This window comes from Bos javanicus, chromosome X, assembly GCF_032452875.1.
Source record: "Bos javanicus breed banteng chromosome X, ARS-OSU_banteng_1.0, whole genome shotgun sequence".
Lineage (NCBI taxonomy): Eukaryota > Metazoa > Chordata > Mammalia > Artiodactyla > Bovidae > Bos > Bos javanicus.
The window spans coordinates 34645156-34902740 of NC_083897.1; the positions used below are offsets into that span (position 1 = coordinate 34645156).

The 257585-nt window shown below is 42.1% G+C and overlaps 3 protein-coding genes, 1 long non-coding RNA gene and 1 other non-coding gene across 11 annotated transcripts; 4 read left to right on the forward strand and 1 right to left on the reverse strand.

Moving 5' to 3' along the window:
- Nucleotides 1–44319: 44319 nt before the first annotated feature.
- Nucleotides 44320–46433, forward strand: LOC133242204 (uncharacterized). The gene is made up of 2 exons (XR_009734813.1): nt 44320–45939; nt 46129–46433. It is a non-coding gene; the product is annotated as an uncharacterized LOC133242204 (long non-coding RNA).
- A 49101-nt stretch (nt 46434–95534) lies between these two features.
- On the forward strand, nt 95535–207300 carry PASD1 (PAS domain containing repressor 1). Of its 4 annotated transcripts, none has more exons than XM_061408741.1 (18): nt 95535–95574; nt 151379–151434; nt 151880–152001; nt 156020–156081; nt 158240–158329; nt 167223–167322; nt 167995–168108; nt 170430–170554; nt 172686–172759; nt 179888–179954; nt 190380–190509; nt 193008–193255; nt 199681–199860; nt 200163–200354; nt 200691–200723; nt 200787–200875; nt 202403–202667; nt 206676–207300. In XM_061408741.1, exons 2-18 carry the CDS (start codon nt 151403–151405, stop codon nt 206796–206798), a joined length of 2046 nt encoding a protein of 681 aa, XP_061264725.1. In that variant the 5' UTR covers nt 95535–95574; nt 151379–151402; the 3' UTR covers nt 206799–207300. The 4 variants fall into 4 exon arrangements, with proteins under 4 accessions (XP_061264725.1, XP_061264724.1, XP_061264726.1 ...); XM_061408740.1 differs by lacking the exon at nt 95535–95574 and adding an exon at nt 149123–149190; XM_061408742.1 differs by lacking the exon at nt 95535–95574 and adding an exon at nt 149123–149190 and having other exon boundaries at nt 206679–207300.
- On the reverse strand, nt 136623–136729 carry LOC133243659 (U6 spliceosomal RNA). Its single transcript, XR_009735199.1, has one exon. It is a non-coding gene; the product is annotated as a U6 spliceosomal RNA (small nuclear RNA).
- An 18588-nt stretch (nt 207301–225888) lies between the features above and the next one.
- On the forward strand, nt 225889–227448 carry LOC133242546 (histone H2B type 1-C/E/F/G/I-like). Its single transcript, XM_061408744.1, has 2 exons — nt 225889–226250; nt 227388–227448. Exons 1-2 carry the CDS (start codon nt 225889–225891, stop codon nt 227446–227448), a joined length of 423 nt encoding a protein of 140 aa, XP_061264728.1.
- Nucleotides 227449–237358: 9910 nt separating this feature from the next.
- On the forward strand, nt 237359–248099 carry PRRG3 (proline rich and Gla domain 3). Of its 4 annotated transcripts, none has more exons than XM_061408802.1 (4): nt 237359–237498; nt 240951–240988; nt 242031–242191; nt 242541–248099. In XM_061408802.1, exons 2-4 carry the CDS (start codon nt 240982–240984, stop codon nt 243066–243068), a joined length of 696 nt encoding a protein of 231 aa, XP_061264786.1. In that variant the 5' UTR covers nt 237359–237498; nt 240951–240981; the 3' UTR covers nt 243069–248099. The 4 variants fall into 4 exon arrangements, with proteins under 4 accessions (XP_061264786.1, XP_061264787.1, XP_061264785.1 ...); XM_061408803.1 differs by lacking the exon at nt 237359–237498 and adding an exon at nt 237811–238030; XM_061408801.1 differs by lacking the exon at nt 237359–237498 and adding an exon at nt 238188–238291.
- The last annotated feature ends 9486 nt before the right edge of the window (nt 248100–257585 follow it).

The window sequence follows — 257585 nt, forward strand, 5'->3', positions numbered from 1 at the left end:
GCTAAAGACAAAGGAAAAAGAAAAGATATACCCATCTGAATGAAGAATTCCAAAGAATAGCAAGGAGAGATAAGAAAGCCTTCCTCAGTGATCAATACAAAGAAATAGAGGAAAACAATAGAATGGGAAAGACTAGTGATCTCTTCAAGAAAATTAGATACCAAGGAAACATTTCATGCAAAGCTACCACAAAATTGTACTCATCTCACATGCTATCAAAGTAATGCTCAAAATTCTCCAAGCCAGGCTTCAACAGTACGTGAACCGAGAACTTGCAAATGTTCAAGCTACATTTAGAAAAGGCAGAGGGACCAGAGATCAAATTGCCACCATCTGTTGGATCACAGAAAAAGCAAGAGAATTCCAGAAAAAAATCTACTTCTGCTTTATTGATTACGCCAAAGACTTTGTGTAGATGACAACAAACTGTGGAAAATTCCTCAAAAGATGGGAATACCAGACCACTTTACCTGCCTCCTGAGAAATCTGTATACAGGTCAAGAAACAACAGTTAAAATTGGCCATGGAACAACAGACTGGTTCCAAATTGGGAAAGGAGTACATCAAGGCTGTATATTGTCACCCTACTTATTTAACTTATATGCAGAGTACATCATGTGAAAGGCCAGGCTGGATGAAGCACAAGCTGAAATCAAGATTGCCGGGAGAAATATCGATAACCTCAAATATGCAGATGATACCACCCTCATGGCAGAAAGTGAAGAGGAACTAAAGAGCCTCTTGATGAAAGTGAAAGAGGAGAGTGAAAAAGCGGGCTTACAACTCAACATTCAAAAAACTAAGATCATGGCATCTGGCCCCATCACTTCATGGCAAATAGATGGGGAAACAATGGCAACAGTGACAGACCTTATTTTCATGGGCTCCAAAATCACTGCAGATGGTGACTGCAGCCATGAAATTAAAAGACACTCTCTCCTTGGAAGAAGAGATGTGACCTACCTAGACAGGATATTAAAAAGCAGAGACATTACTTTGCCAACAAAGGTCCATTTAGTCAAAGCTATGGTTTTTCCAGTAGTCATGTGTGGATGTGAGAGTTGGACTGTAAAGAAAGCTGAGTGCCAAAGAATTGATGCTTTTGAAATGTGGCATTGGAGAAGACTCTTGAGAGTCCCTTGGACTGCAAGGAGATCCAACCAGTCCATCCTAAAGAAAATCAGTCCTGAATATTCATTGGAAGGACTGATGCTGAAGCTGAAACTCCAGTACTTTAGCCACCTGATATAAAGGACTGACTCATTTGAAAAGACCCTGATGCTGGGAAAGATTGAAGGCAGGAAGAGAAGGGACAACAGAGGATGAGATGGTTGGATGGCATCACTGCTCAATGGACATGAGTTTGAGTAAACTCCGGGAGTTGGTGATGGACAAAGAGGCCTGGCATGCTGCAGTCCATGGGGCCACAAAGTGTCAGACAGGACTGAGTGACTGAACTGAACTGAATGTGGGTTTTTAGTCACTGTGGGACTGTGGTTTTCTTCTTGCTTCTTCTGTCTGCCCTGTGATGGAGGAAGCATCTCATTGCAGCCTTTTCTTTGTCTTTGGACAGGAGGTGTCTTTTTTGGTGGGTTCCAGCGTCCTCCTTTTGATGGTTGTTCAACAGCTTGCTGTGATTTGGGTGTTCTGGCAGGAAGAGATGAGCAGACATCCTTCTACTCCACTGTCCTTCCCTCTCTTTTGACAGCACCTCCTAATTTGGTCTCCAGTTAGAAAGCTGTAAGACTCATTTGGCAGAAGTCCTCACTTGCCTTCTCAACACTCATTGCCTTTCTGATCTGATTCAAAATCATCAAAATGATAAAGTCCTTTATGAATGATGATAATATCAAAACAAAACTTGGAAATACAGGAAGGAGTAAAGAGCACTACGAACAGTCAATACATGGATAAACATTAGAAACTATTCTCTTTTCTTAATTTCTTCATGGTAAACTATCAACATTATATTGTGAAATTTTTCAGAAAAAAAAAAAGAATATGGTATGACATAGTTCTGTCTTAGATATTATGCAAGTGGGATGAATACTGAAAATAACTAAAGTACCTCATGGTACATATTTTCACTTATAAATTGATTTCATTTAATTGGCTACTTGATAGTGTTATATTAAGCTTCAAGCTGAGTCAAAGATTTCCTTCAGGAAGCAATTAAAAAAAAAAAAAAGAAAGAAAAGACCCCGATGCTGGGAAAGATTGAAGGCAGGAGGAGAAGGGGATTACAGAGGATGAGAAAAAAAAAAAAAATCATCACTTTTGAAACCCTTCAAGTGCTCCTCCCAAATTGATACTTCCAGCCCAGGCCTCTTCCTTGATCCCCGGGCTTGTACACTCGACTGTGAACTTTGCATAGACTTGCAATGTACAAGGCACCTCACATCCAACCCCTAGTCTTCTTCCCTCAACCCATTCCTCTCGCCAACTTCCACATCTCCATAAAGAGCAGTTGCTCAGGCCAAAACCTTGGAGCTTAACTTATCACTTTTTCCAAGCCCGTGTCTCATCCAGCAACATATTGTGTCCTGATTTCCTATAATAGCCACTTCTCACTCTCACCGCAGCTTCCACTTCATTCCCTCTCAGCAGTAGCCTCTCTGCCTGGCATCACTATAGTAGCCTCCTGCCCACTCTTCCTGCACATACCCTTATCCTGTTCCATCCATTCTCTGCCCCATTGCCAGGCTGGTGTTCTCAAAGTAAAACTGAATTGTGTCCCTCTTCTGCTCAAAAATCTCACTTAAAGGAAACCCCAAAGTCCTATCTAGTCTTCCTCCCAGTCACCGTACCTCCCCCTCCTGCTTCCTCTCTGATTCCCTTGGGTCCTCTCTCCTCCTTGCCTTCAGTGAGCTGGGTAGGGAGAGGGAATACAATTTGCTTCAAGGAAAAGGTCAGGCATGTGTGGTGTAACAGCAGAAACCAGAGTGGTATCTGTTTGCAAGAACTTTGCTTTCTAAGTATATGGACTCTGGGCGAGGTACCCAACAAGTGTCTCCTCACCATGACTCAGGGATAGCGGGCCACCCAATGTGTAGGGTGATGGCTGAGATTCTTTTCTAAGTAGACAAAGGCACCACTACATGGAGGCTTGGTGTGTTGTCACTTCTGTTTGATTGTTTGGCATTGTATTGAGCCTTTTAATCCCCTAGGTTGTGCCACCAAAAAAACTGTAATAACCAAATGTAGGCTATGAACACAAAAATTAGAGGACCGCTTGTGTCAATTACAATATTCTCGAACCTAATAATAATTTTAAAATAGTCATTTTAGACTCTAATAGAATCTGGGGTTGCCTTGTCCACTGCTCCTTCATTTTGTGTATTGGGAGGTGGGCTAAGAACAGTAACCTTATGCTGTGTTACCCAGGGTGTCCTACCCAAAGCCCCATGAAGCCGCCTCTTAAACAGTGTTGATAAGACTATAATGATGAAGGCTCCTGGTGATTTTTTTTTTTTCAGAGAAATTAGTGAAGTGCTCTGAAGGATTTTTCAAATATCAATGATCTCCAAAATAGTTCACTGTTTTCTAATTTCACATGGGGTTTAAGTATTTATTTTAGAGGCTAAGTGCTCCAATCATCTACAATATGCTTCTTGAAAGGCTTTGATTTAAGGCTTATCAGTTGATTTCTGCCAAGGTGGTATTTTGGAATCAATGTATGATTTCCATTGCTGGTAGAATGTAAGGCTGTACTCATGTGCTGAGCTGTCAGGGGAAGTTTTGAAAGCTCCTAATGGATTAAAAGATTTTTCAGCAAAGTAGAAAGCTCCTAATGGATTAAAAGATTTTTCAGCAAAGTAGAAACCATTTCAAAGTATGCAAAAATGGATCAGAAAATAAAGTTGTTAGAGTAACTTGAAAGTGATTATAGATCCACAAGACTAAATGGGCTAAAATTGCTTGTACAAATCTAATTATGGTGTACTAACTTTCAAGTTTTCAAATAGGTTAATTTTTGAAACTTGTTGTTTGCACTTGGAAGACTTGACCAAAGCCAATGAGAAAAGTACTGACCTAGGTCACATCAATCCACTGATGGTAAGGAACGAGCCTGGGCCACCACTGAATCTTAATGGTTTCAGGCTGCAAGCCATATGTCGCCCTTTAGACCCAAGGAAGAAACTCAGTCCAGAAGCACTATGTGCCCCGGTGCTACTAGACAATGTGGAAGTGATGCTCAGTCTGGCAGGAGTAGAGGAAGCACAAGACATAAATAGGTCTGCGATCAGGTGTGAGTTGAGGAGACCGTGGGCTTTTGAGTAAGAGCTCCCTGAGTTCAAATCCTGCTGCTACCATGTCATAGTCATAAACCTCAGTAACTTAGTCCAACTTTTCTGAGCCTTGGTTTTCTCATCCGTCAGTTAGGGTTAATAATGGTGGCCATTGTGCTGAGCACGTTGTGAGATTCCCTATGTAAAATATCTGCACTGAGCACACGTTGAGTAAGTGCTGGTTATTTCCCTTCTCCTGTTCACCTCTCTACACAGTATAATATCAATGCTCAGAATAAGGCAGTTCACTGGTATTTTCTCATCTGTACCCTGAAAAGGGCTAAATCCATGTGTCCTGAAGGCTGGGCAGGAAATGACAGAGAAGAAATGCACAGAGGAGATGGGAACAGATAAGGTTGCCATGGTCAGAGAAAGCAAGCACAATGCATCGTCCACGACTTCCTGATGACTTGGCACATAAAGTCCCACTTAGAAAACGCTGTTGTGTGGTACACTGGAGTTAGACCAAGGAGGCTGTTCACAGTTCGAGATGTACTTCCCACAGGTGGAGCCCCTACCCCAGCCTCTGTGAGCCAATGGAAAGACTGAGGAGATCAACTATGTGAGCCTGTGACTAGTTTGTAGCCCACTGGTTGGAAGGTTCTGGTATAGAGAACTTAACAGTTCACTGCCCTAGCCCCCTTTAAGTCCATTTTGGAATGAGATAGAAGGGAATGAATAAGACTCCAAGCAGTCAGTTCCCTAACTCGGCTTTGCAGTGGCCAAAGATGGCTGGTGGCACTGGTTCCTTAGGTATGGTGTCAGAGACTAGGGAGGGGGAGCTATGTGTACATGGGAAGCAAAGGCCAAGTGCATGGATATTTTCAGTGCCCTCCTCTCACTTTCCCACCTTCTGTAGGCGAGCTCATTGCACTGGCCTGCTCTAAGCCCTCTTTGCATTACCCATAATGCTTTGTGTGTCAGTACTCAATAACCATGTGGTAAGTTGGATGGGAAACCACTCCAGTACTATTGCCTGGAAAATCCCATGGACAGAGGAGCCTGGTAGGCTACAGTCCATGGGGTTGCAAAGAGTCGGACATGACTGAGCACACTTTCACTTTCACAAGTTGGATTGAATAGATAAAGCTGCTGGAAAAGGCCCTGGCCTTCAGGTTTGAGCTTATGCTCTGAGCTCAGTTATTTTTCTGTTCTTTACCTGTTTCTCCAAATCTTGCTCACAGAGCTCAAGATTCATCTCAAAACATAACCGCTTTCTTTATTTTTTTTTTAATTTGAAGCAAAGTATAGCTGATTTACAGTGTTGTGTTACTTTCCACTGCACAGCAAAGTGATTCAGTGATACACATATACAATGTTTTTCACATTCTTTTCCATTATGGCTTACTACAGGGTGTTGAATATAGTTCCCTGTGCTATGCAGTAGGACCTTGTTTATCCATCCATAATCACTTCCTAGTGGCCTCTCTCAGTTGAAAATGATCCACTGGTTAAGTTTCTGAAGGTAGACCTCTCCTAAAAGAAGTAAAATGAAGGACGCGCTGACACCTGCTAAAACATACATGACCCTTGACGATGCTATGCTCAGTGAAATCAGCCAGTCACAAAAGGACAAATATTGTATAATTCCTCTTATATGAGGGACCTGGAGTAGTAAATTCACAGACACGGGAAGCAGGATGGTGGCTACCAGGGGATATGGGGAGGGGAATGGGAGGTGTTCATTTGATATGGATTTTCAGTTGGGGAAGATGAAGAGAGTTATGGAGATGAATGGTGCTGATGGCTGCCCAACAATATGAATGTACTTAATGTCAGTGAACTTCACACTGAAACATGGTAAATTTTAATATTATAGATGTTTTACCACAATTTTTTGAAAAAAAAAAAAGAAGAAAAGGGGTAACATATGGTCTGTAGACCTCAGAAAGAGAGACTGCATGAAGATTGAGCAATAAATTTGATCCTTCATTTTATTATTAAAAGAGAAAACTTAGCATATGTCCAAGTTACCGTGCTTTTCAATCTTATTTTGTAATCAGCTGAGTCACTATTTCCTCCTTCTGTCTTTGCTCTTTCACTTTGGAAATGAATTAAACTGTTCTTGGAGCGGTGAAAGAACCCATTTCAGTTGAACTCACTGTCAGGCCTCATGGATACCTGGGAGGGATGAGGGCAGGGGAGAGGCCACGGGGGAGGACAGAGAACCACCGAGACAGTGGCTGCGAGCCACTAGTTGCCGTCACAATAAGCTCTGTGGGTGAGTCCTAGGGAAAGGGTACTCCTCTTGCTATCTTCCCTAGGGCCTCTACCCAAGGCTTCTTGCACTTTCTAAAAACTGAGCTGTGGTCTCAACTGAGCCACTAACTTATGAATTTAGTATGGTGTCTAGGGGTACACTGTAGCTTTGTCCGTGGGTCCAAGTCTCAAAATCTCTTACCAGCAATAAACTCCACAACATGGGAACAGTCCTTTCCTCCAGGGACCACATGATAGGCTTGATAAGTGTCATAGGTTGAATTGTCATGGCTCAGACGGTAAAGAATCTGCCTGAGATGCAGAAGACCCAGGTTCAATCCCTGGGTTAGGAAGTTCCCCTGGAGGAGGGCATGGCAACCCACTCCAATATTCTTGCCTGGAAAATTCCATGGACAGAGGAGCCTGGTGGGCTGCAGTCCATGGGGTCGCCAAAAGTCAGACACGACTGAGCGACTAACGCTTTCACTTTTCACTTCAAATATGATATGTTGAAATCCAAACCCCTAGTACAGCAGAATGTGACCTTATAAGGAGGTAATGTTTTTATAGACATAATGAAGTTAAAATGAATTCATTAGTGTGGGCCCTAATCTAATAAAGGAGGAAAATTGGACACAGACACAGACAAGCACATAACGAGACACCCGGAGCAGACAGCCATCGGCAAGCCCGGGAGACAGGCCTGGAACAGAGTGTACCCTCACAGCCTCAGAAGGAACCAAGCCTGCCCACACTTTGATCTCAGACTTCAAGCCTGCAGAACCGAGACAAAAATTTTTTAAGGGCTTCCCTGGTAGCTCAGCTGGTAAAGCACCTGCCTGCAATGCAGGAGACCCCGTTTTGATTCCTGGGTCAGGAAGATCCCCTGGAGATGGGATAGGCTACCCACTCCAGTATTCTTGGGCTTCCCTGGTGGCTCAGCTGGTAAAGAATCCACCTGCAATGTGGGAGACCTGGGTTTGATTCCTGGGTTGGGAAGATCCCCTGGAGAAGGGAATGGCTACCCAATCCAGTATTCTGGCCTAGAGAATTCTAGGTCACAAAGAGTTGGACACAGCTGAGTGACTTTCATTTTAAGCCTTCTAGTTTGTGAGATGTGTGTGTGTGTGTGTGTGTGTGTGTGTGTGTGTGTTAACAATACCCCTAGAAAACTAATGCAGCAGGTAAAGCATATTTTCCCCAAATTCCCTTCTGTGGATGCTGTCAATGTGATATACGGCTGTTCCGAGTCACTGAAGTCCCCCTGAGGATTCCTTTCACCTCATCTCTCAGGGTCCCCCCACAAGCAGGCTGTGTTATTGGGCTCCAGGGAGAGTGTCACACTGCACAAGAGGCCTTCATCCCCTTGATCATGCCTGTCTCTTCCTAATGGGCAGGTTCTAGAAGTGGAAGGAGACAGAGGAGGCTGGTGTTGAAGGGCTTCTTTGTCAACGCTCAAAGCACCTTTTTGGAACAGGGAGTGCATCAAGTGTTCTCAGCTCAGGGACTAGTCACTGGGAGAGGGTCACTTGTCTGATTCACACAACTCCCCTCTTCATATAGTCTTGTCACTGACAAAGGGAAGTAAAATTCTGTGCTGAGATGGAAGGGCTAGTTGAAGGAATTTAGTATGCTAAAAACTTAGTCACACGGACTCTCAATGCTCCCTAATCAATGTCACTTGGCTATTGCTAAGGTTTTACTAAGCCCATTATCAGCCTCTTACCTCCTCTCAGTTCATAATTTTGTGCAGTTAGAGTGCCTATTATGGGAAATATGTACTGTCATTGGCAGCTAGACTTAAAATTATGCTCTGTATGTAGTTGGTCAAAGCACCTCTACTCAGCTCATCATGATTTTTCAACTAGTATGGAGCAAATTGCTGTCTGATTATGCTCTCCAGCTCCATCAGTTAAGGGGCCTTTTCCAATCCAGTGTCTAAAGACTTGGCCAAAATAAGTTTTTGTCTAAAAAGATTGGTCTTGAAAAATGAGATAAAGAGCCGTTCAGGGTGGTTTAGGGAACACAATTTATTTCATCAACGTAAAGTGTCTTCCTTGAAAATCCTTTTCAGTTTAATTCCACTGCCTGAATTTGTGCAAATCGTGCAGCCGTTGGGGTGGCAATGATGTCATATTGGAAATTAAATCAAATGCATTGATTTCCTACTGGAGTTCTGGCACCTTTCTGCAAAGGTTTTTGCCTTTTTTCCCCTCAAGGAACTGTCACAGGGAAGCAACATGTTTCTCTAGCCTGGACCCTCCTCTGAATTCCAAACCTGGCGAGCCACATGCACCTTGGACGCCTCCGCTCAGTTACCCCCTGAGATCCTGAACATCCTGTAGAGCAAGTGAGCAAGGAAAATCACCGTCCTCTCATCTCACCCAGATGAGCTTCCCTGCCTCTCCCCAGCATCTCAGGGAGGAGGACCCGCTGACTGGCCAAGCTCTGCAACTCCTTCTTCAACTCCCATCCTCAATAACTCTCCCTTTGCATCCCCATATCAGTGGTCAAAGCTTGTAAACACAATCTTCTGAGTCTCTTCTACCCTCCCTCCCCTCACTGTCTCTCTAGTAATTGAGTGTTGGGTGGACAAGGAGATACCCATCTGGGATTCAAGTTTGCTGTGGAGGAGCCCTGTGATGACCCCATTCATGAGTGGGTCACCTCAAGCTTCTGTATCTTGGCAACAGATGTCAGGAATCGCTTTCCCTTTCTTGATGGGAGGTCTGGACCAACGGGCAGGGGAGAAGCTCTGCTTTATGTCATGGAAGCAGAAAGGATGGTGTTGGCACACTGTACCTCTTCACCCCTCAGACCCTGGAACTTCACCAGGGGAAGGCAGAGAATGGGCCAAAATATACCTTCATCCTTGGAAGGCATTTCCCACTGTTCTCTGGGGTAAAGTGTGGGAGCCAGGACTGAGCCTAAATTAGGAAGTAGATGGGGTTTGTCTTCAGTGATTCTCACCTTTCTTTATGAGCTTCCCAGGTGGTTCAGTGGTAAAGAAACTGTCTGCCAATGCAAGACACATGGGTTCGATCTCTGGGTCAGGAAGATCCCCTGGAGAAGGGAATGGCTACCCACTCCAATATTCCTGCCTGGAGAATCCCATGGACAGAGGAGCCTGGCAGGCTACAGTCCATGGAGCCACAAAAGGGTCAGACATGACTTAGCAGCTGAACAAAAACAACCTTTCTTTATTCTCTTCTCAAGAACCCTGGTATTCAATACCTTTGCACTGGCCTCAGGTGCCCACGACCCTTTCGCTACTGCCATCTCCTCAAAGTAGTCCTGGATCCAAAATCAACTCCTTCACCTCCTCCATCATTCATTCTGTCAGTGGGATGCTGAGTGACGTCAGCTAGACAGTGGAAGTCAGCAGGGTGATTACACCCAAGAGTGATCATGGCAAATGTCTGATGACTCACAGCTCGAGCAGGGGCTGGTTCCTATTCAAAGGCTAAGGTATGCCACTTCTCTTTTTCTTACTCCTGTCGCAGACTTTGACTGTACTAGAGAAGTGTTTGTGACTGATGATGATGATATTTGCATAGATTGACCGTATTCCTAGGGCTCTGTGTTTTAGTCTCAGTTCTACACCAAGAGAATACCAACAAGGAGACAAGCTCTAAAGTGGGGTCAAAGGATCTGGGCTGTCATCTGAGTTTACTCCTCTTTGAGTCACTAATGAAATGCCAGCCCCAAGGGCTCAGAATTCATGTGATGCTTCTCCCTGCTTCTTGCCCCAGCTACAGTTGTGGCTACAGTCCATGGGGTTACAGAGTCGGACACGACTGAGCCACTAACACACATCTTAACATGCCACACATGGTTTTCAGCCTCACAAAGTGGTATCATGCTGTAAATGACTCTTCTGCAACTTGCTTGGCTCATTAGCTGTTCTTGAGACCCATCCATGATGATATATGCACTTTATTTAGTTCATGTATTTTAACTACTGTGTATTATTCCATTGTATGAATACAGCACAGTGCATTTATTCATTTTCCTGCTGATAGTCATTTAGGTGTTTCCAAATATTCTAATTTAATTGGTTTGGGTAGTGGCCTGGGTAATTGAGATTTAAAAGCCAAAAAGATAACTGTAATATTGACAAGATTGAGAACCACTGCTTTACTGGATCTTGAAATCAATTCTATTAGTTGTGCTGAACATTAAAAAATTAAATAGAATAAAATAAAAGTATGAGAGGGCTTTGCATACAGGATAAAAAGTCCTCAAGAAAACTTTTGCTTCCATTATAAATACACATTGGGTTACAACTTAAAATTAATGCATACTGTGACTCATGACCAAAAAAAATTTCAGAGCACTATTTAGGTTATAGATCTGTGAGTGAAATTGTTGGGTCACAAAATAGATGCATTTTAACTTTACTGGCTATTGCCAAATTGCTTCCTAAAGCACTTACATAAAATTACACACTACCTGTATGAGGGCCCCATTGTCCCAATTCCTTGCCAACACCTGAATTGTCAGACCTTTAAAATTTTTGCCAATGTGATGGGTGTGAAATTGTTTCTTGTGGTATTTAGGCATCTCGCAGATGACTTGTATGGCTGAGTACCTTTTAACATGTACATTAATCAGGTTTCCTCTTCGGGAACTGTCTGTACATGTCTTTTGCCTATTAATTTTGTTTTTAGTTTATTGATATATTTGTTATGTATTCTGGATATCAATCCTTTGTCAGATGCCTGCACTGTATGTATTTCCTGGCACTCTGTAGCTTGTCTTTTAAAATGGTATTTGTTGCACAGAATTTTTATTTACATGTATCAATCTTTAACTTTATGGTTTGTGCTCCTGTCTTTTTAAAATAAATCTTTCTTACTAGGGAGTCATAAAGATATTCTCCTTTGTTTTCTTCTAACAGCTTTAAAGTTGTGTTTCTCACACGTAGACCTTTAATGCCTCTTTGGAGTTTATTTTTTAATGAAATCTTTGTAGGTTCCAATGCAATTTTGAGAAATAATTTGGAGACTTTGTATTGGGGAACTGTCCAGAAACTCTGTCCAGTTTCCCCAATAATAACACTTTGAAAAATTATAGTAGTTTTCACAACCAGGATATTGACATGGATACAATCCACTGATCTTATTGAGATTTTTCCATTTATACTTGTGCTCCCGTATGTACTTGTGTGTATGGGTGTGTCTGTTGAATCCCATACAGTTTTATCCCCTGGGCAGGTTCATGTATCCACCATCACCATCAAGGTATTGAATAGTTCTTCCATCATTGCAAGGATCCTTCAAATTGCCCTTTATAATCACACCCATTTCCCTCTAGTGACTGCACCCTTGTCCCATCCCTAACTCGTTTTTCAATTACTGAGTCGTGTCCAACTCTTTGTGACTTCATGGACTGCAGCACGCCAGGCTTCCCTGTCCTTCACCATCTCCTGGAGTTTGCTCAAACTAATGTCCATTGAGTCAGTGATGCCATCCAACCATCTCATCCCTGAACACCTGGCAACCACTAGTCTGCTCTTCATTGCTGTAATGTTGTCATTTTAAGAATGTTATACAGGGACTTCCTGGGTGGTCCAGTGGCTAAGACTCCGAGCTCCAATGCAGGGGGCTTGGGTTTGATCCCTGTTCAGGGAACTAGATCCCACAAGCCACGACTAAGACCTGGTACAGCCAAATGAATAAATAAATAGTAAAAATAAATATTAAAAAATATGTTATATAAATGGGTCCATACAGTATGAATCTTCTCAGGATTGACTTTTCACTTGGAATAATTCTCTGGAGATTCATCCAGTTCATTGCATGTATCATAGTTCACTCCTTGTTTTTCATGAGTAGAATCCCATGTTGTGATTGCTACCTCTGTTTGTTTATCCATTCACATGCTGAAGGACATCTGGGTTGTTTCCAGTTTGGAACTAATACAAATAAAGCTTTATCAACATTCATGTATGGGGTTTTTGTATGAACATAAACTTTACTGTCTTTGGAATAACCGTCCAAGAGTGCAGTTGCTGGGTTGTACAGAAATTACATATTTAAGTGTTTTTTTTTTGCATATTTAGTTTTATAAGAAATGGCTAAATAGTTTTGTACCATTTTATATTCCTACCAGAAATTTCTGAGTCATCCAGTTCCTCCACATCCTTCCCAATGTTTGATGGTGCTGCTATTTTCATTCTAACAATTCTGATAGGGGTATGGTGGTATCTCACTGTGGTTATAATTTGCATTCCTTGATGGCTAATGATGGTGAGCCTCTTTTCATGTGGTTTTTGTAATCTGTATACTCGCTTTGGTGAAAATATCTTCATGTTGCTTGCCCATTTTCTAATTGGCTTATTATTTTTTATTTTTGAATTTGAGAGCTCTTCCTATATGCTAGACGTAAGTCCTTTGTTGGATACGTACTTCAAAAATATTTTCTTCCAGTCTGCAGTCTTTTAATCCTCTTCACATGGGTTTTTGCAGAGCAGAAGTTTTATATTTTGATCAGGTCCAATTAGTTGATATTTCATTTTACAGATCATCTTTCTGGCGTCAAGTCTAAAAACACTTTGCCTAATCTTAAGTTGAAAGATTTTGTCCTATTTTTTAAAAGTTTTATATTTTATATTATGATCCATTTTGATTTAATTTTTGTGTGAAGTATGAAGTTTTGGTCTCTCTTCATTTTTTGCCTGCAGATTTTTTTGCTGATTGCTCCAAGTTTTTACCATTTGCTCAAAAGGTTATCTTTCCTCTATTGGATCTATTTTGCAGATTTGCAAAAAAAATCAATGGATCACTTTTGTGTGCACCTCCTTGATTTTTTAACCTTTTAAGGACTTTGACTGGCTCTGGGTCCCATTATACTTTGCCTTAATTTCCTCTGAGATATATAAAAAGTGAGTCATCATTTTGTAATGATAGCCATATTGTAATTAACAAGGATTTTACATCAATATCTAATAAACACTGATCATGTAGTAGGAATTCAACTTGATTATTGTTAGTTTCAACTCTTCAAGGGACTAATTCTAACAATTAGCCTGAAACCATAGAGAATCATGAGGTGAATCAGAACTTAAATGTATAAAAATACAACTTTTTTTTTTTACTTTAGAAGACTAAGAGGGGAAACTTCAAAGCTATCAGATCATAGAAATGTTAGGAGAGAAAGCAGCAGATAGAAGTGTCTCAGCTATGAGGTTCTGCCAGCTAATGAAACTAAATGTCTCTTTTTATTCTATCTACTAGATGGGCCTTCACTTATATATAGTTATGTTGTCTTACTTAGGAGTCATGTTCTTAGAAATTTGTATGCATGTCACCTCCACAGTATAATGTACTAGAAAGAGTGCTCTCTAGACTGGAAGGCAGTGGGTCAGGCATCAAGTCCCAGCTCTGTCTCTAATCCACTTAGCTAGAGACATTGAATTTTGAGGGACTGTCATGGGATTATTGGCAATCATGATCCAGGGGGCACTGGACACATTAGGTACTCTGTACTATTATTAGCAGCGCTTTACATGAGGCCTTCCCTGGTGGCTCAGACAGTAAAGAATCTCCCTGCATTGCAGGAGACATAGGTTTGATCTCTGGGTCTGGAAGATCCCCTGGAGAAGGGAAGAGGACATGAGGAGCATGGTGGGTTAAGGGTCACAGAGTCAGACATGAATGAGCAACTAACATAGCTTCCTCACTTACGTGAGGCAACCAAGGCCCGAACAACAGAAAAAATGTAAAAGCCACTATCATCCTGAAGGCTTGTATCTGATTTGGGCATGGGGCCTTGTGGCTCTGAGGAGTTTATGGTCAGGAGAGGCTGATATTTTGAAGAGCTTGAGATGTTTTTTGACTAGAGCTTGGAAAACAGAATAATGTGGAGTCTGACTGCTCAGTATCATTGGGAGGTAGTCTATTGAGTAGGTTTACCCATGGTCCAGGCTTAGCAGACTGATGTTCTGCCTTCTCTAGCCCTTGAAGTAAAGTGAAAGTCACTCAGTCATGTCTGACACTTTGAGACCCCATGGACTATATAGTCCATGAAATTCTCCAGGCTGGAATATTGGAGTGGGTAGCCTTTCCTTTCTCCGGGGGACCTTCTTAACCCAGGGACTGAAGACAGGTCTCCCACATTGCAGGCGGATTCTTTACCAGCTGAGACACAAGGGAAGTCCAGGAATACTGGTGTGGGTAGCCTATCCCTTCTCCAGGGGTCCTTCCCAACTCAGGAATCCAACTGGGGTCTCCTGCTTTGCAGGTGGATTCTTTACCAACTGAGCTATTAGGGACATGAGACTGAGCCATTAGGGACACTAGCGTTACCTCTCGCTCTTAGGACATTGGAAGGAAGAGAAGCATGACATCTAGTACTCCTTTTCAGTTCAGTTCAGTTCAGTCACTCTGTGGTTTCCGACTCTTTGTGACCCCATGAACTGTAGCACGCCAGGCCTCCATGTCCATCACCAACTCCCGGAGTTTACCCAAACTCATGTCCATCAAGTTGGTGATGCCATCCAACCATCTATTCCTCTGTTGTCCTCTTCTCCTCCTGACCTCAATCTTGCCCAGCATCAGGATCTTTTCAAATGAGTCAGCTCTTAGCATCAGGTGGTCAAAATATTGGAGTTTCAGCTTCAACATCAGTCCTTCCAATGAACACCCAGGACTGATCTCCTTCAGAATGGACTGGTTGGATCTCCTTGCAGTCCAAGGGACTCTCAAGAGTCTTCTCCAACACCACAGTTAAAAAGCATCCATTCTTCTGTGCTCAGCTTTCTTTATAGTCCAACTCTCACATCCACACATGACCACTGGAAAAACCATAGCCTTGACTAGATGGACCTTTGCTGGCAAAGTAATGTCTCTGCTTTTTAATGTGCTATCTAGGTTGGTCATAACTTTCCTTCCAAGGAGTAAGCGTCTTTTAATTTTAATTTCATGGCTGCAATCACCATCTGCAGTGATTTTGGAGCCCCAGAAAATAAAGTCAGCCACTGTTTCCCCATCTATTTGCCATGAAGTGATGGGACCAGATGCCATGATCTTCGTTTTCTGAATGTTGAGCTTTAAGCCAACTTTTTCACTCTCCTCTTTCACTTTCATCAAGAGGCCCTTTAGTTCTTCTTCACTTTCTGCCATAAGGGTGGTGTCTTCTACATATCTGAGGTTATTGATATTTCTCCCAGCAATCTTGATTCCAGCTTGTGCTTCCTCCAGCCCAGTGTTTCTCATCATGTACTCTGAATATATGTTAAATAAGCAGGGTGACAATATACAGCCTTGACATACTCCTTTTGCTATTTGGAACCAGTCTGTTGTTCCATGTCTAGTTCTAACTGTTGCTTCCTGATCTGCATACAGGTTTCTTAAGAGGCAGGTCAGGTGGTCTGCTATTCCCATCTCTTTCAGGATTTTCCACAGTTTATTGTGATCCACACAGTCAAAGGCTTTGGCATGGTCAATAAAGCAGAAATAGATGCTTTTTCTGGAACTCTTGCTTTTTCAATGATCCAGCGGATGTTGGCAATTTGATCTCTGGTTCCTCTGCCTTTTCTAAAACCAGCTTGAACATCTGGAAGTTCACAGTTCACTTATTGCTGAAGCCTGGCTTGGAGAATTTTGAGTATTACTTTACTAGTGTGCGCTGCTTCTGCTGCTGCTAAGTCGCTTCAGTCATGTCTGAGTCTGTGTGAGCCCAGAGACGGCAGCCCACCAGGCTCCCCTGTCCCTGGGATTCTCCAGGCAAGAACACTGGAGTGGGTTGCCATTTCCTTCTCCAATGCATAAAAGCGTGTGAGATGAGTGCAATTGTGCAGTAGTTTGAGCATTCTTTGGCATTGCCTTTCTTTGGGATTGGAATGAAAACTGACCTTTTCCAGTCCTGTGGCCACTGCTGAGTTTTCCAAATTTGCTGACATATTGAGTGCAGCACTTTCAGAGAAATATCTTTCAGGATTTGAAATAGCTCAACTGGAATTCTATCACCTCCACTAGCTTTGTTCATAGTGATGCTTCCTAAGGCCCACTTGACTTCACATTCCAGGACGTCTGGCTCTAGGTGAGTGATCATGCCATTATGATTACCTGGGTCGTGAAGATGTTTTTTTTTCAGTTCTGTGTATTCTTGCCACCTCTTTTTAATATCTTCTGCTTCTGGGTAAGGATGAATTAAATAAGTCTCCAAAAGTGTAGTGTATGAAAAACAGTATAACTTGTGATTTTGATTACGTTCAAATAAAAAAATTCTGTGCATCAAATGTCATCTTAGTGGAAAAATGTCAAGCAATACATGGAAGTATTTAGACCACTTATTCCTGACAAGGGGGTAGAGTATGTAAAGAATATATTAGAAGTTCTTATCAATCAAAGCTGAAAAACAAATATGTTAAAAATTGAGCAAAACAAAAACAAACAGAATCAGGGAATTCACAGAAAAGAGCACCTGAATAAGATCATGAGAATATGTTCAACATCACTAGTAATCAAGGAAATGCAAATTTAAAACATATCCCTCATGATTGGCAAAATTTTAAAAATCTGATAATACCAAATTTTGACTCAGATGTGAGAAACTGGAATTCTCAAACACTGCTTCTGATGGTATAAATTGTCATAAACACTTTGGAGAGGAATTTGGAAATATTTAGTTGTTTCCAAGGTTATTTCCAAGGTTAAAAAACTATGTATAAAATAGATAACTACCAAAAACAGATTGTATGACATAGGAAACTCTACTCCGTGCTTTGTGGTGACCAAAATGGGAAGAAAATAAAAAAAAGAGGGGGATCTATGTATAGGTATAGATGATTCACTTTGCTGTACAGCAGAAACTAACACTACATTGTAAAGCAACTATACTCCATTAAAAATGAATTAAAAATAAAATAAAGTGATGGCAAAATCTGAAAAAAAAATGTGTGTAACCTATAATGCAGAAATTACCATGGTAGATATATGCCATAGAACAACAGTTCCCCAGACTGCAGGGGGTTCCTAAGAGCCTTTCAGGGGATCTAGTAGATCAAGAATATTTTCATAAGAATACTGAGACATTATTTATTTTCTCATGAGTGTACAGGGGAGTTTCATGAGGCTACAGACATATAGGATCACAATATATTGGAGAAACAAGGAGGAGTATCCTGTTGTCATCTACTAAAACCAGATGTTAGAGAGATTAGAAAACAACAAACAATGCCACTCTTCTAATATTTTTTTTGCTTTGTAAAACAGAGTTTTTTTCCCACTAAAATGTTATTTCTAAATGAACAAAGAAAATATTTACATTCTTTCACCTTTAATTTCTATGTTAAATAGCAGTAGATATAACCATGTAAAAAAAGCTCTTCGAGGTCCACACTTATCCATGAGTCCCCAATTGAACTTGTTCACCAAGTGTTTGCTAAGCACTTTCTCAGTGCCAGGCTTGGGTTGGGTTCTTAATGGCACAGGGGGGCACTCCATAAATGACACACCACACCCCCGCTCCTCTGCCCTGACACACTGGACCTGGTTGATTCCTCCAAATGCAGGTGACTCCACAGAAGACTCGGACTATTTTGTTTATAGCCCTGAAATCCTTGGCTACTTTCCTCCCTCCCAACCCTGAGAAGGTGGAATTCCCTAGTTGTTCCACTATCATATTACCACTGTGGTCATCTACCAACCTCAGAGCACAGAGCCTAGGAAGACTCCAATTAGTTCCAGTGGCATCTGTGAGCCTAGATTCCATCGAATAAATTGCCAAGGAATAGGAAAAAAAATGGAAACAGACCACATCTGTGGCCATATTTAATTTCCAGCCAAGTTCAACTAGTCCCCACTGTAGAACCTTTGATTTGAACGCTGTTTACTCTTAGCCATATTACCAACTTATTTGGGGACTTAAATATGCCCCTAGAGAGCTGTGGTTATTAAGACTCTGGGACTTTTCACAAGCCCCACTATAATACCACTATTTAACTCATCTGAACACATGGGCATAACCGGCCACTGAAAGGACTGCCTGGGGCATTTATGGCTTTTTAAAAATTCATTTCACAGATGTTTGGTTCACCACACTCTTCTGCAGGTCTCCTGTGTGCCAGATACCAGGAGATGTACTCTACCCAAACATGTATAACTACTTCAGTGCTATTTTCTTCACCTAATCCTTGTAATAGCTCTAACAGTTAACAATGTCATCTTTGTACAGACCCAGCACATAGATGGACTTCAGTGCTCAAGCTACTTGGTTGCTGGTTCGCTTTGAAAAATGGGGGATGATGGAAACAATGACAAGAGGGACCTCATCTCTGGATATTGGGGGGTCTCTCTACATGGGTTCCCTATCTTTCCATAATCTCTCTACCTCTCTATCCATCATCTGTGTATATACTTAATGATCTGATCTATAAATATGTTTTGATGAAACACACATGTGTATCTACACATGTACATATATGCATGTTGTTCCCTCATTTGACAGTTCCAAGAATGGGTATTACACTCATCTTATAGGTAAAAATAAAAGGGCTCAGAAGCAAAAACTTTGATTAAGCCACTTGTTTGAAGTTACAAAGCACCTAAGTGATGGGCTATGGCTTCCTGCTCAGCCTCATTCCATCCAATAGCCTTCTTTGACTCCTTAGCAGCCATCTTCCTTGCATTCCCCTAACTCAAAGAGGCCCAGAATAAAAAAACTGAGTGAGAAGCTTCCTCCGAGCCCACCAGAATCTGCTGTGGGGTCCTCCCTCCCAGCCTTGAAGACTCATGGAAAATCCACTGTCTCTACCCTATGACAGCTCTTTTGAAATGTGAAGAGAGGTCATGGCCCCTGAAGATCATTTCTGCCATTACCTTTGTGATCTTGTCTCTTATTCCCTTCAGAGCTTTGGTCTTCTAGGCCGTTGATTGAAAAATTGAATTAATCCTCTAAATTACCTTTCAGCTCTGAGATTTTATAATTCGAGATATTTTTTTAAAAGTCAGTTCTTCTCAGTAAAAATCAAAGTACTCTGATCTGCATTTCCAAAACTAGAGAGCATACTTGTGGATTAGCTGATCTGTACCAGGCAAAGATATTTGGCAGAAGATAAGCTCTTGACGAGCTGAAAATCAAAGCAGCCTGATCCCACATAACTTCAGCACAGTTGTGACATAGCAAAGCCAAGGCTCAAGGCCAATTCAGCTGCCACCCTTCTCCAACATGACCCTTATGAAGGTCATTTGCCAGCTGGCCTCACATGATCCCTTACAGGCAAAGTCCCTGGTAGTATAAGGGAATGAAAGAACTATTAGCCTGGGAGGTAAACAATCCGAGTTCTGGTCTCAGCCCAGCCACTTTGGGGCTATTACACTTTGGGCCAGTTGTTTCACCCTTCTGAGTTTCAGCTTCCTCATCTACAGTGTGGGTGAAAACAGTGACAATTCCTGCCCTATGTGGTCTTCACTGGATTGTTATGCAGTCTTAATGAGATAATAACTGTCAAAATTCAGTGTGACCAGCTAGACAGGGAAGTTTCAGTCACACTTCAAATTTCTCCTGTAAGTGCTTTAATAACAGCCAAACAATGGACTCTTCCTAGAAGAATGCAAAGAGAGGACATAATGACTGAGGCCCACAGTTGATTTGAGTAGAATTCACTTTGGTCACAATCAAAATTAATACACTTACCTTGAGTGCCCAGAACCAGAGGAGGCTGCCCACAGGCCCAACCAGACTTGATGGCTCCCAGAAAGGTTGGTCCCTCCATTATTGACTGATCAGTGGCAAATGATAGAATCATGCTTGGTGAGTAGAAAACAACACAGTCTCCTACGGAGAGGAGGGTGGCATTATCCAGGCTGGTCTTTCTTCTGAGCCAGGTTTCCTCATTTCTTGCCCAGAGAGGTCTTTGCAGAATCCCCAGAGGAAAAGTCTGTCAGTCTTGGACTTAAGCAGATGGGCAATTCCTAAAATGTCATCTGTTCTCACTAAAGCCTCGGGACTACAAAGAGCAGAATTGGCCAGGTTGACAAAATTGTCTTTGCTCTATGACTCATTCCTCTCCCTGGGAGACTCTCAAGACAATTACCACAGGAAGAATTTTTTATGGATGTTCCTCTGGCCCATGCAGCCAAAGCCAACCAGAACTGAAGAAGTGTGAGGGACCCTTAGAAGCTGGGCACCTGGTTGGCCAGGTGGGTGGGGAGACATATAGGCAGGTGGGTAGCTGGGCCAGTGGGTGAGGGCTTTGGCTTGGTACCCCAGGACACATAATCTGTGGACCACAATCATTGGTTTACAATGAGATTGGAGTCTAGTCTAGGTATTTGTAGCTGCTGAAGATCCTCAGAAATTTCAAAAAGTAAAAGGAAAATTCTGAAAGAGATGGGAATAGCAGACCACCTGACCTGCCTCTTGAGAAACCTGTATGCGGATCAGGAAGCAACAGTTAGAACTAGACATGGAACAACAGACTGGTTCCAAATAGCAAAAGGAGTCTGTCAAGGCTGAATACTGTCACCCTGGCTTATTTAACATATATTCAGAGTACATGATGAGAAACACTGGGCTGGAGGAAGCACAAGCTGGAATCAAGATTGCTGGGAGAAATATCAATAACCTCAGATATGTAGAAGACACCACCCTTATGGCAGAAAGTGAAGAAGAACTAAAGGGCCTCTTGATGAGAGTGAAAGAGGAGAGTGAAAAAGTTGGCTTAAAGCTCAACATTCAGAAAACGAAGATCATGGCATCCGGTCCCATCACTTCATGGCAAATAGATGGGGAAACAGTGGCTGACTTTATTTTCTGGGGCTCCAAAATCACTGCAGATGGTGATTGCAGCCATGAAATTAAAAGACGCTTACTCCTTGGAAGGAAAGTTATGACCAACCTAGATAGCACATTAAAAAGCAGAGACATTACTTTGCCAGCAAAGGTCCATCTAGTCAAGGCTATGGTTTTTCCAGTGGTCATGTGTGGATGTGAGAGTTGGACTATAAAGAAAGCTGAGCACAGAAGAATGGATGCTTTTTAACTGTGGTGTTGCAGAAGACTCTTGAAAGTCCCTTGGACTGCAAGGAGATCCAACCAGTCCATTCTGAAGGAGATCAGTCCTGGGTGTTCATTGGAAGGACTGATGTTGAAGCTGAAACTCCAGTACTTTGGCCACCTGATACTAAGAGCTGACTCATTTGAAAAGACCCCGATGCTAGGAAAGATTGAGGGCAGGAGGAGAAGGGGACGGCGGAGGATGAGATGGTTGGATGGCATCACCAACTTGATGGACATGAGTTTGGGTAAACTCCGGGAGTTGGTGATGGACAGGGAGGCCTGGCGTGCTGCAGTTCATGGGGTTGCAAAGAGTTGGATAAGACTGAGCGACTGAACTGAACTGAACTACCCAGAAGATATAAAAATCTTAAAAATCTTTTCTAAGAATTTTAAAGATCTTATTTTCACATTTAGCTCTTTAAGTTGCTTGAAGATTGACAGATTTTTGGTACAGTGTTAGGTAAAGATATACTTCAAAAAAATTTTTTTGGGCCATGCTACATGGCTTGCAGGATCTTGGTTCCCCCACCAGGGATTGAACCCATGCCCTCAGCCATGAAAACACTGAGTCCTAACCACTGGACTGCCAGAGAATTCCCAAGATATATTTTTTAATCTTCATCTTTTATATAAAGATAGCTAGGTGTCCTAGGCTTATATAGTAAATGTACCATCATGTCCCCCACTTTTTTCCATATATGTGGAGAGCTGTTTCCAGTTTCTCCATTTTGTTCTTCAGCTTGAATTCCCTCAGTTCATTTTTCTTCTTCAAAATATTTTTGTTATTCTTAATCCTTTACTATTACAAATTTTTAATAAGATACATAATACAGTTGAACAAGGCAGAGGTTAGGCACACTGGCCCTCTACACAATCTAAATTTATAGTTGGCCTTCCATATCCCTGGTGACTTCCCTGGTGGCTCAGACAGTAAAGCGTCTGCCTACAATGCAGGAGACCTGGGTTCGATCCCTGGGTCGGGAAGATCTCCTGGAAAAGGAAATAGCAACCCACTCCAGTACTCTTGCCTGGAAAATCCCATGGATGGAGGAGCCTGGTAGGCTGCAGTCCATGGGGTCACAAAGAGTCGGACACTACTGACTGACTTCACTTCACTTCAGTTCACTTCTCCAATCCATGGGCTTTCCTGGTGGCTCAGATGGTAAAGAATCCGCCTGCAATACAGGAGACCCGGGTTCAATTCCTGGGTCAGGAAGATCCCCTGAAGAAGGGAATGGCTACCCACTCCGGTATTCTGGCCTGGAGAATTTCATGGACAGAGGAGCCTGGTGGGCTACAGTCCATGGAGTCGCAAAGAGTCAGACACGACTGAGTGACTTTCACTTTCTTTCCATATCCACAATTCCTCTATCCATGGTTCCACATCCACGGATTCAACCAATTGCAGATCGTGTAATGCCATAGTATTTACTGTTGAAAAATATCTGAGTGTAAGTGGACCTACACAGTTCAAACCCATGTTGTTCAAGGATCAACTCTACATACTAAAGAATACATAAGTTGTTTGTGTAGAGTTTACATTATAAAATGAACACCTAACTAGCACCTTGGAAGTTTCTTTAAACCTCTATCCAATCACATTATTCCTTGCCCCCAACAACCATAGATAAACACTGTCTTTAATGGGTTAATCATTCATCTGCTTTTTGTTAGTTTTACTATGTATGTACCCCTGCTACCTGTTGTTTAGTGTTCCCTGTTCCTTATATGAATGGAACCATATCATGTATTTTCTCCATGTTCTCTCTTGTGACTTCTTCCTTTACCTCATTGTGTTCCTAAGTTTCAGCTTAGTGAGATGCGTGTAACTATAGTTTATTCATTTTTATTGCTACATAGGGTCCCACTGTATGAATGCATCACCATGTATTCTACTATTTGTAGACACTCAGGGTAATTGTTTCTGATTTATACACATTTCTAACAATACTACAATGACTATTCTTTTATATACATCCAAATGCAAATATGAAAGAACTTCTCCAAACCAAGGAATGTAATTACTGGGTTATAGGTAAGGACCTACCAATTTCAGCAGGTAATGCCCAGCTTTTCCAAAGTAGTTGTTATATTACTTTCAGCAGTAGAAGCAAGTTCCTGTTGCGCCTCATTTTGTCAACAAATGCTTTCTAATTTTTTTACCTTTGCCAATTTGATAGATATTAAATATATCTTTAGTTTTAATTTACATTTTCTTAATTAAAATGATCTCAAACCCACGTATATATGTTTATGGAATCCATGCAGTTCATTTCCTTCAAGATGTGTCATTTGTCCAGTTTTTCTATTAGGTTTTACTTTTCTTGTTGATTTTTAGGAGTTCTTTATAACCTAGATATTAATTCTTTATCAGCTTTATATACTTAAATATGTTGTTCCAGCATGTAGGTTGTCTTTGTTACTTTCTTTAGGGGTTCTTTAAATGAACAGAAGTTCTTAATTTTAATGTAGCTGAGTTTGATCATTTTCCATATTGGTTTGTGCTTGTTTCTCTAATCCAAGATCATAAAATTGTACCCTTATATGATTTTCTGGATAGTTTATAGTTTTGCATTTTACATTTAAGACTTTAGTAGGATTCTAAGTGATTTTCATATGGAGTAATGTTGGAATTTATTTTCCTTTCTTTTTTCTGTATATAGTTAAACTGTTTTCTCATAACCATTTGTATTATAGTCCATGCTCCTCAGTGATTTCCAATTCCTTCTCTGTCATCAATTAAGATACTGTTATGTGTGCATTTATATCTAGACTTTACATTTGTGCCTTTGTTTTTCAAAATAAATTTTAGAATTAGCTTTTTGAATTACACACACACACACACATAAACCTTGGGAATTATATTGGTACTGAATTAATATATAGATTCATTTGGGAGAGAATTGATAATTTTAAGATTTTTAAGATATTATATCTTCCTATCCAAGAAGATTTTTCTCCATTTATTTATGTATTTTAAAAAAATTTTCAAAGAAGTTTTCTAGTTTTCTCCATAAAGGACTTGCACATGATTTGTTAGGTTTATTGCTAAGAGTTTTATTATTTTTGATACTATAAATTATATTTTTAACTTAATAGACTTTATTTTTCAGAGAACTTGTGGTTGTGGTTCAGTTGCTAAGTCATGTCTGATTGCTGCCTCATGGACTGCAGCACACCAGGCTCCTCTGTCCTCCACTATATCCTGGGGTTTGCTCAGATTTGTGTCCATTGAATTGGTGATTTAGTTGGAGATTTAGGTTAATAGAAAAACTGAGTGCAAGCTACAGAGTTCCGATTTGTGCCCTAATCCCCTCATACAATTTCCCCTATTATTAGCATCTTGCACTAGTATGATACATCTGTTATGATTGATGAGCCAATATTTAGACATTATTATTAACTAAAGACTATAGTTTACATTAGGGCTCATTCTTTATGTTGTATGTTTTATGAGTTTTGACAAATGTGTGGTGATTTGTATTCACCATTACAGTATCATACAGAATAGTCTCACTGCCTTAAAATCCCCCTGTGCTCCACCTATTAATCTCTTCCTTCCCTCCTTTCTTCTCTGGCAGCTTCTAATCCTTTAACTGTCTCCACTGTTTTGCCTTTTCCAATATGTGGGATTTTTTCAGATTGGCTCCTTTCACCTAGCAATACACATTGAAGGTTCCTCCATGTCTTTTCATAGCTTGATAGCTCATTTCTTTTTAGCACTGAATAACATTCCATTGTACAACTCTTTGAAAGTACCACTCTTTGTTTATCCATTCATCAACTAAAGGGTATCTGGGCTGCTTCCTTGTTTTGGCAATTATGCATAAATTTGCTGTAAACATCCATGTGCAGATTTTTGTGTAGATGTAAGTTTTTAACTCCTTTAGGTAAATACCAAGGAGTGCAATTTCTGGATTGTATGTTAAGAGTATGTTTAGTTTTGTACAAAACTGCCAAACAGTCTTCCAAAGTGGCTGTACCATTTTGCATTCCCAAAAGCAATGACTGAGAATTCCTGTTGCTCCACACCCTTGCCAGCATCGGTGTTGTCAGTGTTTTGGACCTTGGCCACTCTAAAATGTGTGTAGTGGTATCTCATTGTTTTATTTTATTTTTTTTCTATTTCTGAGTTTATTTTTTTTTAATTAATTTTATTTTATTTTTAAACTTTATGTAATTGTATTAGTTGCACGATACTGGATGCTTGGGGCTGGTGCACTGGGACGACCCAGAGGGATGGTATGGGGAGGGAGGAGGGAGGAGGGTTCAGGATGGGGAACACATGTATACCTGTGGTGGATTCATTTCGATATTTGGCGAAACTATCTCATTGTTTTAATTTGTAATTCCCTAATGACATATGAGGTGGAGCATCTTTTCATATGCTTATTTGCCATCTGTACATCTTCTTTGGTGAGAGTGTCTGTTAAGGTCCTTGGCCCATTAATTCAACTAGTTGTTTGTTTTCTTATTACTGAGTTTTAAGAGTTTTGGGTACATTTTGGCTAGTAGTTCTTTACCAGATATGTCCTTTGCAAAGATTTTCCTTCCAGTCTGTGGTTTGGCTTGTCAGCTATGGGTTTTTTGTAGATGCCCTTTATTAGGTTGAAGAAGTTCCTTTCTGTTCCTGGTTTCTTGAGTTTTTTTTTTTTTTTTTAATTGTGAAAGTGTGTTAGATTTTGTCAAATGGTTTTCTACAGCTATAGAGATTATCATGTGATTTTAGTTTTTTATTTTATTGATATGACATGACATATTGCATTCATTGATTTTCAGATGTTGAACCAACTAAGTATTCCTGGGATAAATCCCACTTGATCATTATGTATGTATATGTTGCTGGATGCAGTTTGCCTGTATTTTATTGCTTATGTTGGATATTTTTACATTTTCCTTTAGCTTTTTTTCTGGTATGCAGTTAGGTTGCTTGGAATAGTTTTTATCTTTTGTGGTTTTCTTTAAAACTTTAGGAGGAAACAGCAGGATTTGTTCTATAGTTAGTTATTTCCTACCATGGAAGCAAGACCCTTCTGAATCCTCTATACTATGCTCTATGAATTATGAGGTTTCCAGTGTGGCTGGTGGGAACTGGCTCTATTCCCAGCCCCACGAGAATTCCAAGCATAGAGTCCCTGAATTGGGGGGAAAGTTCTTTCTCTGGCCTTGGCTAGTTTTTTTCATATGCATGTACTGATTAGTATGAATACATGAGAGGGATCCTCTGCGAATCTCCATTATTTTCTCTCTGTGCAGGGTTTTTCTTCTTTGGTGCTCTGTCCTAGCTAACTCTAACTGCTTCAGTCTCCTCTGACTCGCAGCACCCTTCCTTATTTTCAGAAAAACACAAAGCAGTTGTGGTGTAATGAAAAGTGAACTGGGGTGTGAATCAAGGGCCTGGTTTCTAGACTCTGCCATACCATTGTCCCATTGTGGGACTTTGCTCATGCATCTGCCCCTCTATGAGAACTCAGGATCTCTCCTGTTTCACAAGAGGATTGCCCTAAGTGACTCTTCAGCTCCAGAATGCACTATAACATACATGTGTTCTGTGCTTCATAATTTACAAACAAGTCTCACATCTATTTGCTCCTTTATTCCTCCTCTGTGTGGTAGTTAGGGTAAGAATCATTATGTTGTTTTACAGGTGAGGTAACTGGGTCTCAAAGATGTGATATCATAAATAGGCAGTGTTTGTAGTAGGGAAGAGCTGTTGCCTTTTGTGCATCAAGTTTCTGTGCCTTGGTCTCTTATAAAGAAGTGAAGACCCTTTATTTTGATTCCAAATGCTAGTGCCTGAAAGGGGTGACCAGTCTTGGTCACCACTGTCAAATGCACAATGTATGATCATCATGGATTTGACGGTCTTAGAGATCTTAGAGAAGAAAGAGCATGTGGACTAAAACATTCACACGAAGCATTTGGCAGTATAGGTATGATGGATGGTTCTTGGGTCTGTTCCTTCCTGCTGTGGGGATTGTAGCTGTGTTTTGTATGTTTCAGAGGGCAGCTTTGACCCATGTCCCAATGGGAAATGGAAGGTGGAAATTTCTGGAAGGGATTTTTTAAAAATTGCCTATTGTACAAACAGACTTTTCTTGTTTCTCAACTGTTTGCTCCAGTTTGCATCTGTGGGTTTTTGTTTAGAGAACAGCTGTAGAGAATTACAGCTCCCAGGCTCAGACTTACAGATTCTATCTCTGCACGTCCTGAAATCAGTCAGGGTTATTTCAGAGGCTTGCAGCTTGAGGAGTCCCTCAGCGCCCTCATGGGGCCCATCAAAAGGAAACAGGCTGCCTTGGACTCCACTTTTTGCTCTGTCTTGAATTTGCAAAGTTCCAAGCAAACACAAGAATTCTGGTACCTTATCAGACACAGAGGAGGGCTCTACGTCTGTCCCAAATCCTGGGATCTCCCAGTTTTCATTATCAGCTTTGACAGAAACTTCCAGTGGGACCTGGCTAGACAATAGTCCATAAGCCATTGCTATTAGATGGATTACAGTCACAAAAATAAGCCTTGGACTGAGAGCTGCTGGAGGTAGCTTATATTAATGCCACAAGAGCATTGGAATGACTGTCTCTAATTAGCCAGCCATATGGCTTTGTTGCATTCATGAGCCCTACCAAATACAGTCAATCAAAGTTTATGGACTTATTTCCATTCAGTCCCCAGTCTCATCTGCCCTTTCCTACCTCTGTACCATTGCTCTTGCTGTTCCTTCAACCTGAAATACTCTCTTGTTTCAAGCCTCCTAGGTATGCCTGTTGAAATTCTTCTACAAAAAGTCAAGTTCCCATCCCCTCTCCTCTGGGAGGTCTTCATGAAACTCTGCCCTGAAACACTTCCTCCATCCATTGACCATCCTGAGTGAATACATATGCCCCTGTCTTAATACTCTTTCTAGACCACAAGTGATGGGAGGATAAAGACAGGTTTTAATCATCCCTGTACCTGTTCACCTCTCCCCTTCCTCTACCTGCTCCTTTCAATCTCATCTCTGGGTCAACCACAGAACCCTGCTCAGAAAGGGTAATCAGGAAATATTTGCTGATGTGAAAAGCCAGAAGTCAGAATGAGAAAATGAAATTCTGCTCTCTGCATTAGCCCATGGGAAATAAGACAAGTATGTCATGCAGCATGCAAATAGCTAATATTGTCTTTAAGTGTTTTAGAATTTCAAAATTTAAAGCTCAGTTATAATTAAGACTTCAGAACTCTGTAGATTTCTTTTACCTATATAAAGAAAGAAAAAAAAAAAACCCACAACACTTAAGCAAACAAAAATGAATGTCTCCTTGAATTTAAGAAACTTGTGGATTCTGATTGTTTAAAGAAAATGCCAAAGTAGAAGGCAATTGAGCAGTATTTAATTCAAAGACTTCATTTGATTACAGGTAAGACACACCATTCCCTGTATAAATGGCAGCAAAATGCTATATTGTCAATTAGAGAAGGGAACACAAATATGGAGGTAGAATTCATACCTTATCTGATTTGGAACCTGAATTATTTACTGTTGAGATTTGTATGAGATTAGATCTCTCTGCTTAAACACTAAATCAGGCTTAACAGGAGCAGATATTGCAAATAAACAGTGTTCTCTCAAATGGTGTTTTTAATCCTTTCATTAGAAAGGAAATCTAGCTGAGCCTTTTATTGTAGACATTGATGGCTCTATAAATTTTGATGAGCCATGGGCTACAATTCATACATCCTTAAGAAAAAAAGGTGTACATTGCTGACTTACCAATATACCAGGATTTACAAGGCACTGGCTTAGTTGCAAGTCTGGGTTCCAGTTTTGTCTCTGCTATCGACTTGGGCAAAACCCTCCTCCTCCCTGGGTCTTGGTTTCCATGTTTACAGATAATTGAATTACGCTAGTATTTTCTATCAATGAACTTTAGGCAATGAAGCAAAGTTCGTTAAGTTGCAGTTCTCTTTCTGTTTTATGCTATTGTTCATTATTAAGTTATTTTGCAGCCACAGCCTATAGTTTTTAAAAATGATAACAACTTAAAAGACTGACATGGAGTCAATATGTTTTAAAATGTCTCTGGCATTTCATCTCTCTGGATGCATTAACCTTCTCATCATTGTGATGAATGTTAAAGTCAATCAAGAAAATGTCAAACTTCTGTCAATTTCCTCCCTTGCATTTGTAACTATGGAGAAACAGCACTAAAAGTGAATCCCTTAGTTTAACTTCTTCATTTGTGGCAGTTAGGGGTCAAGAAGGTGCAGGCATCAAAGCATACTGGAAAGTTGGGCTGCTAGCACTCAGCATCTGGCCATTAAACCAACATGTGTGCACTGCCCTAGCCATGGAGGCCTAGAGAGATCCATTTGTAGGCTTTGACACAGCACTGGACACTCATGTGTGGGGACCCAGCCAAGAGTGACCTGCTCACTGGGACTAGGAATGAGATCTTGGTTTGGGCCCATAGGCAAGTCATTCAAATTATCTATCTTTTATCCAGATGTCTTGACTTCACATCCTAAGCCTGATTACAGTGGGGTTTATTCAACTGGAAGGGCACATTCTGTTGTTCTTCATTGATTGCCTATCCAAAGACAGTTTCCTTCTGAGGAAATGAAGATGTTGAGCAAGCTGATGTCCAAGGTCCCATCCAGCTGGAAATCTTAATATGTGTGGTCTGGAAACAAATATCACTTCTGATGAGTTAGACTTTCTGTTCAAAGACATACTTCTCCATCTCTCTCCTTAACCATTTGGATTATCACATTTATAAGATATCAGGGGCATTCCTATCTGCTTCAAGAAGGAAGATGAAGATGAAATGATTTAAAGAAAAAAAAAAAAAACAAAAACAAACCTGGTCCCTGCTCTGTAAAGTAGTCAAGTTTACACTGACCATGTGAGCAATTTTGACTGCAAAAAGAAGCAATGAAATTTTCATATTTCTTGGAATTATATGGACACTGGTGATGATGAATATTTTCTTTGGAGTTACATTTTTGCAGTTTGAACTTTCAGCTGGCTTCCTCCGAATATTTTTTTTTTTTAATCAATGCTATTCTTTGAAGAACTGTTAATAAAATTATTAGAGAAAATGAAGGAATATTTCCGCCTTCTCAAGTTTAAAAGAGATTTTCATCATAAGGAAAGTTAGTGTCTGATACAGACACACTCAGAAAGTTGATACCAGCCACTTCAGAAATCAGTGATAGTTATTTTTGTCAGCACAGTCAGAATTACTTAGTGAAGTATTGGTCTGATTCTCCTTTTTATTAAAAAAAATCCAAAATGTCATCTACTTTTATTTCAGAACCTAATTTGAGTTTTGTTCTGTTTTGAACTTTGTAACCTACTTTAAAAATTTGGGACTTCTAGTGCTTAGAATTCTGGGTTTTCATTGCCAGGGACTGGGGTTTGATTCCTGGTCAGGGAATTAAGTTCTTGCAAGCCATGTAGCCAAAATAAATAAATAACTTCTCTTCTGTTTTTGGTATAGTCTGAAGCTCAAACCATCTTGACTATTTTTGACTATGAACAATGTGAATACTAAGTGGTATTACCCATGCTTCAGGTAGGCTTCCCTGATGGCTCAGTTGGTAAAGTGTCTGCCTGCAATGCAGGAGACCTGGATTTGATCACTGGGCCGAGAAGATCCCCTGGAGAAGGAAATGGCAACCCACTCCAGTACTCTTGCCTGAAGAATCCCATGGACGAGCTTCATGGGCTACAGTCCATGGGGTCACAAAGAGCCAGATATGACTAACTAACTTTCTTTCTTTCAGGTAGGCAATGTCACAGCAAAATTCCTCCTTTCCCTCCCTTGTTTCAATACCATCATCTCCATGAACCTTGCAAAGTGAAACTGATGATTATAAAGTGATAAGAACTTTTTTAAGCTGAAAAAGATCTGATTTCTTTTTTGTTTGATCTAAAATTCAGTGTGCAATCACAAATGTGATAAAGACCTACTATGTGCTGGACATTGGGTCGGCCACAGGAAGGATTACAAAGTCAAGCAAGGCATGGACTCTGCATTTGAGGACCTTGTGTCTGGTTGTGGAAAACAGTGAGCATGATGTGGGAAAAGGCTCAGCAACGTTGCACACACAGTCCTAGAATCACATCATTTTGGAGAGACAGGAAAGGGATTCAAAGGAGTGAGAGGCTGGCTGACTTCTACAAGTCAGCTTCAGGAAAGGCGTAACCCTGCTCCCTCACACCAGGTGTCTTACCCTGTGAAATGTGACCGAAACCACAAGTTAGAATCTGCTGGGAAGCTTTTGAAAATCTGCAGATCTGCATCGGACTTTCCGTTGGGCCACTATGACAACAGGTGGAGAGCCAAGGCAGTGCTTTAAATGGGGGCAGCAATTTGCTCTTCCAAAAAATAGTGTGTTTTGAGAGTTGTCATTTCAGAAGTGCATCCTATACTAGCTAAACTGTTTTCTCTCTTTTGTTTCAAGATATGAACTGGGGTGTCAAAAGGAATCCAGCTGATTTTGTTAGAAAAATCAAAACATCTGATTATCTCATACCTCTACTGTGCCATTGGAATCTTGTCCTCAGGTTACATTTGGGAGGCAGAAACAGTTCTTAGAGTGCATGTGCTCTGGATACATGTGAGAGAGGGAAAGGCATTTTATGTGTGGAGGAAGTGGAGAAATGACGAGAAGAAGAGAAGTAATGCAATGACATTGGCAATGAGCCTAGACTCAGACCTAGACTCAAATCTAGGCTCTTCTTATTAATGTGTGACCTTGAAAAAGTCTCTTAAGTTCTTTGAGCCTCAATGTCTTTCTTTCTTTTTAAATATATATATATATATATATATATATATATATATATATATATATATATTTTAATGGGCTTCCCTGTCGACTCAGAGGGTAAAGAATCTGCCTGCAATGCAGGAGACACAGGAGGTGCAGATTCTATTCGTGTGTCAGGACGATCTCCTGGAGGAGGAAATAGCAACCCACTCCAGTATTCGTGCCTGAAAAATCCATGGACAGAGGTACCTGGCCTGCTACAGTTCAAAGGGTTGCAAAGAGCCGGACACAACTGATTGACTAAACACATAACACACACAGTACACATATATATTTAATGAATTAATGAATGGATGGATAAATTGTAGTAACTCTGAAGGCAATTTGGAAGCATTCATTGGCTTTTAAAATATTTGAACTCATATTTCAGAATCTAAGAGTGAAGTGAAGTTGCTCAGTCGTGTCCGACTCTTTGCGACCCTGTGGACTATAGCCCACCAGACTCCTCTATCCATGGGATTCTCCAGGCAGGAATACTGGAGTGGGTTGCCATTTCCTTCTCCAGGGGATCTTCCCGACCCAGGGATCGAACCCAGGTCTCCCGGATTGCAGGCAGACGCTTTAACCTCTGAGCCACCAGGGAAGTCAAAATTTATTTATTTTTGTTTATTTGGCTGCCCCGGGTCTTAGTTTTGGCATGCAGGATCTAGTCCCCTGACCAGGGATTGAACCCAGGCCCTGCTCATTGGGAGCACAGAGTCTTAGCTGCTGGACCACCAGGGAAGTCCTTCAGAATCTAAAGTTTCCTCCAAATGTACCAAGAGGTACATTCTGGAACAATAACTAAAGAGATAACTTTGGTCACCATCTGGGATTAGTGTAAGCTGTAAGGAGAATCTTTACTTTTATCTATAAATTTTTAAAATTAACAGGATGTTTTATACATGTAATACTTAGATAAATAAAAGAATTTAAATTTTAGAAAAACAAATACAGCAATTGTACTAGAGCCAAAATGAAATAATTCTGACCAGTAATCATTCCATCCATGTGGCTTTTTGGTTCCTGGCTGCCAAGGGAAAATGAACACTATAAAAGATTATAGAATTTTGTCTGATGAAAGGAAACAGACCAGTTGAGATGTTCTGTTTCCAAGCTCTTCCCAATATTAAATACTATGTTTCTACAAATTTTTTGTATAAATTATCATATAAATGACAGAAATAACATTCAGGGTGCTATCTTATTAGAAGTTTTAAACAAATTGCTGAACCATTCTTCATAAAACATTTTCTTTCACCAGCTTAATTAAACATGATAGACATTACTATCTGAAGGCTCAGTAAAACAATGTAATCCAAATACATCATATTCAAGTAGTATAATCTGAATAAGCATAAAGATACTGTATTTTCATTATTTCACATGATATATTATTTACATTAAAGTGTTTTCATAATGATCATTACATAAATGTCACCTTTTTAATTAAATATTCTCACCAAAAACAATGGTAGTTCAACAATAAACTGACATTAAGATATATTAGATGATCTGTTGCTAGTTTTCAATTATTCATCTTTCATGTGTGGGTAGAAAAAGTAATTAATAAAATAAAATGTGGGCTACAAAAACATGATATATAACAGAATCAGATTATATGATTTTTTAAATGTATGCACCTCTTCTCATCTTGATCAGGTCAATTTAAGTACTCATTAATAAAATGCATTTGTCTTTTTAAATTGAAGTATAGTTGATTTACAATGTTGTGTTAGTTTTAGGTGTATAGCACAGTGATTTAGTTATACATATATATATATATAATTTTAATATAGATTATCAATACAATTTGTTTATCTACTCATCTGTTGATGGAACCTCTACAGTTTTCAGTTTGGGGTTATTACAAATAAAATTACTATGACCAGTTGTTTACAAGTCCTTGTGTGAACACATGGTTTAATTTCTCTTTGATAAATACCTAGGAGTGAAATGGTCAAAACATATTGTAGATTTATGTTTTTAACTTTCTAAGAAATTGCCAAATTTTTCTCCAATTTGCTTCTCCAATTTACATTCCCAACAGTTGTGTATGAGAGTTCTTGTTTCTTCACATCCTGGCCAACACATACTATAATCAGCCTTTTGATTTTAGCCATTCTAATCACTATCTAGTTGCATGTCATTTTGCTTTTAATATGCATTTCCCAATGACTAATGACTTTTAGCACTTTTATATGTGCTTATTAACTCCTCATATATTTTCTCTGATGAAGTGTTTGTCCAAAACTTTTGCCCAGTTTTCAAAACTTGGCTGTTTGCTTTCTTGTTATTGAGTTTTGAGGACTATATATTTGGATACAATCTCTCTATCACATATATGGTTCACAAATATTCTCTTCCTGTATGCTGCTTGACTTTTAATTCCCTTATCACTGTTTTTCAAAGAGAAGAAGTTTTTATTGGCCTTTGATAAAATCTAATTTATCAATATGTTCTTTTATGGATTGTACGTTGGTGTCATATCTGAAAAAATCTTTATCCAACCTAAGAGCACAACTGTTTTCTCCTATATTTTCTTGTAGAAGTTTTATAGTTTTAGGTTTTACGTTTAGGTCTATAATCCATTTTAAGTTAATATTTTTGCATATTGATATTCAATTTTTCCAGAACCATTTGCTGTTAAGACTGTACTTGCTCTACTGAATTGCCTATGCACTTTTGTCAAAAATCATTTGTCTATATATGTGTGGTTTTGTTTCTGGACTTTTCATTTCTGTTCCATTGATCTATTTTTCTACTTTTATGCAAAAACAACATTGCTTTGATTATTGTAGCTTCACAAAAAGTAAAAATCAGGCACCACTTGTCCTGCGACTTTGTTCTCTTCTAAGCTTGATTGAGTTGTTGGTCTTTTCATTGGAATTTAAAAACCATATTGAGAACAAACAATGGAGAAAAGACGATCTCTTTAACAAGTGGTGCTGGGAAAACTGGTCAACCACTTGTAAAAGAATGAAACCAGAACACTTTCTAACACCATACCCAAAAATAGACTCAAAATGGATTAAAGATCTAAACATAAGACCAGAAAATATAAAATTCCTACAGGAAAACAGGCACAACACTCTCTGACATAAATCACAGCAGGATCCTCTATGACCCACCTCCCAGAGTAATGGAAATAAAAGCAAAAATAAACAAATGGGACCTAATTAAACTTAAAAGCTTTTGCATAATGAAGGAAACTATAAGCAAGGTGAAAAGACAGCCTTCAGAATGGGAGAAAATAATAGCAAACGAAGCAACTGACAAAGAATTAATCTCAAAAGTACATGAGCAGCTCATGCAGCTCAATTCCAGAAAAATAAACAAGCCAATCAAAAAATGGGCCAAAGAACTAAACAGACATTTCTCCAAATACAGATGGCTAACAAACACATGAAAAGATGCTCAATATCACTCATTATCAGAGAAATGCAAATCAAAACCACAATGAGGTACCATCTCATGCCGGTCCAAATGGCTGCTATCAAAAAGTCTACAAACAATAAATGCTGGAGAGGGTGGGGAGAAAAGGGAACCCTCTTACACTGTTGGTGGGAATGCAAACTAGTACAGCCACTATGGAGAACAGTGTGGAGATTCCTTAAAAAACTGGAAATAGAACTGCCATACGACCCAGCAATCCCACTGCTGGGCATACACACCAAGGAAACCAGAATTGAAAGAGACACGTGTACCCCAATGTTCATCGCAGCAGTGTTTATAATAGCCAGGACATGAAAACAACCTAGATGTCCATCAGCAGATGAATGGATAAGAAAGCTGTGGTACATATACACAATGGAGTATTACTCAGCCATTAAAAAGAATACCTTTGAATCGGTTCTAATGAGGTGGATGAAACTGGAGCCTATTATACAGAGTGAAGTAAGTCAGAAAGAAAAACACCAATCCAGTATACTATCACATATGTACAGAATTTAGAAAGATGGTAATGATAACCCTATAGGCAAGACAACAAAAGAGACACAGATGTAAAGAACAGACTTTTGGACTCTGTGGGAGAAGGTGAGGGTGGGATGAATTGAAAGAATAGCATTGAAACATGTATATTACCATAAGTGAAATAGGTTGTCAGTCCAGGTTCAATGCATGAGACAGGGTGCTCAGGGCCGGTGTACTGGGATGACCCTGAGGGACGGGATGGGGAGGGAAGTGGGAGAGGGTTTCAGGATGGGGAACACATGTACACCTGTGGCGGATTCATGTCAGTTCAGTTCAGTTTAGTCGCTCAGTCGTGTCCGACTCTTTGCGACCCCATGAATTGCAGCACACCAGGCCTCCCTGTCCATCACCAACTCCCAGAGTTCACTCAAACTCATGTCCATCGAATCGGTGATGCCATCCAGCCATCTCATCCTCTGTCGTCCCCTTCTCCTCCTGCCCCCAATCCCTCCCAGCGTCAGAGTCTTTTCCAATGATGGATTCATGTCAATGTATGGCAAAAACCACTACAATATTGTAAAGTAATTAGCCTCCAATTAAAATAAATTAATTAAAAAAAGAAAAAAAATTACTAAATAGGAAAATATCTATAGGTGTTTCAAGACAAACTTTTCTATTGAAACAATTTTGAATATTCTCAAGATGTATGTCAAAATGGACTAATTAATTTTTAGGATAACAATACAAATTTTCCCCCAGAAATAATATAGAGTAGAAATATCCTGGTACAATCTTAAATTGAACTGAGTGTTTTGTAAAGCACAAGTGGTAATTTATTATCTAAGATCAAAAAGCTTAGAACATTTTGGAAGTGATAATGATGGTACATCAATGATAAAGTCATTTCAATGGATTTTATTTACATTGTGTCTATTCATCAGATAATGAGCTTGTAGTTGTTTGCTGAGAAGAAAGGGGCCTGTTCAATTAAGGTTAAAGAATATTAAAAGAACTTTTGATAAAAATAATAAAAATAAAAACCAGATTATCAGTTTCTACCAAAAAAAACCTGATGGGTTATTGATTGGGATTGTTCTGAATCTGTAGACCAACTTGGAAATAGTTGACGTCTTAATAATATTGAGTCTTCTGACCAATTAACAAGGGCTCTATTTCTTCATTTGTTGATTTAATCATTTTGATAACATTTTATAGTTTTCAGTGCACAAGTCCTTCACACATTTTATTAAAATTTTCTCTTAGCTTATCTTATTTTTAGTTGCTATTGTAAATATTTTTGTTTCAGTATTTGATTGGTCATTGATACCATATTGGAGAAGGCAATAGCACCCCACTCCAGTACTCTTGCCTGGAAAATCCCATGGACTGAGGAGCCTGGTAGGTTGTGGTCCATGGGGTCGCTAAGAGTTGGACATGACTAAACGACTTCACTTTCACTTTCCACTTTCATGCATTGGAGAAGGAAATGGCAACCAACTCCAGTGTTCTTGCCTGGAGAATCCCAGGGACGGGGAGCCTGGTGGGCTGCTGTCTGTGGGGCTGCACAGAGTTGGACACGACTGAAGTGACTTAGACTAGACTAGACTGATATCATATGGAAATAAAATTGATTTTTGCATATTGATCTTGTAATCTACAATGTTGCTAAGCTAATTTATTAGTTTTAGTAGCATGTTATCTGTGAATAAAGGTAATTTTATTTTTTCCATTCCAACATGGATGCCTTTCATTATTTTTTCTTGCCTAATTTCCATGTTCAATATAAATGCTGAGAATGGGTATTCTTATCTTGTTCCTGATCTTAGGGAAAAAGCATTCAATCTTTCCCACTGAAGTATGATGTTAGCTGTGTTGTTTTTATATGCTACTTTTATCAGGTTTAAGAACCTTCTTTGTATTCTTTGTTTGTTGAGTGCTTTTATAATGGAAGAGTATTGAAAATGAAAGTGAAAGTCTCTCAGTTGTGTCCAATTCTTTGCGACCCCATGGACTATGCAGTCCATAGAATTCTGTAGGCCAGAATACTGGAGTGGATAGACTTTCCCTTCTCCAGGACATCTTCCCAACCTTGGAATAGAACCCAGGTCTCCCACATTGCAGGCAGATTCTTTACCAGCTGAGCCACAAGGGGTATTGCTGCTGCTGCTGCTGCTAAGTCGCTTCAGTCCTGTCTGACTCTGTGTGACCCCATAGACAGCAGCCCACCAGGCTCCTCTGTCCCTGGGATTCTCCAGGCAAGAATACGGGAGTGGGTTGCCATTAGGGGTATTAGATTTTGTCAAATGCTCTTTTTGAGTCTGTTGAAATGATCATGTATTTTAAAGATTTTAATCAATTAGAGACTTCCCTAGTGGTCCAATGGTTAAGAATCTGTGCTTCCACTGCAGAGGGCATGGTCACACCCCTGGTCAGAGAACTAGGATCTGCCATGCCACCTGGTGCAGCCAAAAAAAAAAAAAAAAGTTAGCCAATTAATATGGTATATTACATTGATTGATTTTTGGATGTAAAACCAATATTGAATTCCTGGGATAAATTGCACAGAGTTCCAAAGAATAGCAAGAAGAGATAAGAAAGCCTTCCTCAGTGATCAATGCAAAGAAACAGAGGAAAACAATAGAATGGGAAAGACTAGAGACCTCTTCAAGAAAATTAGAGATACCAAGGGAAGATTTCATGCAAAGATGGGCTTGATAAAGGACAGAAATGGTATGGACCTAACAGAAGCAGAAGATATTAAGAAGAGGTGGCAAGAATACACAGAAGAACTGTACAAAAAAGAGCTTCATGACCAAGATAATAACGATGGTGAGATCACTCACCTAGAGCCAGACATCCTGGAATGTAAAGTCAAGTGGGCCTTAGAAAGCATCACTACGAACAAAGCTAGTGGAGGTGATGGAATTCCAGTTGAGCTATTTCAAATCCTGAAAGATGATGCTGTGAAAGTGCTGCACTCAATATGTCAGCAAATTTGGAAAACTCAGCAGTGCCCACAGGACTGGAAAAGGTCAGTTTTCATTCCAATCCCAAAGACAGGCAATGCCAAAGAATGCTCAAAGTACCACACAATTGCACTCATCTCACATGCTAGTAAAGTAATGCTCAAAATTCTCCAAGCCAGGCTTCAGAAATACGTGAACCGTGAACTTCCAGATGTTCAAGCTGGTTTTAGAAAAGGCAGAGGAACCAGAGATCAAATTGCCAACATGCGCTGGATCATGGAAAAAGCAAGAGAGTTCCAGAAAAACATTGATTTCTGCTTTATTGACTATGCCAAAGCCTTTGACTGTGTGGATCACAATAAACTGTGGAAAATTCTTCAAGAGATGGGAATACCAGACCACCAGACTTGCCTCTTGAGAAATCTATATGCAGGTCAGGAAGCAACAGTTAGAACTGGACATGGAACAACAGACTGGTTCTAAATAGTGAAAGGAGTACGTCAAGGCTGTATATTGTCACCCTGCTTATTTAACTTCTATGCAGAGTACATCATGAGAAATGCTGGGCTGGAAGAAGCACAAGCTGGAATCAAGATTGCTGGGATAAATATCAATAACCTCAGATATGCAGATGACACCACCCTTTTGGCAGAAAGCTAAGAAGAACTAAAGCGCCTCTTGATGAAAGTGAAAGTGGAGAGTGAAAAAGTTGGCTTAAAGCTCAAGTTTCAGAAAACTAAGATCATGGCATCAGGTCCCTTCACTTCATGGGAAATAGATGGGGAAACAGTAGAAACAGTGGCTGACTTTACTTTTGGGGGCTCCAAAATCACTGCAGATGGTGATTGCAGCCATGAAATTAAGACTCTTGCTCCTGGAAGAAAAGTTATGACCAACCTAGACAGCATATTAAAAAGCAGAAACATTAATTTACCAATAAAGGTCCATCTAGTCAAATTATGGTTTTTCCAGTAGTCATGTATGGATGTGAGAATTGGAGTATAAAGAAAGCTGAGCACTGAAAAATTGATGCTCTTGAACTGTGGTGTTGGAGAAGACTCTTGAGAGTCCCTTGGACTGCAAGGAGATCCAACCAGTCCATCCTAAAGGAGATCAGTCCTGAATGAGGACGACAGAGGATGAGATGGTTGGATGGCATGACTGAGTCAATGGACATGAGTTTCAGTTAACTCTGGGAGTTGGTGATTGACAGGGAGGCCTGGCATGCTGCAGTCCATGGGGTCCCAAAGAGTCGGACACGACTCAGCGACTGAACTGAACTGAGTGGTAAATAACCCGCCTGCCAATGCAGGAGATGTAAGAGACTCAGGTTCAATCCCTGGGTCAGGAAGATTCCCTGGAGGAGGGCATGGCAAACCACTCCAGTATTCTTTCCTGGAGAATCCCATGGACAGAGGAGCTTGGTGGGCTATAGTCCACAAGTTTTCACAGAGTCGGGCATGATTGAAGCAAATTAACACACACACACATGAAGAGTTGGTGCTAATTCTTTAAATATTTGGTTTAATTCACTAGCAAGTCCATCTGGACCTGAAACTTTCTCCCACGGATATTTTTTAACTACAACTTCACATTTTATCAATATATAGAGAGCTATTTGGGTTATGCACTTCTGTTCCCAGTCCTTTTCCTTTTTCCTCCTCTTTTACTTAGAAAGAAAGTGAAGGATACATCAAAGAAAGAGTCAAAAGGAAGAGATGTGTAGGGCAAGTTATGGGGGAAGGAACCTGGAGCCTCCATGCCCTTTTCAGGTATGTGAACCTCCCAGAACCTTGAAGTGTTAGTCAACCTGGGAGTTCCCCAAACTGTTTTGTTTAGGGGTTTTTATAGAGGTTCCAGGGTTTCCCTGGTGCCTCAAATGTTAAAGCGTCTGCCTGCAATGAGGGAGACCTGGGTTCGATCCCTGGGTCGGGAAGATCCCCTGGAGAAAGAAATGGCAACCCACTCCAGTACTCTTGCCTGGAAAATTCCATGTATGGAGGAGCCTGGTGGGCTACAGTCCATGGGGTTGAAAAGAGTCGAACACGACTGAGTGACTTCACTTTCACTTTCATAATTTCCATTACATAGGCATGACTGATTAAATCATTCGTCACTGGTGATTTACTCAGTCTTCAGCCCTCTCAACCTTCTCCAAATGTGGAGGGGGGCGGCTGAAAGTTCTAATCTTCTAACCACATTGTTAGTTCCTCTGGCAACCAGCCTCCTTGCTTAACGTTATATAAGAGTCTACCAAGTGTTAACATAGGCTCAGGTGTATGGAGAAGGAAATGGCAACCCAGTCCAGTGTTCTTGCCTGGAGAATCCTAGGGATGGGGAGCCTGGTGGGCTGCCGTCTATGGGGTCACACAGAGTTGGACACAACTGATGTGACTTAGCAGCAGCAGCAGCAGCAGGTGTAACTGAAAAGTATTTCTCTTTGGGTGAGCTTTGGTAGTTTGTGGCTTTCATAGAATCTATTTCATTAAAGTTGTCACATTTATTGGCATACATTATTTATACTATTTTCTTTTATTTTTTGTCCCTAGAATCTGCTATTATGTTACCTTTCCCCTACCTGATATCAGCTATTTGTCTCTTTTCTGCTTTTGTTTTTATTTGTCTGGCTAGGTTTATCAATTTTATTGCTGTTCTCAAAGAATTCCCTTTGGGGCTCATTGATTTTTTTTATTGTTTTTCTATTTATTGATATTATTTGGTCTTTATTATTTTCTTTCAACTAATTTTTGGAGTTTAACATGCTTTTCTTTTTATAGATTCTTAAGACAGAAGCTAAGGTCATTGATTGGAGGTATTTCTTCTTTTGAAATACAGACGTTTAGCAATATAAAATTTCCCTGTACATACTGCTTCGGTGGCATCACATAATTTCTATTGTGTTTTCATTTTTATTCTGTTTAAAATATATTGTAATTTCTCTTTAATTTCTTCTTTGACCCATTAGTTATTTAGGAGTGCATCATTTAGTTTTCCCAAGTATTTGGGGATTTTTCCAGACATGTTTCTTTTATTGACTTCAAATTTAATTCCATTGTGGTCAGAGAATAAAGTTTGCATAACTTGAACCCTTCTAAATTTATTCAGACTTGCTTTATGACCAGAATATTATATCTATCTTGATAAATGTCAGTTGTGAACTTGAAAAGGATGTAAATTCCCATGTTACTGAGATTATTCTGTAAATGTCAACTAGATTAATTAAATTGATATTATAGTTCATATTTTCTATATATTTACTGATTTTCCTACTTGTTTTTTTCACTTATCAAAATAAGGATATTGAAATCTCTATGATTGTGAATTTGTCTGCTTCTCCTTGCAGTTCTTTCAGTTTTTGTTTAATATAGTTTGAAGCTCTGCTATTAGGAGCAAAATGTAAGGAATTTTTCTTCTTTGGATTAATTGACAATTTTATTATTATGCAATTACTTCTTTAGCTTTGATGATATTCTTTCCTTTGAAAGGTCCTTTTTCTGATGTGAATACATCCACTCTGGCCTATGGCTAATTCCATCATTCTTTTAGTAAGGGGCAAAACTCAAATGAGGGACCCTCTACCTAGGGAAGTAAATGGAACGAAATTGATCACAAAGTGTCTCCACCAAGAAGCTGGAAGCTTGTTACAGCTGTTCATAAAAAAAGAATTCCACCAGTGTCCCTCCAGGTAAGGTGTATTTCTCCAGAAGGCTTCCTTAGAAGGAAAAGAGTTAGGACACTATCAATTCCAATGGTAAAATAAAGTGATAAAAGTGTCCTGCAGGTGAGGATACCTGTTGAGAAGAACTTTTTAATGTAAGTAACACATTCATCTGGTTAATCCAAGCCCCTCCCTGCATGCATTCTTCACTTTTATATTATTTTTTTTTAATTTTATTTTTAAACTTTAAAATATCGTATTGGTTTTGCCAAATATCGAAATGAATCCGCCACAGGTATACATGTGTTCCCCATCCTGAACCCTCCTCCCTCCTCCCTCCCCATACCATCCCTCTGGGTCATCCCAGTGCATCAGCCCCAAGCATCCAGTATTGTGCATCGAACCTGGACTGGCGACTCATTTCATATATGATATTATACGTATTTCAATGCCATTCTCCCAAATCATCCCACCCTCTCCCTCTCCCACAGAGTCCAAAAAACTGGTCTATACATCAGTGTCTTTTTTGCTGTCTCGTATACAGGGTTATTGTTACCATCTTTCTAAATTCCATATATATGCGTTAGTATACTGTATTGGTGTTTTTCTTTCTGGCTTACTTCACTCTGTATAATAGGCTCCAGTTTCATCCACCTCATTAGAACTGATTCAAAGGTATTCTTTTTAATGGCTGAGTAATACTCCATTGTGTATATGTACCACAGCTTTCTTATCCATTCATCTGCTGATGGACATCTAGGTTGCTTCCATGTCTTGGCTATTATAAACACTGCTGCGATGAACATTGGGGTACACCAGTCTCTTTCAATTCTGGTTTCCTCAGTGTGTATGCCCAGCAGTGGGATTGCTGGATCATAAGGCAGTTCTATTTTGAGTATTTTAAGGTATCTCCACACTGTTCTCCATAGTGGCTGTACTAGTTTGCATTCCCACCAACAGTGTAAGAGGGTTCCCTTTTCTCCACACCCTCTCCAGCATTTATTGCTTGTAGACTTTTGGATAGCAGCCATTCTGACTGGCGTGAAATGGTACCTCATAGTGGTTTTGATTTGCATTTCTCTGATAATGAGTGATGTTGAGCATCTTTTCACATGTTTGTTAGCCATCTGTATGTCTTCTTTGGAGAAATGTCTGTTTAGTTCTTTGGCCCATTTTTTGATTGGGTCATTTATTTTTCTGGAGTTGAGCTGTAGGAGTTGCTTGTATATTTTTGAGATTAGTGGTTTGTCAGTTGCTTCATTTGCTATTATTTTCTCCCATTCTGAAGGCTGTCTTTTCACCTTGCTTATAGTTTCCTTTGTTGTGCAGAAGCTTTTAAGTTTAATTAGGTCCCATTTGTTTATTTTTGCTTTTATTTCCAATATTCTGGGAGGTGGGTCATAGAGGATCCTGCTGTGATGTATGTCAGAGAGTGTTTTGCCTATGTTCTCCTCTAGGAGTTTTATAGTTTCTGGTCTTACATTTAGATCTTTAATCCATTTTGAGTTTATTTTTGTGTATGGTGTTAGAAAGTGCTCTAGTTTCATTCTTTTACAAGTGGTTGACCAGTTTTCCCAGCACCACTTGTTAAAGAGATTGTCTTTAATCCATTGTATATTCTTGCCTCCTTTGTCAAAGATAAGGTGTCCATATGTGTGTGGATTTATCTCTGGGCTTTCTATTTTGTTCCATTGATCTATATTTCTGTCTTTGTGCCAGTACCATACTATCTTGATGACTGTGGCTTTGTAGTAGAGCCTGAAGTCAGGTAAGTTGATTCCTCCAGTTCCATTCTTCTTTCTCAAGATAGCTTTGGCTATTCGAGGTTTTTTGTATTTCCATACAAATTGTGAAATTATTTGTTCTAGCTCTGTGAAAAATACCGTTGGTAGCTTGATAGGGATTGCATTGAATGTATAAATTGCTTTGGGTAGTATACTCATTTTCACTATATTGATTCTTCCAATCCATGAACATGGTATATCTCTCCCTCTATTATTGTCCTCTTTGATTTCTTTCACCAGTCTTTTATAGTTTTCTATATATAGGTCTTTAGTTTCTTTAGGTAGATATATTCCTAAGTATTTTATTCTTTCCGTTGCAATGGTGAATGGAATTGTTTCCTTAATTTCTCTTTCTGTTTTCTCATTATTAGTGTATAGGAATGCAAGGGACACTTTTAGGTTGTAGGGTTTTTTTTGCATGCAAACACCGAGCACAGCTTGCAGCTTGTATGATCAGCCTCATCCTCCCTAAACTGTTAGAACCTAAGCCTGGGTAGTACACCTATTGAGATGAGCAAGACCTCCCACATTTGAAACAAAATTGGGACCCCCCCAACATAGCAATTTTATTCACTGAAGTCTTGACAGCCTGAAGGCAGTGATTTAAGACTGGAAAACAGAAAACTGAGGAGAGTTGTATAGACACTGGAGAAAAAAGGTAGGATGAAAAATTTCCTTGGTAGTAGCCAAGAAGTGAGTGGGTCTTCAAAGTGTGTAGAGATATTTGTAGGAGGGAAATGAGATAATTCCCATCCACACGGACTTAAATATGGTCATATTACCCTGGATGGATTGAAGGTGAGACATACCAAAAACCCTTGGTAAGGTTGAAGCGTAAGAGAAACCAGAGCACACCACTGAATATGGTGGTTCTGGGAAATGTTTGGAGGAGACACCCTCTCCCTGCCGTGTAATCCACCAGACTTGACATGGGGAGATGAGAAGGGTGATAGGTCAGTTTCAAGGGTCATTTAAGAGTGTTAAAAATGACCCCTTTCTCCTACCAGAGCGATTTGGCCTTGCCAGCATCTCCCCCTCCTCCATGAATGTGTCAGGATGGTGCTTGGTGATGTCTAAGCCCTCCAGGGCTACCATTGGCTGGAAGAGAGCCTTGCTGACCAAACAAAGCCTAAGGGTGTGGCCCTTTCTTGTTCTGGGAGGGGCATATATGGACAGATCAGGAAGACTGGTGGAGCATTGGGAGCACCAATATGGAGAGGGAGAGCTGGAAATCACAAACACTTACCACTTCTGTAGAACAGCAGACCTCAAACACCAAAGCAGGGAAGAAGAGGATGCCCTCTGCATACAGGCCTGGAGGTAGTGTGAAGGTGAGATGACCCCACTCAAAATCCTCATCCTCTTTCCCATTAACACTCCCACAAGAGTCTTACCCTGGCCTTACCTGGCACTCCCCTCTTGAGCCTGCAGTCCTTTTCTCAAAGCCCCTGTTCTCATCTATCCCCCACCCTCTCCCCCCAAACCATGGCCCCTCTGTGCTGATTGTATTGTCTTTCCAGAAAGCCAAGAGAATCATGCAAGTGAAAAGATGCCGTCAAGGGAATGTGAGCAGAAGACGCTTTATGCCAGCACTAACCAACTGTCATCCCAGGATGAATGAGACATGGACTGAAAACCAAATTGAACCAAAGCAAAATCAAGAGACTGTGAAGAAACCCACCATTTCTGGTGATGACCAGGGCAGGCAGAATTTGGGAATGGTGGCGGAGACCACAGAAATCCCTGCAGAATCTTTAAAGTCTAGCTCATGAGAAATGGCTAGTTACACTCATGGTTATGAGAAAAATAAAAACCTGTTGTTGAAGATTTGTGTCTGTCTTTGTAAGCTCTCTGATGGTCAGGAGGGAAGAAGGGGAGAGGCAGGGGTGTGAGACAGACAAAGGTGGGGTTCTTTGCGGTTGGGGATTGGAACAGAAGGTCTACAGTTAGCCAGAAATTGAGGTGAGGTCTGAGCACTAAAGACAAATTTCTTCACACTATCTTCCAGGCAAGGGGCTATGTCCTGGAGTTTCTGCATGGGCTTGCGGGGGGTTGGACAATAGTCATATCACATCATGGTATAGATTGCAGTAACCTATATTAGGTGAAATGTGTCACTGGCCCCTACCCCAAAGGCAGAAAAATACATCAAACAATCACCTCTAGGCCACGACACAGTGGTGTTTGGTGCATCCTACCCTGTGTGGTTTCCCTGGTGGCTCAGACAGTAAAGAATCCGCCTGCAATGTGGGAGACTTGGGTTCAATCCCTGGGTTGGGAAGATCCCCTGGAGAAGGGAATGGCTACCCACTCCAGTATTCTTGCCTGGGAAATAACATGGACAGAGGAGCCTGGTGGGCTACAGTCCATGGGATTACAAAGAGTCGGACACAACTGAGCAACTAAGCATAACACCCTGTGCTATAAGCAGCTAAAGGCCTCCAAGTGGACAGAAAGACTCACCCCACTAAAAGTCATGGACAACACCTCCGAGAAAAGAATAGTGTTTGGAGGCTAAGACCCCACACTGATTAGGCCACTTGTTAAGAATATTTGGGATGGAACAGTTGGCTACCGAGGGTGGGACAGGGAATGGGAATTGCCTCCTTGGTGCAGGCACTAAAGGGGAGCCTAGTGTGCAAACATACTGGTAATTAAACTTTTTATTTTTAGATAATTGTAGATTCACATGTAGTTGTAGGAAATAATATAGCTAGATCTCATGAACCCTTTAGCCAGTTTTCCACAATGGTAACATCTTCCTTCTTGTACAGTGTCATAACCATGATTTTGTCATTGATACAGTTAAGATACAGAACATTTCCATCATCAAGTTAAGCCTCATATTGCCATTTTAGAGACATTCACTTCCTTCCTGTTATGAATTGAATGTTTGTGTCCCCCTAAAATTCACATATTGAAACCTTAAATCCCCAGTGTGATGGTATTTGGAGGAGGGGCCTTTGGCAGGTAATTGAATTTGGATCAGGTCATGGGGTAAAGACATCATAATGGAATTGTGCCTTTATAAGAAGATGAGGGTAACAAGCTTATACACGTGTACACCCATGGCGGATGCATGTTGATGTATGGCAAAACCAATACAATTTTGTAAAGTAAAAAATAATAATAATAATAATAAAATTTAAAAAAAAAAGATGAGAAAAAAGAATACAGTAAGAAGGCATTTGTCTTCTAACCAAGAAGAGGGCCCTCACCATGAACCAAATCTGTTGACACCATGAGTTTGAAGTTTCCAGCTTTAAGAACTATGAGAAATAAATTTCTGTTAAACCATGCATAAATCAGGGCTTCCTTGGAGGTCCAATGGCTAAGACTCCATGCTCCCAATGCAGAGGACTTTGATTCAATCCCTGGTCAGGGAACTAGAACCCACATGCAGCAATTAAGTGTTCACATGCCACAATTGAAGAACCCTCATGCTACAACAAAGTTTGGAGGTCCTGCATGCTGCAACTAAGACCCAGCACAGCTGAATAAATAAATAAATATTAACAACAACTAAAAGAGATAAAGGCAGAAATCAAAAATTAAAAATAGAAAATCAATGAAAACAAAAACTTTGTTGTTTATAAAAATCAATAAAATTGCTAAAACTCTAGCCAGATGGACTGAGCAAAAGAGAGAAAACATAAATTACCAAAATTTGTAATAAAAGAGAGGATATCATTATGGGTACTATGGACATTAACAGGATAATTAGGTAATAATATGGATAACTCTATGCCCATAAATTTGACAGCTTAGATAAAATGGACAAATTCCCTGAAAGACACAAACTAACAAGAAGTGACAAGAAACAGGTAATCTGAAAAATCATGTTCCTTTTTTTTAAAGATGACAAAATGACCTTTAGTTTCTTTTTGGGACTCTATGATTTCTGATTCTGGGTATATTGGACACAATATCAGGAAAATAGCTGCAACCTTTGTTTGTATTCACAATGCCTCCTTTCAAATCAGCCCTTGTCAGTGGCCCTGAGATGTATTGTCCCAATGAGGCTTCACAATCCCATCTACATGTTCCTGTGCAGAGGATCTTTTTATATGTTCCATGTAAGTTGTTACAGAATATTGAGTTGAGTTCCCTGCACTATATAGTATGTCCTTATTGTTTACCTATTTTATATACAGTAGTGTGTACATTAATCCCAAACTCCTATTTTATGTCCCCCCTACCCTGCTATCCCCTTTGGTAACATAAGTTTGTTTTCTATGTCTGTGAGTCTATTTTCATTTTGTAAATAAGTTCAAAGACTCACAGACATAGGAAACAAACTTAAGGTTGTTTGATTTTTTTTTTCTATTGAATTGTATGAACTGTTTGTATATTTTGGAAATTAATCCCTTGTCATTTGCGTCATTTATAAATGTTTTCTCCCATTCTATAGGTTATCTTTTCATTTTGTTTATGGTTTCCTTTGCTGTGCAAAAGCTTTTAAGTTTGATTATGTTCCATTCATTTATTTTTTGCTTGTATTTATTTTGCCTTGGGAGACTGATCTAAGAAAAGATTGTTACAATTTATGTCTGAGAATGTTTTGCCTACATTCTCTTCTACGAGGTTTATGGCGTCATGACTTATATTTAGGTCTTTAAGCCATTTTGAGTTTATTTTGATATATGCTGTGAGTTTATGTTCTAACTTAATTGATTTACATGAGACTGTCCACCTTTCCCAGCTCCACTTATTGAAGAGACTATCTTTTCTCCATGGTATATTCTTATCTCCTTTGTTATAGATTAATTGACTGTAGGTGTGTGGGTTTATTCTTGGACTCCTTATTCTGTTCCACTGATCTACATGTCTGATTTTGCCTGCATATGTCTAACATGTACCATTTGATGAGTTTGGGCATATGTATACACACGTGATGGGGCCCAGGTGGCTTAGTGATGAATCTGCCTGCCAGTGCAGGAGACGCAGAAGACATAGGTTCGATCCTTAGGTCAGGGAGATCCCTTGGAGGAGGGCATGGCAACCCACTCCAGTATTCTTGCCTAGAGAATCCCATGGAGAGAGGAGCCTGGCAGGCTACTGTCCACGGGATCACAAAGAGTCAGAGACAACTGAGGGACTGAGCATGCACACACACACACACACCCATGACACCAGCACCAAAATCAAAATAATAAATATATCCAAAACCTCCCAATGTTTCCTTATGTTCCTTCATTATTGTTTTTTATGTTTTTTTCCTATGTGTGTGGTAAGAACACTTAACATGACATCTACCCTCTTACAAGTTTTTGAGTGTACCACAGTATTATTAACTCTAGACACAATATTGTATAGCAAAACTATATTTATCTTGAGTAATTGAAACTTTATACTCATCAAATAAAAATGCCCTATCTCCTCTTCTCCTAGCTCCTGACAAGCACCATTCTGCTGCTGCTGCTGCTAAGTTGTTTCAGTCATGTCCGACTCTGTGTGATCCCATAGACTACAGCCCACCAGGCTCTGCCATCCCTGGGATTCTCCAGGCAGGAGCACTGGAGTGGGTTGCCATTTCCTTCTCCAATGAAAAGTGAAAGTGAAGTCGCTCAGTCGTGTCCGACTCTTCGAGACCCCATGGACTGCAGCCTACTGGGCTCCTCCATCCATGGGATTTTCCAGACAAGAGTACTGGAGGGGGTTGCCATTGCCTTCTCTGGCCACCATTCTAATCGCTGCTTATATGAGCTTAACTGTTGTAAATACTTCACATAAATGGAATTATGCAATATTTTACTTCTGTGACTGGCTTATATCACTTAGCATAACCTAAAAAAGAGCCATCATTTGCAGTAGCCCCAGATAAAAATTATGTGCAGGACATGTATATCAAAAACTACAAAATACTTGTGAAAAAAATTAAATAAGATTTAAATAAATAGAAAGTTTTAAACTCAGTATTGTTAAAATGTTAGTTCTTTACAAATTGATATATAGATGCTGTCCCCATAAAAATAACAGTATTTTTTCAGATATCCACAAAATTATTCTAAAATTTATATGGAAAGATTTTTGGAATAGAATAGAAAAAAATTTGTGAAAAGAGCAAAGTTGGAGGATTCACACTACCTGATTTTAAGATAATACACATTTATAGTAAACAAACCAGTGTGATATTATTCAGGAGATAGATACATAGAGCAATGACAAAAGATTGTAAAAGTTAAAAACTGACCTGCATGAATATAGCCAGTTGATTTTTGACAAAACAACAATGGAAGTTCAGTGGAGAAAGAATAGCTTTTTCAACAAATGGTGCTTGTACAATTGCACACTCATGTGCAAAAATGTTGATTTACTTCAAATCTATACATAATAGCTCAAAGGACTTTCCTGGTGGTCCAGCAGTTGCCTTCCAGTGAAGGGAGTGCATGTTTGATCCCTGGTAGCTCAAATGGATCATAGTCCTGAATGAAAAAATTTTAAACTATAGAAGTTCTAGGCAAAAGCATGAGAAAAAAAAATCTGTGTGACATTAGGTTGGACAAAAGGTTTTTAGATCTAATATCAAAACATAATCCATAAAAGAAAAAATAATCAATTGGACATTATATAAATTAAAATAATTTCCTCCACAAAAGACAATATAAAAAAGAATGAAAATGTAAGCCACAGATTGGGAGAAAATATTTGTTAATCACATGTCTGACAAAGGACTTGTATCCAGAATTTAGCAAGAACTCTCATAGCTCAAAAATAATAGCAAACTATCCAATAAAAATATGGAAACAAGATTTACACAGACACATCATCAAAGAAGATATATGGATGTATCAAATAAGATATGTGGAAGATATATATAGACAAATATGTACATGAAAAGATGTTCAGCATCATTAGTTTGGAAATGCAATTTAAAGCAACAGTGAGAACCACTACACATCTATTAGAATGAATATCATTCAAAAACATATAAAAAGAAAAAAAAATATATAAGCAAGTATTGGTGAGGCTGTAAAACTACTAGAACCTGATACAGTGCTAATTTGCAAAATGGTACTGCCACTTTGGAAGACACTGCAGCAGTTTTTTAAGTTAAACATACACTTCTCATATGACCCAGCAGTCCTACTCCTAGGTATTTACCCAAGTGAAATGAAACCACATGTTCATACAAAAGCCTGTACATCAATGTTTAGAGTAGCTTTATTCATAATTGTCACACAAAACCTGGAAACACTCAAATACTTCTCAACTAGGGAATGGACAAATAAACTGTGACACATCCATTAAATGGAATACTCACTTCAGTTTAGTTCAGTCGCTCAGTCATGTCTGACTCTTTGCGACCACACGGACTGCAGCACACCAGGCCTCCTTGTCCATCACCAACTCCCGGAGTTTACCCAAACTCATGTCCATTGAGTCGGTGATGCCATTCAACCATCTCATCCTCTGTTGTCCCCTTCTCCTCCTGTCCTCAATCTTTCCTAGCATCAGGGTCTTTTCAAATGAGTCAGCTCTTAGCATCAGGTGGCCAAAGTATTGGAGTTTCAGCTTCAACATCAGTCCTTCCAATGAACACCCAGGACTGATCTCCTTTAGGATGGACTGGTTGGATCTCCTTGCAGTCCAAGGGACTTTCAAGAGTCTTCTGCAACACCACAGTTCAAAAGCATCGATTCTTCTGTGCTCAGCTTTCTTTATAGTCCAAATCTCACATGCATACATGACTACTGGGAAAACCATAGCCTTGACTAGATGGATCTTTGTTGACAAAGTAATGTCTCTGCTTTTTAATGTGCTGTCTAGGTTGGTCATAACTTGGCTTCCAAGGAGTAAGCATCTTTTAATTTCATGGCTGCAGTCACCATCTGCAGTGATTTTGGGGCCATAATGCCTTGCCTTTAGTTAACAGGTGATCATTTGAATCAAATATGCATTTCTATTTCAAACAAATCAATGATAAATGTTTGAAAAGACATTTTCTTTTGAGTTAATATTAAGTCTATAGTAACAGGGAAGCTTTCTTGCTTTTTAAAATAAGTCTTATTTATGCCAAGAAAAAAAAAACTAAGTCAGCCACTGTTTCCACAGTTTCTCCATCTATTTGCCATGAAGTGATGGGACCAGATGCCATGATCCTCGTTTTCTGAATGTTGAGCTTTAAGCCAACTTTTTCACTCTCCACTTTCACTTTCATCAAGAGGCTTTTTAGTTCTTTTTCACTTTCTGCCATAAGGGTGGTGTAATCTGCATATCTGAGGTTATTGATCTTTCTCCCAGCAATCTTGATTCCAGCTTGTGCTTCTTCCAGCCCAGCGTTTCTCATGATGTACTCTGCATATAAGTTCAATAAGCAGGGTGACAATATACAGCCTTGAGGTACTCCTTTCCCTATTTGGAACCAGTCTGTTGTTCCATGTCCAGTTCTAAATGGAGTATTACTTAGTCATAAAAAGAACAAATGATCAATATGTAAAATAACATGAGTGAACCTAAAATGCATTATGCTGGGTTAAAGAAGCCTCTTTGAAAAGGCTACATACTCTGTGACTTCATTCCTATGACATCGTGGAAACGGCAAAATTATGGGGTGGAGAACTGGTCAGTGGTTGTCAGGGGTTATGTGTGTGGGACAGGAACTTTCATTACAAAGGGGTAGCATAGAGAGCTTTGGGGGGGATAGTTATGGAACTGTTCTGTGGCTTTGTTATGGTAGTGTGGCATGACTCTGTGTAAATTAGAAAACTTTTAATTATAAATATTATAAACTGAAAAAAATAATCCTTCCAGGTGGTTTCTGGGTAAAAGCCTGTGAAGGAGCAAGGGCAGGTGTGAGTAGGCCAGTTTCTCTAAGAAGTTCTTCCAGTTCTTCAGTGAGAGGCACAGGTAGACTGGGCCAGGTTAGGGACAGAGGAATTGAATCAAGATTTGAGAGCTATAAGGAGATAGTAAACAGCAATGTATAGTGATTGATTAATCATGTCTCAGTGGGAGTACACCAAGTCTCGAATGACTCCTAGGTTTCTAGTTTGGTAACCAGTCAGTATTGCCATTTATAAAATAGAGAGCAGAGGAGGAAGGCCAAGAATTGGAAGAAGGATACTATACTTATCTGGAGACGTAGCACACGGCAGAACAAGTTCTCTTTGGATGGATGTCAAGGTAGAGATGGTCAGCAGTGAACTAGAGACCACGATTTGGGAGCCCAGCAGCTTGGAAGTCGTTGTCACATGCAACATGTTCCTGTTTTCATCTGACCCTCTGTTACATTTGACAGTGTGCCTCTGCCTCCTTCTTGCAGCCCTCTGCTCTCTTAACTACTGAGACACTGCACCATCCTGATTCTCTTCACATTTCTGTGCCTTTTTTCCAGTCTTCTTTGTGGATTCCTCTTTGTCCATCAATAACTCTTGAGAACCTACTGTGTGCAAGGTGTCATACTATGTGTTAAAGATGCAATAGTAAGAGTGAGCCGGTTTGTGCCCTGAAGGACTATAGGGTCTAGAGAACTCTTCCTTGGCCTGCTCTTTAAATTATAGCATGCCTAGGCTCCTGCCCACCACTCTTTCTGGTGTTCAGATACTGTCCTGTTTGAGTCCAGCCAAATAATTTGCCATGTGTACCCCCGGACCTCTTGGTGGTCTTTGGCTAATTGAGCTTTATTTATCCTGAGCATACTTGAACCTATCCTCAAGTGGTGGCCCTGGCTCTGCCATTGAGTGCTTGTGAGACTTCAGTATGCCCCTTGCCCCTCCCTCGGCTTCCAGGCTCTGAAAGTGAAAGCCCCTCAGTCATGTCAGACTCTTTGTGACCCCATGGACTTCTCAGGGCAGAATACTGATTCCATGGAATTCTCAGGGCAGAATACTGGAGTCAGTAGCCTTTCCCTTCTCCAGGGGATCTTCCCAACCCAGGGATCGAACCCAGGTTTCCAACATTGCAGGTGGATTCTTTACGAGCTGAGCCACAAGGAAAACCCAAGAATACTGGAGTGGGTAGCCTATCCCTTCTCCAGGGGATCTTCCCAACCCAGGGATTGAACCCAGGTCTCCTGCATTGCAGGAGGATTCTTTACCATCTGAGCCACAAAGGAAGCCCAGGCCCTATCTGTCCAAAAAGAGGGCAGGGTGTTTTTAGGACAGGCTGTAATTCTGTTTGCTCAGAGTCTTCTCCATACCTTTATTTGGCTTGCTTTCATTCTCAAATTCTTTAAACCTTATACCATCTATTATATCTCAGAGCCTGAAGGGTACTTACAATTCCAAGATGCTAGATTATCTCCAAGATCCTGGGCCTCTAGCCCAGTATGCAGTCATCTCTTGGCCAAAGGCAGCTCATTCCTTGAGGAAGATATTGGAGTTCCTTCCTTATTATTTTATCAATAAGCACCCCTTGAGCATCTGATGACTTGAGCCAACCTTAAACATGTCCACCTTGCTCTGCCCACCTCCTGCCTGCTTTCTGCCTATTCCACATTTCCAGGAATATAGGTATGCTATTGGGAAGGAGCCCTGTTCATCCCTGAGCCTGATACGTGTGCTCTCAGCCCTCAGTTCTTGCCAGAAACACCCATCCTGCCTGAGCTGGAACTCTTAGCCACTTAGACACAGGCACCTTGGACCACCTGCTGCTCTGTCCATATGACACTCGGCATATAGGGATGAAAATATTGAACTTTTCTATTCACCAAGTGGTTTGGGCTCCCAACTATGGACCACATTATCAGCAGTTCTCAGGGGCCCCTATTAGAAAGTACCTGCAATATAGAAGCAGCCCTCTTCTATATGTTTTTACATCATCCAGTGGAAAGAAGCAAGCTAATGGACACATGAATTCCCCCATCATCAAATTGTGCTGATTTATTTTCCTCCATTAAGCACGGACCTCAGAGAAGAGGGTTTCTGAACCTGTGATCTCCCCAGCTTGCAGAAATGTCTCCATCCCCGTTCCTGCAGGGTGTAGCCCCTTGTTTGCAGCCTTGATAGAGCCACAGGCACAAGCAGAGTTGCTAGTCATTTGGGCAACTTGCTAAAGACATAGTATACTCTTATTCCTGTTCCAAGTGAAGACCTCTCTGTGTAACTGAGGTTTAAGTCTCATTGGCCTAGGAAACTGCTCAGTTGTCTTTCACTTTGATTTTTTGGTGCCAGAGAACACACACCATAAAACCCAATAAGTTTCCTTTTCTATCTTCACTGCCAGGCAGCTTCCAGTGAACGCTGGTGTTCCAAGCAAGCGCTGACCTTCTCTATTCATAGTAGGAAACACTCTGCCTTTCTTATTCTTAATGGCCCCACTGGGCACTGTGTGTTGCCTCTAGGTGGCCCCAGAGGATCTAAGATGAATGGGATAAGGCCCAAATAATGAATCTTGAAGCATTCACAGAGCCCTTAGGAATTTAAGTCTCAGTCAAGTACATTCAAAGCTGGCTCAAAAGGAGGTTGTCCCTAGCCTTCATGATCTGGCCTCCATTCACCTTCCAGGCTCACCTTTCTCCAACTGCTCTTCACTCATTTCATGCTGGCCACATACGTCTTTTCTTACTTCCTCTATTGCACCAAGCTCAGTCCTGTCTTAGGGCCTTCATTCCTGTTGTTCCATTTGCTCAGTTCACCTCTCACCCTTACTACCTGGCCATTCTGAACCAAATCTTGAGGTGACTCCTACTCCATTCTTTAGATTTTAACTTGTTAAATATGCTTTCATTAGAGAGGTCTTCTCTGACCTTCCCAAACTATAGCAGGTTCCCTCTTTATTCTGCTTTGTAGCAGCCTAAACTCTTCCTTCATAGCGCATATCACAATTTGTAATTATTTTGATAATTTTCTGTTCAGTGGATCTCTCCCCTACTAGGCTATAAGCTCCAGGACATCAGCAACTGTGTTTGCTTTTTATTTTCTGCTGTATTTACAATTCAGGAAAAATATCAGTCCTAGAGGTGGATACCCAAGAGCAACTCTTTGGGGTTACCCGCCATTAGCCAGACATTTGTGGTATTCAGGGCTCTCACAGTTTCATCTCAACCAAAAGACAGATCACTGTGTATGCAGCTCTTTGTAGGAAACGGCCCTCAGCAGGAAATCCCTTTTCTTGTTAAGCAAAGCTATACTGTAACTAACTTTTAAACCAGGTGCCCTCCTGCTCTATTCATCTTTGGCGCTAGCACACCTTTCAAACCTTTTCATCACACAATACCTTGCCTAACCTGTTGGTTGTTTCTTTAAAGAAGTAAAAAGGAAGAATGAGTGATTAACAGATGAGCAGATTTCTCCCCCAGCTTTCCCTTCAGTAACCTCAAGAACAAGCTCTGTGAACAAATTGTGTGAACATGACAACATCTAAAGAAAGATCACGAGGAATTGACAAGTCTTCATGCTGTGGTGTGGCACTGACTCTGACCCCCTATCCTAGTGATTAGCTGAGATTACTTCCCCTTTTCCCTTTAAAAAAATGTCATGGCTGAGCAGAATCTTTGGAGTTGGTTTTGGGGGGACACGGGTCTGCCTTCTCCTCAGACTGCTGGACATCCTGATTAAAAGCAACTTTCCTCTCTACAAATAACTGCCTACGGGACATTGATTTTTGAGTTGTGAACAGCTGGACCTGAGTTCCATAACATCAGGAAGTCTTTCTCCCTCTGAGCTCTGGCTTGGAGGTCAAACATCTTAGATTCTTCTTCCAGCTCTTCTACTTACTATTTTGGGGATCTTAAATAAGGCTTTTGCCTCCCTGGACCTCAGTTTCCTCCTGTGATAAATGGGAAGAGTAATTCTTGTCCTGCTTACCTCATAGTTCTGGGATGACTATTAAGTGATATGAGATATCCTATGGATCTTTATAAATAATGATACAGTTGTACATAAAGTTGGCTATTGCTATTAAGTTTTCACCCCAATTGTTACTGTTATTGTCATCAAAGATTTCCTCAGAGCTCAACATCAAGCCTTGTGCAATGCTTTTGGACCCTGGACAGAGTTGGTTGCTTCCTGTGAAGCCAAAGGAGGTGCTTATTAGAGAAAGCACATGGACCAATCTGACTCAGCCTTCTGGAGTAGGTCATGCTGTTTTTCTTTCCTGAAATACTAGATTATAGCAGTTTAACAGAAGAAGGGATATTTTGAAGTCCCAGCTCACTGTTTCTATGGCAGCGTGCTTATGATGAATCCAGAGATGGCCCAGATGGACTAACAGCTCATTCTTGATGGCTGAATGTGGGCAGTGGTCAAAGTCCAAGGATGCGTCATGCCACGAGGGTGTTCATTTGTTACACACGACACAGACTCCAGGAGACATCCAATCCTAGAAGAGCTGGACTCAACCATGCCACCCGATAAAGGGGGATTTGCAGCCCAGGTTTAAGGAGACAAAGGTCAGAGAATAATTAGTAGTTTCCAAGGACCAAAGCCCCTTTGGCCAGATGCAATCCATCCCTTAGGTCTGAGGAATTTTTACACGGAATAACAAACATGTGATTTGTAACAGCAGCACCTGTTTAGCTTATGATGGTCATTTAAATGTTTGTTGAACAGAAAACAAATTTCTTTGCAGAGTCGTAAAGAAGGAGACGTGAAAGAAACAAAAGTTACTCTGATTTTTCCATAAACAAAACAAAATTACAGAAACTAAAGACCGGGTAATTTTGAAGGCTGGTTGGCATCTGTTCCCAAACTGAGCTGATCAAAAACTTACTCTCTGTCATTGTTCTAAACCATGATTTCTGTTAACACCATAGGTGAATGAACCAGTTCATGGCATTGGAAGGTTTTCTGCCTGCCCTTGTGGAAATAGCCTGGTCTGTTCTGAGTAGACATCCACTTCTGTGAAAAGGTCTTGGCAGGCTCAAGAGTGGTCATAAGTAGAGGAGGAAGACCATCCAAGAATCAGAGCTGTGGGCAAGATGAGATGATGTAGGGCATTTCTGAAGATCAGAGAACAGACTGGTTGGGCTGGAATGGACTGCACGTTGGGAAGGAGAGTTTACGTGATAAGATCAGTAGGACATGGTGCAGCGGCCAGATCAGGATGGCTCTGATACCAGCTAAGAAGTTGATTTTATGATTCTGACAACGGGCAACAATTCATCCACTTATCCATTCACTCACTCAGCAAACACTTGTGGAGACTCTACTTTCTGTGCTCCTGTCTGGGCACACAGAGATGAGGAAGATGGGATCCTTGCTTTTAAGATGGTCACTGTCTTGAAAGGCAGTCCAACTCAGCATCAATAAATGTCTAATTATAAGAATGTGCCACAGAGCACAGAGGAGGGGGCATTAGGAGAGTTGTGGTGCAGTTATTGTGGCAAGATGGGGGGTAGGGTGGGGGTTGAAGGTTCAGTCAGATACATTCTTTAGCTAAGTACTTCCAGAACGACTTCACATGGTCCAGTGCTTGCTGTGTGACCATCCATGAACTACAGGACAATGTGAAGTGTTTCATTAGTAAAATAGTTTCAAAATGTTTTAATGTAATATTTTGAATTTTCCTACTTTCCTGAGAAGAAATACCTATGCTTTTTGAGACAGTGGCGACTACGTAGATGTTAACTGAACTGCTTTTACATGTCCTTAGTTGGCAAGAAGTTGGACCTTACATCACTCCCTCCTCAACTGGCTTATCATGTCCAGGGGGCTGCCTCCTGAAGCATGGAATATTCCACTTTAGAAGCTACATGGGCAGCAGCAAGAAGAATGGAAGGGAAAGAGCTTAGTAAAGACCCAAGTAAAGAGAACCAAATTGTCACCAAATTCACGCTGACAGGAACAAACCAGGGACTCTGCTGGCTCATGACTCCACAACACACTGAGGTAAAGAGAATACAGAGAGCTGGACAAGTTCAGGGAGGACCTAGCACAAGAAAGGGGGCTCATTTAAAATGGAAGAGATTCATTTGGGTATCAAAAAGAATGCCAGGCTGGAGCAGAAATGTATAAAATGGCAACATGAAGAGCTCTGTTCCTTCTTCCCAGTGAAACAACCATAAAGGTGAATGTTTCTGAAGGACACAACCATTTCAAGTCTCTGAAAGTTCAGAGAGTATTCAGCAAATGGGGAAACCTTTATTTAAAAAAAATCTAATAATTCCCAGTAAGAACATCTCCCTTATCCAACTCCCACTTTGGCATGTTGGAAGCTCAAATCCTCTGGGCTGCAGTTCAGGACCAAGGGCTAAGATTTCTCCCTAGGGGAAGCAGGCTGTCACTATTTCTTACCTAGCTCCATATTTAGAGATTTAGAGCTCAGAGAAGTGAGGGGAGCGGAAAAACTAAAGACACTAGTTCTTTGAAAAGATCAATAAAATCTACAAACCTTTAGATAAGTACACCAAGGAAAATCTGAGGAGACTCATATTACTATAATCAGGAATGAAAGATGGAACATCACTACTGATATGATAGGAATAAAAAGCATTATACAGTGGGTGTTTAGAAAAGGCAGCAGAACCAGAGATCAAATTGCCAACATTCGTTGAATCACAGAGAAAGCAAGGGAATTCCAGAAAAACATCTACTTCTGCTTCATTGACTATGCTGAAGCCTTTGACTGTGTGGATCACAACAAACTGTGGAAAATTCTTAGAGATGGGAATACCAGACCACATTACCTGTCTCCTGAGAAACCTGTATGTGGGTCAAGAAGCAACTGGACATGGAACAATGGACTGGTTCAAAATTGGGAAAGGAGAGCATCAAGGCTGTATGTTGTCACCCTGCTTATTTAACTTATATGCAGAGTACATCATGTGAAATGCCAGGCTGGGTAAAGCACAAGCTGGAATCATGATTGCTGGGAGAAATATCAATCACCTCAGATATGCAGATGACACCACCCTTATGGCAGAAAGTGAAGAGGAGCTAAATAACCTCTTGATGAAAGTGACAGAGGAGAGCAAAAAACCTGGCTTGAAACTCAACATTTAAAAATCAAAGATAATGGCACGCAGTCCAATCACTTCTTGGCAAATAGAAGGGGGAAAAGTGGAAACCGTGGCAGATTTTATTTTCCTGGGCTCCAAAATCACTGCAGATGGTGACTGCAGCCATGAAATTAAAAGGCCCTTGCTCCTTGGAAGAAAAGCTATGACAAACCTAGACAGTATATTACAAAGCAGAGGCGTTACTTTGCCGACTAAGGTCTGTATAGTCAAAGCTATGGTTTTTCCAGTAGTCATGTATGGATGTCAGAGGTAGACCATAAAGAAGGCTGAGTGCTGAAGAACTGATGCTTTTGAACTGTGGTGTTGGAGAAGACTTGAGAGTCCTTTGCACTGCAAGGAGATTAAAAAAGTCAATCCTAAAGGAAATCAGTCCTGAATATTCGTTGAAAAGACTGATGCTGAAGCTGAAGCTCCAATATTTTGGCCACCTGATGTGAACAGCCTACTCATTGGAAAAGACCCTGATGCTGGGAAGGACTGAAGGCAGGAGGAGAAGGGCACGACAGTGAACGAGATGGTTGGATGGCATCACTGACTCAATGGACATGAGTTTGAGCAAGCTCTGGGAGATGGCGGACAGAGAAGCCTGGCGTGCTGCAGTCCATGATGTCACAAAGAATCAGACAGTACTTAGCGACTGAGCAGCAACAACAGTAAAGTGGATGACTTCCCTGGTGGTCCAGTGCTTAAGACTCTGCACTCCCAATGCAGGGGCCTGGGTTTGATTCCTGGTCAGAGAACTAAGATCTCACATGGCATGCAGACAGTCAAAAAGAAAATTATAAAGGAGTACTAGGAACTTGTTGTATGCCAAGAAATTAGATAACCAAGATGAGATGGAAACATTCCTAGAAAGACACAAAATATCAAAACTGATTCAAAAAGAAATAAGAAATCTAACTAGACTTTAAAAAGTTAATAGATTGAATTTCATAACTCAAATAATTTACCACAGTTAATAAACCAGGCTCATATGGCTTCATGGGGCTTAATTGTACCAAACATTTAAAGAAGAATGAACACCAATCCTTCTTAAACTTCCAGAAAATAGATGAGGGAACACTTTCCAACACATTTTATGAGGCCAGCATTACCCTGATACCAAAACCAGACGAATGCATAATAAGAAAACTACGGACCAATATTCTTTATGAATATTAATGCTATAAATATCAACTAAATGATAGCAAGCTGAATCCAGTAACATACATAGAAGATTATATTCCATGACTAAATGGGATTTAGAGTGGGAATACACTGATATGTTTATATATGTATATATATGTGTGTGTGTGTGTGTGTATATATATATATATATATATATATGATATACACACATATGGCTCAGCAGTAAAGAATCTGCCTGCAATGCAGGAGACATAGGTTTGATCCCTGGGTCAGGAAGATCCCCTGGAAGAAGGAAATGGCTACCCACTCCAGTATTCTTGTCTGGAAATTCCCATGGACAAAGGAGCCTGGCAGGCTACAGTGCATGGGGGTCACAAAAGTCGGTCATGACTATATATACATATACACTTGGGCTTCCCAGGGGGCTCAGTGGTAAAGGATCTGCCTGCCAGTGAAGGAGATACAGGGGATGCAGGAGATGTGAGTTTGATCCATGAATCAGGAAGATCCCCTGGAGGAGAAAGTGGCGACCCATTTCAGTATTCTTGCCTGGAATATCCCATGGACAGAGGAGCCTGGCAAACCTACAGTCCATGGGGTCACAGAGAGTCAGACACGACAGTGACTGAGCACACACGCACACACATATATATATACACATACACACACAAAAAATAAATATATACATGAACATATATAGCTGTGAAATATATATGTGAAGTGAAGTGAGAGTTGCTCAGTTGTGTCCAATTCTTTGGGACTCCATGGACTATACAGTCCACAGAATTCTCCAGGCCAGAATATTGGAGTGGGTAGCCTTTCCCTTCTCCAAGGGATCTTCCCAACCCAAGGACTGAACCCAGGTCATAGCAATGAAAGCCCCAAATCCTAGCAACTAGGCCACCAGGGAAAGCCCCTATTTTTTTTTTTTAATTTAAAATCAATTTTTATTTTCTTTTCACTTTTTAAATGATAACTGAGTCACTTTGCTGTGCAGCAGAAATTAAACACAATTTTGTAAATCAACTATACTTCAATAAAATTAAAAAAAATATTGAAAAGCATCTATTTACCTCTGAAAACTTCTTTGGATACATTTCATAGATTTAATATTAAGTGTATTGGTTTCCATTCTTGTGCAACCTATACTTTTTAATTTGCTACCTCTAATTCTGAGTTCTTCAGTTCAGTTCAGTTGCTCAGTTGTGTCTGACTCTTTGCGACCCCATGGACTGCAGCACGCCAGGCCTCCCTGTCCATCACCAACTCCCAGAGTTTACTCAAACTCATGCCCATTGAGTTGCTGATGCCATCCAACCATCTCATCCTCTGTTGTTCCCTTCTCCTCCCGCCTTCAATCTTTCCCAACATAAGGGTTTTTCAAGTGAGTCAGTTCTTCACATCAGGTGGACAAGGCATTGGAGTTTCAGCTTCAGTATCAGTCCTTTCAATGAATATTCAGGACTGACTTCCTTTAGAATGAACTGCTTGGATCTCCTTGCAGTCCAAGGGACTCTCAAAAGTCTCCTCCAATAACACAGTTCAAAAGCATCAGTTCTTCGGTGCTCAGCTTTCTTTATAGTCCAACTCTCACATCCATATGTGACTGCTGGAAAAACCATAGCTTTGACTAGATGAACGTTTGTTGGCAGTCTCTGCTCTTTAATATGCTGTCTAGGTTGGTCATAACTTTTCTTCAGAGGAACAAGCATCTATTAATTTCATGGCTGCAATCACCATCGGCAGTGATTTTGGAGCCCCCAAAAGTAAAGTCAGCCACAGTTTCCACTGTTTCCCCGTCTATTGACCATGAGGTGATGGTACCAGATGCCATGATCTTAGTTTTCTGAATGTTGAGTTTGAAGCCAACTTTTTCACTCTCCTCTTTCACTTTCATCAAGAGGCTTTTTAGTTCCTCTTCATTTTCTGCTTAAGGATGGTTTCATCTGCATATCTGAGGTTATTGATGTTTCTCCCGTCAATCCTGATTCCAGCTTGTGCTTCTTCCAGCCCAGCGTTTCTCATGATGTACTCTGCATAGAAGTTAAATAAGCAGGGTAACAATATACAGCCTTGACATACTCTTTTCCCTATTTGGAACCAGTCTGTTGTTTCATGTCCAGTTCTAACTATTGCTTCCTGACCTGCATACAAATTTCTCAAAAGACAGGTCTGGGATTCCCATCTCTTGAAGAATTTTCCACAGTTTGTTGTGATCCACACAGTCAAAGGCTTTGGCATAATCTACAAAGCAGAAGTAGATGTTTTTCTGGAGCTCTCTTGCTTTTTCGACGATCCAGCAGATGTTGGCAATTTTATCTCAGGTACCTCTGTTTTTTCTAAATCCAGCTTGAACATCTGAAAGTTCATGGTTCACGAATTGCTGAAGCCTGGCTTGGACAATTTTGAGCATTACTTTACTAGCATGTGAGATGAGTGCAATTGTGCGGTAGTTTGAGCATTCTTTGGAATTGCCTTTCTTTGGGATTGGAATGAAAACTGACCTTTTCCAGTCCTGTGGGCCACTGCTGAGTTTTCCAAATTTGCTGGTATATTGAGTGCAGCACTTTAATAACATCATCTTTTAGGATTTGAAATAGCTCAACTGGAATTCCATCACCTCCACTAGCTTTGTTTGTAGTGATGCTTTCTAGGGCCCACTTGACTTCACATTCCAGGATATCTGGCTCTAGGTGAGTGATCATATCATTGTGATTATCTGGGTCAGGAAGATCTTTTTTGTACAGTTCTTCTGTGTATTCTTGCCACCTCTTCTTAGTTTCTTCTACTTCTGTTAGGTGCATACCTTTTCTGTCCTTTATTGAGCCCATCTTTGCATGAAATGCTCCCTTGGTAACTCTAATTTTCTTGAAGAGATCTCGTCTTTCCCATTCTGTTGTTTTCCTCTATTTCTTTGCATTGATCACTGAGGAAGGCTTTCTTATCTCTCCTTGCTATAAGGAGAAGGAATTCTTCTTACTCCTTCAATTTTTAGGTGACTGCAATTATTTCTTCGGAGAAGGCAATGGCACCCTACTCCAGTACTCTGCCTGGAAAATCCCATGGATGGAGGAGCCTGGTAGGCTGCAGTCCATAGGGTCGCTGAGGGTCGGACACAACTGAGCGACTTCACTTGCACGCATTGGAGAAGGAAATGGCAACCACTCCAGTATTCTTGCCTGGAGAACCCCAGGGACGGGGAGCCTGGTGGGCTCCCGTCTATGGGGTCACAAGAGTCGGACACGACTGAAGTGACTTAGCAGAAGCAGCAGCCATTATTTCTTAATTAAAATATAAAACTTGTAATATTTTATCTTCCAGTGAATGTATAGACAGTTTTCTTGCTTGCATATGAGAGAATACTTTTGGTCCCATACCTGACTTATTGAGTTGGAGATTTCTTTCCTCTATATAATATATGATTTTAAAATGTGTTCAGTATAACATACTTAGGAAAAGTGCATAGTATGGATCAACAGAGTTTCAGAAAGTGATCACTCATGTTACATATATCCCATTCCAGAGCCCCTGCTCTGTTAAATCTTTGATTAATAGTGATAAAAAAAATCTCTAGCTTTTGTTATTGAAATAGAGAGATGCTAATGGACTGGTTTGTCAACATTTAAAATTGTAGAGATTTTTAATATTAAAATAAAACCCTGGTTTACAGTACAGTACAATGAAAAGGACACTGGGTTGGGATTAGGGAGACTTGCAGTTTAGTCTCAGCTATGTCAAGATTCCCTGTGTCACTTGGGGCATGTCCCATGCTCTCTTTGCTCATCAAATCCCCTATTGTAAAGGGATTGAAATGAGATGCTCACCAAGATGCCTCCAAGGTCTGACTATCCAGAAGTCTAGCAAAACTCTCATATGTATTAGGCTATTGACTTTTTGATAGCAGGAAGTTCAGGACTAAACAAGAAAAACGAAGCTCAACTGTAAGTAAATATGCTTTCTTTTAAAGTTATTCAAGTTCTATTCTACTGAAGAACTGGCCAGAGAAAAATCTAAGTGAAGAATTTAATCATGGAAAATAGTTTTTAGTCATTTTCAGTTCAGTTCATTGTTTAGGTCATTGTTAATTTGACAATGTGTGTCGAGAGCCATAAGTCTTTTCTTGACCTTACAATTAATTTCATTTCTTTGATTCTATTTTAAGGAAGTAGTTTCATGCAAATCATTTCTTTGACATTATTCTAAAGCAATCATCTCATGCACAAAGGCAATCATCACATTATAATAAGGAAATTACGTTGCAGCAACAATGTAAATATCCAATAATAGGTGTATTTTTAAATAAACTATGATACCTTCATATAATGTGTTATTGTGCAGCTATTAAAATCAGGTTTTGGAATCTTATTCAATTGCATGAAGAAGAAATGTATTGTAATATTAATTTCTAAAAGCAGAATGTAAAATTTTATGCACAATGTGGTTTCAATTATGTAAAGGAAGTATAAATGAAAGGAAATGTACCAAGATAGGATCATGATTGCTTCTGCCTGATGAGATTGTTTTTCTAAACATGTTCTTCAAACTTTCCATTTTTCTACAAAGACATGCAGTGCTTTTATAATCATAAAAAGAGACAAAGATGATGTATGTTCAATTGTTTCAAAATGATTGGAATAAGGTACTTGACAATGAGAGTGAAAAGGGCCATGTTTTCTTTCTGATGTATTATTTATAGGGAAAGCAATTCCTATTAGTCCTTGTTTTCAAAAAGCACAATGTAAACTCTTCATACAGTTGCCAATACAATGTTGGAGTAATATTGGTAAAAAGCACATATGATAAACCCAGAGATCTCTCTGCTGATTAAGTGACCCTTTGAAATTACTTTGTGAAGAGTTCACTTGCTAACAAAAATAACATTTTGTTCATGTTCTCTAATTTCACACAATGAGAGTGTATTTTAAATATATGTATTTTTGAAAATTTCAATTTCGTTTGAAGAGGTATTATGTAAATATTTTCAATATTCAATTTAAAGTTCAACACAATGGAATGGCACATATTTAACAATCAGGCTATTCCACAGGGGGATGAAGACAACTTTCACAAGTTTTAATTGGCAGGGACTCTTTGCTGCAGAAAGGTTACCTTCATTTGAATACTCTTTGTATTTCTGTGGTCCTAGCTGCCTTAATAGCTCACGAATTAGCTGGTGAATCATCTGGCCCCATTTGATAGATGCATCTCTCAGATGCAGATCAATCTATTTTGAAGTGAACAAAGGGGCAAGGGTCCTTTCTGAGCTGATGCAGAGGAGATGAGTCTAGAAATGAATGCTCTAAGGGCCCTTCATCACTTCATGGCAAATAGATGGGGAAACAGTGGAAACATTCACAGACTTTATTTTTGTGGGCTCCAAAATCACTGCAGATGGTGACTGCAGCCATAAAATTAAAAGATGCTTACTCCTCGGAAGAAAAGTTATGACCAACCTAGATAGCATACTAAAAAGCAGAGAGATTACTTTGCCAACAAAGGTCCGTCTAGTCAAGGCTATGGTTTTTGTAGTAGTCATGTATGGATGTAAGAGTTGGACTATAAAGAAAGCTGAGCACCAAAGAATTGATGCTTTTAAACTGTGGTGTTGGAGAAGACTCTTGAGAGTCCCTTGGACTGCAAGGAGATCCAACCAGTCCATCCTAAAAGAAATCAGTCCAGAATGTTCATTGGAAGGACTGATGCTGAAGCTGAAACTCCAATACTTTGGCCACCTGATGCAAAGAGCTGACTCATTTGAAAAGACCATGATACTGGGAAAGATTGAAGGCAGGAGGAAAAGGGGACGACAGAGGATGAGATGGTTGGATGGCATCAGCAACTCAATGGGCATGAGTTTGAGTAAACTCTGGGAGTTGGTGATGGACAGGGAGGCCTGGCATGTTGCAGTTCATGGGGTCGCAAAGAGTCGGACACAACTGAGCAACTGAACTGGACTGAACTGAACTAAACTGAAGGGACCTTCATATGCAAGGTGCTGCTGACTCATATGCAGTATATTCTATTTGTCCAGCAATAGACAAATATATAGACGTGTGCATAGATGGAGGCACATGCAACCTGTCCATTCTCTAATCGACTTGTTTTTGGTTCAAGGAGGTGCATTTCCAAAATGGTAGGTTGACAGTATCTGCGTAGTGATCACTCCCAGGGAAACAGTGCACACATCCTATATCCCATACCTCATTGTCATAGACCGTACCAACCCACTAACAGTCCAGCTTGATCTGGCCCTGTTCTCAGCCAATCTGTACACTTAGTTGTTGTTTCAGTGTCTTTTTGCTCTCACCCACTTCATCACCTCCTCCGTCTGTGTTCTATTCCAACATTCTGACTCTCTGGGTGACACCTTTCTCAATCCAGGACCAGACCCTGGCTTGATTCTGCTTTCACTCCTTTGGAAGCTGGTGCCCATTTACCTATGACCCTGCCCCCCAGCTCCTTCCCCCTCATCCTCCACAGGGGTCTGTCTAGAGACTCCCTGCAGAGCTCTCAGCCTCCATGCCCTCAGACATCTGCTGAAACTAGCCCTTTGCTTTTCACCACAAACCTAGCTAAGACTAGTTCAAATAAACAAAGAATTAGAGTTGAAAAGAGGTACGTGAATGTTCAACAACAAACCAATAGGCAACATTATCCAGAAGTGCCATCTAAATTAGAGCTTATTTGACCATAGAAGTAAGGAAGTATACAATTTGAAAACAGTCAAAAGGAATCATTTTCCAGTCTTTGGCCTGACACAGAACATTATCCAGTCACCTGGTCCAATGCTGCACAGGAACCCATTTTCAAGTAATAGGTGTGAATGAAGAGGGGATTCAGGTAACGAAAGGATAAAGCCAAGAGTCTTGTAAGGGGAAGCTGATTGGATCCTAAGGAATGTAAAGTCATGAAGGGTAAGGGGGTCCTGCCCCAAGGGAGACTTAACATTTTGTTTCAGGCCCTGTTTTGAAGGGCCCTATTGTTTGGATGCACTGGCCAGCTTCTGGCTTTTGAGACGCTTGTTAGTATTGAATGTTCTTCTCTCACAGACCATGAAGTGATTTTTGAAAATAGTGGGATCCAGGGTGCTGAAACAATCTGAGGGCAGCTTCCACTGCTCCTGGGGCATCTGTGGGTCCCAGGGATCAGCTCGTTTGTCAACAGGCCATGAATATCAGCAAGTTCATTAACTAGCTGCATAAATCCAAGAAGAAGCTAATTGCTTGTTTGCCAAGCAGGGTGGGGTCTTGTTCTCTGGTTCTTAGTGATGGAGATAATGGAAACTTTGTATTTTTGCAGCCAGAGGCTATTCTGCTTAATGCTTTCAATATGGAAACACTCCAGTTAAGGCATTGAGCAGAATTTAAAGGCATTGTTGAGTCTTCAAAATTAAAGTATAAACAGAGGGCAATTTTAAGAATTTTGTAAATTCTTCCTGGTTCTGAAATCTTTCCCTGGGGCTGATATTAGGCAGGACTTGGTCATTTTCCTTGAGGGGAAAGACACTGAAGTCAAGCTCCCTGGAGACATTTTTGACTGGGCATGAGTTTCTTCTAAACTCAAATGTTACAAATTCTTAATTTAGACATTCTGAATTTGTAATGGGGGACAGTAGGGAAGGGACATAGGTGAACACAACTATGGACTACCTAGTCTTAAAGTAAATTTAAAACATCTGGTTCTAAGGGAGTAGCATCTTGTTGGCATAGCATTCCTGTCTCTACTTGGTGCAGACTCCTGGTAATTGCTTTCTCATCTCCGTTTGTGTTGCTGGTGAACATAGAAATAAGGACAGTATCTATCTTTTAAAATATACTTTAAATTATTTATATATATATTATATATATATAATAAATATAATATATGTTTATATATTATATATTTATATATTATTAATATATATTATATAAATATATAACATATTTATATATGTGTATAAATACAATATATATATAATATATATATAATATAATATATAACATGTAATATATATATATAATATATATATATAATATATATATATATATAGCTTCCCTGGTGGCTCAGTGGTAAAGAATCTGTCTGCCAACACAGGACGTGGGTTCGATCACTGGCCTTGGTCGGGAGTATCTTCTGGAGAAGGGAATGGCAACATACTCCAGTATTCTGGCCTGGAGAATTCCGTGAACAGAGGAGCCTGGCCAGCTACAGTTCATGGGGTCACAGAGTCAGACATAACCTAGCAACCAACACTTTGACTTTTTTCATATATTATTTAAGCTCAACTTTTGAATTTTTTAGGGCAACTCCCAGCCTCTGCTAGGATTTCTAAGATTTGACTGCAGGTTTAAATGACTTTTTATAGCTTTTCCGGATTTTTAAAGAGTTAACAGGTATATCACTTGCTTGAAGTAGTTTATTTGCAGATTATACTGCAAGGTTATCAAGCAATCAATGCCTATTTACTTTTTGTGTTACATCCCAAACAGTAAAAAAAAGAAAAAAGCATTGAATTAACAGGCCTGGTCCCCATTTCTTGCAAAATTACCATCTAGCTGGAAAAGTAAGTTTAAGAGGATGTTTATGATCACAAATCAACATATATATGACAGAAGACTGATATTAAAATTCAGAGAAGAAACCTATATTAAATCTTGTGATAAACCATAATGAAAAAGAATATAAGGAAGAATGTATGTGAGTGCTCAGTCGCTTTTGACATGTCTGACTCTTTGCAACCCTATGGACTGTAGCCCACCAGGCTCCTCTGTCCATGTGATCCTCCAGGCAAGAATATTGGAGTGGGTTGCCCTGCCCTCCTCCAGGGGATCTTCTTGACTGACGGATCAAATGCATTGCAGGCAGATGCTGAGCCACCAGGGAAGCCCAACAAAGAATGTATATATAGTGAAAGTGTTAGTCCTTCAGTCATGTCTGACTCTTTGCAACTCTAAGGACTGTAGCCCGCCAGGCTTCTCTGTCCATGGGATTTTCCAGGCAAGAATACTGGAGTGGGTTACCATTCCCTTCTCCATGGGATCTTCCCAATCCAGGAATTGAACCTGGGTCTCCTGCATTGCAGGTAGATTCTTTACCAAATGAGCTATCAGGGAAGTCCTATATATAGCTCAATCATTTTGCTGCACACAAGGAATTAACACAAAATTGTAAATCAACTATGCTCGTGCTCACTTGCTTCAGTTGTGTCTGACTCTTCGTGACCCCATGGACCATAGCTTGCCAGGCTCCTCTGTGAAGGAGTCTTTTGGGCCTAGAAAAGAAAACAACAGCCTCAAAGACCCTTGCTGAATTATCTAACTTCAGAGAAAACAAAACAGAACTTCAGGTCCTGCCCTAATGCTCTAGGCCAGTTGCATCTATCTAGGACTTATCACCCACTGTCCAGAAACCTTCCACCCACTACACCTGCCCAGAAGACTTATCACCTCCTTTCCAGAAACCTTCCACCCCTCATTTCAGTTCAGTTCAGTTGCTCAGTCATGTCTGACTCTTTGCGAACCCATGAATTGCAGCACGCCAGGCCTCCCTGTCCATCACCAACTCCTGGAGTGTACCCAAACTCACGTCCATCGAGTCGGTGATGCCATCCAGCCATCTCATCCTCTGTCGTACCTTTCTCCTCCCGCCTTCAGTCCCTTCCAGCATCAGAGTCTTTTCCAATGAGTCAACTCTTCACATGAGGTGGCCAAATATTGGAGTTTCAGCTTCAGTATCAGTCTTTCCAAAGAACACCCAGGACTGATCTCTTTTAGAATGGACTGGTTGTATCTCCTTGCAGTCCAAGAGACTCTCAAGAGTCATCTCCAACACCGCAGTTCAAAAGCATCAATTTTTCAGCACTCAGCTTTCTTCACAGTCCAACTCTCACATCCATACATGATCACTGGAAAAACCATAGCCTTGAATAGATGGACCTTTGTTGGCAAAGTAATGTCTGTGCTTCTGAATATGCTATCTAGGTTGGTCATAACTTTCCTTTGAAAGAGTAAGCGTCTTTTAATTTCATGGCTGCAGTCACCATCTGCAGTGATTTTGGAGCCCGCCAAAATAAAATCTGACCCTGTTTCCACTCTTTCCCCATCTATTTGCCATGAAGTGATGGGACCAGATGCCGTGATCTTAGTTTTCTGAATGTTGAGCTTTAAGCCAACTTTTTCACTCTCCTCTTTCACTTTCATCAAGAGGCTTTTTAGTTCCTCTTCATTTTCTGCCATAAGGGTGGTGTCATCTGCATATCTAAGGTTATTGATATTTCTCCCAGCAATCTTGATTCCAGCTTGTGTTTCTTCCAGTCCAGCATTTCTCATGATGTACTCTGCATAGAAGTTAAATAAGCAGGGTGACAATATACAGCCTTGACATACTCCTTTTGCTATTTGCAACCAGTCTGTTGTTCCATGTCCAGTTCTAACTGTTGCTTCCTGACCTGCATATAGGTTTCTCAAGAGGCAGGTCAGGTGGTCTGGTATTCCCATCTCTTTCAGAAATTTCCACAGTTTCTTGTGATCCACATAGTCAAAGGCTTTGGCATAGTCAATAAAGCAGAAATAGATGTTTTTCTGGAACTCTCTTGCTTTTCCCATGATCCAGCGGATGTTGGCAATTTGATGTCTGGTTCCTCTGCCTTTTCTAAAACCAGCTTGAACATCTGGAAGTTCACAGTTCACGTATTTCTAAAGCCTGGCTTGGAGAATTTTGAGCATTACTTTACTAGCATGTGAGATGAGTGCAATTGTGCGGTAGTTTGAGCATTCTTTGGCATTGCCTTTCTTTGGGATTGGAATGAAAACTGACCTTTTCCAGTCCTGTGGCCACTGCTGAGTTTTCCAAATTTGCTGACATATTGAGTGCAGCACTTTCACAGCATCACCTTCCAGGATTTGAAATAGCGCAACTGGGGTTCCATCACCTCCACTAGCTTTGTTCGTAGTGATGCTTTCTAAGGCTCACTTGACTTCACATTCCAGGATATCTGGCTCTAGGTGAGTGATCACACCATTGTGATTATCTTGGTCATGAAGCTCTTTTTTGTACAGTTCTTCTGTGTATTCTTGCCACCTCTTCTTAATATCTTCTGCTTCTGTTAGGTCCATACCATTTTTGTCCTTTATTGAGCCCATCTTTGCATGAAATATTCCCTTGGTATCTCTAATTTTCTTGAAGAGATCTCTAGTCTTTCCCATTCTGTTGTTTTCCTCTATTTCTTTGAATTGATCACTGAAGAAGGCTTTTTTATCTCTCCTTGCTATTCTTTGGAACTCTGCATTCAGATGCTTATATCTTTCCTTTTCTCCTTTGCTTTTCGCTTCTCTTCTTTTCACAGCTATTTGTAAGGCCTCCCCAGACAGCCATTTTGCTTTTTGCATTTCTTTTCCATGGGGATGGTCTTGATCCCTGTCTCCTGTACAATGTCACGAACCTCCATCCACAGTTCATCAGGAACTCTATCTATCAGATCTAGTCCCTTAAATTTATTTCTCACTTCCACTGTATAATCATAAGGAATTTGATTTAGGTCATACCCCAATGGTCTGGTGGTTTTCTGTACTTTCTTCAATTTAAGTCTGAATTTGGCAATAAGGAGTTCATGATATGAGCCACACTCAGCTCCTGGTCTTGTTTTTGCTGACTGTAATGAGCTTCTCCATCTTTGGCTGCAAAGAATATAATCAATCTGATTTTGGTGTTGACCATCTGGTGATGTCCATGTGTAGAGTCTTTTCTTGTATTGTTGGAAGAGGGTGTTTGCTATGACCAGTGCATTCTCTTGGCAAAACTCTATTATTAGCCCTTTCCCTGCTTCATTTCATATTCCAAGGCCAAATTTGCCTGTTACCTCAGTGTTTCTTGACGTCCTACTTTTGCATTCCAGTCCCCTATAATGAAAAGGACATCTTTTTTGGGTGTTAGTTCTAAAAGGTCTTGTAGGTCTTCATAGAACCGTTCAACTTCAGCTTTTTCAGCATTACTGGTTGGGGCATAGACTTGGATTACTGTGATATTGAATGGTTTTCCTTGGGAACGAACAGAGATCATTCTGTCATTTTTGAGATTGCATCCAAGTACTGCATTTCGGACTCTTTTGTTGACCATGATGGTTACTCCATTTCTTCTAAGGGATTCTTGCCCACAGTAGTAGATATAATGGTCATCTGAGTTAAATTCACCCATTCCAGTCCATTTTAGTTCACTGATTCCCCCTACAGCTGCCCAGAAGACTTATCACCCCCTGCCCAACTACAAATGCCATCTCAACTAAAGAATACCCAAAACATCCAGCCTGATTAACGTTTCCCTTATTGCTTCCACAAACCTCCCTATAAATATGGAGCCTCCCTGAACCCTCTCAGCACTCAGCCTGGTCGTTAGGCCGACTGTCGCCCCTCCTTGCCTGAATAAAGGTAACCTACTTCTGTTGAAGTCGTTTTTCCTCTTTCTGCCTAGGCCTGAACTATACCTTACATTCTTCATGCCAAAACCGGGGAAGGGGCAAGACACTCGTCTCATTCTCTCTCACTCTCCCTCCCATTGTTTTCCCTTTTCCCAGAGTCTGGGAGCGTGAACATCCCCTGAGCTCACTTTTCTGCCAGGGCTCAAGTCCTTGGGGACGCCTAGTGCTTTCGTGAGCGGTGCAAGCCTTGGGCTAAGGCTTTATTGGTGCTTTGCATACCCCCAGCCCTCGGCTGTACCCCCTTTCCCTCTCTCTGTCTCTCTGACGACCTCCAGAATAGGGAACTCTTGCCATTAGACTGCTCTACATGCAGCACTCCACTCAAGCCGGCCCCTAGATTAAGGTAAGATCTGGATGGTGTTCTAGAGGTGCCCTAGAACTCAGTCCTCTCCAGGTCCCGGGGACCCCCGGCCCAGGGCCACTCTGTAGGCGACAGTGGGGGACACTCCACCTCGACACAGAGCTTTCTTCTCATAACTCCTATTGTGACTACGGGTGATGACTTGAGCTCTCAGTAGGAGCCTCTGCTTGCCTTTCAATTATGGGGTCTGGCCAATCTGTCCCAAAAGATTCCCCTCTGACCTGTGTTCTCAAAAATCTCAAACCACTCTCACTCACTGAACTCAAAGCTAACCATTTAAAATAACTCTGTATACAGATTTGGCCTCAATACCAATTAGACAATCAAGACCACTGGCCTGAAGTCAGCACATTTGACTTTAACATTCTTCAAAATCTCACCGACTTCCTTAAACAGAATGGCAAATGGTCGGAGGTCCCATACGCCCAAGCCTTTCGGGCCCTTCAGAGCAGGCCCTCCCTATGCAAGCCCTGCTTCACCCATGAGGTCCTTCTATGCACCTTGCCTCCCAAGAAAAAGGGCTCTTCTTCCTCAAGTAACCGCAGACTGCAACCTTCCGCACTCCTGGAGTTCAGCCCCGAGGACGAACCCCCTCCCTACCCACCATACGGCCAACCCTCTCCTTCCCCTTCATCCAACTCACCTACTGGTCCGGAAACCTCTTCTGACTCCCCCTCGACTCCACTAGTCCCATCTCCCCGACTCCCCCTCCCCCTTTTCTGTCCCTACCTGCCACACGGTCATGTACCCAACACATGTTTCCCCTGAGAGAGGTGGCAGGACCAGAGGGCCCCACCCGAGTCCATGTGCTATTTTCATTGTCAGATATGAGCCAGATAGAAGAAAAGTTAGGGTCATTTTCTGAAAATCCTACCAGATACCAAAAAGAATTCCTGAGACTCTCCCAGGCCTATAACCTCACATGGAGTGATGTACATTATATCCTAAATGCCAATCTCACCCCTGACGAAAAAGACTGTATCTGGCAAGCAGCAAAAGCCCATGCTGATCATTTACATAACCAAGACCAGGATAGCCCAGCTGCTGATGAGGCAGTGCCTCAGTTAGATCCCCACTGGACTTACCAGCCCGTGACCCAGGTATCAGGAGACTCAATCATATGATTACCTGAATTCTAGAAGGAATGCAGAAAAATACTCATATCCATGTCACTTATGATAAAGTCAGAGAAATCACCCAAGGGGCAGATGAAAATCCTGCCTTATTCTTGGCACACCTCACAGAGGCAGTCCAGAAGTATACCAACCTACATATCACCACCCCTGCTGGGTTACTCGACCTTCACGTTCAATTCATCAGCCAGTCCGCCCCTGACATCAGACACAAGCTTCGACAACTAGAAAAGGGCCCTGAGACCCTCCCCCACCAAAGAGACCTAGAAGTAGCCTTCAAGGTGTTCAATAATAGAGAGGAGGAGGCTAAGAAAGAAAAAGAACCTGAGAGAAAAGCTAAATATGCCTTTTTGGTGGCAGCAGTTAAGGGAAGAGATCAGCCTGGCCCAAGTCATCCCAGAATGGGGCTTAAGACCCACCCCACCTGGACCCTGCTTCTGATTTAACCAGTCAGGACACTGGGCAAAGGCATGCCCCAACCCACGGCCCTGCACATAAGCAACCTGTGGCCAATGGGGACACTGGAAGATGGACTGTCCCCATGGACGCCCTGGCACCCCTGGGAAGGTCCCCACCTCCCAGACCTGGAGAGTGGAATGTCCAAAGGGACGCCCTGGCGCCTCTGGGGAAATCCCCACTTCTCCCCAGAACCCCAGCCCAACCCTACGAGAGTTGTTCCAATGATGGGGCCTGGGTTCCAGCCCCCTGGCCCATGTCCCAAACACGAGCTCAGAACTTAGGGTAGATGGGGTAGTGGCCAGAAAAAAGCCCTCTTTTATAGTAGACACTGGAGCCACTTTCTCTCTCTTAACTTCCTACTCAAGACTCAGAACTCACAATCAAGGGGGGTCTCTGGATTTCCCCTAAGGCAAAAAATCAGCCCTCCATTACTTTGTCAATTTGGAAAATCGACCCTTATACACTCATTCCTCATAATGCCTCAGTGCCCGATGGCACTCCTAGGGAGAGATTTGTTATCCAAATTGGGGGTCTTTATTACCATACCCACCCTCAATATAGTCTCTACATTCTGCATGCAGATGGCACCTGGGTGGTCCCTATCCCTCACCCCTGACCTTCCCTTGGATCTACCTGCCTTAGACCCCCAAGTCTGGGACACTTATCAACCATCCATAGCCAAACATCATGCCCCAGCCCACATTATCCTAAAAGACCCCTCGACTATAATCACCCAACAACAGTACTCTCTCACCCCGGAGGCCCACAAGGTTGTTAAGCCTATCATAGACCATCTTCTTCAAGCCTCTATCCTAATTCCTACCCATTCACCACACAACACCCCTCTTCTGGCAGTAAGGAAGGGACCAAACTCTTGCAGACTGGTCCAGGATCTGTGAAAATCTAAGGAGGCCGTCACATCGACATTCCCAGTAGTCCCTAACCCTTACACCCTTCTGTCTGCCATTCTCCCGACTGCAACCCACTTCACGGTATTAGATCTCAAAGATGCCTTTTTCACCATCCCTCTCCACCCCCTCTCGCCTTCACCTGGCAAGACCCCGAGACTCACGTTTCCCAACAACTAACATGGACAATTCTCCCCCAGGGGTTCAGAGACAGTCCCCACTTTTTTGGACAGGCTTTACAAAAGGACCTACAGACACTCGACCTAGCCCCGAGTCATCTCCTCCAATATGTAGATGACCTCCTCCCTTGTAGCCCAATTCGAAAACTCTGCCTCCAACATACTGCCAAACTCCTTGGGGCCCTGGGATCCTGGGGTTATCGGGTATCCCAATCTACCTATCCCAATAGGCCAAACAAACGTCACCTACCTGGGGCTCTACATATCCCAACAACAAAGAACTATTCCCCCAGATAGAATCCAGGTCTTAATTAACTCTCCACTTCCAAAAACGAAAAGGGAGCTCCTGTCAATCCTCGGCCTTCTAAACTTTTTCCGTATCTGGATCCCTAACTTCGCCCTCATTGCAAAGCCGCTCTATGAGGCAACTAAAGGATGTCTGAATGAGCCCCTCTTTAAACCCTCCTTGCTGGCCAATCCTCTTCGCCAGCTCACTCAGAGCCTCCTCCGACTGCCAACTCTCCACCTGCTGGATCATACCAGATCATTCTTTCTCTTTGCACATTCTAACCAAGGACAGGCCCTGGGACTTCTCTCAGCGGGCTGGAGACACCTGGGCTCCCATAGCCTATCTATCAAAACAGCTTGACATGGTGACCAAGGGGTGGCCTCCCTGTATACAGGCCATGGCTGCTATCGCAGCCCTCGTACCTGAAGCAAATAAACTCTCTAGGCATGCCTCTTGAACAGTCTGTTCTCCACACACCTTCCGAGACTTAACTATCACATCAGGCTTTCCTCTCCCTTCCCCCTTCCAGGGTACAGGTCCTACATGCCTTTCTCCTCGACCCTCAGCTCTCATTCTCCCCCTGCTCTCCCCCTAACCCCACCAGCTTATTACCCATGTCCTCTACAACAGATTCCCTCCTACATAGCTGCAGCCTAACAGTAGATCTTACCCAAAACTCCTTCCAACATTTAACAGATCAGCCCATCCTAGACCCAGACATCCCACACTGGTTCGTTGATGGCAGCTCTCAAAAATCCCCACCCTTTGCAGCAGGATATGCCATCGTCCAGGGGGACCTTTGTCACAATCACAAAATCCAGACAATTGAAGCTTCACCTCTGCCACCTCACACCACCTCCCAACAGGCAGAACTGATAGCTTTCACCAGAGCTTTAACTCTGGCTAAAAATCTAAGGGTTAACATCCACACAGACTCCAAATATGCCTATAACATACTTCACTCAAACATCCTAATATGGAAAGAGGTTTCCTAAACCAAAAGGGATCCCCCATTATCAATTCAGACCCGATCCACAAACTTCTAGAGGCAGCACTCTTACCAAATAAAGCCGCCATCCTCCACTGTAGGGGACATCATAAGGGAAGTCTCATATTAGCCTACAACAATGCTGCAGACCAGAAGGCAAAGGAGATAGCACTGTCCCATCCTTCCCTCCAGTCCCCTGTCATCTTAGCTCTGACACTATCTGACCCTCCCACCGCCAGAGAAATCCTCTTATCTAAACTCACTTTTTCACCCCTCATCCAAGACACTCCAACAGTTCCTCCATAACCACTTCCACATATCCAATGCTGACCAACAATATTTAGATAACCTTACCTGCTCCTGTCAAACATGTCAATGTACTAACCCGAATTCCAACCTTAAACCGACATCCTTTCCAACTCATCAAATGCGAGGCAGCCTTTCAGCACAGGACTGGCAGATAGACTTTACTCATATGACCCCGGAGAGTCAGATACCTCCTGATCCTTGTGGATACCTTTTCAGGATGGGTAGAAGCATTTCCACTACAAACAAAAGAGCCCACGCTGTGGCCCAAATCCTCCTCACAGAAATTATCCCCAGGTTTGGCCTGCCTTCATCCCTACAATCTGATAATGGCCCGGAATTTACATCCAAGGTCACCCAACAACTTGTCCAATTCTTACAGATACCCTGGAAATTTCACATTACCTACCATCCCCAGTCCTCAGGAAGGGCAGAAAGGATGAATAGAATAATCAAGGAAACCCTTACCAAACTAACCCTGGAAGTACATCTGGATTAGACTAAACTTTTGCCAATTGTTCTCCTCAGAATACGGGCTTTGCCCAGAAAGCCCCTGGGGCTGAGCCCCTTTGAGGTGATATATGGAAGGCCCATGCTCCCTCCTGGACTCCCCCCTGAACCTCCTCCCATACCAAGCTTCTTACACTCCCCTCTGCTGGCGGAACTCTGCAATGCCCTCTGGAAATACGTCAACCACAACTTGCCTGCCCCTGACCCCCAAGCCTCCCTGCCCCTAACTGGGGACATGGTCTATCTGTCTGATAATCCCTAGGGTGACCTAACCCCAAAGTGGCAGGGACCATTCAAAATCATCCTCCTTACCCCAACTGCAGCTAAACTTGAGAAGGTCACCTCCTGGGTACACCTCTCTTGCCTAAAATGGGTCACCTCCGATCCTGCGTTGCCCTCCTTAAATGACACCTATCAGGTCTCCCTCACAGGACGTACCTCCTTAAATTTCACCTGGTGACAATCTCTGTCAACCATCCAAGAAGACACTGAAGGACCCGGACTTTCTTCAACCTACAACTGTTCCTGATCCAACTACTACAAGACCTCTTGACCAGTGCCCCGACAGCAACCTCCTTCAAAGACCTGACTACACTGGTGTCTCAACTGTGGCTCCAGGAAACCTTCTACAACCTGACTCCAGACAAAATTGATTTCTTACTCTCATTCTCTACATCATTCTACATCCTAATAAACACTGTTTCCCCTCAGATTCAAACAACCACCAACTTGGGGCCTTTTCCCCCTCGTCCTGACTTCCCTGGTGGCTCAGACGGTAAAGCGTCTGCCTACAATGTGGGAGACCTGGGTTCAATCCCTGGGCTGGGGAGATCTCCTGGAGAAGGAAATGGCAACCCACTCCAGTATTCTTGACTGGAAAATTCCATGGACAGAGAAGCCTGGTAGGCTACAGTCCATGGGGTCGCAAAGAGTCGGACAGGACTGAGTGACTTCATTTGACTAGCCTCTCCCTGTCTCTCTAACTATAATAACATTCTTAATCTTAATCCTTGCTATAGGCCTAGTAACTGTCTCCCCTCAGGACTGGCCACCTATCCTTCATCTTTCAGTGGGTATCGCCTACGTTGCTAGCTGTGTTCTACTCTTAGGGTGCTCTTTCCTCTGCACTGCCTAACTAACAGCCCCATGACTCCTCTGTTCCTTATCCTTGCTGCACTCCCCAGCCTTCTGGCTACTCCCTGCCCCTGTTCTGACATTTATTCCTATGTACATTCCTCATGTTATAATACAGCTCCAAAACCATGCACCATGAACCTCAAGGGTGGGAAGTCCAAATCCCTACTCACTGTTAAAATACAAAAGAGAGGGAGTTTCATGAGTACCTGCCATAAACCAAATGGAAGAAACACATGTTTCTATCCCATTACCCACTGGGGGTACTCAGACGTGGGCGGGGTACTAGATCAAAATCGGGAAAAGAAACAAGAACAAGTCATAAAGAACATAATTTCCTGGTTACAGGCGACCCTTGAGACTTATAAATGCCTAGACCTCCTTTCCATTCAATTACGGCCTCTCCTAAAACCTCCCTCTGGCAACCAACACCTTACCCGCCTTCTCAACTCTTCCTTCCAATCTTTCCAGTACACACAACACACATCCCAGTGTTGGATATGCATGTCACTGTCTCCCTCACCACACATAGCAATTCCTTTACCTTCAACCTGGCTGTTACAGGGCAACTATACCTCCCCTTCCCAACAAAAACTACACAACTCATTGGGCCAGTCTCTGACAATGTCCTACTCTCAGCCTCTTCAAACCTAACCTGTATTAACTACTCTAGTCCCAACTACACTGGTCTTACAAACTCTACTCCCTCCTTCTGTTCCACTTGGGTTCTCTGGAACAGCACAAATAATTGCCCCAATCTGGGAATCTTCATCCTCTGTGGGACCTATGCATATTCATGTCTCCCCTTGGACCCCCCTGGACCTTGCATCTTGGTCTTCCTGACCCTGGGCCTAACATTCCTCAAAGAAGAAGAGGTAGAACAAATAGTCTATCCCCAAGGGGAATTTTCCCAAAGGAAAAGATGAGCTGTCATAGCCCCCCTCCTGATTGGGACTGGCATAGCAGCAGCCCTAGGCACTGGGATTGGGGGCATCTCGACCTCTGTCCATTTCTATTACAAGCTGTCCCAAGAACTTAATGAAGACATGGAGCAGGTAGTGGAGTCCTTCATTTCAATCCAAAGACAAATTAACTCATTAGCTTCTGTGGCCATACAAAATAGGTGAGCCCTGGACCTTCTCACCGCAGAAAAGGGGGGGACCTGCCTTTTCCTAGGAGAGGACTGCTGCTATTTTGCTAATGAAATAGGCATAGTCCAGGGCAGAGTCAAAGAACTTAGAGACACAATTGAATGCCACAGAAGAGAGTTACAAAACCTTTACAGTCTTCCAAACCTGTTCCAACAGGTCCTCCCTTGGTTGTTCCCTTTCCTGGGACCACTGGTACTTATCATTCTATTCCTCTTATTTGGACCCTGTCTCTTCAATCTCTTTCAAAGGTTTCTCCAAGAATGGATTTGGGCCATCTCTCAAGATCAGGTCAAGACCATTTTTCTTCTCGAAAGCCTCAGCCCAAGCTCAGAAAAAGGAGACCCTGGGCCCTAGGACGATCCTCCATTCCAGCCCCAAAATCATCGCCCCTATCCAGCAGGAAGTAGCCAGAGAGATACGGCGCCCTTTTCCCCATTTTTTTTTTATGATTTCAGGGTCTGGAATGAAGGAGTCTTTTGGGCCTAGAAAAGAAAACAACAGCCTCAGAGGCCCTTGCTGAATCATTTAACTTTGGAGAAAACAAAACAGAACTTTAGGTCACGCTCTGATGCTCCAGGCCGGTTGCATCTATCTGGGACTTATCACCCCCTGTCCAGAAACCTTCCACCCCCTACACCTGCCCAGAAGACTTATCACCCCCTGCTGCTGCTGCTAAGTCACTTCAGTCGTGTCTGACTCTGTGCGACCCCATAGACGGCAGCCCACCCCCTGCCCAACTACAAACGCCATCTCAACTAAAGAATACCCAAAACATCCTGCTTGATTAACGTTTCCCTTATTGCTTCCACAAACCTCCCTGTAAATATGGAGCCTCCTTGATCCCTCTCGGTGTTCAGCCTGGTCGTTAGGCCGACTGTCGCCCCTCCTTGCCTGAATAAAGTTAACCTACTTCTGTTGAGGTTGTCTTTCCTCTTTCTGCCTCAGCCTGAACTATACCTTACACTCTGTCCATGGGATTTCTCAGGCAAGAATACTGGAGTGGGTTCCCATTTCCTCCTCCAGGGGATCTTCTCGGCCAAGGAATCGAACCTGTGTCTCCTGCATCTCTTGCATTGCAGGCAGATTCTTTACCACTGAGCCATAGTGGAAGCACATAAATCAACTACACTTCAATTTTTAAAACGTCAGAGAAGAGCAAAAATCAGTGGTAGATAAAATTGATCAGGATTTTAATTAAGGAGGTGAAACAAATAGATTTAAAGGAAGTTGAGAATGTGGACACAAAATAGTTATATCAAATATCTAGAAAAAAAATGATGCTCCTTCCGATTTTAAAAACAGATTCTTTTGACTAGAAATTGGAGAGTGAGATGGAGGATAACGGAGAGGTTGAAGAATGGGGAGTTTCATTTGATTGATAGGTAAATAACTCCAGCAACCTAAACATAATTGTATGTAAAGTGGCAATTATAATCTTGGCAAGCTATGTATTTCCCTGAGGAAATAACTCTGAAATACTGTTGCTGAAATATTTCTGATGAAATGTTTCTAATAAAATATGCAGCTTTATGTATAGTAGAAAGACAATATGTGTTTGTAGAATTTAACTGAATTGAGAATTAAAGCCACTAGCTTAATTTGTACAGTTATAAACAAATTAGTGAAGAAAGGAACTCAGTTTCACAAATATTCAGTAAATAATACTAGGCATTAATTTATGAATTGGGGTATAGTTTTTGCTTTTCAGTTAGTAAAAGATATATATAAAGATTATATATATATATATATATATAATTCATATATTTGGGGAGCAGGTAAACTGTGCCTCAAATATATGGTTTGTCTAAAACACACCAGGATTTAAAATAATAATATGCATGCTAATCCTAAAAAATCAAACATTTTCAAGTATATTTGGTTCAATTTCATTCAAAACATTTAAAACTGTATAGTTGAATTAGGAAATAATGCTGATTAGTATGTTTGAACAAAAAAAATTGCCAAAAATTTGCCTTGCCTCTAACCAAGTTGTACATAAATTCTTGTTCCTCTTATGCCAAAGTAGAAGATTCAGTATGGGGAATGACATGAACTTTTATTTATTTATTTTTTTAATTTTATTTTATTTTTAAACTTTACATAATTGTATTAGTTTTGCCAAATATCAAAATGAATCCGCCACAGGTATACATGTATTCCCCATTCTGAATGGCTTTAGCTGCTTTCTGAAAATACCTCAAACATGATACTAAGACAGGCTTTTAATTTTCCTTATTTATTAAAATCTTCACTCCAGAGCAAGACATACCAAGCAAATTCTCCAGCAACACAGGAACATAACCCTGAACCTCAATATACAGGCTGACCAAAGTCACAACAAACTCATTGACATCTTAAAACTTATTACTGGACATTTCATTGCACTCGAGAGAAGAAATCCAGCTCCACACACCAGAACACCGACACAAGCTTCCCTAACCAGAAAACCTTGACAAGTTACCCGTCCATCCCCACCCACAGTGAGGAAATTCCACAATAAAGAGGAACCACCACTGCCAGAATACAGAAAGGCCACCCCAAACAAAGCAATATAAACAAGATGAAAAGGCAGAGAAATATCTAACAGGCAAAGGAATAGGATAAATGCCCACCAAATAAAACAAAAGAGGAAGAGATAGGGAATCCACCTGATAAAGAATTCCAAATAATGATAGTGAAAATGATCCAAAATCTTGAAAACAAAATGGAGTTACAGATAAATAGCCTGGAGACAAGGATCAAGAAGATGCAAGAAAGGTTTAAAAAGGGCCTAGAAGAAATAAAAAAGAGTCAATATATAATTAATAATGCAATAAATGAGATCAAAAACACTCTGGAGGGAACCAACAGTAGAATAATGGGGGCAGAAAATAAGATAAGTGAGGTAGAAGATAGAATGGTTGAAATAAATTAAACAGAGAGGAAAAAACAAAAAACGAATTAAAAGGAATGAGGACAACCTCAGAGACCTCTGGGACAATGTTAAATGCCCCAACATTCAAATCATAGGAGTCCCAGAAGAAGACAAAAAGAAAGACCAGGAGAAAAGACTTGAGGAGATAATAGTTGAAAACTTCCCTAAAATGGGGAAGGAAATAGTCACCGAAGACCAAGAAACCCAGAGAGTTCCAAACAGGATAAACCCAAGGTGAAACACCCCAAGACACATATTAATCAAATTAACAAAGATCAAACACAAAGAAAAAATATTAAAACAAATATTAAAAGCAGCAAGGGAAAAACAACAAATTACACACAAGGGGATTCCCATAAGGATAACAGCTGATCTTTCAATAGAAACTCTTTAAGCCAGGAGGGAATGGCAGGACATACTTAAGGTGATGAGAGAAAATAACCTACAGCCCCGATTACTGTACCCAGCAAGGATCTCATTCAAATATGAAGGAGAAATCAGAAGCTTTACAGACAAGCAAAAGCTGAGAGAATTCAGCACCACCAAACCAGCTCTCCAACAAATGCTAAAGGATCTTCTCTAGACAGGAAACACAGAAAGGGTGTATAAACTTGAACACAAAACAATAAAGTAAATGGCAACGGGATCATACTTATCAATAATTACCTTAAACATAAATGGGTTGAATGCCCCAACCAAAAGACAAAGACTGGCTAAATGGATACAAAAACAAGACCCCTATATATGTTGTCTACAAGAGACCCACCTCGAAACAAGGGACACATACAGACTGAAAGTGAAGGGCTGAAAGAAGATATTCCATGCAAATAAAGACCAAAAGAAAGCAGGGGTAGCAATACTCATATCAGATAAAATAAACTTTAAAGCAAAGGCTGTGAAAAGAGACAAAGATGGACACTACATAATGATCAAAGGATCAATCCAAGAAGAAGATATAATAATCATACATATATATGCACCCAACATAGGAGCACCTCAATATGGAAGACAAATGCTAACTAGATAGCATATTCAAAAGCAGAGACATTACTTTGCAAGCAAAGGTCCGTCTAGTCAAGGCTATAGTTTATCCAGTAGTCATGTATGGATATGAGAGTTGGACTGTGAAGAAAGCTGAGCACCGAAGAACTGATGCTTTTGAACTGTGGTTTTGGAGAAGACTCTTGAGAGTCCCTTGGACTGCAAGGAGATCCAACCAGTCCATTCTAAAGATCAGTCCTGGGTGTTCTTTGGAAGAAATGATGCTAAAGCTGAAACTCCAATACTTTGGTCACCTCATGTGAAGAGTTGACTCAATGGAAAAGACTCTGATGCTGGGAGGGATTGGGGGCAGGAGGAGAAGGGGACGACAGAGGATGAGATGGCTGGATTGCATCACCGACTCGATGGATGTGAATTTGAGTGAACTCCAGAAGTTGATGATGGACAGGGAGGCCTGGCGTGCTGCGATTCATGGGGTCGCAAAGAGTCGGACACGACTGAGTGACTGAACTAAACTGAACTGATGAAAAGGGAAATTAACAATAACACAGTAATAGTGGGAGACTTTAATACCCAACTCACACCTATGGATAGATCAACTAAATAGAAAATTAACAAGGAAATACAAACTTTAAATGATACAATATACCAGTTAGACCTAATTGATATCTATAGAACATTTCACCCCAAAACAATGAATTTCACCTTTTTCTCAAGCGCACATGGAACCTTCTCCAGGATAGATCACATCCTGGGCCATAAATCTAGCCTTGGTAAGTTCAAAAAAATTGAAATCATTCCAAGCATATTTTCTGTCCACAATACAGTAAGATTAGATGTTAATTATGGGAGAAAAACTATTAAAAATCCCAACATATGGAGGCTGAACAACACACTGCTGAATAACCAACAAATCACTGAATAAATCAAAAAATAAATCAAAATATGCATATAAATGAATGAAAATGAAAACACAACAACCCAAAACCTATGGGACACTGTAAAAGCAGTACTAAGGGGAAGGTTTAGTACTGCTAAGGGGAGGAAAGCAATACAGGCTTACCTCAAGAAACAAGAAAAAAATCAAATAAATAACCTAACTCTACACCTAAAGCAACTTGAAAAGGAAGAAATTATGAACCCCAGTGTTATAGCCAAGCATTTTGGGAAACAAACTCACTCAGAAGGACAATGTAGATAGTGGAGTGTAGTTTATTACACCAGTGGGCCCAAGGCAGAGTCTAATCTCTTCTAATACCCATTTTTGTGATCTGGCTATAGGTATCAGGCACTGTTCTACGCACTGGAGTTACAGCAATGAAGAAAACAAACTGCTTGCCTTCATGGACCTGAGTGCCTAGAGGGAGGTGACAAGATCAATATACAAGTAAATGCACGCGATTTTAGGTTGTGATAAATCCTAGTACAAGGAATAAAGTAGGAGAATAACATATAGATTGCGAATTGAGGCCTATTTTAGTGGTTGTTGGGAAAGAACTCTTTGAAGAAGTGATATTTGATCAGAGGCCAGAAGGAAGTGAGGCAGTAAGTTAAGCAGATGTCTTGTGGGAAGAACTTTCTAAATGTAGAAGACAAAGAGTGAAGCCTCTAGAGTGAAACCATGTTTGATTCAGTGACCAGTAAGAACACCAATGTGGTTGGAGCAAAGAGGGTGAGGGGAAGAGTAGGATGAGTCCAGAAGTCCTCTAGCTCAAAGAGGATTTTATAGACTACAGTAAGCACTTCTTTTGGATTTTATCCTGAGGGTACTGGGAAGTCAAGGGAGGGTTTTGAGCTGTATAAACAAATCACCAAATAGAGATGTTTTTTATGGGGCCGGATACATGACCTCATCCAACTGCAAGGGAGGCTGAGTCCCAAATTTCTGGTGACAGGGAAGGAGCATGTTTAACATGACTTGGCTTCTGGATTAGTTAACAACTACTCTACTATGGCATAGCAAATTACCCCCAAACCTAGTGGCTTAAAGATATGTTTGTTAGCTCATGGTTTCTGTGGGTCAGGTATCAGGCATGGCTTAGATGCAGTCTATGCTATAGAGTCTCTAACAAGGCTATCATCATGGTGTTAACTGGGGCTGTAGTCTTATCTGAAGACTCAACCAAAGAAGGATCTGCTTCCAAAATCACTCACATGGGTACGTAGCGAAACTCAGTTCCTTATAAGTTGTTGGAGTGAGGCCCGAGCTCCTCATGACCTGTTGACTGGAGGCTTCTCTTGGTTCCTCTCCATAAAGCATCTCACAACATGGCAGCAAGCAAGCAAGTAGGCAGGAGATAGTCACGATGACAAAGAGAAAAACAGAGAGCTAGCAAGATGAAATTCACAAGCCATAGTCTTTTGTAATCTAGTCATTGACGTGTCATCCCATCACTTTTCCATGTTCTGTGAGAAACAAGGTACTATGTACAGCCCACACTTACAGGGCAGAGGATTGCACAGGTCATGAATACATGGAAGTGGGAATCATAAGCTGCCTACCATATCCTCTATCTACAGGGGGTTCTGATTGGCCTACAGAATTTGCAGTGTGGTTCACACCAAGGTCCAACCTGGCTCCAGCACGTGAATAGGAGCTAAGGACCCGGGACACAGTAAGCTGGAGTAAGTCAAAGGAGAACATAGTATGTTTAAAACATTTTAAAATATGTAGGAATATTAGCAGTTAGGAAAAAAGGAAGCAGGTACAACCAGAGTAAAAGGTTGAATTAATAACACTATTCTGGGCACATTCTCATCACAAGTCTATGCAAAGCCCTGCTTACATTTTTATCTATGTCAAGGATTCATGCATTCCTCTTTTACTTTTTAATTAAAATTTTTTTTTGGCCACAACATGAGGCTGACAGAATCTTAGTTCCCTGATCAGGAATCAAACCTAGGCCCTGGCAGTGAAAGTGCCACGTCCTAACCACTGGACTGCCAGGGAATTCACTATGCATTCCTTTTTAAAATAACAGATTTACTGTAATATAGTTTACATATCACAAATTCTCCCATGTGAATTTGTACAATTCCATGGTTTTAGTATACTTATAGAGTTGTGTAACCATCACTACAACCCAAGTTTACAACATTTTCATCACCCCAAAATTCCATAGCCATTGTCTGTCAAGTTCTATCTCCCCTACTCCTTGCACCTGGCAACCATTAACTTGCTTTCTTTCTTTTCTAAAGTGCATTTTATTTATTTATTTTTGAGTTGAAGGATAACTGCTTTACAATGCTGTGTTGGTTTCTGCCAAACATCAACATGAATCAGCCATAGGTATACATATGTCCCCTCCCTGTTGAAATTCCCTCCCACCTCCGTCCCCATCCCACCCCTCTAAGTTGTTACAGAGCCCCAGTTTGAGTTCCCTGAGTCAAACAGCAAATTCCCATTGGCTATCAATTTTATATGTAGTAGTGTAAGTTTCCATGTTACTTTCTCCATACATCCTTCCCTCTCCTTCCATAAGTCCCTGTGTCCATAAGTCTGTTCTCTGTCTCTGTTGACTTGTCTGTGCTAGATATCTCATTTAAATAGAATCATGCAACATTTGTCTTTTTGTGTCTGGCTTATTTCATTTAGCATAATGTTTTCAAGGTTCATCCACATTGTAGCAGGAATCAATACTTCATTTTATGGCAAAATAATATTACATTGTATGGATAAAGTGCATTTAAAAAGTTCATTCATCAGTTAATGGACATTTAGATTTAGACTGACATGAATAATGCTGCTATGTGTGCACAAGTTGAGATTTTATATACATATGTATGCACACATATATACATACACCATATAAATACATAAAAACGTATCTATAAAAGGAAAATTGCTGGGCCATTGTGTATACTTAATTTAATTGAGTAATACTTGACTGCTCTCCAAATGGTTGGCCCTGTTCTGTATTCCCACAGCAAAACATGAAGATTTCAAAATTTCTCAATGTTGTCAACACTTGGTAATCTTTAGCTTTCTAATTTTTCTAGGCCAACAGGTGATATCACACAGATATTTTAATTTGCATTAATCAATTAGTAGGAACCTTTTCTATGTACACTTTTAGAGTTTCTTCTTTTAAAAATGCCCTGTTCCTTTATCCTTAAAATTGCCCTGTTCCTTTATCTTTTGCCCATTTTCTATTAAACTTCCTGTCTTTTTTGTAATGCTTTTAAAATATTGGTCTTTGTTGGTTCTAAATATTGCAAATATTTTCTGTCATTCTATTATCTGTCTTTAATTTTGTCCATGGTGTCTTTCATTAAGCAGAAATCATTAATTTTAATATAATCAATTAATTTTCACCTCATATCTTTGGTTTTATGAGTCTTATTTAAGAAATCCTTCTCTCCTCTAAGATAAAAATTTTTATAATATCTTTTTTAATTTAATTACTTTTTAAAAATAATTATTCTTGAAACAATCTGAGATTACCCTTCATAGAAGTTGTTAGATGGGAATCTAGTTTGATTTTTCTGCCCATAATGAGATGATTTTCCCAGCATCATCTACCAAATAATCTATCCTTTCCCATAAACTGTGGTGTCACTTTTACTGTATCCTATGATTCTATTTAAGCCTTGTTCTCCCTATTTATTCTATTCCATGGTCTACTTCAATTTGATAGTCTCTAGCAATGCTTTCAGAGAAGGCAATGGCACCCCACTCCAGTACTCTTGCCTGGAAATCCCATGAACGGAGGAGCCTGGTGGGCTGCAGTCCTTGGGGTCGCTAAGAGTCGGGCACAACTGAGCGACTTCACTTTCACTTTTCACTTTCAGGCATTGGAGAAGGAAATGGCAGCCCACTCCAGTGTTCTTGCCTGGAGAATCCCAGGGACAGAGGAGCCTAATGGGCTGCCGTCTATGGGGTCGCACAGAGTCGGACACGACTGAAGCGACTTAGCAGCAGCAGCAGCACACCTTTGGGGAAGAATTAGGCACACTGTGAAGAATATCCACTCCAGTGTGCCATGAGTCCCAAGGAAAGTCTCCTTGTAGAGTTGAAGGCTCAGTTCAATGTCCAATAACCTCCTCACTCTTTTTCATTCTTTTTAATTATAAAAAGTTTGTGGCCATTCCTTGCCCCATGAGGGAACTAGGAACTTGTGCTATAAATTGCTATAAATCAAGGCCTTTGAGGCAGTTCTAAGTAATCCAGTAGCAACCAGATTTTCTCAAATAGCTTAATTAAATGATGCTTATTGTTAATTTACCCTAGCATCCCATTAGTAGTCCACAGAGATTTTTATTATCCAACACAAATAATGAGAATGAAGTGGGTCTTGTTTGAAAGACATGGGGTTAGAGTATATAAGTACCTTCAGGTGATTTCAAATAGAGTACTAGCATATATTTATATTATAATTATATTTGTATCCTCTAGTTAGCCATTACAAATACTATCAACTGTGTTTTATAGTGATTTTGTGTCATGTTTAAAGTAATCATAAGGATGTATATATATTTTGCTCAAATATTTGATCTCCAGATGAATGAAGCCCACTTTTGGTACAAGCCAACTGTGGTTCATGGCTGTGTGCAAGCAAAATATGGTATCTTTGCAGTTGGGTGTAATTACCAACTTCCTACCCTCTTCTCACTTTCAGGTCTGCCATACACACCAGCTCCCACTCCTAGACATCTATTTTATTGTAGCAAATTTGTAATTGATATATAATTCACTTATTCTAAAGTATACCCTTTAGAAGAGTACACTTTAATGGTTTTTCAGAGTATTCACAAGGTTGTACAAATACCACCATTATGTAATCCTAGAACATTTTGGTCCACTCCCAAAGAAACCCCTTACCCATTAACAGTTATTCCCCATTTTCCCTTCCCTCAGATCCTGGCACCACTAATCTATTTTCTGTCTATATTGGTTTGCCTATTCTAGACAGTTCATTATAAGTGGAATCTATTTTTATTGTGGTTAAATATGCATAACATAAAAATTTTAACCATTTTAAGTGTACAGTTCACTAATGTAGAAGTACATTCATATTGTTGTGTAACTAATCTCTGGTGAAAGTTGTTCAGTCGTGTCTGACTGTTTGCGATCCCATGGACTATGTAGTCCATGGAATTCTCCAGGCCAGAATACTGGAGTGGGAGGCCTTTCCCTTCTCCAGGCCATCTTCCCAGCCCAGGGTTCGAACCCAGGTCTCATGCGTTGCAGGCGGATTCTTTACCAGCTGAATCAATCTTTACTGCTGCTGCTACGTCGCTTCAGTCGTGTCCGACTCTGTGCGACCCCATAGACGGTAGTCCACCAGGCTCCCCCATCCCTGGGATTCTCCAGGCAAGAATACTTGGGTGGGGTGCCATTTCCTTCTCCAATGCATGAAAGTGAAAAGTGAAAGTGAAGTTGCTCAGTCGTGTCCGACTCTTAGCGACCCCATGGACTGCAGCCTACCAGGCTCCTCCATCCATGGGATTTTCCAGGCAAGAGTACTGGAGTGGGGTGCCATCGCCTTCTCTGGAACCAATCTCTAGAACTCACTAAATTCTGCAAAACTGAAGCCCATAATCAACAATTTTCTGTTCCCTCTTTTTTCTAACCTCTGGCAACCAGCCCACCATTCATTCTACTTTCTGTCTATATAAATTTGACTACTCTAAGTATCTCATACAAGTGGAGTTATACAGTAGATTTTATTTTGTGAGCACCTGATTTCACTTAGTATAATGTTTTCAAGCTTCATCCGTTTTGTATCATCAATTAGTACTTCACTTGTTTTTATGGCCCAATAAAGAATGCTCAAACTACCACACAATTGCACTTATCTCACACAGTGATGCTCAAAATTCTCCAAGCCCAGGCTTCAGCAATACGTGAACCATGAACTTCCAGATGTTCAAGCTGGTTTTAGAAAAGGCAGAGGAACCAGAGATCAAATTGCCAACATCCATTGGATCATCAAAAAAGCAAAAGAGTTCCAGAAAACATCTATTTCTGCTTTATTGACTATGCCAAAGCCTTTGACTGTGTGGATCACAATAAACTGTGGAAAATTCTGAAAGAGATGCGAATACCAGACTACCTGACCTGCCTCTTGAGAAATCTGTGTGCAGGTAAGGAAGCAACAGTTAGAACTAGACATGGAACAACAGACTGGTTCCAAATAGGAAAAGGAGTACGTCAAGGCTGTATATTGTTACTCTGCTTATTTAACTTCTATGCAGAGTACATCATGAGAAACGCTGGGCTGGAGGAAGCACAGGCTGGAGTCAAGACTGCCAGAGAAATATCAGTAACTTCAGATATGCAGATGACACCACCCTTATGGCAGAAAGTGAAGAAGAACTAAAGAGCCTCTTGATGAAGGTGAAAGAGGAGAGTGAAAAAGTTGGCTTAAAGGCTCAACATTCATAAAACTAAGATCATGGCATCCAGTCCCATCACTTCATGGCAAATAGATGGGGAAACAGTGGAAACAGTGGCTGACTTTATTTTTCTGGGCTCCAAAATCACTGCAGATGGTGACTGCAGCCATGAAATTAAAAGATGCTTACTCCTTGGAAGGAAAGTTATGATCAACCTAGACAGCATATTGAAAAGCTGAGACATTACTTTGTCAACAAAGGTCTGTCTAGTTAAGGCTATGGTTTTTCCAGTGGTCATGTATGGATGTGAGAGTTGGACTGTGAAGAAGGCTGAGCACCGAAGAATTGATGCTTTTGAACTGCGGTGTTGCAGAAGACTCTTGACAGTCCCTTGGACTGCAAGGAGATCCAACCAGTCCATTCTGAAGGAGATCAGTCTTGGGTGTTCTTTGGAAGGACTGATGTTGAAGCTGAAACTCCAATACTTTGGCCACCTGACGTGAAGAGCTGACTCATTGGAAAAGACCCTGATGCTGGGAAAGATTGAGGACAGGAGGAGAAGGTGACGACAGATGATGAGATGGCTGGATGGCATCACCGACTCGATGGACATGGGTTTGGGTGGACTCCGGGAGTTGGTGATGGACAGGGAGGGCTGGTGTGCCACGATTCATGGGGTCACAAAGAGTCGGACATGACTCAGCGACTGAACTGAGCTGAAGTGAGGTGAAGACAGTCCACTCTGGGTTTGAAATTCAGCTCTGTCTCTTGGGACTAGTTATTTATCTTTCCTGGGCCTGTTTTCTTTTCTGTAAAAAAGATGTTGAACCACACTCATGTTAAATGTATGTGAAAAAATCTACACACATCTGGTGCAGAACAGGTACACAGTAAATCTCCATTTATTTGTTTTTTGAGTCTTACCAACCTTTAAAAAATTGAAGGTTTACTAAAATTTCCTTTGAATTCAGCCCTTGAGTATTCCCTGTTAAGGTCCTCTGGTTTTTCATGACAGGTAACACAGAGAAAGTGGAGAATACTCCGATGACTTTTCTGGAGAGAAGAACATTTGGTTGATGTTTTAAAAGGTGGCGGGGGAAGGGGGACATGAAACCCCTTCACGTTTCTGTATTTTTGAAGCTTCATGGTCTGAGACAAGCTGTGCACCTTAAGTTGCTACAGTTGTCATGGAAGTGGTGTTTTCTTTCCATAGCAACAGAAGCTACAAATAATTAGATGAATGCAGAAAAAAGGATAAACGGAGGCAAAAGCTTGCCTCACTCACACAGTCATTAGGTTCTGCACCCGAAGCCTATGCTTTTGGTTTTAGCTGTTCCAAGATGGCTAGTAACTGCCTTACAACAGAAAGGGGTGGAGTCCCATGGCTCTTTACTTGGGGAGGGGAAGTTAGCTCTAGGGGCTTATATTGACCACCTTAAAAAGATGAAACAGGTCAGTGATGGCCCAACTTGACTGAGGTCTCTCAAAAAAGAAGAGACCAACAAGGCTCGAATTAAGTAGGGTAAGGCAAGGGAGGTGCCTAGGACACAGAATTTAAGAAGGCTCTCAGTCTCAGGGTTGTGCAAGACTATTTGGGTGTTTTGGAAATATGAAAGGTGGGATGCTGAAGCTGCTTGGAGGAGAAATTTATTTGACTTACTGTAGCATCCTGAGTGACTTCACTTTCACTTTTCACTTTCATGCATTGGAGAAGGAAATGGCAACCCACTCCGGTGTTCTTGCCTGGAGAGTCCCAGGTACAGGAGAGCCTGTTGGGCTGCCGTCTATGGGGTTGCACAGAGTCGGACATGACTGAAGTGACTTAGCAGCAGCAGCAGCATCAAATCACACATTCAACTCACCCCCGCACCCCACCCTATCCTGTTCTTGCACCATGCTGAAAATTCCCATATGACCCCTGTCCTCTGGAGTTGCCAGATGATAGTGGTGGCATGAAAGAGGGTCAGAGGGAGAAGCCTTGAGCAAGTGAAGAAAGTGGCCTGACCAGGACAGAGATGGCACCACTGCAGGAGGCAGCAGATAGGAAGCTGGAAAGGAGGTGGCCTTGAGCCAGTTTGGGGAGGCAAAGATGAACTAACATCTATCAAGTCCAGTACTTGTCAAGATAAGGGAAGCCCCCACTTCTCCCCGCCAGCCCCTGCCACTGGTTTGGATGGCTGGAAAGGCCAGAGAAAGATAGGACAGTTAAAGAAGCATTGTCACAGTCCAGTGCAGAGGGCTACCATAAGGGTCCAAGGCAGTGACTGGAATGCATTGGAATGGGAGGGTTCTTGTGGCCAGCATATTTATTTCCTTACCTAAGAACTTCCTGAAGAACTGCTTATAGTTTGGAAAGCAGCTTTTGCCAGAGGCCTTTTCTTTTCTTTCATTTTTTTTTTTTTTGTAAAAAACAAATAAATACAAGCAAATGAGAAAAAAAAAAAAACAAGTAAAACTAGCTTGCTTTGATTTTTTAAAATAAAGATGCACTTTAAATAAAAAAAAAAAGGAAAAAAAGAAAGATTGGCCTTGGGAAATTGTGATGGTGACCCATCCTGCTACATGAAGCTCAACTCACTTGTAACTCCCCCATATCCCTGACAGCCTTGCGAAGCATGGGCATGCACACACCATGGTGTCCATGGCACATAGCCAGGGACTCTCTGGTCAACTTGAACCAGAGTGTTCCCTCTTGCAGATGTCCCAGGAACATGTCCTTCTATTCTTTCTTTTGTTTTCTTTTAAGCTAGATTATCATTTTATTATAAAAGAACATAGTCAGTAATAGCCACGGGAAAGAGAAGCATAAGACAGGTATGTGGGAAGGGGGACCTCCTTGGTTAAGTTTCTCAGTATTTTTATTCTTTTTGATGCTATTGTAAATGAAATTGTTTTCTATTATATCTTCTTAAATCGGGTCTTTTATTGTTATGGAATCTTAGTCTTTATCTCTGGTAGTATTACTTGGTGTGCAGTCTACATCATCTAATATGAATATAGTCATTTCATCTTTTCTATGTAATCATAGGAAATTCTAATGAATTTGCAGGCTATCTAGTTTCTCATTCTTTAACTTTTAAATGCTCTTCATCTTTGTATTTAAACTTCTTCCCTGTAGAAAAGAGTAGATGTCAGCCTTGCTTTATTTCTCCAGTCTGACAATTCTTATCTTTGAATTGTGGTTTTTAGACTATTTTCATTTAATGTACTTATTGACACGCTCACGTTTAAGTCTATCTTTCTATTTATCGGGGATTTAGGAAGAGCTTCAGAAGTCTGTCCACCTTCTGTTTCAAAGCAACTTTTTTGTGGGGGCAAAATACATATTGATATGATAAAGTGGAGGCAGCCTGGCCCAGGTTTGCCATCTGGGCACAGCGAGCTCTAGCCCTCAGACTCTGCACAGTCCTTCTCACAGGACTCAGTGGGCCTCAGTGTCCTCAGTTAGAAAGTGAGGATCTGGGCCAGACCATCTAGGAGGGCCAGCCTGGATGTGCCAGGGTCACCAAGGCAGGAGCCCCAGCAAGCTCCCTACTCCCACTCACGCACATCTCCCTTGGGAGCTTCATGAACACTCTGAAGGTGGAGAACGTAGGTAATTTCCATGTTCTAAACTGATTCTTGTTGAGAGTAGAGGAAGAAAAAAGCATAGGTGCTTAGGCTCTCTGAGAACATATTTCAACATCTTCCTTTTAGTTAATGATCTCCCAGAAGGGACCTTTTTTTTCTTTTCGTGGTTCCAATGTCAGAATATGTCCCTTCCATAGTTTCTCAATTCAAAATAATTAGTAAAAGTTATAGCAAAGTTATAGATATAAAATAAGATGTATATAATATCCTATTATGTATAAGGTCATTTTTCTCTCTCTATATATATATATAAAACAAGATTATATATATATGTGTGTGTGTGTGTGTGTGTGTGTATCTTCTAACTGTTGTGAAGTGAGGACAGAAAAGCATCCATTACAACTGAGAGGGTATTAGAGGAGGTGAGAACAGTCTTGGGCCTTCAATAGCCGTGGTGATTGGGAAGCTGACAGTATCTAGACCATAGGTATGATGTGACATGAACATTTTTAGAGGCTGTGCTGGCTGCTGGGTGGAGAACAGTTTTGGAGAGGCTGAGAGTGTGGGAGTTGAGGATTCTAGTTAAGAGTGCAGGTTAGAGCTGCTGACATGGACTAAAAAGGGGAAGCCAGTTCACACATCTTTTTTGCCTAAGGAGCATTTTTAGTATCAGAAAGTATGACTCTGTTTCTGGAGTTTTTACCAGGGAGCAACAACCATGCTCTACAGAAGATGTTTGGCATCTAGAAGCAGATCATGTTTCAAGCACACACTCCTGGCTTAATGGAGAATGTAGTAGGTAGCAACATAGAGGCTGTCCACTTTCTACTTGATGGATAGAACTGAAAAGCATCAGGACATTAAAGGAAGATCCTTCCAGAATTCATTGATAGATTTTTAAAAGTTCAAAATGAATTAAAATAGCATTCCTTAAATTCCTCCATGTATTTATCACTGAATTTTTTAAATAGCAAAATAGACCATAATTCATTAAGGTATACCACTATAATATCATATCAGGAAAAATGGGGGGCATTTAATGGAATCTCCAATCACACACTGATCAGTATATTTCAGATGTAGTTGAAATATTGCCACAGCTCCACAAAATGGCCTCTGAATGAACTGGAGATGGATGAGGGTGTGGGTGTCCTTACAGGCCGGGAGTGACTTGTTGTTGGTTGTATACAAACATGTTATCTTTTCCTTTAAGAGATGTGCAAATGAGATAACTCCTTTGGGGATGAAGCAGACAACCAGAAGTTTGATGACCACACAGAGATAAAACTTTACATCACTGGGTTTTTCGTCTTTCAGGGAATTTCTTTGGAGACTTCCATGGAATTTGAGGGCTTGCTATAGAGGCTACTTATGACTATCCTTTCTTTGCTGAGGAATGTCTAGCTACTTTCTGATATTGGCAGGTCCCCTGTGAGAAAGACCAGAGGTAAAGTGATTCCTCCAAGCAAGACCAGTGGAAGTTCCTCAAATCCTGTACATGCTATGTTCAGGGGGGAATGGGCACTCTCCCTGCTTCTGTGATTCCTGATGGGAATTACAGCCTCACTGACAAGGGCCTCCTTCCTCCTAGACCTGGTACCAGGCATTCTGCATGCATCATCCCAGCGAATCCTCCCAACTCTATGAGGCAGGGATGGAGATATATATATATATATATTGCTTTAGATGTGGACCATTTTTGAAGTCTTGTATTTGGAGTCCTCCATGAGGTCCCATCATAGGTATCATGGTGGGAAACACTCTGTGTGCCTTCGGAAATTTTGAGGAAGTTTCTAGCATCAACCTAAGTCTAGAAACATTTTTTTTTTTTTTTTTTATGTCAGTGAGTGAGGAACAAAGTCAGAGGCTTTTCTGGGTAGGTGGGCTCAGTGGGCCTCCAGTAAAACAGTAGATGTGGAATGGAAAGCCAGAGACCAGCTGACTTTAAGAGAAAGAGCAGTTGTGTGCTGTGAGTCTGTACACTTTCTGATTTTGAGGGCCATGTTGCAAAGGTAGCTTTTCAAAGGATCCCCATGAGGGTTTTCGTTCATTTTTTTGTTTTTATTTTAATATTAAATTTTTAAATATTGTATCATTTAAGTGGTTTTTAAAAATTGAATTATAGTTGATTTATAACATTGTGTCAGTTTTGTGTGTACAGCATAGTGATTCATTATTTTTGCAGATTATACGCCATTATAGCTTATTACAAGATAATGGGTGTAATTTTCTATGCTCTATGGCACATCCTTGTCGCTTACCTGGTTTATATATAGTAATTTGCATCTGTTAATTTGACTCTCCGCCCTCCCCTTTGGTAACTTCTAGTTTGTTTCCTATATCTGTGAATCTTTTTCCGTTTTTAAAATAAGTTCTTTCATATCATTTTTAAGATTACACATATAGGTGATGTCCTATGTTGTTTGTTTTTCTCTGTCTGATTTACTTCACTTAGTATGATAACATCAAGCTCCATCCATGTTGCTGCAAGTGACATTATTACATTCTTTTTAAAGGCTGAATGGTATTCCATTATACACACACATATATATATACCACATCTTCCTCATCCAATCATCTGTCAGTGGACACTTAGGTTGCTTCTATGTCTTGGCTATTATAAATAGTGCTGCTATGAACATTGATGTGCAAGTATCGTTTCATATTAGTGGGGATTTTTGGTCTTTAGTTTTCGAATGTGCTGGCATAGGGATGTGTGTGTGAGTGTATCAACACTGAAAGCATAGAATGCCTGGCTACTGAAAATTCTTTCTTGTAAAATGGAGTAATACCAATATACAAACTGAAATTACATCCATATACTTAAAAGCCTGTAGTATATGTGACTGAAGCCTTCATGAATATTAACAAATGTTCCTATCAGTTCAGTTCAGTCACTCAGTTGTGTCTGGCTCTTTGCGACCCCATGAATCACAGCACGCCAGGCCTCCCTGTCCATCACCAACTCCTGGAGCTCACTCAAACTCATGTCCATCGAGTCGGTGATGCCATCCAGCCATCTCATCCTCTGTCGTCCCCTTCTCCTCCTGCCCCCAATCCCTCCCAGCATCAGGGTCTTTTCCAATGAGTCAACTCTTCGCATGAGGTGGCCAAAGTATTGGAGTTTCAGCTTCAGCATCAGTCCTTCCGATGAACACCCAGGACTGATCTCCTTTAGAATGGACTGGTTGGATCTCCTTGCAGTCCAAGGGACTCTCAAGAGTCTTCTCCAACACCACAGTTCAAAAGCATCAATTCTTCGGTGCTCAGCTTTCTTTATAGTCCAACTCTCACATCCATACATGACCACCGGAAAAACCATAATCTTGACTAGACGGACCTTTGTTGGCAAAGGAATGTCTCTGCTTTTTAATATGCTGTCTAAGTTGGTCAAAACTTTCCTTCCAAGGAGTAAGCATCTTTTAAGTACATAGGACCACTCCAAAGGTGGGGGGTGGGGGTGGGGAAAGTAGCAAAAACTCAAGTAAACAACTCAGTTTGAGGGAAATCTTTTATGGTTGGTAGAACAACTTATGTTAAAATGATTTTATTGTCTTTAAATTGATGTTTTTAAAACTTCTCTTTCTTTGAGGAATATAGTCAAATTGCTTTAGAGAGGGGACTCTCGAAAGTTTGAGTTAACTATTTGTCTAATTTATCATCATGTTCAGGATTAGGAGTCAGAGTTGCTATAGGCTGTTCTGAACAAACAAATAAATATGGAAACACCTTAAACGTAACAGTTAATTATGCTGGAGTACAGGACACTAGGGGTGTCTGGGAACATCAGTTTACATGAGCCAGGGCTCTAGCAGGGCCTTCTTGTGGTTCAGAATAGATGAACATAGCATAGTGTGTGTTTTTTGCTTTGTGTTGTCTCATTTAGCATGGATCTATATGTTTGTATTATCCTTTTTGTCTTATATGTTAATTATGTTACATCTGTATTTACCTTATTATAATACTTTGAGTTGAGGGGAAGTTTCACTGAGAGGAGAAAAACCAAACAATTTAGTGAGGTATGCCATAAGATCATACTGATTCAAGGAAAGGGGCAGAGCAGAACATTGTCTAAATGGAAATCTGAATTATAGAGTATTTTAGGGAAATATATAACTTGCAGATAGAATGATATTTTAATTGAGGTATAAATTATATTAATGAGACAAGATGAGTAAGCAGTTATATTCAGATAGGACTGTACTGTGCTGTTTATCACACATGGATCTTTTGCCATAGGGTCAATCGCTATATCCACAGATCGGAAATGTAGTGAAAGGCATGCGTAGATTTTTGAACTTTTGGCTTTTAAAAGGGACCTATAAGGAATTCTTTCTATTGTATATAAACCCCTGAAAATTCATGGAAGACAAATCATTATTCTTTTTGCTGCATATATCATATCATCTGAAATATTATAAGTCCCAAACTTCTTGGTGCTACATGAATTCAATTTTACAATAACTCTTACTGAATATTCTTTTAAGTATTAAGTTGGGATAGCATTTAGGCTTGGTTTTTTAAGATGTGTAAAATGTTCTCTGCGAAATTGTTCAGGTCATTGTCTCCTTTTATATACAGTTATTTATTGTAAAGGTCAGCGAATTAAGATATTTAAAGTGAGAGAACCTAATTATTTACAGAAGTGAGTTGTAGCTTGTTTTTTGACAGAACCAAATGAATTTTTTCTTTTTTAAAAAAACCAAGCTTTTAATTTAAAGATGGAAGCAATGGAAACATTACTATGTTTTTGATAGTAAGAGGAACCAATAAAGTATTTTATTACCAAAAGTTAAATGAAAATGTGATAAGCTAATTTCTTTCTGTTGAAAAGTATCAAATACAGAAAATTGCATGACATGTAATTGTGTACTTTAAAGAATAGTGATGCCAACACCAGTGTAGCAGCTATTCAGATTAGCATCTCGAACTTTGTTGGTGAAAGGTCTCTGTGTGCACTTTCTTAATCACATACCCTCACTCTGTCCATATTAGTCACTATCCTGATGATTTTTGTGATAATTTTTCACTTATTTTTCCTCACTGTTTTCCCGACTATGTATGTATATCTACACAATAGACTATTTTGCCTGTTTTGAATTAATATGTGTATTATTTCATCATATATTCTCTAACCGTGGTTTTTTTTTGTTGTTGTTCACTCATGTTAATCTCAAAATTAATTCATTTTGATTACTGATTAGTATTCCACTAAATGAATATACTGCAGTATTCTTTCTGCTCTTTACAGATATTTGGATCACTCAGTTTTTTGTTGTTTGTTTCCTTATTTTCTTTTGCTGTCACAATGTTGCCATGAATACTGCTGTGCGTGTCTCTTACGGGCATTTGAGAACTTCTCTAGGAGTAATGATGCTAAGTCACCAGTGTGTATATATTCAACTTACTTCCCAAAGTGGACCACTTCCAGCACTGTAAAAGATTCACTTTGCATCCCTGGCAATACTTAATTATGTCAGACTTTTTAATTCTTGCTAACCTAGTGGGCTTTAGACATGAATCGTAGTTATAATTTTCATTTCCAGTGTTTTTGCCCATTATTTTAAATTCATAGGAATTCTTCACATATTCTGAGTGCCATTCTTACTGGTTAAATGTTTGCAAATATCTTCCCTGGAATGTGGCTTGTCCTTTCCCATTCTTGATGGTACTTTTTGATGAATAAAAATTAACTTTAATGTGTTTAGTTAATCTTTTTTCTTTATGTATTCTTTTTATTATTAATTTTTGACATCATAATGGAGAAAAATATCTTAAAGCTGTTGTTCTGTATTATCTTCTGAATACTTCATACATGGCTTTGTTCTTAAGGATTGTCATGGTTATTTGTAACCTTTATACTTTCATAAAAGTTTTAGAATAAGCTTGTTAAGTTTCACACACACAAAATAAGAAAGAATGGTATTTTCTGGACCTTGTTATGTGGGGGAGGGCACTGGCTTGACTTTTAACTCCTATATGAATTTTTAAAATGGAGTTTTCACTTACTAATGGGACCCGATAAGCTCAATATATAGGTAGAGAAGTTTAATTAATTATTTTCTCAGTGGTCCCTGACTTTATTATTAACAAACACATACTGGCTTCATTCTATAAATTCAAATTCTGCTTGTAAATAGTGATATAGTTTACAATTCTGAAAGTCAAACTACCATGAAGCCATATGCCAGGAGTTTGAAAAGGGGAATATCCAAAAAAAAAAAATTCCCATGAAATGTGATCAGGTCATGAATATTTTAAAACAGGGGTGCCTAAATGCCATTGCAGCCAGGACTGATGTTGGCTGCAGTGATTGTGGTAACAAGGTTAGTGGCAAGCAAGCTGGGAAAGTATGATTAAAGGTGCCAAGTAATTTGGAGGTTGTAAGCAAGTAGGAGAAGCCAGGATTTGTAACATTTCAAGGAATTTTGCTCTTTCTCAGATGGAAGCAAAACTTGAAAAAGGAGAGAATAGATAAGCTGTGAAATCTGGCAAGGCAGGGAGAGAAAGAGAAGAGATAAAAAGGAGAGGGCAAGGTCTGTATAGTTTGCTTGTGTTTTTCTGGCTGTTGTTCAGCAGCAGAATACTAAGTTCTCTGCAAAACATGAAGAAAGAATTGGAAAGCAAGGATAATTTTCATCATACTCATTAGGGAAATGTTGCATTATTATTGTTCAACCTATTTCTTTAAACAAAACAAAATAAGAGGATCAACATTTCACATAGTGACTCACCCCTCAAAAGAGTATGATTTTTTCCTTGTTTTAATTGTAAATGACTGGTGAGGAGCCCCAGAGTTCTAATTGCTTGATATTGGGAGAGCAGTGTGAACAGGCAGGCCAGTGAGTCATCCAGGTGTCTGGATGGGGCACTGGGGTTATTTTATGTGTAACTGAATTAAAAGAAGAGGCCCTTTGCTTGTACATTTCAGTGGCTCCAGGTGTTCCCTGCAGGGAACCTTGGGTGGTGGGTGAGGCCAGTGGCGGGTCGGGGTTTTGAGCTAAGCAGTGATAGTTCACTTTTCTATTCTTACCTGGTTGTTTTTCCACTAAATGATTCTCTTTTTGGTCCTTGCCTTGTGAATGTTGCTATTTCTATCAGGAAAATACATGTTTAAACAATGCTGTGAAAGGTTTTGATGTGCAGTGTATCTTCATAGGTAAATGAAATAGCAAAGCAATATATTTCTCCCTGTTGCTCTTAATGGAACAAACACCTGCTTTGATCCTACTTATTCTCCCTTATTTTGAAATTAGCTGCTTAATTCCAAATATCATGGTAGAGGAAATTCTCAGGCTGAAAGTCCATCCCAGACAATGGCAAGACCTCTTAGCAGGTCTTTTCCAAACCACGGCTGCAGGTGTACAAAGGAGAAAATGTCATTTCCTGAGTAATCACAGATCCCTCCTGCTTTATAAAATTAAGCAATTCTGCTGTCAACTAGGTAGCCCAGTTTATTTTAATTTCTCCGGAAGGCTTCCCTGGTGGCTCAGCTGGTAAAGACTTCATCTACAATGCAGGAGACCTGGGTTCTATCCCTGGGTTGGGAAGATCCCCTGGAGAAGGGAGTGGCTACCCACTCCAGTATTCTGGCCTGGAGAATTCCATGGACTGTAAAGTCCATGGGGTCACAAAGAGTCAGACATAACTGAGCGACTTATAATTAAAAATCATGAAGTATGATATCTCTCTGGCTTTGTTCTTAGGCTTCCCCTATAGTTCAGCTGGTAAAGAATCCACCTGCAATGCAGGAGACCCTGGTTCAATTCCTGGGTCAGGAAGCTCCCCTGGAGAAGGGATAGCCTACCCACTCCAGTATTCTTGGGCTTCCCTGGTGGCTCAGATGGTAAAGAATCCACTTGCAAGGCAGGAGACCTGGGTTCGATCCCTGGGTTGGAAAGATCCCCTGGAGGAGAGCATGGCAAATGGATCTTCTCTTGTGGCTCAGACGGTAAAGAATTTGCCTACAATGCAGGAGACCCAGGTCTGATCCCTGGGTCAGGAAGATCCCTTGGAGAAGGGCATGGCTACCCACTCCAGCATTCTTGCCTGGAGAATTCCATGGACAGAGGCTCCTGGCAGGCTACAGTCCACGGGGTCACCAAGAGTTGGACATGATTGAGAGACTAACAGTAAGTTTATATAATAGACATGAACAGTCATCACATTTAGGAATAAATACTGTCAACAAAAGTGCTTGCTCTAGAAAACAGTCTAGTTGTGTCTGAAGTATATAGTCTTGTTTTGCGTATTTCTCCAGCTGTTCTAGAAGAAAAGGAAGGATTGAGGCATGGCTACACCAGACCTCCAAAGAGGATCCTTTCATGAAATTCCAGGGAATTGTTGGAAAACACTTGACCCATGACTTTGAAAGTCCTTGGGCCAGTGTGGCCAGGTGAGAGAGGCCTTTGGACTTAGTGATGAGAAGGCCTGAGCACCGACCCTTCATCAGTCATTCAGTGCACAGGGAGATTCCTGCCTCTGAGCCTGGGCCTGGCACTTGTGGGGAGGGGTGGGAACTGGACCCTTCCATTGTCCCAGAGCAGACTGAGCTGTAAATGAAGAACCAGAGTCCTCGAGGTTTCTGTGGACTCTTAGTGGGTGTGGGATGATGGCTCTGGTGTGGGAAAACAAAGTCACACCTACTTGCTCCAGCCATAAAAACTGCTTTTTCTGTCATGTCTTGTGACTTATGCTGTGTCTGAATGTTCATAGGTTCAAGCCACGTGTGGCAAAGGTTCCCACTGGGTTTGCAAGGTGATAATCTCAAAGTATCAGTCTCTTGAAAAGTGAAAGTCGCTCAGTCCTGTCTGACTCTTTGCGACCCCATGGGCTATACAGTCCACGGAATTCTCCAGGCCAGAATACTGGAGTGGGTAGCTAGCTTTTCCCTTCTCCAGGGGATCTTCCTAACCCAGGGATAGAACCCAGGTCTCCCACATTGCAGGTAGATTCTTTACCAACTGAGTTATCAGGGAAGCCCAGGAGCCAAATAATTGTCAGGTTTTGTAATATAGCACATAAACTTCCTTGGAAGTAAGTCTCCTCATTTAGACTCTGCAAGGAAATGGTGCATTTTCCCTTTGCCTTTATCGAGAGCTTAAGAACTCTGTCAGGCTTTTCCAAAACATTATATAAATATTAAATTGACTTACAAAATATTGTTTATGAGAAATAGAATATTGTTCTTTCTTCATTTTTTTTTTTTTTAAATTTGGACTGCATCCTGCAGCATGTGGGATCTCAATTCCCCAACCAAGGGTCAAATCTGCATTCCCTGCATTGGAAGGCGGAGTCTTAACCACTGGACCTCCAGGGAGGTCCCTGAAAATATTGTTCTTGTTTGATACATTTGGAGTCTGTCTTGACTCATTTCTAATAAATGCCCCAGGATGGAAGGATACTTTGAGGGTTGATGAGTTTTTCTTCTGATTCTATTTCTAATGATTGGGCATACTATATAAGTAACAGGTTGTTCTTTAATTGTAGAGTGAGCATGACAACTAATAAATGTAATCCATATTTACATATACAAGTGCACCTCTGGGAGGGCAAGGAGCTAAGGGCAGTCAGCCTTTCATATGCTAATGCCTGAGCTCAAGGCACATTAGATATTGCTCAATCAAGCTAATATTTAGCTTTGGAAATTAAAGCATAAATTCATGAATTTGATTAGCATTCTTTCTCTTCATTGCTATTTAACCATAATATATGTATGCACACAATGTTCCAAGATTTTTCCCTTTTGCTTTTAATTTTTACAATGTATGTTTTACTTACTGCAGTATTTGTTGAATTTGTGAAGGCTGTTGTTTTTCAGGAGGAAGCCAAGAGGTGTTGAATTCCCACTGTGTCTTCTTGCTGTTTATCTCCTTATTAATGTGAACCTTAGACTTTCCATGGAACTGCCCCTCGTTGATGGTATCTGATGCTCTCTATGTCGGAGAAGGCAATGGCACCCCACTCCAGTACTCTTGCCTGGAAAATCCCATGGACAGAGGAGCCTGGTGGGCTGCAGTCCATGGGGTCGCTAAGAGTCGGACATGGCTGAGCAACTTCACTTTCACTTTTCACTTTCATGCATTGGAGAAGGAAATGGCAACCCACTCCAGTGTTCTTGCCTGGAGAATCCCAGGGACGGGGGAGCCTGGTGGGCTGCCGTCTATGGGGTTGCACAGAGTCGGACACGACTGAAGCGACTTAGCAGCAGCAGCAGAATGACTGTATGGGTTTGTGGCATCAGGGCTTTAGCATTATTTTATAGGTGCTCAGAGATGGAAGGTGACTTGCCTAAGGTCACACAACTACTGCAGAGCTAGGACTGGATTCTAAGCATTCTGACCTTCAAGAATGCTTTTGATTTCCACTTTTTAAAAAATCTTTTTATTGAAGTATAGTTGATTTCAATATTATATAAATTTCAGGTGACAACACAGTGATTCAATATTTTTATTGATTATACTCCATTTAATATTATTATAAAATATTGGCTATATTCTCTGTGCGGTATCTTGTAGCTTATTTATTTTATATATAGTAGTTTGTACCTCTTAATCCCCTACCCCTATTTGCCCCTCCCTCTTTCCTCTCCCCACTGGTAACCACTAGTTTGTCCTCTGTATCAGTGAGTCTGTTTCTGTTTTGTTACATTTGTTCACTTGTGTTTTTTAGGTTCCACATATAAGTGAGATCATAGAGTATTTGTCTTTCTCTGTCTGACTTATGTCACTAAGCATAATACCCTCCAAGTGCAGGAGTGAGCATGCCTTTGTGCACACTCTTCATGAGCAGAGTCTAGGTTTCCTGCAGCCCGCCTGTAAGTCCCACTGGTTTTCAAACCAGCTAAGAGGTCTTTGAATAGCTCACTCCCCAGGGAGGATCTCTGAGCACCCAATGTCCCCCTCTTCTCCCATGTCTCCTCCTAGGGGAATGGGTCCCAACCCGCTCACTTCTTTTCCCTTCCTACCTGACTTCCTGTGGATATGTATGGCCTTAGTCATAGAAGAGTCTTTCTGCCGGTGTCCTGTTTGTTTCAGTGAGGACTGCTCTGCATTTAGATGTCACCTTGATGTATTTGTGAAGGGAAATGAGTTCCACATCCTCTTACTCCACCATCTCCATGGTCTGTCTGATTTCCACTAGTTTTGTGCTCTTGTTAAGCCACTTGCGGGCTTCCCTGATAACTCAGTTGGTAAAGAATCCGCCTGCATTGCAGGAGACCCCAGTTCGATTCCTGGCTTGGACAGATCCACTGGAGAAGGGATAGGCTACCCACTCCAGTATTTTGGGGCTTCCCTTGTGGCTCAGCTGGTAAAGAATCTGCCTGTGATGCGGAAGACCTGGGTTCGATCCCTGGGTTGGGAAGATCCCCTGGAGAAGGGTAAAGGCTACCCACTCCAGTATTCTGGCCTAGAGAATTCCATGGACTATACAGTCCATGGAGTCACAAAGAGTCAGACACGACAGTGTCTTTCACTTTCACTAAGCCACTTGAGTAGTAATTTTTAAAGTGTGGACTAAAGCAATTTTTTTGGTTTGTTTTTTGGCTTGCTATACTCTAACTTCAGATTGCCCATTTGGGAAAATGAACTTGTAAGTCAGTTGTTTCTTCATAGAAAGCAATACATATATCCCTTAGTCTAGGCATAAGTTGTGGAAAGCTTCATTTTCCTTCTTAGGCTGGGTCAAGACCAGTTTGAAACATTTCTGGGTACCATACAGACAGAGCTTTGTTAAATCTTTCTATTCTTTGCCTTCTATAGTATCAGCTCTGTCTGCTGATCTTCTCAGGATACTTAGGTGCGAGCTCTGCTGTATGGCAAGGACCACACAGCGCTTGGAAATAAGAACACTTGAAAGTCACAGGCAGGAGTTGCCTAGGAAACAAGGGTCTGTCTTCACAAAAGGATTGTACTTTGAGGTGAAATTCTCAAACAAAGTCAATCAACATGAAAACTCTGGAAACTCTCATTACGAGCTATTTCATTTTTCTGTGCATTCCACAAGAAGCAAGTGGGAACCTTTTGTGTAAAGTTCCAGCACATGTGATCCCAGAAAGTATTTGAAGTGTTTTGAGCAGGGAGGATATTGCAGCTGTCAGCCAAGGCATTCACCGAGCATCCCTTTCATGTGGCCATGTCTCAACCATTAGCACCGAGAAAAGGACTGTGTGAGAGTGGATTTGGGAGGAGGATGTCTGGTGTGGTCACAGCCAAGAGTCAGCAACAATGAGGGAGATAATTTTAATTGAGGAGGTCTACAATTTTTCATTGAGGAAATGGAAGGTTTCTTTGGCCCCTCTCTCTAATTTGAGAACTGTGTAGCTAATAAATTAAGAATTAATAAATTTACTAAAGTGTTATGTATTTTTAAATTTTTCACTGGGGAAGGAAATGGCAACCCACTCCAGTATTCTTGCCTGGGAAATCCCATGGATAAAGGGGTCTGGTGGGCTACATATAGTCCACGGGGTTGCAAAAATGTCGGACATGACTGAGCCACTTTCACGAAAATGTAAATAGCAGATTGAAGTATTTATTTTAGTAATCTTACTAAAAATCAAAAAGTCATTTGTCCTTAGCAGTTTTATTTAAATATCTTAAAAATAGCCAAATAAATTCCTCATTAAGTGACATAACAGTCATACTCTATCATCTCTTAATTTCTCAAAATCATGATACAAATAAGTGGCAAAATTATAGAACATTAACATTCTCATAACCAATTGATAGTTCATCCCAGAAGGTTGTATTTCTAAAAAAAATGACACCATAGTTAATAAAAAAAGATTTTAAGACAATGAGAATGATCTACCAAAGAGAAATTAATAAACACACAATAGAATAATGAGTCAGTTTTATAAACTAAAAAAATATAAAGTGATTAGATAAAACATAATGGCAGATAAAAAGAGGAATAAAGTAAATATTATTTTTCTTTTCTGGGTTATGAAAAATTGTTTAATAATATTCTTATTCAGTTGTTGCATTTTCCTTCCAAAATCAACATATGTCAACAAACATATGCCATTTTTTTAAGGATACTTTTGAATTGTAGCTAACCAGTATTCCAAGTTGAGCAACTATTCTAAGTTCTGAAAATCAAAAATAAAAAAGGTTTTTGAAGAAGTAAATATTTCCAAAAGTAAAACCTAAGATGCTTATTTGGAATAGGTTATTTTTTGATGTAATAAAAATACATGTATGGTTTTTTAATCTTTTGTGTGATATTTGCGCATAATTCATATATTGATCTTAAATTATTTTTGTTGCATAAGTGAATATGACCCCTTTTAAAAAATGTTCAACAGCTTCTGGGAGACAATTTTCCTGTTTTTTGGGGGTAAGGCAGCCTAGTATACACAGAATAATGGACTAGGATTCAGGAAAACTGGGGATTGGGCTGGGGAATTACCTTAAGGCAAGGGAATTAAAATAAATTAGGAGAAACCACTATACTTCTAAAGGGCTTATTATTCCTTAGTTGAATAATAGAGATCAGTCAGAGAACAAACTGTATTTATAGAATTGTCAAAGCTACATTGAAAAAGACTGGGAAGAAATCATCTGAAATGGCAGTATTTGCCTCTGAGTGGTAGAATTCTGTTTGCCTTGAGTCTCTGCTCTATTTTGTAAATCTAACAGTCTCAAAAAGAGGAAAATGAAAATCAGGTTTCTTTTTAAAAATTTTAAACTGCAAAAGAAATCAGAAATCTGGCTCTTTCCCAGCGTTCTAATGGGAAATTATATAGAGATCCACAAAACTGTCGAAAAGGCTGCGCCCTGCTGATAGATTTCGATCTCTTCAAGAAGTATTGTAGGGAATGGCAGGTCCCTCAGCTCCTCTCCTTTGCAGAGATCAGGCTCCCGGACCTTTGTCTTGAGCAGCGAGAGCACCCAGCATGCAGCCACGCGCACCAGCAATGGTCTGTGCCTCGCGGAGCACCTTTGGGGGCTGAAGCTGACAATTGTCCTGCCTCTGATCGGGTAAGCTGTCCAGCCTCTGGGCTGCCAGCTGCCTGAGCTTTACCAAAAGGAGGCGGGTCATTCCTTCTTTCACTGGATTGTCAGCTGAATAAAGCGGCCTGCCACATCCTGTGCACAAAAGCTCTCCATTAGGATTACGCTGCCAGGTTGGAGAATGGCCCTTTCAACGCTGCAAGGCCTCCAAGAGAGGCTGTACTCTGCTGACCACCTTTATGCAAATCCCTCTTTATTGTCCAGAGGCCCCATGACGGAGGCCAACTAAGCCTTTCTGGGTGGATAGGCTCCGTTTAGGGCTAGGAGGGAGCTTGCCCAGGTTAGGTGTTTCTAGGAAGAAAAGCACAACGTTTTGTAAAATGCTAGTGTTAATAAATTGTACACTGGGAAGAAAAACATCTTCTTATATTTTGAAATGTTATTGATCAGGAACAAGTGATTCCTCAGATGGAACAGATGGAAGTAGTATAGAGTCTGGGAAGGCAGAAATTTTGGTGCTCTGACATTATGCAAAACTGATAACGTCTGTATATGCTTTTGCCAGTTCTCTCCTGGTTTCTTTCCTGATCCTGGCCTTCTTCCTCATCCTCCAGGATGGAGAAGCTGCCTGGTCTTCTCACTTGCTTGGGCTCTCTTATCTCCCCTGGTTGCTGCTCACTCCCTCCATCCTTCTCATTGAGTATTTCCAAGGTTTTATTTTCCCTTCCTCAGGTCACTCCCTTGGAGCACTCATAGTGATGCATCAAATTTCAAATGTTCTTTTTTTAAAAAAAAATTATTTATTTTAATTGCTTTACAGTATTGTGATGGTTTTTGCCCTACATCAGTATGAATCTGCATAGGTGTACACATGTCCCCTCCATCCTGAACCCCCCTCCCATCTTCCTTCCCACCCTATCCCTCCAGGTTGTCACGAAGCACTGGCTTTGGGTGCCCTGCTTCACACATCAAACTTGCACTGGTTATCTATTTTCCATATGGTAATGTATATGTTTCAGTGCTATTCTCTCAAAGCATCCCACCTTCTCCTTCTCTCCTTTGTGTGTGTCTTGTAGAATGGACTAGAAGAGATCACCAAGTGATGCATCCAACTATTGCTCTTATCTATCTACATGGTCAGATTGATCATTCTTGTCAAATAGAGAGTAGGTTTTCTTGCATGTTTCATTGATGCCTAAACATGCAAGATAACCTGCAGTTTGTGATTTTTCTTTTCAGACTCTTCCATAATCCAGTTTCCCTCCAGTAAAGGATACCTTTGGCCTTGTGACTTTCAGCCACTTCAGCCCCTTACTGCCACAGGCCCGTAGAGGCAGTGTCATTTCTGCCTTGTAACTCATTCTTTGTCTTTTCTCCTTTTCACCTGCCTCCTTTATACCATGTCGAAAATCCATCCTCTCTTTCAGCTTTCTTCTGTTCCTTCTGCTGACCTCCTAAACTCAAGCCTTTCCTCAGCCTGTCCACTCAGCTCCTGGCATCATCTCTCTTAAAGTTGCTTTGATCCTATCAGTCCCTTCTCAGAAATTTGCTATAGTGCCCAGTTAGCTTACAAATTAAATTAAAATGTTAACATCTTCAGTTAGAGAACATAACTTATCTGACAACATCAGTTTCCCCATTTGATTCTTATACTTCTCAATATTCTACCTTTTCTATTTTTAGATAATTATTTTGGCAGTTATGTAGCTCTTTGAAATAATTATTGTTTCTCTGTAGGTCTTTTAGCTTTAAGACTGACAATAACAGGAATAAAAAAACCCAGCACAGTGCTTTGCCCATAGTTGATAACTATTTGGGATACAAACAACTAACTAAATCCATGGAAGCATTTGAAATTGCTGAAGACATCTAAATTTGCCCAGAAAACAGAAGCATAGGGCTCAATGTTCTGAAAACAGAATTCTTGCTCCCTTGGTAACTTCTTATGGAGTCAAATAGAGTGAACTTTAAGAAATATGGACCAAGAGTGGCCTAAAATACTCCAGTGTAATATGTATCAGGTTCTTGACTCAAATTCAGTATTTCTGTGAGTTTGTATATGTGATTTCCTAGAAAGTTCTTCTATGAAGAGTTCCTATATAATTTTCCTTGTTTTTTTTTCACCAGTTTATTTTCAGATTTTTAAACTGAAAATGGACTGAAAACAGAGAAAACTTACCTATCATATTCTTTTTTTGTGGCACATGGGATCTTAGTACCCAGCCAGGGATTGAAACCATGCTTTGTGCAGTAGGAGCTTGGAGTCTTAACCACTGGACTGCCAGAGAAGTCTCCAGAGTCTTACGTGATTCACTAAGACTTCTTTCAGTGGTTCACTTAAAATATACCTTTATGTAAAGAGAGAAGGCTATCTACATATTAAGCTACTTCTCCTACATTTTTTCCTACATCTTTTTCTGTATCTTAGACTATTATTTTCATGAATCCTAGGGCCTCTCAGTCAGTTTAATTCAGTCACTCAGTCGTGTCTGACTCTTTGCCACCCCATGGACTGCAGCAGGCCAGGCTTCCCTGCTCATCACCAACTCCCAGAGCTTACTCAAACTCATGTCCATTGAGTCTGTGATGCCATCCAACCATCTCATTCTCTTTTACCCCCTTCTCCTCCTGCCTTCAATCTTTCCCAGCATCAAGGTCTTTTCCATGAGTCAGTTCTTTGAATCAGGTGGCCAAAGGATTGGAGCTTCAGCTTCAGCATCAGTCCTTCCAATGAATATTCAGGACTGATTTCCTTTAGAATTGACTGGTTTGATCTCCTTGCAGTCCAAGGGGCTCTCAAGAGTCTTCTCCAACACCACAGTTCAAAAGCATCAATTCTATGGTGCTCAGCCTTCTTTATGGATCAGCTCTCACATCCATACATGACTAGTGGAAAAACCATAACTTTGTCTATATGGACCTTTGTCAGCAAAGTAATGTCTCTGCTTTTTAATATACTGTCTAGGATGGTCATAGCTTTCCTTCCAAGGAGCAAGCATCTTTTAATTTCACGGCTGCAATCACCACGTGCAGTGATTTTGGAGCCCTAGAAAATACAGTGTCTGTTTCCATTGTGTCCCCATCTACTTGCCATGAAGTGATGGGATAGGATGCCATATCTTAGTTTTTTGAATGTTGAGTTTTAAGCCAGCTTTTTCACTCTCCTCTTTCACTTTTATTAAGAGGCTCTTTAGTTCCTCTTAATTTTCTGTCATAAGGGTGGTGGTATCTGCATATCTGAGGTTGTTTATACTTCTCCCTGCAATCTTGATTCCAGTTTGTGCTTCATCCTAGGGTCTCTGGAGAAAGAGAAAGCTCTTGTCACAGTCCTTAACCAGTTGACTACGACCTATTCTTCACAGTTTTGCAGGCTAGGTTCAGACAACCGTGTTGTTGGGAGGAACTAACATTTTTCCTGCCCTTGGGGGGAAACAGACAACATAAAAAATTTCATACACAGCCAGATAGGGCAGGTGCCATTTGGAGGACAGGAGAGGGAAAGACAAAAGGCTTCTTGGGGAAGATGCTTTGGAGAAAGTGGCTTGAGGAATAGATACAGCTTCAATCATTAGAAATATGAAGAAAGGCCTTCTAGGCAGGAAGACTGGATGGGTCTGGATAAAGGAGTGTGTGACAAGGCAATGGTGCATACTTCCTGGAATTCAGAAAGATGTAAGCTATGGTATGGCTGAAGAGGTGAGGTGTATTATATTCTAGAGGGTCTTGGGTGACAAGCTGCGAAGAGAACACATGTAACCATGTATGATACCCACATTCAGTAAACATATGGAACCTCTTATATTCTCCCCTTACTAACGTAATCTTATCTGCAGTGAAGTGACATGGAATTGGCCTAGTAACCGAAGCGAAACCCAAACCTACCCAATTAAGGTGGGGCCCAGGGTCCACATTACTGCTCTTGCTGGCTTCATAATGGTTTCAAATGACAAATTTTGTCAGAGGCTCTTCCTTGAGGTCAGAGCTGGACCAAATAGTTCTGGATGCCAGTCACCAGTGGAGTGTGAATTGGGTGTGAATGCCAGACGGCTTCTTGCAGATGCTCTTTGGCCAGTGTGAATTGAGGTCACATATTGGGAATGGCCCCTGATTTCCTTCAGTGGGTGCTTCTTGCACTTCCATTCAGTGCCAGGTGCTGGGGACAAGGAGTCAGGAGACCAGATTCTGCCCTTGCACTCATACTCCAGTGGTGGGGATAGACAAGGACTCAAATAGTGATCAGACATCCTAGAAAGTAACAAGTGCCCTGAAAGAGAAGTAGACAGTGAGCTCTAGAGGGCTCAAGCAGGAAAAATCTGGGGAGAGCATGGGCGGGATTCTGGAAAAATTTGAGAAAAATGGTATCTTTTTGACACAAATTCATATAATCCAGACCCCCGGATACCTTCAGAAACAGATTTTTATTTGAGGACCATACTATTTGGCTTTATCCTTAGTACCATCCAGATAGTACAAGGATTATGTGTCCCTCAGAGAAGGCAGGGACACTTCTTGTTTAATGCAAAGAAAATCCATCACACTTGATAGAAGAAATTCCTGAACGTCAGCATCACTTCTGTATCTAAAAACCAAGTAAAGGATTACAAGTAAACATTTTTCTCTAACTGCACTAAGAGGAGAGTTTGTATAGTGGCAGATGTTCACTTCATCTCTAGGGCTCTTATCAAGCAGACAGGTCAAGTTAGCATAAGAAAGCTCAGTGCCTTGAGTTGAGTAGGCTGCCATTGTGATTCAAGAGGGGCTACAATTAGTGAGAAACTCTGGAAATTTGACTTCATGTAGAAGCTGGCAGCAGTTTAAGAACATTTTTGGGTGAAGAGCAATCCCAGTTTATCCAGCCCATAGCATTGGTATGAGAATCATAGCATTCTGGAAAAAGTCACTTCTAACCTGGGAAATCTTAGTTCTTGAAAAGGGTTCTCTTATCTTTATTTGGGGGCTTCTCAGGTGGCGCTAGTGGTAAAGAACCCACCTGACAATGCAGGAGATGTAAGATACAAGGATTCAATCCCTGGGTCAGGAAGATCCCCTGGAGGAGGGCATGGCAACCCACTCCAGTATTCTTGCCTGGAGAATCCCATAGACAGAGGAATCTGGCAGGCTACAGTCCATAGGATCGCAAAAAGTCAGACATGACTGAAGTGACTTAGGACACAGCACACATCTTTATTTTAAATGTACGTGATTGTTGACTTCCGTGGTGTTGCTAGAAAGGCTGTTTTGATCTAGAAACTCCTCTTTATTCAAAAGTCAGCTAGATAGACTATAAGTGTCCACAGACAGAGATCACAGTTTCTTCAATTCTTATTCTTGCATAAGAAAATGCCTTTATCTTTTGGATTTTTTCCTTTATGCTTACTTTTTATATTATACTGTGTGCTTGTAACCTAATGAAAGTAAGAGTCCTCTGTGTTTTGCAATTGATTGGCAAGTTCTAACTGACTGGGGGGAAATCTAAGTAATGAGCCATATTTTAAAATAATAATAATAATAACACCTGAGTAATTCATACAATCAAGATGTCCTCAGTTAGTTAAAGCACAGGTCAAGATGTAACATTATTCAAGTAGTCACAATCAACTCCTAACACATGTGAAATTGTGTAGCACAAGGAATAAAAGGATCTGTTTAGAGATGTCATTGATTTTTACCACCTACAAACTTAAAATGCAAATCATGTTATTCTACTTGGACACTTTAAAGGTAGCACTGTACCCATTTCCCTGAGAGAATTTTAAAACCAAGTGAGGGAAAGAAAAGATGTCTTGGCTTTGGCAAACTGGATATTTTAGATCAGTGATATGTGTGTTTGTATGTGTGTTTGTGTATGCATGCATATAAACTCAATTGTTGAACAAATGCAAATAAAACTGAGCTTGAATGTTAATTTTTCGCTTCTAATTTTATATTTATATAGGTATATATATGGTAACATGTTCTCATAGATGAAAAACCAACTACGTATTTCCTTTGAACTGTGATGTATAAAATAAAACTTATTGTTCTTGCAGTAAATATAATTTGGTGTTTAGGTTCTCTGGAAACTTTGTTACTTCTATAATTAGAATGTGAAGAGATGAAAAATAAGATCATAAATATTTTTCTTTTAATATAAATTTATTTATTTTAACTGAAGGCTAATTACTTTACAATATTGTATTGGTTTTGCCATACATTGACATGAATCCGCCACAGGTGTACATGTGTTCCCCATCCGAACCCCCTCCCACCTCCCTCCCCATCCCATCAGCCCCGAACACCCTGTATCATGCATCAAACCTGGACTGGCGATCTATTTCACATATGATAATATACATGTTTCAATGCCATTCTCCCAAATCATCCCACCCTCGCCCACTCCCACAGAGTCCAAAAGACTGTTTTTTCTATACATTTATGTCTCTTTTGCTGTCTTGCATACAGGGTTATTGTTACCTTCTTTCTAAATTCCATATATATGCGTTAGTATACTGTATTGGTGTTTTTCTTTCTGGCTTACTTCACTCTGTATAATAGGCTCCAGTTTCATTCACATCATTAGAACTGATTCAAATGTATTCTTTTTAAAGGCTGAGCAATATTCCACTGTGTATATGTACCACAGCTTTCTTATCCATTCGTCTGCTGATGAATATCTAGGTTGCTTCCATGTCCTGACTGTTATAAACAGTGCTGCGATGAACACTGGGGTACATGTGTCTCTTTCAATTCTGGTTTCCTCAGTGTTTATGCCTAGCAGTGGGATTGCTGGGTTATTTGGCAGTTCTATTTCCAGTTTTTCAAGGAATCTCCACACTATTCTCCATAGTGGCTGTACTAGTTTGCATTCCCACCAACAGTGTAAGAGGATTACCTTTTCTCCACACCCTCTCCAGCATTTATTGCTTATAGACTTTTGGATAGCAGCCATTGTGACTGGCATGAAATGGTACCTCATAGTGGTTTTGATTTGCATTTCTCTGATAATGAGTGGTGTTGAGCATCTTTTCATGTGTTTGTCAGACTGGTTCCAAATAGGAAAAGGAGTATGTCAAGGCTGTATATTGTCACCCTGTTTATTTAACTTATATGCAGAGTACATCATGAGAAACGCTGGGCTGGAAGAAGCACAAGCTGGAGTCAAGATTGCTGGGAGAAATATCAATAACCTCAGATATGCAGATGACACCACCCTTATGGCAGAAAGTGAAGAGGAACTAAAAAGCCTCTTGATGAAAGTGAAAGTGGAGAGTGAAAAAGTTGGCTTAAAGCTCAACATTCAGAAAATAAAGATCATGGCATCCGGTCCCATCACTTCATGGGAAATAGATGGGGAAACAATGGAAACAGTGTCAGACTTTATTTTTCTGGGCTCCAAAATCACTACAGATGGTGACTGCAGCCATGAAATTAAAAGACGCTTACTCCTTGGAAGGAAAGTTATGACTAACCTAGATACCATATTCAAAAGCAGAGACATTACTTTGCCAACAAAGGTCCGTCTAGTCAAGGCTATGGTTTTTCCAGTGGTCATGTATGGATGTGAGAGTTGGACTGTGAAGAAGGCTGAGCGCCGAAGAATTGATGCTTTTGAACTGTGGTGTTGGAGAAGACTCTTGAGAGTCCCTTGGACTGCAAGGAGATCCAACCAGTCCATTCTGAAGGAGATCAGCCCTGGGATTTCTTTGGAAGGAATGATGCTAAAGCTGAAACTCCAGTGCTTTGGCCACCTCATGTGAAGATTTGACTCATTGGAAAAGACTCTGATGCTGGGAGGGATTGGGGGCAAGAGGAGAAGGGTACGAGAGAAGATGAGATGGCTGGATGGCATCACTGACTCGATGGATGTGAGTCTGAGTGAACTCCGGGAGTTGGTGATGGACAGGGAGGCCTGGTGTGCTGCGATTCATGGGGATGCAAAGAGTTGGACATGACTGAACGACTGATCTAATCTGATCTGATCTGATGTCTTCTTTGGAGAAATGTCTGTTTAGTTCTTTGGCCCATTTTTTGATTGGGTTTTTTATTTTTCTGGAATTGAGCTGCTGGCGTTGCTTGTATATTTTTGAGATTAATTCTTTATCAGTTGCTTCAATTGCTATTATTTTCTCCCATTCTGAAGGCTGTCTTTTCACCTTGCTTATAGTTTCCTTCGTTGTGCAGAAGCTTTTAATTTTAATTAGGTCCCATTTGTTTATTTTTGCTTTTATTTCCAATATTCTGGGAGGTAAGTCATAGAGGATCCTGCTGTGGTTAATATCGGAGAGTGTTTTGCCTATGTTTTCCTCTAGGAGTTTAATAGTTTCTGGTCTTAAGTTTAGATCTTTAATCCATTTTGAGTTTATTTTTGTGTATGGTGTTAGAAAGTGCTCTAGTTTCATTCTTTTACAAGTGGTTGACCAGTTTTCCCAGCACCACTTGTTAAAGAGATTGTCTTTAACCCATTGTATATTCTTGCCTCCTTTGTCAAAGATAAGGTGTCCATAGGTGCATGGATTTATCTCTGGACTTTCTATTTTGTTCCAGTGATCTATATTTCTGTCTTTGTGCCAGTACCATACTGTCTTGATGACTTTGGCTTTGTAGTAGAGCCTGAAGTCAGGCAGGTTGATTCCTCCAGTTCCATTCTTCTTTCTCAAGATTGCTTTGGCTATTCGAGGTTTTTTGTATTTCCATACAAATTGTGAAATTATTTGTTCTAGTTCTCTGAAAAATACCATTGGTAGCTTAATAGGGATTGCACTGAATCTATAAATTGCTTTGGGTAGTATACTCATTTTCACTATATTGATTCTTCCAATCCATGAACATGGTATATTTCTCCATCTATTAGTATCCTCTTTGATTTCTTTCACCAGTGTTTTGTAGTTTTCTATATATAGGTGTTTTTTCCTTTAGGTAGATATATTCCTAAGTATTTTATTCTTTTCGTTGGAAAGGTGAATGGAATTTTTTCCTCAATTTTATTTCTGTTTTCTCATTATTAGTGTATAGGAACGCAAGGGATTTCTGTGTGTTTATTTTATATCCTGCAACTTTACTATCTTCATTGATTATTTCTAGTAATTTTCTGGTGGAGTCTTTAGGGTTTTCTATGTAGAGGATCATGTCATCTGCAAACAGTGAGAGTTTTACTTCTTCTTTTCCAATCTGGATTCTTTTTATCTCTTTTTCTGCTCTGATTTCTGTGGCCCAAACTTCCAAAACTATTTTGAATAGTGGTGATGAGAGGGAGCACTCTTGTCTTGTTCCTGAATTTGGGGGAAATGCTTTCAAGTTTTCTCCATTGAGGATAATGTTTGCTCTGGTTTTGTCATATATAGCTTTTATTGTGTTGAGGTATGTTCCTTCCATTCCTGCTTTCTGGAGGGTTTTTTATCATAAATGGATGTTGAGTTTTGTCAAAGGCTTTCTCTGCATCTATTGAGATAATCATATGGCTTTTATTTTTCAATTTGATAATGTGGTGTATTACATTGATTGATTTGTGGGTATTGAAGAATCCTTGCACCCCTGGGATAAACCCCACTTGGTCATGATGTATGATCTTTTTAATATTTGTTGGATTCAGTTTGCTAGAATTTTGTTAAGGATTTTTGCATCTATGTTCATCAGTGAATATTGGCCTGTAGTTTTCTTTTTTTGTGACATCTTTGTCAGGTTTTGGTATTAGGGTGATGGTGGCCTCATAGAATGGGTTTGGAAGTTTACCTTCCTCTGCAATTTTCTGGAAGAGTTTGAATAGGATAGGTGTTAGCTCTTCTCTGAATTTTTGGTAGAATTCAGCTGTGAAGCCGTATGGTCTTGGGCTTTTGTTTGTTGGAAGATTTCTGATTACAGTTTCAATTTCTGTGCTTGTGATGGGTCTACTAAGATTTTCCATTTCCCCCGGTTCAGTTTTGGAAAGTTGTACTTTTCTAAGAATTCATCCATTTCTTCCAAGTTGTCCATTTTATTGGCATATAGTTGCTGATAATAGTCTCTTATGATCCTTTGTATTTCTGTGTTGTTTGTTGTGATCTCTCTATTTTCATTTCTAATTTTGTTGATTTGATTTTTCTCCCTTTGTTTCTTGATGAGTCTGGCTAATGGTTTGTCAATTTTATTTATCTTCTCAAAGAACCAGCTTTTGGCTTTGTTGATTTTTTCTATTGTCTCTTTTGTTTCTTTTGCATTTATTTCTGCCCTAATTTTTAAGATTTCTTTCCTTCTACTAACCCTGAGGTTCTTCACTTCTTCCTTTTCTAGTTGCTTTAGGTGTAGAGTTAGGTTATTTATTTGACTTTTTTTTGTTTCTTGAGGTAAACCTGTATTGCTATGAACCCTCCCATTAGCACTGCTTTTGCAGTGTCCCACAGATTTTGAGTTGTTGTGTTTTCATTTTCATTCATTTCTATGCATATTTTGATTTCTTTTTTTATTTCTTCTGTGATTTGTTGGTTATTCAGCAGTGTGTTGTTCCGCCTCCATATGTTGGAATTTTTAATAGTTTTTCTCCTGTAATTGAGATCTAATCTTACTGCATTGTGGTCAGAAAAGATGCTTGGAATGATTTGTTTTTTTGAACTTACCAAAACTAGATTTATGGCCCAGGATGTGATCTATCCTGGAGAAGGTTCCATGTGTGCTTGAGAAAAAGGTGAAATTCATTGTTTTGGGGTGAAATGTCCTATAGATATCAATTAGGTCTAATTGTATCATTTAAAGTTTGTGTTTCCTTGTAGATTTTCTGTTCAGTTGATCTATCCATAAGTGTGAGTGTGGTTTTAAAGTTTCCCACTATTATTGTGTTATTGTTAATTTCCCCTTTCATACTTGTTAGCATTTGTCTTACATATTGTGGTGCTCCTATGTTGGGTGCATATATATTTATAATTGTTATATCTTATTCTTGGATTGATCCTTTGATCATTATGTAGTATCCTTCTTTGTCTCTTTTCACAGCCTTTGTTTTAAAGTCTATTTTATCTGATATGTATTGCTTCTCCTGCTTTCTTTTGTTCTCTATTTGCATGGAATATCTTTTTCCAGCCTTTCACTTTCTGTCTGTATGTGTCCCTTGTTTCGAGGTGGGTCTCTTGTAGACAACATATATAGGGGTCTTGTTTTTGTATCCATTTAGCCAGTCTTTGTCTTTTGGTTGGGGCATTCAACCCATTTATGTTTAAGGTAATTATTGATAAGTATGATCCCATTGCCATTTACTTTATTGTTTTGTGTTCAAGTTTATACACCCTTTCTGTGTTTCCTGTCTAGAGAAGATCCTTTAGCATTTGTTGGAGAGCTGGTTTGGTGGTGCTAAATTCTCTGAGCTTTTGCTTGTCTGTAAAGCTTTTGATTTCTCCTTCATATTTGAATGAGATCCTTGCTGGGTACAGTAATCTGGGCTGTAGGTTATTTTCTTTCATCACTTTAAGTATGTCCTGCCATTCCCTCCTGGCCTGAAGAGTTTCTATTGAAAGATCAGCTGTTATCCTTATGGGAATCCCCTTGTGTGTAATTTGTTGTTTTTCCCTTGCTGCTTTTAATATTTGTTCTTTGTGTTTCATCTTTGTTAATTTGATTAATATGTGTCTTGGGGTGTTTCACCTTGGGTTTATCCTGTTTGGGACTCTCTGGGTTTCTTGGACTTGGGTGATTATTTCCTTCCCCATTTTAGGGAAGTTTTCAACTATTGTCTCCTCAAGTATTTTCTCATGGTCTTTTTGTCTTCTTCTTCTGGACTCCTATGATTTGAATGTTGGGGCATTTAACATTGTCCCAGAGGTCTCTGAGGTTGTCCTCATTTCTTTTAATTCATTTTTCTTTTCCCCCTCTCTGTTTCATTTATTTCTACCATTCTATCTTCTACCTCACTAATCCTATCTTCCACCTCCGTTATTCTACTATTTGTTCCCTCCGGAGTGTTTTTTTATCTCATTTTTTGCATTCTTCATTATATATTGACTCTTTTTTATTTCTTCTAGGTCCTTGTTAAACCTTTCTTGCATCTTCTCCATCCTTGTCTCCAGGCTATTTGTCTGTGTTTCCATTTTGTTTTCAAGTTTTTGGATCATTTTCACTATCATTATTCGGAATTCTTTATCAGGTAGATTTCCTATCTCTTCCTCTTTTGTTTGGTTTGGTGGGTATTTATCCTGTTCCTTTACCTGCAGGGTATTCCTCTGTCTTCGTCTTGTTTATATTGCTGTGTTTGGGGTGGCCTTTCTGTATTCTGGCAGTTTGTGGAGTTCTATTTATTGTGGAGTTTCCTAGCTGTGGGTGGGGTTGTACAGGTGGCTTGTCAAGGTTTCCTGGTTAGGGAAGTTGTGTCAGTGTTCTGGTGGGTGGAGCTGGATTTCTTCTCTCTGGAGTTCAATGAAGTGTCCAGTAATGAGTTATGAGATGTCAATGGGTTTGGAGTGACTTTGCGCAGCCTGTATATTGAAGCTCAGGGCTGTGTCCCTGTGTTGCTGGAGAATTTGCATGGTATGTCTTGCTCTGGAACTTGTTGGCCCTTGGGTGGTTCTTGATTTCAGTATAGGTATGGAGGCGTTTGATGAGCTCCTGTCGATTAATGTTCCCTGGAATCAGGAGTCCTCTGGTGTTCTCAGGATTTGGACTTAAGCCTCCTGCTTCTGGTTTTCAGTCTTATTCTTGAAGTAGCCTCAAGACTTCTCCATCTATACAGCACCATTTATAAAACATCCAGGTTAAAGATGAAAAGTTTCTCCACAGTGAGGGAAACCCAGAGAGGTTCACAGAGTTACATGGAGAAGAGAAGAGGGAGGAGGGAGATAGAGGTGACCAGGATGAGATGAGGTGGAATCAAAAGAGGAGAGAGCAAGCTAGCCAGTAACCACTTCCTTATGTGTGCTCCACAGTCTGGACCACTCAAAGATGTTCAAGGAGTTATACAGAGAAGAGAAGAGGGAGGAAGGAGACAGAGGTGGCAGGAGGATAAAGAGGGGAATCAAAAGAAGAGAGATCCAGCCAGTAATTAGTTTCCTAAGTGTTCTCCACTGTCCGGAACACACAAAGAGATTCACAGAGTTGGGTAGAGAAGAGAAGGGAGAGGGAGGAAATAGAGGCGACCTGGTGGAGGAAAAGGAGAATCCAGAGGGGGAGAGAGCAGTCAAGCCAGTAATCTCGCTGCCAAGTAAAAATGGGTACTGACGATTGGGTTCTTAAAGGTACAAAATTGATAACAAATACCAAAAAGCAAAGATTAAAAATCTAGAGTAGAGGTTGGATTTTCAAAAATAAAATATTAAAGAAAAAAAATAAAAAAAAGTCACATAAATTATATAATATATATATATATGAAATTTGTTTTAAAAAATAGGGTCTCTCTCTTTTTTTTTTTTTTTGCAAAGTAATAGTTGGTTATAAAAATTAAAATTAAAGAAGTAATAGAGGATTTAAAAATAAAAAAATAAAGAAGATTGTAAAAAAATATATCTAGGACTTTCTCTGGTGTTGCTGTGGGCAGTGTGGGGGTCAGTTCATTTTCGGATAGTTCCTTGGTCTGGCTTATATTTCTCCAGATCTATAGGCCCCTTCCTATGTAGTCAGTACTAACTACAGGGTTTTAATCTATTGCACCTGTCACTTCCAAGGCGGGTCCCTCTGTTTTAGCTTCTTCTGTTTGCTGGTCTCTTCAATGTCTAATTTCTGCCCTGGCACAAGGGGGCGGTGGTGGACACTTTTTTAGGCTCACTTGTTCAGTCGTGCTGTGGGGAGGGAGGGATGCCGCAAACAAATATATCTGGCTTGTGTGGGGAGTGCTCCCAGTGTCTTGGCCACACTGGGTTTGCCCCCGCTCATGGCATGTGTGCTTTCCCCATTTACACAGATTAGGTTCTAGGTTGCTGTGCCGGGAATTGTCTGAGGCTGGCCCTGGGTTGTATGCACTTCCCAGGTCTAAGCCACTCAGGTTCAGGTACTTGTGTAGTCCTCAGAGGCACAGACTCGGTTGGGCCTGTGTTTTGTGCCCTTCCCAAGTCCGAGCCGCTCAGGTGACCAGGTGTTTGGCGAAGGTGGTCGCTGTGACTTATCACCTCCCCTGTCCCTACCGCTTGGTTTTCTGGGTGTACAACTGGCGCACCTTCTCAGGTGGATGTTGACTGTCCAGAATCCCAAGAAATCTTGGTTAGCAATGAAGCCTGCTTGCAGTTTGGTAGACGATGCCTCTCTGAGGCCACGATTGCCCCCTTCTGGCTCTGGCTGCCCTCGCCTGCCTGTCACCGGAGGGGGATGGGCTGGTCTGCAGCCGGCTAGCTCTGTTCAGTCCTTTGTTCTGTGAGCGGGCCTGACAGTGTCTTGCTGCTGCTACTGCTAAGTCGCTTCAGTCGTGTCCGACTCTGTGCGACCCCATAGACGGTAGCCCACCAGGCTCCCCCGTCCCTGGGATTCTCCAGGCAAGAATACTGGAGTGGGTTTCCATTTCCTTCTCCAATGCATGAAAGTGAAAAGTGAAAGTGAAGTCGCTCAGTCGTGTCTGACTCTTAGCGACCCCATGGACAGCAGCCTACCAGGCTCCTCCATCCATGGGATTTTCCAGGCAAGAGTACTGGAGTGGGGTGCCATTGCCTTCTCCGGTTAGGGCTTTTCGTGTGGTATCTATCCCACAGTCTGGTTTGCTAGCCCAAGTTAGCTCCCTCAGATTGCCCTCGGGGCATTCAGGCCCTGTCCTTACTCTAAGCAATGCAGCCCGTGCCTCCCTGCCCAGCCCCTGCTTGCTTGTGGCGGATGCAGGCATCTGCGCTGTTTCTCCGCTGGGGGAGTTACCAATGGGCATGTAATCTGTGGGTTTTAATTATTTATTTATTTTTCCTCCCAGTTATGTTGCCCTCTGTGGTTCCAAGGCTTGCCACAGACTCGGCAGTGAGAGTGTTTCCTGGTGTTTGAAAACTTTTTGCTTTTTAAGACTCCCTTCCCAGGACGGAGCTCTGTCCCTACCTCTTTTGACTCTCTTTTTATCTTTTACGTTTTTCCCTACCTCCTTTCGAAGACAGTGGGCTGCTTTTATGGGTGCCTGATGTCCTCTGCTGGCATTCAGAAGTTGTTTTGTGGAATTTACTCAGCGTTCTTTTGATGAATTTGTGGGTGAGAAAGTGGTTTCCCTGTTCTATTCCTCCACCATCTTAGGACTGCCCCCGTCCTTTAGCTTTTTAAGTTACAGTGTTTTCATATATCTGAGTCCTAAAGGAATTCAGATGAAGTCTAGGGGAAATCAGAAGAGAATCTAAAAGAGACACTACAAAAATCTTTGTATTTTTGCTTTATATTCATTCTCAGCTAGATTTATATTCGTTCTCAGCTAGATTTACATTCATTCTCTGCTAGATTTTTAAAATGTCAGTCAGAAGATTACAAATTTCATGGACTAATAAAAAACCAAGGTTGATATTCAGTGCCATGGCTCAAAGTATAGGGACCACAAAACATAGTTTTAAGAGTACAAATAGTTTTTAAGAGTACAAACTTTCTAGCATAAGTTCTGGAGGTCTAATAATGTACAGCAATGTGATGATAGTTAATAATGCCATACTCGAAGTTTGCTAAGTTTGTCCATTCTTACTACACAGACACATACACACACACCAAAGATACTTATGTGAGGTGATGGATGTGTTAATTAATTTGATGTGGTTATCATTTTGTAGCTTATACGTATATAAAATGTATAGAATTTTATTTGTCACTTATACCACAAGAAAGAAAAAAATAGAAATTTATTTAGGGAAAAAAACAGAACTCCCACCTGAACCCCACAGTAGATGATTTTCATTGTAAAGTGAAGTTTAGCATTAATAATAAAGGTTAAAGAACGGGTCTGGGGAGGAAGTGCCAGATGGGCCATCCAGAAGCAAAACAGTAGTATTGTCCCTGTGAATCTTCCATCATTAGAGCTCCTTTTCTGCCTCTCAGGGGTTAAGGCTTCTAAGGATTGATATCTAGGTTTAATTCTAGGACATGCTTTGGGAATAATGAAAAACATTAAGTTCTACAGGGTGACTGAACTTTAGTTAAAATCTAGTCTGCCACCTGGATACCTACAAGGCTCATTTGCTAGTTTTTTTGTTGTCCAGCTACAGTGACTAGCAAATAAATCAGGCACATCAGATCAGCAGAGACTGTGGATCAATTCTGCTTTTCCAAGAAATTAAGTCCTAGGAGATGTTTTGTCCTTTTAGTGGAAGTCAGACTGAGGCTGCAGTTCTTTTTGCCTGTCATGGAGTGGAAGTAGCCATGGACAGTTAAAGTTATTGTGAACCAGCACTTTAAAAATGCCAGACACTTGGAATTCATTTATTTTGTAAGTGCTTTCATAGGTCATTACCCATTCTTTACCCCTTTGAAACCATTTAAGATATGCTAGGATTGGTAATCGGAGAAAGCAATGGCACCCCACTCCAGTACTCTTGCCTGGAAAATCCCATGGATGGAGGAGCCTGGTAGGCTGCTGTCCATGGGGTCGCTAAGAGTCGGACATGACTGAGCGACTTCACTTTCACTTTTCACATTCATGCATTGGAGAAGGAAATGGCAACCTACTCCAGTGTTCTTGCCTGGAGAATCCCAGGGATGGCAGAGCCTGGTGGGCTGCTGTCTATGGGGTCACACAGAGTCGGACACGACTGAAGTGACTTAGCAGCGGTAGCAGCAGCAGTAGCAGCAGCAACAGCAGGATTGGTAAGCCTCACACAAAATTCACTTTGGACGTTGAATAGGTTGGATTTTTTTGAGCAGTGTTTATTCTCTAAGATTCTAGGACTCCTGGGGACCACATCCCTTTGATTTTTGACATTCAGAATTTCCATTTCTTCCATTCTGTCATCTGGGTGTATGAGACTGTGAACCTTGCAAAGAAGAGAGAGAGCTGTTAACATTAGTTTGTGCCAGCACTCTCACAATATATCTAAGTTCTCTATATTGTATTTTGTACTTTTGTACATTTAATTGGATTAAACAGGTACCCAGTGCTTTGTGTGTCTGGAGAAGATTTCTAGGTACTTTAATGTACAGAAAGCAGAGTAAGAGTCCTATGGCCCGAGAAAGCTTACATTCTAATACACACAAGGCACAGTGTGTATCATAGTCTTGAAAGGAAAGACTTTGGGGAGATCTGGGAAGACTTCTTAGAAAGGATGACATAAGACTAGAAGGCAGTCGGGTGTAGTTTTGAACTCTAATACTAGTTTCTTTGAATTCAAATTGCTGGTGTACCACTTACTCGTTGGATGATCTCGGGCTATCTTCTTGCGCCTGTTTCTTGAGGAACTCAGATGATAACATCAGATCAGACCTCACAGCAATGTTGTGAGAAACAAATAAGTTGCTTACTGTAGAGGTCAGGGCCTCTCCATTGGTCTGGGATAGCAGAGGACCCAGGGGGAGGGCTTAGGAGGAGGTCCAGGATTGGGTTGGTGGATTGGATCATGCTGTCTGAGAGGTGAGGATGGAGTGGAGTGGGACAAGAGTGTAGATGGATGAGGGGGATGTGGTTGCAGGGTTTGAGATGAAAGGGCCTGAACTTGAGGTTTGGTGTGGATGATCAACAGAAGCAGACAGGCATGAGCCCCAGTGCAGAGGCAGATGCTGATCAGACTGGCCCAAATGGGGGCAGAGAGACAAGAGAGTTATGGAGGGTACCTTGGCAACCTTCATTTGCAGGACTAGATTGATGATGGTCATGCTTAGGAGTTTGGTCATACAACTGGGGTTTTTCTCTGCTAATATCTTGCAACCAAGGGAAGCAAATGTTGGGTTTGTTGATGAATGAGGAAGGGGCAGAAACAAACCTTAGGTCACCTCCTTGCTGTTGATCAGCCAGATTCCTAGGTAGCCTTGGGATTCAGGAGGACAAGGTTGTGGAAGGAACACTCAGTTTGACCATGGATGAGGATGGAGATTACTTAGAGACTTCATGTACAACCCAGGCAAAGGCTGGATGATAGGATGTAGAGAGCTGTGTCCGAGTAGTGGGTGGCCAGAAAACTCAGAAGTGTCCCATTTATTCAGATGCTGTCTTCTCCAACAATTGGGCCTCCAAAATAGTTTAGAGAGCTTTCAGAGTAATCATCTCAGGATTTAATGAAAGAGAAATAAAGTGGGTGGTGTAGCAAGACCTTTTTACTGAGGTTTGAAAAGCAATGTAGGGGAGACGAGGCACATGTGCAAAGACTCATTTGAATCCCACTTCTGTCAGGTACTTACCTGTGTCCTGTGTCCTGTGTTGATATGCTTAGCCGTGTTTGACTCTTTGAGGTCCCATGGACTGTAGCTTTCCAGGCTCCTCTGTCCATGAGATTTTCCAGGCAAGTATACTGGAGTAGGTTGCCATTTCCTTCTCCAGGGTATCTTCCCAACCCAGGGATCGAACCTGCGTCTCTTGTGTCTCCTGTACTGGAAGGTAGATTCTTTACCACTAGCACCTCAGACAAATTACATCAGCTACAATCTTAAAACTTCTTTCCAGTTTTATTGAGATATAATAGGCATATAACATTGTGTAAGTTTAGGGGGTACAATATAACAATTATATATATTTATGAAATGATAACTTCAATACATTTAGTTAATACCTATCACCTCACATAGTTAAATTTTTTCCCCTTGTGACAAGAACTTTTAAGATCTACTCTCTGAGCAGATTTCAAATATACAATGCAGTATTGTTGACTATAATCACCATGCTGTAAATCACCTCCCTAAAACTTATTTACTAAAATGGGAAGTTTGTATGTTTTGACCACTGTCATTAATTTCCCCCTCCATCTCCTCTCCATGGCCCACCTCTGGCAACGCCTGATCTTGTTTCTATGAGGTTTGTTTGCTTGTTTGTTTTTAGATTCCACATATGAGTGGCATCATGCAGTATGTCTTTTTCTCTGTCTGATGTATTTCACTTAGCGTAATGCCTCAAGATCCATCCTTGTCAAAAACGGCAGGATTGCCTTCTGTGTTATGGCTGAATGATATTCCACGTGGCAAGTGAGAGTAATAGTACGTTATGCACTGGGCTGTTGTGAGGAATGAAGAGTGGTTCATGAAATACTGACACGAGCTATGTGTGAATAAACTCCATAAAATTGTGGCTCCACTCTGCTCGAGCCCTCAGCCTCTCCCAGCCCAACTCCTTGAGTCTTCTAGCCCAGTGCTTCTGCAAGGTCATTGTGCATCGGCACCACCTGGAGATCCAGCACCACAATTTATTTAGCAGGTCTGGTGCAGCCTGAGACTATGATTTCAGGTAGGACCCATTTTGCCGAGCTGGGAACCACATTTAAAAAAAAAAAAAAATGTTTTTAGATTTTTTTTTTTAAATGTGGACCATTTTTAAAGTCTTTATTGAACTTGTTACAGTATTACTTCTGTTTTATGTTTTGGGGTTTTTTGGCCACAAGGCATGTGGGATCTTAGCTCCCTGACCAGGGATTGAATTTGTACCCCTTGCATTGGGAAGTCTGGATTATGCAATCAATGGGACCTGGATTTAAATTCCAATTCTACATCTTTATAATTGTGTGAGTTTTGTTGAGTTCTTTAACCTTTATAAGTCTTAAGTATCCCAACTGTAATATCTGGATTATAATACTGACATGTCAAGGTTTTTGTGAGAATTAACATATAGAAAGTGGCACAGAGTAGCTACTCAAGAAGTGGTAGCTTTCATTAGAGATATATTAACAGCAGTGTAAAGTCAAAAGGACTGTGAGGAAGGCGCAATCTTCTGAGAGGGAAGCAATGGCAAAAACAAACAAAACAAAACAAAACTGGCACTACAGAGTGGTTTCTTGATACCACTTGTTGGGGCAAGAAGGAGAGAACCCTGAGATCAAGCCCCATGCAGTCAGCAAGCCGCAGAAATCTAACACGCCAGGGACTGGTGGTATTTCAGATCTGGATGTAGGGTTGGGCCATGAGGATACCTAATGGATGTCCCCATCATCAGCAATGTCAGGGGAAAGAGCCTGGCTCTGTAGCGGTACCAAGCTGCACAGAAGCCTCATTTTCCCTGAGCAAAGCACAGCTGCCCCTCTGTAGCAATGGAGGAGGGGGGTGATCAGATTGACGCTTCCTGGGCATCTTTCTGAGCACCAAGACAAGGATATTGGCCAGAAAACGTACTTGAAGTCTGGGACCATAATGTAAAGATGAACTAGTAAAGATGCTGTGGGATTGGATGGAGGCGGGGAGGTTCACAGAGAGGAAAGGATAGCAGTCAAGTGGCTAGAATGAACTGGAGGAAGGTGAAGAGGAGGGCTCCTAAATGTGCCACAGAAAGGGCAATGGTAGAGAGTGGTCAGGGGACATTGCTGGGGAGGAGGCAAAGGAAAACGTCCCGGTGGTTTCCAGTAATCCCTAATATACCATCATGAAAAATACTCTTTCACAGAGAGAGAGAGCATGCACAGCTCTTCACCCTTCCACACCCCTGAAGGGGCTGAAGTTAACTAGTTAGTAAGCACTCAGTCACCAAGGAAAAACTGCCTTCTCTGTGGGGTTCCCTGAATCCCCTGCAGTTCCTGGGAGGCCTCATGAGCTAGTCAAGCGGATTTAGTCTTGTGTTAGCAGCAAGCCGAACTCCACTGGGCTTTCCCCCACCTTCCTCCTGCCAGTCTGACAGAGACAAGGAAGCCCCTGTGACCTACACCGTGCAATAATGGCCAGAAAGTGTTTGGCTTGTGTAAACATCTTTTCAAATGTTTATGTGGAATTGGAAAGAAAACCAGAGAGAGTCTGAAGAAAAGCAGAATGTAGAGGTGAATGCATCTTTGGCTCTAACTGTGGTTTCCATGTATTTGTTTCTTTTTCAAGTAAAAAGCTCCAAGTATTTTAAATGACATTCACAACATCATTGTGGAAGACAATCACGAAGTGTATTTGGAGTTATAAAATTTGCTGCGCATCATCAGGGATCAACTCTAGTCTTTCTACAGACACACGCATTTTTCTATAAACAATTGCTCAAAAAAGTGGTCTTTCAAATTTCAGTAGAATGCTGTTTTTTTTTTTAAGTTTATAGGAAGAAATGCATGATGGCATGCTTCATCAATTTGAAGTTATCTTCTCTCACTTGTATAAGGTTTATTAAATATATTTAATCAGTGAGGATGAATGAAATTTTTACAATTCTCATGTAGACAATAATGTCATTAAATGTGTATGGCATAAATACATCAGCCCAGTCGGTGGGATTTTCCAATTTATTTTCAATCAAAACTTTCTTCAAAAATTATAACTCACAAGATTATATGTCATCACTTGTTCATCCATCTGAAGGGAACATAATTTTCCAATTGTTAAAGTCAAGAATGGAAATTAATCTACAGTGAATTATGCAGTATGTGTACCACATACCATGCCAAATAAGCCAGGAAGGGCAAGTGGCAAAGCCACGCTGCAAAAGAGACCCAGAAACAGAATCAGGCTTCCTGATTCCGTCAGGGTCTCCCTAAAGAGTGGCTTTTCTTTTCTTGAACATGAGTTCCTCCACAGGCTCTCCCTGCATCAGCCAGAGTGCTTACCTGGGTGAGGTGGTGGACAAGCCAGTCAATGAAGACAATGAGCCCCATAGCACAGGTGCACACACAGCAACAGGTCAAAGGTCCACTCCTTCTGAGATTGAAGCTGAGGTCTGTTCTCAGCATATCTTGTGTCCCCTTCTGAGGACAGTGTCAGGTCAACTGTGTCCATTGTTGTATTCCTAGCATCCCACACTGAATAAATGTTTGGTGAATAAAAAAAAAATGAATGAAAAAACACCAAGTTCTGCCTGCCAAAATGCTGGTGAACAACTCTCACCCAGTTAATCCTGTTCCTAAAAGACAGACTGGCTAAAAAAAAAAAAAAAAAAGGCAAACTCAGATCTGCAGAGAAATCTAAAAGTCTCAAAGTGTATCTCTTACTGGTTTTGCACTTTGAGGGAATGTTGTCTCCAGGTCTCTTACCCTGAGGCAGTGAGGAATACTAAAAGGCAAAAGGTTCTTCCATCCTTCACCATTCTGACAGAATAGTTCAAGTTTCTGTACGGTGTAGTAAAAACTGGCACTGAAAGAGATCTGCAATTCATTAAATTCCTAATCCTAGTCTTACTTCAATTGCGACTGTGGATTGTCTATATACCCCTCTGAAATTTTGCAATCCATTTAATCCCTGTCCGCACTATTCCTTAGAAGCACACTGATTTACGGCTGATATCTATATAAATTCACTGACTCAAGGCCAGGGAATAAGCACTGCAGGACAAGAAGCTTCACAGAAGGCAGTACCAAAGATTGTTGTGTAATGGACACAGACACCTTCAACCAGTGGGTGGAAAGAACATCACAGGCAGAAAACAGAGCCTGAGTAAGGGCACCAAGGTGAAAGGTCATGGTTACATCAAATGGTCCTTACTGCTTCCTAGCATGTGATCTTGGGTGAGTTACTTAACTGTTTTGAGCCTCTGTGTCCTCATCTGTAAAATAAGAATAATACTAGCACCATTTCACAGGGCTGTTGCAAAAATTCACAGGCATACTGGATATCAAAGTGCCCACCCGAGTGCCAGATACAGAGTAAGACCACAATAAATGCCTATAAACAAAGTGTGATAAGAGACAGAAAGCAGAATAGTGGTTATCAGCTGCTACTGCTAAGTCGCTTCAGTCGTGTCCAACTCTGTGAGACCCCGTAGATGGCAGCCCACCAGGCTCCCCCGTCCCTGGGATTCTCCAGGCAAGAACACTGGAGTGGGTCACCATTTCCTTCTCCAATGCATGAAAGTGAGAAGTGAAAATGAAGTCGCTCAGTCGTGTCCGACTCTTAGCGACCCCATGGACTGCAGCCCACCAGGCTCCTCCATCCATGGGGTTTGCCAGGCAAGAGTACTGGAGTGGGGTGCCATTGCCTTCTCCGTGGTTACCAGGGACACAGTTTAATAGGGACAAGGTTTTAGTTTGGGATGATGTAAAACTTCTGGAAATGAAGTGTGGTAATGGTTGCATGCTGTGATTCATGGGGTCGCAAAGAGTCGGACACGACTGAGCGACTGAACTGAACTGAATGGTTGCATAGCAATGTGTATGTATTTAATGCCACTCAACTGTGGGCTTACAGTTTAACAGTTTAACTGTGGGCTAAACTGTTTAACACTGTTTAACACACTGTTTAACACTGGTTCTCATATTATTTTTTGTTTGTTTTATTTATTTATTGGCTACACTGGGTCTTCGTTGCTGCATGGGCTTTTCTCTAGTTGCACAGAGTAGGAGTTGCTCTCTAGTTGCAGTGCTCAGGCTTCTCAATGAGGCAGCCTCTCTTGTTGCAGAGCACAGGTGCTAGAGCACAGATTCAATAGTTTCGGTGCACAGGCTCAGTTGCTCCATGGCATGTGGGGTCTTCTTGGACCAGGGGTCGAACCTATGTCTCCTCCATTGGCAGGCAGATTCTTTACCACTGAACTATCAGGGAAGCCCTCTTGTATTATTTTTGAGAGGTGTTTCTTAATTTTGAATGCCACACATACTAATTAGAGCAGACTTTAAACATGCAAAAAAAAAAAAAAATTACCTCCCAAAATTTCATCATCCAAAGACACCTCTGAATGTTTTTTTTTTCTCCTAGTCCTGTTTTCTGCACAGTATTTTATTTGTTCATCTGTATATCATGGTTTAAATGATTGGACTGATATATATTATACAACATTGTTACCTTTTCCAGCTAGTATTATAATAATTTTTTCATAATATAGATTCTTCACAAACATACTTTCCAGTGGCCTCTGCACTGGTTAAAAACCATATGAAAAGGTCACTGGAGAGCGTCACAAATGCTGAGACTTTCCATGAAATAAGAAACGCAGTCTTGGGAGGATGGGTAAAGGGAGTTTGAACTCCTAGTCCTAGGCAAATATTACCCTATTTCAAATTGAAGAATGCAACCGGTATAGACATTCCACATGGAACTTCATTAAATTTCAACTGTGGGAGAGGGAGAGGGTGGGATGATTTGGGAGAATGGCATTGAAATATGTATAATATCATATATGAAATGAGTTGCCAGTCCAGGTTCGATGCACGATACTGGATGCTTGGGGCTGGTGCACTGGGACGACCCAGAGGGATGGTATGGGGAGGGAGGAGGGAGGAGGGTTCAGGATGGGGAACACATATATACCTGTGGCAGATTCATTTTGATATATGGCAAAACCAATACAATATTGTAAAGTTAAAAAATAAAATTAAATTAAAAAAAAAGTTTCAACTGTGTAACTCCTCAGGCAGAACAGGCCGAGGTGGCTGAGTCCTTGAATCTATCTGAATTGGTGGAGAGTTTGTTGGAAAGGTCATCAACCCTGAGATGTGTAAGAAAATTCCTTAGTGTTGTAGTCCTTATGCACAGGCTTTCTTCTCCCCTAGGTGTGCATCCAGAAAAAGTCCTGCTCTCGCTGCTCTGCTTCCCTTACTGCAGTGTTAAAATGCTGAGACTCTTTAAAGATGTCCAGGGATGATGGGAGACTGAACACAGTGGGCCTAGCTGAGTTGTCCAGTAGTTCTCAGGACGTGTTCACTTTGTCATTCAAGATTAAGACTTTAGTGTCATTTAGTCCTAAACTGTTTGTGCACATGTTATGTGTGTCACATGGGCCCCAGACATGGCCCCTGCAACGTGCTGCAAGAGCATTAGCAGCAGAAGCCTAGATTGGATCAGCAGAAGCCTAGACTGACATCCATAGACTGGTACTTCCCTGGAGCTGAACTGTGACTGTGTTGACTTATTTGCTTTTGGCAGTTATGAGACTGTGAAACAGAATGAAGATTTCTTTGACTATAAATCTTATCCCAACTGAACATTGACGACCTATGCTATCCTAATCATCATACTAGAAAGTATCTGCATCAGTGATTCTCAACCACAGAGAGTAATCATAATCCATCTACTCAGTGTGTTCTCTTGTGAACTAAAACAAAATGTGTGTGTATCTGTGTACACACACCAGAAAATTGGAAGTGGCTTTGCCTCCCCAAAAGAGGAAATCTTTGCAAGTATGACTCACTTGACTTTTTTGATCTTTGTGGTTCAGATGGTAAAGAATCTGCTTACCAATGCAGGAGATTCGAGTTCTATCTCTGGGTCAAAAAGATCCCCTGGAGAAGGGAGTGGAAACCCACTCCAGAATTCTTGTCTGGAGAATCTCATGGACAGAGGAGCCTGCCGGGCTTTAGTCCATGGGGTCTCAAAGAGTCAGACACGACTGAGCAACTTTCACAAAATTTGATGAGATTTTTTTTTTTAGGTGATTTCCCATTGACTTTGGAAAAAGCCACTCAACACACAACTCTGCTATTCTGAAAGAAAATAATTATTACATTGCATAGGAAAATACTTTGCTGGCTACTTTTGGCCTTCTTTTTTTCATTCTTTGTGTATTCTTTTCCCTGTGTCAGTTTCTAAGTCTTTGTTTTAGAATGAATTACTGAGCGGAACAGATCAGTAATTAACAGGTGCCTGGAACGACCTTGTCCAGTGATTAAGGGAAGTCATTGAATATTTAGCAGTGTGGGTTTTTTTAAAAAAAAAAAATAACATTTATTTAGCATTCAGAATTTACCACTATGCCAAAAAGACATGTTCATGTAACATGTAACAAGTGACATGTTCATTCAATCTTTACAACAAGCCTGTGAAATGGTGGGTACTATTATTATCCCCTTTTCTAAGCAAGGAGATTGAAACTTAGTTTAACTTGCCTAATCAATAGTGGAGACAGTATGAAATACTGCCCCTTATATTTATATAATCTGAGAATATATTTGGAGATTCTGGCAGGAAAATTTTTTTAATATATTTTTTTATTGAAGGATGATTGCTTTACAGAATTTTGTTGTTTTCTGTCAAACCTCAAAATGAATCAGCATAGGTATATATACATCCCCTCCCTTTTGAAACTCCCTCCCATCTCCCTCCCCATCCCACCCCTCTAGGTTGATAGAGAGCCCCTGTTTGATTTTCCTGAGCCATACAGCAAATTCCCATTGGCTATCTATTTTACATATGGTAATGTAAGTTTCCATGTTACTCTTTCCATACATATCACCCTCTCCTCCCCTCTCCCCATGTCCATAAGTCTTTCCTCCATGTCCGTTTCTTCATTGCTGCCCTGTAAATAAATTCTTCAGTACCATTTTCTAGATTCTGTATATATGAATTAGAATACAATATTCGTCTTTCTCTTTCTGACACATTTCACTCTGTATAATAGGTTCTAGGTTCATCCACCTCATCACAACTGACTCAAATATTTTCCTATTTATGGCTGAGTAATATTCCATTGTGTATATGTACCACAAATTGTTTATCCATTCAAAAAATATGGAACACTTCAAGAATTTGCATGTCATCCTTGCACAGGGGTCATGCCAATCTTCTTTGTATCTTTCCAATTTTAGTATATGTGCTGCTGAAGTGAGCACTGGCAGGAAAATTTAATGGTGTGTTTTGAGTGTCTTCTCTGTGTGGAGCTGGGTGCTGTTTGGAAATAACAAAGATATATAAAGCATGACTATTGTATGTATGTATTTATTTATTTTGGCAGAGCCTTAACCACTGGACTGCCAGGCAAGTCACCCAACTCTTCTGTTATTGAAGTATTTTTATTTATTTATTTTATTTTTTTAGACTTGTGTATTTAAATAGCTTGCAACAAACTTTATTGCCCCATATATAGAAAGGGCTATATGAAAACACACATACACACATACTCTATGGTTCAGTTCAGTTCAGATCAGTTCAGTCACTCAGTCTTGTCCAGCTCTTTGTGACCCCATGGACTGCAGCATGCCAGGCTTTCCTATCCATCATCAACTCCCAGAGTTTACTCAAACTCATGTCCATTGAGTCAGTGATGCCATCCAACTATCTTATCCTCTGTCATTCCCTTCTCCTCCCACGTTCAATCTTTCCCAGCACCAGGGTCTTTTCAAATGAGTCAGTTCTTCACATCAGGTGGGCAAAGCATTGGAGTTTCAGCTTCAGCATCAGTCCTTTCAGTGAAAATTCAGGACTGATTTCCTTTAGGATGGACTGGTTGGATCTCCTTGCAGTCCAAGGGACTCTTAAGAGTCTTCTCCAACACCACAGTTCAATAGCATCAATTCTTCAGTGCTCAGCTTTCTTTATAGTTCAACTGTCACATCCATATACATGACTACTGGAAAAACCATCGCTTTGACTAGATGGGCCTTTGTTGGCAAAGTAATGTCTCTGTTTTTTAATATGCTGTCTAGGTTGGTCATAACTTTTCTTCCAAGGAGCAAACATCTTTTATTTCATGGCTGCAGTCAACATCTGCAGTGATTTTGGAGCCCAGAAAATAAATTCTGTCACTGTTTCCCCATCTATTTGCCATGAAGTGATGGGACCAGATGCCATGATCTTAGTTTTCTGAGTGTTGAGTTTTAAGCCAACTTTTTCACTCTCCTTTCACTTTCATCAAGAGACTTTTTAGTTCTTCTTGGCTTTCTGCCATAAGGGTGGTGTCATCTGCATATCTGAGGTTATTGATAGATATTTCTCCCGGCAATCTTGATTCCAGCTTGTGCTTCATCCAGCCCAGCGCTTCTCATGATGTACTCTGCATAGAAGTTAAATAAGCAGGGTAACAATATACAGCCTTGACATACTCCTTTCCCTATTTTGAACCAGTCTGTTGTTCCATGTCCAGTTCTAACTGTTGCTTCCTGACCTGCATACAGATTTCTCAAGTCAGGTGGTCTGGTATTCCCATCTCTTGAAGAGCTTTCCACAGTTTGTGGTGATCCACATAGTCAAAGCCTTTGGCATAGTCAATAAAGCAGAAGTAAATGTTTTTCTGGAACTCTCTTGCTTTTTTGATGGTCCACTGGATGTTGGCAATTTGATCTGTGGTTCCTCTGCCTTTTCTAAATCCATCTTGAACATCTGGAAGTTCATGGTTCACATATTGATGCCTGGCTTGGAGAATTTTGAGCATTACTTAAATAGCATGTGAGGTGAGTGCAATTGTGTGGTAGCTTGAGCATTCTTTGGCATTGCCTTTCTTTGGGATTGGGATGAAAACTGACCTTTGCCAGTCCTGTGGCCCCTGCTGAGTTTTCCAAATTTGCTGGCATATTGAGTGTAGCACTTTTCGCAGCATCATCTTTTAGGATTTGAAATAGCTCAACTGGAATTCCTTCACCTCCACTAGCTTTGTTTGTAGGGATGTTTCCTAAGGCCCAATTGACTTCGCATTCCTGAATGTCTGGCTCTAGGTGAATGATCACACCATTGTAATTATCTGGGTCGTGAAGATCTTTTTTGTATAATTCTTCTGTGTATTCTTGCCACATCTTCTTAATATCTTCTGCTTCTGTTAGGTCCATACCATTTCTGTCCTTTCTTGAGCCCATCTTTGCATGAAATGTTCCCTTGGTATCTCTAATTTTCTTGAAGAAATCTCTAGTCTTTCCCATTCTATTGTTTTCCTCTATTTCTTTGCACTGATCACAGAGGAAGGCTTTCTTATCTCTCCTTGCTATTGTTTGGAACTCTGCAATCAGATGCTTATATCTTTCCTTTTCTCCTTTGTTTTCACTTCTCTTCTTTTCACAGCTATTTTTAAGGCCTTCTTAGACAACCATTTCGCCTTTTTGCATTTCTTTTTCTTCTGGATGGTCTTGATCCCTGCCTCCTGTACAATGTCACGGACCTCTGTCCATAGTTCTTCAGGCACTGTGTCAGATCTAACCCCTTGTACCTATTTCTCACTTTCCCTGTATAATCCTAAGGGATTTAGTAGAATTGTCAAAATGATAATGATTTTTTATCACAAATCAAATTTCTATTTGTGCATGGAACTGTTCCTAATGGGTCTCTTCTGTCCTATGCTTTGTACCCTTATCTATTTACCTCAAAGATATGTAGTCTTGATGTCTAGTAGAACACATCTTTGTATATTTTTATTCTTCAAAATTATTGTATATTTTTGACTTGTTGATATTGATGGGAATTCTGTAATTAACATGTGAAGTTATATAGAAAACCAAACCCAAACAAAAATATACTGAGTTTTGATCAGAGTTAATTGGTAGATTAGTTGGGGAGATCTGATAAAACTATGAAAATTCCTGCCCAGGAATATGACGTATCTTTCTATTTATTTAGATATTTTTATATTAATCAATAAAGACATTATTTTCTGTGTAATACTTTTGCACATAATGTTAAATTAGCTCCTAACACTGTATCATTTCCTTTACTATATATATGAAGAATCATGTATTATTTAAGAACACAAAAAATGATTTGAGTAATTATAGAGATTTGGCTTTTTGATGGAACTATATAACATCATAAATACATATAATGCAATTTTAATAAATTTCAATTAGGTTATTGAATATTTTTCAATTTAACATTAATATTCATTATAATCCAGTTAGAAATACTGTCTGATTTTCTGTTTTTAAACCTTTTCCAAAGGTTTATTCATTGATTCAGAAATGATTTACAGGGATGTTATTTAATTTCCAAATGTTTGGGGGTTTTCCAGGGATTTTTCTGTTTATTATTGATTTCTAATTTTATTCTGTTTTCATCAGAGAACATAGTTTGTATGCCTTTAAAGATTTAAATTCACTGAAACTGGTCTCATGGCCCAGTACATTTTGAATCATCATGACAGTTAGAATGTTAAGCCTGTGTTCTACAGTTGCTTGGTTGCAGTACTCTGTCATCAAATGAGGCCAAGTCTCATGGCGCATGCATTTTGCATCATCATGACAGTTGGAATGTTAAGCCTGTGTTCTCCAGTTGCTTGGTAGCAGTACTCTGTCAACAAATGAGGCCAAGTCTGTTGGCGGGCTAGTAAGTCTCCCACATCCTTACTTCTTTTCTCTTTATTTGGTCCATTAATTGCTGATAGAGGAGTGTTTGAACTCACCAGATGTAATGGTGGGTTTGTTTATTCCTCCTTTTAGTTCTTATTTCATTTTCAAACTTTGTAATTAGGAGTATACCTGTTTAGGATTGTTTTACCTTCTTGACTGACTCCTTTATCGTAATGACATGTCCCTCTTTTTCTCTAAGACTATTCCTTACCTAGAGTCTTTAGTATTAATTAACCACTTAAGCTTTATGTCATTCGGGTTACATAGTATATATATTTCTGTTATTTTACTTATAAGCTGTGACTTTATAATTGAAGTGAGTATCCTGTAGACAAGAGAGTTTGGTCTTACTCTTGTCCCCAGTTTTGACACTCCTAGGCTTTGTATTGGTGCCTTTTTCCAGGGATTTATCTGTTTATTACTGATTTCTAATTTAATTCTGTTTTCATCAGAGAACATAGTTTGTATGCCTTTAAAGATTTAAATTCACTGAAACTGGTCTCATGGCCCAGTACATTTTGAATCATCATGACAGTTAGAATGTTAAGCCTGTGTTCTACAGTTGCTTGGTCACAGTATTCTGTCATCAAATGAGGCCAAGTCTCATGGTGCATGCATTTTGCATCATCATGACAGTTGGAATGTTAAGCCTGTGTTCTACAGTTGCTTGGTAGCAGTACTCTGTCATCAAATGAGGCCAAGTCTCATGGCGCATGCATTTTGCATCATCATGACAGTTGGAATGTTAAGCCTGTGTTCTCCAGTTGCTTGGTAGCAGTACTCTGTCAACAAATGAGGCCAAGTCTGTTGGCGGGCTAGTAAGTCTCCCACATCCTTACTTCTTTTCTCTTTATTTGGTCCATTAATTGCTGATAGAGGAGTGTTTGAACTCACCAGATGTAATGGTGGGTTTGTTTATTCCTCCTTTTAGTTCTTACTTCATTTTCAAACTTTGTAATTAGGAGTATACCTGTTTAGGATTGTTTTACCTTCTTGACTGACTCCTTTATCGTAATGACATGTCCCTCTTTTTCTCTAAGACTATTCCTTACCTAGAGTCTTTAGTATTAATTAACCACTTAAGCTTTATGTCATTCAGGTTACATAGTATATATATTTCTGTTATTTTACTTATAAGCTGTGACTTTGTGATTAAAGTGAGTATCCTGTAGACAAGATAGTTTGGTCTTACTCTTGTCCCCAGTTTTGACACTCCTAGGCTTTGTTTTGGTGCCTTTTTCCAGGGATTTATCTGTTTATTATTGATTTCTAATTTAATTCTGTTTTCATCAGAGAACATAGTTTGTATGCCTTTAAAGATTTAAATTCACTGAAACTGGTCTCATGGCCCAGTACATTTTGAATCATCATGACAGTTAGAATGTTAAGCCTGTGTTCTACAGTTGCTTGGTCACAGTATTCTGTCATCAAATGAGGCCAAGTCTCATGGCGCATGCATTTTGCATCATCATGACAGTTGGAATGTTAAGCCTGTGTTCTACAGTTGCTTGGTAGCAGTACTCTGTCATCAAATGAGGCCAAGTCTCATGGCGCATGCATTTTGCATCATCATGACAGTTGGAATGTTAAGCCTGTGTTCTCCAGTTGCTTGGTAGCAGTACTCTGTCAACAAATGAGGCCAAGTCTGTTGGCGGGCTAGTAAGTCTCCCACATCCTTACTTCTTTTCTCTTTATTTGGTCCATTAATTGCTGATAGAGGAGTGTTTGAACTCACCAGATGTAATGGTGGGTTTGTTTATTCCTCCTTTTAGTTCTTACTTCATTTTCAAACTTTGTAATTAGGAGTATACCTGTTTAGGATTGTTTTACCTTCTTGACTGACTCCTTTATCGTAATGACATGTCCCTCTTTTTCTCTAAGACTATTCCTTACCTAGAGTCTTTAGTATTAATTAACCACTTAAGCTTTATGTCATTCAGGTTACATAGTATATATATTTCTGTTATTTTACTTATAAGCTGTGACTTTATAATTGAAGTGAGTATCCTGTAGACAAGAGAGTTTGGTCTTACTCTTGTCCCCAGTTTTGACACTCCTAGGCTTTGTATTGGTGCCTTTTTCCAGGGATTTATCTGTTTATTATTGATTTCTAATTTAATTCTGTTTTCATCAGAGAACATAGTTTGTATGCCTTTAAAGATTTAAATTCACTGAAACTGGTCTCATGGCCCAGTACATTTTGAATCATCATGACAGTTAGAATGTTAAGCCTGTGTTCTACAGTTGCTTGGTCACAGTATTCTGTCATCAAATGAGGCCAAGTCTCATGGCGCATGCATTTTGCATCATCATGACAGTTGGAATGTTAAGCCTGTGTTCTCCAGTTGCTTGGTAGCAGTACTCTGTCATCAAATGAGGCCAAGTCTCATGGCGCATGCATTTTGCATCATCATGACAGTTGGAATGTTAAGCCTGTGTTCTCCAGTTGCTTGGTAGCAGTACTCTGTCAACAAATGAGGCCAAGTCTGTTGGCGGGCTAGTAAGTCTCCCACATCCTTACTTCTTTTCTCTTTATTTGGTCCATTAAATGCTGATAGAGGAGTGTTTGAACTCACCAGATGTAATGGTGGGTTTGTTTATTCCTCCTTTTAGTTCTTACTTCATTTTCAAACTTTGTAATTAGGAGTATACCTGTTTAGGATTGTTTTACCTTCTTGACTGACTCCTTTATCGTAATGACATGTCCCTCTTTTTCTCTAAGACTATTCCTTACCTAGAGTCTTTAGTATTAATTAACCACTTAAGCTTTATGTCATTCGGGTTACATAGTATATATATTTCTGTTATTTTACTTATAAGCTGTGACTTTATAATTGAAGTGAGTATCCTGTAGACAAGAGAGTTTGGTCTTACTCTTGTCCCCAGTTTTGACACTCCTAGGCTTTGTATTGGTGCCTTTTTCCAGGGATTTATCTGTTTATTATTGATTTCTAATTTAATTCTGTTTTCATCAGAGAACATAGTTTGTATGCCTTTAAAGATTTAAATTCACTGAAACTGGTCTCATGGCCCAGTACATTTTGAATCATCATGACAGTTAGAATGTTAAGCCTGTGTTCTACAGTTGCTTGGTAGCAGTACTCTGTCATCAAATGAGGCCAAGTCTCATGGCGCATGCATTTTGCATCATCATGACAGTTGGAATGTTAAGCCTGTGTTCTCCAGTTGCTTGGTAGCAGTACTCTGTCAACAAATGAAGCCAAGTCTGTTGGCGGGCTAGTAAGTCTCCCACATCCTTACTTCTTTTCTCTTTATTTGGTCCATTAATTGCTGATAGAGGAGTGTTTGAACTCACCAGATGTAATGGTGGGTTTGTTTATTCCTCCTTTTAGTTCTTACTTCATTTTCAAACTTTGTAATTAGGAGTATACCTGTTTAGGATTGTTTTACCTTCTTGACTGACTCCTTTATCGTAATGACATGTCCCTCTTTTTCTCTAAGACTATTCCTTACCTAGAGTCTTTAGTATTAATTAACCACTTAAGCTTTATGTCATTCGGGTTACATAGTATATATATTTCTGTTATTTTACTTATAAGCTGTGACTTTGTGATTAAAGTGAGTATCCTGTAGACAAGATAGTTTGGTCTTACTCTTGTCCCCAGTTTTGACACTCCTAGGCTTTGTTTTGGTGCCTTTTTCCAGGGATTTATCTGTTTATTATTGATTTCTAATTTAATTCTGTTTTCATCAGAGAACATAGTTTGTATGCCTTTAAAGATTTAAATTCACTGAAACTGGTCTCATGGCCCAGTACATTTTGAATCATCATGACAGTTAGAATGTTAAGCCTGTGTTCTACAGTTGCTTGGTCACAGTATTCTGTCATCAAATGAGGCCAAGTCTCATGGCGCATGCATTTTGCATCATCATGACAGTTGGAATGTTAAGCCTGTGTTCTACAGTTGCTTGGTAGCAGTACTCTGTCATCAAATGAGGCCAAGTCTCATGGCGCATGCATTTTGCATCATCATGACAGTTGGAATGTTAAGCCTGTGTTCTCCAGTTGCTTGGTAGCAGTACTCTGTCAACAAATGAGGCCAAGTCTGTTGGCGGGCTAGTAAGTCTCCCACATCCTTACTTCTTTTCTCTTTATTTGGTCCATTAATTGCTGATAGAGGAGTGTTTGAACTCACCAGATGTAATGGTGGGTTTGTTTATTCCTCCTTTTAGTTCTTACTTCATTTTCAAACTTTGTAATTAGGAGTATACCTGTTTAGGATTGTTTTACCTTCTTGACTGACTCCTTTATCGTAATGACATGTCCCTCTTTTTCTCTAAGACTATTCCTTACCTAGAGTCTTTAGTATTAATTAACCACTTAAGCTTTATGTCATTCGGGTTACATAGTATATATATTTCTGTTATTTTACTTATAAGCTGTGACTTTATAATTGAAGTGAGTATCCTGTAGACAAGAGAGTTTGGTCTTACTCTTGTCCCCAGTTTTGACACTCCTAGGCTTTGTATTGGTGCCTTTTTCCAGGGATTTATCTGTTTATTATTGATTTCTAATTTAATTCTGTTTTCATCAGAGAACATAGTTTGTATGCCTTTAAAGATTTAAATTCACTGAAACTGGTCTCATGGCCCAGTACATTTTGAATCATCATGACAGTTAGAATGTTAAGCCTGTGTTCTACAGTTGCTTGGTAGCAGTACTCTGTCATCAAATGAGGCCAAGTCTCATGGCGCATGCATTTTGCATCATCATGACAGTTGGAATGTTAAGCCTGTGTTCTCCAGTTGCTTGGTAGCAGTACTCTGTCATCAAATGAGGCCAAGTCTCATGGCGCATGCATTTTGCATCATCATGACAGTTGGAATGTTAAGCCTGTGTTCTCCAGTTGCTTGGTAGCAGTACTCTGTCAACAAATGAGGCCAAGTCTGTTGGCGGGCTAGTAAGTCTCCCACATCCTTACTTCTTTTCTCTTTATTTGGTCCATTAATTGCTGATAGAGGAGTGTTTGAACTCACCAGATGTAATGGTGGGTTTGTTTATTCCTCCTTTTAGTTCTTACTTCATTTTCAAACTTTGTAATTAGGAGTATACCTGTTTAGGATTGTTTTACCTTCTTGACTGACTCCTTTATCGTAATGACATGTCCCTCTTTTTCTCTAAGACTATTCCTTACCTAGAGTCTTTAGTATTAATTAACCACTTAAGCTTTATGTCATTCGGGTTACATAGTATATATATTTCTGTTATTTTACTTATAAGCTGTGACTTTGTGATTAAAGTGAGTATCCTGTAGACAAGATAGTTTGGTCTTACTCTTGTCCCCAGTTTTGACACTCCTAGGCTTTGTTTTGGTGCCTTTTTCCAGGGATTTATCTGTTTATTATTGATTTCTAATTTAATTCTGTTTTCATCAGAGAACATAGTTTGTATGCCTTTAAAGATTTAAATTCACTGAAACTGGTCTCATGGCCCAGTACATTTTGAATCATCATGACAGTTAGAATGTTAAGCCTGTGTTCTACAGTTGCTTGGTCACAGTATTCTGTCATCAAATGAGGCCAAGTCTCATGGCGCATGCATTTTGCATCATCATGACAGTTGGAATGTTAAGCCTGTGTTCTACAGTTGCTTGGTAGCAGTACTCTGTCATCAAATGAGGCCAAGTCTCATGGCGCATGCATTTTGCATCATCATGACAGTTGGAATGTTAAGCCTGTGTTCTCCAGTTGCTTGGTAGCAGTACTCTGTCAACAAATGAGGCCAAGTCTGTTGGCGGGCTAGTAAGTCTCCCACATCCTTACTTCTTTTCTCTTTATTTGGTCCATTAATTGCTGATAGAGGAGTGTTTGAACTCACCAGATGTAATGGTGGGTTTGTTTATTCCTCCTTTTAGTTCTTACTTCATTTTCAAACTTTGTAATTAGGAGTATACCTGTTTAGGATTGTTTTACCTTCTTGACTGACTCCTTTATCGTAATGACATGTCCCTCTTTTTCTCTAAGACTATTCCTTACCTAGAGTCTTTAGTATTAATTAACCACTTAAGCTTTATGTCATTCGGGTTACATAGTATATATATTTCTGTTATTTTACTTATAAGCTGTGACTTTATAATTGAAGTGAGTATCCTGTAGACAAGAGAGTTTGGTCTTACTCTTGTCCCCAGTTTTGACACTCCTAGGCTTTGTATTGGTGCCTTTTTCCAGGGATTTATCTGTTTATTATTGATTTCTAATTTAATTCTGTTTTCATCAGAGAACATAGTTTGTATGCCTTTAAAGATTTAAATTCACTGAAACTGGTCTCATGGCCCAGTACATTTTGAATCATCATGACAGTTAGAATGTTAAGCCTGTGTTCTACAGTTGCTTGGTAGCAGTACTCTGTCATCAAATGAGGCCAAGTCTCATGGCGCATGCATTTTGCATCATCATGACAGTTGGAATGTTAAGCCTGTGTTCTCCAGTTGCTTGGTAGCAGTACTCTGTCATCAAATGAGGCCAAGTCTCATGGCGCATGCATTTTGCATCATCATGACAGTTGGAATGTTAAGCCTGTGTTCTCCAGTTGCTTGGTAGCAGTACTCTGTCAACAAATGAGGCCAAGTCTGTTGGCGGGCTAGTAAGTCTCCCACATCCTTACTTCTTTTCTCTTTATTTGGTCCATTAATTGCTGATAGAGGAGTGTTTGAACTCACCAGATGTAATGGTGGGTTTGTTTATTCCTCCTTTTAGTTCTTACTTCATTTTCAAACTTTGTAATTAGGAGTATACCTGTTTAGGATTGTTTTACCTTCTTGACTGACTCCTTTATCGTAATGACATGTCCCTCTTTTTCTCTAAGACTATTCCTTACCTAGAGTCTTTAGTATTAATTAACCACTTAAGCTTTATGTCATTCGGGTTACATAGTATATATATTTCTGTTATTTTACTTATAAGCTGTGACTTTATAATTGAAGTGAGTATCCTGTAGACAAGAGAGTTTGGTCTTACTCTTGTCCCCAGTTTTGACACTCCTAGGCTTTGTATTGGTGCCTTTTTCCAGGGATTTATCTGTTTATTATTGATTTCTAATTTAATTCTGTTTTCATCAGAGAACATAGTTTGTATGCCTTTAAAGATTTAAATTCACTGAAACTGGTCTCATGGCCCAGTACATTTTGAATCATCATGACAGTTAGAATGTTAAGCCTGTGTTCTACAGTTGCTTGGTCACAGTATTCTGTCATCAAATGAGGCCAAGTCTCATGGCGCATGCATTTTGCATCATCATGACAGTTGGAATGTTAAGCCTGTGTTCTACAGTTGCTTGGTAGCAGTACTCTGTCATCAAATGAGGCCAAGTCTCATGGCGCATGCATTTTGCATCATCATGACAGTTGGAATGTTAAGCCTGTGTTCTCCAGTTGCTTGGTAGCAGTACTCTGTCAACAAATGAGGCCAAGTCTGTTGGCGGGCTAGTAAGTCTCCCACATCCTTACTTCTTTTCTCTTTATTTGGTCCATTAATTGCTGATAGAGGAGTGTTTGAACTCACCAGATGTAATGGTGGGTTTGTTTATTCCTCCTTTTAGTTCTTACTTCATTTTCAAACTTTGTAATTAGGAGTATACCTGTTTAGGATTGTTTTACCTTCTTGACTGACTCCTTTATCGTAATGACATGTCCCTCTTTTTCTCTAAGACTATTCCTTACCTAGAGTCTTTAGTATTAATTAACCACTTAAGCTTTATGTCATTCGGGTTACATAGTATATATATTTCTGTTATTTTACTTATAAGCTGTGACTTTATAATTGAAGTGAGTATCCTGTAGACAAGAGAGTTTGGTCTTACTCTTGTCCCCAGTTTTGACACTCCTAGGCTTTGTATTGGTGCCTTTTTCCAGGGATTTATCTGTTTATTATTGATTTCTAATTTAATTCTGTTTTCATCAGAGAACATAGTTTGTATGCCTTTAAAGATTTAAATTCACTGAAACTGGTCTCATGGCCCAGTACATTTTGAATCATCATGACAGTTAGAATGTTAAGCCTGTGTTCTACAGTTGCTTGGTCACAGTATTCTGTCATCAAATGAGGCCAAGTCTCATGGCGCATGCATTTTGCATCATCATGACAGTTGGAATGTTAAGCCTGTGTTCTACAGTTGCTTGGTAGCAGTACTCTGTCATCAAATGAGGCCAAGTCTCATGGCGCATGCATTTTGCATCATCATGACAGTTGGAATGTTAAGCCTGTGTTCTCCAGTTGCTTGGTAGCAGTACTCTGTCAACAAATGAGGCCAAGTCTGTTGGCGGGCTAGTAAGTCTCCCACATCCTTACTTCTTTTCTCTTTATTTGGTCCATTAATTGCTGATAGAGGAGTGTTTGAACTCACCAGATGTAATGGTGGGTTTGTTTATTCCTCCTTTTAGTTCTTACTTCATTTTCAAACTTTGTAATTAGGAGTATACCTGTTTAGGATTGTTTTACCTTCTTGACTGACTCCTTTATCGTAATGACATGTCCCTCTTTTTCTCTAAGACTATTCCTTACCTAGAGTCTTTAGTATTAATTAACCACTTAAGCTTTATGTCATTCGGGTTACATAGTATATATATTTCTGTTATTTTACTTATAAGCTGTGACTTTATAATTGAAGTGAGTATCCTGTAGACAAGATAGTTTGGTCTTACTCTTGTCCTCAGTTTTGACACTCCTAGGCTTTGTATTGGTGCCTTTTTCCAGGGATTTATCTGTTTATTATTGATTTCTAATTTAATTCTGTTTTCATCAGAGAACATAGTTTGTATGCCTTTAAAGATTTAAATTCACTGAGACTGGTCTCATGGCCCAGTACATTTTGAATCATCATGACAGTTAGAATGTTAAGCCTGTGTTCTACAGTTGCTTGGTCGCAGTACTCTGTCATCAAATGAGGCCAAATCTCATGGCGCATGCATTTTGCATCATCATGACAGTTGGAATATTAAGCCTGTGTTCTCCAGTTGCTTGGTAGCAGTACTCTGTCAACAAATGAGGCCAAGTCTGTTGGCGGGCTAGTAAGTCTCCCACATCCTTACTTCTTTTCTCTTTATATGGTCCATTAATTACTGATAGAGGAGTGTTTGAATTCACCAGATGTAATGGTGGGTTTGTTTATTCCTCCTTTTAGTTCTTACTTCATTTTCAAGCTTTGTAATTAGGAGTATACCTGTTTAGGATTGTTTTACCTTCTTGATTGACTCCTTTATCGTAATGACATGTCCCTCTTTTTCTCTAAGACTATTCCTTACCTAGAGTCTTTAGTATTATTAATTAACCACTTAAGCTTTATGTCATTAGGGTTACATAGTATATGTATTTCTGTTATTGTACTTATAAGCTGTGACTTTATAATTGAAGTGAGTATCCTGTAGACAAGAGAGTTTGGTCTTACTCTTGTCCCCAGTTTTGACACTCCTAGGCTTTGTACTGGTGCCTTTAGTCCACTGACAGTTAACATAATTATTAATACAGGAAGCTTAAGTCTACCATCTTTCTATATATTTTCTCTTTGTCCAATTTGTTCTTTGTTTTCTTTGCCTTCTTTTTCTGCTTCTGGATGAAATGAGTAATTAATATTCCATTTTATCTCTTTTCATTTATCATCTATATCTCTTGTGTGCTTTATTTGTTTCTCTAGGCAGTTTATACTATACATCTTTAATTTATTACTGTCTAATGTGAATTAATATTGTGCCACTTCATGTATAATGTATGAACCTCATAACAGTCCTGTCTTTTGTATTATTATTGTAATAGATTTGATATCAATATGTATTACAAACCTTACAGTTCCTTGCTTTTATTTCAGTTATCTTTTAAAAAAATTTAAGATGCAAATATTATATTTACTCATGTACATATTATTTCCAGTTATTTTCATTTCTTTATGTAGATATAACTTTCCATCTGGCATCCTTTTCCTTCTGTTTGAAGTCCTTACTTTAACACTTTTGATAGTGCTAGTATGCTGGCCTTGAATTCTTCCATTTTTTGTTCATCTGGAGGTGTCTTTGTTTTGCCTTCAATTTCTTTGAAGGGTTCATTCTTAATGGATATAGAATTCTAAGGTGATTTGTTTGCCCCCAGAACTTTAAAGATGTTTCATTTTCTCTTGGCTTGGGTTATTCTGATGAGAAGTCAGACAGAGGACATTCTTCCCCATTCTATATTAAATGTATCTTTTATTTCTGTTTGCTTTTAAGATTTTCTCTTTGCAATTGCTTTTCAGCAGTTTGTTTATGATGTGCCTTGGTAGCTTTTCATGGTGTTTAGTTCTTGGATTCATTGAGCTTCAAGAATATATGAATGTATGTTTTTCATCCAGTATGGGAACAATTGGCCATTATCCAAATATTACTTTTCCTCTCCCTTCTAGGAATCCAGTTACCTATATTTTAGATTGTTTGATGTTATCCCATCCGAAAGCTCTGTTCATTTTTTCAGTCTTTTCCTAGCACTCTGCTAGATGTGAGGGATGTAAGTTATGCTTCATCATCTCCCCAGCATCACAGGTTGGTGAACTAACCGGCTTGTTCTCAGTATCTGCCCAGGGTTTGACACCTGAGCTTTCTCTTATTTTCTTGAGAGCATTTACAAGATGTTTGCTATATTTTAACAGTGCCTTCTTGTTTAATGCACATGTATTTGAATGTCATTGAATTCTATCTTGAGGTTTCAACCTTGAGATGATATGTGAGTGTAATTATACAATTCAAAGCAGAGACTTCTGGTGTTGTCAAGGTCATTCTTCTATGCCGAGGATATCAATGATATTCTGTGATATCAATGATAAGTGCAGGCTTTTGTCTATTGCGGCATGATATAGTGGCTAGGTATGAAGTTTTCAATCCACATCTATCTTTGTTTCACTGTCTTTGTTTCATGAAATCAGTGGAAGTTAAAGGAATCTAAGGGTACAGAATTAAACCAACAAGTACCTGACTTTGGGATTAAGTTGTGTAACTTCACAGTGTTTTTGCAACTTTTTCCAAATGCATTCATTTGTAGTATTATTGTGACAAATATTCATTGGGGATCACACAATAAAGCAAGTCTTTAGCATCTACAGATGCTTAATGAGATTCTCTTTAAAAGAAGTAGGCATTCCTCAAGGGAAATTGAGAATTTTGATTAATCTTATCGCTTTATGTGATTCATCATAGATTGATTTCTTAGTAAAATGTGGCTCCACTTTGATTTCAGGATTCTTTGTTTTTTCATTGAAAAATGGATGAAGATAACGGAAGAAAAAGGAAGCGGTATGAATTCCTAATTGACTGATATTTTCCTCAAAGACCTCTCCCCTGTCCTTCCTTCCTTTTTCACACCTTGCAAAATTCTCCTTCCTCTGGGAAACTTGACAAACTCAGAGAAATTTGACCTGTCTCGTGGGTACTTCGTATCCCTCACCTAATTGTATTATAATACTTTGTAGGCTTCCTATGGGCTTCCCAGGTGGTACTGGTGGTAAAGAACCTGCCTGCTAATGCAGGAGACTAAGAAACTCAGGTTCGATCCCTGGGTTGGGAAGATCCCCTGGAGGAGGAAACGACAACGCACTCCAGTATTCTTGCCTGGAGAATCCCATGGACAGAGGAGCCTGACAGGTTACAGTCCACAGGGCTGCAAAGAGTCAGACACAACTGAAGCAACTTAGCATGCATGTACCCTTATGAATAACCTTCTTTATCTTTTATCAATTAGGTACAGAGATTTATCTGAAGATGAGAAAAAGATGCACATCAATTCTGTCCTCAGTGGATTGCGTTATTTTCTTCAGAAGATAAGTTCTCCTGCGAAGAAAAACAAAATGGAAAAATCACAGGGTATTTCTGCTTTTTCACAAAAGACAGGTTTCAGCTGAGCTTAGCTATATTGAAAATTAGCTATGGGTGGGACAACTGGAACTCTCCCTTTACCTCAAACATCATTGTGTGGGATTAATGACGAGATGGGGCTTCCCTGGTGACTCAGTGGTAAAGAATCTGCCTGCTAATGCTGGAGGTGTGGGTTCAACCCTGGGTTGGGAAGATCCCCTGGAGGAGGAAATGGTAACCCACTCCAGTATTTTTGCCTGGGAAATCCCATGGACAGAGGAGCTTGGCAGGCTATAGTGCATGGGGTCACAAAGAGTTGGACACGACTGAGTGACTAAATAGTAACAGCAGCAGCAATGATGAGAAGATCTCCTGAAGCAACTTCTATTATGTGGATATTTAGTTTCTCTCCATTTATAATTTTCTTATGTTCGATGCTAAAAGCATTATTGAGGTTCATGCAAAAGTGGAATAAGGAAATGAGAATTAGTGGAAGTATTCTGGGCAACAGTAGTGCAAATTTCTGTATCTTAGGCACTTGAAGGCATATGTAAATGTTGCTAAGGGAAACAGGGCCCCAAGGGTGTCAAATAGTACCTGTAATATTTAAGTATATTAACTCAAAACATCTGAGCAGGTTACGCTCACAAGCATGTAATCATGCTGTAGAAGATCTCTCTTACCTTAAAAATATTTTTTCTTGGCCCCATGATACCTTCAGCTGTTGCCCTATTTCTGTGTCCCCTTCACAACAAAACTTCTCGAAATGATTGTATTGACCCTGTGTTCACTTCCTCATGCCCCATCCTTTCTCAACCCACTTCACTGAGCCTGGAGCTCCCCACCACTCCAGGACAACTACTTCTGTCAGGAATAGCAGTGGCCTCCACATTGCTGGGAGAAGGCAATGGCAACCCACTCCAGTACTCTTGCCTGGAAAATCCCATGGGTGGAGGAGCCTGGTAGGCTGCAGCCCATGGGGTCGCTAAGAGTCAGACATGACTGAGTGACTTCACTTTCACTTTTCACTTTCATGCATTGGAGAAGGAAATGGCAACCCGCTCCAGTATTCTTGCCTGGAGAATCCCAGGGACACGGGAGCCTGGTGGGCTGCCGTCTATGGGGTCGCACAGAGTCGGACATGACTGAAGCGACTTAGCAGCAGCAGCCACATTGCTGAGGTCTTTGGTCCCTTAACTATCCTCATCTTTCATGATATTTCAAAAACATTGGACAGGTGACCACTCCCTCCTTCTTGAAGCATTTTTCTCTCAGCTTCCAGGATACCTGGGTAACTGAATTCTGGTTTCTCTCCTAACTCATTGGCCATTCCTCCTCTCTTTTTCCCATCCCCTTTGCCTTTTCAACTTTGAATCATGGATGTGCCCTAGGGCTCAGCCCTAGGACCTTTTGTTTTTTCTGTCTACAGTCATTCCCCACGTAATCTCATCCAGTCCCTTAATTTGAAGGGCTACTTGGATGTCAGTGCCTCCCATTTTTAAAATCTATCTGCAGCCCGAACCTCCTCCCTTACCTCCATACTTGAGAATCATACTCATTATTAAATCAGCAAGAGAGTTTCCTCTGTGACTTCTTTGCTTGGATGTCTAACAGGAAAGGTAACATCGCCATTCAGGATCTCTCGATTCCTCTCACACTCCCAGCCTTGATTTTCCCAGTTTCAGTAAAAGTACCACCATTCTTCTAGCAGCTCAAAATACACTCCAGCTGTCATTCTGTGTTCCCCACCAATCCATCAGCAAATCCTTTTAGCTTTGCTTCTAAAGTATATTTCAGATCCATTCACTCTGCCACTTCCATAGCCTTGGTGGATCAACCTAATCTAGGCCACCACCATCTATTCCATTTGAACACGCTTTCCAGCGAGGCTCCCTTGCTTCACTCTTGCTCCCTAGCTTGACCTATTTTTCATAAACAGCCATAGTGATCTTTAAAAAATATATATCAAGGGACTTCCCTGGTGGTTCAGTGGTTGGGATCCAGTGCTCTCGATGCAGGGACCCCTGGTCGGGGAACTCGTTCATGTTTGCCTTAATGAAGTATAGAAAAATATGTTTTCTAATAAAAGTATTAGGAAAAAAAAAACATATGTCACTCTTCTGCTTGAAAGCACATGCTGTTCCAGTCAAAACAATGCTGGCTCCCTCATGTACACTACATAATCTGGTCCTGCCTGTCTCTCAGACTTCATTTCCCACTGCTCTATCCCTTGGTCACCCTACAGTAGTCCCTTTGACCTCCTGTTATTTAAATTGGCCAAAATCTTTCCTGTCTCCCTTTGTACTTACTGTTTCCTCTGCCTGAGATGCTTTCCCTGCTCCTGGATTTTCACATGGCTCTCTTTCTGCTGTTTTTTACTTTCTCAGCAAGGCTTTCCCTGTACACCCAGTTGAAATTATTGTACTTCAAGGTATATGCAACGACTGATTCCCTGGTCTATGTGTTGGTTATCTGTTTACCTTCCCCACTGGTCTGTAAGATTCAAAAGAATGGTCACTTTACTTGTCTTGTTCATGCTCTATCATTAGCCTCTAAAACAGAGTAGGATATGTAGTAGGAGCCCAGTACATGGTAGTTAAATAAATGAATGAATGAGGTTCAGCTTAACAAGAATTGCCAAGTTCCTATTGTGAGTTAAGTACTATGCGGGACACTGGGGTTTTAGTGAAGAATTGTATATGGTGCCTACCCTAGAAACAAAACAAGGACAAGTTCATGGGTAATATTAATGTAGAAAAGCCCTTTATGGTTGTTTTATAAAATACATAGGTCTTATTTTCTGGAAATATATGGACTGTCTTTTGTCTTTTGTATTTCTTTGTAGGGAGTACAGGAGATGAAAGTCACTAGATGGACCTGAAAGTCAGTGGGGAAATGACCTCAGAAATCAGCCATGGGAGAGGGGCATGGTTTGTTTTCTGAGTTGGAGAAATTGTGACTGGAATTCAGTTTCCAGGCTGGGACAGGGGTCAGGAACACTGATTGTGAGGTGGTTGTGCAACCGGCATGGTTTATATTTCGTATTATTCCTCCTTCCCACATAGTTACACACCCTCTTCTCATCCCCTTTTAAGTGAGGGTTCAGGAGCTCTTCTGCTCATGCCTGGGCCCCTTCTTATCTACTCATAGAGAAGGATCTGAGACTCCTTCCCACCAAGAGAGCAAGTGCTGCTATTAGATTTGTCTTTGTCAAGGAATGTAACATTTTGAATAGGCATTACAGTTTTATGGGTCTCCTCACCATTTTTGTGAGGAGAAGAAACAAACATTTATGGACATACATTCAAATAACTGGAGATTGGAGGGCTGTGTTAATGAGGTCCCCGGGTTAGTGAAGTCAGTGGAATAGGTGGGACTTGGGGAGGTGAAGTGGGGTGGACGTTGATAGCAGAGGCTCTGAGTTAGTTCAGGAGCTGAAACTGTTCATTGGGAAAACCAGAAAACCTTAAAGCATGGAGATAGGGGTATGGGAGACCAAAGAGTGTCTGCAGCTTTGGAGAATTACAAGATACAGCTTAAGGATTTTCTAGTTGAGGGCCTTTGCTAAAAACTTAATTTGATGAAACAGTCATGGAATTCTGTATTTTAGTCAGGGACTGAGGACATTTTCAGTGTCTTAATACACCTGGAGCATTCAACAGCCTGTACCTTATCTGGTATATTGTGAATATTGGGTTTGGGTAGAATTTGGAAGACTTATAGAAGTCAAGAAAGGGAAAGAACTGGGAGTTGAAGTTCATAACGTTGTTAGAAAGATCATCCTGCATACAGTAGAAATTGAGATGGATGATCTTCAAGGTCTTTTTCAATTCTGAACACTTCTTTGTTGATGATAGCTTATAAGCAATTAGTTAATCTACCTCAGATTCTTCATTAGCACTCAGCATTTTCTCATGAGAATCTTTTCTATAAAGTTAATTATAACTTTGAAAAATCTAATACCGATAAGCTAATCATTTTAATGTGACTGTTTTTTATCCTTTCTTCCTTATAAAAACGTCTACAGAAACACCGAATTGGACTCCATCGTTTCAAAATTACGAAGATTTTATCCAGAAGACACTACAAGTAAGAGGGAGTTTGTTCTCTGATTGCTTTATATGTAGAATGCATGCAGTAAAAGATACAGAATATTGTTTTTCAAAGTGTGGCTAGGGGACTCTACCTTCAGAATTACCTAGGGAACTTGGTAAAAACACAGATGCCTGAGACCCACCTTAAACTATTTGAATTGGAATCTCTATCTTGGTAGGGCCAGGGGCCTTCATGTCTAGCAGGCTGCTTGGATGTTTCTTATGCCAACTGAACCCACCGATCTCCAGTGACAACAAAAACGAACAAGTGCTTGCATAGTTTAGTGGCAAGTTAATTAATTATCTGGTAGATTCATTCAACACAGGTTGTTAGATTCTACAGATTAAGCCTTTTCATTCCTTACTTTTTTTTTTCCCCTCAAGGACATGAGATGTTTATGGTTTCTACTTCCAAAGGAACTGGTAGGTTTTACTGAGTTCAAAGGCCACAGACTAAAGCCCGAATGACCATGATCCTTTGAGTCAGATAGAGAGGGATATGATCTGTGCCTTTATTACTTACTTGTTATGCATCCTTGAGAGAATTGCCATCTCTCAGCTCTGACTTCTTTCTCTGTACAATATCTCTGTTTCACAGAGTGGTTATGAGAGTAAAATGAACATGTGTAAAATGTCTAGTGCACTTTCCTGCTCTTCTGTGTCATTTCATTTCTCTTATCTTCCATTCCCTTGTCTCCTTGTGTTGCATCTGAGTCATTTCTTCGGCTTTGTCTTCCACTTTAGAAGTTATCTTTCTACCTATGCTCTAACTTGCTATTTGACCTACATATTGAGTTTTTATTTTGATATCATTTCTAGACAATTTGATTAATTTTCACATCTGCCTAGTCAGGAGTCTCCTGTTCCTTCATTATATTTTCAATACCCTTTTAAGATTTATTTAAGCATATTAAGCATGTTTTGGTATATATATTTATTTTTATTAATTTTTATTGCAGCATAGTTGCTTTTAAGCATACTTATTTTACTTATTTTATATTCTATCTCTGATATTTCTTGTATTTCCAGTTTTAAATCTCATTCTGCATTTTATTCTTTATACTGCCTCTTGTTCATGTTTCATGTTTTTCCTGTGTTTGTTAATCAATTATGACAAACTTATGGTATTTGGAAATTTATCTACATTCTTTGAGCCCTGGTTTTAAAATCATTCTCAAGAGGTGATTTCAATTTATTTTTCCTAGATATTTGGGCCCAGAACCATTTGAAAGTAAATAATAGGCTTGGGGTGTTGAGGGCTACACAGGTAGTTAGTGTGAGTGTGGGCTTCTGTTTGCAATTCCCAGAGGAGACCAGTTCTTCTTTTCCTTTTCTAGCCAGAGCTGAGGCTGAGGCAAGATAGGCAGGTTATGAGTTCCCTGGCTCTTTGTTGGATAAGATCTTTCTATTTTGTCTGCTGAGAGTGTTCCTTTCCTGGCTTGATACAGGAGTCTTTGATTTCAACCCCCACTTTGTGTGGGTCCAAGCTTTGTTTTCTGTCCCCCTGGCTCTATGCCATCAATGTAGCATAGATGCTCCCAAGAATATGCTTCCCATGCTCCAAAGCATATGCAAGCTTCGATATCCTTTGACTTCTCATGTTCTAGTCATCTCTGTATCAGATTGTTTCCCATACTTTACCATAAGCTTCTCCCTGTTTTATATATTTTATCCATCATTTTAGGTGTTCTTTACCAGGAGGCATTTGTCTGGATATCTATTCCATTATATAGCAGGAAAGTGAAGGCAATAGCCATATTTATAAATAGAAGACTAAACTAACTACAAATGAAAATGCCCTCCAAAATATTCTTACTGTTTTTGGAATTAATTTTGAATTAAGTGTGAAATAACCAACACATGGAAATGAATCTTCCTAGCTTGTGTTGGAGAGTTTTGTGTTAATTGGGTGTACACTGAAATGTGTTTGTCTAAGTGAAACATCATTTGATAAACATCTCATGCTTAAGGTTAAGTAGATTCTGTGTAGGAGGCAGAATAATGGAATTTTAATTAATTCTGGGCTTGTTTTATTGATATTTAAGAACCACAATACATTTTCAGTGTGTGATTATAATTATGCATTTAGAAATAAAGCTATCATTTTATTATTGTTCCACTATTTAATTACATTATTATTCTCTTTTCATTAGTCGTTGGATGGATTTATGCTAATAGTGAGCATAGATGGAATAATAGTTTCCGTGGGCCCTCGCATCACTTCACTTCTTGGCCATTTACCTGTAAGTTCTCTCAGTTTTTGGGAAAGGATCATGAGCTTAGTTGTATAGGGGTTCATTATTTGTTTTTAGCAGCATACAACTCATCAGAGAAGACATTGTTAATGTGGTCAAAATGTGCACCTGTTTTATTGTCCTCTCCATTGGTTTCAGTTTTAAAGCTATAGAAAACAAACTGTGACATAAGGTAATGAAACACTGGGTGTGCACTGGTGTGTGGTTTGTAAACTGCCCTTGAAGGTGATGGTCCCCAAGGTGACTGCTTTGCTAGGCAGCCCTCAACCAGATGGATGTCTCTGATTTTGTACATTTGAGTCTACCACATACTGATTAAACAATGAATGTTATGATTTGGTCATGCTAGCTTGTGACATCCATTTCCAGGTCTGATTTGTGTTTTGTTTCTTTATGTTGAAGAACAAGCCATGATCTAATTTGGGGAAAAAAATAAATGATTGCCTAATTTAGCAATGTTGTACATATTGCTGGAGAGACACTCACATGCGTTATAGTCAGAGTATCAGATGTTCAAAATAGCCAGTTCTTCCTGAGTCTTTTGGTGTCACTATATCCCTCTCAGGAGAGCTTTCTACAATCTTCCCAGCACCACTGACTTAGAATATGATTTCCTGAATTTTTTTCTGGATCTTCAGGCTGTACACCCACCACATATATCACTTAAACATGAAAGGACTGCAAACCTTCATAATGCGTGCATGCCTGTGTGTGAAAAGGAGCTGTGTAGCATACATCCACAACCACCACCACTCCCAAATCTGTCACTTGACTGACTGTGTTAATCATATCTGGATTGTTGCTTTCATTGCACATTCCTCACTCCACAGAATTGTCTGAAGAACTTGACACACCCTCACCCACAGATCTGTGGCATTCAAGTTTGAACCACACACATTAATAGAATTTTTGTCAAATTTTTCTTTAGTTAAGTTCAAAGAGGATTGCATGCTTATTCCACTAGTTATACTGTTCCAGCCAGCATGTTCTATGGCCCACTTGGAAACTCAGAGAACTTTTCTCCTCTTTTCTCTTTATTTAAAGATACCTGTATCCATTTTTAAACTCCTCATTCTCTTCCTTTCTTTTAGAAAGCAATTTACATTTCCAAATTCAGCTTATATTTATAGGATACCAAAACAGCTGAATAAAATGCAAATATTAGAGATATTCCTGGAGAAGAAGATGGCAACCCACTCCAGTATTCCTGCCTGGAGAATTCTGTGGACAGAGGAGCCTGGTGGGCTGCTGTCCATGGGGTCCCAAAGAGTTGGACATGACTGAAGCGACTTAGCATGCATAGCATTAGAGATATTCATTGCCTTGGACTTTAGAGGAATCTTATCATAAAAGGAGAATGGTTTTATTAAATGTACATTAAAAGAAAGACTATGAATGTAATACATTCATTAAAGTTTGTTATAGTGAAGGCCAGAAAACTACCCAAATTCTTGTAATATTTAATATTACTTAAAGCAAATTGGCCATTGACTGAGACCCATGACTTTTCCTGAGGATCCTCCTATGAGGCTTCTTATTCTGTTATCCTTGATTCTTTATTCCTTTTTGGTTCAGAGCTTTCACTCTTAAGAGACTCTTTCACCATTCAACATTTGAGGTAACAAACACACACGCACAGAGTCACCCTAAGGTAGACGTGTCTGGGACATGGGTTTGAACTGCTCATCTTAAACCAGGTATATGGTAATCTGAGTTTGGTGTACTTAAAGTAAAGAAGTGAAGTGAAGTAGCTCAGTCGTGTCCGACTCATAGTGACCCCATGGACTGCAGCCTACCAAGCTCCTCCGTCCATGGGATTTTCCAGGCAAGAGTACTGGAGTGGGTTGCCATTGCCTTCTAGGGGATCTTCCCAACCCAGGGATCGAACCTGGGCCTCCCTCATTGTAGACAGATGCTTTACCGTCTGAGCCACCAGGGAAGCAAAGCTATAACTATTATTCTGTACATAAATATTAAATGGAAATGAATTTATATATTCTTTTCAGTGAAAAAGAAAGTCACTCAATCATGTCCAACTCTTTGTGATCCCATGGACTATACAGTCCATGGAATTTTCTAGGCCAGAATACTAGAGTGGGTAGCCTTCCCTTTCTCCAGGGGATCTTCCCAACTCAGGGATCAAACCCAGATCTCCTGCCTTGCAGGAGGATTCTTTACCAGCTGAACCACAAAGGAAGCCCATATTATTTTAAAACTGGGTTGAAAAATACCATACCTGGGACACAGTTTCACACTTGTGTTTAAATCCTAACTCTTAGTTTTTAACAGCATGTGATTTTTAACCAAGCTTTGATTTAAAATTTCATTTTATAAATCACCCATCTCATGTAAATATGGAGACAAAACCATTTCTGGAGCATCTGCCCAGCTCCAGGAATCTACAATTTCATTAAAAATCAAAGGTCCATCTAGTAAAAGCTGTGGTTTTTCCAGTAGTCATGTATGGATGTGAGAGTTGAACCATCAAGAAAGCTGAGTGCTGAGGAATAGATGCTTTTGAAATGTGGTTTTGGAGAAAACACTTGAGAGTCCCTTGGACTGCAAGAGATCAAACCAGTCAATCCTAAAGGAAATCAGTCCTGAGTATTCATTGGAATAACTGATGCTGGAGCTGAAGCTCCAATACTTTGGCCACCTGATGCGAAGAACTGGCACATTGGAAAAGACCCTGATTCTGGGAAAGATTGAAGGCAGGAGGAGAAGGGGTGAAAGAGGATGAGATGGTTGGATGGCATCACTGACTGGATGGACCTGAGTTTGAGCAAGCTCCAGGAGTTGGTGATGGACAGGGAAGCCTGGCATGTTGCAGTCCACGAGGTTGCAGAGTCGGACACGACTGAGCATCTGAACTGAACCTCTGTCTATTGGGCAGCTCCAAGCCGATAGGATGGTGAGGTGGAAAGAACTTGGTCTTTGGAGTCAAATAATCTAGAGATTAAAATTTAACTCTCAGTCACTAACTACATGAGCTTTCATTTCTCATCTGTCAGTAGGGGACAATATTACCCAGAGAGTGACTGCAGGTGGGATATTACACATGGTGTGGTTAGTGAAGGCCTGTGTGATCAGGTGACGTTTAGACAGGTACTAGAACAGGATAAGTATGAGAGTCATGCAGAAAGTGTGTTCCAAACAGAAACAAATGCAAGTGAAAAGACACTAAGGCAGGACTATACTGGTGTGAAAAGCTATCATAGAGAGGTCACTGGGACCGGAGTGCTGTGAGCAAGAAGAAAAGTTGTGGGAGGTGATAAGGTCAGAGCAGTAACAGAGGTCACCTGGTTTAGGGCCATTGTAATGACTTTGCCTTTTCCTCAGAGATGGGAGGAAGCCATTTGGATCTGATGCAGGAAATTATCTGAATCTAACTTTTATCAGAATCACTCTGGCTCTTGTATTAAGAATAGGCTATGAGGGTAGGACAGAAATGGCAAGGACCTAACAGAAGCAGAAGAGATTAAGAAGAGGTGTCAAGAATACAGAGAAGAACTTTACAAAAGATACCACTCTAGCACAAGAGACAACTCTACACATGGACATTGCCAGATAATCAATACTAAAATGGGATCGATTATATTCTTTGCAGCCAAAAATGGAGAAGCTCTATACAATCAGCAAAAACAAGATATGGAGCTGACTGTGGCTCAGATCATGAACTTCTTATTGCAAAATTCAGACTTAAATTGAAGAAAGTAGGGAAAACCACTAGACCATTCAGGTATGACCTAAATCAAATACTTTATGATTGTACAGTGGAAGTGACAAATAAATTTAAGGGATTAGATCTGATAGAGTGCCAGAAGAACTATGGATGGAGGTTTGTAACCTTGTACAGGAGCCAGTGATCAAAACCATCCCCAAGAAAAAGAAATATGAAAAGGCAAAATGGTTGTCTGAGGAGGCCTATAGCTGAGAAAAGAATAGAAGTGAAAGGCAAAGGAGAAAAGAAAAGATATACCTGTCTGAATTCAGAGTTTCAAAAAAAAGCAAGGAGAGATAAGAAAGCCTTCTTAAGTGAACAATGCAAAGAAATAGAGGAAAACAATAGAATGGGAAAGACTAGAGATCTCTTCAAGAAAATTAGAGATACCAAGGGAACATTTCATGCAAAGATGGACACAATAAAGGGTAAAAATGGTATGGACCTTACAGAAGCAGAAGATTTTAAGAAGAGGTGGCAAGAATACACAGAACTATACAAAAAAAGGTCTTAATGACCCAGATAACCATGATGGTGTGATCACTCACCTACAGCCAGACATCCTAGAGTGTAAAGTTAAGTGGGCCTTAGGAAGCATCACTATGAACAAAGCTAGTGGAGGTGATGGAATTCCAGCTGAGCTATTTCAAATCCTAAAAGATGATGCTGTTAAAGGGCTGCACTCAATATGCCAGTAAATTTGGAAAACTGCAATGCCCACAGGACTGGAAAAGGTCAGTTTTCATTCCAATTCCAAAGGAGGGCAATGCCAAAGAATGTTCAAACTACTGTACAATTGTACTCATTTTGCATGCTAGCAAGGTAATGGTCAAAATCCTCCAAGCTATGCTTCAACAGTATGTGAACCAAGAACTTCCAGATGTTCAAGCTGGATTTAGAAAAAGCAGAGGAACCATAGATCAAATTGACACCACCTGTTGAATCATAGAGAAAGCAAGGGAATTCCAGAAAAACATCTATTTCTGCTTCATTGACTATGTGGATGAAGCCTTTGACTGTGTGGATCACAACAAACTTGAAAAATTCTTAAAGAGTTGGTAATACCAGACCACCTTATCTGCTTCTTGAGAAACCTGTATACAGGTCAAGAAGCAACAGTTAGAACCAGACATGGAACAACAGATTTGTTCCAAATTGGGAAAGGAATACATTAAGGCTGTATATTGTTACCCTGCTTGTTTAACTTCTGTGCAGAGTACATCATGTGAAATGACAGGCTGGATGAAGCACAAGCTGGAATCAAGATTGACAGGAGAAATACCAATAACCTCAGATATGCAGATGAAGCCACCCTAGATTAGGCAGAAAGCAAAGAGGAACTAAAGATCCTCTTGATGAAGGTGAGAGAGGAGAGTGAAAAAGCTGGCTTGAAACTCAACATTCAACAAACGAAGATCATAGCCTCTGGTCCCATAATTTCTTGGCAAATAGATGGGGAAAAATTGAATACAGTGACTGATTTCATTTTCTTGAGCTCCAGAATCACTGCAGATGGTGACTGCAGCCATGAAATTAAAAGGTGCTTGCTCCTTGGAAGAAAAGCTATGACAAACTTTTTTTTGCTTTGCTATGTCGCTTCAGTCGTGTGAGACTCTTTGCAACCCCATGGACTGTAGCCCGCCAGGCTTCTCTGACTATGGGATTTCCCAGGCAAGAATACTGGAGTGGGTTGACTCTGTCAACCCCTTTTCCAGGGGATCTTCCTAAGCCAGGGACTGAACCCTTGTCTCCTGCATTAGCAGGTGAGTTCTTCACCACTAGTGCCACTTGGGAAACCATGCCAACCCTGTCAGCATATTCAAAAGCAGAGATATCACTTTGCTGACAAAAGTCCATTTAGTCAAAACTATGGGTTTTCCAGTAGTCATGTATGGATATGAGAGTTGGATCATAAAGAAGGCTGAGTACCAAAGAACTGACACTTTCAAACTGTGGTGCTAGAGAAGACTCTTGAATGTCCCTTGGACAGCAAGGAGATCAAACCAGTCAATCCTGAAGGAAATCAACCTTGATATTCATTGGAGGAACTGATGCTGAAGCTGAAGCTCCACTCCTTTGGCCACCTGATTAATGTGAAAAACTGACTCATCGGAAAAGACCCTAATGCTGGGAAATATTGAAGGCAAAAGGAGAAGGGGACGACAGAGGATGAGATGGTTGGATGGCATCACCAACTCAATGGACATAAGTTCGAGCAAGCTCCAGGAGACAGTGGAGGACAGAGGACTCATGTGCGGCAATCCATGGGGTTACAAAGAGTTGGACACAGCTTAACGACTGAGCATGCTCAAGCATGCATTGTCACTGTCACCTTCCTTAAAGAATGTAGTTAATTAATAAGTAACTTATGGCTGCTATTTCCATCCAAGAGAATGTGCATGATAAAAAAAAAAAAAAAAAAACTGTTCACTTTTGATAGGGTCCACAAGAGGTCTCACTCACCTGGGCACCTCTGGAATTCAGCAGCATGTCTCTTTGGTATGCTGCTGCCATGCCACCCTCAGGGGGCCACAGGTGGGAGCTGCAGGGAAATACAGCATCACCAAAAGCAAACAGCAGGAGTACACCAGCAACTGACACTTGGGGCGTACACCCAACAACCTCACAGATCACATGCTTCCTCCCCAAACGATACATAACACCCTGCAGAGCAGAGGAAATCCCTCGATGATTCAGACATGTGTGCAAAGATCCTGTACACTGGAGACAAGGGGAACAAGCAGACAACGTTATGCATCATGCCCTGCACAGTAGGAAGTTAGCACCTGAAAGCTGGAACCAAATCTCTACTTTGCTCTTCCCTGCCTTTAAATGGTGTCATCCTGTTTCCACCTGTTCTGGGCGTTAGTTCAGGATAAGATGGCAGAGAGGAAGGGGAAATTAGGGGAGGGGCTGACAACCTATAAAACAAGATAACAATACAAAAATGCAAAAACCAGACTGAGCACTAAAATATTTTATAACACTTGATATAGTGAGTGGTAGGGTATATAAGGGACTTTCTATTGGTAGTAATGTATCTTTTTGTTGGTGTTAAAAGGACTCCGAGATAGGTGACTCTGGGAAGAGAAAGCTGAACTTGGTGGGAGATACTGGATAGCCTCTATCAGCTAGAAGACTAAGGAGTTGTATAGTGTGGTGTTGAGAGTGTGTAAGCCAAGGACTATAAAGGAGAAGATCATCCACATATTGGAGGACAGGGATTTCCTTTGCCCTGCAGGGCGTTATGATTGTTTGGAGAGGAAGCATGTGTTCTGTGAGGTTGTTGGGTGTATGCCCCAAGTGTCTGTTGCTGGTGTACCCCTGCTGTTTGTTTTTGGTAATGTATTTCCATCCACCTCCCACCCTTGCCCCCTGAGGGTGGCGGGGCAGCAGCATACCAAAGAGACATGCTGCTGATTCCAGAGGTGCCCAGGTGAGTGAGACCCCATGTGGACCCTATCAGCTTTGAATTCTTTTAGGTGACAATGCTATACTTTCTTCCACCAATGAAAGAACTGGTGAGCCTTAGCACTTTGTACCTCTTGTTGGGGTATTATTGTATTATTTATTATTTCAGGGGCTGAAATGATCTCAACCTATTATTTTATACTTTGCATTGTAATTGTGCACGTGTCATCTTCCCTACTGAACTCAGTGTTTATTGAAATTTAGAATAGACATGTCAGGTTCATCTTTTTAAACTATCATAGGTTTCAGCAAAAAAAAAAATAATAATAATAAGTTACTTCATGTAAAATATCCAAAATTCTTACTTCATGTAAAATATCCAAAATTCAGAAGCTGGCCCAGTAGCAAATCAGCCGATTGGACTCAAGGTAGCTGTGGTGTAGTGGAAGGAACAATGAATTTGTAGTTGGGTAGAGCTGGGTGTGAATCTCATCTCTAAACTTCTTTCTATTCCATAATTGGACAAGCCTCCATTTCCTCATGAATTCAATAGAGGAGAGTTCTTCCTCTCATAGGGAATCTGATTAGGTGAGCTAGTTTGTTTGAATGTACCTAGTACAATGTTCTGGCATGGAGCAGTTGTTAATCAGGTGTTAGGTGAAGGAATGAATGAGTGGTCTCTACTGATCAGAGATAACTTGGTTTGGTACCTGAAGTGTATTTCATAACTAAATCAATAAAGTATTTTCATTGAAAAAATTGAAAGAAAAATATCCTATTCTTTTGAGAAGTCAGTTTCTTACTATGTGGCTTTCATTGTCAAAACCTATTGCCTATTAATTCATGTTTTCCTTGCTAAACTAGGGTTGTATTTCTGCCCTGAATTGAGCCAAGAGTTTTCTTGATTGAGACAGGATCCATCTGCTAATTTGAGCATTGGCCAGTTTGTAGGCTGGCTTCTACAAATGGACCATAAAAATATATTTCTGAATTTTGACTGTAGATTAATAATATTAATCAGTTAAAATCTTTAAAATTTGTAGTTCATCACCCAAAGCCATCATTAAACTACAAAGAGTACTTTGCTTATTATTTTGTTTCTATCACATTAAAAACTCTTTACTTAATGTCTGACATTCAGTTAATTCATGTCACCACATTTCAACTACATGGTACAGCATTATTCATTCATCCAACTAATATTTATTGGTGCTCACTCATGTCAGACTATGTTTTAGGTGTTGAGGATGTAGCAGTAAATAAGACAGTCAAGGTTTCTCTTTTAATACAAGTTATATTTTATTTAGGGACCCTATGCATTTTTTATTTTATATTGTATATTTTATACATGTGACTATGATGTCAGGTAGTGATAAGTGGTATACAAAAAAACAGGACGAGAATGTCAGGGAGTTGATGCTATTTAAAATAGTTTTGAGGGACTTCCCTGGTGGTTCACTGGCTAAGACTTCGAGCTCCTAATGTAGGGGGCCTGTCATGATGGAAGGAAGATCAAAGATCCCACATACCACAGTTAAGACCCAGCACAACCAAATAAACAAATACTTGCATGAACACACTGGAAAGGTAGGAGGTGATGGTCATAGAATGGGTCAATGTGAATTGAGACTTTAGAAGTTTAACAGGTCTGACTATAAGATGACTGAGGTGGGGCAGGTGATAAGGAGATAGAGAAATTAAATGCCAGTAATGCATATAACAAAATTGATTCCCTCTTTCCCTCTTGAGAATGACATCGTGGGTAAAAGCTTCTTAAGCCTTCTGCCTGATGACGAGAAAAGTAAAATATTTTCAAAGATGGCTTTCAGAACTGCGGTATCGAATTCAGGTACAGATTTTTTTTTCAAATAGTAAATGCTTAGATTTTAAGAGACAGATAACAATCACTTAAAGGAATAATAAAGACATTAGCGCCAATATAGCTGCCGATCATATATTAATTTAACTTACTATAGTTTTTTATTTTATTTTATTTTATTTTTAAACTTTACATAATTGTTTTTGCAAATTTTATTTCTAATATTAAACTTTCTCCACTATTAAATCTTGTTCTTTATCATGAACCTTGAATTTTTCAGCTTTTGTATAATTGAATTATTATTATGTAAATTATGTTTTAGATGATACCCCACTCTATAGGGGTAGAGGAAAGATGGAAGGCAGGACAAGAAGGGGGCAACAGAGGATGAGATGGTTGGATGGCATCACCGACTCGATGGACACGAGTTTGAGTAAACTCCAGGAGTTGGTGATGGACAGGGAGGCCTGGCGTACTGGAGTGCCTGGGGTTGCAAAGAGTCAGACATGACTGCGACTGAACTGAACTGAACCACTCTATAGATACAACATAGATAGCTATGCAAGTGCTAATATTCATGAAAAGAAAATAATATTTTTAAACTCTAGTACAAGTAAGACAATAGTCATATGAAATAATCCTTCAGAATATAGTTAAATACAAATGTAAAATTGTTTTGTGTCTGTTTTTGTTTTTTTTAAGTGGGAAAACATATTGACTTTTGCTGTCATTTCAAAAGAGGAGAAGCTGAATCAGATAACACCTCTGCTTACGAATATGTTAAAGTCATCCTGACTCTGAAAGATGTTTCTTATGGTAATCAATAGAGTTTTTAATCTTATTTATATGAAATTCATGAGTTATGCAGCCCTTCATTGGTAATATAAATGCCCTTCTACTATTGGCTACTCTCTCTGCTACCCCTGTGATCACAGGTTTTGGTGGACCACAAACATCAATTAGACTTTAAAAAGTTATAGCAAAATTTACAAGGTGAGGTCATATGGTAACATGGTAGACTGAGCTGATAAGGATGGCTCTTTCCTTCTACAAAAAACAAGGAAATTATTGCTTAAACCTAAGGAGTGTATTGCATAGACAACCTTAAAAGAAAGGATAAAGTACAGGACACGGTGATAAGAAGGAGTTGATTTTGTGCTGGGCCTAAGTGATTTTTAAATCATACATTGATTCCATTGACTGCAATCTGGAATAGTAACACTTGTTCAAGGACCAACACATAAAACTTAGAGACTTAAAATGATCAGTAAAATTCTGCCCATTGGCTTAGATGAACAGTAAGTGTGCTAACTCTCTCAGGGTTTGAGAAAAAATATGTGTTATTTAGAGGAAATCAAAACCCAAATCTGTGTGTCTTAATGTGAACACAGGATCAGAATTTGAAATTCTCAAGGTTTCAGGAACCGCACACTGATAAATTAATATAAACACTGTCTTGGGGCCATTAAAAGATCTAGGGCTTGAATCTGAGGTAAATAGCCCAACAAATATGTGAAAAGATACTCAAACTCACTAGCAAGTAAAGAATGAAAAATTAAAAAACCAATGAGTAGCAATGTACACACATCAGAACAGCAACAATTAAGAGTGTGAATAATACCAAATATTGGTGAGGATGTGAGAAATGAAAACATTAATACAGTGTCGAGAGGAATGTAAACTCAAGAAGCCATCCTGGAAAACAGAGTGAAATTAAGTCAGTTATCTTGTAACTCAGTAATCCTATCACTGGATGGAGATACCACAGAGGCGAAGCTGCAGAGATCTGTGTCTAAGGGGACTTGCACTATGTATGTCATAGTGTTGTTTGTAGTAGGAGGGAGTTGGAGACAGCCTAGGTGTAATCATTAGGGAAATGAACAAGTAAAATTTGGGGGAAATATACAATATAGAAAACTTTATAGTAGTTAAAAATAATGAACTCTAGATATACATAATACCACATGTATTTTAGATCTTAAAACCATGTTGTTGACTGAGAAGCAATGAGATCTATAGCACAAGACAACTTCTGTAAATTGTGAAAACATAATAGTACATAGAACCAGGCTACATATTTGACTGGGGCTCCCAGGTGGCGCTGACTTCCCTGGTGGCTCAGATGTGGGAAACCCAGGTTCAATCCCTGGGTTGGGAAGATCTGCTGGAGAAGGGAGAACCCGGGATTGAACCTGGGCCTCCCGCATTGTAGGCAGACACTTTACCGTCTGAGCCACCAGGGAAGTCAGAGCCAGCTGGGAAGCCCCAGTCAAATATGGCCTGGTACCTGGTGGCTCAGAGATTAAAGCGTCTGCCTGCAATGTGGGAGACCTGGGTTCAATCCCTGGGTCAGGAAGATCCCCTGGAGAAGGAAATGGCAACCCACTCCAGTGTTCTTGCCTGGAGAAGCCCATGGACAGAGGAGCCTGGTGGGCTACAGTCCATGGGGCCACAAAGAATCGGACACCACTGAAGCAACTTAGCACATATTTGACAAGGTGGTATATTTGACCACATGTTAAAGGTGGTAGATAATAGTGGGTGCCCATGGGTGGGAAAGGGACAGAGAGAAAAAATAAACAAAAATGAGAGTGGGAATTTTATCTGTGTTCATAATACGCTATGAACTAAGAATATGATTAACTCAGTTCTTTGCCACTGAGGTCTAAAAATATAACAAATGAATGAATGGGTAAGTAAAGAATGAAAATTAGCTCACACAGTGGTTGGCAGGTATCTTTGTCACATGCCTTGGAAACTAAAAGTCAAATACCTTAAAAAATACTTGATTCTATGTACACACAAATTACACATATTTGATATCCACGTGGTCTGTGTAAAGAAGAGGAGCAAATTTCTTTTGGAGTTAAAACATCCATTCACAAGGTAAGATTAGAAGGCTGAAAAATCACCCTAAACTCACAATTATTTCCCAGTAATGACTCCTTGTTCTTGTGGAGACCAGGGTGGGGAAGGTGGTTGGAATGGAAGGAAGACAGGAAAAATTGGTGGTTCAGAATTCTGAAAATTGTCAATGGGTTGATAAATGGCACATGGATGGGACAGGTGACTGTTCTTTTGTGTACTTGGCCTGCCTTTCTATTAGATTGTCACTTGTGTGTCTCTCTCTCCCTTAGAGCATCCTGCATTGTTCCACAGCTTCTCCACACCTGTCTGTGGGCCATCTACTGTAAATCTTCCTTTGGATGATGCATTTTACCTAGTGGGGACCATTTGTGTCCTTAGCGCTCGGACTCTACAGGTAAGTATGTTGGGTGTGTGTCTCCCCCGTTGTGGCCATGCAGGCTTCCTTTAAAGGGACATGTCCTCTTTGGTCTCTCAGCTACTGGACAGCACTGCTAAAGCACCTGATGTGTGCAGAGGGTTGTGTTAGGATATGTGAGTGAGAAAAGACCAGCCCCTGTGTTTCAGAAGATGAACACCCTAAAGAGATGCACACTCATTGACAAGTGGTTTTGATAGTATATTAAACAGGTATACAAGGTCTGGGGGCTGGGACATAGTAAGAGAGAAATCACCATTTTGGCGGGTGGATAAAAGAAGGCTCTGTCACCAGGTGAGTTTTGAAGCAGCTCTTCTGTCTGCCCGTTGCTCACTTAGTATCTTTCTAATAGAGAATTTCCAGATTCTGTCTCAAAAAAAAAAAAAAAAAAGGAAAAATCTTTAGTCTTTAGATTCATTTGATTGGTTCAGACTAATGAGTTATTTACCAAGTGACGTACTTAGCAAGCACCTACTATGTGCCAGGCACTTTGCTTGGTGCTGGAAAAACAGACAGTAGACAAGTAATATTAACAGATGTCATGGAGATGATAAAACAGAATTGTGTGCTAATGACTGGTGGGAGTGGGAGTCCAGTAGAGTGTCAGGGAAGATCTCTCTCTGACGATGTGCCTTTTGAACAGAGACTATGAATGATGATAAGATGCCAATCCAGGAAAGAAAGGAAGGCAGTTCAAGTAGAGGGTTCAGCAGCTGTAAAAGTAATGAGGTAGTAACTTGCATGGAGAGTTCCAGGGAACAAAGACCATCATATGACTAGACAAAGTTGTTAATATTGTGATGATGTTGTAATATACGATACATGTACTTACATGTGAGGCCTCTGGATCCAGAGTTCACAACCTTTCTTACTAGCTACAAGATAAGCTCTTGTCACTTACATCTTTTAGCCTCAGGTTCTTTTTCTATAAATGGCGAAAACAGTACCTCTTTGAGGGTTGTTGTGAATTGCAAATAAGACAGCCCCTGGTATATGGTTCAGTTCAGTTCAGTTCAGTCGCTCAGTCATGTCCGACTCTTTGCGACCCCATGAATCGCAGCACGCCAGGCCTCTCTGTCCATCAGCACTCAGTAAATTTGAGTCCTTACAGTCAGGATCATCATTGTCATTTTTATCATTATTATTAGTATCATTACAATCCAGAGGGGGCAAAAGATCTGCTTTACTTTTCCTCTCTGGTTTAAAATCTGGGCTTTAACTGACCACATTTCAGAAGCTGTGAGGGACTTCTTCACACTCAATTTAGAGTAGTGATCTATGTGATCTTTAGAAAATTGGTCAAGAGAAAAGCAATTAAAGTAAGTTGCTAAATCTGTTGGCCCCGTTCAGTATCCCTCTCCAGCAGTTCTCTGGGATTTGAGCTCTCATATTTGCCATGAGAAGGCAGACATCCCATTTAGAGGTGGCTCAATGGTAGAGAATCTGCGTGCCAATGCAGAAGACATGGGTTGGGAAGATCCCTAGGTCGGGAAGAGCCCCTGGAGGAAGAAATGGCAACTGATTCCAATATTCTTTCCCGGGAAATCCCATGGACAGAGAAGCCTGGTGGACTACAGTCCATGGAGTCACAAAGAGTCAGACATGACTGAGTGACTAAAACATCAACAACCCCCAAATCTACTTCCTCATCTGAGAAAGAAAAATCTCATTTGAGACGGTGCCCTCACCCTGGGCTCCCTTTTGGCACGAGGATCTCTGTTTGTGACCTATGCCAGTTTTTCTCTGGGCTTCTGGGATATTTGTTTCATATTAGTGGTCATTTCAAAGAACAAATCTTGTGAGAAAAGAGGGCTTTTTGGAGGAAGACTTTGTTCCCAGCGTGGCTGTGTAGCAGTGGAAGTGTGGTGAACTCAAGAGTTCAACTTTGAGGTGGACCTACCTTGATCCTGCATCTACGAGTTGTACATCTTTGACCAAATCATCCTAGCTCTCAAATCCTCAATTTTCATGTTTGTAAAATCGAGTGCCTTTCTCACAATGATATACAGATGAGTTGGATTTTCAAATTTACTAAAACCTATACAGATATGTCAGATATTTTTACTATGTAAGTACATTTTAAGTATCTAAAATGCCAATTTTTCTGCAGGGCTTTTTCCGTACAAATGGGCCTAGTCCATTGGTCCCAAATTTGGGTGAGGATGAGCTATCTGAGGACCACAGGTGAGAAACTATTGTTGTAAGTAATGGGGAACTAGGGTACACTTTTATCCAACAAAACTGAAACAAGAGAAATCATATCTATGACTATTTTTCCATCAAAATGGGAAAAAAAAAAAAATTGAGTCCAGATGAGCAATCTACTAGTTTGAACTTCCTTTCTCAGCTAGTATAATTCATATTTTTTTCTAACATATAAATACAAGTAATTGGCTTTCTATAAAAGAAATAAAGCAATAAACATAGCAACCTTAACTGACACAGACGTTTAATTACTTTCAAATTAAGACAATACAGTACACATAGACTTGATTGCTTCTTTTTTAAAAACACTTTAAATGGTAGAAGAATGAATAAGCATTGTAGAAACTGCTATTATACAGGTGTTCCTCTTTTTTGTGAATCTAATCTATTCTTTAACATTTGTTTGTTAACAAATTTTCAGAGAATAAAGGGGGTAATTCCATTATTTTGACTGGGAAAAGTAAAAATGCACTCCTGACCTATAGAAAAATGCCAACTTGCTAGATATCACTTCAACCCCTTAATTCGCCTATTTAACAATCTACCAAGAATTTTTACAAAATAGAAATTTTTTGCAATACTATCTAGTCACTTCATATTTGATAAACTCATTAGTAGATATTTTATATGTAATAAGCCATAATAGTAGACATTGCTCAGTGTAGGATATTGAGAATGGATTACATATTCCTTCTACATTGCAGTGTATGTGGAGATGTAAATAAATAGCAAAATAATACATTAAAGATGAGCACTAGATGCCAGTAAAAGTTAGCAAAATAAAATAAACAAGATGATGCTTTGAGAAGATTCTTCTGATGGAAGGCATGTTTATGTGAGGTCTGGTGGTGGGAGAAGAGAGCTGGAGGCTGTGGTCTCTGTTAGGCTTTGGTGGTGAAATGAGGTAAGGAAGAAACAGCTGGTAAAGAAATGAGTTAAACAGGAAATGCCTGAGGTTCATCTGTGTCTGAATCTGAGGAACAGGGGAGAATCTTCCCTTTCTGGCAGGAGAGCTCAGACGTGTTTGGTGAGGAACCATTGTCTAAAGCTGCACACCAGAGCCACAGGATGAAAAACAGAGCTCATGGTGGCAGTCTGTTTGCGTTCCTTTTGCTTGGTGCCCTACAACTCTTGCTAACACATGACCGAGTTTGTAATTGTGTCACAGGTCTGCTCGTGCCACCATCACACTCACGTGCCCCAGCAAGATTTTTTTTTTTTTTTGGAGAATCTCAAATTTTTTGTATATATTCATCACTATATTTATGGTTCATAGGAGTTAGGGACACGTGCATGGCCAAGTTTAAGACTAACAGCCATTCAAAATTCTTAATGTGTTTTATCAAACACTACAGTGTTTCTTGTAGTGCATGCGCTTCTTTGGGCCTCTTGCTGCTGCTGCTACTGCTATGTCGCTTCAGTCGTGTCCGACTCTGTGCGACCCCATAGACGGCAGCCCACCAGGCTCCCCTGTCCCTGGGATTCTCCAGGCAAGAACACTGGGGTGGGTTGCCATTTCCTTCTCCAATGCATGAAAGTGAAAAGTCAAAGTGAAGTCGCTCAGTCATATCCAACTCCTAGCGACCCCATGGACTGCAGCCTACCAGGCTCCTCCGTCCATGGGATTTTCTAGGCAAGAGTACTGGAGTGGGGTGCCTTTGCCTTCTCCACTGGGCCTCTTAGACTTACCCATCTTCTTCATTAGTTCCTTTACTTTATTAGAAGACCTTTTACTGCATAAGGTGGGAGAGAGGATATCTATAAAGCATACAGTGTTTAAACACGAGCTCTAGGTACTACTCTGTGAGAATACCTGAGCTACAATAGCAGCCAACCATATCCTTTCACCTGAGGGTACATGACTTGAACATATTCTTCCATGCAACTTACAGCAGGTTTGTTTAGTAGGTTTGGGTAATGAATTTTGTGTCAATTAGTAGATCATTATGGCAAATCTTCAGAGAGTGAGAGTTCAGAGACTGAAGAGACCTGCATTTTATTTTTAAGTGGAACTTAATTGAATGAAAAATATTCTGATGCAGAAACAAGCCAGCTACTACATCAGTGCCACTTGGTCTCCACTCAATATAAGGAAAGGCTTAAAATCATATCTTTTCTAATATAGTGAGAAATTATCATTATTGGAGGGATGCACCATAATGCTATATATTTTAATACTTTCATAAATATGCCTGCAGTTTCTTCAAATATTAGGCAATAGATTTTTCATCATGTAGACAATAAGATAAAAACATGACAAGAAATAACTGATGGATTTGATGAAGAAAATTCTGTATAATTCCAGCTGTCCTCACTTCCCTCTCATATCCCTCTCCTCTTTTCCAACACTATGGCTGCTTTTCCAGGTCCAACCACCTCAGGTCTCACATGATGGGTTGTTGGTGGACCTGGCTCATCCACTAGTCTGAAGTCTATAAAGGAGGACCTGTCAGCCTCATCCCTGTTTAGCACAGAGCTTGACATTGAGCAGGCATAAATGAACATCTGCTTAGGGACTCACTGATGGATTCTATCAAAATGATAATCCATTCTGTGTCATGAGACTTCACAAATATAGTACAGTATTGTTACACCTCAGTGTGAACCAGTATTGCCTTATTTTTTTTTTTTCATAGACTTATTCTTTGTCCTCTGGATATTTTCAGATAGCAACAAGAAGAGAGATATACGTCAGGCATTAGTTTGTAGGCACCCTGAGTGGCAATTGATAATCTGTTCCGCTTTTGTGGTCTGAGGGATGGTTGAAAAAGTAATCAGGCACAAAGTTCATAGGGACCTAGAGCTCCCCAGATGCTTCTGGAACTTCCCTTGGTAATTTTCAGTGTTTTTTTGAAAGGCAAGAAGCATCCTGTTAAGAGGCTTGAAAGGTTTGTGCTTATGAAAGAAACACAGAGAGGGAGATTTAAAAATGTTTAGAAGAAAGGGTTTCTTTCCAGGCAAGATGTCCTGTCCTTGCATGTTTCTGAGGCTAAAGAATCTTTCATTTCAGAAGAGGGACTCAGTGGTTGGGTTTTCCATTTGAGCTACAGATACACTGGAGGAGAAGGTCTTGCTTGAACATAGAAAAATAATGAATACTTCAGAACTGGTGAGGAGTAGGCACAGAATTGAATACTGTATGGCCCTTTCCCATCTTCCTACTGCTACAATCAGAGGAAGCACTGAACTACTGTTACTACTCTTAGCTTCTATGTATCAGTGAGGCCCCAAATTATGTCATAACATCATCTTGATAGAAGTGCATCTTGTACTTTATTCCTCATGAGGTGATCTCATGTTTATTGACTTATTCTCCACAAACTGTTAGCTAGATTTTAGACTCATTGTAAAGATGAGAAAGTGCAGTCACAGAGGATGCATGATTTACCCAAAGCCATGCAGTTGGTTAAGCAGTAGAGCTGGCATGGGGACCCAGATTCTCCTGGGCTGGTTTCTGTTAGGATGTCACTTAAAGGCACTGTGGCTGGTATCGGGTTCCAAGGAGAAAACTCCAGGAGTTTGGGAAGTACTTGATTGGGGACATTACTTTGAGAAGACGTTTTTTCTTTTAATGTATGTCATCTTAGATGGAGAGAGAGAGGAGTTGTTAGTATGGTAGGAGATCACATCAATTAGCCCAAACATTTTCGACAAAGATAGTATCTTTTCCCCCAAAGGTAGAGTAGGTAACACTGGAAAATCAGATGACAGGTATGTCCGAGAGTTCTAGTAGCTCTTCCCTTTGTCTGCAGTCTTCAGAAACTCTCCTGAAGAAGGTGGTCCCCAGGGAGACTCCACCTGTCAGCAACTGCACCAGAAAGAATGTCCCTGGTGAATTCCCCTTTCATCTTGTTTCGGTGAAGTGTTATCTTGTACAGAGCTGTGAGGAGAATCTTGCAAAGATGTTCAGTTCAGTTCAGTTGCTCAGTTCCATCAGCCTCTTTGTGACCCCATTGACTGCAGCACGCCAGGCTTCCCTGTCCATCACTAACTCCTGGAGCTTGCTTAAACTCATGTCCATCCAGTCGGTGATGCCATCCAACCATCTTATCCTTTTTCACCCTTTTCTCCTGCCTTCAAGCTTTGCCAGCATCATGGTCTTTTCCAATGAGTCAGTTCTTCACATCAGGTGGCCAAAGTATTGGATATTCAGCTTCAGCATCAGTCCTTCCAATGAATATTCAGGACTGACTTCCTTTAGGATTGACTGGTTTGATCTCCTTGTTTTCCAAGGTACTCTCAAGAGTCTTCTCCAACACCACAGTTCAAAAGCATCGATTCTTTGGCACTTGGCATTCTTTATAGTCCAACTCTCACATCCATACATGACTACTGGAAAAACCATAGCCTTGACTAGACAGACCTTTGTCAGCGAAGTAATGTCTCTGTTTTTTAATATGCTATCTAGGTTGGTCATAACTTTTCTTCCAAGGAGGAAATGTCTTTAATTTCATGGCTGCAATCACCATCTGCAGCGATTTTGGAGCCCCCCCAAATAAAATCTGACACTGTTTCCCCATATATTTGCCATGAAGTGATGGGCTTGGATGCCATGATCTTTGATTTTTGAATGCTGAGTTTTAAGCCAGCTTTTTCACTCTCCTCTTTCACTTTCATCAAGAGGCTTTTTAGTTCCTCTTCACTTTCTGCCATAAGGGTGGTGTCATCTGCATATCTGAGGTTATTGATATTTCTCCTGGCAATCTTGATTCCAGCTTGTGCTTCCTCCAGCCCAGCATTTCTCATGATGTACTCTGCATAGAAGTTAAATAAGCAGGGTGACAATATACAGCCTTGACGTACTCCTTTTCCTATTTGGAACCAGTCTGTTGTTCCATGTCTAGTTCTAACTGTTGCTTCCTGATCTGAATACAGGTTTCTCAAGAGGCAGGTCAGGTGGTCTGGTATTCCCATCTCTTTCAGAATTTTCCACAGTTTCTTGTGATCCACACAGTCAAAGGCTTTGGCATAGTCAATAAAGCAGAAATAGATGTTTTTTTCTGGAACTCTTGCTTTTTCCATGATCCAGCAGATGTTGGCAATTTGATCTCTGGTTCCTCTGCCTTTTCTAAAACCAGCTTGAACATCTGGAAGTTCATGGTTCACGTATTGCTGAAGCCTTACTTTATTATAAATATGACTTACTTTATTATAAATATGGTGCAGAACTACTTTCTCTGTAGGAAAAGTGACACCTCAAAGATTGACAATGTTATGTATTAAGAAAAATAAGAGAGTTAATATTAGTGTATCATATGTTAATTTCTTTTTTTATGAATAGTATTTCTTTATATTCTCAGGTCTAATTTTCCTTGTTATGGCTTCTTAGATACACCCATCATTTAAAAGTGGACATTTAATTTCCAATTACATGGGTTTTTTAAAGTATCTTTGATGCTAATTTCTCATTTAAATGCTTTCTTCTCTGCAGTCACCCTCTGCATTTTTTTCAGTCTTTTAACTTTATTGATGCTTTCAATGGCTAAGTCAAAGATCTCTCGTGGTAAATGTCACATTGCACTTGAAAATATATGGGTTATTTTCAAATATCTTTTGATATTGATTTCTAACATAATTCCACAGTGATAAGAAAACAGACTCTATGATTTCAATACCTTTAGACCACCTAGTTTTACATCCCTGGATATGTTCCAGTGTCTCCTAGTTTATAGTCTATGGGAATTTAAAAGAATTTGTATCCTACTCTTGTGTGAAAATGGTACAAATCTTAACTGTGTTGAATTAATTGGTTTACAGTGCTTTTCAGGTCTACTATATCCTTCTACTTTTCTATATATCCATTCTGTTAGTTTCTGAGAGTTTGATATTGAAACTCCAACTAAAAATCTTAATTTACCTACTTCAAGATAATTGTAATATATGGTAGAACTGTATGTAACTTTGTTCTATATTTTTCAACTCGCCTATAAATATATTATCAATAATTATTTAAAAAAAAAGAAAAAAAGGAAAATAAAAGAGTTTTTTTTTCTTGTTTGAACTGTTAAAAAACAAAATTTAACTGAGTAAATACGAAGATCTAATTGACTTTATGAGGCGATTCATGAATTGGGCAGCATCCCAAGAGTTATATAGAATGGAAGTTTTTTTATAGGAAGAGGAGTGGGGCCAGGGAATTACTAGCAAAAGCAAAGAAAGGATTATTTGGGGCCAGGACATTCTTCTTCCTTTGGAGGATAGAAAGGACCATGTGATAGATTACCTAATTGGTGCTGACTAGGAAGTTCCAAACTGGTTGATTAAGATTCCACTGCTGGTAAAGGCTGAGACTGCAGTTAGGTTAGGCATTAAATCTGGGTTTAGTAACATGGGTTTTAACACAAGTGATACCATTTGGGGTGTTTGTTTTTTTTCTTAACAGAACCTCATTTTTACTGTATTACAGAGAATTTAGTGGTAAGTGAGATGTGTTTTAGTTCAGTTCAGTCACTCAGTCGTGTCCAACTCTTTGTGACCCCATGAATCACAGCATGCCGGGCCTCCCTGTCCATCACCAACTCCCAGAGTTCACCCAGACTCACATCCATCGAGTCAGTGATGCCATCCAGCCATCTCATCCTCTGTCATCCCCTTCTCCTCCTGCCCCCAATCCCTCCCAGCATCAGAGTCTTTTCCAATGAGTCAACTCTTTGCATGAGGTGGCCGAAGTACTGGAGTTTCAGCTTTAGCATCAGTCCTTGCAAAGAAATCCCAGGGCTGATCTCCTTCAGAATGGACTGGTTGGATCTCCTTGCAGTCCAAGGGACTCTCAAGAGTCTTCTCCAACACCACAGTTCAAAAGCATCAATTCTTCAATTCTCAGCTTTCTTCACAGTCCAACTCTCACATCCATACACGACCACTGGAAAAACCATAGCCTTGACTAGAGGGACCTTTGTTGGCAAAGTAATGTCTCTGCTTTTCAATATGCTATCTAGGTTGGTCATAACTTTCCTTCCAAGGAGGAAGCGTCTTTTAATTTCATGGCTGCAATCACCATCTGCAGTGATTTTGGAGCCCCAAAAAATAAAGTCTGACACTGTTTCCACTGTTTCTCCATGTATTTCCCATGAAGTGATGACCGTTTCTCTTTTCACCTATTTATAGACTTATTCAAGAGGAAACAGGATGTTTTGGAATGGAATCCTCAGAAGTTGAAATTACTGATGTAGAAGTACGTACATTGAGTACATAGAGTCATGCCTTATTTCCATAATGTTGACTGTTTAGTTAATGTGTGTGGCCAAGGTGGGGGAAGAAAAGAATTTTCCTGCTACCCTTCTAGGTTCTCAGGTAAGATGCCCCTGTAATTAAGACAGGATTAACAGGAGAAGGATGAATGGAAGCTTAGTAATGGGTATTTATATATTTCTTACATACATGGGAGAGACCCAATAATATTGAATAACTCTCTGAAATGACTCAAGCCACCATCTTGAATACCATTTTCAGCTAAGATAAAAGAAGGTGATGGGAGTGGGGAGTCAGCAGTGGGGATACAGTAAACAAGGGTTAAGGTTTTCTGCAGATTTAAGTCCTGGTCTTCTGCATTAATAAGTTTCTAGAAACTAAGAGTCATCCTTTTCTACCTGGTGCAGAAAGGGAGACATACTTATAAATGGAGATTTCCCTTATAAATATAAATGTATCTTACAAAATGGTAACTTCTATTGGTTTTCAGAGCTCCTCCTCTGCCTGCTGTTTCTTAGAAATAACCAGCTCAAAATAACCCTTATGCCAACAAGTCATATTTTGGGGTGGCAATTTCAGCCTCCCTCGAACCTGCATATAAAGGTTTTTAATTTGAAGTATCCCATATGGACACAGAACATGAGTGGTATTCCATAGTTGCCATTTTATAGTTATTTCTTATTGGAAGCAGTAACAGCCATGCTTGGAATGGTCCCTGTAGTAGCTTTAAAAAGAATTAAGCTAGCCTCTGTGCCAGACATCATTCCAAGTCTTTTTGACTTGTGAGTGCATTTTGAAATCAGAGGTTATATAGCCTATAGCCTGCTCCTATAGGCTATGTGAGTAGACTCATGAGATGGCAGAGTCCTCTGCCGATTATGGGTAGAACGAATCCCTAATTAATGTGAATTGTCCTCCATCCTTTCCTTAAGCCATTAAATGTATCATTCAATTATCCATTCACCAGACGTTCCGCTAGAGAACCCTATAGGGATATACCTGAATAGAAATATGAAACTTGGGTCTGCCCTCAATAATCTAAATTCTAGCCTGGGGGATAAGATCAAAGTGCAAGAAAAACAGATATAGAACAACAAATAACCATCCCAGGAAGCCTTCCCCAATGAATAGGCTTTCACCTTACTTGTTACTCCATGGGTGCATACAACATAGCTACTAGGCTGATTCAGGGTGGTGGTGATAGTACTATAGAGAGAAAGATGGCTTGGGTATCAGAAGATAAGAGCTCAATTCCTGATTCTGCCTTTACCAATTAATTATGTGACCTGGGGAATGTTATTTTACCATGGGAAGCTTCAGTTTCATTATGTGTAAAATGGGAGTGGTAATAATCTCTGCCAGGCTACCTCATAAAGATTAGATAACACTCAAAGGAACTGCATTTATTGAACTGGCCAAAAAGTTTACTTGAGTTTTTCCATATGATGTTACAAAAAACCTGAATGAATTTTTTAGCCAAACCCATCTCAGGATATTGTCTGTATTCCTGCAATAGAATGAATCTTCTATGAGAGCGGGGGTAGTATTGTTCATCAGCATGTCACCAAACACCTTGAACAGTACTGGCCACACATAGTAGGTGTTCATAAATATTAAATACACAAAAGAATATTGTATGATAAAACAGTCTATTTTTATAGCACTCTTCAAATGTCTGGTAAAGGGATTTAAAGAACAATATTGACAGGTTGGATGTGTAGACTGTCACTTTGGCTTTCAGCCTTTCACGTGATTTTGCTTAAAAGTGTTCACATTCATGAGACTGTGCAGACAGCAGGTGTTTTTAGTATTTAAGTTCTTCTGTAACATGGAAATACTATGAACATGTATTTTCAATATGAAGTGCTGGTTTTTCTATCATATTTTCTAACTCTTGCTCATTCAATAAGCTACTTCTGTGTAGATAAAACTTCTCACTTCTGAAGAGGTACCTCTGCTTAACCCAGCTTTCTGTTCAAGATGGTATGAAACAGCGAGGAAATTAGGTAGAACAAAGTTAATTTAAGTGGAACAATGCTCTGTTTATACACAAACTAATTTCAGTTATGCTAGGAAAAGAGGCCAAGACATCCATATAGCTCTGGCCATCAGTCTGACATCTACATAGCTGACAGCCTGACTTCATCAGTCTGTCAACAAATATTTACCCAGGACCTGTTGTGTGCTATGTGTGAAGAATCCAGTCCTTCAACTTAGTGTTTTGAGGAAAGTTGGATTAAAAAAACTCTCACTTTATAAAACCTAAGTAATTTTAACATTTAAAGGTCAGTTTGTTTTTTTTTTAAAGAATCTCATAATCTTATCACAATGGCCCAATTGCTATTTAATTTTGCTATTTCCATTCAGTCTCGGTCTACCATCACTTCTGTTTTTAACTTTGTTATAAATGATAGCTTGCCTGCTACTCCATTTCCTTTGGTCATCACTTATTGCTAAAGTCTGTCTTTGGACAGTCTCAAATTTAGTCATTTCAGTAACTGGACAATATACTATGGTATTAAGGGACTTGTGTTTCCAATCAAGATGGAGCAACAGGGACCAGATTGACTTTCCTGCCCAAAACAGCCAAAAATAAAAAACAAAAAAATACAACATAACAGTTTTCAAGATAATGGACAGAAGGCAACAAAAGACAGGGACTCTTAAGAGATAGGAAATGAATGAAATGAGCCCTGCAATTGCCATAACTTACTACCTAGAGAGTTACCAGGCCATTTAGCCAAGAGGGAGGACACACAGGGATCCCAGTAGAATTCCTGAGCTGAGGAGACTGAGGTGAGACTAGATAGTCTAAAGTTGCTTGCAGATTACCAGAGAGGAGAGGGCTGCATGGATGAAGGTTGCTATGGGGATCTGTAAGGGGAGAGAACCACTCAAGAAATTAGAGGAAACAGTGCCAAAATTCTTACAGGGTCAGTAATGCTTCCTGTTTCTATCTGCCACATTGGAAATTCTCATAATACACAGGACACGAGGCATAAGAGTACACAGAGAGATCTTGCCTCAGTTATGGGGGAAAGTTAGCCCCAGGCTGACTATTGCTCTGGTTCTGACTATCAAGTCATTAAGGCAAGACCAAAGGGATCCTAAAGGAAATCAACCTTGAATATTCGTTGGAGGGACTAATGCTAAAGCTGAAGCGCCAATAATTTGGCCACCTGATGCGAGCCGACTCATTAGAAAAGAACTGGATTCTGATAAAGATAGAAGGCAGGAGGAGAAGGGGACGACAGAGGATGAGATAGTTGGCTGGCATCACCAACTCAATGGACATGAGTTTGAGTAAACTCTGGGAGATGGTGAAGGACAGGGAAGCCTTGTGTACTACAGTCCATGGGGTTGCAAAGAGTTGGACACGACTGATTGACTGAACAACAGCAACAGCAAATGGGCCAAACTGTTTTCAAGTAATTTAACTACATTCCAAAACAAAGATAGAGTGTTTCTAGGAATGTAAAATAATCCATAATCCAATAAATAAAATTAACAATATTTGGCATCTACTCAAATATTACCAGGCATTTAAAAAAGCAATAATATGTAACTCTTATTGAAGAGAAAACCCAATCAATAAAAACTCACCCAGATCCAATACAGGTTTTAGAATTAGTGGACAGGATATTAACATATGTGTTACATACGTTCAAATTTTCAAGTAGAGATGTGGAAGATGGGATAAAGTCTCAAGTTAAAATTTGAGCAATGAAAACAACACTGGATGGGACTGATGGCAGATTAAACCTTGCAGATTTTGTAGATTGGGAAATTTAAAGACGTTATAATAGAAATTCTCCAAATAAAGAGAAAAAAAAGTTTAAAAAGAACAAGAAAAAAGGAAAGTGTATCAATTGGCTGGTAGAAACTTTTCAAGTAGCCAAATGTACATGTAAATATAGTCTCCGAAATGTAGAGGGAAGCACAAGAAAAAATATTTGAAATAATAATGGCCAGAGATTTGTCCACATTTGATAAAAGCCGTAAACCCAGAGATTCAAGGATCTCAACTGAATCTAAGCAAAAGAAGAGTGAAGAAAACCACACAAAGCATACCTTGGTCCCTGCCAGGTATCATAATATTTTGATCTGTCGGCTGTTACTATGGACTATGTTGTATTTAATAAAGCAGGTTCTGTTGAGAGCAGCTACTAAAAGGCTTCTCTGATAGCTCAGTTGGTAAAGAATCCGCCTATAGTATGGGAGACCTGGGTTCGATCCCTGGGTGGGGAAGATCCCCTGCAGAAGGGAAAGGCTAGCCACTCCAGTATTCTGGCCTGGAGAATTCCATGGACTGTATAGTCCATGGGATCGCAAAGAGTTGGACACGACTGAGTGACTTTCACTTCACTTTTCCAACTGGCAAGGAATTGAGAACAAGGCAAAGTATTGAGAACAAAGTTCTCTCCACAAAACCACCACTTCACTGTTTGATCAGCAGTGGCTTTAAGTAGTAGTATCAATGCTCAGTTCAGTTCAGTCGCTCAGTCGTGTCCGACTCTTTGAGACCACATGAATTGCAGCATGCCAGGCCTCCATGTCCATCACCAACTCCCAGAGTTCACTCAGACTCATGTCCATCGAGTCAGTGATGCCATCCAGCCATCTCATCCTCTGTCGTCCCCTTCTCCTCCTGCCCCCAATCCCTCCCAGCATGAGGGTCTTTTCCAGTGAGTCAACTCTTCACATGAGGTGGCCAAAGTACTGGAGTTTCAGCTTCACCATCATTCCTTCCAAAGAACACCCAGGGCTGATCTCCTTCAGAATGGACTGGTTGGATCTCCTTGCAGTCCAAGGGACTCTCAAGAGTCTTCTCCAACACCACAGTTCAAAAGCATCAATTCTTCGGCGCTCAGCTTTCTTCACAGTCCAACTCTCACATCCATACATGACCACTGGAAAAACCATAGCCTTAACTAGACGGACCTTTGTTGGCAAAGTAACGTCTCTGTTTTTCAATATGCTATCTAGGTTGGTCATAACTTTTCTTCCAAGGAGTAAGCATTTTTTAATATCATGGCTGCAGTCACCATCTGCAGTGATTTTGGAGCCCAGAAAAATAAAGTCTGACACTGTTTCCACTGTTTCCCATCTATTTCCCATGAAGTGATGGGACCAGATGCCATGATCTTCATTTTCTGAATGTTGAGCTTTAAGCCAACTTTTTCACTCTCTTCTTTCACCTTCATCAGGAGGCTTTTTAGTTCCTCTTCACTTTCTGCCATAAGCGTGGTGTTATCTGCATATCTGAGGTTATTGATATTTCTCCTGGCAATCTTGATCCCAGCTTGTGCTTCTTCCAGCCCAGCGTTTCTCATGATGTACTCTGCATAGAAGTTAAATAAGCAGGGTGACAATATACAGCTTTGACGTACTACTTTTCCTATTTGGAACCAGTCCGTTGTTCCATGTCCAGTTCTAACTGTTGCTTTCTGACCTGCATACAAATTTCTCAAGAGGCAGGTCAGGTGGTCTGGTATTCCCATCTCTTGAAGAATTTTCCACAGTTTCTTGTGATCCACGCAGTCAAAGGCTTTGGCATAGTCAATAAAGCAGAAATAGATGTTTTTCTGGAACTCTCTTGCTTTTTTGATGATCCAGCGGATGTTGGCAATTTGGTCTCTGGTTCCTCCACCTTTTCTAAAGCCAGCTTGAACATCTGGAAGTTCACGGTTCACATATTTCTGAAGCCTGGCTTGGAGAATTTTGAGCATTACTTTACTAGCGTGTGAGATGAGTGCAATTGTGCTGTAGTTTGAGCATTCTTTGGCATTGCCTTTCTTTGGGATTGGAATGAAAACTGACTTTTTCTAGTCCTGTGGCCACTGCTGAGTTTTCCAAATTTGCTGGCATATTGAGTGCAGCACTTTCACAGCATCATCTTTCAGGATTTGAAATAGCTCAACTGGAATTCCATCACCTCCACTAGCTTTGTTCATAGTGATGCTTTCTAAGGCCCACTTGACTTCACATTCCAGGATCTGGCTCTAGGTGAGTGATCACACCATTGTGATTATCTGGGTCATGAAGCTCTTTTTTGTACAGTTTTTCTGTGTATTCTTGCCACCTCTTCTTAATATCTTCTGCTTCTGTTAGGTCCATACCATTTCTGTCCTTTACTGAGCCCATCTTTGCATGAAATGTTCCCTTGGTATCTCTAATTTTCTTGAAGAGATCTCTAGTCTTTCCCATTTTGTTGTTTTCCTCTATTTCTTTGCATTGATCACTGAGGAAGACTTTCTTATCTCTCCTTGCTATTCTTTGGAACTCTGCATTCAGATGCTTATATCTTTCCTTTTCTCCTTTGCTTTTCACTTCTCTTCTTTTCACAGCTATTTGTAAGGCCTCCCCAGACAGCCATTTTGCTTTTTTGCATTTCGTTTCCATGGGGATGGTCTTAATCCCTGTCTCCTGTACAATGTCACGAACCTCTGTCCATAGTGCATCAGGCACTCTGTCTATCAGATCTAGTCCCTTAAATCTATTTCTCACTTCCACTGTATAATCATAAGGGATTTGATTTAGGTCATACCTGAATGGTCTAGTGGTTTTCCCTACTTTCTTCCATTTCAGTCTGAATTTGGCAATAAGGAGTTCATGATCTGAGCCACAGTCAGCTCCCCAGTCTTGTTTTTGTTGACTGTATAGAGCTTCTCCATCTTTGGCTGCAAAGAATATAATCAGTCTGATTTCAGTGTTGACCATCTGGTGATGTCCATGTGTAGAGTTTTCTCTTGTGTTGTTGGAAGAGGGTGTTTGCTATGACCAGTGCATTTTCTTGGCAAAACTCTATTAACCTTTGCCTTGCTTCATTCTGTATTCCAAGGCCAAATTTGCCTGTTACTCCAGGTGTTTCTTGACATCCTACTTTTGCATTCCAGTCCCCCATAATGAAAAGGACATCTTTTTTGAGTGTTAGTTCTAAAAGGTCTTGTAGGTCTTCATAGAGCCGTTCAACTTCAGCTTCTTCAGCGTTACTAGTTGGGGCATAGACTTGAATTACTGTGATATTGAATGGTTTGCCTTGGAAGTGAACAGAGATCATTCTGTCGTTTTTGAGATTGCATCCAAGTACTGCATTTTGAACTCTTCTGTTGACCATGATGGCTATTCCATTTCTTCTGAGGGATTCTTGCCCACAGTAGTAGATATACTGGTCATCTGAGTTAAATTCACCCATTCCAGTCCATTTTAGTTCGCTGATTCCTAGAATGTCGACGTTTATTCTTGCCATCTCTTGTTTGACCACTTCCAATTTGCCTTGATTCATGGACCTGACATTCCAGGTTCCTATGCAATATTGCTCTTTACAGAATCGGACCTTGCTTCTATCACCAGTCACATCCACAGCTGGGTATTGTTTTTGCTTTGGCTCCATCCCTTCATTCATTCTGGAGTTATTTTTTCACTGATCTCCAGTAGCATATTGGCCACCTACTGACCTGGGGAGTTTCTCTTTCAGTATCCTATCATTTTGCCTTTTCATACTGTTCATGGGGTTCTCAAGGCAAGAATACTAAAGTGGTTTGCCATTCCCTTCTCCACTGGACCACATTCGGTCAGACCTCTCCACCATGCTAATCCAAAGCACATTGTCATTAACTGATTCTGTCCCAAAGACTTTATTTTAACGATGAGTTTAGATGAGTTGTTGCCAGCTATTGACATTCTGTCACCCATCTGTAGAGATCTGTTGTTCCTGAACTGTGTTTCACTACATAGGCATTTTGGCAAAATTGGAGCTTGTACATTTTCAGAATGCTTTTCCACTCAAATCCATTCTGCCTGGAGGTGGCAGGCAATTATTCAGAAGATGCTGGCTTTGACCCTGTACCAGGGGCTGAGTAGGGCAGGAGAACTGTAGTGTACATGAGACTTGGAAGCACTTTACCCAAGCTATGTATTAATGAGGAGGACAGGACAAACCTGACTCAGGGAGCAATCATGAAAGCTTCTTCCATTGATTTTATAGCTACAGTGTTCAGTTCAGTAGCTCAGCCGTGTCTGACTCTTTGTGACCCCATGGACTGCAGCACTTCAGGCTTACCTGTTCATCACCAACTCCTAGAGCTTGCTCAAACTCATGTCCATTGAGTTGGTGATGCCATCCAACCATCTCATCCTCTGTCATCCCCTTCTCCTCCCACGTTCAATCTTTTCCAGCATCAGGGTCTTTTCCAACGAGTCAGTCCTTCCCATCAGGTGGCAAAGGATTGGAGCTTCAGCTTCAGCATCAGTCCTTCCAATGAATATTCAGGACTGATTTCCTTTAGTATGGACTGGTTTGATCTCCTTGTAGTCCAAGGGACTCTCAAGAGTCTTCTCCAACACCACAGTTCAAAAGCATCAATTCTTCAGTGTTCAGCTTTATTTGTGGTTCAACTCTCACATCCATACATGACAAAAACCATAGCTTTGACTAGATGGGCCTTTGTTGGCAAAGTAATGTCTCTGTTTTTAAATATGCTGTCTAGGTTTGTCATAGCTTTTCTTCCAAGGAGCAAGTGTCTTTTAATTTCTTGGCTGCAGTCACCATCTGCAGTAATTTTGGAGCCCAAGAAAATAGTCTGTCAGTGTTTCCACTGTTTCCCCATCTATTTGCCATGAAGTGATGGGACTGGATGTCATGATCTTCATTTTTTGAATGTTGAGTTTTAAGCCAGCTTACGGGGAAAATGTTAAAATTGGGGGAGAAACTTCTGGAGTTCCACCCTTGCGATATACACTCATTTCTAGTTCACAGTTGCATCAGGTCTTGGAGGCTGCATTGGTAGCTTGCTCCATATCTAGCCTCAAAGGCCATACTTCTCTTTTAAATCCTTTAATGTATTATTCATAGAAACAATTATGGAATAAAAATGAATCTGAAAGTCCTCTTGAATGTGTGTGAGCTTACTGTTTGCTTTTCTGCCCCATGTGTTCATGTTCATTTCATCTTTACTTTTAGCTTCTAGCTGCCTCTTTTGAAAGACTGTCTTCAGGCCTTCATCCTAACAGTATTTTAAACTAGAAGATTCTTTGCTTTGTTTCTTTCCTTCATTTTTTCCCAAGCCGTTTACTATTACTGTACATGATTCCATCAGTTAAGATCACTTAACTCACCGCATTTCTGTTGATGGGCTAAAAATTATGAATGTACAAATATGGACATCTTAACATCCAAGTATATATATTTCCCTTGAAAATCACCCAGGAAGCAAGGAGCTAGTGATTAAATTGATATATAGCTATGATAAAGAACAGAACCAAGAGGACAGAGAAAGAGAGGTCATATCATATCTTAATGAATATCTCCCCAGCCGAATATCTTTCTCAGCGTAATGAAAAGATTACCACATCCTCAGAAACATATTGCTCATTTTGAAGAGTACAAAACACTGTACTTGAGCAGTGAAGTTGCATAGTTTCCTGAAGTTCAAATGCTGGGACCTGATCTAGATGAATGTGCTCCAACAAACAGCTTCCTTAAGAAAAAATGAGCATGCGTCTATGTGTTAATCTAGTCTAAAACAAACACACAAACACGTACACGATCTTTTGGCAGAGATTTCCAAGATTTCACTGATAAACCAGATACTTAAATTTCATATGAACAGTGAGCCCCAGACTATTCAGAAAGGCTCCAGTTGTTATGTAAGTGGAAGTGGATCACTAAGTGTGAATATAATGTATATGGTTTAAAACAACAGATAGCTTAGACTGAGCTTGAAATCACTGGAGTATATCACTCATTCTGCTTCTCACTTGCTGTATGACCTTCTCCTTTTTGACACTATCAAATGGGGAGTTTGCACTAGAAGCTCCCCAGGATCATTGCTGTCTCTCTGCTACTATATAGTAAAGGTACTTTTGTTAATAATACTTTCAACTTTAGTTTGTATAAAAAAGAGAGAAGTGGTTAAACAGCCCCCAGTTGTCCTTTCCTTTCTCTAAACCTAGTCTGCATGTGGAAGATCTGTAGAAAAATGGCCCCATCAGTGGAGGGTAGTTCTCTTACAGCCTTCCCACTTTTCTGAACCAGCATGCTACCAACACCTCTGAAATGCACACACACACGTGTGTGTGTGTGTTTGTATAGCAACAGCCTTCGACTGGTACACATTTTTCTTATGCTTGTGCTTTTACCACATCTATACCATATTTCTCTTCTGAGTTTTGATGTTGGATAGCATATGACACCCATAATCTCTGCTTGTTGTTACCTTCCAGCAATTTTTTTCAAGTACATGTTTCATGATAATTTTCTGTTAGGTATTCAATTTATTGAAACAATGTTAGAAATGATGTGAAATATATCAAAGTTTGTGTTCTACCTGTGTTTTCTGTTGTTTTATATATCTCTTTGTCACCAAATTGAGATGTCATCTTCTCCTTCCCTTTTGGAAATTCCTAGGAACCAGCAAATGCTATAGAGACTGAACTTTCTGAATCATCAGATTCTATGGACTCCTTTAATGTAAATCCCGTTATGTCTGATGACTTCAACACAGTGTCCCCCTTGCCAAGCATACCTGCATCTTCTGGTGGGTACATTTTAACATTTGGATGGGGACTATCAAAAGAAAAATAGTGACCTACAGAGTAGTTACAGTTTTTCAAATGAAGATAGTGTTCTGTTTATAATGGTATGAAATCACAAAAGTGAATTGTAACTTTCTTCATCATCTGTAAGTTTTTGTGAATGATGATTTGAGAGCAGTGCAAATTAATATCTCAGCAATGATTCAAGTGTTTGGGAATGGTATTATTATCTCCAACTTATTTTTTTAAGGTTTTTATTGAAATATGTGGAATCTAGATAAAAATGGACTCACAGACATAGAAAACAAAATTATGGTTATCAAAGGTGAAGCATGGGAAAGGGATAAATTGTGAGATTGGGACTGAGATATACACACTACTATTCATAAAAAAGATAACTAATAAGAACCTACTGTATAGAACAGAGGACTCTACTCAATACTCTGCAATAACCTATATGGGAAAAGAATATATATATAACTGAATCATGTTGCTTTACACCTGAAACTAACCAACATTGTAAATCTCCCATTTAATTTTGATCTAAAGATTGGTGCTAGATCTCAGTCCTTGGAGGAGTAGCACCTTATCTTTTCAGACTTATGCAGCCTTTTTTGCTATGGTATATTAATTGCAGTCCAAAGAAATCTCTTTTTTTTTAAAAACTGTACTATAAGAAGAATTGTTACTAAAGAGTGAAGTGATAGTCTCTCAAAAACAGTGATATTTACTACAGAAGTTTAAATATTAAAAACATTTCATTAATATAATTGTATGAAAAATAGAATACAAAACAACAGTGAAGGCCAAATGCAAATCATGCCCTCCAATTAGCTGATCTTATCATTGATAACTTGTAGAATCCCCATATATAGAAGTAATGCCTGTATTTTTGAAATATTCTAGTTAAAAATTCTTCCAGTATTGTTGTCAGTCTCAAAGCTTTGTTTAAAAAATCCTTCTAAGACAAAGACAAGTAGCATATATTAACACATATATATGGAATCTAAGAAGATAGTACCGATGATCCTATTTGCAGAGCAACAAAGGAGACACAGACATAAAGAACAGACTTTTGGACACAGTAGGGGAAGCAGTGTGGGATGATTTGAGAGAATACCATTGAAACATATACATATATATACGTACACTATATGTACACTAGATAGCCAGTGGGAATTTGCTGTATGACGCAGGGAACCCAAAGTCTCTGTGGTGCTCTGCGACAACCTAGAGACGTGGGATGGGGAGGGAGGTGGGAAGGGCATTTAAGAGGGAGGGGACATATGTATATGTATAGCCTATTCATGTTGATGGATGGCAAAAGCCATCACAATATTGTTAAGTAATTATCTTCTAATTAAAATTTCTTAAAAAAGAAGAAAAATCCTTTCTAACCAATTGTTTTTGGTGGAGCATGGGCAAAGTCCATGAACCCATGACTGTGATTTTGAAAATGTGTAAGACCAATTTAGTTTACACACTGTAAAATCCGCTCTTTGAGGTGTACAGTTCTTGACAAAGGCAAAGTCATACAGCTACCACCACAGTACAAACAGAACAGCTCTGCCACCTCTCAAATTCCTTTGTGCTGCGTCTTTGAACTCAAACTCTGTCCCCCATCCTCTGGCAACCATTGATCTCTACTCCATTGATCTCTGGTTTCCTTTTACCAGAATGTCATGTAAATGGAATCATACAATGTCTAGCCTTTTTGGCCTGTCTCTGTTAACAAAATGCATTTAAGATTCAAATGTGTGAATCAGTGGTTCATTCCTTTTTTCTTGCTGAGTAGTACTTCATTTTATGAATGTACCACGGTGTTTTTTTTTTTTTTTTTAATTCATTCATCTGAAGAAGAACATCTGGATTGGTTCCAAGTTTTTGGTGATTATAAATAGAGCTAGTAAAACATTTGCATAGAGGTTTTTTGTGTGCCTATACACTTTTAAAGCATTTGGGTAAATTCTTGGGAGTGGGACTAGTGGGTCCTGTGGGAAGTGTGTGTGAAGAGAACTGCCAAACTCTGTACTGAAATGATTCTATCATTTTGCATTATTCAAATAATGTTCTGGGGGCTGCTGAAGGAGAGTCATGTCACACCACCTCCAAGAGCACTTCAGGCAGATCCAAGATCCTGTCTGCTTGGGAACCTAGTTTTTCAGAAGTGCATTATGACTAGGTTTGATTTGATTAGTTGAAACATACCAAATTCAAGTAGCAGAGCCAAAAGAACTTTTATAATGAAAAGACACAATGTGAATGGGTTGGGTGCCTGCTTATGCTTGGGTGTATGGACTTCAAATGTGAACAGATTTTTAAATAATGTTCTGAATTACTCCTGGTACCTGGTGCATCTAATCCATAACATGGAGTAAAAGTGTACCTTCCTGTTTCTATAATATATAACAAGAAATAAACAGAGAAATCTGTGTAATCTGTTTGGGGATGTTAGTAATTTAGCCTTTTTCGTTATGAATTCCAATTTTTTCTTCCTCAGAAATGTACTCGAGGCAGAGCTTTGAATCAGAACTTGGGATGGGACATGTGACTCATGTGTATGAGTTGAATCATGTACACAAGGTGAGTGTTATGGATCATACAGAAGAGTCAGACAAGGATGTCCATGAGAACCAGGAAGATCAAGAATACGAAGAGAACCATGAGGAAGTCCAAAAGGACTGGAAGGATCAAGAAAACAAGAAGGACCAGGAAGACGAGGAGGGCCAGAAAGAACAAGAGTATCAGGTAGGCTGGGTGGGCCAGGTGGACCAGAAGGGCCTGGGGGACCAGTAGTAACAGCAGTATGAGCAGTACCAGCAGACCCAGGAAGACCAGGTGAACCAAGTGGAGCAAGAGACTGGTCCTCCAGTTTGGCTGCTGATATCAGAGATCGGGTGCTCTGGGAGTCTTGCTCCACATATCTATCTGTACCACTATCCCTAAAAAGCCCCAAATTTCCACTCTTGTGCTCAATTTCACTTTGCAGAAAGAACACTCTTTGTTTATTTTAAAACTGTATCATCATTTCTGTTGTACTGGATTTTCTGATGCTGCTGAGAATCCAATGGGCCCTAGCCAACAGGGAGATTGGAGGTTCTTTAAGTAAGATGAAGTACTGTTCTCCTCTTAACTTGAAATATCCAAAGACACTCTGTACTTGAGAGAAAGTTTGAGTCAAATAGGAAGTTTGACTACTAACAAAAGGCACTGTTTTTAAGCGCTCTGCTCGTTATCTGTGAGGAGATGCTAACTGTCCCATGGGAGGATGGTTTTCCTGCCTACCCATACCAACACTTCCACACCACAAGCTAGGTCTCCCCAATGGGTTGTCAGAATGTTAGATATATCCCACTTTCAACTGTCAGCACCAATGTATGGTTCAAGGCCAAATCAAAGCAGTTGGATTCATGACTCTTGTTGTTCTATGTCCAAATTTATCTACATAATCACAGGTTTGGGTGATTATCTTTATATTAGAAAGGATTATTGTCATCAGGATTGGCAGCCAAGATAATGAGTTTATGGTCTGTTATGTGGAATTGTATGCAATAACTACCAAGCGTTAGGTGAGTCTCTTCATTAGATGGCATCCTCTTCTAATGAGAAGAAGCGAGGGCTAGAAAACAACTGTGTTTTGGCCCCAGCACTGTGACCTTGGCACACCCCTGAGCCTCAGTTTCTTCACCTGAAGTGGTCTGCTTGCCTTGCAGGGATTTTTAGACTGCTCTGAAAGTTCTTTCAGCTATTTAAAAGAAAATTTGTGAAGAAATACATTTGTCTTTGTTTATGTCCCTATCAGGCTAGAAAGTTGTGCTTCCCCTTTCACTGATGATGGCTTTCTCTTCTTCTTTGAGTTAATTTCTTTTTAAGCTTTAAATATACCTTTTGTTTAAAATGGTCAAAATAATCAGCAATGTGTATAGCCTGGCTCTTCCTGTGATAATGTAATAGGCTTGTTTCTGGGTGCCATGGACTGACAGACTGGAGTATACCCAGAAGACAGAGAAAAGCTGGAGAAGGGAAATTTTAGAAGATTTTTTCCTTGTGACAAGAACTCTTAGGATTTGATCTCTTAACAACTTTTATGTATAATATACAATAGTGTTAGTTATATTTTTGTCACGTTGTATGTTACATCTCTGTAACTTATTTATCTTTAACTTGGAGTTTGTATCTTTTGACTGCCTTCATCCATTTCCCCACCACCCCCACTCACCTGTGCTAAGCACAAATCTGATCTCTTTGTCTATGAGTTTATTTTTGCAGTGTAATTGACCTAGAACACTATGTTAGTTCCTGGTATACAACACAGTGGTCTGATATTTTTATACATTTTTAAATGATCACCACAATACGTCGTTACCATCTGTCACCATACACATACATAATTATTGACTATGTTCCCCATACTGTACTTTTCACATCTGTGACTCATTTAATTTGTAGCTGAAAGTTTGTACTTCTTAATCTCTTCATCTTTTCCTCTAATATCTCACTCTTGTCCCCTCTGGCAACCACCTGTTTGTTCTCTGTATCTATGACTCTGATTCTGATTTGTCTTACTTGTTCATTTGCTTTGCTTTTTTACTTTGCATATTTTAGTGAAATCAATGTGTTTGTCTCTCTCTTTCTGACTTAATTTAGCATTATACACTATTGGTCCACCCATGTTGCTGCAAATGACAAAGATTCATTCCTTTTAATGACTGAACATATATATTCCATATAACATATAATATTCCAATTATATGTTTGGGCTGTGCTCAGTTGCTCAATCGTGTCTGACTCTTTGTGACCCCAAGGACTGTAGCCTACAAGGCTCCTCTGTCTATGGAGTTTTCCAGGCAAGAATACTGTAGTGGATTGCCGTTTCCTTCTCCAGGAGATCTTCCCAACCCAGGAGTTGAGCCTGCATCTCTTGTATCTCCTGCATTGGCGCACGGGTCCTTTACCATTGTGCTACCTGGGAATCTCAAATGTATGTATGCTCCATCTTTATTCATTCATCTTTTGATGGACATTTACATTGCTTCCATATCTTGGCTATTGTAAATAGTGCTGCAGTGAACATCAGATCAGATCAGATCAGTCGCTCAGTCGTGTTTGACTCTTTTCGACCCCATGAATCACAGCATGCCAGGCCTCCCTGTCCATCACCAACTCCCGGAGTTCACTCAGACTCACGTCCATCGAGTCAGCGATGCCATCCAGCCATCTCATCCTCTGTCGTCCCCTTCTCCTCCTGCCCCCAATCCCTCCCAGCATCAGAGTCTTTTCCAATGAGTCAACTCTTCGCATGAGGTGGCCAAAGTCCTGGAGTTTCAGCTTTAGCATCATTCCTTCCAAAGAAATCCCAGGGCTGATCTCCTTCAGAATGGACTGGTTGGATCTCCTTGCAGTCCAGGGGACTCTCAAGAGTCTTCTCCAACACCCTTCTCTAATTAGTGTGTTTCTTTTCTTCAGATAAATACCCAGGAGTGGAATTTCTGGATCTTATGCTGGTTTCATTTTTCATTTTTTGAGGAATCTCCATACTGTTTTCCCATAGGGACTATACCAATTTACATTCCCACCAACAATGCAGGAGAGTTCCCTTTTCTCCATATCTCCACCAACACTTTGATTATTTGTTGTCTTTTTGATAATAGCCATTCTCACAGGTGTGAGATAACATCTCGTTGTGGTTTTGATTTATGTTTCCCTGATAATTAGTGATGTTGACCATCTTTTCATGTGCCTCTTGGTAATATGTATGTCTTCTTTGGAAAAAAAATATCTGTTCGGATCCCCTGCCCATTTGGGGACTGTTTATTTGTTTGTTGATGTTGAATTGTATCAGTTCTTTGTGTATTTTGGATATTAACCACTTATCAGATATTTCTTTTGCAAATATATTCTCCCATTTTGTAGGCAGCCTTTTCATTTTGTTGATAGTTTCCTTTGCTGTCCAGAGGCTTTTTAGTTTGACATAGTCCCATTTGTTTAGTTTTGCTTTTGTTTCCCTTGCCTGGGGAGACATATCAAAAAATATTACTAAGACTGATATCAAAGAGCATACTGCCTATGTTTTCTTCTAGAAGTTTTATGGCTTCAGGGCTTACATTTAACTCTTTAATCCATTTTGAATTTATTTTTATTTATGTTGTGAGATTCTTTGGCATGTAGCTGTACAGTTTTCCCAACAACACTTATTGAAGAGGCTGTTTTCTCTCTGTTGTATATTCTTGCCACCTTTGTTGTAAATTAATTACCCATATAAGTGTGGGTGCATTTCAGGGTTCTCTCTTCTGTTCCATTGACCTATATGTCTGCTTTTGTTCCAGTACCATTCTGTTTTGATTACAGTAGCTTTGTAGTATAGTCTGAAGTCAGCGAGCATGATACCTCCAGCTTTGTTCTTCCTTCTCAAGATTGTCTTAGTTATTCAGTGTCTTTTGTGTTTCCATACACAATTTGAGAGTTATTTGTTCTACTTCTGTGAAAAACACCATTGGTATTTTGATAGGGATTCCTTTGAATCTGTACATTGCCTCTGGTAGTATGGTCATTTTGACATTATTTCTATCTATGAATACAGTATAACTTTCCATCTGTTCATGTCATCTTTAGTTTATTTCACCACTGTCTTACAGTTTTCAGAGTACAGGTCTTTAAACTCCCTAGGTAGGTTTATTCCTAAGGATTTTATTGCTTTTGATGTAATTATAAATGGGATTATTTTATTGATTTATCTTTCTGATAATTTGTCGATAATGTATACAAATGCAACAGATTTCCATATATTAATGTATCCTCAACTTTACCAAATTCATTTATAAATTCTAGTAGTTTTTTGGTGATGTCTTTAGACGAGATCCTGACAGGGCCGTCTGTGGGGCTACTGTGGTCCTGGAGCTGGTATCTTCCTACCAGTGGATTGGCCTGGGACCCAGGGTGTCTTGGGGACAGTGACAGCTCCTGCTGAATGGAGCTGGGACCTGATATTTCTGGCTGCAGAGCCCTCAGGGTCCCAGAGCTGATGTTGCCCAGCTAGTGAGCAGGGTGGGGACCCAGGAGGTACCAGGAGTAGTGGCAGTTCACTGGTGGGCAAGTCTGTGTCCTGAGCCCTCTGGTGGATTGGGTCAGGTCCAGAGTTAGCTGAAAGCTCAGGTGGTCCTGAGGCAGCCAGCCTGTTGGTGGGTGGGCCTGTATCCTTGTATGGCTATTTGCTTGGCCAGAGGCATCTTAGAACTGGCACCTATAGACTGTTGGGCCAGGGCAGGGCTGGGTCCCAGGGCTAATAAGCTTGAGAGAGGATCCCACAATGGCCCTTGCCAACACCAGTGTCCACATAGAAGAATGAACTCCAAAAATGGCTACTGTCAGTGTCTATGTCCCCGAGGGGAGCCACAGTTGCCTTCTGCCTCTTGGGAGGCTGTCCACAATCAGCAGGTGAGTCTGACCCAGCCTCCTATCCAGTTACTGCTTCTGTCCTGGATCCAGGAGTATGTTAGACTTTGTGTGCATCCTGTAAGAGTGAAATCTCTATTTCCTATGCCCCTTGGCTCTCCTGAAGGTAAGTCCCACTGGCTTTCAAAGCCAAATGATCTGGGAACTCAGCTTCCTGGGCAGGACCCTCAGCCTGGCAAGTCTGAAATGGGGCTCAGACCTCTCACACCCCAGGGAGAACCTCTGCAATTGTAATTGTCCTCATGTCTGTGGGTCACCTACCCTAGGGTATGTGACTGAACTGTCATGCAACTCCACTCTTGCTACCCATCTCTTCATGGTTCCTTCTCTGTAGAGAAGATCTGTAGTTGTAGAAGATCTTTTGTTCTGGTCTTCAGATCTTTCTCATCAATAGTTGCTCGGTAGATAGAATTTTGGTGCGCCCATGGGAGCAGATGAGCTCAGGGTCTTCCTACTCTTCCATCTTGGGCACTCCCCTGACTCTTCCTGTCTGTCTCCTGTCTCTGATCTGTTTCAGGTCCCAGTTATCTCTATCTTAAATTAACTCCATTGCCTCCTCACTAGGTTTTTTTCTGACTCCAGACTTACTTTGTCCTGTCAGTTCATCTTCCACACTGCTGCCCAAAGGCATGTTCTACAACACTGATCTGAACATGTCACTTCCCCAATCAAATCTGTGCTTTAGAACATGCCTCCTGGCAGCAGTGTTTAAGTTCCCTGGCCACCTAAATGTGTATGGTCTGCACAAGGCTCTTTTCCCAGCTTCCCTTTCAAGTGTGACTTGCCTCATCCCTTTCCTGCCAGTGCAAAGCATTAGTTTGTCCTGCAACACAGTTTCTAATTTTATTGACCTATACATTTGTTTGGGCTTCCCTGGTAGCTCAGTTGGTAAAGAATCTGCCTGTAATGTAGGTTCCATTCCTGGGTTGGGGAAAGCCCCTGAAGAAGGGATAGGCTGCCCACTTCAGTATTCTTGGGTTTCCCTGGTGGCTCAGGAAGTAAAGAATCCGCCTGCAATGTGGGAGACCTGGGTTTGATCCCTGGGTTGAAAAGATTCTTTGGAGGAGGGCATAGCAACCCACTCCAGTATTCTTGCCTGGAGACTCCCCATGGACAGAAGAGCCTGATGGGCTCCAGTCTGTGGGGTCACAAAGAGTCAGACACAACTGAGTGACTAAGCACACACATACATCTGTTTATCAGCAGATCTGAGGCTGATACTCAAGTTAAAATTAGATTTCTAGGGCTAAGGGGAGAGTGTTCCACACAAGTTGTATGTGGACACCATAGTTGTGTGAAAGTCAGATCTGTGGATTCTGATGGTGCTTAGATGAGTGCTTGGATGAAAGGAAGTGCCAATTGAGCCTCTTTCTTCTTTCTGCATCACTAGCAGGAGCTTTGATGGATGTTTCCACATGTCTCATTTGTGATCTGACCTGCTACACTCTGACTCTTCCACTAAGGACTGTGGGAAGGTTATTTCATGTCTCTGAGTCAATGTTTGGGGAAAAATTAGACTAAACATTCCCCGTAATCTTTTCTGATGATAGGATTTTTGGATTCCCTAACATTTCTTCACACTTTCTAGTAGTGAATGAAATCAGGGTTGGGGTGTTGTTGTTCACATTCTCAGTATGCCAAAGCTTGGGAATGAAACAATGTGGTAGAATTTGGAGAAGCTGGTGGCCCCATATATAAACCATAGTGATGTCTCCCCACAGCCCCTACAGCTGTCACCACACATCACATCATACCTCAAGAGTCAGGAGGAAATGATGAAGAAATTCCAGGAGCAGCTGAATGAGAAAATACAACTACTGAACACTGAATTAAAAAAACAGAGGAGCTCCCTGGAAACTTTGAAGGAGCAGCTCCAAGAGAGGAATAATTCCAAGCCACAGGTCAGAGACCAGTTCCATGCCAGTGGCAAAAGGGAGACGAGTAAGGGACCTGGACAGCCTCCAAGGGGTTAGTCGATAGGGCCTGCTAGTCGTGAGGGCAACTGCCTCCAGGGAAGCATGGCACATCTGGAATGATCTTTTGCAGGGACTTAGGGCTTTGCTCCTTTTCTTTTAGTTGCAGGAGCTGAGATGGGCCAAGGCTCTCTGTGAGCTGAAAGTCTTGCTCCATGACCAGCATGTCTTCTGCCCTAAGGAAAGCTGTGGGCCCTGAGTAAGACCTTTGTGATACTGTGTCCTTACAGGCACTGCCATCCATCGTAGGCCGTGTTCTTAGTCCTGATTTGCTGGAGCCAGCACCTGAGAAACCACGTTCTGAGGCAATGACGAGTCCCTTCTCCGATATTTCGGAGGCCACATCTGTCAGTGGTTCATGTTTACCAGGTTCTTCTCAGATCCATGAGGAGCTTCAGCAGACTTTTGACACATCTTCTCAGGTACAGCAGGCCGCTTTCATCGCTGTAGCCAAAGGCAGAGTTCATTCTTATGAAAGCGTGGGCTCCCCTGTTTCTCTGGTGGGAGTGGTGGTTTCCCGGTTGGGTACAGTTCATTTGCCTGAGATAAAACGTCCAGGCCAGCTGTACCTGGGTGCACATGCACACATGGGTTCTGGACCACAGCTTCTCACAGCTGGGAGCAGAGTCACCAGACTGCCGGGGCACCCAGAGAGGAAGTGTTCCTGTTGTCTTCTGCCACAGAAGATGGAGAGTTTGTTCCATGTATGAGGCTCTGGCAGACACTGAGTTGCTCTTCTCTCTTTCCTGTGGATGCAGGTGCCCATTCAGGAAGAGGTGAACCAAGAGCAACAGCAGCAGCTGCAACAACAGCAGCAGCAGCAGGAACAGCAACAGCAGGAGCAGCAGCAACAGCAGCAGCAGCTGCAACAACAGCAGCAGCAGCTTCTGCCACTGCCTGAGCAGCCACAACAGTGTAATACCACCAGAGAAAACCAAGAAATGCAAGTATTCGTGCCAAACCAACTTAGCTGCTCTATGTTGTGCTACAATGATGGTTTCATGCCCCTACCCCTACCCCTACGACGACCACCACCACCACCACCCATGTTTATTCCTACCCAAATGGTGGCTGAACAGCAGCCTTCTGGCTACTATCATGCAGAAAATCTCAGTGCCTCTGGCTACTATCGTGCCGAAAGCCTCAATGCCCCTGGCTACTACCTTACTGAAAACTTCAATGCTTCTGGTTACTATCATGCAGAAAACTTCAATGGCCCAGAAAATGGTAGATTCAGGTAAGGAGGCCATGAGATGGTCATAAGGACTGAGGTCACTGCTTTCCTATGGTGGCTGGACATCACGTCCGAAACCATGGGCGACGTGCCCATGGGCACCCAAAGTCCCCTATCCCAAGCAACATGCTCCAATTCATCCTGTTCTGTGGCCTCACTGCCTCTGCTGGCATGATCCATAGCCAAGCATGCCTTGATGGAACAGAGTTGTCTCCGAAAATAAGAAGGCTAGATCAGGAAGTCTCCAAGCTAGGGAAGTAGCATGCCGATCTTGAAATTGCTTGACTTCTTCTAGCCAAGCCAAGTCTCACGGTACAGGGTGTCTATTGGGAAGTCTTGAGCGTCCCCAGCTGAGTGACTCCTGGCTCCTAACTTCCTGCTTCCATTTTCCTGGGATCTTGTGGTCACAGTAGAGCAGGTGAAGGGATCTCCATGGCACTGACAATCCATATGGCATTGGATACCTAAAGAGCCAAGAATATAGAAAGACAAAGTCCTGGGAGGCACTATGAGGACAGGAACAGTTTCTGCTCAGGGATAAAATCTTTGGTCTCAATGCCAGAAAAAGAAGCTTCTGCTCAGCAATGAAAGGTGGTGTAAGCACAGTCTTGGTGCCCAATATTTATTTTTGAATGAATGCCAGTCTCTGAGCAGCTCTCCTAAAGCTCTCCTGAGTTCCTTCTGGGTCTTCCTTTAGGAACAGTGACCCTGACATGTGGGATGGGTTAATGCCATGTTTCCCACTGGCCTAATTATCAGAATCAACCTGAGGAGGTTATTGAAAGTGCATATTCAGAGTCTGGGATGATGCTCAGAAATCTCTGTTTATCACACAACCCTCAAGTTTAGGGTGATAGAGGGAGCCCTGGACTTAGAGGAGAAAGCAGACTTGCAGCCTCTCTGGGTCTCGGGCTCCTTCGGTGATGAAGGGCAAGTCCCTGACTTCTGAGTCAGTGAAGTGACTTACACAGAGATCACCATATTGAAAGAAGCAGGACCATCCAAGTAATAGCAACAATACCACTTGATACAAATGACTAAATTTTCTCAGTGTTTCCATTTGCTTTACTTTGGAGAATTGAGTCTTATTCAGGCCAAAGTGAGAGTCCAAGCAAGTGACTCCTGATTCGGCCACCCAAACCAAAGGTTCTTTGAGTACCTCTTAATGAGCAAGATGATGTCTCTTGGGCCTCATTGTTAGACCCGTGTCTCTGTAACATGTTTCTTCCATTACAGATTATTTCCTGAAGATCACCATCAGCCCCACATGAATCTTTTTCCTGTGACCCACGGCCCAGGGTCCCATGACATTTATTCTACCAACCTCCCTCAGACTACTATCACTCACAACCCGCAGCTTGTAACACTGGAGACTCCACAGGACTACATCTGCCTCTGGCAAGAGCCTCAAGACTCGCAGAGTCATCTTTACCAAGCAGTCCAAATGAGTAATTGGTCTCCCAATGAGCAGGCCACCCTGGGCCAAACCATCTGTACTCAGGTATAGCACTCCCTTCTTCTCTGCCCCCGACCCAGGTTGGAGGTTCTGCACAGCACTACACCCCTTCTGCATAGGCTCTGTGTGTGAAACCCACACTTGAAAGCACAAGAAAATTTGAGGACAGGTACCCACATGGAGGTAGCAGTCATGGCTGAACAAAAGACTCTCTAGGCTTCCATGAAAAAGTGAGCTGTTCTCATAGATATTAAATGCAGTCCTACTTGGAAACTTATCAAAAATGTGTTCCCTGGGCAGAGTGAGTCTTGCCATATGCTGAACTCAGTGCCCTAGATGGGATACCTTTCTGAACTTCTGTATCTTTAGTTCTGCTACAAAATCCAAGGCTTGGTGTGAGTGTGTTTCCTTGTATTGAAAATAAACCAGGAGTCCTTCTGATGAGTGCTTGGCATCCAACCATGCAGTGCCCTGTATTTGGCAGGGCAAACCCCACCTTGGGGACCACCTGCAGTGCCCATGTTGCTAGGGCAGGGATGCGAGCTGATCGAGACCACAGTCACATAGCAGGTTTGGCTCCCAGATATACTCCCAGAAGTCCCCTTGGGGACCACAAACTCTCAATCTGACTAATGCCACAAACAAAGGGTGTTTGGGTTCTGGCTTTAGAAATCTTAAAAGAACTTAGTTCAGTTCAGTTGCTCAGTCATGTCCGACTCTTTGTGACCCCATGAATCACAGCACACCAGGCCTTATTGTCCATCCCAACTCCCGGAGTTCACTCAAACTCATGTCCATCGAGTCGGTGATGCCATCCAGCCATCTCATCCTCTGTCATCCGCTTCTCCTCCTGCACCCAATCCCTCCCAGCATCAGAGTCTTTTCCAATGAGTCAACTCTTCGCATGAGGTGGCCAAAGTACTGGAGTTTCAGCTTTAGCATCATTCCTTCCAAAGAACACCCAGGACTGATCTCCTTCAGAATGGACTGGTTGGATCTCCTTGCAGTCCAACGGACTCTCAAGAGTCTTCTCCAACACCACAGTTCAAAAGCATCAATTCTTAGATGCTCAGCTTTCTTCACAGTCCAACTCTTATATCCATACATGACCACAGGAAAAACCATAGCCTTGACTAGATGGAACTTTGTTGGCAAAGTAATGTTTCTGCTTTTCAATATGCTATCTAGGTTGGTCATAACTTTCCTTCCAAGGAGTAAGCGTCTTTTAATTTCATGGCTGCAGTCACCATCTGCAGTGATTTTGGAGCCCCAAAAATTAAAGTCTGACACTGTTTCCACTGTTTCCCCATCTATTTGCCATGAAATGATGGGACTAGATGCCATGATCTTAGTTTTCTGAATGTTGAGCTTTAAGCCAACTTTTTCACTCTCCTCTTTCACTGTCATCAAGAGGCTTTTTAGTTCCTCTGCACGTTCTGCCATAAGGGTGGTGTCATCTGCATATCTGAGGTTATTGATATTTCTCCCAGCAATCTTCATTCCGGCTTGTGCTTCTTCCAGCCCAGCGTTTCTCATGATGTACTCTGCATAGAAGTTAAATAAGCAGGGTGACAATATACAGCCTTGATGTACTCCTTTTCCTATTTGGAACCAGTCTGTTGTTCCATGTCCAGTTCTAACTGTTGCTTCCTGACCTGCATATAGGTTTCTCAAGAGGCAGGTCAGGTGGTCTGGAATTCCCACCTCTTGAAGAATTTTCCACAGTTTCTTGTGATCCACGCAGTCAAAGGCTTTGGCATAGTCAATAAAGCAGAAATAGATGTTCTCCTGGAACTCTCTTGCTTTTTCGATGATCCAGTGGATGTTGGCAATTTGATCTCTGGTTCCTCTGACTTTTCTAAAACCAGCTTGAATATCTGGAAGTTCACGGTTCACATATTACTGAAGCCTGCCTTGGACAATTTTGAGCACTACACTACTAGCGTTTGAGATGAGTGCAATTGTTTGGTAGTTTGAGCATTCTTTGGCATTACCTTTCTTGGGGATTGGAGTGAAAACTGACCTTTTCCAGTCCTGTGGCCACTGCTGAGTTTTCCAAATTTACTGGCATATTGAGTGCAGCACTTTCACAGCATCATCTTTCAGGATTTGAAATTGCTCAACTGGAATTCCATCACCTCCACTAGCTTTGTTCGTAGTGATGCTTTCTAAGGCCCACTTGCCTTCACATTCCAGGATGTCTGGCTCTAGGTGAGTGATCACACCATTGTGATTATCTGGGTCACGAAGCTCTTTTTTATACAGTTCTTCTGTGTATTCCTGCCACCTCTTCTTAATATCTTCTGCTTCTGTTAGGTCCATACCATGTCTGGCCTTTATCGAGCCCATCTTTGCATGAAATATTACCTTGGTATCTCTAATTTTCTTGAAGAGATCTCTAGTCTTTCCCATTCTATTGTTTTCCTCTATTTCTTTGCATTGATCACTGAGGAAGGCTTTCTTATCTCTCCTTGCTATTCTTTGGAACTCTGCATTCAGATGCTTATATCTTTCCTTTTCTCCTTTGCTTTTCGCTTCTCTTTTCACATCTATTTGTAAGGCCTCCCCAGACAGGCATTTTGCTTTTTTGCATTTCTTTTCCATGGGGATGGTCTTGATCCCTGTCTCCTCTACGGTGTCATGAACCTCCATCCATAGTTCATCAGGCACTCTGTCTATCAGATCTAGTCCCTTAAATCTATTTCTCACTTCCACTGTATAATCATAAGGGATTTGATTTATGTCATACCTGAATGGTCTAGTGGTTTTCCCTACTTTCTTCAATTTCAGTCTGAATTTGGCAATAAGGAGTTCATTATATGAGCCACAGTCAGCTCCTGGTCTTGTTTTTGCTGACTGTATGGAGCTTCTCCATCGTTGGCTACAAAGAATATAATCAATCTGATTTTGGTGTTGACCATCTGGTGATGTCCATGTGTAGGGTTTAACCCCTTAAAAAAAAAAAAAAAACTAACCACAACAAAAATCCAGTAAACTGAGGAAGAATGAAGGAGTTTGGGTATTTTAAATGGTATGATTCATTTCACAAACACCCCTTGACCAGCTGGGCCACCAGCCCTCCAGAAAGGTGGCCCATTAAAGGGACAGCCTTCATGATGCCATCAGATGGTCAGTGTATGCTGTGGTTCATTTACAAAGCCAGACTCTGCTGAGACCTTCATGCATGTTCTCAAGCACTTACCCTGAGAGGCAGATGCCCAGTTAGTGGAGAAAAGAGGACCCAGGGATGTGACACAGGTGGGATAAGAACCAGGGGAGCAGCCAAGGGCAGGACCGTGTCAGATGCTCCCTGTCCACAAGACTGTGGGGGCTCCCACACTCTGCCCTGGCTCCTCTTCTCCACGCTCTGGAGCCTTGCTCTCCCTAGGTCCTCCAACACCTTCAGCCTCTGCCCATAGCCCAGCCCTGCTCCTTCTGTTTCCCTAGTCTTGTCCTCCACCCCCTTGAGTTCAACTCACTAAAATCTATCACCTTCAAAAACCAGCCCAAGGGGGTTGCTCTTTCTCCTGCACAAAGTGCCCCGCAGTCCACTCTTGGTGACACCATCTGTGTGTCTGTCCCTCCTCCCCTGTCCACAGGCCAGAATGGGTTGTTACCTCTCCATGTCACGTTGAGTGAGCCAGGTAGCTGCCACTGAGGCTCTGCATGGAAGTCATCTAGTCTGTGTAGAATGGTGAGACCTAAAGGTAGAGGCAGGGAGAGGCCAGAGAGATCTTCTAATTTCTTGGCTGGCCATGGCTTGTTGGAAGCTGGGTTGGGGGAAGCCAGACAGGGAATCCAGTAGCCTTAGGCATTCAGACAAGTTTTTGGAGAGCCCAGGCCTACTTCTGCTGCTCTTTAAGCTACTATGCTGTTGGGAGAGAGAAGCTGGGGAGGATCCCATTCTCCCAGCTTCAACTTCTACTGGCACCTTGCAGGCTTGTGCTTTCCTTCTCAGCAGCTTACTGGCTCAGACCAAAGGGATCCTCACACCACTGCAAAATGGGCCCAGGAACTCTAGAAAAGGACTCCATCTTGTCCCTTTTCTCTCAGCAGGTGGCACCCACTGAACAAGTCCAGCATTCTTCAGAACTGGGGACTGTCCAAGCCGGGAATAATGGGCTGAACGAGCTAAACTCCTGTATGTCATCACAGCAGTCCCACTTGAATCTGTAGAGCCACATTAGCTCTACTTTTCTCTCAGGCCTTGAGAGAAGGGGGATAAGACAGGCCAACGAAGCTTGCATGGCCAGGGGACCTCCAGGTTCCCTGGACTGGGGGGTGGGGGGTGGGGGGTGAAGACATTTATTTCCTAATACTTTCTGTTTTAATTGTTAGTTCTTTAAAACCTGTGTCTTGGAAATTTTGCTGCCCAGTGTTGCACTTAACTATTCTACCATGGGCAGGCAGGCTGCAGTCTGCTCAGCTTAGAATACCCTTTTTCTGCCAAGAAATATTTTCCAGCACAGTTTGCAATCTAGTAAACAGCTGTTCCATCTCAAGCTGTGAGAATTTCGAGGCCTTGGCTTCAACCATCAAGGCCTGTGCCTCCTCCACAGTTGTACTGGGGAAACCCATGGGAAATAGCAATCCAATTGTGGGAAGCTGAAATAGGTCAACAAATTGTGCTAAAATCATCACAGTTCCACTGCTTAATAAAAACTATCTTTGACTACAACTCTCTGTGAACTTAGGATTGACTTTGGGAACCTAGAAATGGCTCCTGCCTTCCCAAGTGGCCGTGTGCCCAAGCCCTCTGGATAGCCGAGGCCCGACACAGTTGGCCTGGTGCTAACCTCTCTTTGTAGACTGTGGCTGTGCCTGGTATATCCCATCAGAGGTGAGCCTGGTTGCTCAAGGGCACAGTGCCCATCTGCTCTGCACTCAGGTTCCTTCTCTTCTTTCGGGCAAGTGTTCTCCCTGGAGGAAGAGTGATTTGCTCTTAGTCAAGCACCAAGGAGAGCATCTTCCCAGGTGTGTGCACTGGGGAGGGGAAAAGGGGGTAGGGGGTGCTTGGATAACCCAACCTAAAGTCATCATGTACTTTGAATGTCAGTCTTAAAGTATTGAGCCATTGCTGGAATAAGGCAAAGGAAGCCCCCATCCCCAGTGGTAAGTTAAAGGGGCAGTGAGGCCACAGACCCATAGGAGAAGCTTGACATTTGCCAGGCAGCCAGATCTCTACCATGGTGCTATGGACTGAATGCCTGCCCCCCTTCGACTCATATGTTAAAGGTCTCTCACTAATGGGATGGTATTTGGAGGTGGGGCCTCTGTGAGATGATTAGCTGTAGATGAGGTCATAAGGCTGGGGTCCTCATAGTGGAATTAGTGCACCTAGAAGAAGAGACACAAAGGGCTTTCTCCCTCTCACATTGTGTGCACAAAGAGGCACTCACATCAGCTCACAACTAGTTGGCTACCTACAAGCCAATCGAAGAGGTCTCAGAATAAAACCTACATTGCTGTCACTTTGATCTTGATCTCCTTGACAGCCTCTAGATCTGTGAGAAATAAAAATCTGTTGAAACAACCACCCTCCCCAACTATAGTTCAGTTCAATTCAGTCACTCAGTCGTGTCTGACTCTGCGACCCCATGGACTGCAGCATGCAAGGCCTCCCTGTCCATCACCAACTCCTGGAGTATAGTATTTTCCCCTTTACACAGAAAAGAGAGCTGGTCACGCAGGTCCTAGAGCAGCACACACCCCAAGATAATGCAGCTGGGGCCTCATTCTGCTGTACAAGTCACTGAAGCCCTCTGGGCCTCTGTTTATCCATCAGAAAAAAAAGGAGGGAGAAAGAGACAGTGCCTTTTAGCTAGATGATGCTTAATGGCATTGTAGAGCCTTCAAGAGGGGCACCACAAAAGTTGACTCAACCAGAGGCATCCAGTTGGGGTTATTATTTGAATTTGATGTTTAGGGTGTTTCTGGGCCAGGATTTGTCCCATCTGACCCAGATGACTCCGGCTTCACCACCCTCTGGATTTCAGACAAGAATCCTGAGCTGAGGTAGTCTGTGGTTCCCTCAGGCTCTACCTTGATCAACAGTTCGGCTCCAAGCTCAACCCCCAAGCCAGGTGGTCAGAGGGTCATAAGGGCCTGCTTTTTTCCAGGGATCCCCACAGCAGTAGCTGCAGTGTCACCCCATCTTAGGATGGGGAAAGTGGAGGGCACGGGACTAAAGCCCAGAACCAGTGCTCATGTGCTGGCTGGTTCAGCATGAGTTTGATTTGGATGTGACTAAAGGCAAAACACACTGAGCAAGCTCTCTTAGGCAGTTCTAGTCCCAGTTACTGCTCCAAGGCATTCTTGGCACTCTTGGCTGAGACCTTAGACTTGGCTGCCCGGGCAGACTGATGGCTTTAACTGGGATCTTTCTTTTCCCAGGCATGAGCCCTAATTCCCCCAGCTTCAGAGGGTCTCTTGATGATTGTAGCCCAAGAGAAAGCTGTCTGATGTCAGGTGCTGGGAGAGACAGGGTGACCAGACCAAGAGATGGCAGTGTCCACACGAGGGTCAGGGGTGGCTTTAGTACCAAAGGAATGAGACTTGCATGCACTCTGCATCACAAACTGAGGGGGCGGTTCTGTCCCAACCTTGCCCAGGGAAGCAGACTTGCGTCAAGAAGACTGATCATGGGCCAAACTTCCCAGGCCACAACTCCACCTGGAAATAGCTATGGCTGTCCCCACGATCTGTGCTAAACTGCCCCAGGAGGTGCTGGGGGCTCTGCAGCCCATGCCACAAATGGAAGCTACACCTGGAATGACACAAGACAAAGCTTTTCTGTCCATCACCCTCCCTCCGGGCCCCACAGGCCACTCATACACGGTGCACAACACACTCAATCAGCTCGTCTTTCCTTCCAGACTCCTCTCTGAGGGAGACAAGAGGTTCTTCCAGCAGCCCAAGGGCAGGCGTGTGTCAGGGAAGGGCCTGGGAGGGAGACCCCATCCAAAGGCCAAGTGAGCCTTGCTCCCAGGATGCCCATGCCCAGCATGCTAGCTTCAGCCTCATGGCTTTCCTTACTGGGTAGTGTCCTGAGCACTGGGACCCATACACAACTCAATGGCTGGGCACATGGCTTGGGACATGGGGGTAGCTTACCCCAAGTTTCCTGGCCTTGCTGCTTCTGCTGGACAGTTCTGACCTCACCACAGTTGCCCGGCCCCCACCAGCTTTGATGTTGGGGTGGGGGTGGGGTAGAGCGGCCAGAGCACTGTGATCTTGTGGGCACAGGGCTCCTACAGCTGAAGGGGGCCCAGACATAGTTGATCCAGGACCCCAGACCCCGGCCTCCCTTCCTTCAACAGTACCACCAGCAGCCCCGAGATGTAAAGTATGCACCCCTAGTAAGGAGGTCAGCAAGAGTGGCCCCTGACCCAGACCACTGTTGCCTAACCACCCCAGAAGACCTTCTGGTGGCTGGGCAAGGATTTCTTTACTCCTCCAGCACAAAGTCAAATTGGCAGCTCCTGTACAGAAAAGTACTGGAGTTGCAGTTCTCTGTGGGTGGAGAGGGCAGAGGAAGTTGGAGGAACATGACACAGCAGCCCCTGTGTGGCAGACCCTTCCCAACACAGACACCATGATCCCCACCCCCGTCAGCTCATCCCCAGGTGGGCAGCACAGCCACCTCACTGACCAAGCCTCAGTCTGGATATAATAGGATATTCCAAGTGCAGATTTTACGAGCTGAATATTCATGTAATTTGTAGGTCAGCAAAAATTGATAACTGTTCCTATTCCCAAATGACTTTGATAATAAAGAAGGATGTGATGTCATGATGTGAAAGTTGCTCAGTCGTGTCTGACTCTTTGCGACTGTATGGACTATATAGTCCATGAAATTCTCCAGGCCAGAATACTGGAGTGGGTTGCCTTTCCCTTCTCTGGGGGGTCTTCTCAACCCAGGGATTGAACCCAGGTCTCCCACATTGCAGGCAGATTCTTTACCAGATGAGCCACAAGGGAAGCAATAAAAAAGGCATTATTAAAATGCCAGCCCTGCTCCATGATCTTCCTTATCTGCATCGGTGGGGCACCACCCGGCCAAGGCCCTGGATGGCATCTCAAGGGTTGCTGCTGAAGGCAGTGAAAGTGAAGGAAGCCTCTGAACATTCTGGGATGTGAGTGTTGTTCACTTCTGCCAAAATCCCTGGGAGAAATGTCGGGCAGGAGAGAAGGGGCCAGGGTGGGCTTGGGGGGCTTAGGGCTGCCGCAAATTCCATCCCCATCTCTCAAAACAGGCCCCAACGACCATAACAAAGACTCCAGTTTATTGCCATGACTCAAGTAAATGTTCCACAGGGCATAGAAAAGCACTGTGCTGTTTTTCTGTTTTCATGGCTAAGCAAGACGATGTGGAATGGCTTCCACTGCTTATCAAATAAAACCAAGATCTTAGTCTGGCCTGGTGGCCTGGCCTCACCCTTCCTCCCCAACTGCATAGCCCTCCACCCTTCATACACTCCGCCCCAGCCTTGTGGAACCATTGGGTTGGGCACGAGTCCTGGTTCTCCTACCCTCATGGATTTGTCCCTCTTCTCCACACCCTGAACATCCTTCCATCTCACCTCTGGATTTCTGATTCTCACCCATGAAGCAGAGCCCAGCTGGAAGGCTCTCTGCTCACCTTTCTTCTGCCTCACCTGGGCCTCACCAAAGCCCATGTGTCTCTGCTCGGCCCCTGCTGCACACATGCCATTGCCTCCTCTAGACTGAGATTCAGGGGAAGGCGTTGGGGCCACCAGAACCTTCTTTGTACAAATGTCCCCATGAACGTCCTCCACCAAGGGCCGTCCAGCTACCCAAAGAACATTTCACAAAGAAAACCAGCTGGCTGATGCAGGATTTTCAAGTGACAAGTCAAGCCCTCAAGCCTTCTAGGGCTAACTCCCAGGAGGCCATCTCTAGGGCACAAGGCAGCCCACTTTTTCAGCCTTGGGCCCCAGGAAGACGGCTTCCCCGTACACCTAACACTTAGCTCAGGTGTTGGTGTTCTTAAGCCTCTGAACCTCATCCAGTCATCTTGCCACCCTGCCTCAGGCTTCGTCCTCAGCAAGAGACTCAGAGATGAGGATGGACCGAAGCTGCTGTGGGGCAAAAGTCCTGGGCTCTGGTGGGACTTGGGGGAGGGCTTGGTGGGTGAGAGACCAGCAGGAACACTGCAGGGAGGTGGGGTAGTGGTGGGGGGGAGCATGGGAGTGGTTGGCAATGACAACTAAATGCCAAGAAACTCCTGGAGCTTTGGGTGTTTCCTGCCCAGATGGAGGCCCTGACCCCGAAGGTCAAAGGATAATTAACCACATGGTCTCCTTGTTGATGAAACAAAACCCACAACCCTGGAGAATCAAAACATGTCAAAGGCATGGAGGCAAAGGTCAACAGACAGGACAGACAAATTGCAGTATTTAGAATTGTGCATTCAAATGTTTGTGTAATCTATTTAGAAGTTAGTCTACCAGCCCTGGGGGAAGAGGGGTTGGAAGTTTGGCTGAAGTGGGGTGAGATTTCAACTGAGGGTGCAGGTCTCTGGAAAAGAGCCTGGCTCATGGGGAGATTCACACCCAGAACCTTGGAGCATGTGGTCCACTGGAAAAGCAGGCTTCCTGCAAAGAGGGGCCTGTGGACAACAGGGCACGTGGGAAGGAGCCAGAGCCATGCAGTTTGGTACTAAACCTCACCCACACACAACAATGCCCACCACTTCCTGGTCCAGACATGGGGCCGAGGAAGGCAAGACATTAAACTTTTATTTTAAGCTTCACTTGCTACCCACTTGCTCTGAGACTGTGAGCAAGTTGTTTTACCTCTGTGTGCCTGGTCAGACTCTCTAGAATGCAGGAGAAGGATATGAGGCCTGTTCCAGAGTGGGGCCAGAATGAAGAGCCCTCCTCGACTGAGGGACCAATGGATGAAGAAGTAAACACAAGTCTGATCCTTGCCGATCTGGCCCTTGTGCTGCCCCCCCTACCTTAGTTCTCATGAAGATTCAGAGGGAGTGCCTGGTCCCTGAGAAGATGGACAAAACTTCAGAGGCTCTCCACCCTTGTTCTGAGGACCTCCCCCCAAGTCCCACTGAGTACTTTCTGATCAGTTTACAAGCATGTTCAGGACAGCAGGCCCCAGGCAGCCACTCTTCAGACCCACCACCATCTTTGACTCCCGTGCTAACCCCTCCCCAGCCCGTAGCCCTTACCTGGGAAGTGACGTGACTCCCAAACCCCAATACCCCACCTTTCTTTACCCATTGGCTTCCAGGCCCTTAGATCCAACTATGTACTAGATGTCTCCCCATGGTATCCCCTGGAGAAGGAAATGGCAACCCACTCCAATATTCTTCCCTGGAGAATCCCATGAACAGAGGAACCTGGCGGGCTACAGTCCATGGGGTCACAAGAGTTGGACATGACTTAGCCACTAAACCACCACCCATGGGTGTCCTCTGGGCATATCAAGGTCGATACAGCCCAAAACAGGTTCTTCAACATCTCCAGAAACCAGGTCTCCACTCAGGGAGAGGACCCTTCCTCCTCTCAGTCACCCCTGCCAGTAGTCAGACATTGGCCTTGACACCTCCCTTTCTGTGGTCTACCCTATTGGGCATAATTGTCTGTTACCTTCACTAACACACAGTAGGGGCAGGGAAAGCTTGAATAAATGAGGGAGCACGTGGGTGAACAGATGACTGGAGAATCGACCTTGTTTTGTGCTCCCAACATAGGCTGGGCATACAGGAGGCATATGGAAGGTATGTTGAGCAATGGGTCTTTCCTCTCCTCCAGAAGCTCCCCAGGCCCCTGCTTCAGCAAAACACCTTTCCAGGTTTGGGGCACGTAGCTCTAGGGCCGCTCTAGGTCGAGTCAGCATATGAGGCTATATCCCATGGGACAAGCCTCGGGGGAAGTGGGATGGCTCCTCAGGACCAACACATAGATTGAACTTCTTGGTACCAGTTTTCTGTATGTGAGGGTGCACAAGAACACTTCGAGTCTGCTTCCTGTGGTTGCTCACGACTGGGGCATTGTCCAGAGCCCAGACATGGAAGAAGAGCCCAGGACAGGCATACATGAAGGAGGTCCCATTATCTCTGTCATAGGGCTCATGATTTCTTCTGTTCCTGCCCCACACGCTCCACCACCAGCCACCTGGTGGTACCTTCAGTAGACTCCAGCTTGGATACGCAGTATTATTTGCCCCCACTGCCTGGGGAAACTGAGAGCAGGCAGGAGGGGGCCTGGAGCTCTGGCCACACAGCCCCCAGACTTTAGGCAGGGCTTGATTAGACTCATTTCTTGTCGTCTCTTGCCCCCTGGTGTATGATTGCAGTATTGCAGCTCTCCAGTGTCCTCCCTTGTGACCAAGTCAATTAATATTTTCTGAGCACCTACATAGGGCCAGGCTCTACATGTGGGACAGAACCTTATTCTCAAGATTTCAGTCCATCCCTTGATCAGATCTCTTTATATCTCCCGTCTCTACTCTCCAAGTGCCCTTAGAGTCATGAACCATCATACCATCACTCCCTGCCCCTTCTTGCCTTCTTTCACAATTGACTAGCAAATCCCCAACATTGGATGAACCCAACTATTTATGCTTTGTGCATCTGCACTTAAGCATCTCTGTGTTGGTAGAAAGAATCACACAATCTGGCACATTGCACAGCCTTATAGATTTATGATCTCCAACTCACCTGGGCACACCTCACTGTGCGGGAGGACCTCTGTGTCTTGTGTTTTTCCAGTCCATCTTACAATGGTGATTTGCTCTCTTCTCAAAGTATCCATGTCTTCCCACTTTCCTCCTGCTCACCTTGTCCATATTTGATTTAGAAATTAGAAAATATGGAATGTAAACTCCCTCATCATACCATCACCAAGCATATTCACCTGCCTTCCTCTATAACCAACCTTTCCTCCTTTCCGCAAGCTAAAACAGCAGATGCCTCCCTTCTGTTCTCCAAGGCTGATGCCTTCTCTGCACCCTAGATCCATCCTTCCCACTTGTCCCTCTATCCAGCATCACTGAATTCCCCCTCTCTACTTGACCGTCCCCACACCATGCAAACCTGCTGTCATTGTTACCAGCTGGAAAAAAAAAAATCATCTCTTGACTCCTATCTTCTTTCCCCTACATTTTCCTGCTTCCTTTCAAAGCACTTGTGTGTAGGTATTATCTTCAATTCCTCTCTCTTCCCAGCATAGGCATCAACACTCTTGAATCCAGCCTCAGCTGCCACCAGTCCACTAAAATAACTCTTACCATGGTCACCTATGAACTCCGTGTTGTCAAGTTCACCTATCTGCCCTAGTGTTACTGTAGCTCTCAGCACTGTTGAGTCACTGGACAGCCTTTCCTGTAAACACTCCCTTCTCTAAGATTCTAGGACACCATCACTCCTGTGTCGCCATCTGCTACCTCACTGGCTACTCCTTCTCACTCTCCTTTGCTGGTTCTTCCTCCTGACTCCTAAAGTTGGGTCTTGGATTTTTACGCACCTCTTTCATACCCTAAGTGATCACATCCAGTCCCCTATAACACACACACACACACACACACACACACACCTCACATTTCTTTTTTTTTTTTTAATTTATATTGGAGTATAGCCGATTAACAATGCTGTGATAGTTTCAGGTGGACAGCGAAGGGACTAAGCCATACATATACATGTATCCATTCTCCCACAAGCTTCCCTCCCATCCAGGCTGGCATACAACATTGAACAGAGTTCCCTGTGCTATATAGTAGGTCCTTGTTAGTTATCCATTTTAAATATACCAGCCACACCACATTTCTTTACCAAGCCAGAGTCATATACACAACTGCCAACATTACACCCCAAAACTTAGATACCCATTTGGCATTTCAAATATATTATGTTCAAAACAAAACTTTTGATACCCCCACAAGCCTGTTTGCCCCATAGTTTTCCCTCTCTTGGTAGATGGAGCTCCTTGTTCACCTAGTTCTCTAAGGCAGAAATCTCCTGTTATGGGCTGAGTTGTGTCCTCCAAACATTCATATAGTGGCATCCCAATCCCCAGGACTTCCAAATGGGACCTTCTTTGAAAATAGGGTCATGCAGATGTAATGAGTGAACATGAGGCATCATACTTGAGCAGGGGTGCCTCATCCACCATGACTGGTGTCTTTATACAAAAAGGGAAACGTGGACACACACACACACAGAGAACCACAGGCGAAGATGAAGACAGACGGGGTGATGCTTCTACAAGCCAAGGAACACACAAGGTGGCCAGTAAACCACCAGAAGCTGGGAGAGAGGCCTGAGACATGTTCTCCCTCTCAGCCTTTGAAGGAAGCAACCCTGCCCACACACTGATCTTGGACTTCTAGCCTGCATAGCTGTGAGACAATGAATTTCTTACTTAAACCAGTGTTGTAGACTGAATTATGCCCACCCTCCAGATTCATATGTTGCAACCCTAACCCCAGATGGGACTGTATTTGGAGATGAGATCTTTAGGGAAGTAATTAAGGTTAAATGAGATCAAAAGGGTGGGGAACTAATCCAATAAGACTGGTATCCTTAGAGGAAGAGGAAAGAACACTAGAGATTCCTCTCTCACTGCACTCACACAGAGGAAAGGCCACGTGAGGACACAGTGAAATGGTTTCCATCTGCAAGTAAGGAAGAGTGCCCTCACCAAGAACCGTATTTGCCAGCATTCTGACCTTGGAGCTCCCAACCTCCAGAACTGTGAGAAAATTGATGTCTGTTGTTTAACCCACCCAGCCTGTGGTATTTTGTTATGGCAGCCCCAGGTGACGAAGACAGCCACCCAATTTGTGGTATTAATGCTCTTGGGACCAACCCTAACCTCTTCCTTTTCCTTAACTCTCCATATCCACTCAACAGCAACATCTTGTTGGCTCAAGATCTCCTCCAAAATCTATCCGGAATCCATCTGCTGCTCTTCACCTGCGAGTTCCCTTACCTGCAGGACATTCCCTGAAATGTCTCTCCCATGTCTTCTTCACTGGTCTCCTTACTTACATTTTTGCTCCTTACCATCCATTCCCTATACAACTTCCAGAGTGGTCTTCATAGAATATCAAACTGAGTATGTCACTTGCTTGTTTCAAACCCTCCAACACCTTCCATTGTACTTAGAGAAATTGTGAGCCCCTTGCAAAGTCCTCTAGGGCCCTGCCATCTCTTTGAACTCACCTCCTGTGTCTGCCTCCAACCCTTGCTCGCCATATGCCCCAACCATGCCAGCCTCCCTTATGGCTCTTGAACATCAAGCACTTTTGTGCCTTCGGCTTTTGTACTTGCTTCTGCCAGAAAGGCTTCTACCTTAAAAGCTCCTTACATGGCTGACTTCATCTTTTGCTTTAGGTCTCTGTTTAAATATCTCTTCCTCAAAGTGGAAGTTGTAACTGTGAGTAGTATTTTTCTCCATTCTATTTTGTGGCTAATTAATAAAAAGGTTAAGTTTTTTGGATAAAATAGTCTTGTATTCATCTGCCTTCCTAAAAAGATTTCTTAAACATCTTCAGCTTTCTAAGTAAGCAATCATAGAATTTGCTATTAATGATACACTTTTACAATGTATTATTTTCGGTATGTATGTCTCTTGTTTCTTATTCTAATGTTACTATATTATTTTAACTAAACCCTCTCCCTTTCCATAAATGCTCATAACAGCACAATTTATCTCCATGTGTACTTATATATTATTTTGCTTAATAAATAAATCATTTAATAGATTAAGCACATTGAATAAATAACTGTTTACCTTCTGTCCTTACTTCTGAACTATTAGTGTCATAGAGGGGGTCAAACTGATTCCCCACTCTCTCCCGAGCCCAGGAAACAGGGTGGATAAGTGTTAGATGTATATTGGGGAAAAAAAGTGAAAGAAATGGAGATGTTCTAATGGAGGCAATGATGACAAGACCCCTTCTAGCTGTAAGAGGAGTTCTGGGGGAAGGGCAGGTTTATCCTGGGTCTCAGCTCCAAATGAATGTTATGAGTTGGAGAAGGGGGGCTGGTGGACATTACAGGGAGAGGAAACCTCCATAGCAAAGGTCTGGGAGATTTATTGTTTCCCTCCAACTTTGAAGTCATGACTTAAAACTCATGGACATGAGTTTGAGGAAACACCAAGAGATGGTGAAAGACAGGGAACCCTGTCAAAGAGTCAGACGTGACTGAGTGACTGAAAAAAATAAAGCCGTAAAAAAACTAAGAAAAAAATGTATAAAATATCTTTCTGACCCTGGGATAGGTGAGATTTTCTATGTTTAAAAGAAATGGAAAGAATCACAAAGGATAAACAAGATCAGATCAGATCAGATCAGTCACTCAGTCGTGTCTGACTCTTTGCGACCCCATGAATCACAGCACGCCAGGCCTCCCTGTCCATCACCAACTCCCAGAGTTCACTGAGACTCACGTCCATCGAGTCAGTGATGCCATCCAGCCATCTCATAAGCATTAATAAAAGGCAAGTGAGTGTAAATATGTACAAAGGAGTCAGACATGACTTAGTGACTAAACCACTATGACCACAAAGTGATGGAATATTTTAATAAGCTTTGTAAAAAAAATTAAACTACCATACTTTTTGCTAGCAAAAGTGAGGTGAATCCCTTTCACACTGGGATTTAGACCAACCTTGTTGTATAGCATCTCAGTTCTCAGAATCAGACCCTATAAAGGTTCAGATTTTTTAACCAAATGATTTTATACCTCTGCATGCATGTTAAGTCATTTCAGTTGTGTCCGACTCTTTGTGACCCTATGAACTATTGCCTACCAGGCTCCTCTGTCCATGGGGCTTCTCCAGGGAAGAATACTGGAGTGGGTTGCCACGCCCTCCTCCAGGGGATCTTCCCGACCCAGGGATTGAACTCATGTCTCCTGCAGCTCCTGCATTGCAGGAGGATTCCTTATCACTGAGCCACCAGTGAAGCCGATTTTACAGCTAGGGACCCTTGATTTGCTTTTTTTTTTTGGCCATGCCTCAAGGCTTGTGGGAATCTCAGTTCCCAATCAGGGACTGAACCTGAGTCATGGCAGTGAAAGCCCAGAATCCTAACTAGTAGGCCACCAGGGACTTCTCCATGATTCTACTTTTTTTTTTTTTTTTATTTTATTTAACTTTACAATATTGTATTGGTTTTGCCATATATCAAAATGAATCTGCCACAGGTATACATGTGTTCCCCATCCTGAACCCTCCTCCCTCCCCATACCATCTCTCTGGGTCGTCCCAGTGCACCAGCCCCAAGCATCCAGTATCGTGCATTGAACCTGGACTGGCGACTCGTTTCATATATGGTATTATACATATTTCAATGCCATTCTCACAAATCATCCCACCCTCTCCGTCTCCCAGATCTGTATTCTCATTTACATGAGGATGTGCTGACTAAGAGACCCTTAAAGGCAGGAGCTGAGTAGAGTCTGCCTTTAATCCACACCATCTCTGATTCACAAGAAGCATTCAGGAGTTATGTATTGAGCTGGATTAAGCTGAAAAATAAATAGAAGTCTAAAAAAGAATAATTAGACTCCTCTGTCTGTGTTAGCTGCTTCCTATTCATTTGCACATTCACCAAAATTTAGCTGCTAGAAGTGTCCCCCAACTAATTCAAACATGGGTGAACCAGAAAGACCAGCAGATTTGAAAGACCAACCCCAGTACTAGAGCCAGAGGAGATGCTCGACAATCTTGGTCACTTGCTTTTCTTCCTGCTCATGTAAAAAAAAAAAAAAAAGATGCCTATTTATTTTTTATAAAGATATTAATTTACAGCATCATTTACAGTAATGAAAGTTGGAAAAAAATCTAAGCCTCCAATTCCCTGAGGAATGGTTGGGTACATTTTGAAACCTCCATACAATGAAATTGATTGTATTCATTAAAAAATACGGCAAATCAACGCAAGTTATTTAATAAAATTCAACTTCCATTTCTGATTAAAATAACAAATACAAGTGAACCAGGAATAAAAGGATTCTCCTTCAACATGATATATTAAATATATCTGAACCAGTGGTAAATGAAACATCAGTATGCATAGTGAATCCCTAGCAGTGTTGCCATGACAGCCAAGGGCAGGACTTTGTGGTGGGATCAGAACAAGAAACAAATGGGAGGAATCTGAAAAAAAGAGACACATTTATTCTCATTTGCAAATTCTATGTCACCTACTTGGAAAACTACACAATAAAGAAGCATTTTTAGCCAGACAGATGGGTACAAGATAATTTTATAAAAATCATCACCTTTCTCATAAACCAACGATAATTAGCCAGAAAAAAAGATTCCATTCACAATTGCAATAAATATATATACTTTGTACATTATGTAATTAATGTTAATAATAACATGTCATGTATAATATATGTTATCTTCTACATATAACATTGTATAACATATGTTAACATATTGGTTGTTCAGTCTCTAAGTCATGTCTGACTCCTTGCAACCCCATGGACTGAATGTAGCACAACAGGCTTCCCTGGCCTTCACTATCTCCTGGAGTTTGCTCAAATTCATGTCCATTGAGTTGATGATGCTGTCTAACGATTTCACCCTCTGTCACCCCCTTTTCCTCCTGCCCTCAATCTTTCTCAGCATCAGGGTCTTTTCCAATGAGTCAGCTCTTCGCATCAGGTGGCCCAAGTATTGGAGCTTCAGCATCAGTTCTTCCAATGAATATTCAGGATTGATTTCGTTTACAATTGACTAGTTTGATCTTGCTGTCCAAAGGACTCTCAAGAGTCTTCTCTAGCACCACAATTTGAAACCACCAATTCTTTGATGCTCAGCCTTCTTTATGGCTGAACTGTCACATCCATACATGACTACTGGAAAAACCATAGCTTTGATTATATGGACCTTTGTCAGCAAAGCGATGGATGTCTCTGCTTTTTATTATGCTATCTAGGTTTGCCATAGCTTTGTCATCTTAACATATATGCTATATATTTATATACACACTCTATACATAAAATATTAAAACATATGTAGGACTTATAAGAACAAAACTCAAAAAACTTGCTGAGAAAAATCGCATAAGATATAGGAAAATGAAAAGAAATACCAGGACTTTCCTGGTGGTCCAGTGGTTAAGAATCTGCCTGCCAATGCAGGAGACATGGGTTCAATGCATGGTCTGGGAAGATCCCACATGCCCATGTGCCACAACTACTGAACCCACGCACCTAGAGCCCAGGAACTGCAACTACTGAAGCCCGTGTGCCTAGAGCCTGTGCTCGGCAATAAGAGAAGCCACCACAGTGAGAAGCTACTCAACACAACTAGAGAGTAACCCCCACTTGCTGCAACTAGACAAAGTCCAAGTGCAGCAATGAAGACCCAGGGCAGCTAAAAATAAATCAACAAATAAATAAAATGAAAAATATACATGTAGAAAGAAATACCATTAGCTTGAGAGAAAAGATTTATGTTGTAAAGATACCAGTTTTCTCCAAATTTAATGCAATTACAACTGTGATATCAATGCTGTTATTTTTCTTTTGTAACTTTATGAAACTATTCCAGAGTTTTGATAGAAGAGTAAATCACTAATAATGAAATTACTGGGGGAGAGAAGTAGATATGATTGGGGGCAAAGGGTGAGAGGGTACTTGCCCTAGCCTATATTCCAGGTGTGTTAGAGTTACACTGGTCTTAGGAGTGTATGGCTGGCATGAGGAGACAGGCTACACTAGAAACAGAGGCAAGGATATATGATACAGACACGGCAGGACTGACACCTCAATCAGTGTGGTGTAGCTGTGGCTTCAGACTTGCTTTAGAGACGAATTTTCAGGATGGCTCTCTAGTCAGTAGGAGTAGGTGGTGATTCTTGAAGGCTATGGGAACCTTAATTGTCCACATCAAATATATATTGGGGGGAGGTTGATAGATATTGTAGGGGCTCAAGTCCCCTTGTTGTTGTCGTTCAGTTGCTAAGTTGTGTCCAACTCTATGACCCCATGGCCTGCATGCCAGGCTCCTCTGTTCTCCACTATCTCCCAGAGTTTGCTCAAATTCACATCCATTAGCTACCCTTTCTCTTCAACTCAGGTGGAGAAATGATGATATTTCACAAACAGATTAAACAATCAGAAAAATAAAGCTAATCCTGAGCTTAAATATTAAACCAAATTCAATTCTGGACAGATTAAAAATTTACATGTTCACTAACAAAAACACAAAAATGGTGACAAGTCATTTATTTTGAAATGTTGAGGCTGGAGAAAGCCTTTGCAAGGATGAAAGCAAAACAAGAACACAGTCACACACCAAGGACATGTGTACCAATGAGGCCACAACAGTGTTGTTGACAATGGAAAGAAAGCAATATACATTGGAATCAGAAAGAAGTGGGAAATAAGAAAGTATTGGTTCAGTCATACTTTGTCTCATGCTGACAAAGGAAGATGCCCGCTGAGTCATGAGATTTTGTTAAGGGGGAAAAATGGTGGAAAAAAGCATACAGAAGAATAAATCTGAACTACTAAAATGATTCTCACCAGGCAATGAAATTATGGGTAATTTTTAACTTTCTTGTTTATACACGTTTTTCCTCAATGTTTTTATAATGTGCATACTATGAATTTTATAATCAAATAAAAATGTTCTTTAAATTAACAAAAATCTTTACATCACATAAACTAAATGATGTAAAGTTGGATTTATAGAGTGAAAAACAGGAGGGCAATAAATGCAAATTTTAATAGTGGTTTTCTCTATCTGGTGGGATTGCGACTGGTTCTTTCTGAAATTTCCCAATGGGAGCATATATTTTCATAATCAGAACTGATAAAAATATGTACAATTCCTAGTCTAGATGGTAGGAAATGAGATGAGAAAGGCAGGAAGGAGCTGAGGCTACAGAGAGGATCTGGCTGGGGAGGCAGACAGATCACCATGAAACATGAATGAATCAGCAAAATGGCACATCTGCAAATGCTCTAAAGGCAAGAAACCAGGGACTGGGAAGGAACCCAGAGTGGGGAGAGGTGGCCTCATCCAAAATCACTTTCTCTCACTCCTCCACACTGAGGTCCTGTCACCCCCTCGTGGCCCTAGTTCCTTGAGGATCAGGCAGCCAGAACAGAAATGGAATGCTCTGTATGGAGGAGCCAGTTCTATACCACAGCCAAGCAGTTGTACAGCTTGAAGCTAGGCCCTAAGGTGGCGAGGGGAGGTAGGAGGGGAAAGGGACAGTGGAAGATTCTAATTCCTCACCAGAACCAGGAAAGTAGATGAGAGACTCCTTTAACTTCTAGGAACCAATGGCTATGGGGACCAGGTGGGGAGATGGTGCCCAGGCAGTAAATCAAATATGATCAGTGAGATGAATTACATTCCCTGAGCAGCAGTCCAAACTGGCCAACCTCTGGAAGTTGCAAAACCTGCTTTAGGGCCTGCAGGCTTTTTAAAAAAAGATTTATTGGAGTTTATTTGCTTTACACTTTTGTGTCAGTTTCTGCCATACAGAAAAGTAAGTCAGCGATAAGTATACATGTGCGTGTGTGCTAAGTCACTTTAGTTGTGTCCAACTCTTTGTTGTCCCATGGACTGTAGCCTGCCAGGCTCCTCTGTCCATGGGATTTCCCAGGCAACAATACTGGAGTGGGTTGCCTTGCCCTCCTCCAGGGGATCTTCCCTACCCAGGGATCAAACCCATGTCTCTTGTATCTCCTGCATTGGTAGACAGATTCTTTACCACTAGTGCCACTTGGGAAGCCTTATATGCATACATATATCCCCTCTTTTTGAATTTCCTTCCCATTCAGGTCACTACTACACTGAATAGAGCTCCTTGTGCTATAGAGTTGGTTCTTATAGTCACCTATTTTATACATAGTAGTGTATCTGTGTCAATCCCAAATTCCCAATGCATCCCACTTTACCCCCTCTGGAACCAATACATTTGTTCTCTACATCTGTGTCTCTACTTCTGCTTTGGAAATAAGATCATCTATACTTTTTTTCTAAATTCCACATGTATAAGTCAATATATGATATTTCTTTTTTTTCTTTCTGACTTACTCCACTCTCCATGATAGTCTCTAGGTTCATCCACATCTCTGCAAATGACATGATTTTGTTCATTTTTATGGCTGAGGAATATTCTATTGTAAGTATGTGTTACATCTTTGGGCTTCCCTGGTACCTCGTTTAGTTAAGAATCTGCCTGCAACGCAAGAGACCAAAGTTTGATCCCTGGGTGGGGTAGATCCCCTGGAGAAGGAAATGGCAGCCCACTTCAGTAGTTTTGCCTGGAGAATCCCATGGACAGAGGAGCCTGGCAGGCTACAGTCCATGGGATCACCAAGTGTCGGCCACAACTTAGTGACTAAAACATCACCACCACATCTTTATCCATTCCTGTGTTGATGAACACTTAGGTTATGTCCATGTCCTAGCTATTGAAAATAGTGCTTCAATGAACATTGAGGTGCATGTATCTTTTTGAATTATGATTTTCTCAGAGTATTCTCGGGAGTGGGATTGCTGGGTCATATATTAGTTCTATTTGTATATTTTTAAGGAACATCTATACTGTTCTCTGTAGAGGTTGTATCAATTTACATTCCCACCAACAGTGTAAGAGGGTTCCCTTTTCTCCACATCCTCTCCAGCATTTATCACTTGTACATTTTTTTTTTTTTTGATGGCCATTCTGACCAGTGTGAGGTGATATCCCATTGTAGTTTCAATTTGCATTTCTCTAATAATTAGTGATGTTGACCATCTTTTCATGTTGTTGGCCATCTGTATGTCTTCTTTGGAGAAATATCTATTAGGTCTTCTGCCCATTAAAAAATTTTTTTTTATATTGAGCTGCATGAACTGTTTGTATATTTTGATTAATCCTTTGTCAGTTGCTTCATTTGCAAATATTTTCTCCCCTTCTGGGGTTGTCTTTTTGTCTTGTTTATGGTTCCCTTTGCTGTGCAAAAGCTTTTGAGTTTCATTAGGTCCTATCTCTGTATTTTGTTATTATTTTCATTACTCTAGGTAGTGGGTCAAAGAGGATCTTGCCGTGACTTATGTCTTAAGATAAATGTCTTCTGCCTATGTTTTCCTCTGAGTTTTATAATGTCTAGCCTTACATGTAGGTCTCTAATCCATTTTGAGTTAATCTTTGTGTATGGTGTTAGGAAGAGTTCTAATTTCATTCTTTTACATATAGCTGCCGAGTTTCACCAGCACCACTTATTGAAGAGGCTTTCCTTTTTTTTCTTGATGAGTCTGGCTAAAGGTTTATCAATTTTGTTCATCTTCTCAAAGAATCAGCTTTTAGTTTCATTGATCTTTGCCATTCTTTTCTTCATTTCTGTTTAATTTTTTCTGCTCTGATATTTATGATTTCTTTCATTCTACTAACTTTGGGGTTTTTTGTTCTTCTATCTCCAGTTGCTGTAGGTGTAAGGTTATGTTCTTTATTTGAGATTTTTCTTGTTTCTTGAGGTAGGATTGTATTGCTATAGACTTCCCTCTTAGAACTATTCCCTGGTAGCTCAGATGGTAAAGAGTCTGCCTGCAGTGCAAGAGATCCAGGTTCGATCCCTGGGTTGGGAAGATCTCCTGGAGAAGGAAATGGCAACCCATTCCAGTATTCTTGCCTGGAAAATCCCATAGGTGGAGGAGCCTGAAGAGTCGGACATGACTGAAGCAACTTCATTTCATTTCATTTCCCTCTTAGAACTGCTTTTGCTGAATCCTAGGGGTTTTGGGTTGTCATGTTTTTGTTGCAATTTTTCATTGTATTTTGATTTCCTCAGTGATCTCTGTTATTTAGTAGCATATTGTTTAGCCACCATGTGTTTGTGCTTTTTAGTTATTTTCCTGTAGTTGATTTCTAATCTTATGGTGCTGTGGTTGGAAGAGATGCTTGAAAAGATTTCAATTTTCTTAAATTTACTGAGGCTTGATTTGTGACCCAAGATGTGATCTATCCTGTAGACTATTCCATGTGCACTTGAGAAGAAAGTGCATTCTTCTGCTTTCAGATGGAATGTCCTACAAATATCGACTAAGTCTATTTGGTCTAATGTGTCATTTAAGGCTTGTGTTTCCTTATTAATTTTCTGTCTGGATGATCTTCCATTGGTGTAAGTGGGGTGTTACAGTCCCCCAGTATTATTTTGTTACTGTCAATTTCCCCTTTCATGACTATTAGCATTTGCCTTCTGTATTGAGGTGCTCCTATGTTTGGTGATCTTTCTGTGTTGTTGGGTGTTGTCATTATAGACATGCCTGAACCGGCTAAGTCTGCTCCTGCCCCTAAAAAGGGCTCTAAAAATGCTGTGACCAAGGCCCAGAAGAAGGATGGTGAGAAGCGCAAGCACAGCCGCAAGGAAAGCTGCTCCATGTATGTGTACAAGGTGCTGAAGCAAGTCCATCTGGACACCAGCATCTCGTCCAAGGCCATGGGAATTATGAACTCCTTCGTCAACGACATTTTCGAGTGCATCGCTGGTGAGGCATCACGCCTGGCTCATTACAACAAGCGCTCGACTATCACATCCAGGGATATCCAGACCGCCGTGTGCTTGCTGCTACATAGGGAGCTGGCCAAGCACGCCGTGTCTGAGGGCACTAAAGCTGTCACCAAGTATACCAGCTCCAAGTAAATATAATATGCCTTGCCGCTGTTAACGGAGAAGGCAATGGCACCCCACTCCAGTATTCTTGCCTGGAAAATCCCATGGATGGAGGGCCTGTTGGGCTGTAGTCCATCGGGCCGCTAGGAGTCGGACATGACTGAGTGACTTCACTTCACTTATGTTTGGTGCAGAAATACTTACAATTGTTATATCATCTTCTTGATCATTAGTGTCCTTTCTTGTCTCTTGCAGTAGTCTTTAAAGTCTAATTTGTCTAATAGGAGTATTGCTAGTCTAGCTTACTTTTGATTTCCATTTGCATGGAATATACTTTTCTATTCCCTCACTTTCAGTCTGCATGTGTCACTAGAGCTGAAGTGAGTGTCTTGTAGACAGCATATACATGGGTCTAATTTTTATATCCATTCAGCCAGTTTGTGTTTTTTGGTGGAAGCATTTAATCCATTTACATTTAAGGTAATTGTTAGTATGTATGTCCCTATTATCATTTTCTTAATTGTTTTGAGTTTGTGTTTGTAGATCTTTTCCTTCTTGTTTGTTTTCTGCCTAGAGAAGTTCCTTTAGTATTTATTGTAAAGCTGGTTTGGCGGTGCTGAATTCTCTTACCTACTTGGTTGCAGGGGGATTGATCTTATCCTCTCAGGTGTCCAAAGTCTTCTGCTAATGTTGAGCAGGTGCTCTGTGAAGACTGTTTCATTTGTAGATGTATTCTTAATGTACTTGTGAGGAGAGACAAATTCCACATCACCCTATTCCACCATCTTGACTCCTCCCTCCCTGCAGGCTTTTTTTTTTTTTTTAAATCATTATTTAAAGAAAGGCCCCGTCCCCAACATGCCTGAAGCCTCAGATGCTGTGTGGGAAAACAGTGCCATCTGCAAGTCTCAGTTAAAAAGTTATTCAGGAGAGTTAGCCTTGAAATCAAATTTATTTAATTTTACTTGTATTTTTCTTTTTCTATAAACACCTGAAAGATCTATGAGAAAAATCATCATCTGATGAAGTCTCATAGAGCTTTTTCAATAAGTACAAAATAAAAATTGTATGCACTAAGAAAGCATTGTATCATATATTAATTGTAAGTATGGCCTAATTTCTAGGTCGTGCGATTGATGTCATCTTAGATTTGATGTGTCTACTGAAGACCAGAGGCTGGTGGCAAGTGACACCTATGATGCTTGGTGAACATTCCTGTAAAGGTAGTGGCTCCAGGAAGCTCAATCTTTTCTGAAAGCATGATTCTGGTGCCCCCACCTCCAATCATCAGAATTAGAGGCAAGGAATGTATTTGGACTTGAATTTGGAGCCCTCAAGCATGGTTGTCACATCTTGTATGATCATGGTATCCAGAGAGGAAAGAAGTGTGCTTGCCAAGGATCATAGTGGCAGGTACCCTGCCCACAATGTCCAGGAGAGGGCAGCAGGGAAAATGAAGGGCAATAGGGCTCAGGGCTCTGGGAGCTTACTGCTTTAGCACCTTCCTGGCTTAGGCTCTATGTGTGTTATTGTTGTTGTTGTTCAGTGTCCGACTCCTTGCAACCCCATGGACTGCAGCACACCAGGCTTCTCTGTCCTTCACTATCTCCTGGAGTTTTCTCAAACTCATGTCCATTGAGTCGGTGATGCCATCCAACCATTTCATCCTCTGTCACCCTCTTCTCCAAAGTATTGGAGCTTCAGCTTCAGCATCAGTCCTTCCAATGAATATTCAGGGTTGATTTCTTTAGGATTGACTGGTTTGAGCTCCTTCCTGTCCAAGGTTGGGACAAAAAGGATGTGTGGATATTATGAGCCATATAATGGCTATCCAGCCTTGGCTTTGGTTTCTCAGCCCTGAACAACCTGGTCAACCCATGTTACCCTGTTCAGACCTCTCAGGACCCCTGCCCCAGGTCTTGAGATGCTTGTGCTGGCTCCTAGGGTTTCTGAAGGCTCCTAGGGTTTCACATGTGCTTGCTAACTTCACATGCCAAATCTGAGATTAGGCTGCTTCCTCTTACAGTCCATCCTCTGGGAGTCATCTGCTTAGGGAGGGGGATGTGAAAGGGAGAGACAGGGGGGCATTCTCAAACAGAAAGTCAAGATCAGAGTTGTGTTTCTGCAAGTGTGGCTCACCCAGGGGCCCAAATCCACATCATAGAGCCGCCAGCACACTGGATATTGGGTAAGCATGCAGACTTTGGGCTCACCGTCAGGCCTACTGCTTCTGTATGGGATACAGAGCAAGACATGAGAGATGCCATGATCAAAAAGCATACTAGAGGATTCTTGTGCATCATAGTCTTTGATAAATCCTGGTCTAGGGTTCTTCTACCCTTAGCTGGGAAAGATGATCAAAGGGAAAATGACTGTTCAACAAAAGGGAGGAAATTCCACTGCCAGGGTAGGGGCACTGGGGACCTTTCAGTAACTGAGGGATCTTTTTCTTCCTCTCACAAAAGGACCAACCTCTAATTCCAGGTAGTTCCTCAGCTGCCCTCAACCTCCCAGTGCTCTGGACCATCAGACCCTGGATTCCCCAAGGACCACTCTGGGCCACATGGAGGAAGATTCTCAGAGGTAGCTGGAGAGGCACAAGCTGCTCTGACAGCCCTAGACCTGCAAGTTCAGGATCAATAGGCTCTCTTCTTGTTCCACTTCCCCTTCCAGAGTTTGTCAAAAGGACATCAGAGCTTGCCAGGAATGTTCCAAAGTCCAGGGTGAGGGCCATGCTGGTAAGGGTAGAACTTCCATTGTGATGGTTTGCATACTTCCAGGCTGGATGAAAGAAATCAACCCAGAAGCACCCCTGTGCCACACCATTTACCCCAGACTAATGTAATTTTTTAGTTGGTGTTGATTGAGACCCTGTTGAACCTAGCTCTGTGCTAAGCTCTTGGCTTGCATTGTCTCAATCAGTCTTGACAAGGATTTTTGAAACTGAGATTATCATTCCCATGATTTATATGAGAGACCTGAGGCCTGGAGAGGTAAAGTCACTTGCCCAAGGCACCCAGTGAGCAAGTAGAAAGCCTGACTTTGAACCTAGATGGTCTGACTCCAAAGCAGGATGAAGTGAGGAGCAGGCAGAGGTGCTGAGGAGGATGTAAGTGGTCAGGAATAGGAGCTAGAGGAGAAGCTTGGTGAGGAGGAAGGAGATAGGAGATGGAGTGCAATCTGAGTGAGGTGATGGATGGTATTGGGGTGGGACTCAGGAATAGATCATGGACCAGCTGAGAGTTGAGGAATATGATGGATGGCATTGGGGGCTGTTCTGAGGTCAAGGCCAGGAAGAAGGTGAAGGTCAGAGCTGGGGTTGGAATGGGGAGACTCTGGGGGAGTGATTGGAGCTCTCTAGTGTCACCAGGAGCTGGCCTGGAGTGAGAACCCCACCAGGCCGGGGTTAGAATCAGGATGAGGTAGAATCAGGATGAGGTAATGGTCAGTATAGCAGTCCCCCTTCCCAGCTTTGCACCTCTGCCAACTGTCTTCTTAGGTCTTTTCCATGTTTGCTAGTTTATTGTCTCTCTCCTCCAACCAGAAGGGAATCAGGGCACAGACTTAGTCTTTTTGATTCACCTTTATGTCACCATCATGAGGCAGAATTCATGGAACATAATAGGTGCTCAATAAATGCTCAGGGGCAAGGCTCAGGGGAGTAATGATGGATTAGAACATGGGGTTTGGCTCTCACTAGAGTGTAGGCTCAGGTGGGGTGATCTCCAGGACAAATGAGTTTGAAGGAGGGGTCAGGCCCTGGGAAGAGCTGAAGGGCACAGTGGGGTGCCCTTTGTGAACTCTCAGGTTCACAAAGAGTCCAAAGAATAGAGTGAGGTGTTGGGGAGGAGGTAAGGCTTCAAGGGCTATGGTACAATTCAGTTCAGTTCAGTTGCTCAGTCGTGTTCGACTCTTTGTGACCCCATGAATCGCAGCACGCCAGGCCTCCCTGTCCATCATCAATTCCCGGAATTCACTGAGACTCACGTCCATCGAGTCAGTGATGCCATTCAGCCATCTCATCCTTTGTTGTCCCCTTCTCCTCCTGCCCCCAATCCCTCCCAGCATCAGAGTCTTTTCCAATGAGTCAACTCTTTGCATGAGGTGGCCAAAGTACTGGAGTTTCAGCTTTAGCATCACTCCTTCCAAAGAAATCCCAGGGCTGGTCTCCTTCAGAATGGACTGGTTGGATCTCCTTGCAGTCCAACGGACTCTCAAGAGTCTTCTCCAACACCACAGTTCAAAAGCATCAATTCTTCGGCGCTCAGCCTTCTTCACAGTCCAACTCTCACATCCATACATGACCACAGGAAAAACCATAGCCTTGACTAGACGGACCTTTGTTGGCAAAGTAATATCTTTGCTTTTGAATATGCTATCTAGGTTGGTCATAACTTTCCTTCCAAGGAGTAAGCATCTTTTAATTTCATGGCTGCAGTCACCATCTGCAGTGATTTTGGAGCCCAGAAAAATAAAGTCTGACACTGTTTCCACTGTTTCCCCATCTATTTCCCATGAAGTGGTGGGACCGGATGCCATGATCTTCGTTTTCTGAATGTTGAGCTTTAAGCCAACTTTTTCACTCTCCACTTTCACTTTCATCAAGAGGCTTTTTAGTTCCTCTTCACTTTCTGCCATAAGGGTGGTGTCATCTGCATATCTGAGGTTATTGATATTTCTCCTGGCAATCTTGAGTACAGTTTGTGTTTCTTCCAGTCCAGCGTTTCTCATGATGTATTCTGCATATAAGTTAAATAAACAGGGTGACAATATACAGCCTTGACGAACTCCTTTTCCTGGCTTCAAGGGCTATAGTACAAGAGCTCCTTAAATATATGCCTTCTTGCTGATTTCAGCGTCCACGTAGATGATTCAACTCCTTGGTCTGTCAGTCCATTGACTTTCTCTTCTCTCTACCTATCACAGCAACTTAATTTTCTGGTCATATCCTAATACCCATCCTTATCTGTCACTACCACCCTTCCATAATCGCCATTATATCCTGCTGTCCCAAAGCCAGTTCATTCCTTTTAGTTCTACAAGAACTGCAACAATCCTCCAACTCCAGCCACCACTGGGGACCCTTCAGACAGCCATACTTTTTTTTCTACTGCCTTTTACCAGACCCTGACTCTATCCTTCCCTTCCCTTCTTACCCAGCCTACAATCCAAGATCAGTCATCAAAATCTCTCTTTTGAATCCACTCAAAACTCCTATGTCCCACTGCCGTTTCTTTGTACTCAACTAGCAAAACTCGGCCCTGATAAAATCCAACTTTCCACCTACTCTGTGAAGTTCAACATGACTGGAGAAAACCATGCAGACATGCTGAGTAATTTCACTTTAAACGAATGATCATTAAACCTCAAGTGAGCCCTTAACGCAGCCCAGCAATCATGTTATATTTCCATAGAACATCCAGCTCTCCATCAGCAGCTGATGCCCGTCTCTCACCCTTACTCCCAGCTGGTGGCCTGGTTTCCTGTTTCAATGAGAAAATAGGATGCATCAGAAGAGAGCTGCTCTGAGCTCCAGCATCACCTCTCCCACCTACGTGCATCTTGGCATGTCTCTCTGGCATCATCAACTGTTCCCTCTTTACTTGCTCATTAGCACACATATGTTGCTATGCTGTAATTTCTCCCATATTAAAAAAAAAAAAAAACAAACACTTTCATGTGGTCCCCATGTACCCCTACAATTACCAGTTTCCCACTTCTCTGCTCTCCTTTACAACACAACTCCTCAAAAGAACTGCCAGTTGCTACTCACTGGCATTTCTTTTTTTCCACTGTAGATTGAAAGCATTCTCAGCTGCCTTGTTTCCCCACGTCTCTCTGGAAATTGCTCTTAAAGGATGGGCTGCCCTGGTGGCTCAGAGGATAAAGCATCTGCCTGCAATGCAGGAGAACTGGGTTTGACCCCTGGGTTGGGAAGATCCCCTGGAGAAGGACTGATCTCCATGTTGCTGTAATTCTTTGTCCTCCTCTTATCTGTCCGGTCAATAGGACTTGAGCGTATGGGTCCTTCCTTCTTGATACACCTTCTTCAGTTGTTTCCACCTTCTCCTGGTTTCCCCCACTACCTCATTGATCACTCGTTTATTTGCTGGTTCCTTCTCAGCTATTGCCCTTCTAGATATTTGCCTGCCCAGGGCTTGGTTCTTGGGTTGCTTTTCTTTTTCTACACTCACTCTTTTGTTGATCTCATCCAGTCTCATGACTTTTAGTATGGATTAGATGCTAATTATTCACGTATTATATCTCCAGCCTTGATGTTACCCTTGAACTCCAGGCTTCTCTAAACAACACCATTGCCATCTTCCTCAATTCAGTTCGTGTACTTCCATCCTTCCTGTTTCTCTGAATAAAATCCTGAGAGCTGTCCTTGACACCTGTCTTTCTGTCATAGCCTAATACCAATCTGTCATCAAATTCTAGTACTCTACCATCAAAATGGACCCCGAATATGCTTACCTCCTACCACCTCTGCTGCATCACTTAGTGGGAGCCACCATGACCTCGCACCTGGATTATTTCAATTAATCTAGCATGTCCCTAAATAGTCTGTTTCTGCCCTTGTCTCTTTATATCACTCTAGCAGTCAAAGTCCTTACAATGACTTTCAAGGCCCTGCATGATTGCTCGCCACCCCCATCGTGGCATGTCTGATCTAATCCCCTACTGTCTTCCTCTCTCACTTGCTCTACTTCAGCACACTGACCTCTTGGTTGACCCTAGGACATGTGAAAACTGTTGCTTCAGGGCAGAGGGTGTTTACATACAGTGGCTGTGGAAGACCTCACTGAGAAGATGGCACTTGAGCCAAGACTCTTCTCTGCTTCATTTTTCTCAACACCCAATATCCTGTATATTTGCCTTCTTTGGAGTTTCTTTTTTTTTTTTTTTTTGTCTCAGTTCCATGAGGGTAGGAGTTAATGTTTATTTTGCTGGCTTCTGTAATCCTGCATTCTAGAACAGTCCTTGGTACATATTAGCACTGAGTGAATACCTGACATCTTAGCGTGCAGAGTGCCACAGACTGAGTGGCGTAAACAAGAGATATTTGCTTTCTCACAGATTTGAAGGCCAGAAGTCTGAGATCAAGATGTCATCAGGGTTGATTTATTCAGAGGTCTCTCTTCTTGGTTTGTTAGTGGCAGCCTTCTTCCTGTGTTCTCACATGGTCTCTCTCTGTGTATGTCTACGTCCTGATCCTCTTTTTGTTAAAAAAAAAAAAAAAACAAAACCAACTTTTGATTTATTTTTTCATTTATGTATTTATTTTTGGCTGCACTGGATCTTCATTGCTTTGCTCAGGCTGTTTCTAGTTGTGCAGAGTGGGGGACTACTCTTCACTGCAGTGCTCTGGTTTCTCACTGGGGTGACTTCTCTTGTTGCAGAGCACAGGCTCTAGGCACACGGGCCCAGTAGTTGTGGTGCACAGGTTTAGCTGCTTCACAGCATATGGGATCTTCCCAGACCAGGGATCAAACCCATGTCCCCTATATTGGCAGGCAGATTCTTATACACTGAGCCATCTGGGAAGTCTGACTATTTCTTCTTATAAGGACAACAGTCAGATAGGAGTTGACTCCACACTAAAGACCTCACTTTACCTTAATTGCCTCTGCAAAGACCTTGTCTCCAAATATGGTTATATTCTGAGGGGATTCCCTTGTGGCTTAGTTGGTAAAGAATCCGCCTGCAATGTGGGAGACTTGGGTTCAATCTCTGGGTTGGGAAGATCCCCTGGAGAAGGGAAAGGCTACCCACTCTGGTATTCTGCCCTGGAGAATCCAATGGACTGTATAGTCCATGGGTTCTCAAAGAGTTGGACACGACTGAGTGACTTTCACTTCATTTCACTTCAATTCTGAGGGGATTAGAACTTCAACATATGAATTTGAGAGGGGGGTGTAATCCAGTGCATAATACTAGATTAATTTATTGATCAGTGTACAGAGATGGATTGAGACACTGATGGAGTAAGGATCAGTGTTAGGCTCAGGAATACAGCAAGGCTTGGTGAGGACATAAGAGATTGGTGGGCAACAGAGCTCATAGGAGCAGTCAATTCTGGGCTGGATGACAATGGGGTAGAGAGTGATGTGCCAGGGTTGAATAAGACTGGAAGAGAGTACTTTTCTCAGCCAAAGGGAGAGGCCATGGCGAGGAAGATGATGGAGTCAATGCAGTTGAGGGGTGAGGAAAGGAGAGACTGGCCAAAGTGGGCAGAAGGGAGGAGGGAAGGAGTCAAAGACTGGTTGGGTGGTTGAGACCTTGGGATGGGACCCTCGGGAATGTTGGGAATGTCCTTGATGGGCAGGGTCATACATATTCTTTGATGGGCCCAGTGAAAAATTCAGATCTCTTACTCAAAAAGTATTAATAATTTTAAATGGTGACAGCAGAGCCTTGAACCAAACACAGGGAACCCTTCTAGATATTGAACCCTGTCCAACTCCATTGGTCCAACAGCCATGGGCCTGGTCCTGCCAGATGGGCTCTGGATCAGAAATGGAGACAGTTTAGAGGTTCAGATCAGGCTGGGGTGGAAGATCTAGCCTCTTGCATTGCATTGGGCATTTTTATATGATCTACCTTTGCCATCTTTGTGTCTTATTAGGAACTGTACCACACACTTTTTTGAAGCTGGGTCATCCCACAATGTACCCTACACATGTGATTTTCATGTGTGCCAAGGTGTGTTTGTTGAGATCACCAACGTACTAAGGGAGGCTGCTCATTGAATTTGATGGAGATGGAGGAGAAGTGAACATGCACAAGAAGACCAGGGCAGGTCTAGAATTCAGGCAATGAAGATCTGAACTGTACAAGTAGCCTGGGAGAGGTTATAAAGGAATTGTGATTTGATTGGAAAAAGAAAACCCCTCGAAGTGCATCTAGCTGCCCAGTGCCTGGCCAAGGCAGAGAAACCAGTATCCAAGCCCTTGCCATCCTGGTGCAGAAGGGGCTGTTCAGACCATGATTTACAAATGGGGCCAGAGGGAAGATTGCAGCCCTCCCCATCCAGTCCTTGGGAGAGCCTGGAACCATCCTGAGGGGTGATGGAAAGCATTCTGAGCAGGGCAAAATCTGGAAGAAGCCAGGACACAGGCTCCCACAAGAAGGATGCAGCGGCTGGGGCTGCTGGTGCTCTTGGGGCAATATCTTGGTGGTAAGTTGAAGGCTGACTCCCACTCCAGCTTCTCACTGCACCCCAGCCTCTCCTGCCTCATCTCTGCAAGAATCTACTGAGCCTGCTGTGGATGTGCCTCTCTGTTGGATGCTAGGGACACATGAACAGACAAGGTCCCTGGCCTCAAGATAGAAGAGGCAAATGTGCAATGCCAGTGAGCAACCAAAGAACACAGCACAGCTGGGTGTGGGCAAAAGCTAGCATGTGTCAGACTCATACAGCAGGCACACTTGATGGGATTATCCCAATTTGCCCTCTTCCCCACCATTGGAAGGCTCCCCAGGTAGCTCAAATGGTAAAGAATCTGCCAGCAATGCGGGAGACCTGGGTTTGATTCCTGGGTCAGGAAGATTCCCTGGAGAAGGGCATGGCAACCCACTCCAGTATTCTTGCCTGTAGTAGTCCACGGGGTCGCAGAGTTGGACATGACTGAGCAACTAACACAACCACCGTTTGAGGCAGGTACCATTATTGTCAGTCTCGTTTGACAGATGAGGAAACTGAGATGCAGACAGGTTAAGTCACTTGCTGAGAACTGATCTGTGGTACTGCCAAGAGATCACGAAGGCAGCATGCTGCAGACGCCCTGCTGTTATTCCTTCTTGCCCTTGGCACCCACAGAAGGCCCCACATTTATAGTCTCTGCAGACAGAGAGCTGGGAATGGAACAATCAACACAGGGCCCAGGGTGGAGAATCCCTAAGACCTCAAGAGTAGAGATGTCATCTGAGCTCCTTGGGAAAAATGAATACAAGTGCACAGAAGCTGACGGTGGGAGGAAAGGAATTCTGGGCAGAGAGGGAACTAGAAGTAGACTGGCTTTGCTGCATCCAGAAGCTTAGCTGGGGCTGCTGGAAGACGGTGAAAGCCATGGACCTTCACCTCATCCTGAAAGCTTGTAAAGTCATCTGTGAAGATCAGGATGGAGGACACAGTGAAGGAGTAGGGGACCCAGGAAGTGCGGTCCTGAAGAGCCACAGACCACTTCCCCACGAACTAGGGCGCAGGATCTCAAACTCAGGGTGCCTTGAAAACATACATAGCCCTCTGGGCCCTGAAGGAGCTCCATTCGCAATCCTAGGTGAACTTGATTTTTTCCGTGGAAGCCCACTCAACAGGCCAGGGAGCTGGGCTTGCTGCCTTCGTTGGGGAGGGTTCAGATGGTCTGTGCTGAGCAAAGAAGGCTCCCGCAGCCTTGGAAGAGCAAGCCAGCCAGGAGAGGACTCTGCAAACAGGGGGCAGGGTTGGAGAGGAAAGCACCACTGGGGTGGGGGAAGGGGAGGAAGAGGGGACCGAGGCCCTGACCAAGGCTGCTTTCTGCCATTCCCCGCCCCCGGGACAGAACCGGAAGCAGCTGGGTGGTGGACGCTTTCCTGCCAGAGCAGGTAGGTATTTCTCTGCTTGGAATCGGGGGCGAGGGTAGTTCCGGGGTATGTCTTCCAGGCTCATTATGCCCCCAAAACAACAAATTAGGGGGATGCATCAACTCCCTGGTGGGGCTGGGCTCCAGAGGTGCAGAGAACAAAGAGAGCCCCCCAGAATCCAGCAGGCCTGATGGGCCTCTCCTGGGAGGCTTTAGCAGCCTGGGCCCCAGAACTGACCTGCCATCTGTCAGCCGCCCACCTCTCCTGGGTTCTCCCCTCACATGTGTCAACCCTGTACCACCAGGGTCCAGTCGGTCCTACTGAACCTCCCACAGGGCCCCCCACCCCCAACCCGGCGCTCCCCTGACAGACCCAGAAGATTCCATCCTCGTCCATTTCTGTGCCCCAAGAGTCCCCAAGCCCATCTCTTCCTTTATTTCGCGGCAGCACCCCGCGAGGGCGGCGGGATTCTTCCCATTTGCCAGACTTGACCAGAAAGAAGGCAGCCATTCCGGGGCAGGGGTGAGGGGTGGGGGTAAGTGACGAAGCCAAGGTCACCCAGTCATGGGCAGCGGAACGTGGCCTCGACCCGGCCCTTCTTCTGCAGGCCGGCTGGCACCCGGCTGAGGCAGGTTGGGGCGGCCGGCTCGTGCCCCTCTTGGCTCCGCGGGCAGTGGCCGGCCAGAATGACAGGTGAGCCGGGACGGGGGACACTTAGGGGGTTGGGCTGCGTGGTGCCACCTGGCGCGCCGCCTTTGGGTGCGGCCGCCCGAGCCTGAGGCGGCGCGGGGCCTCCGAAGGCCAGAGCCCGTGGGTAACGCCGGGGTTGGTGCCTCAGGCCGAGGGTCGCGGGGGCGCCCCGGGCCCGCCGACCAGGCCCCGCCCCCTGGCGGCACGGGCGGGGGCAGGGGCGGCGCCGGCGGAGTGGGGCGCGGGCGCGCGGTGCTCGGTGCGCGCCGCCGCCCCTCCGGCCCAGCTCGCCCGCCCGCCCTACCCCCTCAGCCCGCTCGCGTCGCCCCCCACCCCTTCTCCTCTCCTCGGCCTGGCGGCCCCGCGCGCGGTGCGACGCGACAATCGCGGCCTGGCGCTCGGGGCGCGGGGTTCGTGGCGCTCGAGGGTGGCGCGCCAGGCGCGGGGCGCGAGGCCAGACCTGGCGCGGCAGGGAGTTGGGGGGGCGGGCAGCAGCGGAGCCCCCAGAGGAGAGCAGGGCCAGGGGGGTACAGAGGTAATGGGTAGGGCCTGGGAATCCGGCTGCGAGGGGCGGGGAGCTCCAGGCGCACTTTGGCCCGGGCCGGGCTGAGCCCCGGGGCGCTCAGGGGTAGCGGGGCGGGGAGGGAGGGTGGGAGGAGACGGCGGGGCCGGGCCGGGGGGCTTGGCCGACGGGGAGCAGGTGGGCGGGGACAGGGGCCCTGCTGGAAGAGGCGCCGCAGCGAGGTGGCGGGCTGCGTGCACAAACAGGGCGGCCGCCTCCTGGGCCCGGAGAACGGTGAGGCCGCTGGGGTTGGGCGCCCCGGCCCCGAGGGCACGGTTCCGCGTCCAGGACCCCTGAGCCGGGCGCTGGGCACTGTCGGGGGAGGATCTGTAGGCCTGGCCGGGCCACAGCGCCAGGGATTCTGCAGCCGACCCAGCTGCTGGGCCAGAGGCAGGAGTTCTTGGGCAGCGCGCCGGTGGCGGGCACTGGTGGCGAGCGATGGTGGGCGAGGACAGGCACCTTCAGGGTTAGCATGAGTGGAAAGGGGACGAGGAGGGCCCAGAGTTTGAGTTGGAGGGTCATTTGGGAGTTCCGTGTCACCGGGTGGGTTGATGAGTCATGAGATTTGGGGATCACAGAAGGCTTTCCTGGTGATCAGTTCTGAGTGAGGGCAATGAAGAGGGCTGGGATTTGGAGAAGCGTTTTTGAGGCCACCTTTGGGACACTCGGTCCTCCTGTGGCTGCCGGTCCCCCGCGAGGGACTTTAGAGCCGACGTCCCAGAGTGCTGGGATGGGGCAGCTGCGGTCCGGGGAGGGGTTAAGGAAGGTCTTTGTGGTGGCGGGTCCCAGCCTTCCTTCCTTTCCAGGCCTTCAGGATTCAGCTGAGTTCCTGTGGGGAGTGGGTTAAAAATTCCTCCGGCCTACAGTCAGCCTTAGAGTATCCACCAGGGGCAGGAGGGACATATACGTGCGTGACTGCCGCAGCATTCTCTGTCGTGGAGCCCTCGCGCTTCCTCACTGTTGCCATAGTAACGGCCTATTGATGGTGTATTTATAGGGAAGAAGCAGGCGCTAAATTTTGGGGAAGGAGGGGGAGGAGGCCTCAGGCAGCAGCAGTGAAGGCGGTCACGGAATTGTTAATGGAGTGGGCCATGCCCGGGAGCTGTTTGGGAGAGTTACTGGCTTGTCTGAAGCTTAAAAATGAACTAATGACTTATGCATGTGTCAGGCTAACCTAGTCGGCCTGTGATACCTGTGGGTGTGCGTCCACCATGGTCGGGTGTGTTTGGGACAAGGCATAGCTATCTAGAAGCTGTTACATAATTTCTGCACAGAAGAAAAATGTAAAAAACAACACTGCAGTTCTCATTGATAAGCAATGAGACATGTATTTTTCTGTCGTCACTTATTAGTAAGCCTTTACTCATTCTTTTCAATTCCTGACAACAGCTCCATTTTTCTTCAATCAAAAACCTTGCTGTTAGGCACGCCACACCCACACCCTAGACACATGACTGGCACTGGCCTTAGGGGAACCTCAGAGATCCAGAATGGAAGCAGGATTTTGAGATAATATTCCATCTTCTCTCTTCTAAACACCAAGGGTCAACTTTTCTCACCATGGCAGGCCCGTCTGTGGAAAAATTCCCATGTTAAGAGTTTTGGGTGGGATTGTTGTGGGGTGCACAAGAGAAAGGCTCCCTCAACATGGTGTTTCCATAGATGGATGTTAGCTTTGCTTTTTTCCTTCAGTTTTCATTTCATTTATGATTCACATTCTACCTGTTTGCCAAAAGGATTAGAGGATATATTTTAAATATACATAAGATTGAAAACATAAGGAGAAAAGTGGATACCATGTCACAGGGGAGAAAGCATATGTGTTTAATAGCTAGGCTTCCAGGGATCCTGTGCTTTATGGTTAATGTTAACACTGAACTTCTTGACAGCCTAGGCAAAAAGGGTAGCCCCGTGGGTGACACAGTTGTGTCTAACATTCAGTTAGTCATAAAACCAGAGCTTCTGCTTGGGGAGGGGAGCCATGGGGTGATTGCTCCCAGATGTGGACACCTTGGCCAGTGCTCCAAAATATGTGCGTGAGTGGGAGTGTATGTTGTGGGTGGGGGCAGTGTGCTGCTGTCATGGTTTACATACTGGCTGGATAATTCCCGAGCTTTTGGCTGATAGCTGCGATTAGAAGGAACAGTCTCATCTAGCCAGCAGCTCAGTTTTGAACATGTCCATCCATGTCTAGGTCCTCTGCTGCTGTGTTGTTTAATGCACAGAGAGGAGAGATGACTCTGTTTCAGGAGATCCTTGCCAGCCTGTCTGGTGAAGAGGAACACAGCAGGTCCTCTGGGCTTGGGCTGTGACTTTGGAGATGGTTGTTGTGGCTGTGGGAAGCATTACCAGTGCCCACTTCTTAAACACGCATTGCCTGGTTTCAGGGACCGTGCTTGTCATTAGAGGTATGTGAGACTTGCCATTGTGAGGAAGCTTTGTTCCCCAAACAGGTCCTGTTTCTGTCACTGTTGACTTGCTGGACCTTCCCAAAGTGCCCCTCTTTTCTGTGGGGTGTTTTCCAAGTCAGAAGTGCACATGTTCATCGAATCCAGTAAGGAAGGCAGAACCTCAGACTGTAGGAGTTTTTCTTTTTTTTAAAAGAGAAAAGATCAAGCCTTAGGTCTAGACTCTCAGACTGTGTTCTTGGGGGAAATAGCTGGAAGGTTTTCTGTGGGCTCTGCTGTGCCTCGGGAAGCTCTACAGGAGAGCTTGGACAAGGATGAGAGTGCCAGGGCTGGGAGTGGCTGCACAGAGGGTGATGTGCGCCATGAGGGGCTGCTGTGACCTTTGACCAGGCCAGTGTGGGCGGGGTCACATCTCAGGGCTGAGAGGGTGCCCTGTAGGTTTGGGGGTGTGATTTCACCATGACTTTGCTTTCCTCCTTTGCCAGGTGAGTGACACACTGGATCTGACAGAGAACCATGGCAGGTGAGTTTGTCTGGGCCCTGGCCAAGCCGGGAAGGGCCGTGCCTAGGTCTTATGGAAAAGTGCTAGCCTACCTTTCAAGGCCTTTCCAGCTTTCATCATACTGAGGGTGTTCCCATGGCTCCTGTTCAATTGTCTGGGTCTCATCTGTCCACTCTCAACTCTTCAGCTCCCTTCTGGAGCACAGACTCCCCTGGAGAGGTACGCCTACCCAGGCTACTCGGAGAGAAGCTAACATGGCAGGCCATGGGGGTTTAGGGAGAGATGCCTACCTGGGACCAAGAGGGCCTGGCTGACATGAGGACTAAGAAATCCCAACTCTAGGGGCACACTAGGAGCAGATGTCACCTCTTCTTTCATCTTCCAAAGTCTCAGCTCAGGCTTCTGGGGTTGCCAGTCAGCTCAGCTGGAACTGGGGGTTCCCCTTGGGAATAAGAGGATATGGCTCCCACTCCATGACATTTTGGCTGGAGGCTATCTGTGCCCAGTTTCCAAAGGCCTAGATTCTCCATCTCGAGCCTGCTACCCCTCTTCCCAGAGGTCCTCTCAGATTCATGTGTGTCCAGTCTCCCGATCTCCTGCAGCAGGGTTTGTACTAGACCGTCTAGGGCAGGACTCTTGATACCAGGCCATCCGACAGCCCAGGTGGCCATTCAGGTGGGGGATGCCAACATTAGCCTCACAGGGAAATGCATCCTTATGATAAAGGCTCTGATTTTCTCTTTTGGACGTGAGGCTGAAGATACTGGGGACGTATTCACTGGTGACTATAACATTCAAGATGTGTCATGTGCAAGGTTCTCATGCAACACACACCTCCCTCTTACGAGGGCCCCATTGTCCTCCAGAGTCTTGTCGGCAGATACAGCATGGTATCAGAAAAAGTCAGCCCTCCCATCTGTTGTACATGTCCAGGAGGGTGTCCTGCCTGCTAACTCTGCCTTGCTTCCCTCCATCCTTGACCCTCTGTGCCCAGGCTGAGTCTGGTTGGCAGGTGCCTCTGGGCCCCTCCACCCTCCAGGCCTCAGTGCAACTTTCTCCTCAGTGTTTCTGGAGGCCAAGAATGCCCATTCGGTCCTGAAACGCTTCCCTCGTGCCAATGAGTTCCTGGAGGAGCTGCGCCAGGGCACCATCGAGCGGGAGTGCATGGAAGAGGTCTGCAGCTACGAGGAGGTCAAGGAGGTTTTCGAGGACAAGGAGAAAACGGCACGTACCACCCTGGGGCTGGGTGCTGGGAGGACAGCTGGCCTCGGGAATAAGCCATGCCCACCCTGGGATCTCAGATGGATCAGAAGCAATGAAGGGAAGCCATCCGAGTCCAGGGAAGGGCCACTGGAGCCCTATAAGAACAGCTCACCTGTCTTCAGAGCCCCATCTGCCAGACCCATGGCCATTGTTGTCCTTGGTCCTCAGGGCATTCCACGGCCTTGTCAGTGGCTCTCAGAGGCCAGTCAGGGTAGGGGCAGGCGCAGACTCTGCAGAACTTGATCCCGACCTGCTGAAGTCAGAAGTGCTTACGTGTGAGTGTCAGCTGCCCTTTTTCCTTCTTTTGCAGATGGAGTTCTGGAAGGGGTACCCGAATGCGGTCTACTCAGTCCGAGACCCTGCACAGAGCTCAGATGCCATGTACGTGGTGGTGCCCCTTCTGGGGGTGGCGTTGCTGATCGTCATCGCCTTGTTCATCATCTGGAGGTGCCAGCTGCAGAAAGCCACCCGTCATCACCCCTCATATGCTCAGAACCGGTACTTAGCGAGTCGCGCAGGGCACAGCCTCCCCCGGGTCATGGTGTACCGGGGCACGGTGCACAGCCAGGGGGAGGCCTCCGGGCATCGGGAGACAGGGAGCCACCCACAGGTGGTGCTGGGGCCCAGTCGGGGAGGCAGAACAACCGTCCGGCTCGAGAGCACCCTCTACCTTCCTGAGCTGTCTCTCTCCAGACTGTCCAGCGCCACCCCTCCCCCGTCCTATGAGGAGGTGACCGCTCCCCAGGAGAGCAGCAGTGAGGAGGCAAGCGTGTCTTATAGTGACCCACCGCCGAAGTATGAGGAGATTGTGGCAGCCAACCCTGGCTCAGACAAGTAGAGGGATGCGTGTCTGGTCCCATGTGAACGCCTCATTCAGGGGCCTCCTGTTTCCTTTTAACTTTTTTAAGACTGTGCCACCACAAAACAGCCTTAGCCTCCTCGTTGCCAAATAATTTCCTTACCGTGGATCTGTAGGAAGTCAGTTGTCAGAGACAGGTGGAGGCGGGTAGGGATCATGCATGCAAGCAAACCCCCTGGTGAGAGCCACGGGCAAGAGAGCCCAGCTCTTCCAGAAGCCCCTACACCCCTGCCATCCGGCCCTCCTGTCAGGGACTGGCTTCTCTTACGCCAAAGGAATCACCCCATGCAGTTGACTGTGGCCCCAGGCCCAAGCCCTGGGATCCCACAGCTGGCCAGAGACCTGTTTGTCCAAAGCCTCACCGCAGAGTTGAGGGAGAGAAGCCAGCCCTCAGCGCCCTTTTCCCTCACTAGCCCTGTGCTCTCTGTCCTCACTCACATTGGACAAGGACAAGGACAGAACGAAAACAACAGTAATAACATAATGAACACAATACAACAAAATGATACCACCTGGGCCACTGATAGGGGTTCAAGGGAGATCAGTCACACAGATGGGTGACGCCCCCCCATACCCACCCCACACTCCCAACCAGGTTCAAAGGAATGTCTGGAGCCACCTGAGAGGAGGACAGGCTGTGTGAAGGATGAGGGCTGGGAGCTGGCTGGCCAAGCTACCTCCTCCACATTGGGGACGTGGTCATCTGGAGGGACTCTGGTCCTACTGTGCTTGGCCTCCCTCAGACGTTGGCTCTCCAGGTTCTCTTTCAGCTGTGCTAAAAGCCACTACCCATTGGCCTGAGCCATATCATGGCCTCGGGAAAACAGATAACGCTAGCCCTGCCTATGGAGCCCGTGGCCTTTGAATGGTTAGGCCACAGGCTGGGGTAGAAGGCTGAAGTTTTCTCCTTGTGAGGTTGGCCTATAGGATGATTAAACCCACGAACTCGGTTTCCTCAGCATTGTGCTCTCTAGCCTTAAACTTTTAGGCAACTGCCCTTTTTTGTGAGTAGGTGTGTTGAGATGAACTTGAATTTCAGATGGCTGATTTCTTCTTAATGATGGTGCCCACCTGGGGAGAAGATCAGAAAGTGTCCCTTTTTAGAAATTTCTTTGTCGTGGAGATGGGGAAGCCCATGACCTGGGTTTGAGGGCCTGTCTGGGATATGCTCTGTCATTGCCAGGTGCTGGTCCATTTTTAGCAACCCCTTTCTGTGGCCCAGGAACTGTCCAACTCTCCATTTCAGTGAGGCTTTGGGCAGCAGTGGGGCAGAGGTGACCCACCCTTTAAGTGTCAGTGACCACGCAAAAGACACTGTCAACACTGCCTCCCCACCCCTCCATCTTCATCCTCCTGGCCTCAGCACCAAACCATTTTTCCTCTGTGGTGCTTTAAAAAATGTAGCAAATTTTTGTGGGGCCCAAAAGAGTGCACAGCCAGGGTCTATTGGCAACCACAGCAGTTTAAAACCCACTGAGAAGATAAGCTTCTCTCTGTCTAAACAGGTCTCCAAGGCAGGCCTTGTGCCTCATTCTTTGAATGTGGCCCTGCCTAGAGGCCACAGATAACTTCTGGAGGCCCCTCCGGTCCTCACTCACCCAGAAACATGCCACAAGCAAGGAGGCTTGTGTTCTTACCCCAGCGAGGCCACCAGCTTGGCCAACTCAACCCTGTGGCCCGGTTCCATCCTTCCCCTACCTCACAGGCCTGCTGGAGGGTGATTGAGCTAATGCCTGTGCAGTGCTTGAGACAACAGGAAGCCCAGTGCGGTTTGCCCTTAGGAAGATTCTTCTAGAAATACGTAGATCACGAGGCACCTGTTTTAGCAGAGGTCTTTGTAGGACTGTGAAGTCAAGTCTCAACCTGGGGAGTCAGTCTCCTGCCAGTTGGACTGTTCCTCCCCTCTCTCTCCCCACCCACTCCACCCCGAGAGCTCCCTGATGCCAGAGGTGCTGACCAGGTGGCATCCCACCTTTCCTTCGTCCCTCTTTTCCTCCTTCTGGGCCTCCAGCACCGCACTCCTGCCCTTCCTCCCAAAGGCATTTTGGGTGTACACTGTCCATGAGGGATGCTGGGATCCATCCTCTTCAGCCATGTTGGAGGACCCTGGGCAGCCTGAGCCTCCAGGGCCTGTCCCTGCCATCCCTGCGTTTTCTTGGGGGCCGTGCCTGTGTGTCAGCCAGGAGCATGGGAGAAGACACTTAGCCCTCTGTGTCTCCTCCCCACTGGGCAGAGAGCCAGGGGTGGGCCCCGCAGACCCGAGCCAGAGGGAGGACGCTGGGGAGTGCCTGCTCCCATTGGCCCGTGTGAAGCCCTTTCCTGCCGAGCTGCTCACTGTTTGGAGCCAGTTTGAGGTGGGAGCCGGAAGGATGGCCGGGAGCCCATTGCAGGGCGGAGACCAGCCTGCGTCCTGCGGGTACCAAGCTCTCCGATTCCAGGCCTTCGCAGCATTGTTCCACATGGGGTTCAGTGGTCCCCGGGACGTTTCTCACAGTTTATCTTAGACAAAAAGGCTGTACAGTACACCATGGTCATAACTCCCTTGCCGTGCACATTTGGCTTTAAGAACGCCCTGTACATATCTTTTCGAACTGTGTATGGATGTCGATTTGATACAATGTTCAATCTGCGATAGCCACATTTTTGTTGCTTTTGGGCTTCGGGTGTGTGAGTGTGTGTGTGTGTGTGTGTGAATACAAGTGTATGTGTTGTTGCCTTTTCTCACATGCTTATCTGAAACAATAGCCGGTGTGTGGCTATATTTGTACCAGGAGGGTTCCGGTCTGAGGGGAGGAATGTCACCTCCCAGGGCTAGGCAGTCTGAGGACAGGACCCTGAGTCAGGAAAACTGAGATGAGCTGCTGGAGCGAGCCCTCCAGAGTTACCACCTTCTGCCCTCCTTCACTAAAGCTTTTGGAAGAGGATGAAGCAGCTCTATCCTGTGGGCCTCCCTCCTGTGGGACCTTCGACTCACACACTCTTTTGGAGCAGTGCCCCCAACCTCGGCTCCTGTTCTGTGGGTGTCAACAATGGAAGGAAATCAGCACTCCTGGGCCTTTTTGGTTTTTCTTTTTCTTTTTGTTGGAAAGATGTGTGACTGTTGATTTTGGGGTATGGCGGGCTGGTTATTTAGATATTTTTCATTTTAAAACTAAAAGGCTTTAACAAATTCCATGGAATGTGACTTTCACGTGTTTTCAACCAAAACCTTTTTAAGACTTTTTGAAGCAAGCATCACTATCTTGTCCCTCCCCTGCTACTCCCCATCACCTGGGGTTTTTCAAAATGAAAGCACAAGCAGAAGTGTGTGCGGCCCCAGGACAGCTGCCTTGTGCCCTGGCTGACGGACACGCGACACTGTGCCGTCTTACCCAGAGGCCAGGGGCCTCCTCTTCAACTTGCGAATCCCACTGCCATTAGTGTGAATTCCTTTGGGTGCTTTGGAAAATAGGAACCTGCCCAATCTGTTGGACTGTGTCTTTCGGCTAGCCTGAAGATGACCGATCTGGGATACAAAAGCATCTTTCTGCCAAGGAGTTGGAGCCAGATGGTTCCTCTCTGGCTGGGGGTTGATCTTTTCACAACCAAATGGCATCACACAAGAACTAAGAACAACACTGCCTCTAGATTATTCCTTTGTCCAAAAGAGAGAGACAGAGAGAGATTACTAAGAGCATTTCTCTTACTCACCTGTGCTCTGTCTTTCCAGGAGAGTGCATGTGTGTGCTATGTGTCATGTGTGTGCCCTCACGTTCAAGGCCAAGATGGAGAGCTGGGTAGCCAAGCTGCTGTCTAGGCTGCTTTGAACGCAGCTCCATCTCAGGATTGCACCAATTCAGAAACAAGCACATCCTCCCCACTGAATTCTAGTCATACTAATCAGTGTAATTAGCTAATTTAAAAGTACTGTAATCAAACTGCCTGCAACTGTGGTAAAAGCCCATTAATTCAAAGCCCACTAGTTCAAAATGTAGGAAAAAAAAAATCACTTTGTTTTTTTTTTTTTGCCAAACTCTAGATAATGCATGGTATCTGCAATTTTTCCTCTGTAGAAATATTTCCAATATTCTTCCCTTGAGTCAATTTTCAGGTTCATATGTGTAAGAGGGATCTAGTTTAAAACGAGTCCCTTTTCCCAATAAAAGGCTCACGATATGATGGATCCCTTCACTGTGCCTTCAGCAGTTCTCGTATGTCAGGCTCTTCGTGTACACGATGACCTCTGTTCTGTCTCTACTGTGTGTATGCTGGGTATGGCAGCGTTTCATTCTCCTCCTTTATTTGCTCTGTGAATAAAAGAGTTTGTGAACTAAATTGCAATTTAAAGTGATATAACTGTGCAATAGTCTGTAAAGCAGATATTTCGCTATCAGTCTGGCCACTCCCATCATTCGCCCCCAAATATTCAAACATAGCAAGCTTTCCCTTTCCCAGGCTGTGGGTGGTGAGGCTCATCTGAGCAAGAATTTCCCTGACAAAGAGGTCCAAACAGTGCAGCCCACCCGCTCAGGCTCAGTGCCTCAACAGTTGTCCCACTGTCCTGAGCTATGTGACTGGCGCCCAGTGCCTGCCCCCAGCCCGCCCCCAGCCGGAGCATTAACACAGATATTTAAGATGGGGACAAGTCCCACAGCTTTTTATGCCTCCCCATCTGTCTCCCCATATGGATGCCACTTTCCCAGGCTTGAACACACCTGTTCTTTCACTCTGATTGTGACTCTGTGACAGTGGAAACCCTGATATGTGCAACCGAGCTTCTAGACGTGATTACTATGAAATGGATTCATTTTGGTATCACTTTAAACTGTGCTTGTAATTCGTGCTTTGACCCATGTTGGCTGGCAAATCTGTACATTCACTCATATGTCAGGATTTCACTGGAGCCTGGGGTAACAAACAATTGTACTTCTGCTTTCTCTCTCTCTCTGTAATTGTTGAGTTTAGCTGTTAAGTTTCGTCTCTTTCTGTACCAGAAGGTAATGAATAATAATAAAAAGCAAATGGCATTTACTTGTGTTCTCTCCTCACCCATCTTGGATCGCTGCTGACTCTAACTTCCTTGGGATATGGAAGGTTGTGGGCCAAACTTGTTTTTCCAAGAGTCAGACTGTAGATAAGGAAACAGCCTGAACCAGTTTAGAAGCAGGAAGCAGAGAGGTCCTGGGTCCTAGAGCTGGTCCCATATGTGTAAGATGATCTGCTGACCCATCCCCCTGGGAGGAGGTTAGTAAGGTCTGCCACAAATCATGTTAACAACTTCCCTGTCGCCTGATCCCTGGTTACTCATCAAGATGGCCTTTACTAGAAAAGATGTTCTGCTTGATTTCAGAGCTGGAGGAGGGGCAGGAGGGAGGAATTTTTTGGAGCTCTACATAGGTGGGATGTAATCCTCAGCTTTTGCTCTGGCTCAGTGTCCTGAATTCTGAAGGTAGCAGGAGTCTGAGACTATTCAGTGGGCACTGACAGTTTAGCCTCCCCTTGGAGGAAGCATGGTCTTAGCCCGAAACACTGCCAGCTGTTTATCTGGAGTGAGATGGGGCCAAGGGAAGTTATTGGTAAAAGTTGTGCCTGTCCCCCATAAGGAAAGTAATCCATCCTTTAATAGGAAAAGCCATGGCAGTGATGAGACAATGGCAGTGACATTCACAGCCTCCTTCGAGGATTGAATGTGGAGGCCCAATGCCAAGAATGACAGCCAGAGGCCTTAGGTTCTTTTCTTATCCTAAGCTGGCTTACTGAGTGATGCCAATCTTCTGAAGATGCTGGGCAGTCAAATGAAGACTCCTCAGGCAGACTCCAGCACACAGATGGGGTCATGTTGTAGACATAGGTTTGGAACTTTAAGTTCTTTTTGTTAGAAACTAGCACTCTAGGCAGCCACTAAGGGTCCCAGCCTAGCCCACACAAGGAAAGTAATACACGAGAGCGTCCCCCTTTCCCCAGCCCCCTCTTGTACCACAGCCACACCCTTAGAGCAGCTGGCTTGAGATCTCACAGAATGAAGGCACTGAAGGACAGTGGAGAGGGGCCACAAACTGGGCTTGAAAATGATCACAACCAGCCCTTATTGAGCACCTGGTATATGCCAGGCCCTGTAGAAGGATTAACTGAGACGATCCTCCCAACAAACCTGTGATGTCTGAGAGAAGCAAGGACCAAGAGGATGCCATTTGACCAAGGCCTCCGAGAGAAGTGCTGACCTCATTGTGTGAACCCAGGTCTGTCCAGATTGTCCCACCCCCGGCCAATTTTACTGCATTGCTGGTCTACTCTGGTGATCACTTTGCTTTTGTGTTCTTGTTGACTGTTCATCCTCCCAGCACCCATCCCTCCACCTCTTTCTACCTAACTGTTAATTCCACAAGGGCAGGGACCATGGATAACTTTTGTTCTCATCATTTCTTCGCCAGAACTCAGCTCAGTGCTTGGCTCACACTCAGTGTTCAATTAAAAAAATGTGTTGAGTGATTTTATTCTGAAGTCATAACTCAGGCCCCTTGTACTAGTTTGCTCAGGGTGCTGTAACAAAGTCCCATAGACTTTATAGCTTAAATAATAGAAATATATCGTCTCCCAGTTCTAGAGGCTGGAAGTCTGAGATCAAAGGTTTGGTAAAGTCAGTTGCTCCTGAGGCCTCTTGCCTTGGCCTGTAGACGGCCATCTTCTTCCCGTGTCTTCATATGATCTTCCCTTTGTTCATGTTTGTATGTTAATCTCCTCTTCTTATAAGGTCACCAGTCATATTCAATCACGGACCACCCTATTGACCTCATTTAAACTTAATGACCTCTTTAAAGACCCTACCTCTCAGTACAGTCACATTCTGAGGTACCAGAGGTCAGGATTTCAACATAGGAACTTGAAGAGGGGATATAGTTCATCCAATAATACTCTATTCATGGTGGACAGGAGTCTTTGTTGCCCTTTCTCCCAACCCTGAGCGCATCATACACACTCTGGAAAAGCTTAGGGGTGGACATTATGACTTCGCTGAGATTCTGGCAAACACAGGGGCACCTTGCCATTCTCAAATCACACTCCAGAGCAGATGCTCCCCTGCCACAGATGGTGCACCCAGGACAGCTGTCAAAGTTCCCCACAGGGCAGGTGGACTTCGGTGAGGCGACATGGGCTTCAGAATGGTTTTCCCAGGGTACCTCTTTGGAGAGTGATGGGCAGACCGAAAGCCTGAAGAATAGACAAAATATTTGTGCCCCTTTAGATTTTTTTTAAATAGACAAACGTTGTTTTCATGAATCACAAGCCTAGCAGCTCCAGTAACAGTGGCTTTCAACAATTTCTCTGAAGAGCTCAAACTGTGTGATGGATTCAGTTTCACTGGGCTTTATGTACTGTAAAAATAGAGGCTCTAGAGGCTGGGTAACATTTGTATCATGCTGGTTACACTTAATCACAGGAGCACAGTGGGTGGGCTGGTGGATGCCAGCACCCTGGAGTTCCGGGACTCACTGGGCATAGAGGGAGGGGCGCTGGTGGAGTGCAATGTTTACCAACCTGGGAGTGTCACTGCTTCCACTCTGGCCATGGGACTCCTACCTGTTTGGAACGTTGGGCCTAGCTTGGTGGGGGAGGCATGAGATAAGAGATAGCAGCAGAGCATGTAGAACTTTCTGCTACAGGACAACCATGGGTCTGGAGGTGGAAGATGCCAGAGAAAACCTTTCTGGAGAAGCCACGTCCAACCTCAAGCTTACAGGATGAGTATAAATCAGTAAGGCAAAGAGCATGAAAGAAAACAAAAGCAGGCAGAGGGACCTCACGTGAAGAAGCCTGAAGACCAACAAGGCCATCATGATTTTAAGGAAACAGGAAGCCAGGACAGCAGAAAGGGAAAGACTTGTGCAAGACTGGAAAGATAGAGGGAAGCCAGTCCACACAGGACCCCCTAGGCCACACTCGGCGGTCTTTACTCCCTGGATGACAGCCATAGCCTCCTACCTTATCTCTTTGATCCTGTTGAGCCCGTTCTCCATACAGCAGGCAGAGAGATTGTTTCAAATAGGCTTGCTCATGGCCTCTTGCTCCCACTATCGCCAGAGTAAATCCCATGTGGCTGTGGGATTGGCTAGGCTGGTGAGACGGGAGACAGACAGAAGTAAACCCCTGGGAAGATTTGTGTTCAAACACTGAATTATATATTTAAGAAGTTGTATTAGGGTCCTCCAGATACAGAATGCATAGGAGATAAAGTTCTACAAATACAAATATACCTATCTATACATATAGAGATATAGAAAGATATTGATTTATCCTAAGGAATCACCTCATGCAATTGCAATTATGGAGTCTGGGAAGTCCCTCACAATATGCCCTCTGATAGCTGGAGTTCTGTGAAAGCCATCGGTATGAGTTCTAGTTCAAAGGCAAGGGAAGATCAATGTACCAGCTCAAGTCCTCAGGCAGAGAGAGAGAGGGAAAGGGAAAAAGATGTGTGTTTGTGTGTGTGTGTGTGTGTGTGTGTGTGTGTGTGTCGGGGGTGGGGGGCTGAACAAGTTTCTCCTTCTTATACCTTTTGGTTCTATGTAGGCCCTTCATGGATTATATGATGCACACTTACATTGGAGAGGGTCATGTGTGTTACGCGGTTCACCAATTCACATGTTGATCTCATCTGGACACTGCCTCACAGACACATCCAGAATTCATGTTTAGCTAAATATCTGGACACCCTGTCATCCAGTCAAGTTGACACACAAAATTAACCATCACAGAGGGAACAGAACCATGTACAGTGACTGAGTGGGTTGTGAGAAAGTTGGGAGGACCCTCACATATGAGTTTAGGGGCTCAGACAGTAGGATAGATGGTGAGCCATTCTAGAAGGTTGAATAGGTTCACTTCCACTGGAGGAAAAGTAGGTTGTGACATGTTGAGTGTGTGGTGTGGAGTGTCTTAGGGGAATGAAAGAGGGAGGTCTAAGCTGAAACAGCAGGTATTGGAGTCACTTGAGGTACCACGAAGATGCTAAATGAAGTCTGGGTATGGGCTCGATGGGCCAGGCAGGCAGGAGACTATAAAGTCCTAGAAAGCAAGGGAGGAGAGTGTTTTTAGCAGAAGAGAGAGGACAGTAATACAAAATGCTTCAAGGAAGTTGAGTAAGATGAGTAAGATGGATTGAGCTGTCAGAAGGGCATTGGTGACCTTGGCCTGGGGCACTTTTAGTTTGCTGGTGGGCCAGAGTCAGGTAAGCAGAGGAACGTCTGGGAGGTAAAAGGGTGGAGACAGAGTTGGGGCAACACTTTCCAGGAGTTAGGCTTCCCTGGTGGCTCAGGGGGTAAAACATCTGTCTGCAATGTGGGGGACCTGGGTTCGATCCCTGGGTCAGAAAGATCCCCTGGAGAAAGAAATGGAAATCCACTCTGGTATTCTTGCCTGGAAAATCCCATGGATGGAGAAGCCTGGTAAGCTAGAGCCCATGGGGTCACAAGGAGCCGGACACAACTGAGCGACTTCACTTTTCCAGGAGTTGAGAAAAGATAGTAGCACCAATGAGACAAAACACCATGGTAAGAGAGTTGGGTTCCTTAATATTTGTTTGTTTACCATTCAGGTCATTTTTATTCAATAATTATGAGTTTCTACCATGAGGGACACAGTGCAGTAAGTGCAGGGGAGACAGAGAGAGGCAAGCAAAGCCCACAAGGTCTCTGCCCTCATGGAACTGCTATCAAACGCTGAAAAAGATGTGGCAATATTTTTGTGCTGAAGAGAGTGATCCTGGAGAAGGGAGTACCCAAATGCCCAGGAAGCTGCATAGATAAGTCCCTGATAGAGCTGAAGCTGAGCACAAACATGAGGGCCACCAGCTCTGCCAAGGACGGCCTGCGGGCAGTGGGAAAATCCCATGGTGCCAGCTTCCAGTGAGAACTCTGCTAGAAGCTGAGTGCTTCACAGTCCGTGGCCCCTTCCCTGCCATTTTCTGAAGGGATCACCGAGGTACATTGCCTAGGGTCACACAGCTACTCTTGAGGAGCCATGGCAGGAAGGGCAGAGCAGCGGGATGGCAGAGCCTGGACTCTGACCCACCCCATCCTCCCTGGTGTGTCCTACTTGTGTTATGACCTGTCTGCTGGCCCTGTCTTGCAAGAGTAAAGGGCAGGGCAGAGTGGGTCAGGGGCAAGAGGATATTTCCTGAAACTCTTGTGAGTCATTTCCTCCCTTGGACCTCCTCCTGTTCTGTCCCAGGGTCCTTGAGTTAAAGGCAGGGACCTAGCCTCATGGATCTGCATCTAAGCCCTGTCTATGAATTGCTATGTGAACTGACTCACAACCTTGTCCATCAAGGGCCCCAGATTGCCTGTCTGTAAAATGGAGGACCCTGGGAAGAGGATCGGCTTTGTGGATCTTTGGAGACCTTGTCATTAGTTTGCCAGTCCTCTCTCTCACTCACCCGGGGTTATCGTCTCTGTGTCTTCCTCCAGGTCAGAGGGGCTGCCGCTGGATGTGCTTTTGAGGCTTCAGCGTTTGCGTCTTTACAGAACTTTTTCCACCTCTCCATTATTGTGGGCCATGTTCCTTTGGCCCCTGACTGTCTTGAATTCTACAGACATGTCACATTTCTCTCACTGGATATGGAAACAATGGAAAGCAGGTGCAGCGCTTTGTGACGAGTTACCTGGCAGGCAAGGCCAAGGACTCGGTGAGGTCACCTGGTCCAACCTCATCCCTGGGGAATCAGGAGAGAAGTCCTTCCCCACCCATGACAAGGATTCCCTGCACCCGAGGGACTGATAGGCAGTTGTCTATGCCCTCCGGGTTTTTGAATCTACTGCCAGCTTCTAGTGGAAGGGATTTGTGGGTCAATGGGGAGATGGAAAGGAAGAAGGAGCTGCGGGGTGAGCAGCTGCTATGCCGGGCTAGCCGGGGGAAGGGGGTAGAGGGTGAGCTTCCTGTCATCACACTTGCTCTTGGCCCTGCTTCTGTTTCACCTGAAGGGCAGTCCAGAGTTATGCTTCGGGCCATTAGCCAGCAGCTATCACCCTAAACTAGGTGGTTACATCTCCCCCTGACTTGTCCAGGCGGCCACTCTTCACAGGAGGAGCTGAAGGAACTCAGAGCATCTCAGTGGTCCCTTTCTGCAGGTAGGCTCATCAGCCAGGTCTGGGCCTGTGCCAGTGTCTTTAACTCACTTCTGCTGGAGCTGCTTCCCCCACACTCCCAGGGAAGCAGAATGTGGCAGTATTAAGGGCAGGACCAACACAAAACAATGCCCTGCTCCTCTCCCCATAGAGCCATGGACTTCCGACCCGTCGGTTTCTATCTGTCCTCGAGAGCAGGAGCCCCATGAGGATGGGGACCTGGCCCCTAGCCCCAGAGCCTGACATGCAGGCAGGCTTTTTTAAGATGGTCCTTCTGGATGAGAGAAGCCCACACGTGGAAACCAAGGAACCCCCTGTCGCTTCCCACTGATGACTGTGTCCCCTGCCATTTATTTCCCTCTCTCTGCTCATGATGTGGCCCCCCTTCCCTGGGCCAGCTACCATCCTTGAAGTTTGCTTTCTGTCCTTCCTGTTTTTTTAAGGAATGGAGGGACATCTGCCAGGCTCTGGCTTGGGGAAGGCCCTGGGGCTCCAGGCATGACCTCAGTACCAGCTGCTTCCAGAAGCAGGAAGCAGAATTGTTTACAGGTTCCTAAGTTTCATTAGCAAGTAGAGAGGAAGCTCCCAGATGCCTGGAAGAACTGGGTTTGCAGCCAAAATCAGGCTTACTAGCTGGGGCTTGATGTGGAGTTGCCTGAGACTCTGCTGTCCATGGAGCGGCGGGCAGCAGACCGTCACACCCACTGGGTCTGAATGGTCTCTTCCATAGAATCCCAACATAAGAAAGGGCTTAAAGAGCACTGCTCTGGGTCAAGAGGGGCTGGAAGAACCCCACCATACTTCCCTGAAACCATGAAACAGTGGGAAGCTGGATTTTAGCCCCATTTTCCATGTGCAATGAGAAACTGAGGCTCAGCACAGAGGAAGCAATTTGTCTAAGATGCTCCAGGGTCAGAGGTAGGAGACGCTCCCAGGTGTACTGACCCCAGGCCTCGGTTCTCACCACCTCCCACTTCTGCTTGCAGGGGAGGTGGGAGCAAGTAGCAGCCGTGGCTATCAGACCTCAAGCCATTCAGGAATCTCTCCACAGAGTGCGTGGCCGGCTGAACAGCTGGGAGAGGCCAGTGGTTGGAAGCTATTGGTGGGGGCAGGTGGTTGAGCAGGCAGAGAAATAGACAGACACAAGACGAGGGCAGACAGGCAGACATGCAGGAAACAGCCTGAGGTGAACCCTTGCTCTGTGGGGAGGGCGGGATTGGAGCTGTCTAGATTTCAACATGAACTTGTATGCAATTAACTGGGTTTGTTTGCTCCCCAGTGGAGGCTCTACGCTCAGGATCACCTTTAGGGAAAAAGATATGTTTTCTTTGGAGACGCTTAGCTTGAAGGGAGGGAGAACTTTCACCCCCAACCCTTTCTGTTAATAAAGTAGCTCTTATTTTAATAAAGATTCAAGCCCTCCAGCAGTCAGTTCACAGGAAAGAAATACAGAAGATCAATAAACATATGAAATATGCTCAGGTTTATTCATAATTAAAGCAATATAGATTCAAACAACAATGAGATAGAGATAATTTTTCACCCATCATAATGATGCCTTATGGAAAGTTTCCTAATATCTTCCACTGACATGGCTGTGAAGAAACCAGCACTTTCTTCCCCTGGCTGAGGTCCCACTTGGTCCAGCCTCTTCAGAGGGAATAGTGTCAACAGCATTCAAAACTGTCAGCACGTGCACCCCTGAACCCCACAATTCCACTCCTAGGCTCCAGCTCTACAAAAAACATGTTTGCAAAGAGGCATGTCCAGGAATGTTCCTTGCTCCATTGTTTATAAGAGAGAAAGGCTCTAGACACCCCACTGCCCGCGAGTACGTCAATAAACAGAAGTGCAGTAAAATACCATGTTGGGTTCAAATGACGTGAGGCAGATTTGTTCTGACACGGGAGATCCCCAAGGCACACTGTTCACTTCAAAAAGTAAGTTTCAGAACAGCACGTACTGCAAATGTATGATCTCATTTGTGTAAAACACTGCAAATACACAGACACACACATCTAAGCCAGATGTTCTCTGCACCCATCCTCCCCGCTTCCAGGTCATCAGTCTAACCTACAGCTGGGGGAGATATTTGGGCTCCCTGGCTCTCTTGTCTGGAAGCCTTCCACTAGGGTTGAGGTCTCTATAGCCCACCACTCACACTCGGCCCTGGGCCGTGTTCCTGGCCCCCCTTAGACTTAGAATACCGCTCTGTTCCCGGGGTGCTCTCATTCTCTGGGCCCCTAAGGTTGTCCAGCCAGACAGTGGGGCTTCTGGAGTGTTTGGAATGAGAGTTTGGGGCAATTTTAGAAGGAAACTGTGGTGTTGGTGCCCAATCCAAGAGAGGTGGACATGTTAAGGTGGTGAAATGCCAAGGTTTCTGGGTGGCACTGGGGGCGTAGGGATTGGGAATGAAGTCTCCCCACCCTTTTTGCTTGGATTTAGGTGGTAGGGTACTTTGCCACCAGGGGACAGTTCTTCTGCATGCACCTGGTCCTAGTGACCCAGTGCCCAGGAGTGACCCGGGCACCCAGGGCCTGGAAGTGACCCGGGGGCTAGAGTCAAGGCCAGTTGGTAGTCAGAGAGGAATCTGATCTGAGGTCAATAGTGCAAAGTCATGCCCATACCTGGTGCTTCCCAGGTGGCATTAGTGGTAAAGAACTCACCTGCCAATTCAGGAGACATAAGAGATGTGGTTCGATCCCTGGGTCATGAAGATTCCCCAGAGAAGGAAATGGCAACCCACTCCAGTATTCATGCCTGGCGAATTCCATGGACCAAAAAGCCTGATGGGCTACTGTCCAGGGGTCGCAAAGAGTTGGACACAGCCAAACAACTTAGCATGCACGCATATCCATACTTATTCAGCTCTGCTGACTTGACCGCTCTCAAGATCAGCCACCCTGTAGGGAGGAGACTATTAGTTCAATTTTCCAGTGGGGAGACTGAAGTCCAAAGAATTAAGTTCGTGTGGAGGATAGGCAGGGCATATGGCTGCCACGTAAAATACAGGGTACCCAATTAAATGGGATACTGTTTTAGTGGACATACTTCCCAAATGTTGCATGTGTGAGTGTGAGTGTGAGGGAAAGGGACTGAACCTGGGTCTTCTGCATTGCAGGTGGATTCTTTACCATCTGAGCCACCAGAGAAGCCCACATGTTGCTTACTTAGGCTAAAAAAGAAAAAAAAAAGCATTGTTTATTTGAAATTCAAAGCAAGTGGGCATCCTATATTTTTCTCTGTTCAATCTGGCAACCAGCGCCTGCCAGAAACCTACGGCTGGTTTCTGCTTTGCAGGCTCCTAAGTCCCACAGAGCACACTTCTTTCTCCTAAGGTGACCCTTCAGAAAGCTCAGATTTCATCACAGCTGCTCCACCAGAGCTGGAAAGGGCT

Bases quoted from the DNA above. Each gene is read 5' to 3' on its own strand.
- LOC133242546 (XM_061408744.1), top strand. From the start codon at position 225,889: ATGCCTGAACCGGCTAAGTCTGCTCCTGCCCCTAAAAAGGGCTCTAAA. The intron at 226,251-227,387 runs GTATACCAGCTC...ATGTCATCTTAG, and splicing joins GGCACTAAAGCTGTCACCAA to ATTTGATGTGTCTACTGAAG.
- PASD1 (XM_061408741.1), top strand. From the start codon at position 151,403: ATGGATGAAGATAACGGAAGAAAAAGGAAGCG. The intron at 172,760-179,887 runs GTGAGAAACTAT...ACCTATTTATAG, and splicing joins GAGCTATCTGAGGACCACAG to ACTTATTCAAGAGGAAACAG. The intron at 190,510-193,007 runs GTGGGTACATTT...TTTCTTCCTCAG, and splicing joins AAGCATACCTGCATCTTCTG to AAATGTACTCGAGGCAGAGC.
- PRRG3 (XM_061408802.1), top strand. The intron at 242,192-242,540 runs GCACGTACCACC...CTTCTTTTGCAG, and splicing joins TCGAGGACAAGGAGAAAACG to ATGGAGTTCTGGAAGGGGTA.